The sequence below is a fragment of the Saimiri boliviensis genome, chromosome 10 (genome assembly GCF_048565385.1).
Source record: "Saimiri boliviensis isolate mSaiBol1 chromosome 10, mSaiBol1.pri, whole genome shotgun sequence".
Taxonomy (NCBI): Eukaryota; Metazoa; Chordata; class Mammalia; order Primates; family Cebidae; genus Saimiri; species Saimiri boliviensis.
The window spans coordinates 86337394-86625751 of record NC_133458.1 but is presented as its reverse complement, the minus strand read 5'-3'; the positions used below and the strand labels follow the sequence as shown (position 1 = coordinate 86625751).

The following is a 288358-nucleotide window of genomic DNA, read 5'->3' as shown; positions in this document are numbered from 1 at the left end:
AAATAATACCCCATTATATATATATATATATATATATATATATATATATATATATATATATGACATAATGTTTTGTTTATCCATTTAACTACCAATAGACACAGGCTGCTTCCACCTTTTGGGTATTGTGAATAATGCTATTACAAACATAGATACACAAATACCTTTCTTAGAGAGCCTGCTTTCTGGGTACATAATCCAAAGTGGAATTGCCAGATCATATGGTCATTTTTGCTTTAATTTTTTTAGTAACTGCCATACTGTTTTGAGTAGAGACCGAACCACTTCAGATTTCCATAAGAGTTCCAACTTCTCCAAGTCTCCTGCACTTGTTTTCTGTTTGTTGGTTTTAATTATAGTAGCTATCCTAATGAGTATGAGGTGATATCTCATTGTGGTGTTGATTTGCATTTCCCTAATAATTATTGATGCTGAGCATCTTTATAGATGTGGCCACATCATACATGTGGCTTAATGGCCACATATATATCTTCTTTGAAGAAATGTCTATTCAAATCCTTTGCTAATTTTTAAATTGGGATGTTTGTTTTGGGGGTTTCAAGTTATAGGAATTCTTTGTATATTCTAGATAGTCTATCGTATCATTGTCTTGTTCTTGAGGTCTTTATATTCTTTAGTAACTGCCGCAGGTCAGGCGTGGTGGCTCACATCTATAATCTCAGAACTTTGGGAGGCTGAGGTAGGTGGATCAGTTGAGTTCAGAAGTTCAAGACCAGCCTGGGCAACATGTAAAACCCTGTCTCTACAAAAAACACTAACATTAGTTGGACATGGGGGCATGCGCCTAGGGTGCCAGCTACTCCAGGGGCTGAGAAGGAAGGGTGGCACGAGTCCAGTGAGGCTGAGGCTGCAGTGAGCTGTGTTTGCACCACTGCACTCCAGCCTGGGTGACAGAGAAAGATCCTGCCTTAAGAAAACAAAAAACAAAAATAGGCCAGGCACAGTGGCTCATACCTCTAATCCCAGCACTTTGGGAGGCCGAGGCAAGTGGATCATGAAGTCAGGAAATCAAGACCATCCTGGCCAACGTGGTGAAACTCTACTAAAAATATAAAAGTTAGCTTGGTGTGTGGTGCGTGCCTATAATCCCATCTACTTGGGAAGCTGAGGCCAGAGAATAGCTTGAACCAGGGAGGCAAAAGTTGCAGTGAGCCAATATGCGCCACTGCACTCCAGCCTGGTGACCGAGTGAGACTACGTCTCAAAATGAAATACATTAAATTTCCTCATACTTTTTGTCATTTATATGGCATTTTCTGTGATTCTAAGGGCCATGTGGCTGTGAAATGGTTTGGATGTCTGCCCCCTCCAAATCTCATGTTAAAATGTGACCTTCCATGTTGGAAATGGGGCCTAGGGGGAGATGTTTAACCACGGAGATGTATCACTCATGAATGGCTTAGCACTATCCCCTTGGTGATGAGTGAGTTCTTGTTCAGGTAGTTCGTGGGAGATCTGGTTGTTTTAAAGAGTGTGACACCTCCCTGCTTTTTTTGTTGCTCTGTCCCTTACCATGTGATAGGCCTACTCCTCCTTAGTCTTTTACCATGATTATGAGCTTCCTAATACTCTCATCAGAAGCAGATGTCAGCACCATGCTTCCTATCTACAGTCTGTAGAAACATAAGTCAAAATAAACCTGTTTTCTTTATGAATTACCCGGCCTCAGGCATTTCTTTGTAGCACTGCAAGAATGAACCAACACAGACTGTTTATTAAACATATGCCTTATAATTTGGCAGCTGTTAGTAACCTTTCTATCCAGTTTATTTACTTATCCTCAGAAAATAAGTTTATTGAGGCACATAGAAGCAGAATCAAGGTGGCTGTTCTCCAAACCCATTTTTTCTCTTTTTCCTAGACTATAGCTAGATGACATCTCTCAGTCTGTGTTGCCATATGGGTGTGGCCATATCACTGAGCTCTGACCAATGGATTAGAAGCAGGAGTGGTGCATGCTACTTACCATACACATGCTCGAAAATCTCTCACTTGCCTTTCCCTTCTTGACTTAATTCAGCTAAGAAAAACAGTCTCGGAATATGCTGAAGATGGCAGACTGCAAAGTAGAAGGAGACAGAGTTTGTGTGAGACGAGATCGAGGAAAGTCACCCACTGATCAGGAGCCCTTTTATGAAATCCATGTAAACAAGAAATAAACAAAGGTTTAGTCAGCAGCAAAGCAGACAGCCTACTCTATATTAATATATCTATTCTAAGGGAAAATTATATTAAATAGTATGTTTTGAAATGTGGTGATCACCAGGGATTAATGTTAATAGAATACAGTCATGCTTAATGATGGGGTTACATACATTACAGAGTGTACATACACAGGCCTAGATGGTATAACCTATTGCACACCTAGGCTATGTGGCATTGCTCCTATTGCTCCTAGGCTACAAACCTGTACAGCACATTACTTTACTGAACGCTGTTGGCAAGTGTAGAACAATAGGTATTTGTGTATCCAGACATATCTAAACATAGAAGATACACTGTAAAAATAAGGTATAAAAGAAAAAATAATAGTGCTCCTGTATAGGGCACTGTATAGAGATTGCTCTGGGTGTTGAGTGAATGTGAAGTATGGTACACTTAGGTAACATTAAATTTATTTTTAAAATATTTTTCCTTACTCAATAATGAATTTTTTTTACTTTATAGACTTTAACTTTTTGACTTCTTTTGTAATAACGCTTAGCTAAAACACAAATACATTATACGTCTGTACGAAACTTCTTTCTTTATATCTCTCTTCCATATGTTTTCTTTATTTTTAATTTTTTAACTTTTTAAATGGCGTAATCTGCCAAGATTCTTTGGATCATAATTGTGTCACCTATAATACCAGTAAATCTTCCGTTTGTGTGTGTTGAAGTTTGGTAAACATGGCTTCTTTTTCTTTGACCCAGTCCCTGAACGGAATGTTCAGCTAGAGGTACAGATTGAAGGATGGAGGGCCCAGTGCATGCCACTAGAAACCACTCAGCAGGCCGACATTAATTAGCACCACGTTGGGAAGGATTATCTAACTAGGTACTTTGCATCCTAACTGCTGTTGTACTTGGCCACTTTCTATCTTGTCCTTAAAAACATCATGAGAAATCCTGTTAAATGGATTGCTGAAGCCCAGATATGTCATTCTTAATACATTTCTCTATCTAGTAAGCTTATGGAAGAAAGAAATGAACTATATCCGCTATGACTTGTTCTAAATGTATGCATGCTGATTCCTCATGATTGCTTCCTTTTTAAGTGCTCAAAAACTACTGTTTGAATAACGTCCCCTTCAATCTTACTGAGATAAAGGTCAAGCCATTGGCCTATAGTTTACGTGTTATGCTGTCTTTCTCCTTTTAAGAAACAAGTGTTTTTGCTAGCTAATAGCCATAGTCAAGGAGAAGATGAACAGAATTAAATAATGTTTTAAATTATTAATTAGACGTTAAGTTTTATTATCTTATTTCCCTTATCATCGCTTTTTCCCTTAATATTGGGAAGATTCAAGGACAGGTAGAAAAAGGCAACCTTGAGATTTTGCCTTCAATTATCTTTCTTCTTCCTTTTGACATTCTCTTTGGATTGCCTAACACACACAAGATTTCAGTTACCATCCGTGTGCTGATGAATTCCATTTCTTTATCTCCTGAATTTCAGACTATTATTTTAGGATGTTTATTGAACACCTCAACCCAAAACAGTCTGGAAAAACAGCCCCTCTTAAACTTTGGAGTGCATAAGAATTACTTGGGGATATTCTTGACATGCGATTTAGGTTAAGTAGGTCAAGAGAGGAAAGTTTGAGAGTGTGCATTTTAAACCCTCCCTGTTTAGGCCAGTACTCCTAGTCCATGAGCAGTATTTTGAGTAATAAGATTTTAGAAGCACTTTAAACTCCTTATATTGCAAATATATTATTATTTTTCTAAAAATAATTTTCTCCTTTTGTCTGTTTTTCTTAAGGGTGTGACTATCTTTGAAAACATTTAAGATAGCTGTGGTCTTCCTAGTAGAATCCTGGGTAGCATTCTTTTATTCTCTCAACAAGTGCATGGTCTCCAATGTCCCAACAAAATTCCTGGTATATAGATGTATTTTAAATATTTGATAAATGAATTGGCGAATACAGGAATGAATTGATGAGTGGATGGGTAGATCAATAGATGAAGGAAGGAAGGAAGGAATGAATGCATGCATGCATAAGTAAGCTACCTGTAGCTACTAATTTCAGTAGCAATAATAGGGTTTTAAAGCCTTGGCAATGGGCAACTGGAAGATGTTCAAACTGCACACAGGCTTTTGGGCAGAAAGGAGCATGTAGTAGTGGGAACCCAGAAGGAGAGAACAATCAGCTGGATAGGCAGTACCTCAAGATGTTCTGGAGGGGACTAGTCTTTACCCTGGGCTTAGGGCGAAAATCTCATTTTCTAGGAAAGAGATCCCTGACAGTAAAGCAGAAGGTAAATCAAGCTGCCAAATCATGGTGCTGAGACATAGAAAATAAAGCAGATATTTAGTCATAAGCATTGGGCAAAAACTAGGACTTAGGAAGAAGGCAAACAGGAGGTAAATTCAGGATCAGTCAGGCAGCAACACTGGATTGCTACTTACCCTGTGATTATGGACTTGTGTTCCTAAGTCCCTTTTTCCTAGGGACAAGATTAGTTTTAGAAATCTAGCGGTAGCTTGGTCTGCACTGGGAGTCATGTGATTCGACCTACAGGGAAAGCTTAAAACCATTGTTTGACATAGTACTGAACAATTTTATATAGACATAATTTGAGGCAAATAAAAACTGTCCTTGGTACATGTTTACAACCATCTTGCAAGAATTTTCCTGTCATGCTGGTTGTTAAAGATTGTGAATCAAGAAGAATCATCCTTAATAAGCCAATATTGCATCTTTGCTGTGTGACTACTCATCTTCTGTGATTTTGTTTCATTGTTTCGTTTACAAAAGAAACTGATACTTAAGGTAATCATTTAAATTTTGCTTGAACGCAAACTTGTCAGATTTGCAGAAGAAAGTAATCTAATGTGGGGAAATGTCATAGGAGTTTTGAAATTTGAATTGGTTTTCTATGCAGCTATAAAAGTTAATACTCCCTGTGATTACCTAAAGAATGTAAACCTATAATCTACTTTTTTTTTGGTACTAGAGATAAATGAAACTGTAGAATAGGTAGAAAATGCCAGCATTGATTCCCCAAATTCTAGGTAATGCAATTAGGCTAGAAAACATTTTACCATTATTCATTAAAAATGTTTATGTTTGCTGCCAGAGATAGTGACATCATGTTCTGATAATAAAAGATAAATTTATGTCCTGAAATGATGGTATAATTATAGTCAAAGGAAACAGGGGAATCTGCAATTCTTTGATCTATTTTGCCTAGTTCATAAAATCTCCTATAAAATGCATTGCTCTTCACAAATATACAGAGCATTATTTTCTATTTTTAGATTTACTCCACTAATGAATCTACAAATACATGAATGAATTTATGAGTAGATGGGTAGACTGTACTTTCCACTTTGTGCATTCTGAACATTTTTGTCAAAGATCTTCAGAAATTATTTATCCTGCATAGCTGAAACTTTGTATCATTTTATCAACATCTCCCTTTTCATCCATCCCACAGCCCTGGAGCCTACCATTCTATTCTCTGCTTCTGTGAATTCCACTTTTTTAGGTCACACATATAAATGATATCATGCAATATTTGTCTTTCTGTGCCTGGTTTATTTCACTTAGAATAGTGTCCTCCAGGTTCATCATGTGTCACAAATGACTGGATTTCTGGATTTTCTTCTTCTTTTTTTTTTTGGCTGAATACTATTCCAATTGTGCATATATAACATATTAAATTTTCCTTATTCATTTATTATTGGATTAGATTGATTCCATATCTTGGCTATTGTGAATAAGACTGCAGTGAATGTAGGAGTCCAGTTATTTCTTTGAGACCAGATTGCAATTCTTTGAATATATAACCAGGAGTAGGACTGCTGGATCATAAGGTAGCTATGTTTTAAATTTCTTAAGCAACCTCCATACTAATTTCCATAATGGCTGTACCAATTTACATTTCCACCAATAGTTTACAAGAGTTTCTTTTTATCCACATCCTTGCCAACGCTTATATTTTATCATTTTGATAACAGCAATTCTGACAAGTGTGAGGTAATATTGTATCGTGGATTTGATTTAAATCTCTCCAATGCTTAGTTATATTGAACATTTTTCCATATAACTGCTGGTTATTTGTAAGTTTTTTTTTTTTTTTTTTTTTTGAAGTAATGTCTTTCAGGTCTTTTGTCGAGTTTTAAACTGGGTTATTTGTTTTCTTGCTATTGAGCTGTTTGAGTTCCTTGTATATTTTTTTATACTAACGCTTTATCAGATGTACAATTTGCAAATAGTTCCTCATGTTCAGTTAATGTCTCTTCACTCTGTTGTTTCCTTTGCTATGCAGAAGCTTTTTTTAGTTTGATACAATCTCATTTGTCTATTTCTGCTGTTTTTTCCATGTGTTTTTGGTGTAATATCTAGAAAATAATTACCCAGAACAATATCATGAAGGCTTTTTCTATGTTTTCTTCTTGTAGTTTTATAGTTAGAGGTTTCACATTTAAGCCTCTCACACATTTTGAGTTGATTTTTATATACAGTATAAGACTCCTATCTTCTGCATATGGATATCCAGTTTCATCAACACTAGCTAGAAGAGATTGCCCTTTCCCATTTGTTCAATCTGGACATTTTTGTCAAAGATTAATTGACTGCAAATATGTGCGTTTATTTCTGGGCTTCTTATTCAGTTCTATTTGTCCACGCACCTGTTTTTTTTTTTTATGTCAGGATCATGTTATTTTTGTTGCTATAGCTTTGTAGTATGTTTTGAAATAAAGTAGTGTGATACAGTTTTCTTCCTCTTGCTCAATATGTCTTTGGTTATTTGGAGACTTCTGTGATTTTTAGAAATTTAGGATTTTTTTATATTTCTGTGAAAAATGTCATTGGAATTTTGATAGACACTGCATTAAGTCTGTAGGCCACTTTGGGTAGTATGGATATGTTAATATATTAATTATTCCAGTCCATAAATACTGGATATTTTTCCATTGATTTGAATCTTCTTCAACTTCTTCCATCACTGTTTTATAGTTTTTGGTGTACAAATCTTTCATATTCTTGGTTGCATTTATTCCTTAGTGTTTTAGTTTTTCATGCTAGTGTAAATGAGATTGCTTTCTTAATTTCTTTTTCAGGTAGTTTCTTGTTAGTATATAGAAACGCAACAATTTTGCAGGTAGATTTTGTATCCTACAACTTCCTAAATTTATTAGTTCTAATAGTGTTTTTATGGACTCTCAGGGTTTTCTGTATAAAATCATGTCATCTGCAAACAGACAATTTTACTTTTTTTTCTGATATGGATGATTTTTATTATTTTTATCTTTGCTCTAGCTAGGACTTCTGGTACTACATTACCCAGTGGAACTGGAGAGTTGGCATTTTTTTTTTTTTAACAGAAAATGCTTCCAGATTTTCACTAATTAGAACAATATTTTCTGTGGACTTTTCATATATGGCCTTTATCATGTTGAGATATATTCCTTCTATATCGAATTTGTTGAGAGCTTTTAATCACGAAACAATGTCGGTTTTTGTCAAATGATTTTTCTGCATCTATTGAGTTGTTTTACTATATTTTCCCTAAAATGTTTAACAAGCTTATGAATATTGGTAAGAAATTATTTATTAAAAGCCTCTCTGTGATGAGAAAAATAGAAATTTAGGTCTTCCATATCTCTACAGTTATACAGTATCTTTATGATTTTTTTGCTAGAAGAAATAAATCGGATAAATTCATTCAAGCATGGAGGAAAAACTCAAGACATGCAAGCACCTTAATTTTTCTTAACCTTAATTACAAGCTGTGAAAAATTATATGCTATAATCTAGAATCCCAACAGTATTTCCTCAAGTGAGTTATCTATGGGCATGACAATTTTTTAAAAAAACTTTCTTATTTTCCTATTGCAAACATTTTTTTACTACCTAATGCATCTTTCATTGGTCAAATTAGAAATAGACCACAGTTTAAGAATTTACAAGGAAAGAAAAAATGGTAAATCAATGATAGGGAAAAGATAGTTTCAAGAATTAAAGAATATATAAACTTGTTACAAAGAATATGACTTCACATTAGCTCTCCTTTTTTAAGCACACAGATAATCAGATAAAAATAGTTACATATATATTTGTCTTTCGGTTTTTCTATTTCCTTCTTTTTAATACTTCTTTACGTATAAGTCCCATGTTTCCAAAAAGAATGTAGCATATGATAGAAATAATCTTACAAAACCATTCAATAGATTTACTCTGTATAACTGATTCAAATGAAATGTTTGTTCTAAATAGGGTCTGGTATTTGTTAACATCCTTTATTAAAAAATTGAAAACACTTTTTCAGTATGAAAAGAAAAGCAATTCTATTGCTCTCCAACAGAAGGAATAAATAAACTAACATTTTAAGTTACCGTAAATAAGAGAAACAATATATTTTGTATTTGATCACCCTGGCACTGTGTTCTTTAATTTATTTAATTGCTCTTCTTGAGAGGCACATAATTGTAATGATAGAGAACCATGCTGAAATAAAAGCATTTAAGAATGAATAAATTGTGTCACTATAATACAAAAGTTTTACTTATTTAGTTTCATTTTCATCTAAATATGTTATGGTTAAATGTGTGAAATAACAAATTATTTTTAGAGAAAAGAGTTACGTATGTATCTACTGGATATTTCAAAGATTTGCTTGCATATTCAAGTATGGTAATATCACAATTTAAACCAAGCATATAGTCGCCACTGTAAATTGAAAGCATATAAAACTAAAAAAGCTTGTAAAACTTGAGAGCTAACATGATGTCAAATTTCCATTAACATTCCCTAACATTTCATTTTCTGAGTAAAAAAATTTTTTTATTCCCATTACAAGTGGTAAAGAAAACCATTTTTATAATTGTTAGCAATGAACTTCAATAAAAGTTTTATTCAGAGTTGGATATATTTCCCTTTCCATCTACTATTTTATGAATTAGGAAGTAAAATAGTATTCTTAACTACAATCTCAAGTTAGCATAAAGTTAGAAATGCAAAATGGAACAGTGAAAAACCACCAACTTCTCTAATTACTTTATAATTACATGTATTCATGATAGTTTTGCTCATTTTGTTAAAAGGACTCTATTATAACCCAGGAATATAGAATGTTTTATTTAGTCTTGGTCATTTTCAAATTTTGCTATTATAAACAATGCTGCATTAAAAATTCTTGTACAACAAATATTCATATCACCATTTTTATAATAGCCAAAAAGGGAAAAAATAAAATATCCTTCGATTGATTAATGGATAAACATAATGCGATATATCCATACAATAAACTATTATTTGATATTAAAAAGGAATGAAGTATTGATACTTGTATGAACCATGCAAACAATGTATTAAGTGAAAGAAGCCTATCATAAAAGATCATATATTGTATTATTCCATTAATAAGAAATGTCTAGAATAGACAAATCAATAGTGACTGGAAAGTAGATTAGAGGTTGTCTATAGCTAGGGGGCTTGGAAAGAGGACGTGACTGCTAAAGAGGATGGTATTTCTTTTGTAGGTGAAAAAAATCTCTAAACTTAGATTGTGGCGATGGTTGGACATCTATAAATTGTATACTAAAATAGGTGAATTCTAGGGCATGCAAATTATACATCAACATAGATGTTAAAAAATGTAGCCAGGCATGGTGGCTCATGCCCGTAATCTTAGCACTTTGGGAGGCTGAGGTGTGTGGATCACTTGAGGTTCAGGAGTTCAAGACCAGCCTGGCCAATATGGTGAAACCCTATCTCTACTAAAAATACAAGAATTAGTGTGGCGTGGTGGCAAGTGCCTGTAATCCCAGCTACTTGGGAGGCTGGGGCATGAGAATTGCTTGAACCTAGGAGGCAGAGGTTACAGTGAGCTGAGATCATGTGACTGCACTCTAGCCTGGGCAACAGAGCAAGATTCTGTCTCAAAAAAAAAAAAAAAAAAAGTTGAAGAATTTTGCATCTATATTCATGAAAGATATTGGTCTGTTGATTTCTTTTTATCTTCTTTTGATATTGAGATGATTCTGATGAATGAGAGAAATACTTTTGGACCTCTTTAAATAAATCAAAAAACCTTTTTCTTACTCCATTTTATGGAAGAGATTACATAGAATCTGCATTATTTCTTCAAACTACTTGGTAGAATTGACTTGTATCTTTCAAGGAATTGGTCCATTTCATCTAAGTTATCAAATTTTTGGATGTGCCTTTATTTGAGTGTATTCTTTTATTGTTATTTTCATTTCTGTTGCATCAGTAGTAATGAGCACCTTTTTTATTGCTAGTGTTTTCAAATTGTGTCTTCTCTATTTTTTCTTCATTATCCTAGATACAGGTCTTTAATTTTTATTTATATTTTTTCAAATAATCAGTTTTTGTTTCTATTGATTCTCTTTATTGTTTTCTTGTGTTTAGTTCTAAGAATTTATTATCTACTTTTTATTTTCTTCTGTTCATGTTATGCTGTTTTGCTCTTTTTCTATAGGTTTCTAAGAAAGAAGCTTAGGTTTTTTTCTTTTCTTAGATCTCTTATTTTTTAAAATGTGTTTATTCACATAAATTTCATTATAAGCATGACTTTTGCTGCATCTCTCACATTTTAATAAGTGGTATTTTATTTTCATTTAATTCAAAATATGATTTAAATTTATCCTGAGATTTCTTTGATGCATATGTTATTTAGAAGTATGTTGTTTAAACTCCAGTTATTTCAGGGTACATTTCTAGCTATCTTTCTACTATTATTTTCTGCTACATTCTTGTCTGAGAGAATACTTTGTATACTTTCTATTATTTTAAAGTTGTTGAGATGTGCTAAAATAAAAATTTCATGAAGAAGTTGGCAAAAGCAATTGCAACAAAAGCAAAAATTGACAAATGGTATCTAATTAAAATAAAGAGCTTCTGCATAGCAAAAGAAGCTATTAACAGAGTAAACAGATCACATACAAAATGGGAGAAAATATTTTTCAAACTATGCCTCTGAAAATGATCTAATATCCAGAATCTATAAGAAATTTAAACAAATTAACAAGCATAAAACAACCCCATTAAAAAGTGCACAAAGGACACAAACAAACACTTCTCAAAGAAGACATACATGTGGCCAATAAGCATATGAGAAAATGTTCAACATTCCTAATCATTAGAGAAATGCAAATCAAAATCACAATGAGATACCATCTCTCACCATTCAGAAAGGCTATTTATTATATATCAAAAATAAGAGATGCTGGCGAGGTTGTAAAGAAACGGGAACTCTTATATACTGCTCCTGGGAATGTAAATCAGTTCAGCCATTGTGGAAAGCATTTTGACAATTTCTAAAAGTACTTAAAACAGAATTGCCATTCAACCCTGCAATCCCATTATTGGGTATATATCCAAAGAATATAATTCTACCCTAAAGACACAGACACGTATGTGTATGATCTTTACATTACTATTCACAGTAGGAAAGACAAGGATTCAACCTAAATGTCCATCAATGATAGATAGGATAAAGAAAATGTGGTACATAAACATAATGGATTACTATGAAGCCATAAAAAAGAACAAGATCACGTCCTTTGTAGCAACGTAAATGAAGCTGGAGGCCATTATCCTAAGCAAACTAACACAGAAACAGCAAACCAAATACCACATGTTCTCACTGATAAGTGGCAGCTAAACATTGAGTATACATGAAGACAAAGGTGGGAACAAAAGGCATTGGGGTTTACTTGAAGATGAAAGGTTGGAGGAGGGTGAGGATTGAAAAGCTACCTATTGTGTACTATGTTTATGACCTGGGTGATAAAATAATCTGTACACCAAACCCCATGACATAAATCGACCTATATATCAAATTAGCACCTATATCCCTGAACCTAAAATGAATGCTACAATATCAATTTATTCATTAATTCATTAAGGTATGTTTTATGGATGAGAATGTGGCCTATGTCAGTAAATACTTTATGTTCATTTAAAATCAGTGTATATCTTTCTGTTGTTTAATGGAATATTCCGTAATTGTCAGGTAGGTAAAGTTAAGCGATAGTACTGTTCAGGTCACGTACATTCTTACTGATTTTCCACTTGCTTGATCTATCAACCACTGTCAGAAGGGTTTTAAAGTCTGATTTTAATCTTGGACTTGTCTAAGATCAGCTTTATCAGTTACTGTCTCATGTGTTTTTATAATTATTTTGTTAGGTAAATACATTATATGGGTTATTATGTCTACTTGGAAAACTGACCCTTTTATCATTATGTAATGCCTATTTTTGTCACTGGTGATAATTTTTCTGAATTTTGGCTTTTTCTGAAATTGCTACTACTATTTCAGCTTGCTCTTGATTAGTGTGTTAGCTTGGCATTTCTTTATCCTGTTTACTGTTAATGTAAATAGGTATTTGCATTTAAAGTAGGATTCTTACAGAATATATGGTTGAGTCTTGTTTTTTTCTCCCACTCTGACAATCACTGTCTTTTAATTGACTTGAAGTGATTATTGAAATTGCTTTATGTTTGTAACTGTTTTCTTTTTACTACATTTATTACCTGTTTTTCCCCCAGCTATCATTTTTATGCCTCCTCTTAAGTAAAAACTTACTATTGCAATATTATCGCTTCTGTAAGCATATCAGTTGTATGTCTTTTAAGCTTTTTTAGTAGTTTCCCTGAAGTTTACAATATACATTTTTAACTAATTTCAGCCCATTTAACAAAATACTCTACCATTTCAATACAGCACGATTGTTTGACAATAGCATGTTCTCAATTTCTTCCTCCCATCAATTGTGACATTCATGTCATTTATTTGATTTACCATGTCCTATAATCGCTCAATACTTACTATTATTATTGCTTTAAACCAACAGTTATCTTTCAAATCAGTTATAAATAATAAAATACAATATTTTACCTTATTTTTTCTTTGATGCCATGCCTGTCTTTATATAGATCAAATTTTATATAGATCAAATTTTCTAACCTATATTGTTTCCCTTTCTGCCTAAAGAGCTTCTTTCAACATTTTTTGCAAAGGCATTTTACTTATGGTGAATTTATTTCTTTTTCTACGTACACTGTTTGAGGGATAATTTCGTTGTATACAGAATTCTAGGTTGATTTTTTTTTCTTTATATACTTTATTTCATTCCATTCTCTTCTTTCTTGCATAGTTTCTTATGAAAAAGTCTACTGTTTTTCTTATCTGTCTTTCACTATAGGTAAGGCAGTTTTCCCCCAGTATCCTCCATTTTAGTTTATGGCACCACTATGCTACAGAAGCCTAAAATCTAAGAGTTATGTTTGATTTCTCTCCTTCTTTCACCTAATGATTCAGTGTATTCTCTCTTTTTACACTGCATACTCCCAATCTTGTACAAATTACCATCCCTTGTATCTGGATCAGAGCACTAGCATTCTAAATAGTCTTTCTGCTTTGATTCTGTCTTTTATATAATATATTGCCCATAGAGCAGCCATAGTGATATTTTTAAAACATAAATTGGATCACATCATTCTTTTTCTTAAAACTATCCACTGTTTTACAATTGTATGCATTTATTATTATACTTCTTCTTGTTGTTTTTAAAGTCTTACACAACCTAGCCCTTGACCGCCCTTTTAAATGTATTTCCCATCATTCTTTTCCTATAGCCACATAGTCATGCTCTGCCCTTTAGCCCACTAGTTTGTTTTTAAGAGTAGGTGTTGAGCAATGAGAACACATGGACACAGGGAAGGGAGCATCACACACTGGGGTCTGTAAGGGAGAAATAGGGGAGGGACAGTGGAGCGTGGGGCTTTGTGGACAGATAGCATGGGGAGAAATGCCAGATACAGGTGATGGGGAGGAAGGCAGCACATCGCACTGCCATGTGTGTACCTATGCAACAATCTTGCATGTTCTTCACATGTTCCCCCAAACCTAAAATGCAATAAAAAAAGAGTAGATGAATTTTTTTATGGAATGGTCTTCTACTTGATGAATGAATGCCAGCCTCCATCATATCCTTGAAGTCTCTGCTTAAATGCCATCTCTTCAGAAAGACCTTTTTTGACCCAAAATAATGTAGTCAGTCAGTCATATTCTAACACCACACCTTCCTTTCATTCTCTGCTTAGCTTTTTTATTATGTGATATTTATCAAACTTCATGAGAGCAAAGAATATTTCTGTCTTGTCCATTGCTATATGCTTAGCATAGAGAATGGTCTCTGTTCCATGGGAGCTGTTCCATAAGTTCTTGCTCAATAAATAAATGGGTAGCTAGAATCAATATGAATTTATTCGAATATTTGTAAGAGCTGTCAATATAAAGGGAGGAAATGACAAAGAAATGTTTGAGCATAAAACCCAAAATTTTACCTACTTTACAGTTTCATCTATACCTCACCTCATGTTCTATTAACATTTCTTTGTTACATGCAGCTTTCTGTTCTCTCTCTGTGTTCAGCCCCATCCACACCGTCATTTCAATTCCCAGTTCTATGCAGATGACTCACATCTTTGTATTTCTATCTCAGATTTCTCATCTAAACTCTAAACCTCTATATGTGACTGTCTACTTAGCATTTCCTCTTGAGTATCTCCAGCTTAATTCAGACCCAGTATGTCCCAAATATTGCCAGGACATATTTCTCTTGAATCTTGTTTTCTTTCTGTTTTCACTGTCTCAATGACTAACACCATTTGTTATCCGATATTTAAGGCACAACCCAGAAATCTGTCTTGAAACTTCCTTATACCTAAAGTCACATCTATCAGGTCACCCTGGCTACTCTTCCTAAACATATCCTGATTTTCCATTTTATCTCCAACTTACTTCCTTAAAAGTGATAGCTAAAATTAATAGAACACCTTACTATTTGCAAGCACTCTTCTAAAAGCTTTTCATATTTACTCAACTCATTTAATTTTCTCAACTACCTCTGAAGTAAATTTTACTTTTATTACCATGTTACAAATAATGAATCTTGACATAGGAGGTTATGTCAGTTACTTGAGCAGGGAGAGGTACAAACCTGAGCAGACTAGTGTAAGTCTTTATGTTTAAACTCTGGACTATATTAGTCCAAGAACCTAGTCACCTCCTGCCTAGGCAACTACAGTAATCTTGGAAGGAGCATATACTTATTGGTTCTGGCTCTTAGCATGTTGGATCTTCAATATGCAGCCAGATTAATGTTTTCAAGATACATATCTATTCATTGTAAGCCACTGATTAAAACATTTTAATGGCTTCCATTGCTTTTATTACAAAAACAAACGTCCTTATTGATTTCAGTGTTTCTCCTTTGAGAAATCTTTTCAAGCCTTCGTCACTAGATCAATTTTCCTGTAGCACGTATTGTTAAATTACAACTCCATCCTCCTCTGAGATGATCTGCAGCTGAGTGGACAGTTTTTGTGCACACTGATCTCTTCCCACTTCAGGTGCCTGCGTCATTTTTTTCCTTATTTGCCTGAGGGCTTGCTTGAAAACTATTGGGGCTTTTTAACCCATGAGCTGACCAACCTGAGATTGTGTAGAAATCAATGCCCCAGAGGCAAATTGCAACCAGTGAGAAAAAAGAATCAGTGGAAAACTATCCCAGATTCCTCATATATCGATGGGACAGTACTGATATGTGTTACAGAGAGTTCTTTAATGCTGTAAAGGGTCTCTAGCAGGAACAAATTCCGGCTGTCCATAGAGATAGTTCATTTTTAGTAAATCGTTTTCTTCTCTAGATCACTTTCCCTACTACGTCACTTATGCTCCTGGGATACGTTCTCAAAAAAACTTCCTTTAGCTAATTTGTTATCTCAGGGAGAGCTTTTAGAGGTACCCAGTGTATGGTGTCTCCTTAGTTTACTCTCTCCTACTACCATGTACCTCTGTTTCATAGCATATATAGAACTTGAATTTATGTGAATGCACAGAAAAAAGTCTAAAATAGTGTTCAACAAATGACTAGTTCTCTGCAAAATGGGATTTTCAATATATTTTTAAAGCATTGTAATTTTAAAAGTGACATATTTTTTCCCAGGGCTGTAAAAATTAATAAAATGGTACATTTTACTTTTAATTAAAAAAATACTTCTGTAGAAGGAAATGTCTAATGTAAATAATTTCACTTTATATGACATTTTGATCATATTATTAATATACTGACAGAAGGAAGTGACTTATTTAGTTTAGTAGCAAAGATATTTAATTACTACAAGTCTAAAGAAGGTCCCTTTACTATCTTTTGCATAAAGTTGTTAAGGAATAAAAAGTTTAATAATGCAAGGGGCTAAGGAGTTAGTATTTTGTCATACTTGTTAATTTTTCATAAAATAGATTTTGAGTGTCATTTGTTCCCCATTATAAAGTCTAAATTAGAAAGGAACTAATTATCTGTATGTCTATGTTTCCTACTAAAACCATCAGCATTTTATGGATACTTTTTAGCTGCTATACACAAGCATTTTAAAGAGGAAGGAGTGCAGCTAAATTTAGATAAAGTGGTATTAAAGTGTGGTTAACATGAGATTAGTGGTTTTTCCTCCTTTTTTTGGACTGAAGGTAAAGTAAAAATAGAAATGGACAAAATTTAATCCTGTGAGTATGACCCAAACAGAACTCAGAATATCATTCTGGCTAAACTATCTCTGGGGGACAGTTTTCTTTTCAGTACTGATAAGGCTATCACAAAGAAATCCCTGCTTTTCAAAATAAATATTTCAAGACAATAGGGTCAACGTGAGCCTCAGATAATAAGTATTTAGGGATCACAAATTTTAAAAATTGCTTTTTAGTAGAAAATACAAGCTGTATTTGACTAAAAATGTTTCATTGAAGTAATGAAACAAGTTTGACCTCAATTTGTTTTGATTCTTAAAAAAATTAATTTATAATAAATTACCAAGGATATTATTATATATTATCAAAATACAAGGTACATGAAGAATCTCTGGAGTCAGAAGATATGGACCCAGTAATAAACTACATCTTTCTATTTAAAATTTAAAAATTAAAATCAGTATTTATGTTGCAAGGGTGGGATAATGAGGTCATAGCTGCACTGCTGGGGCCTTATAAAATGAGAAAACATTAATGTGCATTCCCTTCCACTTAGAACTATGCATCCCATAAAAAGAAAAAGAACAAATGTCTAAGGACTTAGATATAAGAGTATTGCCACAGTGTGGCTTATTACAACCAGAATATATTTTTTAAAGAAAATAACCTAAATGTTCAACCACAGAAGCAAAGTTAACTAAATAATGATGAAAGGCTTTCTACCCTTTAGAAATAATAATAAACAAATATTCATTGAGAGAAATATCTTCATAGTTCATTAAGTGAAAAAAGTGTATTTTGGGCTTCTGATTTCTAGCATAGTATGTAAAGAGGCTGGAAGTTACCAGTTTATCTCAGCAACAAGTAAGAAACCTGAACAAAATGATCACTAACTCCTCTTAGATCATCAGAGAAGTGAAGTCATAGGGCAAACTATTAACACCCAAAATTGGAGAGACAAGCAAATACAGAATATCACAAGCTTGGAAACATGTAATCAGAAATCTCCATGGAAACTAGTACTTACAAATGAACTGTAATTAATTAATTGCTATAGGCTCAGTATGAACCATTCTGAGAGTTTAAATCATCAGGGAGGCTAAGCCACAGGCAGATCCCCAGGCTTTTTGAGTTTTATCTCCAGGAACCTTACCAGGTTCTCATAGTGAACATCTGAGAAAACTTTCCTAAGGCTTCTAATGAAGGAGAGAAAAGTAAAGGTTTTGAATACACAATAGCATTCTGTCCTTTATAAAGGCCTGCACTCAAGAGAAACTATTTTACTAGTGCCTAGCCAGCTATTTTTTTGTTTTGTTTTGTTTGTTTTTCAGAGTCTAACTTACCTAGGGGAAGGGAACTATCCAACTCCAGTACCCTCTAGCTATTCTGTCTCACTTAAGGAAAAACAAGTACCGAGTCACTCGTGAAGTTCACAGTCCAGAAGCACAGGTTTACCCAAACCCTGAGATAGATTTATAAACTATAAGAATGCTTTATCTTCCCCCACAATAAAGAATGCTTTATCTTCCCCCACAATAACAAATGCACAACATACCAAAAGTAATGGAATGAAGCAAAAGCAGTACCAAGAAGGCAGTTGATATTAATTAATTAAGGAAAGATATTAATTAACAACTTAACTTTATACCTTAAGGACCACTCAAATGCATTTTATGAGGCCAGCATTACCTTTATACCAATGCCAGACAAAGGCATCACAAAAAAGAAAACAAAGCCAAGATCCTTGGCGAATTTGGATACAAAACTCCTCCATAAAATACTAGCAATGAATCCAACATGACATTAAAAGAATCATATGCTATGATAAAGTGAGATTTATACTTGACACGTAAGGATGGTTCAACATTTTAAAAATAATATATGTTATTATACAATATTAACATATTACATTACAGAATAAAGAATAAAAATTATGGGATCACAAATACAAAAAATCATTTAGCAAAATTAATTATGCTTTCATGATGAAAATTCTCAACATGTTAGAAATAGTGAAAAATTACCTCAACATAATGTAGGTCAAATTTGATAAGGCCACAGCTAACATTATACCTGACACTGAAAAACTAATAGTTTTTTTTTTTCTAATAACAAAAACAAGACAAGGATGCCCACTTTTACCATTTCTATTAAACATAATACTAAAAGTCCTAGCCAGAGCAAGTAGGCAAGAAGAAGTAAAAGTCATTCAAATAAGAAAGAAAAAGTAAAATGTTCCCTGGTATAGATGATATAATCTGTTAACTTTTAGAAATGGTTAGATAAATTGAGTGAATTCAGTAGAGTTATAGGCTATAAAATCAACTTGCAAAAATCATTTGCACTTCTTTTTTTTTTTATTGTACTTTAGGTTCTGGGGTACATGTGCAGATCATGCAGGATTGTTGCATAGATATACACATGGCAATGTGGTTTGCTGCCTCCGTCCCCCTGTCACCCATATCTGGCATTTCTCCTCATGTTATCCCTCCCCGACCTCCCCACCCTGCTACACCCCCTCTCTTGGCGCCCCCCCCCCAACAGACCCCAGTGTGTGATGCTCCCCTTCCTGTGTCCATGTGTTCTCATTGTTCAAGACTCGCCTATGAGTGAGAACATGCGGTGTTTGATTTTCTGAGAAACTGTGTCACTTTGCTGAGAATTACGTTTATACTAACAATGAACTAACTGAAAGGGAAACTATGAAGATCCCATTTAAAACAGCACCAAAAAGAATAAAATAACAGGAATAAACTTTTGTAATGAGCTGAAAGGCTTACATATTGAAACCTACACAACATTGATAAAAGAAATTAAACAAGAAGAAAACAAATGTAAAGACATTTCATCTTCATAGATTGAAAAATGTGATATTGTTAAAATCTCCACACCACTCATAGTAACCTCTACCAAATCCCAGTGGTATTATTTTACAGATAAAAAAAAAATTCTAAAATTCACATGTAACCACAAAAGTCCCTGCATAGCTAAATAAATCTTAAGCAAAAAAATAAAATAAAATAAAATCATAGGTACCATATTTTCTGATTTCAAAATATATCACAAAGCTACAGTAATCTAAACAGAATGCACTGGCATAAAGATGGACGTGTAAACCACTGGAAAACATATAGAGCCAAGAGGTAAATCCACACATTTACAGTCAACTGACTTTCCACAAAGGTGCCAAAATGCACAATGAAAAACAGAATATATCTTCAGTAAGTGTTGAGAAAACTGGAATCCATGTGCAAAAGAATGAAATTGGACTCTTACGTCACACCATACACATATATTTATTCTAAATAGATTAAAGACCTAACTGTAAGATCTCAAACTTTAAAACTCACAGAAGTGAGAATGGGCTGAGGACTCAAATAGACATTTCTTCAAAAGGACAGGTAAATAGCAAGAGGTAGATGAAAAAATACTCAGTGTTTCTGATCTTAATGTAAATGCAAATCAAAACCATGATGAAATGTTATAGCAAACCTACTAAGGTGACTATTCTTTTAAAAAAGAAAAGAAGAAACAGTATTAGGGAAAGAAATTAGTACCCTTGCATACTGCTGATAGGAATGCAGAACAGTGCAGCTGCTATAAACAGCAGTATGCAGGTTGTTCAAAAATTTAAAATAAAAACTGCCATATGATCCAGCAATCCCATTCTGGTATTTACCCCAAAAATTGAAATCATGATCTTGTAGATATATTAACACTTCTGTGTTCATTGTTGCAGTATTCATTACAGCTAAGAAATAAAAATAGTCTAAATGCCCATCAGCAGATGAATTGATAGAGAAAATGTGATACATACATATGGTCGAATACTACTCAGCCTTTTAAAATAAAGAAATTCTGCAATATGCAACAACATGGATGCAATCTAAAGACATTATGTTAAGCAAAATAAGCCAGTAACAAAAAGACGAATAATGTGTGATGCCAATTATATAATGTATCTAAAATAGTTACACTGATTGAATCAAAGGGTGGAATGGTGGTAACCAGGGGCTGAGGATGGAGAAATGAAGTTACAAATCAACAGACATAAACTTTTACTCAAGCAACATAAATAAGCCTATAGATCTAGTGTACAACACTGTACCTACAGTCAAAAATAATGTATTGTACACTTAAAAATTGTTAAAAGAATAGATCTTGTTAAGTGTTATTTCACAACTTTAAAAAGTGAAGGAGAAATAAAACTGTTTTCAGACAAATAAATATTGAATAAATTTGTTGCTAGTAGATTTGGCTTACAAGAAAGGTTAAAAGAAATTCTTTCAAAAGAAGAAAAATATGTAGGTCAGAAACACATATCTACGCTGCCATGTGTGTACCTATGCAACAATCTTGCATGTTCTTCACATGTACCCCAAAACCTAAAATGCAATTAGAAAAAAAAAGAATAAAAAGAGAAGAAAGATAGCTGTGGACAGAGATGAGATGAGAAGAAATATCTGGCAATAGAGATAGACTTTACCTCTGAATCCATTTGTATTACTTCTGATAGATTTTGTGTGTATGTACATAAGTGTATTATTGCATGTTAATATAATTGCATGCATAAAAGCTGTATGATAATACAAGAAACCCCTTATACCCTGTACCAATATTCAACATGTTTTTTTACATTTTGCTCAAAGAAAAAAAAAAGAAACACATGTCTACATAAAAAAGGAAAAGCATTAGAGAAGGAATAAGTGAAGGTAAACAAAACTTTTATTTTTCTTATTCTTAGTTGATCTAATAGATACATTTTGTTAATAAAAGTAATAGCAACAATGTATTTCATTATGTATGTTTACATATATATCGTGTGTGTATGTGTGTGTGTGTGTGTGTGTGTGTGTTTGTATATCTGTATTAGTTTGTTCTTGCACTGCTATAAAGAAATAACTGAAACTGGGTATTTTATAAAGAAAGGAGGTTTAATTGGTGTATGGTTCTGCAGGCTGTACAGGCTTCTGCTTCTGAGAAGGCCTCAGGAAACTTACAATCGTGGTGGAAGGTTAAGGGGAAGCTGGCACGTCTTACCTGGCAGGAGCAGAAGGAAGAAAGAGAAGGGGGAGATGCTATACACTTTTACACGACCAGATCTCATGAGAACTCACTCATGATCATGAGAAAAGCAAGGAGAAATCAGCCCCCATGATCCAATCACTTCCCACTGGGTCCCTCCTTCAACATTGGGAATTACAATTCCACATGAGATTTACATAGGGACACAAATTCAAACCATAAGAACACTATACATGCTTAGATATAAATAAACTAAATGACAGCCAAGCCATGTACAAGAAATGGGAGAGAGGAATTTTAATTACTATTATTTTAAAATAACGTATTCACACTACCTGTGAAGCAATAGCATGTTATTTGAAAGTGGGTTTGCATTAGCTATAAGGGTATATTGCAAACATTTTAAAAAATGACTTTCATATAGCAAAAGTAAATGGATTGAGAAAGATATTTCCAGTTTTTCACCTTAGGAAACTAGAAAAAATAATATGAAAAGTAAGCAGAAGAAAAGAAATAATAAAAAATTAAAGCAGAAATCAATAAAATTAAAAATAAGAAATCAAGAGAGAAAATCAAAATATGGTCCTTTGAAAAGATAAAAAAAATTAAAAAGCCAGTTTTCCCAACACCATTTATTAAACAGGGAATCCTTTCCCCATTGCTTGTTTTTGTCAGGTTTGTTGAAGATCAGATGGTTGTAGATATATTGTATTTCCTCTGAGGCCTCTGTTTTGTTCCATTGTTCTATATCTCTGTTTTGGTACCAGTACCATGCTGTTTTGATTACTGTAGCCTTGTAGTATAGTTTGAAGTCTGGTAGCGTGATGCCTCCTGCTTTGTTCTTTTTGCTTAGAATTGACTTGGCTATGCGGGCTCTCTTTTGGTTCCATATGAAGTTTAAGGTGGTTTTTTCCAGTTTTGTGAAGAAGGTCATTGGTAGCTTGATGGGAATAGCATTGAATTTGTAAATTACTTTGGGCAGTATGGCCATTTTAAAATACTAATTCTTCCTAACCATGAACATGGAATGTTTCTCCATCTGTTTGTGTCCTCTCTTATTTCGTCGAGCAGTGGCTTGTAGTTCTCCTTGAAGAGGTCCTTTACGTTCCTTGTTAGTTGTATTCCTAGGTATTTTATTCTCTTTGTAGCAATTGTGAATGGCAGTTCGTTCTTGATTTGGCTCTCTTTAAGTCTGTTACTGGTGTATAGGAATGCTTGTGATTTTTGCACGTTGATTTTGTATCCTGAGACTTTGCTGAAGTTGTTTATCAGTTTCAGGAGATTTTGGACTGAGACGATGGGGTCTTCTAGATATACAGTCATGTCATCTGCAAATAGAGACAATTTGATTTCCTCCTTTCCAATTTGGATACCCTTTATTTCTTTTTCTTGCCTGATTGCTCTGGCTAGAACTTCCAGTACTATATTGAATAGGAGTGGTGAGAGAGGGCATCCTTGTCTAGTGCCAGATTTCAAAGGGAATGCTTCCAGTTTTTGCCCATTCAGTATGATTTTGGCTGTTGGTTTGTCGTAAATAGCTTTTATTATTTTAAGATACGTTCCGTCAATACCTAGTTTATTGAGAGTTTTTAGCATAAAGGGCTGTTGAATTTTGTCAAAGGCCTTCTCTGCATCAATTGAGATAATCAAGTGGTTTTTGTCTTTGGTTCTGTTTATGTGGTGAATTACGTTTATGGACTTGCGTATGTTGAACCAGCCTTGCATCTAGAGATGATACCAACTACTAATATCAGAAATGAAAGTACTGACAAACTTAGATAAAATAGACCAATTCCTTAAAGGACACAATTTCTCCATAAATACACAGTTATTTCTTGTTACAAAAGAAAATAGGCTTACAAAAGAAATGTAAAGAATAGACGTTTATCCGTTAAAAAATCAAATCAGGAGGTGGAAGAAGATGGCAGAATAGAAGGTTCTACTGATTGTTCCACTCTTAAGGATGCCAGTTTAACAATTATCTACAAAGGAAAAAAATGCCTTCAAGAACCAAAAATCAGGTGAGCACTCACAGTATCTGGTTTTAACTTCATGTTCCTGAGAGAGGCACTGAAGAGACAGAAAAAAACCATCCTGAATCGCTGATGCCACTTGTCCCCCATGGCTGGCAGTGGTGGTCTGGGCCTCAGGAGAGCATCTCTGGGTGCTGGAGGAGGGAGAATACAGCAATTGAGTAGCCTTGAACTCAGTGCTACTCTGTTAGAGCAGAAAGGAAAATCAGGCCAAACTCAGTTGACACCTGCCCATGGAGGGAGCATTTAAATCAGCCCGAGCCAGAGGGAAATCACCTCTCCCAGCAGTCTGAACTTGAGTTCCTGCAAACCTTGTCACTGAGGGCTATGGTGCTCTCTGTCTCCAACTAAACATGAAAGGCAATCTAGGCTATAAGGACTGCAACCCTAAGGTGAATGCTAGTCCTGAACCAGGCCCAAAGATAGTGAACTCAGTCGGTGGGACACAGGACATACTGAGATACTCTACCTTCTGGAGCAGCCAAGGGAGTACTGGCATCACCTTCCCCTAATCCTAGTCTGCACAGCTCTTGGATCTCAGAGAGACCCCTTTTTTTCTGCTTGAGAAGAGGGGAGGGAAGAGTCAGAAGGACTTGGATCTGCATATTCGATACTGGCTCAGCCACGGAAAGATAAGGCATCAGTCAAAATGATGAGGCCCTTGGTGCCGGCCTTAGCTCCCAGATAACATTTCCAGACACACCTTGGGCCAGAAGGGAACCTGCTTCCTCGAAGGAAAGGACCCAGTGCTGGTAGCATTCATCATCTAGTAATTAAAGAGACTTTGGGCCCTGAATAACTATAAGTGATACCCAGGTACTACATTGTGGGCCATGAGTGAGCCTCTGAGACATGCTGGCTTCAGCTGATATTCAGCATATTACCAGCTATGGTGGCTTTGGGACAAAATAGCTTCTTCTTGAGAAAAGCAGAAGGAAAAGTAAAGGGGACTTTATCTTGCACCTTAGATGCCCACAAAACCACAGAGGGGTAGAGCACCAAGAAGGATCTTTGGGTCCCTGATTCCAGAACTTCATTTTTAAATGGCATTTCTAGACCTACCCTGGGCTTGAGGGAGCCCACTGACTGCCATGAGGAGTGAGTCCCAGGCCAGGCAGCATTCACCACGAGCTAACTTAAGAGCCCTTGAGCCTTATGGGAAAGTTGGCAGTAGTCTGGCACTATGCCGTGTGGTCAGGAGTGGCTACAAGGTAAGATGCCTCTGTTTTGGGAAAGAGGAGGGAAGAGTGAGAACAACTATGTCTTCTGGTTTGACTGCCTGCTCAGCCACAGTACAATAGAACACCAGGTAGACTTCGAAGGTTTTAGACTCTAGGCTCTTAATACTGGATTGTACCCCTGGACCCACCTGAAGTCTGGGGAATCTCATCAACCTGAAGAGCAGGTTACAAGTCTGACTGGCTTTGCCTCATGCTAATTGTAGAGCTCCAGATCCTACAGGAAACATAGCAGCCAGGGAGTGGTTATAGCAGGCCTTGGGTGAGATCCAGTGCTGTGCTGGCTTCTGGTCTGACCCTGCACAGTCATAGTGCTGGTGGCCACAGGGGTGCTTCTATCACTCCATCCCCACCTCTAGGTGATTGCTAATAGAGAGATAGAGACTTTGTATGTTTGGGAGAATGTAAGAGAAGAGAACAAAAGTCCCTGACTGATAATCTAGAGAATTCTTCCAGATCTTGTTCAAGACCATCAGGGTTGTACCTCTATGAGTCTGCAAGAACCACGACATTACTGGGCTTGGGGTGCCCCCTAAAGGAGACACAGCTTAGATCACAACATCCAAGTCCTTTCAACTATCTGGAAAGCTTTCCCAAGAAGGATGGCTACAAATGAGTCCAAACAGTGAAGACTATAATAAATACCTAACTCTTCAATGCTAAGACAAATAACATCTACTAGCATCAACACCATCTAGGAAAATACCATCTCACCAAGGGAATTAAATATGGCACCAAGAACCAATTATGAAGAAACAAAGATATGTGACCTTTCAGACAGGCAATTCAGAAGAGCTGTGTTGAGGAAACAAAAAAAAATTAATAACACATAGAAGGGATTCAGAATTCTATCAGATAAATTTAACAAAGAGATTGAAATAATTAAAAAGATCAAGCAGAAATTCTGGAGCTGATCAATGCAATTGGCATATGGAAGAATGAATCAGAGTCTTTTAATAGCAGAATAGATAAAGCAAGAGAAAGAATTAAGGAGCTTGAAACCAGGCTATTTGAAAATACACAGTCAGAGGAGACCAAAAAAAAAAAAAAAAGAATAAAAAATGATACAGCCTATATACAGGATCCAAAAATAGCTTCAAAAGGTCAAATTTGAGTTTTTGGCCTTAAAGAGAATGTAGAGGAAAAGATAGGGGTAGAAATTCATTCAAATGGGTAATGACATAGAATATCCCAAACCTAAAGAAAGATATCAATATCCAAGTATGAGAAGGTCATAGACCACCAAGAAGACAACCCAAAGAACCCCACCTCAGGCATTTAATAATCAAACTCCCAGAGTCAAGAATAAAGAAAGGATCCTAAAAACAGCAAAAGAAAAGAAAGAAATAATACACAATGGAAGTCCAATACATCTGGCAGCAAACTTTTCAGTGGAAACCTTACAAGCCAAGAGAGTGTGGAATGACATATCTAAAGTGCTGAAAGAAAAATCTTTTGCCTTAGAATAGTATATCTAGTGTATATATTCTTCAATCATGAAGGAGAAAGAAAGAGGTTCCCAGACAAACAAAAGCTGAGAGATTTCATCAGTACCAAATGTGTCCTACAAGAAATGTTAAAGTGAGTACTTCAATCAGAAGGAATGTCAATGAGCAAAAAGAAATCATCTGAAGGTACAAAACTCACTAGCAATAGTAAGCATGCAGAAAAACACAGACTATGATAGCGCAGTAACTATGGTGTGTAAACTACTCATCCTCAGTAGAAAGAATAAACAATAAACCAGTCAAATATAAGAATACAACAACTTTTCAAGACACAGTCAGTACAGTAACATATAAATAGAAACAACAAAGGATAAACAGCAGTTGTGGGGTGAAGTTAAGGTGTAGAATTTTTATTCTCTTTTTGCTTGTTTGTTTATGCAAACAGTGTTGTTACTATCAGGTTAAAATAATGTATTATAAGATAGTATTTGCAAGCCTCATGGTAATCTCAAACTATTATAAAAAACATACAATGGATACACAAAAAATAAAAAGCAAGAAACTAAATCATATCACCAGAGAATATCACCTTCAGGAAGAAAAGAAAGATCACAAAACAACCAGAAAATAAATAAGAAGATGGCAAGCGTAAGTCCTTATCTAACAATAACACTGAAAGTAAATGGACTAAACTGTCCAATGAAAAGACACAGAGTAGCTGAATGGATGAAAAAACAAGACTCATTGATCTGTTGCTAACAAGAAACACACTTCACCTACAAAGGCACACATAGATTGAAAATAAAGGGATGGAAAATGTTTTTTATGGCAATGGAAAACAAAAAAGAGCAAAAGTAGCTGTATTTATATCAGACAAAATAGATTTTAAGACAAAAACTATAAGACAAATAAGGTAACTATATGACGATAAAGGGTTCAATTCAACAAGAGGATATGACAATTGTAAATATATATGCACCCAAAACTACAGCACACAGCAATATAAAACAAATTTTATTAGTATTAAAGAGAGAGATAGCACCCAATACAATAACAGTCAGAGACTTCTGTCACCCCACCGTCAGTATTGGACAGATCTTCCAGACAGAAAATCAACAAAGAAACATCAGATTTATTGCGTTCTATAGACAAAATGGATCTAATAGATCTTTGCAGAACATTTTATCCAACAGCTTTAAAATACAGTTTTTTCTTCAGCACATGAATAATTCTCAAGCATAGTCCATATGTTTGGTCACAAAACAAGTCTTAAAACATTCAAAACAATAGAAATAATATCAAGCATTTTCTCTACCCACAATGGAATAGAACTAGAAAGTAATAACGAGGAATTTTGGAAACTAAACAAATACTTGGAAATTAAATAAAATATTCTGGAATAACCAGTGGATCAATGAAGAAGTTAAAAACATTGAAAAATGTCTTGAAACAAATGATTGTGGAAACAGTATATGAAAACCTATGGGATAGAGCAAATGCCATATTCCGAAGGAATTTTATAGCTATAAATGTCCACATCAAAGAAGCAGAAAACCTTCAAATAAAAATTCTAATGGTATATCTTAAGAAACAAGAAAAGCAAGAGCACACCAGACAAATTAGTAGAAAAAGAATAAAGATCAGAGAAGAAATAAATGAAATTGAAATAAAAAATATAAAAGATCAGTGGAACAAAACATTGGTTTTTTGAGAAGTTAAACAAAATTAACAAACCTATAGCCAGGTTAAGAAGAATAAAAAGAGAAGATACAATTAAATAAAATCAGAGATTGTAAAGGAAATATTACAACTGATACTGCAGAAATTCTGAGGATCATTGGTGTCTACTATGAGCCACTATCCAATAAATTGGAATATCTAGAAGAAATGGACAAATTCCTAGACAAATACAACCTACCCAGATTGAATCAGGAAGAAATTCAAAATCTGAAGAGACCAATAACACGAAGAACAAAGCCATAATAAAAAGACTTCCAGTGCAGAAAAGCCTGGATCCCCATGACTTTACTGCTGAATTCTACCAAACATTTAAAGAATTAATAGCAATCCTATCAAACTATTCTTAAAAATAAAGGAGGAGAAAATATGTCTAAACTCATTCTACAAGGTCATTATTACTCTGATACCAAAACTAGACAAAGACATATTAGAAAAAAAAAAACCCAAAAAACTACAGGCCAGTATCTCTGATGAACATTGATGCAAAAATCTTACACAAAATACTAGCAAACTGAATTCAGCAATACGTTAGATAGATCATTCATCATGACCAAGTGGGATTTATTCCTGGAAAGCGAGGAGGAAACAACATACACCAATCAGTGTGCACATCATATCAACAGAATGAGGGATAAAAGCAATATGATCATTTTAATAGATGCTGAAAAAATTTGCTAACATACAACATCCCTTCATGATAAAAGCCCTAAAAAAAGTTGTTATAGAAGGAACATATTTCAAAATAATGAAAGCCATATATGACAGACCCACAGGTAGTATCATATCGAATGGGAAAAAACGGAAAGCCTTTTTTTCTAAGATTAGAAATATGATAAGGATGTCTACTGTCACCGCTGTTATTCAGTATAATACTTGAAGTCCTAGCTAGAGCAGTCAGACAAGAGGAAGATATAAAAGGCATCCAAAATGGAAAGGAAGAAGTCGAATGACTCCTATTTGCAGATTATGATCTTATATTTGAAAAATCCTAAAGACTCCACAAGAAACTTTTAAAAACTGATAAAGAGGCTGGGTGCAGTGGGTCTGTAATCTAGCACTTTGGGAGGCGAAGATGGGCAGATCACCTGACATCAGGAGTTTGAGAGCAGCCTAGCCAATATGGTGAAACCCTGTGTCTACTAAAAATACAAAAATTAGCCAAGCATGGTGGCTTTCACCTGTAATCCCAGCTCCACATGAGGCTGAAGCAGGAGAATTGCTTGAACTTGGGACACGGAGGTTGCAGTGAGTCAAGATCCTGCCACTGCATTCCAGCCTGGGTGACAGAATGAGACTCTCAAAACAAACAAACCAACAAACAAACTGATAAATAGATTGAGTAAAGCTGCATACACAAAATTAACATAAAAGTCGTTAGCATTTCAGTATGAGAATCTGAAAAATATATACAAATGTAATCCCATTTATAATAGTCATGCATAAAATGAAATAATTAACTTAAAGGAATGAAAGATCTCTATAATGTAAAATATAAAACACTGATGAAAGAAATTGAAGAGGACTCCAAAAATTGAAAAAGTATTTTCATGTTTATGGATTGTAAGAGTCAATATTGTTAAAATATTTTTATTGCCCAAAGCAATCCACAGATGCAGTACAATCCCTACCAAAACACTAATAACATTATTCACAGAAACAGAAATAACAATGCTAAAATTTATATGGAACCACAAAAAGACCCAGAAGAGCCAAAGCCATCCTGTGCAAAGAGAACAAAACCTGAGGAATTACATTACCTTACTTCAAATTATAGTACAGAGCTATAGTAGCCAAAACAGCATAGTACTAGCATAAAAGTAGACACATAGATCAATGGAACAGGATAGAGACTCTGGAAACAAATCAGCACCATCTACAGTGGACTTATTTTCGGCAAAGTTGCCAAGAACATACACTGGAAAAAAGACAGCCTCTTCAATACATTGTGCTGGGAAACCTGAACATCCATATGAAGAAATACGAAACTAGACCCTATCTCTCGCCGTATATGAAAATCAAATTAAAGTGGATTGAAGACTTAAATCTAAAATTTCAATCCGTAAGACTACTACATGAAAACATTGGGAAAAATCTCCAGGACATTAGTCTAGGGAAAAGTTTCTTGGGCAATACCCAACAGGCACAGGCAACGAAAACAAAAATGGACAAATAGGATCACATCAAGCTAAAAAGGTTCTGCACAGCAAAACACACAATCAACAAAAGGAAGATAACCCACAGAATGGGAGAAAATATTTGTGAACTACCCATCTGACAGAAGATTAATAACCAGAATATATAAGAAGCCGAAAATCTCTGTAGAAAAAGAATCTAATAATTGGATCAAAAAATAGGCAAAATATTTGAATAGACGTTTCTCAAAGAAAAATGTACAAATGACAAAGAAGCATATGAAAAGGTATTCAGCACCATGGATCATCAGAGAAACGCAAATCAGAACTATAATGAGCTTTATTATCTCACCCCAGTTAAAATAGCTTATATCCAAAATATAGGCAATAGTAAAGGCTGGCAAGGATATGGAGAAAAGGAAACTATAGTACACTATTGGTGGGAAAGTAAATTAGTGTAACCATTATGTAGAACAGTTTAGATAAACTAAAAATTGAGCTACCATATAATCCAGCAATCTCACTGCAGGATGTATACCCAAAAGAAAGGAAATCAGTATATTAAAGAGATATCTGCACCCCTATGTTTGTTGTGGCACGATTTACAATAGCTTACAATAGCTAATAAGTGGAAGCAACCTAACTGTCCATCAAGAGATAAATGGATAGGCCGGGCGCGGTGGCTCAAGCCTGTAATCCCAGCACTTTGGGAGGCCGAGGCGGGTGGATCACGAGGTCGAGAGATCGAGACCATCCCGGTCAACATAGTGAAACCCCGTCTCTACTAAAAATACAAAAAATTAGCTGGGCATGGTGGCGCGTGCCTGTAATCCCAGATACTCAGGAGGCTGAGGCGGGAGAATTGCCCGAACCCAGGAGGCGGAGGTTGCGGTGAGCCGAGATCGCGCCATTGCACTCCAGCCTGGGTAACAAGAGCGAAACTCCGTCTCAAAAAAAAAAAAAAAAGAGAGATAAATGGATAAAGAAAATGTGGTATATATCTATAAAGGAGTACCATTTGATCATAAAAATAAATGAGATCTAGTCATTTGCAACAATATAGATGGACCTATGGATCATTGTGTTAAGTGAAACAAGCCATATACAGAAAGGAAAACACTTCATGTTCTCATTTATTTCTGGGAGCTAAAAACCAAAACAGCTGAACTCATGAATAGAGTAGAAGAATGGTTCCCAGAGGCTGGGAAGGGTAATGAGGCATTATTAACAGTAGGGAAGAGGTGATGGTTAATGGGTATAATATAAAATATAGTTAGAAACAATTGAATAATACCTACTATTTGATAGCACAGCAGGGTAACTAAAGTCAATAATAATTGTATACTTCAAAATAAATAGTATAGTTGGATTGTTTAGTACTCAAAGATAAATGTGTGAGGGGAGGGTTGCCCCATTCTTTATGAAGTTCTTATTTCACATTGCATGCCTGTATCAAAACATCTCATGTACCTCATAAATATATGCATCTACTATTTATGCCCTAAAATTAAAAATAAAAATTTAAGAACAAAGAACCTTCCAAAATAGCATCAGGACAAGATGAATTCACCAGTGAATTCTACCATATATCTAAGGAGGAAATTGTACCAGTTCTCTACAATCTCTTCTAAAAGGTAGAAGGAGAAGGAATACTTCTGAACTTACTCTGTGAGGTCAACATTATGCTAACACCAAAACCAGTCAAAGACATTAAAAGAAAACTGTAGACCGATAGCTCTTATAAATATACATGTAAAATACTCAACAAAATAACAAAAACAGAATTGAATCTAACAATGTATAAAAATAATTATATGGCACGACCAGGAAATTTATCTCAAATATGCAGGGCTCATTTAACGTTGAAAAATTAATTGTGATTTATCATATTAACAGGCTAAAAATCAAATCATCATATCAATAGAGGCAGAAAAAGTACTTGATAAAAATCTAACACTCATTCAAAATTGAGCTTTTGCTGAGAGACAAAAAACTCAGCAAACTAGGAATGGAGAAAAACTTTATTAACTGAATAAATAATATATACACAGAAATATCTTATACTAACATCATACTTAATGGTGAAAATCTAGACACTTTCATGCAAAAATAAGTAAAAAATGAATGGGAGTTCCTCTTACCATTCTTTTTCAAGATCATATTGGTAGTCTGAGCTAATGCAATAAGACTTTTTGTTTATAAAGAGAAATAAAGATAGGTATATTGGGAAGAAAAAAAAACGTATTTTCAGATGACATAATTATGTAGAAAAATAAAAGAACAATTTTTTCTGAAATTAATATGTGATTATAGCAAGGTTGCATTATACAAAGTTAATATTTAAAAAAGCAAACATTTGTTTATATACCAGAAATAAGTGGAATTTGAAATTAAAAACATTATACTATTTACATTAGCACTCCTCCCAACAGTGAAATACTTAGTATAAATCTAACAAAATATGAACAAGATTTATATAAGCAAAACTCCAAAATTCTAATGATAGATATCAAAGAACTAAATAAACTGAGAGATATTCCATGTTTGTGGATAAGAAGGATCAGTATTATCAAAATGTCAGTTCTTCCCAATTTGATACGCAGATACAACACAATCCCAATCAAAATCTCAATAAGTTATTCTGTGAACATACCGATTCAAAAATTTATAAGAACAGACAAGACAAGCAGAATAGCCTGTTCAATATTGAAGAAGAACAAATTTAGAGGACTAACACTATTGATTTCAAGACTTGCTCTAAGGCTACAGTCATCAAAATGTGTGGTATTGGTGAAAGAATAGACAAGTAGATCAATGGAACAAAATAGAAAACCCTGAAATAGATCTACATAAATATAGTCAACTGATCTTCAGCAAAGAAGGAAAGATGATACAATGGAGCAAAAATAGTCTTTTCCACAAACAGTGCTAGAACAATTAGACATTCACAGGCAAAAAAACAATCTAGACATAAACCTTAACACCATTCACAAAAATTAAGATATATTACGTATGCAAATACTGTAAATGTAAAACTATTATAAAAAATATACAGAAAACTCTTCAACAATAAGAATATTTTTTAAAAACCCACAGTTTTAAAAAGGCCTAGATCTTGACACTTCACCAAAAGAGATATACAGATGGCAAATAAGCACATGAAAATACGCTCTACGTTATATGTCATAAGAGAAATGCAAATTAACAATGAGAAACCACCACATATCTACTAGAATGGCCAAAATCCAGAGCACTAGTACCAAATGCTGGTGATGATGTGAAGCGATAGAAACTCTCAGTCATTCTTAGTGATATGGTACAGCCATTTCTGTCTCAGTCATTGCTGGTGATATGGTACAGCCATTTGGAAGACAGTTTGGTGGTTTCTTATAAAACCAAACATACTCTTAGCATACAACCCCGCAGTCATGCTTCTTGGTATTCATCCAAAGGAGTTGGAAACATATGTTCACACAAAATCGTACACATGGATGTTTATAACAGCTTTCTTCATAATTACCCAAATTTGGAAGCAGCAAAGATGTCCTGCAGTAGGTAAATGGATAAATAAACTGTGGTACATCCAGACAATGGAATGTTATTCTTCACTAAAAAGAGGTGAGCTACCAAACCATGAAAAGACAGAGGTGCCTTAAACGGATATTACTTAGTAAAATAAGCCAATCTGAAAATGCTACATACTATATGATTTCAAAATATGATATTCTTAAAAAAACAAAACTATAAATATAGTAAAAAGATCAGTGGTTTCCAGGAGTTAGGGAGGTAGGAGGGAAGAACAGTTGAAGCACAGAAAATTTTTAAGGAAGTGAAACCATTTTGTATGATACTATAATGGTGGCTACATACCATTATTCATTTGTTAAAATCCATAGCATGTATAACACCCAAAATGAACCCTGTTATAAACTATGGATGTTAATTGATAATGATTTGTCAATGTAGGTTCATCAGTTGTAAAAGTATACCACTATGGGTGGTATAGGATGTTCAACATAAATCCATTTAAGTGGAAATAGTGAGCAGGTGAAGGAAAATGGCTGTAACAAGAGCAATCCTATTTTTTTTTTAAAGTCTTGGTGACAAAATGTGAGGTTAAACAGAACTCCTCAAAATCTATTATACTTCTCTTTCCCCCTAAACACTACCTATTTCTGACAAAAAAAAAACATGGATATAGGGTTTTGTTTGTTTGTAAAAATTTTAATATATTCCTTCACTTATATTAAAGAATAGTTCAAAGGGAGATTTTAAAATCTCTTCTTGCAGAGGAAGTTGTGTAGACAGCTCAATGAGAATCTGAGTAAAAATTATTTGAAAATTTTCTAAAATAAAAATAATGAAATGGTTTTGTCATCTTTGCTACAAGAACTGAAACTCATGAGAGTAGAAAAATTAGAAAAGGCCCATAATATGTTTTGACAATAACAGAGAGCCCTCTAATAGCTGTCAACATTTAATACACTAGAAAGAATTATAAAATTTAGGCTTTTATTTTAATTTAAAAAATGCAACTCCAGCGAATCAATACAAGTATTATCTTTTCTTAACATAATGTATTTATAGACTCCTTTGCTTTTGTGGTCACTGAGAAGGTATAACTAATGGAAAATTCAGTTGCATAGTACAATTTTAAGATCAATCTCTCTCCAAGGTCAAATAGAAGAATCTAAAACTCCCTGAAGGGATTCTCTGAGAGTCTTCGAGACAACATGCTTGATGGATGAGATCAGATTCAATGGAGATTCAATAGTGCATTCAAAAGGCAAATGGAGAGTAAGGATTTCATTAAGCATTTAACCAGACTCTGAAACTAGGCCAAAGGAGCTCTATCACTAGTCAAGAGTCAGCTTTAGATTTCAGAAAGCTTTAAGAACATTACCATGAAATATTAAATATTTTAAGTAAGTAATGCCTCACCGCCACCACCACTACTACTATCACAAATTTGGAATAATTAGCTATTAGTTTATGATAATTCTGGGGTGAATAGAGAAAGGCATCTAATTTTCTATACAATATCCTATATTCCCCCATGCTCTTTTCAAAGCCTTAATAACATCCATTCATTTATTCAGTATTTATAGAGTGACTGCTTTATAATGCAGAAAATACTAGAAACAGTTAGACTTTATCTTTGTTCTCAAAAATTCCCAACTAATCAAAGTAGACAAATAATAAAAATGACTAGCATAAAATGATGAAAATCATGAATAATTACAAACAGAGAGACAGGGTTGATTAAATCTGCTGGAGAAAATAACCTATGTGTATATGGGAAGAAAACCTTGAATAAGTTGGGATAGAATGTTAACAAGTATAGAAATTGGAGGTTTAGGGTGACAAAACATAATATATTTCTTTGTTGAATATTGGAGTTAAGGAAGAGGTGAATTCTATTTTTAAAAGGGATATATTTTAGTGCCAAGGAGCAATTTTGAGGCTCTCACATCAAATGACCATAAAATAAAATATAAAGCTGTCTACTGATTGTCATAGAAAAAGGAAACGAGATTTATATTTAGAGGGACATAGGCATGATTTTAAGCCATATTCAGTAGAATCTACATACCATGGAAACATAGGCCAAAACAAAGTCAGTGTGTGAACAAAAGGATTACTGAGTAGGATGAAAGACACCAATTGAAGCCAAAGAATTAGAACAGATACAATAAATGTTAGAGTTTCACCAGTGCTGAGGATTGGAAATGTCAGCAGGCTAAATGTTTGCTAAAATATAAATGAATTAGGAGCAGTAATGAGGGCATTACCAAATTGACTGATTATAGAACTCATCCTGGGAGAGAAGGGGTTGAATGGGAGGAAGAGTGAGCAAGACCAGGGTGAGGTTAAGTAACTTAGAGATCATAATCAAGACAGAGATAGCTGTAGCTGGTCAAAAGGATGGGGAGAAATGAGAATGTAGGTGTTTATATGCAGAGAAATGCATTGCAGAGCTAAGAAGTTGATTAGTTTCAAGTATACCTCTTTCATTAAATAGTTCAGAGATTGAGGATGATTATCTGTGAGAGCCAAGATAATCAAATATGTTGGTTAAATCATTGAGGGGAACAGAGGCCAGGCTGAAAGAATAAAAAAAAAGCATAGCACTAATTCACTGAAGATTGTGAGGAGATTTAATGGGAATAACCATTTGTAACCATCAATCTAAGGCAGAAAATTTACTCATTTATTTTACAGATGCTTATTGCTTACTCTGTTTCTGGCACCCTTTCTCTAGTAAACAAACATACAGAAAGTCCTGGCTGTCAAAGGACATGCTTTCTAGTTTGAGAGACAAAATAAACAGTGAAGCAAACACAATAATACATCGAGTGGTGATAAGAAGTATGAATTGAAAACACGGTTGTTGTATTGTAATATTGTATATATGGGCTTAGGGAAAGACTAAATAGATGATAACATTTGACATTGGAGCTGAGACCTGACATAAGAAAAAAGAAAGACATGTTGATATCTATATGAAGAGTGTTTCAAACAATAAACAAAGCAAGTCATAAATCCTGGAGGCAGAGACATGATTGGAATGTATGAGGGACAACAAACTCAGAGAGGCAAATGTGCACGGAGAATCTAGAGTGTGGGGACAAAGGTAGAAATTAAAGTAAGGAGAAAGCAGGAGGAAGAATATACTGAGCTTTTTAAGCCAAGATAGCAGCTTTGGATTTGAGTCCATAAAAACTTGGCAGTCTAACAGTAGAATGTAGGAAGAGAAAGGGTGAAACCAGGAAGAATAATTAGAAAAGTAATTTAATAATCCACTGGACAATTTTGGTGCCTTGGGCTAGGGTGGAGTCAAAAGTGTGATCAAAAGTTGTTGGAAACTAGATAAGATTACAAAGGAATTGGATGTGGGTGGGAGTGTCAGTGAGAGACAGAGAGGGAGGTAGAAAGTGTCAATGTTGACTCTAAGGTTTTTGGTCCAAATAACTGGAAGAATATAATTGCAACCCAGTTGGAGAAAACTGGGTTGCAATTGGTCATGTTAAGTTTGAAATGTGACCAGGATGGCCTTAAAATTCCTCTCAGTTTGACTAAGTTTTGGACAAGTTTCTTCCTGACTACAGGCAACTAGCATTTCTTTTTTAGAGTACTAATTTTAGATAATTTACAAGAGAAAACTGTTTCTGCCCTCTTGAGGTCCAAATCTTCCACATCCCAGAAATATTTTTCCCAAGCTGCTAGAAGGAATCCCTTTGACATGTAATCGTTAAGAAAGACAGTAACTCTAGGTTTATCCATGTTATTCCAAATGACAGAATTTTTTGTTTATTATTATGGCTGAGTGTATTACATTATATATATACACATCACATTTTTTAATCTATGCATTCATTGATTGATGCTTAGGTTGATTCCGTATCTTGACTATTTTGAATGGTGCTGCAGTAAACATGGTAGTACAGACATCTCTTTGACATACTGATTTTATTTCTTCTTGATGTATACCCAGTAGTTGGATTGTTGTATCATATGGTAGTTCTATTTTTAATATTTTGAGGAACTTACACACTATTGTCCATAGTGCCTATACTAATTTACCCATTAACAACGTATATAAGAGTTCCCTTTCCCCACATCCTCATTAGCATTTGTTATTCTTATTTTTTATGTTACATGAAATAAACTAAGTACAAAAGGACAAATACCACATAATCTTACTTACATGTGGAATATAAAGAAGTTCATCTCACAGAAGTAGAGAGTAGAATAGTGGTTACCAGAGGTGAGGGAGATGGGGAGAAGTTGGTCAATGGAGACAAAATTACAGTTAGATAGAAGGAATAATTTCTGATGTCCTGTTGCAAAGTAAGATGACTATAGTAAAGAATAATGTATTACATGCTTCAAAATAGCTAGAAAAAAGGATTTTGAATTTTCTCACCACAAAGACATGACAGGTGTTGTAGGTGATGAATATGCTAATTATCTTGATTTGATGATTGCACAATGTGTACATGTATTGAAATATTACACTGTCCCTCTCAAATGTACTATATATATATATGACTATAGGCATATATATACATACACATACATATATATACATATATACACAATTATTACATGTCAATTGAAAAAAAAACTTTAAAAGAAAGAAAGCATCTCTATTTCATAGTCTCTGTGGGAGGGGAGGAGTCTAACTTTAATAAGCACCAATTGCAAAAACTAATGTACTAATCACCTGGATCAACCTTTTCCCTTATGTCAGTTTTTCACTATTCTTCCGTTAGCTTACTTCAGTGCTTAAAACTCTCTCACCTTTTGTTTTGACAGAGTTGAATTCAGTCTTTCTCCTTTACCACAATAGTCTTGAATAAAGTCTTCATTTCCCATTTAACTTACCTGGTGCAATTTTTCTTTTATAGATGCATATTGGATATCTAAATAGAGATATCAAGAGATGAAGATATGAGTCTGCAGTTCCAGGGAGAAATTCAGACTAGAAATATACATTTAGGAATTTAAAATTTAGTGGTCACATTTAGCTGCAGAATATAAAGAGTTCACTTGTGTGAGAAAACTGAGTCCTGAAACATCCCTGTGTTTAACGATCTGGGAGGTGTAGAGGAATTATCAAAGGAAACTAGGAAGGAGGAGCCAGTGACGTGTGTACAAAAGCAAGGTTGGTTTTAAGAAGGTCAAGTAAAGAAGTTGTTTCAAGTAATAGTGGGTGTGAAATAATACTATTTGGTTAAACTGAATGTCTAATAAATGACCATTAGACAATAAATACAGGGGATTTTTGTGTCCATGCCAAGAGCAGCCCCTTGCAGCAAGAACACAAGCCTGCACAAAGTGGGTCCAAGAGGGAATGGGAAGAGAAGAAAGAAAAACTGTGACTACAAATAGTCTTCTCTATAGAGGAGAAAAATGGAACAGGGACTACGTGAATGAATATAGAATGAAGGAAAGATTTCTTCAAGATAGTGTGTGTTTATATACTAATAGAAAGAGACCGCTAGTGAAAAAAATGATGATGCAGGAGACAAAGTAAGCTATAGCAAGAGCAGTGCCTTGAGTAAACTGAAATGGTTGGGTTTAGTACTTAAGTAGGTGGTTTTGCTTTGATATTCAGGCAAGGTATATGGGTAATGATGTTGATAGATACGCTGATAGAAGCTTGCAAGGTTCTTCCTCTAGGTACTTCTACTTCCTCAATGAAATTATAAGCAAGCTCATTAGCTGAAAGTAAGGTAGTGGCAGAGGAGAAGTGAGTGAAAGTTTGAAGAGAGAAGAGTATGTGCCATGTAATTTCCCAAGGGTCTGTGTAAGTAAAAATGAAGAGGGATGACAAGACCTCACTAAGGCCCTCTTAATGAGTATGGTTATGAAATTAATGTGCTCACAGAAAACATTTTATGCATTTTGCCACCTTTTGTGATCAGATGCTATATTACAGGACCAAGGTGGGAAAAGAGTTAGTTCTAAACAGGATTAAGGTTGGCCATGTGGCAATGATAGAATGAATATCTTAATATTAGGCCATAGAAGCTAAGAAAAGTAAGGAGGAGAGTAAGGACTTGAGTGAGATTCATGGCGACAAATTGCCAGCAGGAACAACTGACAAGAAGTCGTGTGGTTTTGTTGTTGTTTCTGTCGTTGTTGTTGTTGTTGTTTTGTTTTGTTTTTTACAGACAGAAAAAGAGTTTTAGAATCAGAGTAGTCAAAGGAGAATGGAAAAATAAGATATCATAGAGAACAGATGTGTTTGATGGGGGTAATTGAAACTGGAAATTTTATAGTGGATAAAATTGTTAATAATGAAGTTTAGCTATGACCATGGTTGAGGTGGAATAGAAGTAAGATCACCAAAGATGGGGGCAAGAAATGGAGAGGCCATGTATTAAAATAAACACATATGTTGGTATTGATATCACTGTAAATTTTAAGATAAGCAGTTACAGAAAAGAAACAGTTGGAAACTAAAATCTTTAAGGAATCGTCAGGGACAATCAAAGGCTGGTGGATGACTGAGTCAAGGAGAATTACTGGGCAGTAAACATATTGGGTAGCATGAACTTCAAAGGAACTGAGAGTTTTATGGAAAAGGGATAGATCAACCCATGTGAAAAGCAGGAAGCCCATCCTGTCTCCTGACACAGAGGTACAAGACATTTAAAAGAAATATGGCAGGCATTTCTTATGATGAGTAATAGATGGCTTTGAGCAGAGTTTCATTACAGCTCATAAGATGGACTTGTTTAATGTTCTCTGAAATGTGAGAATTTAATATGGTACTTTGAAAGTTAGTAAATATAGGAAATATGCAAGGAACTGGTTTTAAAATGCAGATGCTTCTTAGGTGATCCAGGTGAACCCTGCAAGCGATGTCATGTTGATCGTATGTACCATTGCTTTATTGTGATAAGAATGCATTTCAGTGGTCTTTCCCCCCAAAACCCATAACCCCACTCTAATCATGAGAAAAACACCAAACAAACCTCAACTGAGGGATATTTTATGAAATGTCTGACCAGTCCTTCTCAAAACTGTCAAGATCATAAAAAACAACAGTGTCCAAGAAATTGTCATAGTAAAGAGATGCTAAACAAGACATAATGCCTAAGTGCAATGTGGTATTCTGGGTGGAGTCCTAAAACAGAAAAAGGACAATGGGAAAAACGATAACCAAATAATTCAGAATAAAGTCTGGGGTTTGCTTAATAACAGTGTATCAATACTGATTTGTTATGACAAATGTACAATAATGACATAAAAGTTGACAGTGGAAGAGACTGGGTCCAGTGTATATAAGAACTCTGTATTATCTTTGGAACTTTTCTGTAAATCTAAAGCTATTCTTCAAAACAGTCTGTTTCTATAAATGCAGTTGCTTAGGTGATAGGACACAGGAACCAGCATTTTTAAAAACTGAGATATAGTTTACATACAATGAAAGGTTAAGGTCTTACTTATTTTATTTGATCAGTTTTTGTGAATATATATCAAGACATAAAGTATCTTTATCACCCAGGAAAGCTTCCTCGTGCTCCTTTCCACTCAGTATTCCCCTTCCAGGAGTGACTACTGATCTTGTTTCTATTGCCAAAAGTTAGTTTAGTACATATTATTTTATTTTATTTTTTATTTTTGCTTTGAGACAGAGTCTCACTCTGTTGCCCAGGCTGGAGTATAGCAGCCTGATTTCGGCTTGCTGCAACATCCACCTTCCAGGTTCAAGCCATTCTTCTGCCTTAGCCTCCCAAGTAGCTGGGATTACAGGCATGTACCACCACACCTGGCTAATTTTTGTATTTTTAATAGTAGGTGGGATTCACCATGTTGATCAGGCTGGTCTTGAACTCCTGGCTTTAGGTGATCCACCAGCCTCAGCCTCCTAAAGTGCTGGGATTACAGGAGTGAGCTACCGCTCCTGGCCCAAGATAGGTTCTTAATGCATCAGTGTAAAGTCTTGTCCTGGGAGTACCGACCAGTCTAGTGCATATTATATGATCCATTTATAGTTTCCTTAGGTGATCAAACTGAACACTGTATTCCTAGCAGGAAACTAATATAAATGGTTATGTAATATGCACTCTTTTTACATCCAATTTCTTTCAGCACAATGTTCATAAAATTTATTTTATTATATGTATCAATTGCTTATATATTTTACTGCTAAATAGGCTTCCATTGCATAGATGTACCAGTATTTATTTATATATCCTTTGGTTGATGAATAATCATTTTTACTAACCACAGAAGTGATTATTTTACAGGCGGTATGTGTATTTTAAGAAACATTGTTTTAAAAAGTGGATACTGACTTCATTGTTTCTTAGTTAATAAACACTTCCAAGCATGAAAAGATAACTAGTATCTAAGAAACTTAATACAGCTGCAAAATAATATGTCAAGATGATCTCAGTAGCCAGGTGAACAATAACAATAAAAATTAACAATCACCTAGTAATGAAAAGGCACTATAGACATTATAATGTCTGTACAGACAACGGAAATAATTTGTAGTCTAAGAGAGCTCATTTGTCTTCAGTTGAGAAGTCTTTAGGGACCAGTGAGAACAAAAAGTAAATATAGCCAGTATGTTTCTGATGAGGCAGTATACATCTCTGGTGATAGCTGGGCAGTTTGGAATACAAGGTGACCTTTTGCGTGTCTGCAGCATTGCATTTTAGACATAATATATACACTGTACTTGGCGTTTAAGGAATGTTGTGGGAAAGGAAATAGCCTGATAAATTGCAGGGAAGAAAAAAAAGACAAAGAGTTGGAAAGAATACACGTCTGAATTCAGAAGACAGGAACAAACAAGGAGCTAAGGATACGGGCTTGCTCTTTACAGCTCTCTAGAGTGCAGTAATTGAGACTTAATGCACAAATAATATTTTGAATAGAAAAAGAAGGCTGCTGCTGCAACTTATGTTTGGAATGTAGGCTACCATGGCAGGAAGCTTCTTCTGTTCCCATAGGAACCTGTATTCTCCAGCCCCAGCCTCAGTAAGCATTTGGAACATATCTTCCACAGCTTCATGAGAAATGCATGAGTAAATTCAAATCTGTTCCCACTCTTTCCATATCACATATCCTTCTGTGTATTTTCTCTCTTGCTCATTCTCATTATCTCTTCGTTTTTTTCTCTTCTTTTCTTTGGATGTTTCATCTTGTGTATCCTCTTAATTTTACACTTGCACTTTCTCAACAATGTTTATAAATCCTATGTTGGTATTTAATGAAAATCGTATTTGGCTTTTAATGCAGTTTTGGAAGAATTAAAAAGGTAAAAAAAAAAAAAAAAAAAAAAAAAAAAAAAAAAAAAAAAAAACCCTAAGCCATCAGAGAGATGAGCTGAACAGCTCTAAGAGAACATCAGCCTCACCCTGCATTATAACAAGGCGAGTCTGAAATTGGGATAGCTAGAGATTGAACCCAGTCCCTAGGGAAGACTGTAAATTCCTTCCCCCAAATTTCACATGGAAATTTGTGGATCAGAATCAGGCAGGGATGGCTAGCTTTACTTTCTGGAAAACCTATATTTTCATTTTATTAGCTGTTTAGATTGGCTGCAAATATCCACAAGGTTATTTTATGGTTTAGTGTTTGGCCTTGTTGCACCATAATAATTTGGTGGCCTCATGATTTCATTTAGAGCCTGATACTGTCAGGCACACTAGATTCAAGTGTAGCTCTTACATAGCTGGAGGTAAAAATCTTCCAATATTGGCATTCATATAGCCCATTGAGAGGATTTTAATTGTTGAGGGAATTAAGAATAATATGTTGAAGAAATATGAAGCAGTTTAGAGTCAATGAAATTATTCAGCTGGATGAATTATCACTTGTTGAATATAATGATTCTTACTGGCTGTGTGCACATTGTTACTATGGCAATGAGCATGTGAGGCTCAGGATTTCTCAGTATCTGATCATATAATGACTGAAAGGTAGGCTACGAAAATGTTTCTTAGCTTGAGAGTTGGTTGTGTTCTTCAGCATCTATGCTACATTCAGGTCATCTTGCCTCCTTTGCCGCAGCTTGGAAGGGTATTGTTATGAGGCCGTATCTCCTGCTTGAAATGAAAGAGCTGAGAGCCATTTTGTGTTGGGTTTAAATCTCTCTCTTCTATTACCTCTCCAACTGTCCTGGGGAAGTTATTTTATCTCTTTGAATCTCCCCTTCCTCTTTAAAGTAGGAGCTTACAATAATATGTAAAAAGAGTATACAATATCTGTGGAGTTGTTTTGATGATTGAATGAGTTATTACCTGTCAGTCACTTGGAACAGTCACAGAACATAGCAAGAGCCTACTACCTGTTAGCTATTAGTATTTTTATTGCTTAATGTTTTTCCTTTATGTCTCTTTCATCTTAGTTGGCAGGTTGTCTTTGGTGATTTTTGTCCTACTCAGAGTACAACCCATTAAAATAAAATAAACACTTGCGAACAAGGTACTCTTCTGAAGATTCACACATAGCCTACTGCAGCAGTCTGGTGTTGCTCATGGTAAAGGTAATGTTTGCCAGCTCGCTCACTACACCTTTTCATATAACATCAATGTCATACCACCGTTTCAAGGATATGTGAGCTATACCTGGAGAAGTAACACATACGGATCAAGCTTGTCCATTAAGTCATGGGATCTCTTCTTACAGCTAACATTTTCCGTACTTGCAGGGCAAGACTTTAGACTGATGCATTAAGAACCTATCTTGGGCTGGGAGCAGTCTTCACACCTGTGTTCCTAGGACTTTGGGAGGCTGAGGTGGGTGGATCAGCTGAGGTCAGGAGTTCAAGACCAACCTGGCCAACATGGTAAAACCCTGTCTCTACTAAAAATACGAAAATTAGGCAGGCATGGTGGCAGGCACCTGTAATCCCAGCTATTCAAGAGCCTGAGGCAAAAGAATCACTTGAACGCAGGAGGTGGAGGTTGCAGTGAGCCAAGATTGCACTATTGCGCTTCAGCCTGGGAGACAAGAGCGAAACTCTGTCTTAAAAAAAAAAAAAAAAAAAAAAAAAAACTCTAAAATAAAAGTCCTCATTTGTTTGGATGGGGTTCTTATGGCCAAAATTTGTATTTTATTTCTGATATTGTCATTATAATGACAATGAAGGGGAGCAATTCATTGTTTATTTTTCTATTTATTTGTGCATGTATTTGTCAGATTAGGCTGTCATTAAAAAGTAGTATAGACTGGGTGGCTTAAACAACAGAAATTTATTTCTCGCAGTCACATTCCTGAGGGCTTAAAAGTCCGAGATCCAGGTGCCTGCCGATTTGGTTCCCCAGCTGAAGCTCTCTTGTTGACTTGAAAATGACTGGTTTTGCTGGGCGCAGTGGCTCACGCCTGTAATCCCAGCACTTTGGGAGGCTGAGGCGGGTGGATCACAAGGTCAAGACATCGAGACCATCCTGGTCAACGTGGTGAAGCCCCGTCTCTACTAAAAACACAAAAAATTAGCTGGGCATGGTGGTTCCTGCCTGTAATCCCAGCTACTCAGGAGGCTGAGGCAGGAGAATTGCCTGAACTCAGGAGGCGGAGGTTGCAGTGAGCCGAGATCACGCCATTGCACTCCAGCCTGGGTAACAAGTGTGAAACTCCATCTCAAAAAGAAAAGAAAAGAAAGTGGCTGCTTTTTCATGGTATTTCATGCTCTCATAAAGTGGAGAGAGGGAGAGAAAAAAAAAGAGAGAGAGAGAAAGAGAAAAGGAGGAAGCAAAATCTCTGTTGTCTCACCATGAGGCCCCCACCCTCATGACCTCATCTAAACCTAATTATTATAAAGACCCATCTCCAAATACCATCACATTGGGAGTTAGGGCTTCAACAAATGAAATCGAGTCTATAGCAGTTTGTTTAGTTATTGGTAAGAAACAGCACGATTTATGAGAGCTCTTTATAAGGAGAAAATTTTGTGGGACTTGGAAATTAAAAGGATCTTATGTTTTTTAGCCTGAAAATATGTGATAATATATAAGCATTAATCTTACTCAGCAAGTATAGTATAAACTAAGTATGATTTGAATGCAAAAACCCCCAAAAGGTTCTCATTAGAAGGCGAACTCATAAAGTCTGCCACTCCTCATCAGATACGTGTTGTTCAAAAAATGTTGAGACACATATGTGTAAAAGTTAGCAGATTCTTAGAAGATAGTATAAATTATAAGTTTCTTCAACTTCTGTCTTTCTCAGAGCTCGCCAAATACTAGAGTCTGAAATTACCAATTTAGGAGTCACACATTTATTTGGGTTGATATTGTGCCTCTTTAAATGTTCCTAAGTGGGAATATATGTCCTTGACATATATGTCCAGGACACAGTAACTCCTAATGATAGAAAACTTGTCCTGGACTGGAGTGAATAGGTGAGAAAGGAACCTGAGGAATGGGACACAGCATTTCTAAGTATAGATGTGGAGGGAGAAGAGTGGGGTCAGGGACACAACACTAGAGTGTCCCGTTATAATCTTGTTGAAGGCCAGAAATAGAATGAACAGAATGAGATCACCTAGGTGCTGAGTGGTGTCTAAAGTATAATAAATATCACTTACTGTTATATTTGGTTTGTCAATGTTTCACGTACAAAAATAACCTAATGACCACCAGTTTCTCAGTTCCAGGTAATCATCATAATATAATAACTACATGACTCCCAGTGTTTTTTTTTTCACGTAAGCTAAACAAAAGTAAGAGATCTGGAACTGAACTTTCCTTTGACAGAAAATTAAGAAAATGATAATTAGGTAAGGCAAGACTTTAACACAGAAAATTACATACTTTGGGTTCATCAAAAAAACTTAATACTGTGATATGGTACTAATAAGAGAAGAATTTATGTAAAACTATACGGATAAGAGCAGTATTGAATGGTTTTATCATAAAAATGTTCTTTTCATACCTAGTCCCAGAGACATAAAAAATATTTTTCAGCTTATTCTTTGACTAAGGCAAGTCTTAACTGACTGAGCAGGAAGAAGAGGAGAGAAGTAAGAGGAGCTACACACTTTTAAACAGTTAGATATTGTGATTACTCACTCTCAAAAGAAGAGCACCAAAAGGAAAATCCACCCCCATGATCCAATTACTTCCCACCAGGCCATACCCCCAACTTTGGGGATTCCAACTGGGCATGAGGTTGGGTAGGGACACATACACAAACCATGTCAAGTGTCCTTTATTAAAGCAGAATACTTAGATGTAAACAGATTCAGAGGACCTAAAATATATTAAGAAGGGTAGAAATTAAATACTCAAAGGATTATAAATTGATTATAAAGACACATGCACACGTATGTTCATTGCAGCACTGTTTACAATAGCAAAGACCTGGAACCAACCCAAATGCCCACGAATGATAAAGAAAATGTAGTACATATATACCATGGAATACTATGCAGCCATAAAAAAAAGATGAGTTTATGTCCTTTGCAAGGACGTGGATGAATCTGGAAACCATCATTCTCAGCAAACTGACACAAGAACAGAAAACCAAACACAGCATGTTCTCACTCATAGGTGGGTGTTGAACAGTGAAAACACATGGATACAGGGAGGGGAGCATCACACACTGGGGTCTGTTGGGGGATGAGGGGTAAGGGGAGGGTTAGTGGGGTGTGGGGAGTTTGGGGAGTTACAATATTGGGAGAAATGCCGGATGTAGGTGACAAGGGGATGGAGGCAGTAAACCACCTTGGCATGTGTGTACCTATGTAACAATCCTGCAAGACCTGCACATGCACTCCAGAACTTAAAGTATATATTTTTTTAAAATGGCAAAAAATGGCAAAAAAAAAAAAAAAAAAAAAAAAGGCTTGACTCCATCCAGGGATGCAATAAAATTTCTAATTACTTGTCTTCCAATCTCAGGTCTATTATTCTTTGTTTAAATCCACTTTTATATTGTCTCTTTTTTTTTTTTTTTTTACTGTAATATGGATGCTTGTTACTCTGTTATCCATTTTCAGCAGCTCAGCTTTCCTCTACTAAGAGGGTCAAAAAAAAACTCAGAACTGAGCCTCATTGAGCTTGGTTTGGTCATAATCAAGGATAAATTAATTGCTTTTGTTGAAGGGATGTGTTATTCTGATTGCCAGGGCAGGTCATATGCTCTCTTTCGTAGTTACAGAAGGAAGCAATTCCAGTAACATCACAAGAATTAGGAGGGTGGTATCTTAGTCTTCTTTGTGTTGCTGGAACAGAATTCCACACGCAGGGTAATTTACAAAGAAAATAAAATTTCCACAGTTCTGAGGCTGTTAAGTCCAATATCAAGGTGCTAGTATCTGATAAGGTTGTTTTTGCCGCCCCATCCCACAGCTGAAGGTGGAAGGGCAGGAGGCAAGAGAGCAAATGGGCTAGATTTCATTCTTTCCGTTAGGATGATAAAGAGAAGAGTGATCGTTTTATCAGTAAATTCACCCCTATGATCACTCCCAGCATAATGCCATTAATCTTTTCCAGAGGGCAGAGACCTCCTGAACTGATCACCTTTTAAAAGCCCCGCCTCTCAGCACGCTTGCAGTGGAGATTAGATTTCCAACACATGAAAGTTTGGGGAAACATTCAAACCACAGCAGGTCATTTTAAGAGGAGAATAAGGGTGCTGACACCAGAAGAAGAGTTGAACATTTTTAGCTACTGAAAGATGTATCTGTTCTCCTTGCATTTATTCAAAAACGTACTAATGTATGTTTTTGAACTTTTAAAACTCAGCTTAAATCATTTTTTAAAGGTAGTGTTCTACAATCCTACCAATTTTTGTAAACTGATGTTCAGCTTTAAGATTGCGTTTTTCAGCCTTTAATATATATTAAAATCTATATACATTTATATTTGTCCTATATGATTTTTCAGATTTCTTCTGCTAAATTGAAAGGGAAATGTCTGAATCCTGGGGTGCTAGTGGTGAAGGGAAAGAAGTAGAGCAATTTGTTTCCAAGTGCTGCTGTTTGAATACAAATACAAGATATTGACTGGTAGTTTTAGAATGTGTAATTGTGTTTCTGTTTTATAAAAATTTCGAATTTTCAGGATAAATAGGCCTAGATTTCAATCAACTTAGATAGGAGTTGTTTAGATAAGTCCTCTTAATTGCTGGGAGGTTCTTCGACTATCAATCTCCAGCCCGTCTCATCCCAATAAACTCTGCATCTGTGTGTCTTGATTAAAACTGGAATGAGAGCAAAGGGATGATCATTATGGGAAAGATAAACTGCTAGAAGCTATTGACATTTATTATGACCATCTCTACACATTAGCCAACAGGTATTTTTAGTAAAATATAAATTGATGAATACCAGAGCAGGCTGCCACAACTTAATGAAACATATCATTTTTCTTTCCCCACTGGTTTTATGTTAATGCGGACTGAATTGTCTGGCAGGAACATCTGTTTATATCATAGAGCCAGCCAAACTAATCTCATATGCAGCTTGTATTCGTTTTCTGTGTTAGGTCTGGTGAATAAGAAGCTTCCTGAAAATGGCAACAAAACACCAGTAGCACCAGCCCAAATCTATGCAGAGCCCCCTGGCATTGCAGGCCTCGGAGATACAATAATAGGGCAAGAAAACATATTCATAACCACAAGAAGCTGACAGACTAGGTATACTGAGGAAATAAAATTATGACTGATTGAGGCCATCTCAGGAGAATCTTCATTCTTGCTTCAGGAAATCATGGGATAAATTGTTGAACCATCTACTACTCTGCCTTTTCATCCTCATACAACACTGAGATGATTTATATGAATAAAATTGCTGGTAATTCTCCAGATCTAATATGAGTGAGTTAGGAACTCTTATGCGCCATGGCAGGTGGAGATATAGAGATGATCCGTAGGCAGGCCCAGGTTGACCCTAGAGTTAGAAAAGATTATTTTTCACCTGTGTATGGACACACACGCACATACACACACTTGCACACACACACATACACCCTTAGAAAATTTCTCATAACTTTGACACAAAAATGCCACAGGGTAAGTAGTAAAAATAGAACAGAAAAATACCTGCTTTCTGTAGCTACAGAACTTATGGGAAAATAAAATCCTTAAGATAATATTGAATTACAAATTTCTTGTCATACTATTTACATTTCCTGCAATAAACAGGACTCAATCTCCATCCCTCATGTTGGAGGTTGGAACCTTAGATATTCCCAAAGGACTTCCTTCCCTCCGGAGCTCTTGTAAGGCAGGCCTGGTAGTGATGAAATCTCTCAGCAATTGCTTTTCCCTAAAGGATTTTATTTCTCCTTTGCTTGTGAGGCTTAGTTTGGCTGGATATGAAATTCTGGGTTGAAAGTTCTTTCTTTTAGGATGTTGACTATTGGCCCCCAATCTCTTCTGGCTTATAGGGTTTCTACCAAGAGATCCACTGTAAGTTTGATGGGCTTCCCTTTGTAGGTAACCTGTCCTTTCTCTCTGGCTGTCCTTAGCACTTTTTCCTCATTTCAACCCTGGTGAATCTGACAACTATGTGCCTTGGGGTTGCTCTTCTTGAGTAATATCTTTGTGGTGTTTTCTGTATTTGCTGGATTCAAATGTTGGCCTGCCTTGCTAGGTTGGGGAAGTTCTCCTGGATAATATTCTGAAGAGTGTTCATTCTCTCTGTCACATTCAGGTACACCTATCAAACGTAGATTAGGTCTTTTCACATAATTCCATATTTCTTGAAGGCTTTGTTTATTTCTTTTCACTCCTTTTTCTCTAATCTTGCCTTCTGGTTTTACTTCATTGAGTTGATCTTTGATCTCTTATATCCTTTCTGCTGCTCTATCGATTAGGCTACTGAAACTTGTGTATGCTTCGAGAAGTTCTCCTGTGTCTTTCAGCTCCATCAATTCATTTACATTCTTCTCTAAGCTGGAAACATGGATAGAACAACCAGTACCAGCCAATGCAAAAATGTACCAAATGGTAAAGACCATTGACACAATGAATTGCACCTACTAATGGGTAAAATAACCATCTAGTATAAAAATGGCAGAACGAAATTCACACACAACAATATTAGCTTTATATGTAAATGGACCAAATGCCCCAATCAAAACACACAGACTCACAAATTGGATAAAGAGTCAAGATAAAGATAAAGTGTGCTGTATTCAGGAGATCCATCTCACATGCAAAGACACACATAGACTCAAAATAAAGGGATGGATGAAGACTTACCAAGCAAATGGAGAACAAGAAAAAGCAAGAGGTGCATTCCTGGCCTCTGATAAAATGAATTTTAAACCAACAAAAATCAAAAGAGACAAAGAACGTCATTACATAATGGTGAAAGGATCAATGCAATAAGAAGAGCTAACTATCCTAAATATATATGCACCCAATACGGGAGCATCCAGATACATAAAGCAAGATCTTAACAACCTAAAAAGAGATCTAGACTCCTACACAATAATAGTGGGAGACTTTAACACCCCACTGTCAATATTAGACAGATCAGTGAGACAGAAAATTAACAATCATATACAGGACTTGAACTCAGATCTGGACCAAGCAGACCTAATAGACATCTACAAAACTCTCTATCCCAAATCCACAGAATATACATTCTTCTCAGTACCAGATCACACTTACTCTAAAATTGACCACATAATTGGAAGTAAATCCTCCTCAGCAAATGCAGAAGAAAGAAAATCATAACAACCAGTCTCTTAGACCACAGTAATCAAATTAGAACTCAAGATTAAGAAACTCACTCAACTTCATGGTAACTGAACAACATGCTTTTCTGAATAACTACTGGACAAACAATGAAATGAAGGCAGAAGTAAAGATGTTTTTTGAAACCAATGAGAATGAAGACACAACATAACAGAATCTCTGGGACACATTTAAAACATTGTCTAGAGGGAAATTTGTAGCACTAAATGCCCACATGAGAAGCAAGGGAAGATCTAAAATTGGAACCCTATTGTCACAATTAAAAGAACTAGAGGAGAAGATCAAACAAATTCAAAAGCAAGTAGAAGACAAGGAATAACTAAGATAAGAGCAGAACTGAAGGAGATAGAGACATAAAAAGCTCAGTAAGAAAATCAATGAATCCAGGAGCTGGTTTTTTGAAAAGATCAACAAAATAGATACAAAGATAGCCAGACTAATAAAGAAGAAAAGAGAAAAGAATCTAATAGATGCAATAAAAAATGATAAAGGGGATATCACCATCGATTCCACAGAAATACAAGCTACAATCAGAGATTACTACAAACGATTCTATGCACATAAACCAGTAAACCTGGGAGAAATGGATAAATTCCTGGACACTTATCAAAAGAGAGCCTATGTAGCCAAGACATTCTTAAGCAAAAAGAACAAAGCTGGAGGCATCACACTACCTGACTTCAAACTGTACTACAAGGCTACAGTAATCCAAACAGCATGGTTCTGGTACCAAAACAGAGATATAGACCAGTGGAACATAACAGAGGCTTGGAAGTAATGCCACACATGTACAACAATCTGATGTTTGAGAAACCTGACAAAAACAAGCAATGGGGAAAGGATTCCATGTTTAATAAATGGTGTTGGGAAAACTGGCTAGCAATGTGCAGAAAGCTGAAACCGACCCCTTCCTGACACCTTATACAAAAATTAACTCCAATGGATTAAATATTCAAACATAAGACCTAACACCATAAAAACCTTAGAAGATAACCTAGGCAATACCATTCAGGACCTAGGCATAGGCAAAGACTTCATGAGTAAAACACCAAAAGCAATGGTAACAAAAGCCAAAAAAGACAAATGGGATTGAATTAAACTCCTGAGCTTCTGCTCAGCAAAAGAAACAATCGTTAGAGTGAATCGGCAACCAACGAAATGAGAAAAAATTGTTGTAAGCTACCCATCTGACAAAGGGCTAATATCCAGAATCTGCAAAGAACTTAAACAGATTTACATCAAAAAACAACCCTATCCAAAAGTTAGTGAAGGGTATGAATAGACACTTTTCAAAAGAAGACATTTATGTGGCCCACAAACATACGAAAAAATGCTCATTATTGCTGGTCATTAGAGCAATGCAAATTAAAACTACATTGAGATACTATCTTATGCCAGTTAGAATGGTGATCATTAAAATATCCGGAGTCAACAGATGCTAGAGAGGATGTGGGAAAACGGAAAAATAAAAATGCTTTTATACGGTTGGTTGGAGTGTAAATTCATTCAACCATTGTGAGAGACAGTGTGGCGATTCCTCAAGGATCTAGAAATAGAAATTCCATTTGACCCAGCAATCCCATTACTGGGTATATACCCAAGGGATTATAAATCAATCTATTATAAAGACACATGCACACATATGTTCATTGAGGCACTGTTTACGATAGCAAAGACTTGGAAGCAACACAAATGCCCATTGAGGAAAGACTGGATAAACATAATGTGGCACATATACATCATGGAATACTATGCAGCCATAAAAAGGATGAGTTTGTGTCCTTGGCAGGGACAGTGATGAAGCTGGAAACCATCATTCTTAGCAAACTGACACAAGAACAGAAAACCTAACACCACATGTTCTCACTCATAAGTGGGTGTTGAACAGTGAGAATACATGGACACAGGGAAGGGAACATCACACACTGGGGTCTGTTGGGGGGTGGGGAGGCTAGGGGAAGGATAGCAGGATGTGGGGAGATTGGGGAGGGATAATATTAGGAGAAATACCTAATGTAGGTGACGGGGAGATTGATGCAGCAAATCACCATGGCATGTGTATGCCTGTGTAACAATTCTGCACAATGTGCACATGTACCTTAGAACTTAAAGTATAATAATAATTAAAGAAATTCCCAAAGGGATACACTATGTGGATGTAAGAATTGTCCATATATTGGCAAAGATATGATCTTCTTTTTTATTATCACTCTTAAAACCTCTTAACATTGAAACGGTGACTGACAGCCTCCTCAAACAAACTGCAAAAGTAAATAAAAATAAAAATGCATAAAACATTGTATGGTACACAGACTCCCCGAGGCTCCTCCAAGGAACCCAGTGTGAGAAACCCTGCTCCAGACCTAGGGTGCTCCTCCTTCCTAGAAAGCAGAAGAGTAAAGAATGGTGCTATGGGTAACTGAGGAAAATAAGTGGTATCAATGCTTAAACTTATATTCAGTTTAAAGATAACATAGGAATTTCCAAGAGTTTTTAAGTGCTAATATTTCTGGAGACAGTATTCTAAGAGTTCCATTAGAGGGAGAGTTTTAAAAGAAGTCAGTTTTGTCCCTGCTTTATTTATATGCCTGTACCCTCAAATTTTTGTAACCTTCTTTGCTGAGGGGTCTCTATGTTTCTCCTGTTTCTCCTTTTCTCTGTGTGTGTGTGTGTGTGTGTGTGTGTGTGTGTGTGTGTGTGAGAGTGTGTGTGTATAAACACATATTTTGTGTATATATATATATGTATGCATGTATAGACATATTTTATGTATATATGTATGTGTATATAGACATACACATGTGTACATATACACATGTGCACATGTACACATATATTCATGTATATATTAATATACATACATGTGTACATACACATATGTCATATGTGCATATACACATATATGCATGCATGTAGACACACATCTGTGATATACATACCCCTGTCATATATGCATGTGTATATGTGTAAATATATGTATGTGTATACCCATAGATGTATATATGTACATGTATATACACACATATAAATATGTATGTATATGTGTATGTATATACATACATGTACATGTATATACATAGAAACATATACATACATATTTATATTTGTGTGTCTACATATAAACACACATGTATGTAATATACACACAAAAAACAATCTTCTCTAGAGCACTAGAGCAATTGAAATATCTTGTAAACACATTTTCAGTATTGAAATTAGATCACTTAACATGATAGTCACTAGCAAACTTGAAGATGGGATTTGCATTATAATTCTTATCATTAGATGTACAGCTTAGTCTCCTTCCTTGGTTCTTCTATGGCCAAAGTTCCTAGAGGTACTGACTTGATGAAGCCAAGCTAGAGCAAAACTATTCTTGAATATACTTTCTTTTAATGTACCCAAATGCTCTTATTTATGGTCCAACTTTATTTTTTAAACCTGGTTCTCTCTTAGCAATGTCCCACACTTCCAATACTTCTAGAGTATCAGTATTGTAAATAATGCTAACAGGAATGAATATTCTACCTACTGAAATGGTAGCATATCCTGAGGACAGGCCACAAAATGGGTTGATACCTCTGCTAAGAAGGTGTGTTTGTCTAAGAGGGCTAATGAAGTATATATGACCAAAGGGACAACTCTGGGTTTGGTGTGACACAAATATTAGTGACTCTCCTGTTGATCATACCAGCCACTGTTGACACTGGAGCCTATGTGTAAATAGAATGCCATTTGCTCAAACTCCATGGCATCTCTTTAACTATTCATGTATAGGCATCATTGTGGCAATTTTCAAATAGACATTGAACTGTGATGTGAGCAATGTTTATTACATTCAACTGAGGCAAAAAAAAATCTGTTATTAGCATATATTGATGCATTCACTAATAGGTTGCTCAAAACTTACTGACTGGCTTAAGTCCTGTAGAGACTGATGAAAAGCCCAAGAATATGATCACTGGCTTCTCTTTATTTACTGTAACTTTTCATCTCCCTATTTATTCCAACAATTAAAGCAAACAGGAGAGAGAGTTTGCTTGGACAAAACAATGTTAAAGGGGATGTAGCTAATAAATCTTAACCTTCATTTCAGCAGAAGAGCACCCCAGGCAGCAGCTGGGTGTTTTTGCTTTTGCTGATTTTTAAAATAAGTGAAAAGTGAACTGCACATTATAACAGGAAAGTCTGACATCCAAATAATAAGACACCCCACTTACGCTGTGCAATCAATAGACCCTCAGTAGGAAAAGTGCTGGGGAAACTGGTTAGGCACCCAGGGTAAATCCAGGCAGGGTGAGTGTTCACAGCAAGGCAGCCCTAAACTTGTGTTTGTCTCCACGTTTCTTTTTGGCTTATCCATGAGTCCCAAAAGGCTACATTGAGTTCTTTTTTTTCTCCCTCGAACACGCTCTATTTGTTTAGAGTCCTCTGCTCTTATCTCCTATCCAGTTTCCCTCTGCCCACTTGAAGCACATTAATTCTAAGACTTATTTTTTTTTCTATTTTCCTTATAGAAAGGAAATGATCTCCGTATAAATCACACGAATTAATTCAGGTTCTCTAGGCCTCCAGCCCTTCCTTGGCAACTTAATCGTTTAAATCTTTTTACTAAATGTTTGCTATATGCCTTGTGCCACGTTAAGCACTGGAGGACAAAAAGAAAAAAGACATATGGGAATCAGATAAGCTTTTAGGACACTTTGCAAGGCAGGAAAGGGACTGTGAGGATCATGTGGCCATCTCCTCAAGAGGGATGTACTTGGCTCAAGGCCTACAGACCACACTGCTGCTGTGCTCTGGGAGGAGGCCCCACCCCTTGATGGCTCTTCTCTTTTTATGCGCAAGCTGACCCTGAGAATTCCTTATGATGTCTGACCCAGGCAACTGGTTTTCTGATTTAAAGATCCTGCAGATCTTTAGGAAATTGCTGGGAAAGTCAAACTGCCCAAATATCACAGGTCCCGGGGATGGTTGGCAAGTTGTAACCCTCCCACTGGAGGGAGAAAGACACATGTCTCATGCTTGTTAAGTCAGGGTACAGCATTCCTAGGTCACTGATCACAGACAACCCTGCTTTTCATTCTATAGTGAATGTTCATACATGCTCTAGGTATGTCACAGAAGATGGTCCTGGCTTCTGTGAAGACAAATGAAAGCAGACACTGAAAATAGACAGGAAGGGAAGAGGAGGGATTTAGCAGTGACCCCCCCAAGAACATGATGCTTTACAGTCAGGTGCTATGGGAAATGTATTAATAACATTAGTGCTAATTTTTACATTGAGGTAGTTGGTTCAATACTTGAATTCTGCCTTAATATACGGATATAAGTCTAAGAGATAAGGAGAGCTACCTGACCAGAAAAGATGTATATAAGTTCTGTTCCTCACATTTTGTTTCTAAATGTTACATGAACAATGTTACGGGGCTCAAATAAATTTGATTCTTTTAGGTTTTCCTCTAGTAGTTTCATAGTTTGGTAACTAAGTCCTTAATCCATTTGGGGTCGGTTTCTTTTGTATGTGGTGAGTCATAGGAGTCTAATTTCTTTCTTCTTCCTGTAGGTATTTAAGTTTTCCCAGAATCATTTATTGAAGAGATGTCCTATTCGCCAATGTGTGTTCTTGGCACCTTTGTTAAAAGTAAGTTGGCTGTAAATATGTGGATTTATTTTGAGATTCTTTATTCTGTTCCATCGGCCTATATGTTTGTTTTTATGCCAGTATCATACTAGTTTGGTTATTATAGATTTGTGGTATATTTTGAAGTCAGGTAGTGTGATACCTTGAGCTTTGTACTTTTTGCTCATTATTGCTCTGGCTATTTGGCGTCTTACGGTTCCATTCAAATTTTAGGATTGTTTTAATTATTTCTCTGAAAATATCATTTGTATTATGATACAGATTGCATTAAATCTGTATGTCAATTTGGTGGCCGTGAGTTTGTCATATATGGCTGTGTTAAGGTATATTCCATTTGTACCTATTGTACCTATTGTGTTAAGGGTGTTTATCTTGTAGGGGTGTTCAATTTTATCAGATGATTTTTTTAGTGTGTCTATTGAGGTGATCATATACTTTTTTAACCTTCGTTAGTGTGCTGTATCATGTTTATTGATTTGCATATGCTGAGTCCTCCTTGCATCTATCAGGTGATTATGAACAGCATTGCCCTGATACCCAAACCAGACAAAGACCCAACAAAAAAAGAAATCTATAGGCCAATATATTTCATGAAGTTAGAAGTGAAAAATTTTAACAAAATAATAGCAAACCAGATTCATTTTTAAAATATAACTTTGCTAAATATAAGAATTTCATAGTAGAATCCTTTCAGTATATGCTATAAAATTCTTATATTTAGCAAAGCAAACTGACACAGGAACAGAAAACAAACAATGCATGTTCTCACTCATAAGTGGAAGTTGAACAATGAGAATACATGGACACAGGGAAGGGAACATCACACACCAGGGCCTGTTGGGGGTGGTAGGCCAGGGGAGGGAGAGCATTAGGACAAATACCTAATGCGTGTGGGGCTTAAAACCTAGATGTATATGTATACCTATGAAACAAACCTGCACGTTCCGCACATGTATCCCAGAACTTAAAGTAAAATAAAATAATTTTAGTTGGCGTTTTTATTTTGCTTGTTTCCACTTTGAGCTCTTTGATTATTCCACTCTCTTTTGGCTTTTTTGTTGTTGTTGTTGTTGTTGTTTGTTTGTTTTTTGTGTTTTTTTTTTTCTGATGAGAAATCAGCTATTGGCCAGGTATGATGGCTCATGCTTTCAATTCCAGCACTTTGGGAGGCCAAGGTGGGAGGATTGCTTGAACTCAGGAGTTCGATACCTGCTTGAGCAACATAGGGAGAGCATGTCTCTACAAATAAATAATAATAATAAAGCTAGGTATGGTGGCCTGCTCCTGTGGTTGAGCTACTCAAGAGGCTGAGGTGAGAAGGGTCTCTTGAACATGGGAGGTAAAGGCTGCAGTGAGCCTTCATCACAACATTGCACCCTGGCCTGAGTGAGAGAGCAACACTTTGTCGAGAGAGAGAGAGAGAGAGAGAGAGAGAGAGAGAGAGAGAGAGAGAGAGAGAGAAGAAAAAATAATAAAGAAGAGAAAAAAATAGCTATTAATTTTGAAGGTATTCTTTTTTAAGTAATAAGTCATTTTTCTCTTGGTGCTTTCAATTTTCTCTTTGGCTTTCACCATTTTTGCTAAAGTATACCTGTTTGTGAAAATCCTCATATTTACCCTCCTTGGAATTTGTTGGGCTTCCTTGATGTGTAGATTATTGGGTTTTAATAGATTTAGGAAGTTTTCAGCCATTATTTTTTTAAATACATGTTCTTGTCCTTTCTCTCCCTTCTCCCTTTTGGTATCCTGTTACATGTAATGTTTCCTTAGAGGCTTTCTTTATTTTTCTTTATTCTTTTATTCTGTTTTTAGGCCCACATAATCTTTACTGAGCTCTCTTCAAGTTTGATTTTTCTGTCTGTTCAAGTCTATTGTTAAGCCCCTCTAGTGGATGTTTTCCCAGTTACTGCATTTGTATACTCTAGCATTTTCATTTGGTCTTTTGTCATTTTTTATGTCATACTCTGTATTTGAGGTAGGATTGTCATCATACTTTTGTTTGCTTCTTTAATATTAATTTACTTTAGTTCTATGAACTTGTTTATAGTGTTCGATAAGCCTTTTCCTAACAAATAGGATTTTGTGTGTGTGTGCTCTCACAGGGAATTTGTTGTCTGCTTTTTTAAACCTCTGATGTATTGTTATACTTTCTTCTTTCTTTTCATCTTTTATACTTTGTTAATAAAAACTGGAAATTTTAGAAAACATATTGTAGCACCTCTGGGTACTGTCCCTTCACACCCTCTAGGGGCTTATTATTTTTTGCTTATTTATTTGTTTAGAGGATGGCAGGATTATTTCAGTGAAATCTAGTCATTCTTTCAGTGTTAAACCTCTGATTTTTTTTTAGGGAGACACAGCTTTGAGTATGCCCACAGTCACTCTGGAATGATAGTGGCTTTGGTAGGGCTCTATTTTTCCCTTTCCCTTACTGGACCTATCCGTTAAACTTCATTAATTGCTGAATGATATCTCTCTTTCTCATAACAATGCCCTGGAACATAAATTACTATACAAATAAATACAATCAAATTTTAGCTAATTTGAAGAAAGTTGTTGAGGTCATCCTTTATCTCTTTTTTATTCCAGAGTGGTCCCTCCCACCTACCTTGTACCATTGTTCCATCTTGCAAACTAACCAACTTACAATTTAGACCATACTTTTTCTCAGTTGGCTTCTATCACCATTTCCATTATTCTTATGAGTTTTTTCATGCTTGAACTTCTCTTTATTATTATTATTATTATTATTATTATTATTATACTTTAAGTTTTGGGGTACGTGTGCAGAACATACAGGTTTGTTACATAGGTATACATGTGCCATAGTGGTTTGCTGCATCCATCTCTCCATCATCTACATTAGGTATTTCTCCTAAAGCTACCCCTCCCCTAGTCTCCCACCTCCCCTGCTACTCCTCCCCTAGCCCCCCAACCCCAACAGGCCCTGGTATATAATGTTCCCCTCCCTGTGTCCCTGTGTTCTCATCATTCAACACCCACTTATGTGTAAGAACATGCAGTGTTTGGTTTTCTGTTCTTGTGTCAGTTTGCTGAGAATGACGGTTTCTAGCTTCATCCTTGTCCCTGCAAAGGACATGAACTCATCCTTCCCTATGGCTGCATAGTATTCCATGGTGTATATGTGCCACATTTTCTTTATCCGGTCTATTATTGATGGGCATTGTGGTTGGTTCCAAGTCTTTGCTATTGTGAACAATGCCAAAATAAACATACATGTACATGTGTCTTTATAATACAATGGTTTATAATCCTTTGGATATATACCCAGTGATGGAATTGCTAGATCAAATGGTATTTCTGTTTCTAGATCCTTGAGGAATTGCCACACAGTCTTCCACAATGATTGAATGCATTTACACTCCCGGCAACACTGTAAAATCGTTCCTATTTTTCCACATCCCTTCCAGTATCTGTTGTTTCCTGATTTTTTAAATGATCACCATTCTAACTGGCATCAGATGGTATCTCAATGTGGTTTTGATTTGCAATTCTCTAATGACCATTGATGATGAGCTTTTTTTCATATATTCGTTGGCTGCATAAATGTCTTCTTTTGAGAATTGTCTGTTCATACCCTTCGCCCACTTTTTGATAGGGTTGTTTGTATTTTTGTTGTAAGTCTGTTTAAGTAGTTTGTAGATTATGGATATTAGCCTTTTGTCAGATGGGCAGTATGTAACATTGTTTTCCATTCTGTTGGTTGCAAGTTTACTCTAACGATTGTTTCTTTTGCTTTGCTGAAGCTCTTTAGTTTAATTAGATCCCATTTTTCTATCTTTGACGTTTGTTGCTATTGCTTTTGGTGTTTTAGTCATGAAGTCCTTGTCCATGAACTTCTCCAAAATATGTTGCAAGTGAAGCAGTTCCTTTGGGAAGAAATTAGATGCTCTTTTATGGCTTGTTGGTAAACTTTTCTCTGAGTGATATTTCTGGATATCACTTTCACTCTAGAAGCTGAACACTTGGTGGTGGATAACTGTACAAAAGTAGCCTAAGGTCCCCTTGGCTTACCCCTTCTGGAGCTGAAATGTGCCTCCTCACAATCCAGGTCAAAGACGATTAGGTCCCCATGTCCTCAGCATTCCACACCTAAAGCAAAACGTATCTGTGCCATGGGAATTGAATGGATGAAAGTGACCTCTACTTCTCAGCCACACTCAGCCTCTGCAAACGGCAGCTGTGTGTAAGATAAGAAATACGGATATCTTAATCCTCCTAAAAAGAAAGCAAAGAAAGCTCTCCAACTGGGAGCAAACAAGCGGTGTGGTCCTGTGTTCTTGGTTTTAGTAATCTTTAGTGAAATATCTACAGATTACTGATCTGAGAAGGGGGAAAAGAAGAGAGCAGTTTGGACTTAAATACTATAGACTCTTGCCTTTTTCACTTGTTTTTATAGATTTTCTCAAATAGATACTATTTTATTTGCTATTCATGCATAGGGCCATTTCTCAAAGCTTTAAATGGTTGCTGTTTTTATCTGGAGCTCCTTACACTGTCATGCCAAAAGTCAATTTTTGCCGTCTTAGAGATGTGTTGAACAGAGTTGGTTTTCATTGTTATTATCAAACTACTTACAGGTATATTTTAATATCGTTTGCAAACTGCAAATTTTCTGGATGTCTTTTTAAAATCAACTTTGTGGATATGTGCTTTATACACAACAAAATTTATTGAAGTTTACATTACCGAAATGTTTGACAAATTTATACACCAGTCTAAGTGTCAACCTAGTCAAGATACACATTTCCATCACTGCAAAGGATTCCTTGTGTCTCTTCCCAGATGAAGCCATACCATCCATCCTCCAGTTCCAGACAACTACTGATGTGCTGCCCTCATGCTGAAGATCAGATTTGTTTCAGGGGACCTTGGGAGATGCTTCTTCTTAATCATTTTTTCCCTAAAATGATATATAGACTGAATATAATAATTCTGACTCTCTTCCAATGGCTCGAATTTTCAAGGGACTGTCACAGGGACAGTGGTTGTACACAGATGACTGTAGAGATACTGAAACCACCCAGAACTGATTGGTTTCTGCCTGCTCGAAGTTAGCTTCCCATCTCTCTCTCTCTTTTTTTTTTTAAGACGGGGTTTCATCATGTTGGTCAGGCTGGTCTTGAACTCCCGACCTCAGGTGATCCACCCGCCTTGGCCTCCAAAGTGCTTGGATTACAGGCATGAGCCACTACGCCCGGCTCCATCTCTTCTTTCCTGTGAAGCTTCCCATATCTAGCCACATCATTCTAATATGCCTCATTTTACCTTAACTGAGCCAGTGTCTGTGTCTGTTGTTCCCAACAGAACCACAATTCTCATAAAAATATAACTTTTCATAAAAATTTTTATAAAGAAAACTTTATTTAGAATTACAGTGCCATTACTTATGAGTTGTTAAATTCCTCCAACTTAGACCAGAAACCAGAATTAGTTGATTTTTAAAACAATTGCATTGCTGTTACATGGAGTGGAAAGAAAATTATTAATTGGGAGCCTATGAACCAGCTAAAAATATATCTGCCACAGTAAACATCAATAATTAGTTAACAATGAAAGGCAATTTAAAACTCAGAGAATGCTAGTGAATAACTTAAATATTGAACAAAATCAAGAATTATACAAAGAAGCTATAAAAATACAAAGCATTTAGACATTGGGTCTCATGATTTGATTGTGTTGATTACCTTGTGGGAAGCAATGGAAATAGTCATTAATATGTTTTCATCATTCCATTTTATGCATGCAAAAATGTAAGTGCCAATTCACAATCATCAATCTATTGCCACTGTCCTTTGTATCTTGTAGGTATAAGCAAAGCTAATTTAGAAAGAAAACCATTATTTTCCTGAGAGTTTTGTTTTAACACGTTAGATAATTTTTTTTTTAATCATTGTCTTCTGCCCAGACTCTTGGCTTCAGATTTGTGCAGTCATTCACCTTCAAACCTCTATCACAGCACTGCTGAGTCTGAACTCAACTATGCTGAGAAATAAGCAGCTTTGACATTTAGTGGCCCAAGGCTTCTTTTCTCCTTGAAGGAATTTTGTAAATCAGCTATATGTGCTTTTGTTTGCTCATCTGGTTTCAAAGCAGATGGTGAATTCTCACCCCAGCTGAATGGAAGGGCCCTCAAAACATTTAGCAGTATTTACCAGGTGAATTCTGCTTGTGCTCCAGGGCCTTCAGGAATGTATGATTTACATTCATAGATGCCTAAATCTAGGTAGTGGAAGATATCAAATTCAAAACTAAAGCAAACCAATAAGCCATGGTTCTGTTCCTGAGGTACAACAAAATTAGACTGTCTGTCATGAGAGACTATAAGAAAAGCTCACTTGACTTAATTTTTAGCCACCAGAAAGTCCTAAGGATTTCCTCTCACTGCAGTTGTTTTACTTTTGACACTTTTGTACACAGTAGGGATATGATTTCATCTGGTTTTATTTACTATGATTGTCCCATCTTTGACTTTTTTATTGCATACGTTCTGTTGAAAATTGGTTTAGTGAAGGAATAATAGCTGTTCGGGACTTTAGCTCCCTTCACTCAAACAAATTGCTGTTTTTAATCCATGTCCTAAATATGCCATTTCACTACTGCTAGGAGATAGCAACAGCATTTGTGTGCTACAGTGCAATCTTTAGGGCATGAGTATTTCTATAATAAATGAAGATTGACCACTATAAGTATTTGCATAGTCACTGTTCTTAGTGAATAAATTAAAAAATACTGTGGAATCCCTTTTACCTTCTTCCTGTATTTTTGATTATTGATATGGTTTGGCTGTGTCCCCACCCAAATCTCATATTGAATTGTAGTTCCCATAATCCCCACATATCATGAGATGGACCTCGTGTCACGTAATTGAATTATAGGGGCAGGCTTTTCCCATACTCCTCTTGTGATAGTGAATAAGTCTCACAAGATCTGATGGTTTAATAAAGAGCACTTCCCACACACAAGCATGCTGTCTTGCTTGCTGCCATGTAAAATGTGCCATTGCTCTTCCTTCACCTTCCACCATGATTGTGAGGCCTCCCCAGCCATGTGGAACTGTGAGTCCATTAAGCCTTTTTTTCTTTGTAAATTATCCAGTCTTGGGTGTGTCTTTATTTGCGGCATGAGAACAGACTTATACAATTATTATAGGCACTAATGGGGTTCATTGCCAATCAAATCAGTCTCCAGTAAAGTTGTCTACAATATTTCCATGTGAGATTTTATTGTGGTACCTTGATGCTTAACTTGAAGTGAATCAGGACTGTGTGTTGCCCACATTGGTCCTTAGTCACATTTTGGGATCTGTTTTTTCTAACAGTGAAGATATTAATTAATCCTACATGAGAGTATGTTTACATCTGAAATTAATCAAGACCGTATTTTGTGGATTTAGGATGTTTCTAGCAAATTTATATACTTAAAGACTATCTTGAAAGGTCAACAGTTGAAAGGATATAGAAGGAACATGCTGAGATGTTCAGAAAATACTAACATAAACCTCCTTCTTACCAAAGGAACATCAATTTCAGCATGCCTTGGGTCTTTTGAAGAAAGAGTTGCAGGTACTCTCTTGGAAAAGTGTTTTTAAAAATAGAATAGAATATTTTTCAACTTTCGTCCCAATAGAAAGCCAAAGTTAATGAGGAAACTTAGATTCTTTTCACAAAATATTGCTTGTAATTTACTTTGCTTGGTTACATGTTCCCTGGAAAAACCCAAAAGACCAGTATAAATTCCGGTACTGTCACTCACAGTATCATAAACTTTTGGTGACTCAATCATTTTACCTGTACAGGTATGTTATTCATTCTAGGACCAGTTTCCTAGAGGTCATGCTCCTCTCAGATTTCTTAGAGGTTGTTAGTTATAGATTATTTGACTTTAGAAATCTTCAAAGATTATACTGTAAAGATTTTACTATTCAAAATATTGATACATCCATCACCAGAAGGGAATTAGTTAATATGCTGTTGTATCTCAAAGACCTACCTATATATCTATTTACATAAGATGTTAATGATATATATTTTGAGCACTCCATATTCCAAGCACTAGGCTAAGTCCCAGATTTATCATGATGAACAGGAAAGACTGGAGCCTTGACTTCCTGAAGTTTTGAATCCTCTGGGAAATACTAACAATAGATAAGTGAAGAACTACAACCATAAAAATTGTTATTAAAAAAAATGCCATGTGCTGGGATTTTTGAAAAAAATTACTCATGCCTGTATTCAAATATATAATGTGAAAAATAAAAGTATGCCCAAAAAAGTTCATAAAGGTACAAACAAAATATGGGCACTAGTTTCCAGGGGCTGCAAGCAGAACAGGCATCAGCAGGCGTGTGTGAGTGTAGGGATGTAGAAGTTATCTAAAACCCCTGCTGACTGATCAGCACCCATACCACACTGGTTTTTATTAATACATACTTGGGATATCACTACTGGGTGTTCATATTGCAGCCAGTCCTTATTTCCATTGTGTTTTCTAGATTATCTAATTTTTAAACACAATGCTTTATTATTTCATAAGTAATTATAAAACATTTTAAACATGCACACAGTAGAGAAAACATTCACTTCTTTATTCGACATACATGTTTAACAAAAGTTAAGAAATTGCCATTTTTGTTTTAGGATTTTTTTTAATGAAATAATCAGAGATACAGATAAATTTTTACAAATTAATCCTTTTTTCTCTTCCTCTCCTCATGTGTAATCACTTCTCTAAAACTGTGCTGATTTTATGTTTTAATAAAAAGGAGTTTAAAATCAATATATAGTATAGTTGTAAAAATCTGAATCACTAAAAAATGTTTAAAAAAAAAAAAGCAAGAAAAAAAGGACAAGAAAAAATGAGGCAAAACCATGGAGTGAAGAGTAATCTTTAGGAGAATGAAAGAGAAAGCTTAACTTTCCAAAAGACCCTGCTGAATGAAATGGTCAAAGTAATTGTAAGAAATTGCAAAAAAAAAACATTTTGAAAAGCTTAGAATAGACATAATCAAATTGCGAAACTTCCTGCAGCTTGAGAGAATCTTCCTGTTGAATCACTAAATTTTAGAAATGTAAGAAAACTAACCACTGAAACATCCAATTGTAAGAAAGTTCTAGACTCAAAAATAAACTGGAGCAAAAGCATTGTTTAAAAAGTACTGTGAAGAAATTCCACAGTCATAATTTAAATGAGTGTTTAAGTAAATGTTGTTATTAACTTTTTGAGTGTCACCAATGAATCAGTTCCTATGCTAGTGCCGGATTTAGAAGATGAGTGGAAAATAATCTTTGAGGAATTCATAATTTAGTTAATAAAATTTGTTTAATGACATAGTGTCCCTCTTATCCCATATGTTCCCACTATTCAGAGAAGAGTTGCCATATAGTAGGCATGAGGGGGATATGATAAAATGTTTAATATTCAGCTCTCTAGGGAAAAAAAATTGCAGCATTTTCCAATTTCCATTGATAATAATACTACCCCCATGGTTGATTTCAGAATGACATTATATGATGAAACATTATATTTCTTTTCAGAAAGAAATACACACCAGAACACTAGATTCATCAGAGCTAGCTAGATCAAGCATTGAAGAAATATTTGTTCCATGAACACAAAGAGTGTAATAATTTTTATAAAAGAGATTGGTTTAACATTTGACCGAAGTGCAAAGAAATGATCGGATCTGTTGGAAGGGAGGACTGGGGTCTTTCAAAGTCTTTTCTGAGGTGATCGCTGAAGTTTTTCCACTACAGTTGTGTTTCACTTATAAGTTTTCACTAGAGTAATTGTTCTCAAAGGGGGACACAAGATGAATGAGTGGTGATAGTAGGTTTGTATTATTGTGTCCAGTATTTTAAAAACAGCAGTGCTACTAAACAATCTACAGTGAACATGATGTCTCCCCTCACCCCCATCCTCTAGCAAAAACAACTGTGCAAATTGTCAAATCTATCAACAGTGCTGAGATCAAGAACCCTGCACTGGAATAACAGAGAACACTCTATGAAGGGGACACCTGGTGCAAAGGCAATGAATAATGAAGGAAAAGTGTATTTTTACCTGGTATACTATGGAAACAAGCTGAGACTCAAAAACAGTGTTTTCACAAAGCTTTTAAAGAAGAGTTTCCCTATATTAGAATAACTCTATGTTTTCTGACTTTCATCTTTTATCATTACAATAACAATCTACTCTCACTTCTCAAAACTTATTTAATGAAAGAGGCAGAGAGATGTCTTTTGGTGTTTTCCTTTGAGATCATATCTTCTTTCTCACAACCTGTATTGTTTCAACAATGGAGTAACATCCTTAACTTTTTCCATTCATTGCACACTTCCAAGTACCAATGGATCATTATAATTAAAATTTAACCTTGTGCTTTGAGGGTTTAACGTACCTACAATGTTTAACATTACACAGAAAAACCTAAGTACCACTAAACATGATACCTGAGGGAAACAATAAAGGAAAGATATATTACAATTATTTCTGGGAAAACAAAAAAAAAACACAAATATAGATACAGGTCTTTACATTGTTCTATTTTGAGAAAACCAAATCTCATGTTAAGAGATTACACAAAGAGAAAAAAACTCATTTAAAATGTCTAGCCTTTCTGAAAAATCCAAATCCTACTTAAATGGTAGTTCTCATTAGTTAATATTAGGTATATAACAGAAATAGTACATGGTATTAAATACTAAGTAAAGGCCAAATTCAATAAGGATGGGAAATGTACAGTGGAATAGAAATTAGATAATCATTGTTTTTTGATAGAGTAGTTTCAATGGAGTGCTGGAACCAAAGGATATTATTTAGGGTGGAGAAATGGCAATGGCTTTGTTTTAGATTCCCTCTCCTCTCCCTGTAAAATGTCCCTACTGGCCTTTAGTAAACCTGTAAACTACCAAGTGCTTTGGCTTATTCTGTCAAATAAAATATGTAATAGCCAAACAGCCCCTTCAACTTCAAGCTAACCTAAACACTAATAGGCAGTGTGGGACTTGGAATCAGTCAGATCCAAGTGTAAATTTCATCACTGCCACATCCTACTTGTGTGATCTGTAGCAAGTTCCAAAACCCTAAATAAGCATTTCCTCATTGATAGTATACAGCCCTAATAATACCTAATCCACATAAATGTTGGGAGGATGAAATCAAATAACATCATATGAAAAACTTAACATAATTAGAAAGTAGCTTATAGATGGGAATATTTAGCTTAATGTGGATAAGTTAGCATCTCTGTGTTTATTTTTTTCTGGAAGCATTAATAATATATCTATTCAAGCTAATATTTGTTGAGCACTAAGTTACAAAAGACTTTGCTGTATGTTAATTAAGATTAATATTAAACATATATGATATCTATTATCTAATACATTAATAACATATGTGACAGTAACTTTCATACTGGTAAAGAAAATAAGAAAGATAAGAAAAGGTTTTTTTTTCTTTTATTTTTAAAAGAGTGATTTTATTAAGGGAAAATTTTCTTGAAAGGTCAAACTGAGCAGTAGAATAACTATCATTACACATAGAAGCCAATAAAAGATAATCCATAAATATATGTGTTAATCTTCTCTTGGGACATTCCTTACAAAGAAATGCTTCTACATTTACCTACATGAGCTGATGGTAGGTAGCTAAGGGAAATATTTGGTGCACCATCTCTGAACTCAGCAGATGTGGTGTTATCATAAAGCTGAATTATCCTAAATAATAATTGCTGAGTATCTTTTAAGTATTTTTTTAAACAGATGAAATAGTGAATTCATGTTTTCTGATCTTTGGCTACTCCCTGCTCCAATAATAGTATAAATTATTTTATTACCAATTCCATGATTTATAAGTTCTGGATATTATAGTTCCTCAAATGTTCATCAGTAGTTCTCACCCTGGCAGCCTTTTGTAATATAAAGAAGCCAGTGCGTCTTACAGAGTCCTAGTCATGAAGCAGAACATCAATACTGGTGAACTGATGCATTGTCTCAAGTCAAGCTCAACACATCAAGCCCACACCATCAAGCACTATCTTTATCAGTCTCCTTTAGCTGTAGGCCCAGTTCAACCCACAACAGGAAATGGTAGTAAGGCAGGTAGAAGAAGAAGATGCAAACATGCCATTAACTTTCAATTTAGAAATTATTGTCTTGGCCGGGCGCGATGGCTCAAGCCTGTAATCCCAGCACTTTGGGAGGCCGAGGCGGGTGAATCACGAGGTCAAGAGATCGAGACCATCCTGGTCGACATGGTAAAACCCCGTCTCTACTAAAAAATACAAAAAATTGGCTGGGCATGGTGGTGCGTGCCTGTAATCCCAGCTACTCAGGAGGCTGAGGCAGGAGAATTGCCTGAACCCAGGAGGCGGAGGTTGCGGTGAGCCGAGATCGCGCCATTGCACTCCAGCCTGGGTAACAAGAGGAAAACTCCGTCTCAAAAAAAAAAAAAGAAAAGAAAAAAAAAGAAATTATTGTCTTTGAGGGTTAAGGGGGTTGATGTTATCTTTCCCTTATGACCTCTTAGTATGTTTTGAAGTATGGCTCACTTTTTAATTGTAAATTATTTTAGTATTTTAAACAGCTCCTGAGTCAAGGCCAGATGGATTTGGGTAATTTCAAAGCCATTGGTGTTCTCATCTTTTTTCTTGAAATTATGCTGTATTTCTCCCACACCATCCACTTTTTCCCTCTTCTGCATCATCTATTCATCATGTTAGTTCCTCCTTTATTAAAATAAACAAATCCAGAAAAGCCACATAAACTTCCAGCTACTACAATAATTCTATCCTCTATAACAAAGCTCCTCAAAACGAGGTATGGATACTTCCTGCCACCACTTCTTACCCTCCTAAACCTCTTGTTTACTTTTGAAATCTCCCAGGATAGGCATTAGTCCGCAGCCCTCCACTGAAACTTCTCACTAAGAAACCGTACATTGCCAAATGCAATGGAAACTTTTCATTTCTGATCTTGTTCAGCGTATTGCAAGCATTTGATACAATTAACCATTCTGCTTTTAAATATAAAATTTTCACTTGTTCTCTGGGATACCACACACTCCTGACTTTCTCCTGCATGAATGGTTGAGTTAGTCTCCTCTACTTCCTTCTTCTTTCCATTCCACATCTGTAAAATGAACTGCCTCGGGATTCGGTTCTTAGGTATCTCTTCCCTATCTACAATGACTCCTTTTGTGATATCCATTAACTTCACAGCTTTAAATGCCGTATTACGTACAGTTAACATTCAAATTTGTATTATCAGCTCCAACCTCTTTTCTAACCTCCAGATTTATATATTCAATTATTTTTTGAAGATATCCTCTTGAATATTCAGTGTCTCACATTAAATATTCTCTGCAGAGAACTCTTGTGTACTACACTCACCCCAAACTTGCTATTGCTCCACACTCCCTCATCTTACTAAATGTTATACTGCCATCTATCCAGTTCAAGCAAAACCTTAGAGTCACTCTTGAACCCTGCCCTTATTTTAGACCCTACGTTTTATTAATCAGTAAATCTTGTTAATTCTTTAACTTTAATGTATTTTTCTAATTGAACCACATCTCATATCCTCCAGTGACAACACTCTAAGGCACCATCATTTCCTTTCCAGTTTGTAGCAATGCCTTATCAACTAGTCACGCTGCCTCAGTTCTTGCAAATTTGTCGTGTTCCCCATACGGCAGTCAGAGGATACTTTAAAAAATGTTAATTGGATCATATCATTTCAGCACTCAAATGCTACAAAGGTCTCCAATCTCTTTTAGAACAAAATTAGAATTTTTACCACAGCTTTCTTTTTGAGACGGAGTCTCTCTCTGTCACACAGGTTGGAGTGCAATGGCACAACCTTGGCTCACTGCAACTTCCGCCTCCCAGGTTCAAGTGATTCTCCTGCCTCAGCCTCCCAAGTAGCTGAGATTATAGGCACTCACCACCAAACTCAGCTAATTTTTGTATTTTTAGTAGAGATGAGATTTCACCATGTTGACTAGACTAGTCTGAAACTCCTGACCTCAGGTGATCCACCTGCCTTGGCCTCCCAAAGTGCAGGGTTTACAGGCATGAACCGCCATGCCCAGCCTTTACCATGGCTTTTAATAAACATATAATCCAGCCATTGCCTATAACCAACCTCATTTCCTATTGATCTTCTTACTTGTTCTGCTCTGGCACTGCTGGCCTCCTTTGGCTTTCTTTAACTTGACAAGAATGTTACCATCTCAGAGCCTTTGCGTTTTTTATATCCTGGATATGAAATGCCCTTGCTCCAGATATTTCCGTTAATTACACTACTCACTGCCTTCAGGACTCTACTTAATTACCATCTCCTCAAAAGGATATTCCTTGAGAACGCTATTGTAGAAGGAAATAGTAGGGAAGGAACTAGTATCTTTCCCTCACACTCTCATATTTCTTCCTAACAGTGATCATTTCCTGGATGTATGATTTATATATGTATGTATGTATATGTATAAATTTACATTTTTAAAAATAAATCTTTGGTCTTCTACATTCAAATTTAACCCCTTTGAAGACAAGGGCATTCTTGGTTTTGCTAATTTCTTTCCCTAATGCCTACAATTGTGCCTAACCTATAGCAGGGATTGAATAAGTAATTGTTAGATGAATAACAAAAATATGGCGAGGCCTTTATAGTTATTGCCTCCTGGGGAGACACTTCAAGTGGCCCTGCAGGAGCATTTTGAATGCTCAAAGAAAAGCTCACTGGCCTTCAACATTGTCTTCACACTATTATCAACTGTTGAATCCGCTCAACTGGAGAAGCCTTGTCCAGTGGAACTTTCTGTGATAATGAAATATTCTGTATCTGCACTGCCCATTATGTTGGTTGCTAACCACTGTTTTAACATTTGAAATGTGACTGGTGAACCTGAGGAATCAAGTTTCTAATTAATTTTAATTTTTTACATGTTAAGTCGTCCCACACTTGACTATCAAATTGAGCAGCACAAGTCTAGATTACAGCAGGCAAGTGATTGTCTGCCTTAAACAACCTTGGGCTGGATATTTTCTAGTAAATATTAAGTAAACCTATGTTTCCTAATTTCATTGTCCTCATTTTTACAATTACATGTTTAGCACATCTAAACAACACAAAAAGAAAATACAAAGCATCTTTTTTTTTAACTCTGCTCAAAGCAGAAGCCCAGTTCTCCAGCATGGGAAAGATGCTGTTGGCAGAAAGCTACCTTGCAAATGGGTATTAGGCAAAAAAAAAAAAAAAAAAAAAAAAAAAAAAAAAAAAAAAAAAAAAAATATGCAGGACACAATTGCTTTCAGCAGAGGCAGTCAGCAATGCCATAGATTCCCACTGATTATATATTGCTTGCTTTCTCTGCAGCCAGTGCTGACTCAAATCTCTGGATGTACATGCTTTTAGTAAGCATATGAAAAAGAAAATACAAAAGTGAATATTTATTTAGCAGCCTCTCTACAAAAGTAGATCTTTTTTTGCAGTTTGACACAATATAATTTAAAAATATAACCCTTTCAAAAAAGGGGCTAGCAAGTATATCTCAAATAACTCTACGCTATATCTTAATAAAAAAGATACACAAATTTTTAAAAACAGTATTCTTTAGCATGTAAAATAAAAAGGGAGAAACTTATAGCTGGATAGCTTATTTTCATATAGAGTGAACACAGAGCAGACAAATGGTACATGATTCTCTTTAAGCTTTTCACTTCATCCAACCTATTGCAGCCTGATCTACCTCCTAAAGAAAGAAATCAGAGGGCATCTAAGAGTGGTAGAATTTATGTCAGACATTCTAAGTCTCTCCCCTTAAATTAGGCTGACTTACCATTCACCAGATGACTACTGTAAGTATTATAGATCAGGGTTCTCAATCTTAGTACTATTGACAATTTGGGCTAGAAATTTTTTCTTGTAGAGTGTGTGGGGGGGTGTGTCTGTCCTGCAATTGTAGAATGTTTAGCAGCATCTTTGGCTTCTAACTGCTATATAATACCAATAATACTCCCCACCCCACTAAGTTTTGATAACCTAAAATATCTTTAGATATTGCCAAATGTCTGCTAGAGGTAAAAATCACCCCAGGTTGAAAGCCAAGGAAACAGAAGATAGTGTAGTGTATCACATTCTACTTTCTCCCTGTATTTACTTTGATTTTGACCTTTCAGGTTTCCACTCTTCACACCACCATGCAATTCTCTCTTGAACCCCAAAACATCTTTATTTGGTTTACCTTGGCATTCTCTTCTACTCAATTTTAAGCTTGCCTGCTAATGTCTCTACCCTAGAATGAATACCTTTCCCTTAATATTTAGCCAGTCCCTTAGACTGTGGGACCTATTCTCAGGTCAACTTTCCTTCAATTTACTTACGTTCAAAGTGGAAATTCTGGTTTCTACTCCACCTGCTCTAAAGGTTTGCAAAGTTTAAATTAGATAGCCAATGTTAAAGTGCTTTGAAAAGGAAAAAAGAAAAAAGAAAAAAATCTTCTTTCTACAAATATGTTTAAGAAATGACTACAATATTATCAATGTTTCTTAATCCGTTGAAGCCTGTAGCAAGTTACAGATAGGTAAAGGCTGGTTACTCTCAAATATACTGCCCCATTAGTGTACCTTTTATAATGAACATGACAGCAAGGTTCAAGTCAAATCAAAGTTCAACCCAAGTACCAAAGTCAAATGAGGCTTATGCACTACCTTGGGGAAAAATATTCGGGGTCTCTGGAGAGCCACCCAAAGAAGTGTTGAAGCACAGGGTTTTAAAGGTCTGCAAAGCCCTCTCTCCTGTCCTGTTGACTCCCTCAGCCCCTTATCATTTCCTCTTCTGGTCATTACTTAGAAAATGAGGAATGCGCAGCAGGGCACCATGGGGCACAAACCAGCATGTGATTATGCCTCGCTTTCTAGCCAGGCACAGTAATTTCCCTGTTGAAGGAGTAACCACTTCTCTACCCCTAACCTTTAAATCAATTTGGAAATTGCAGGAACCAGAGGATCAGGCATTTGTAGAACCCATTTATGATTTTTTAAAGAAAGAGAAGATTATTTTTCTTTAAAGGTCTGTTTCCCTGTGAATGTGTTTAAGAAGTGCCACCTAGAACCTCAGCACATGTGAACCATGACTAGACTTCTCTAGTCAAGAAACTGAACAAGCACTGCTAGCAGAACAGGGAATGTGAACTTGACAAACCACATATGAATTTGCCCAGAGGCTTAGGCTTTATTTCAGGGTCAGAACCTTGTCTTCCTTCATCCACCTTGAAAATGAAGAAAATATTTGCATAGTATTCAGATGTGTCGTCCTTAAGAATGTGAATATTTAAGATAATGGAGCAGGTGAAAATAGGTCAAAAGATATAGCACAGAGTTAAAAATAGCCACCACAGAAAGTATGTTTGTGTTTGGCATGAGGCCTTTTCACATTCATGTAATTGGTCATTTGGCTCACAGTGTGAAGCAGCCAGCTTGCCTCAGCTCTGGGACATGGGGATTAGGGTACTCTGGTAGCTTCCCCAAACTGCAGAAATTGAAGACCAAGTCAGTTATTTCTACAGTCACTGCTGCAGCTAAAATTGCCTTCCTTTCATGTCAATGATGAGACTTTCTAATGTGAAAATATTACATTACTATCAGCAGAAGAACTATTTTCTCTTGAGACTTGTTTTGTTTAGTTTTAATTCACTTATTTCCTCCTCCCTCCAAGTCTCTAGACCTCTTCTTGGATGGTATCGGATGATTTCAGTCCAATCTTCCATTGCATTCTCTGACTGAGCCAACAGCTGGATTCTCAGCCAACTATGAAGTTTAAATTGGTAACTCCAAATCTGTTCTATAAATTTCAGCAACAGCCGACTTGACCGGAATTTCAATCTTATCTCCATGCCTGAATTTTAAAAGGAATCAAAGAAAAATAACAGGCTCTGATGACTTACTTAAGAGAATGTACGAAGAATCATTACACTTAAGATTTTTCTTTTGAAAGAAAATTCCTATAAATATTTTTGTCCCTCTAGTATTATTTCACAATTTATTATGGCTATAGAGCCACAAATTTTGCAAATGGCTTAGAGAACTAAGTAAATTTATCTCTATAACTAGACAAGTACAAAAAGTGAACATACTGTTCTAAAAGAATAATTATATATTGGAATATTTGAGCACAAGGAATAAAGAATTTTATTTTGTTTGTGACACAGCCAAAATCAGCATATGCTCAAGTAATCTGCAGCAAAGACAGCAGTGCTGAGAAATTATGTATCTATGATGGTGAACAGAGTTTAATAAGATCTAGGAATCTGAGGGCTTTATGAAAAGCAATTCATAGGGAATTATGGCATCTGTCCAAAAGGGTATGACTGTTCTAAGGAGGGCTATGGGGTGCCAGTTGTTTTAAATTACTATGCTTTCTCTCTAGACTCCGCTTTCCGTTCTCTTAAGATAACATTAAGCTGCAGCTCCATATCTGTGAAAACCCTGAGTTGCTTAATACCCTTGTCTAGTTACCTGAATATTAATGCATCCCATGGAATGAGGTGGCATGATTCAGGCGCAAACAATTACCAAAGGATTTTGAAAAACAGTAGCTCCAAATTACCTTGTAAAGTTGAGAATTATCTGAGAGGAGCTATTGTAAGACTGGGAATCAAGTAACAAAATAAAGAAATGAATCATCTGTTGGTTTATTAATTTACTTGTTTTAAAAAAGGGAATTCTTTTAGAATTTAATTATGAAAATAGTTTATATTTTTAAGGACACAGATGATTCATGAATGTGATATTCTGTACCTCACAGTCAAAACAGATATTTTATAAACAAGGATTCTCGGCCACCTGACCTCCTGAAAATGAATGACTTTGTTTGTTGTATTCATTTTTCTATCATTTCTTATGTTTTCTGGTAATACAAACCTAAATTTCCCTGTTCATTCTTGATTACCCCCAAAATACTTTTTACCTACTTTTCTATAATAGGTGACCTGGTTTTCCATCATGTAATGAAATTAACATTTTAGAAAATAATAAGCAAAGAAAAATGAAAACAGATGAAAGAAACATAAAATATAGTTACCTAAGACTTACAGGATGCTAAATTTTTTAAAAGAATGTGATGTGGCTAATTTTTCAAAAAGAAGAGATTAAAAAGTTTGTATAGCTATTACATCTATACAATGGGAAATTACCTTAATGTTCACATTAAAAACTAATTTGGGGCTGGGCACGATGGCTCATGCCTGTAATCCCAGCACTCTGGGAGGCCGGGACAGACGAATCACCTGAGGTCAGGAGTTTGAGACTAGCCTGGCCAACATGGAAAAACATCATCTCTACTAAAAATACAAAAATTAGGCTGGCATGGTGGCACCTGCCTGTAATCCTAGCTACTCTGGAGGCTGAGGGAGGAGAATTGCGAGGTGTGAACTGGGGAGGTGGCGGTTGCAGTGAGCCAAGATGGCACCACTGCACTCTAGCCTGGGCAACAGAGCATGACTCTGTCTCAAAAAAAAAAAAAAAAAAGAACTAATATGGAAAAGTGGAAGGGAAAGAAGAAAGCTATGTGGTGCTGGACTAAAAAATGAAGTGTACTCTTCTAAGATGTTTAATTACCTATTGCCTATTACCTATTTTTTAAAAAAAGACCTAGATTAATCATAGTTTTGTTTTAACAAAATTTCTGGCTGTGGAAAAAGAGATGTTAAATAGGCATATTTACTGCTAGTGTGATTGCAAGTGCCAACATCTCAACTTTGATAATAATAATACTATATTTCTACTACTTTCAAAAGGTAACAAAGAACTAAGCAACAGGCCTTTGTTACCTTTTGAAAGTAGTGGAAATACAGTATTAAAATTACAGCTGCTTCTTGCATCTTCCTCAGTGTTGGCTTAGGAAAAAAATACCATGCAAAGCCTATGATAAAATGAATTAATAGACTCTAGAATATTTTAACCTATGCCTTAGAAAAAACCAATTATGAATGCCCCAGTATAGATGTTATCAATGAGCAGTGATTGATGTGATTTTTGAGGATCTCTGTTTATTAGATGCAGGTCATCAGTAAAAAATCCAATTATTTATGAAATATTACCCTTTTAGTTGTCTTTGTTGAGACTTACAACAGTCTCAAGTTCACTCATTTTAAGATCCAAGTAAATAAGCAATTTTGCACTTATATTAGAAAACAATCATCATTCTGGATTTTCTGTCTAATAACAGACAATAACATAATTAGCAATTTTAAAAATAAATACTAAATTTTGTACATTTTACAGAATGATTGGAGACTTTTAAAATTATATTTTAGTTATCACTGGTAATATAATTGGAAAGATATGAACTTGCATGAAATTGTTCTGGGTTCTTATTTTTAATGGGCATTGCCATCTGTTCAGCATAATCAGCTCTTTCATACTTCTCTGATAAATGAAAACAATGCAAATTTCTACTGAAAGAATCTATCAGGGAAATAATATGTTCTACTGAATGAGGAAGCTAAAGAAAAATGTCATATTACCTTCAGCAATCCAAGATGATTTCTTTGGATTTTAAAAGTTCTGAGACCAGTAACTTTAAGAAGGCTTTATAAAATTGGTTGAAAATTAAACAAAAAATAGCTCCTGTTATCAAGTCCGTAGGTATCTCATGCCCATTTAAAAACTGAAGTAATAGCTTTTTCCATAATCCTTTGTTCTTGTTATACCCACTACTTCCATAGTCAAGCCATTTGGAAGTAGTAAAACAGAAAGCTGGCTGGATCGTTATCCTTCACATTTAAAAAACTGTTTTATTCTTTTGTACTCATGCTAATTCATTTGACACTGTGCATTCAGATCAATTAGAGCTGTTAGCTATGTTCAGAATGTGTCAACCAGGTCAAGACTTGTTCTAGATGTGACTCATAGGCCAGAAATAAATGGCAATTTTTAAATTTTCCTTAAGTGTGAATATATACTTTCAATCAGTTTTTATTACCATGAGTAATTCTACCTTTCATCTTAGTTTTTATTACTGATAAAAGCATCGGACCCTAACTTTCTATATGAAGTTTTTTTCTGAGTGCCTAAAGTCCCTCTTCCTTCTTGAACCGTCAATGGCATTTAGTTTTTAATTTTTAAAATTACTCTTCATAGGTTTTTATTCATTTATTTGACACATTTATTGGGCTTCTTCTAAATTCAGAAGTAAACAAAAAAGTAGATGAAAAGCATCTCATTGCTGTAAAGAGTGATAGTAAAAGGGAAAGTACAGAATGCTGCTAAATGATTGATAAGGAGATTCCAAGGTAGTCTCCTGGGAACAGGAAAGTCCTCCTAGAAGAAATGCAGGCTTTAGTTAGAATCTTAAAGGAAAGGAGTCAGCTGGGAAGAGTCAGGCAAGGGGATAAAGAGAATGTTCCAGTTAGAAACAGCATGCACAAAACATGCAAGATGAGCTTTTTAAACTTTTATTTTTTAAGGCATATATGTCTCTGTTTTCAGCCAAACTCAGATCTCTGTGGACAAGAAGACAAGGCATATTTTTGTTTCTTCTGTCTGTCATACCTTTTAAAATACCACCACTTAGTAACCTAATGCAGGCATGCCTCATTTTATATTGCTTAACTTTACTGTACTTCACAGATATTAGGTTTTTTTTTTTAACAATGGAAGGTTTATGGAAACCTGTATCAAGAAAGTCTATTGGGGTCTTTTTTTTTTTTTTTTTTTTTAACAGAATGTGCTCACTTCTTGTCTCTGTGTCAGATTTTGATAATTTTCCTATTGTTTACAATATTTTTATTATACCTGTTTTGGTGCTCTATGATCAGTGATCTTTGATGTCCCTTCTATAATTGTTTGAGTGCACCATGACAATGAACTAAATTAATGAATGTGTGTTTTTTGACTGCTCTGCAAACTGGCCATTCCCCCATTTCTCTCCTGTTCCTCAGGACTTTCTATTTCCTCAGACACAAGAATATTGAAATTAGGCCAATTGATAGCTCTGTGATGGTCTTTAATTGTTCAAGGGAAGTAAGGGTCAGATGTCTCTCACTTTTAATCAAAAGCTATAAACGATTAAGCTTAGTGAGGAAAGAACATTGAAAGTGGAGACGGGTCAAAAACTTAGCCTCTTGCACCAGTTAGCCAAGTTGTGAATGCAAAGAACAAGTTATTTAAGGGTATTAGAAGTACTACTCGTGTAAATATATACAAATAATAAAAAAGCAAAACAAACCTATTGCTGGGAAAGTTTTAGTGGTATAGATAGAAGATCAAACCAGCCACAACATTCCCTTAAGCCAAAGTCTAATATGGAACAAGGCCCTAACTCTCTTCAATTCTGTGAAGGCTGAGAGAGAAGAGGCAGTTGAGATGAAAAGATTGACGCTACATAGGTTGATTTATGAGGATTAAGAAAGGAAGCCATCTCTAGAACATAAATGTGGAAGGTTGCAGCAACTCCTAATGCAGAAACTGCAGCAAGTTAGCCAGAAGATCTAGCTCAGATAATTGATGAAGGTGGTTACACTAAACAACAGACTTTCAATGTAGGTGAAACAGCCTTCTATTGGAAGAAGATGCCATCTAGGACTTTTGTAGCTAAAGAGAAGTAAATGCCTGTGCCTTTCCAAAAATCCCAGGGCCCTTAAGAATTATGCTAAGCCTACTTTGCATGTAATTTGTAAGTAAAACTACAAAGCATGGATGACAGTACATGTGTTTACAGCATGGTTTCCTGAATCTTTTTAAAACCATATTGAGACCTACTGCTTAGAAGAGATAATTCTTTCAAAATATGACTGGTCCCTGGCCAGGCACTGTGGCTCACTTCTGTAATCACAGCACTTTAGGAGGCCAAGGTGGGTGGATCACCTGAGGTCAGGAGTTTGAGACCAGCCTGGCCAACATGGTATAACCCTGTCTCTACTAAAAATACAAAAATTAGTTGGGTGTGGTGGTGTGTGCAGGTTACAGTGAGCCGAGATCATGCGACCACACTCCAGCCTGGGTGACACAGTGAGACTCCATCTCAAAAACAAATAAAAATTAAAATAAATTACCCCTTCTTGACTGTGTACCTGGTCACTCAAGAGCTGTAATAGAGATGTACAAGAATATTAATGTTGTTTTCATGTGTGCTAACATAAAAGTCATTCTATGGCCCATGCATAAAGGAGTCATTTGACTTCCAAGTCATATTATTTAAGAAATACATTTTGTAAAGCTATTGCTTAGAAATCATTACAAAAGTAAAAGCTATCTATTGCTTAGATAGTAATAGTTATCTATTGCTTAAATCTATAGGTGGTAATTCTTCTTATGAATCTGGACAGAGTAAATTGAAAACCTTCTAGAAATGATGCACCATTCTAAATGTCTTTAAGAATATTCATGATTCATAGAAGAGGGTCAAAATATCAATATTAACAAGAATTTAGAAGAAGTTTATTATCTTTTTTATTAATTATTATCCATCTCTCATGGATGACTTTGAGGGAGTCAGGAATTCGGTGGAGGAGGTCACCAGTTATGGGATAGGAATAGCAAAAAACTGCGGAAGAATTTGTGAACATTGTTGAAATGGCAACAAATGATTTAGATTGTTGTATAAACTTAGTTGATATAGCAGCAGCAGGGTTTCAGGGGATTGACTTCAATTTTGAAAGTTCTGCTGTGGGTCAAATGCTGTTAAGATAGGATTTCATGCTCTTTTGTGAAAGGAAGAACCAATCGATATGGCAAACTTCAATGTTGTCTTATTTTAAGAAATTGCCACAACTACCTCAGCCGTAGCAACCACAACCGTGATCTGTCAGCAGTCATCAACATGGAGGGAGGACACTCAACCAGGACAAAGATCTTGACTTGCTGAAGGCTAAGCTGATTGTTCGCATTTTCAGTAGTATAGTATTTTTAAATTAAGGTATGCACATTGATTTTTTTAAATATAATGCTACTGTATATTTAATACACTATGGTATAGTGTAAATGTAGCTTTTATATGAGCTGGGAAGCCAAAAGCTTCAGTGAATTGCTATATTGTGATACTCACTTTATTGTAGTAATGTGAACTGAACCCACAATATCTCTGAGTTATGCATGTAGTTGATTACTAGTTGACGTAGAAAAAAAGCACACAAGATTTCAAACCTGTGACAGTCATAATTTTTTATTTAATGAATCACTTTGTAGGTTGAATTAAAAGTGTTAGCATTAGACTCAGTGCTTCTCAGAGAAGCATAGAAAGGTGGGTTATGGGAAGAACATTAAGTATGGTATCAAAAATTTAAGATCAGCTGGAGGGCTTAGAGCATTTGGCCCATCCAGACTCTTATTTTTGGAAGTATTGATTTTCTTTGCTTATACTAGGGGTGGGGGGAGCAAAAGAAAGAATGGAATTGAAAAGTATGTGCTGATAATCAGGTACCCACTAGTAAAAGCTAGAGATTATATTTACTTGAACATATAAAATAATATTTTAGCTACTACCAATAAGTAGATATTGTAATTGCAAATATGCAAAGCTAATCTTTACAGACATAAAACCAACAATAAAATAATATTTATCCCTTCAACCTCATGGTGGGAATATATCTATATTTCTAAAGAGAGTCTAAGGAATGCTGAAAAGTCAATAACAAAAGAAAAATATAAACAAAGTTAGTGTAAAACAAAAATCATTATTTAGCAAAGGTAATAAGATACATATCTTAAAAATAGATATCTATTCTGAGATACACTATATGGGAGGATATTTTAAGGTATTAAAATAGCATTCATGAATTGTTTCTGCCATCCCAGCACAAGACTCTATGATAGGAGCCCTTTGCACAGATAGCTGCTCACAAGGGATCAACTTGTTGACAATACTTAGCAACAATTCCCCTGAAATGACTTCTGCCGATAATGCCATCTGGTCCAGAATGTGTTGCTAGCAAGACTTGAAATCAGTGCTCATTGAGAAATGCTCTCTTTTCTTTGATCTGTATCTTAAATTCATAGTTCAGGGTAAAAGGAAATCAATACAGATCTATGTACTATATATTAGAAGTAGATCTTTGTTATTTTTTCGGTGCAAAATATATTTATTAAGTTTTTCCTTATTTGACTCCATATTGTTTATTGATGCATTTCAAAACCAAATACGTCTATAGAAAATGTTACATTTTAGGTATAATTCCATGAAAGGCAGAGATCATGATGCATACATCTTGAACTGAGATGGCAGTAGACATATTCTTTGAAAAGACAATAATAAAATACTGCCATTAATACATACTAAAACGCCGGGTGCGGTGGCTCAAGTCTGTAATCCCAGCACTTTGGGAGGCCGAGGCGGGTGGATCACGAGGTCAAGAGATCGAGACCATCCTGGTCAACATGGTGAAACCCCGTCTCTACTAAAAACACAAAACATTAGCTGGGCAAGGTGGTGCGTGCCTGTAATCCCAGCTACTCAGGAGGCTGAGGCAGGAGAATTGCCTGAACCCAGGAGGCGGAGGTTGCGGTGAGCCGAGATCGCGCCGTTGCACTCCAGCCTGGGTAACAAGAGCAAAACACCGTCTCAAAAAAAAAAAAAAAATACATACTAAAACTGGTTAACTTTATTAATAACATTCTTTTGTCAAGTACCATCTATAAACCAGGAAATATATATATATATATATATATACACACACACACATATATGTAATTTTGGTGGGTACATACTGTATATAAATATTTCTAAGGTATTTTGATATGGGCACAAACTGTAAAAATTACATCAGGGTAAATGAAGTATCCATCACCTTAAGCATTGATCTTTTATTTGTGCCCATATTCTTTCTTTGATATACTGATTTTCTTTTGAGTGTATACCTAGAAGTAGGATTGCTGGATTATATAGTAGTTGAATTTTTAGGTTTTTGAGGAACCTCTAAATGGTTCTCCATAGTAGTTGTATTAATTTACATTCCCATCAGCAAGGGTTCCTTCTTCACCACATCCTCACCAGCATTTGTTATTGCTCTTCTTTTGGATAAAAGCCATTTTAACTGGCATAAGATTATATCTCATCATACTTTTGATTTATATTTATCTGATGATCAGTGATGTTGAGCATCTTTTCACATAGCTGTTTGTCATTTGTATGTCTTCTTTTATGATATGCCTATTCAGATTTTTTGCCCATTTAAAAATCTTATTACTAGATTTTTTATTGAGTTGTTGAGCTTCTTATATGTTCTAGTTATTAATTCCTTGTCAGATTAAATATGACAGGGAATTTGCAATAAAATGTCAGTTTGAAATATATTCTTCCATGTTGTGGATTGTCTCTTCACTTTGTTTATATTGCCATGCAGAAGATTGTTAACTTGATGTAATCCCATTTGTCTACTTTTGCTTTCATTGTTTGTGCTTGTGGGTTACTACTCAAGAAATCTTTGCAAAGTCCAATGTCCTTGAGAGTTTCTTCAGTGTTTTACTTTACTGGTTTTATGGGTTGATGCCTTAGATTTAAGACTTTAATTTTGATTTTATTTTTGTATATAGTGAGAGATAGGTATGTAGTTTTATTCTGTTTCGTTTGTATACCCAGTTTTCTCAGCACTATTTATTGAAGAAACTATCCTTTCCCAATTGTTTATTTTTGGCACATTTTTTGAAAATGAGTTCACTGTAGGTGCATGAAATTGTTTCTTGGTTCTCTATTCTGTTCCATTGGTCTTTTGTGTCTGTCTTTATGCCAGTACCATGTTGTTTTGGTTACTATAGTTCTGCAGTATAATTTGAAGTCAGGTAATGTGATTCCTCCAGTTTTGTTCTTTTTGCTCAGGATAGCTATGGCTACTATGGTTTGTTTTTGTTTTTTTTCTATGTATAAACTTTAAGGTTTTTTTTAAAGAATATTATTGTTATTTTGATAGGGATTGCACTGAATCTATAGATTTCTTTGGGTAGTATAGATGTTTAACATTATTGATTTTTCCAATCAATTAGCATAGACTGTCTTTTAACTTTTTATGTTTTCTTTAATTTCTTTCACCAATGTTTTATAGTTTTCATTGTAAAGATCTTTCATTCCTTTATTTTATTTATTTCTTTTTTATATTTTTCACTTTGCCCATGTAATAATGATATTGATTTTTGTATGTTAATTTTGATCAGTTCTAACAGGTTTTTGGCAGTGTCTTTAGGTTTTGGATTTTTTTTCAATATAAGATTATATCATCTGCAAACAAGAATAACTTGACTTTTTCCTTTCCAATTTGGATATCCTTTATTTGTTTTTTTGAATGATTGCTCTAGCTAGGACTTCTGGTATTTGAATAGCAGTGCTGAAAGGTGGGAATCCTTGACATGTTTTAGATCTTAGAGGAAAGAATCCATTTTTCTCCATTCATTATGATATTAGTTTGAATCTGTTGTATATGGTTTTTATTATGTTGAGGTATGTTTCTTCTTTACCCAGTTATTTGATGGTTTTTATCGTGAAGGGATGTTGAATTTTATCAAATGCTTTTATAGCATCAAATTAAATGATCATAGATGATTTTTGTCCTTCATTCTATTGATATAGTACATTGATTGATTTTTTTTTTTTAATGTTGAATCATCCTTGCATCCTTGGGATAAATCCCACTTGATCATGATGAGTGATTTTTCAAAATGTGTTATTGAACTTCATTTGTTGGTATTTTGTTAAGAATTTTTGCATGAGTGCTGATATAGGCCTGTAGTTTTCTATTTTTGATATGTCCTTTTCTGGTTTGTATATCAGAGTAATGCTATCCTCATAGAATGAATTTGTAAATATTCTTTCCTCTTCTGTATTTTAGACAATTTTGAGTGGATCAGATATTACATCATCTTTAAATGTTTGGTAGAATTCAGCAGTGAAGGCATATTCTCTCGGCTTTCCTTTGCTGGGAGACTTTTACTGTTGTTTTGTTTTTTTGTTTGTTTGTTTGTTTTTAGAGGCAGAGTCTCACTCTGTCACCCAGGCTGGAGTGCAATGGTAGGATCTCAGCTCAATGCAAACTCCACCTCCCAGGTTCAAGCGATTCTCCTGTCTCAGTCTCCTGAGTAGCTGGTATTACAGGCATGCACCCCCACACCTTGCTAATTTTGTATACTTTTGTTAGAAAACGGGTTTTACCATGTTGATGAGGGTGGTCTCAAACTTCTGACCTCAAGTAATCTGCCCACCTCAGGCTCCCAGAGTGCTGGGATTACAGGTGTGAGCCACCATGCTTGGCCGCTGGGAGACTTTTTATTACAGCTTTGATCACATTACTTGTCAATGGTCTGTTCAGGTTTTGGGTTTCTACCTAGTTCAATCTTTGTAGATTACCATGTCTAGGAATTTATCCATTTCTTCTAGATTTTTCAATTTATTGTCATATAGTTGCTCACAATAGCTTTTAATCATTCTTTGAATATCTTTGGTATCAGTTGTAATTTTTCATTTTTTGTCTCTGATCTTATTCGAATAAATTTTTTTCTTAGTCTGGTAAAAGATTTGCCAATTTTGCCTATCTGTTCAAAAATCCAACTTTTTCTTTCATTGATATTTTGCATTGTTTCAACTTCACACATTTCTGCTCTCATCTTTATTATTTCCTTTACTTATTTTGGGTCTTGTTTGATCTCGTTTTTCTAGTTATTGAGGATGCGTTGTTAGGTTGTTTGAGTTTTTCTACTTTTTTGAGGTAGGTACTTATAGCTAGAAACTTTTCTCTTAATACTGTTTTTGCTATATCCCAAAGGTTTTGGCATGTTGTGTTTCCATTATTATTTAAGACTTTTAAAAATTTTGTTCTTAATTTCTTCGTTGATCCACTGGTTGTTCACGGACATATTATTTAATTCCGTGTGTTCGTATAGTTTCCAAAATTTCTCTTATTTTGATTATACTTTTATTTCATTTGGCCAGAAAAGATACTTAATATAATTTAAATTTTTGAACTATTTAGGAGTTCTTTGTGCCCTAAAATATGGTCTATTCTTGAGAATGATTCATGTGCTGAGGAAAAGAATGTGTATTCTGCAGTCATTGGATGAAATGTCCTGTAAATATCTCTTATGCCCATTTGGTATGTAGTGCAGACTAAGTCCAATGTTTCTTCATTGATTTTACTGTCCAACGCTGAAAATGAGGTTAGAGTCTCCATCTGTTCTTATATTAGGGTCTATCTTTCTCTCATAATGTTTTCTACATACATCTGGGCGATGCAATGTTGTGTGTATGTATTTTCACATTTATATCTTCTTGCTAAATTTACCTCTTCATCGTTACATAATAACATTTTTGTCTGTTTTTATACTTTTTGTCTCGAAATCTTTTTTGTCTGACATACGTATAGCTACTCTTGCTCTTTTTAAATTTTTATTGGCATGGAATATCTTTTTCCATCCCTTTATTTTCAGTTTCTGTCTTTACAGGTGAAGTGTGTTTATTGTAGGTAATAGATTGTTGAATCTTGCCATTTTATCCATTTAGCTACTATATGTCTTTTGATTAAAGAGTTTAGTCTATTTCTATGCAATGTCATTATTGGTAAGTATTTATTCCTGCCATTTTGTTATTTGTTTTCAGGTTGTTATGGGTTCTTCTCTTCCTTCTGTCCTGTCTTCCTTTTACTGAAGCTATTTTTTCCTCAGGTAATATGTTTTAATGTATTGCTTTTTACTTTGTGTGTGTGTGTGTGTGCATGTGCATGCGTGCGTATCTGTTGTATGTTTTTAATTTGAGGTACTCTGAGGCTTGCAAATAGTATCTTATAACCCAGTATTTAAACCGATGATAACACTGATTGCATAAACAGTTTGACTAACAAACAAGGAAAGAGGAAACTAATAAAATTGCATCTTAACTTTGTTCTCCCACTTTATAACATTATATGTTTTTATACTGTTTATGTCTTTAAAAATTACTGTGGTTATTATTTTTGATGGGTTCATCTTTTAGTATTTCTACCCAAGGTATGAGTAATTTATACAGTCCAATTATGGGGTTAAAATATTCTATGTTTTTCTGTGTACTTATTATTACCAATGAATTTTATATCTTCAGATAATTTTTTTTGTTTTATTATACTTTAGGTTCTGGGATACATGTGCAGATTATGCAGGATTGTTGCATAGGTACACACATGGCAATGTGGTTTGCTGCCTCCATCCCCCTGTCATCTACATCTGGCATTTCTCCCCATGTTATCCCTCCCTGACCTCACCACCCCCCTGCTGTCCCTCCCTTTCCCCTCTCAACAGACCCCAAATGTGTGATGCTTGCCTCTGAGTCCGCGTGTTTTCATTGTTCAACACCCACCTATGAGTGAGAACATGAGGTGTTTGATTTTCTGTTCTTGTGTCAGTTTGCTGAGCATGATGGTTTCCAGATTCATCCATGTCCCTACAAAGGACACAAACTCATCATTTTTTATGGCTGCATAGTATTCCATGGTGTATATGTGCCACATTTTCCTTGTCCAGTCTATTGTTGATGAGCATTTGAGTTGGTTCTAGGTCTTTGCTATTGTAAAGAGTGCCGCTATGAACATACGTGTGCATGTGTCTTTATAATAGAATGATTTATAATCCATTGGGTATATATCGAGTAATGGGATTGCTGGGTCAAATAGAATTTCTATTTCTAGGTCCTTGAGGAAGCACCACACTGTCTTCCACAATGGTTGAACTAGTTTACACTCCCACCAACAATGTAAAAGTGTTCCTATTTTTCCACATCCTCTCCAGCATTTGTTGTCTACAGATTTTTTAATGATTGCCATTCTAACTGGAGTGAGGTGGCATCTCAATGTGGTTTTGATTTGCATTTCTGTAATAATCAGTGATGATGAGCATTTTTTTCACGTGTTTGTTGGCCTCATATATGTCTTCTTTTGAAAAGGGTCTGTTCCTATCCTTTACCCACTTTTGAATGGGTTTGTTTGTTTGTTTCTTGCAAATCTGTTTTAGTTCTTTGTAGATTCTGGATATTAGCCCTTTGTCAGATGGGTAGATTGCAAAAACTTTTTCCCATTCTGTTGGTTGCCAGTTCACTCTAATGACTGTTTCTTTTGCTGTACAGAGCTCTGGTGTTTAATTAGGTCCCATTTGTCTATTTTGGCTTTTGTTGCCAATGCTTTTGGTGTTTTCGTCATGAAGTCCCTGCCTATGCCTACGTCCTGAGTGGTTTTGCCTAGGTTTTCTTCTAAGGTTTTTGTGGCATTAGGTCTTAGGTTTCAGTCTTTAATCCATCTGGAGTTAATTTGAGAGTAAAGTGTCAGGAGTGGTCCAGTTTCTGCTTTCTGCACACTGCTAGCCAGTTTTCCCAACACCATTTATTAAACAGGGAATCCTTTCCCCATTACTTGTTTTTGTCAGGTTTGTCAAAGATCAGATGGTTGTAGATGTGTGGCATTGCCTCCAGGGCCTCTATTCTGTTCCATTGGTCTATATCTCTGTTTTGGTACCAGTACTATGCTGTTTTGATTACTGCAGCCTTGTAGTATAGTTTGAAATCAGATATTGTAATACATCCATCTTTGTTCTTTTTGCTTAAAATTGTCTTGGCTATGCAGGCTCTCTTGTGGTTCCATATGAAGTTTAAGGTGGTTTTCTCCAGTTCTGTGAAAAAGTTCATTGGTAGCTTGATGGGGATAGCATCGAATCTATAAATTACTTTGGACAGTATGGCTATTTTCACAATATAGCTTCTTCCTAACCATGAGCATGGAATGTTTCTCCATCTGTCTGTTTCCTCTCTTATTTCCTTGAGCAGTGGTTTGTGGTTCTCCTTGAAGAGGTCCTTTTATTTAGTATTTATGGTTCTCCTTGAAGACGTCCTTGTATTCCTAGGTATTTTATTATTTTTGTTGCAATTGAGAATGGGAATTCGCTCATGATTTGGCTCTGTTTGTCTTTTATTGGTGTATAGGAATACTTGTGATTTTTGCACATTGATTTTGTATCCTGAGACTTTGCTGAAGTTGCTTATCAGTTTAAGGAGATTTTGGGCTGAGACGATAGGCTCTTCCAAATATACAATCATGTAGTCTGCAAATAGAGACAATTTGACTTCCACTTTTCCTAACTGAATACCCTTTATTTTTCTTTTTCTTGCCTAATTTCTCTGACTTCCAATACAATATTGAATAGGAGTGGTGAGAGAACTTCCAATACTATATTGAATAGAAGTGGTGAGAGAGGGCACTCTTGTCTAATGCCAGATTTCAAAGGGAATGCTTCCAGTTTTTGCCCATTTAGTTTGATATTGGCTATGGATTTGTCATAAATAGCTTTTATTGTTTTGAGGTATGTTCCTTCAATACTAGTTTATTGAGAGTTTTTAGCATAAAGCGCTGTTGAATTTTGTCAAAGGCCTTCTCTGCATCTATTGAGATCCTCATGTGGTTTTGGTCTTTGGTTCTGTTTATGTGTTGGATTACATTTATAGACTTTCATATGTTGAACCAGCCTTGAATCCTCAGAATGAAGCCTACTTGATTGTGATGGATAAGCTTTTTGATATGCTGTTGCAATTGGCTTGCCAGTATTTTATTGAAGATTTTTGCATCTATGTTCATCATGGACATTTGGCCTGAAGTTTTTTTTTTGTTGTTGAGTCTCTTTCGGGTTTTGGTATCAGGAGGATGTGGGTCTCATAAAATGATTTGAGGAGGATTTTCTCTTTTTGGATTATTTGGAATAGTTTCAGAAAGAATGGTACCAGCTCCTCTTTGTACCTCTGCTAGAATTCAGCTGTGAACCCATCTGGACCTGGACATTTTTTGGTAGGTAGGATATTGATTTCTGCGTCAACATCGGCCCTTGTAATTGGTCTGTTCAAGGTTTCAGCTTCTTCCTGGTTTAGGCTTGGGAGGGTGCAAGTGTCCAGGAATTTATCCATTTCTTCCAGGTTTACTGGTTTATGTGCATAGAGTTGTTTGTAGTAATCTCTGATTGTAGTTTGCATTTCTGTGGAATCAGTGGTGATATCCCCTTTATCATTTTTTATGCATCAATTTGATTCTTCTCCCTTTTCTTTTTTATTAATCTGGCTAGTGGTCTGTCTATTTTGTTGATCTTTTCAAAAAAACCAGCTCCTGGATTTATTGATTTTCTGAAAGGTTTTTTTGTGTCTCTATCTCCTTCAGTTCTGCTCTGATCTTAGTTATTTCTTGTCTTCTGCTAGGTTTTGAGTTTTTTTGATCTTTACGTTGAACCAGTTTAAGAACTTTCAAGCTTCATAAACTGGACATTCATATCTCCTTCATGACTTGGCAAGTTTTTAGTCATTATTTCATTAAGTAAGCTTTCTGTGACTCTCTCCATCTATTCTCCTTCTGTAACTTCCATAATGCAAATATGTATTCAGTTACTGGTATCCCATAAGTCCTGTAGGCTTTCTTCACTCTTTCTTCACTTGTTTTTATTATTCTTTCTCTTTTCCCCCATCTGACTGTGCTATTTCAAAAAACTTGTTTTCAAGTTCACAGAGTCTTCTTTCTGCTTTATCTAGTCTGCTATTGTATTAGTCCATTCTCACACTGCAATAAAGAACTGCCTGAGCCTGGGAAATTTATAAAGAAAAGAGGTTTAATTGACATGGTTTCACATGGCTGAGGAGGCCTCAGGAAACTTACAGTTTTGGCAGTAGATATCTCTTCACAGGGCAGCAGGAGGGAGAATGAGTGCTGAGCAAAGAGGGAATCCCCTTATAAAACCATCAGATCTGGTGAGAACTCACTATCGCATGAACAGCGTGGAGGAAATTGCCCCCCAAATTCAATTATCTCCACCTGGTTTTACCCTTGACTTGTGGGGATTATTACAATTCAAGATGTGATTTTTGGGTGGGGACACAGAGCCAAACCCCATCAATTGGTTTCCTGCAATTATGTTTGTGTCAATTTAATATAATGTTAAATCACATGTTACCATTAAACATAAATGTTGAATGATTTTACTTAAGCATGAGAAATATGGGCAGAGTGCTGGGAAGATCCCAGAAATAAGAATTAGTAATTCTACTTTGCAGGAGGTAATATTTGAACTGGGTTTTAACAATTAGGTAGGAGCCCTCTTCAGAAAAATGAGGAATGGTATTTTAGGAAGATAAATAGCATGTACAGACGCAGGATATTTACAATTAGCTGCACTTTAGTGACATGAAGTAAGTATGCCTGTCATATCTGGAAAGACAGGGCTGAAATAATATAAGGATGAGAGACAGTTGGAGAGCTACAGAAAGACTTTTGAGCATCTTTGTCTTGAGCTTTATGTTTTAAGATATCTACATACAAAGGTTGTAGGGTAATTACTTCCAACACACACTTTTTCCACTATGTGTATATTTCACAAAAAGGATTAGGAGTTAGTACAGCAAATAAATCCAGTACAGTTTTATTTTGCTTTATCAATTGGAATTTTTATAGGCTACATAAAGATGATTTCTTCAGATAATTCTCCAAATACTTTTGGCATGAATTTACAACCTATTTTGTGTCTGTCATATATATGTATAGTACAGGTTGGCAAGCAGTTCTCTAACTGATATTTTCACATATGTTAACTTCATTCCTAATTGCTTAAAGGATTTTCATCATGAAAAAATAAAATAAAATAAAATCACACAAATGTATGCATCCTCAAACAATTAAGTATGTTATGTTTAAATAATGAAACTATTTTACAAGAAGAAAAGTACTAAATTAGAATTTGGCCCACTTTTAGAATTTTAGCTAAATTGATATTTAAGGTGTATGTATTCCATAAATTACCTAAAAAGTAATTTATTACCGCCTTCATAGATTTTTTTCTAGGTTCTATATAATGCGAAAAGTGAATGAGAAGTTATTAACAGGAAGCCACATAGAATTGAAACACTATATCTGATCATTGTCTGTAGCAGTCATAAACTGTTACTGTGTTCTCTGCAGTGCCAAATTATTTTTACTGGCATTAATTTTATTGTGGGATTTGAAACTAAAATAATTTCTGAAGCTAAATTTTTAGAAATCAGAACACCAAAACCTTAGCAAAATGGTATATTAATGTTAGCTATTATAACCAAATTAGAAAAAGGATGTGAGTGTCCTTGATTTTTTAAATATGTCCTGAATAGAAAAGAAAATCTGAAAAGGGAATAATAACAACAAGCTTACTTGTATTTGTAAATAAATCATGTTTTCACAGTATTTACCTCTGACTCACATATAACATTATAGAAAAGAATGAGATTAATTTCAGACTGCAAATCACAAAAAAGTAGTCCTTTATATTTTTAAATGTAAAATTGTAATTAAAGGTAGCTTATATTAGAGACAGTTTATAATTAATAACCCTTCATTCACTTGTTAGCTCATCCAGGGGACCCAAAGCTTCCAGGAAACTCTACTTCCTTAGAACAGAGATAGTAGGTAAAGATAGGCAAAGGGCAAGTGCTGGGACAAAAATTTTGAAGACAGCAGTTTTATTTACCTCCTAGGACAATGGAGCAATAGTAGAGTTGCTAATAATCAAAGACATAGAGCGATAGAGAGGGAAATGAGGAGGTTTTCCAAGATTTTTGTATAGCACAAAGAGAAAGCACAGAGATCAAAACATCTAATGTTCATTTAAATGAGCCACATTTCTTATAAAAATTGGGCAGGGGAATGATATGTTGAGTGGATGGTATAAAAATAAAACTATGGAAAATTATATCAAATAAATCTTTAAAGAAAGAAACACAGAAACTTCACTTGCTGGGACATTAGCATCCTAAGTCATGTATTCACAGCTTATAATATGTGTTTTTAAAATACACTGGCCATAAGAAATTTGACTTTGCAACTTACAGGAAACATTCAGCACAATAGTAATTAGCAGGTAATGAGAAAATAGCTCTGCGGTGGCAGTCTTTAGTATTAAAATTACAAAAGATGTGTGTCCAGGAGAATCCTAGTGCTAATCACATCAATAAAGCAAACTCTTAGGTGTCTATATGTTCATTTCTTTTTTTATTTATTTAATAAAACTTATCTGCTAAACTTTACCTCATATAAGACAACACACTGATCATATCTCTCAAGAGACTTCTGTCAGGCCACCTTCTGGAATTCAGTTCCAAAAGATTACAAGGTGGAACTGCAGTGAGTTTCCATGGTAACCTTAGTATGTTCCCATCTGAATAGGCAGAACTCTGACCCCTCATTGACTTGTCAGCTCATCCAGGAGACCCAGAGTTTCCAGGGAACTACTTCCTTAGAACAGAGGTGGTAGGTAAACATATGCAAACGGCAAGTGCTGGAGCAAAAATTTTGAAGACAACGGTTTTACTTACCTCCTAGGAAAACGACTTTTCATTTGGTGATAACCATTTGTTATGGACCATGAAGAACTCATGAAAATGAAAGCTGTATCAAGATCTTATTGTGTAGTCACAATAGGCTTTGGTGCTTAAAGTGTTCCTCTTGCAGGGAGCACAGGACTGCCACAACAGGTCTCCACTGAGGGGTTTGCTCTCAGCTTTGGAAACAAAATAGGTAGAACAAAGTGACTTTCAGACTCATAAAAATGTTAGAGATTATTTCAAACCATTCATTGATTACGACCTAACAATGTTATAAATAGATTCTTAACTTCTAGAAATATATTGCTTGAAAATACAGGCACCAATATATCATATCTATGCATGTAAGAGCTGAGGAGTTTTTGCCACTTTGTAGTTTTGTTAATAGTTAGAGGTGGAAAAACTAAAATTAAGTACTCTGAATATCTATCAATAGAGAAATAATTGAAAAAATATGGTATTAAAATGTGACATATTATACCATTTGTTAAAAACAATATATTAGATCTGTATCTGTTGAATTAGGTCACTGTCCATTAAGCATTGTTAAGAAAGAAGAGTAAATTGCAATATATATTTGGACAAGCAAGGAAAAAGTGTAAACAATTGATGTAAAGTCATTAATACATTTTTCTCAGGAAAGGGTGAGAATAGGAAGTAAGTGCAGTTAAAGGAATGAAAAATAAAAGCACATTGGAAAAATATGCACATTATAAAAGTTGAAGTGTAAAAGTGTATGGCATTTAATAGTACTGTAAATATGTTAAAATAAAATATGCATGAACACAAAATTAGCATGGATACATACAAACATTTATTTGAATTAATGATAAAATCTGAGGTTTTTTAAAATTTAAATTTCTTTTTTTTATATTAGTATAATCTTTAAAATAAACAAAATGTCCTGTTTCTGGCTTTTAGTACTAGAGTGTGGGAATTTGTATATTTTAAAGCTCCCATGTTTGGGAAACACTTGCTGATACAAGAGAACCAAGTATTACAATCTTTATAGATAAGGGAACCAAAAGATTTTAATAGTTTTTGAAGACATGACCTATCTTAAAATGATACATAGATGCATTCATGGGACTAATATATATCATGAATATTTTTATATTTATCTTTTATAGCTATTATAAACCCAAGATAGTTTCATATTGTTCAGAAAACTAACAGAATTTATAATTATAATTTTTAGCAGAATTATGTGGATTTAACAGAGAAACAAAGGGATGATTGTCTAATAAAATCACTGGTCATTTTTGTTGAATTGCATATTGAGGGCTGTCATAGGACAAGTGTGAAGGAGAAACTCTCACTTTTCTTTTCCTGCTTCTTGTGATTCTTTTTTTAGAGTTCTTTCCTCATTCACTTCAAAGACTACTATCTAAATAACTGATCCCTTCTCCTTTTTATAGAATCTGTTCTCCCCAATAATATGGACCTTCTATATCAAGAAGTAAATGATTGATTAGGTTAGTTATTTTTTCCTAGACTTCAAGAATTTCTAATTCAATGGTCGTCCAATGTCTTAATTTCTTGCCTTACTTTGGGTAGCTGTAAAATAGTTAAAAGAGTCATACTCCAAACTTCTGAACTATAGCAGATTACAAGAGAAGTAATTTGACGTTGCTTGTGGACAGAAGTTTTTCCTTCTGAGCTCAAAGCTGGCTTATAAATTGCCAGAATTTAAAACAGTAAAAGTTTACCTCTCTTTTGGGAACAATTGAAAATGTTCAAAGGCATAGGATTGAGTGGTAGAGCAAGAAATCCTTCTTTAGACAGTGAATAGAGGAATGAAATGAGTGGCACATCCCCACCTCAGCCATCATTTAATAATGTATCTGCTTTTGAAGTGGAACAATAGCAGAGAATGATGATATACCGCCATTTATAAAAGGCAAGACTTCCACTGCAGATTGACCCAGGGTAAAATCTGAGGAACACCAGAATAGTGGGCCAAGAGATAAAAACTAAGACACAGGTGAAAATGTCTTTCTTCTACTCAGCTGAATTTTTTCAAACCTATTCATAGATGTGAAAAATTAAACATTTGTACCAAAACACTACTGAATGTCCATTTTGATTATCATTGTATATAACGTATTTGTTTCATGGTAAACTAGGTAGTTCTACATCTATTGCAAAAGATGAGCAGAACTAAACAAAATCTTTTTACAATATCCCAATTTATGAAACCCCTCAAGAACTATTGCTAATAGTCTGGTTTTATTCTGGGGTCTTCTTTTGTCATTGTTTTTCAGTTGAATATGCCCCAGTTTAATAATGCCATCAAAATTCTGGTATCAGAATGGGTAGCCAAGGCCAATATCTCACCCAACAAAATATTGTCCTAAACCATTCATTCTTAAGTTGGTTTGTCATTACAGACATTTAAAATGAAGACATGAAACTTTGATTTTGGAATATCAGGGAGCAATGAGGAAGCAACGAAATATAAGCATTTCCTAGGAGAACAATTACCTCCTCTGCCACAGAATAAACTTATTCAATTTGTATACCACAATTCCAACACTCTGTTAGCTAATTAAATAGAGTACTTATTTCCCCTTATAAGAAACATATAAGGTAGATAAAAATAAGTGGGCAAATACAACTTTAGGTTCACAGAACATATCTTTAGTCAGGACTCTAGTTGTAAATGACTGAAAGCTAATTCAAACTAAATCAAAGAGGTAGAAATATATATATTGGCTCTTGCAATCAAAATAGAGGAATTGCTGTCTAGAGCTAACTTCAAAGGCAATCAGAACTAGTGACTGGATTCCACTGAAGACTTCTCTGCACTCCTTATTTTTCTTCTTTAAGTGAGTTGCCTTGATTTCCTCCAACCTTTCCCACATTGTACAAATGGCCACTGTATTAGTCTCTTTTCATGCTGCTGATAAAGACTAAAAAGAAAGAGGTGTAATGGACTTATGGTTCCACATGGCTGGGGAGGCCTCACAATCTTGGAAGAAGGCAAGGAGTAGCAAGTCATGTCTTACATGGACGGCAGCAGGCAGAGCTTGTGCAGGGAAGCTCCCCCTTATAAAATGATGAGATCTCTTGAGACTTATTCACTACCATGAGAACAGCATGGGAAAGACCTACCCCCTGTGATTCAATTATCTCCTACCAGGTTCTTCCCACAACATGTGGTAATTCAAGATGAGATTTGGGTGGGGATAAAGGCAAGCCATATCAGCCACCAACTCCAGATTCACATATTCTCTACCAGAGAAGGACTGAAACACATGCTACATAGTGCCAAGTTTAAAGATACTAGGGAAAAGATCTGATTTGCCCTCCTTCAGACAGGTACCCAAACCTAAATCAATCAACTGTGTTCATAGCTACAGGGTCTGAAAATGGGGCAGCACACACTCTAACCATATTGTTAGCAGGAATATTTCTCAGAAGGAGTGTGAAAAAGCTATCCTGCCCACTATGGGTTATGATGTGTAATACATAACTAATGATCTATACGTATTAAAAGTTTTTAATGTTAAATTATAACAAAGTGAAACCCAGAATTGAAAACAGGAAATTCTGTCTGAATGGTAAGTAGTTTATCATTCTGTGTGAATGTGTATGTGTGTGATGGATAAATAAGAGCATGAGAGAGGCAAAGACAGAAGGAGAGAGATGGAGTGAGAGAAAAGAGAAAAGGAATTCAATAATAGACTTGGAGAAAGCCCATATTCAGCATAGCATAATATTATGAATTGTGAGAAATTATAACAGTGAGCTTTACTCACCGAGAAACAAGATCATTAAGCAGAATAATATTCAAGAAGATTCTGTTAGTAAATTTGGTAAGTTCCATTATAAGGTGATGAAACATAAGCAGCTCAGGTTTCAGCTCTTCTTTTGGAGAAATAAGCACACTGGAAGGTTAAAATACTTTAACATGAATCCAATCATTTGTAGCTGTTTTAATTTGTTTCTTTTATTTTTCAAGTACATATATTAAATGGCAGACTATGACTTAGAGCAGCAGTGGGCCCCAACCTTTTTGGCACCAAGAACTGGTTTTGTGGAAGACCATTTTTCCACAAACTGGAGAGGGGGGATGGTTTGGGGATGATTCAAGGGCATTATATTTATTGTGTACTTTACTTCTATTATTATTACACAGTAACATATAATGAAATAATTACACAACTCCCCATGATGTAGAATAAATGCGAGCCCTGAACTTGTTTTCCGGCAACTATACAGTCCCATCTGGGAGTGATGGGAAATAGTGACAGATTATCAGGCATTAGATTCTGATAAGGAGCATGCAACCTAGATCCCTCACATAAGCAGTTAAAAATAGGATTGTGTTCCTATAAGAATCAAATACCACTGCTGATCTGATAAAAGGGGAGCTCAGGGAGTAATGTGAGCAATGGGGAGTGGTTGTAAACATGTATGAAGCTTTGCTTGCTCTCCTGCTGCTTATCTGGTGCTGTGCAGCCTGGTTCCTAACAGGCCACAGACCAATACCGGTCCTTGGCCAGGGTGTCAGGAGACCCCTGACATAGAAGACAGTGTAGAGTCTCATTTTGGAGTCATTTTATAGATTGTAGAAGAAATAAATGTTACATTTTGTTATCTGAATTTTAAAAATATCACTTCTCTGATTTATACTATTGCTACCTCTTCACACCCCTGCCCAAGTACGAGGAATTAAAATATAGTTTTCTGCCAGGTTTAATTAATATCTAATTTGCCTCAGTATGCAAAACTTTGTACCAGGTGCTGTCCATAGTTTCTGCACTGGTAGTTACAAACTAATGGAGAGAGGGAACAAAAATGATACTCTCTTTCATTTCCGTTCCTATTGCCAAGCCTGGAAATCGGGACTTGAGATCTGTGAGCATATTGTTTTATAATGAATGAATGAGAGTAGACGAGATACCGAGGTCTATTCAGAAGAGTAGTAGAAGAGCAAGAAATAGAAACATAAAAGAATTATTTCACCTAAACAGTTCTCTAAAGAGATAACAAAGGAGCATTCAGAGAGGTGGGAGCGAATCTACTGAGAGGTATGATGTGAAAACAGAGTTTCCGTAGTCAAGTGCAGGGAATTACGTAAAGTGCTACAGGGAATACTAATAAGAAGTAAACTGTGTCCACTGGATTTAGCAACCAAAAGGTTATTGGCCTTTGAAGTGGAGGAGAATACTGGTGGAAGAGTAAAAAGAGATGAAACTGAAGGTTGATTTCAAAGAACTGAACAAAACTGAAGCTGTTAATGTACACTATGCTTTTCACAAAATCTTGGCTGTGAATGCAAAGGAAATAAATGAGTAGATGTGAGAAGAGGGTGTAAATATGAGTGGGATGAATCTTTAAAAATAGGAGAAGATATAGAAAAAGAGAAGAGAGTAAGCAGATGTGCTAACCACTCTGAGGCGGTGGGAGAGATGGCATAGAAAGTGCAGGGAGGGAACTGATACTTCGTATGTGGAAGAGAGATTCCTTTCCAACAGAAGGAAGGAAAAAATGTAGGAATGAGGTTACATGTGTGCATTTGTATTTGTCAGGAAGATAAGGAAATTTAGATGTAAGCATCTCAAATTTTAGGGTAGAAAGAGCAAGATCACCTGATAAGCTAATGAGAGAGGGGTGGAATTGAGTATTGAAGTGGTGTTACTCTGTTACCTGCCTGTTGTGAACAATAAGAATCTGTTTATCTGCTTGCCTGTCTGCTTGTCTTTCTAGCCATCTCTTATTGCCCTGATTGCCGAGCTGCCATTACTTAGGAATAGAATATTGAAAGTATGAGTAGTGATTGAAGTGGCGCTCAAACAGTAGAGACTTTAGGTTCAATGTGGAAGAAAATGAATGATAATGAAAGAAGGAATTGTGAAGAAATTTGAAGCTTTGTTAATGTAGAGCCATTAAGACAGGAAATAGATTTTAGGCATGAAAGTTATGAGAAATATCTAAATTCAGAACAAGGCCAAGGTTTAAGGTGTTGCTGTTTATGAGAATGGCTGAGCTTTAGCAAAGGTAGTAATAGAATCCTGGCTGGATTAATAAGCATTGAGGCTAATGCTGCGATGAGTCTGCCATATAGATGCCATGGTCAACCAAGACAGCCAAGAGACGAATGTAAAAATCTCCGTAAGGCAGATGTCAAAGTCCTCAGGGATTCATGGGAGGGATGAATCCCTGAATTGATAGAAGACAATAACAAGGAAAAATATATAGAGAGAGAGGTATTGCTTAAGGAAATGAGTCTTTCAAAGAAGAGAAGTTTTTTTCCACAAGGGAAAAAGAGTGTTGTTAGCTGAAAGTGACACCAAAAAGTGGTGCATGCTGGAAGAATATTGATACAAGTTCTGGGACTTGCAGGACAATGAGAGAACTCTGAGAGGGCCCAAAGGTAGGGGGTGAGCTGCTTCCAATCAAGGTAAGGAGACGGAAAGAGTAAAGAGTTCAAAAATAAAATAATCCTCCTCCTCTTCTTCCTGTTTTTCCTCCTTCTCCTCCTCCTTCTCTTCTTCCTCTTTCTTTTATATATTTGACTAGCTTTTGTGATGTTGTAGGATATCTGAAGCAATCAGTAAAGGGCTGAAAGGAAAATCAGTACCCACATACTCCCGCAATTGGAGGCTGGTGAAATGCAATTTCTTCATCAACGTTTTGCTTAATATCTCTTCAAGTTGTAATTTCCCCTTACTTGATAATAACATAACATTTCAGCTTTTTCTATTCACCAAACACTGTATTGGGATTCTTTCACTGTGTTTTATATTTTATAGAATGTCTAAATATATGTATGCTCTTTGATGTAACAACCCAGATTCTTTATATTTCTCACCACACATAAAAGAATTTTCTGCCTGTAATAGGTACTCAATAATTCAATATTTCCTTACAAATTTTAGTTGAAAACACACATAGGTAAATAATTTTAGAATATATGTAATGTCCGTTATTAACAGTATCAGTCAGTATGGATTGAACCTTATGGCACAGAAAGTTATAACTGACCCCAATGAGCATTCTCCTCTTTTTTCTTAGAAATAAATATCCCATTTAAACTGGACAGCTGACCACTCAGAATAGAGGCTACTTTTCCCAGTCATATCATCATGTGATTAAGTTCTGGTCAATATAATGCAAACAGAAGTTTCCTTTTAAAGTTCTGAAAAATTTCCTAAAAGGGAGGTGGAATATCCCTCTTTCTGCTTCCTGGAATGGAATGTGGATATGATGACTACAGGTTTTAGCATCAATGAGGTAACACAGATAAACTGTGTCAGAGGCCACAAAGCAGAAGTAATACTGCAGAACTGGCATACCACCCTCTCTGTGCACCTCCAGACTTTACCTCTGCCAAGAACTCTTGTTTTATGTGATTTCACAAGGGCATGTACTTTCAAAATTAGGTGAGATTGCATATACTTTTCTTGTGTAAATATAATCAATGATCTAGTAAATTTTTATTTAAAATGTAATTGTTATCCATTGAGTTGACACTTATGTATCTAATATTTCTCAATCCCTCACCAAACTTGACTTAAATTTTATAGCCACATTTTCAAATCAAAGACACAGTGTTAAGCAAAAAGAATAAAGGATGAGCTTGAGGCAACCCAAAGTCGTTTCCAGGCCAATACTGTCTTCCCTAAGTCTTCTGTTCTTCTCACATCTTCTGTCATTCCTGTTGTAAGTTCAACAGTCCTTTTGATATTCTAGAATGCCTAACATTGGCTATAGGACCTATGCACAGGGAATAACCCTCTGTCCAGAGTGTGTATTGAAATCTTCCTAATAAACATGGAGATTCCCCATCCCTCAGTAGATTGGGAGTAAGAAGAGACTGCTGTATAGTATTTTATGCTGAAGGAATTTTGTTTGTTTGAAGTCTTTCTCAGCTTATTAAAGATGTGATCTCCCAAAGTATTAGTATTAATAAAAATAGTTGAGGTGGTAATGATACAAAAGTTTTAAAATATTGGATAGCAGTGGGTTCTTACAAATTATACAATCCAAGTGCTTAATTTTATAAAGAAAAATGCAACACAAAGAAATTCAGTGACTTGTCCAAAATTATGACGACATTGAGACTAGCAAGCAAGGCTTCTTCAACCAAGTGTTACTTTGACTGAACTGTGTCCTGGTATCACTAATAATATATTACCTCAACACTGTATTACCTAGTCCTGTAATACTAATACATGACTTAAACACTAAAAGTAATGGCTTCCAAAAGACGATTTGGTTTAATGCTTTGTGCCTTCAAGGAAAACATCTGAGAAACACTCCTGAAACACTTGTGTCAATAATTTTCCATTCATTTAGGGTACTTTGCCACATGGCAGAGGTATGAAGTTTGTGGCTATAGGCAAAACCTGTAACCAAGTTCCTTTTAACAATACAAGCATACAATTACCTGTTTACACAATGATATTTCATTATAAAAATGTGCTACTTTTTATTTAACCAATCTCTTCTTAATGATCATATCAGTTTTTCCAGTCTTTAGCTATGAAATACATCATTTATCATATGTGAAATATAAAAACAGGTACATTTCCTGAGTGGGTTCTTACTCAGTTTAACCTATTGAGCTTGTTTTAGTGATATTATAAGCAATAAATAACTGTGAGCTGTGATTTTATTTATTTATTTATTTTTGAGAGAGAGAGTCGCACATTGTCACCCAGACTGGAGTGCAGTGGCATGATCATAGCCCACTGCAGCCTTTACCTCCCAGGTTCAAGTGACTCTCTTGCCTCAGCCTCCCAAGTAGCTAGGATTACAGGCATAAGCCACCACACCCACTAATTTTTGTATTTTTAGTGGAGACAGGGTTTCACCATGTTGGCCAGGCTGGTCTCAAACTCCTGACCTTAAGGGATCCACCTGCCTTGGCCTCCAAAAGTGCTGTCATTATAGACACAAGCCACTGCCCCTGACCTGATTATGATTATTATGATGATGTTTAAGTGCTAATCTATCTACTTGATATGTGAAATATAACTGTTTTCATTTTTTCTCCCTAGATAGATGACTATTATTTTAACTCATTTCTCATTTGAATTACCATTTTCATTTGGTTCCACTGTTCAATTGGTACAACCAGTTTTACATAAAAATAATACCATGAATTTTCAGAGCCCATGAGATATGTAAAAATGGCCATCAATGACTGTACAAGGACATGCATTTCAGAACTAATTTCAGGTAGAAGCTCATTTAGTTCCTCGCTCAAATTAAGTGACTTCTATGTGACATCGCAGTTAAAAATCAATTTATGAGCTTTCTGGAATACCCACTTAGAGCAAATATGCAGACATCCTCTTATTTAAAACCTGGAACACTGACAAATTCCAGCAGTTTGGGTCTCATAGGTACTGAAACTATGGGGACATGCACAGTGGCAGTAGATCCACTTTTCATTTTCTAGATTCTCAATGACTTAACCATGAAAACCATGCAGCTATGTGCATCATTGAAAGTATTGGTTACATTAAAGCTTTGGGTTAAAGGGGATTTTAGTTAACTGTTTCATTTCTGCTTCTTTAATTAACAATCAACTTTAATTTTTACTAAGCCATACCTGCCAAGTATTGTACAGAATTAGAAATATAATAAAGAAGGAGAAGTAAGTATACAGGGCTTGTTTGGGAATTTTTAATTATTTAGCCACAAAATACATTTTTTTGAGAAAGTGAATTTCAACATTAGTTATCTCAAAGAATGATTTCATCCATTAAGTAGAAATGTATTCATTTTGAAAGAAAAAAGAGTCTGGTTTCTTCATGTCCTATTTATATTGTATGACTTTTACTTGACTCAAGGAAGGTAGTATCACTAGGCATATTTCTGAAGTGCATTCCAGTTCAAATAGCATACGCTCAAACTCTGTTTTATTAAGAATATATCCTAGAACATAATCCTAAAGATATGCTTATGTTTTAAAAAATATGCAGTTAAATATGTTTGAGAAGCTTGAAAATTCTCAGTGTACATTGTCCACTGAGGTTCTGAGAAGTCTTTAAGCAATGAAAATAGTTGAAGTGAATTAAGTTAGTTGATGTCCTAAAACACTGGTTCTCAAACTTTAGTGAACACCATAATCATCTTAAGATCTTTTTAAAACTGATTACCAAGACCCATGTACAGGCTTTCTGATTCAATGTGTCAGGATGGAGCCCAAGAAATTGAATTTCTAATAATTTTCCAGGTCACACTAATGCTGCTGGTATAGGGATATACTTTGAGTACCACTGTCTACACTGACTACCCTCCTGGAAAGGTTTTAAACTCCTAGCAGGTGCATTGAAATAGACATAATGAGTGGTTAAAGCAGGCTATCTTGGTAGAGTGCAGAGGTGGTAGATCAGGAACAGAAGCTGCTGCTCCACTATGTCATACAGTTGCTTTCTGGAGGATCAGATATAATTACTTTCATCATACTGCAGGAGGGTCTGTTCTTCTCCATGCATAAACACTAAGTGGCAAAACAGAGCTGAAGGGAAGGCTTCCAATATGTCATAGCCATAACTTCAAGGCTTGGGTCTCTTCCTATTAATGAGCATGGAATGTTTTCCCATTTGTTTGTGATGTCTGAGTTTTTTGAGCAATGGTTTGTAGTTCTCCTTGAAGATGTCCTTCACTTTCCCTTGTTAGCTATATTCCTAGGTATTTTATTCTTTTTTGTAGCAAGTGTGAATGAAAGTTCATTCATGATTTGGCTCTCTGCTTGCCTATTGGTGTATCGGAATGCTGGCAACTTTTGCACATTGATTTTTGTATCTTGAGACTTTGCTAAAGTTGCGTATGAGCTTAACAAGCTTTTGGGCTGAGACAACGGGGTTTTCTAAATACGGGATCATATCATCTGCAAACAAGAAAATCCGCCTTCCTCTCTTCCTGTTTGAATGCCCTTTATTTATTTCTCTTGCCTGATTGCCCTGGCCAGAAATTCCAATACTGTGTTCAATAGAAGTGGTGAGAGAGGGCATCCTTGTCTTGTGCCAGTTTTCAAGGGAAATCCATCCAGCTTTTGCCCATTCAGTACAATATTGGCTGTGGGTTTTTCACATATGACACTTATCATTTTGAGGTATGTTACTTCAATATCTAGTTTGTTAAGAGTTTTTAATATGGAGTGATGTTGAATTTTATTGACCTTTTCTGCATCTATTGAGATAATCATGTGTTTTTTGTCTTTAGTTCTGTTTATATGATGAATAACATTTATTAATGTAGGTGTGTTGGAACAACCTTGCATCCTGGGGATGAAGCCAACTTGATCCTGGTGGATAGGCTTTTCGATGTGCCACTGCATTCAGTTTGCCAGTATTTTATTAAGAATTTTTGCATCCATGTTCATCCGGAATATTGCCCTGAAGCTTTCTTTTTTTGTTTTATCTCTGCCAGGTTTGGGTATCAGGGCGATGCTGGCCTCATAAAATCAGTTAGGAAGGAGTCCCTCCTTTTCATGTTTTTGGAATATTTTCAGTAGAAATAGTACCAGATCTTCTTGTAGCTCTCCTGGAATTCATCTGTGAATCCATCTGGTCCTGAGCTTTTTTTGGTTGGTAGGCTATTTATTGCTGCCTCAATTTCAGAATTCGTTATTGGTCTATTCAGGGATTTAATTTATTCATTGTTCAGCCCTGGGAGGTTGTATCTGTCCAAGATTTTATCCATTTATTTTAGATTTTCTAGTTTACTTGCCTAGAAATGTTTACATTATTCTATGATGGCTGTTTGTATTCCTGTGGTATCAGTAGTGATATCCCCTTTATCATTTCTGATTGTGTTTATTTGATTCTTCTCTCTTTTCTTCTTTACTAGTCTAGCTAGTGGTCTATCTGTTTTATTATTTTTAAAAAAAATCGTTTCCTGGATTTGTCGATTATTTGAAGGGTTTTTCATGTCTCTGTTTTCTCCAGTTCAGCTCTGATCTTGGTTACATTTTGTCTTCTGCAGCTTTAGTGTTTGCTTGCTCTTGGTTCTCTAGCTCTTTTAGTTGTGGTATTAGGTTGTTAACTTGTCAGTCTCTACTCTCTATATGCAAGCACTAATTGCATTATTAAGAGTTGTTTTGCCTTTTTAAAATCTTCACGTAAGTGGAATTATGTAGTATTCTTATATGTTTGACTTCTCTAGTCCAAAATAAGATTTTTTTCTGATTTATCCATGTCATTGCAAAAATAAGTACTTATTTATTTTTATTGCTGAGTAATATTTTTGTCAATGAGCATGTATATCACTATGATTTTTAAATCTATTTACTGATGGAAATTTGTGTTACTTGCCATGTGTCACTATTCAAAATAAAGGTGACATAAACATCTTTGTATAAGTCTTCTGTGGATAAATTGATTCATTTATTTGAGTAAATACTCAGAGTAAAATTTCTGAGTCATAGTGTATGTTCAGCTTCATAAAGAAATACTAAGTGGAAATAATGGAGATGAAGGCCATAAGATAAAATTTAAAATTGTAATAAAAATTCCCTCATCACTTGACAGAGCTGTGCTGGAAAGGAGAGATTGGCAAAATACAATCCATGAACTGAATCTGATACTCTACCTATTGTGTTATTTAAACTAAGAATGTTTTTTAACTTACCTATTAAAATGTAAAATTTAAACACAGTTTGCCTTTTGTTAAGAACACTTTCTTGATTTTGGCTTTCAGGCCCTAAGGCCTTAAAAATTTACCATTTGACTCTTAGAGAAAATTTTGCTGACCCCTCGGTCTAGTTTTAGTAGTAGATAAAATTGAGGACGTAAATAATATTCTAAGAAAAATAATACAGGTTGGTCAAGAGAAAAAATATGATTTTGAACCAAAAATATTATGAATAAGATATATTGATTCAGAGAGGATACATGAAAAAAGATCCTGATACCAAAACCCGGCAGAGACTCAACAAGAAAAGAAAATTTCAGGCCAATATCCATGATGAACATAGATGCAAAAATCTTCAATAAAATACTGGCAAACCGATTGTAACAGCATATCAAAAAGCTCATCCACCATGATCAAGTAGGATTCATCCCGGGGATGCAAGGCTGGTTCAACATACGCAAGTCCATAAACGTAATTCACCACATAAACAGAACCAAAGACAAAAACCACATGATTATCTCAACTGATGCAGAGAAGGCTTTTGACAAAATTCAACAACCCTTTATGCTAAAAACCCTCAATAAACTAGGTATTGACGGAACGTATCTCAAAACATTAAAAGCTATTTACGACAAACCAACAGCCAATATCATACTGAATGGGCAAAAACTGGAAGCATTCCCTTTGAAATCTGGCACTAGACAAGGATGCCCTCTCTCACCACTCCTATTCAGTATAGTACTGGAAGTTCTAGCCAGAGCAATCAGGCAAGAAAAAGAAATAAAGGGTATCCAAATTGGAAAGGAGGAAATCAAATTGTCTCTATTTGCAGATGACATGATTGTATATCTGGAAGACCCCATCATCTCAGCCCAAAATCTCCTGAAACTGATTGTTTTCAAAGATTATATTGAAAACCTAATAGATTCGAATTCTCAAACACAAACTACATTGCCTACTATGACCAAATAACTATGCCACAATTATTAATCACTGTGGAAATTAAATGTGACATAAAGTGAAAAGTAAAAATAATAGAGAAAAAAAGAGTGAAACGGAAAGACCACATCAAATTAAAACTACTATATCCAGGGAAACACTACAAGGAAAAAAGGAGGATTTAAACAAGTCATGATGATGATGATGATGATGATGATGACAATGATGGTGATGGTGGTCATGAGAAGGGGAAGGACAAGGAAAAGTATTCATTGGAATAACAAGGAAGCACACAAATAATCAGAATTTCAAAGTGCAAAACCACCAAGCCATAAGACCAACATAGTCTTCAAGTTGTGGTCTTTTCAGGGGACAATTTCAACTCCGCTATATTTGTACATAAACACACTCAGTATTTTAAAAGAACCACAAGCAGTAAGATCAATAGCTACAAGATCTTAAGTAATCATAATCATAGGTGAATTTAGTCACTGGGAAAATTGTCATGACCCCAGGAGAGGAGAGTTGAGAGAATCTATAACAAAAAGCAGCAGCCAATGCCTTTATTAGATTGACCCAAGGTTCCATTAACAGCCCAGTAATACTGCATGACTTATGTAGATAAAATGTCAATAATTTCAATAAAGGGCCTGGTATAATACAATGTATATGTGGTATCATGATCAAGGGGAAAATAATATTTGCAAAGCAGAGAATGGTCATCAGCACGAGGGAAAGTATAATAGAAACATTAATTCATTTCTTAAGAAGAATTTGATAATCCAAAGGAGCAAAAGTGGTATTATCTTTTAAGCAGAAAATTGTGAAAATAGTCCAAAAGATAAAAAGAAAGCTGAAAATTGTACCATCTGCTTGTTGTTATAAAAAGATCTACTCACTTGGAAAATCTTATATGAAATAATGGAAGATCCCAAGATTTTAAATGGACAGAAAAAAAGACAGAACATCATAGGAAGTCAAATAGTCAATACATACAATGTTCTATTTCCTGATCCCTACACCAAGGAATCTGACTTTAAATTAGAAGAAGTTACCCAAAATAAGGATGGATTTTATTAGAATTCAGAATTAAATCATATCATTTAATTGGCTGTGAGCCTGAAAGATGGCAGAATCAATAGTTTGGTATTTTCTGTTAGAAAAAGTGGCATGGACCATTTATAATGCCTAAATAGCCACTGAAATCTTAACTAGCTCTAGCTTACTTACCCTTAAAACTCAAATGCTAATTATACAATGGGCCAAACTGGTACCATAACAAATAAAAGATGTGGTACAGCAGAACATGTACAATGGAAAGGGTACACCTTATAATGAACACATTCTGCCTTTAAGGTGTCTCTTTACATCATGAGGTTGCTGCTATTGAGATATGCTTAGATATTGACTAAATTTGAGGGTATTTCCCTGGTTAGGATCCACAAAGAATCAAGGCAAAGAGTGGTTCATGAATGAAGAAGCTATGTATAGCAGAAAGCAAAAAAGAAAAAAATGTTTTTGAAAGGTCCAAAGATGGAAAAACATTAATCAAGGAAGGGAAAAGAAAAGACAGAGTGTAAAGCAGACATGGCCATAAAATGAGTACTAGAAAAATCCTCAAGGGTAAAACAAAACTCAGTTATATTTACATGAACTCCTGAGCTGTTGCTAATGGAATTTGCGTAAGGTATGCTCAGTTAAAAGAACAAAATTACAAAACAAATTGTGCTGAAGTGTGGGGTAAAGAAATTCACTAAGTATTGAAAAAAATTTTTCAATGCAGTCATACATCACTTAATGATGACGGCAGGTGCCTGTAATCCCATTCTGGAGGCTAAGGCATGAGAATTGCTTGAACCCGATAGGCAGAGGTTTCAGTGAGCCAAGATCGTACCATTGCACTCCAGCCTAGTGACAGAGTGAGACTCTTTCTCAAAAAAAGGGGAAAGGTAGAACGATAAAATCCAATGAGGTAATGAACAAGTTGACTATGAAGACTCAATTAAAGAAAGAAAAGGATTGTACACAATTGTTGTTGATTGAGTTCATGAGAAAATATGACATTTACAAATCCATGTGCCAATCAAATAGGTAAAAAAAAAAAAAAGAAATTCTGATAGGTAATCAGACTGTGAGTATATGATAAATAATTATTGTTTCTGCAATAAGTCCAAAACTCTAAAACACAAAATAGAAGCAGCTACTATCCATAGGGATTACAACCCAATATAAGTAATTCAAGTTGAATGCATTGTATCTATGCCTAAATTGTAAGAAATATGTATCATCTTACTATAGTAGATATTTATCAAAAGTGAGGACTTACTTCTCCTATAGGATTAATGCTTATACCACAATAAATGGACAAATATACAAAACAAAAAGTTTACCTCCTGTGGCAGCAATTTATTGAAAATCACCCATAGAAATTTTGTGGAGACAGACCAAGAAAGCAATTTTAATACCAAAAATTTGAGTAACCAAAATAATATGATTTTAAAAATCCATCTTGCAAATAGTTCCAATGAAATAAGAATCAGTGAGAGACAGGATGGCTTCCTAAAATGCAGATTTTTAAAAAGCTTCTGGCTAAAGAAAATACTAGAGATTGCATGATGGACTAATCAAATCAGGGAGACAAGTGACGAAATAAAAGCAAATTTACAACCTTTGAAGCAGACAGTCATTTTGCATCCAATCTCTGTGATCGAACATAACAAAGATAATGGCATGTCACTCCTATAATTACATTGTTATATAAGACTTTGTCTTAGCTGTCTGGAGAGTAAGGTTCTCCCGCTGGCCTTGAATAAGTAAAGTGTTATGATATAAAGTGTCTATGCAGGCAGTCACATGGCAGAGAAATGTGAATAGCCTCTGTGAGCTGAGAGTCTCAGTCATATCCCTGTAAAGAACTGAATTCTGCCAAGAACCTGAATCAGCTTGGAGGTGCTTGACTGCACTCTATGAGAAAGACATGAAGCAGGGACTCAACTAAGCAATGGCTGGATTCCTGCCCACAAAAATAATGATACAATAAATGTGTTGTTTCGACTTGCTAAATTTGTGTTAATTTGTTATGCAGCAATAGAAAACTAAACAGCTATTTTCATAAGCATATGGCTATCTCATTAATAAAAGAAAAGAATCTGTCAGCATTTAAGATTTAAACAACCCTAAAACTATAAACATGTTTATGTAATACCTAATTATAAATAAGCAACATCTGCTGTATACATCCCTAGGAGTAGAAGATACTGAGAAAGATGGTACTTGTTTACCAGAATGTGGGGACACTGATAAGAGTAATGCAAGTTTCATTAAATAAAATATTAGGCATGTTGAAAATATTCAGGTCCATAATGAGCGTAAAAGCCAGAATGCAAATGCCACACCACCAACCAAGCAACATGTTTCCAGTATGCCTTCCTGGATATGTCAAGTGAGCTGTGAATCATCTTTACATTGGCCATAGGGCAATTCTACCCCTGTGCAGATTGAGCAAAGGAATCTTCCCATAGGGACAGGTAGACAATTGTGATGATAAATGATAGCTGAGGCGAGAGATTGAGATTGACCAAACCCTGAGTATGAAGTAGTGGGCTTTCCTGTTTTGTTAGGTCATATTGCTGTTTAAATTGCTTACTTGAATTATTATTTGATGAATTTACTAAATGTAAATATTTATATGGTAGACGATAAATGGTTCAAAGTTTTCTTGGTTGGCTCTTTGATTAATGTATTCTAACCTATTTTTTGTATTTATATTAGTTAAACTATAAAGCATGTTCTCAAGTTTAGTACTTGGCATTTGATTCAAATACAGTATGTATATATTCTTAAATTTAGTTCTAAGTATTTTATGTGTTTGATGTTACTATAAATGGAATTTTTAAATTTCATTTTCTAATTATTTTATAATAATATAGAGAAATAACATGACATTTTGTATTTTGATCTTGTATCAAGCGGACCTCCTAAATTTACTTTTTAGTCGTAGAAATGGATTTCTTAGGATTTTCCAAATAAACAATCATGTGAATGAAGAGTTTTACTTCTTCCTATAGAATTTTTATAAATTTTATTATTTTTGTTTTATTGTATTAACTAGAACCATAAAAACAATATTGGAGAAAAGCAACCAAAATGGGTAACTTTTGCTTCGTCCCAAATTTACTAAAAAATAATTCAATATTTTACTATAAAATGTGATTCCAGTTGCAGTTTGTTGTTTTCAGTTGAGGTTTTGTATCAGAACAAGGAAATTCCCTCCCATTGCTGGTTTGTTGAGAGATTTTATCATAAATAAGTGCTGACATTTGTCACATGCTTTCTTTGTATTCCTTGAAAGCAATGCAGAACTTTCTTCATTTCTAGCGAGATGATAAATTACACTAATTGGATTTCCAGTGTTGTATTACACTCGTCTTGCTACAACAAAACCCGTTGGTTTATAGTGTATTATTCTCTTCATATATTACTGAATTCAAGTTTCTGATATTTTGTTTCTTGGGTGGTTTTATCGTGCTATTCCTTTTCTTCCTGTTTTTAAATCTTATCAAATATTAGTTAAATTCTATATTAATTTTTACACTGATTTTTTTTTTTTTTTGGAAGGAGTTCTCTGTAGCGCAGGCTGGAGTGCAGTGACATCATCTTGGCTCACTGCATTCTCTACCTCCCAAGTTCAAGCGATTCTGTGATTCTCACACCTCAATCTTCTGAGTAGCTGGGATTACAGGCCCCTGCCACCGCGCCCAGCTAATTTTGTATTTTTGGTAGAGACACAGTTTTACCATGTTGGTTGGCCAGGCTGGTCTCAAACTCCTAACCTCAGGTGAGATGCCTGCCTCGGCCTCCCAAAGTGCTGGGACTACAGGTGTGAGCCACCGTGCCCCTCCTATACTGACTTTTAAGTATACCTCCCTGTATTTTTATAACTTCTCAAGATTGTTTTTAATGTATCGCAGTACACTTAGATTGGATATTGCACCACAGAAAATGCAATTTTTGACATGTAATTGAAATTTACATGTGTCATATACTTAACAATATGCTATATGCATACACATATTGCTTTCAATAATTGTATTTTTTTAAAATAATGGGAAAAAGATATTTTGTCTTACATTTACCAATGCATTATCTATTTCATGTTCTCTTCATCCCTTTCTGTGTATCATTTAGTTTTAATTCACTTCACCCTGAAGGACTTCCTTTAGCATTTCTTATAGATCAGTTTTCCTGGTGAAAAAATTTTCCAGATTTTGTTTATTTGAAAATGTATTTATTTCATACTTATGTTTGAAGAATACATTTTCTGGTTATGGAATTCTGGGTCAGTAGTTGTTTTAATTAATTTTTTTTGCTTACTTTTTCATAATCTCTTATTGTTTTTAATAAAAAGGCACCAAACTCCCTTCTTTGACACTTAAAGCTAATAAAGCAGATTTCTGCTTGAATTATACCTGTCCTGGCTCCATTGGGAAGTAGTTTCAGGAGGAATGTCAAATAAATGTGAATCTACCCCAATGCTATTTAATTCTTTCAAAGATTTAATCCACTATCATTTCTGCCAGCTCTTTGTCATTTTAAAATGACTTCAAATTGGTTGATAGATTATTTTGTTATAATAATTATTTGCAGCAGAGTGAGTCTTATGTAAGCTACTCTATCTTTCCCGTAATCTAAACTCATTTTCTTTGTGACAATTACAGGTGTTTCTCTATTGCCTCTTAGAACTGAAAGTTTCTTTGAACTTACCAAGTTCAGGTTGATTTTTATCCTCTTCCTAGTTAACTTAATGTTTTTGCTTTGACTTTAAAAGGATTTTTCTCTTTATAGCCAAGAAAATTTATAAGGCTATCTCTTAACATATATTGCCACATATTAATTTATTTATTCTACAAATACTTGTCACTTACTGTGTGACAGCTATTAAATAATTCTTTAGAAATACAGCAATAAACAAAACAACAAAATTATATTACTATAGAAGATCTATTTTACAGTAAATGGCGTTTAAAAAATTTTAAGTGAATTTCTTTAGAAAAAGTAAAGAGAAGGGCTATGGAGAAAAATAAAGTTAAGAAGGATACTTTGAAATTATACTATCTGCATATTTCTGTTACTTTTTTGCTGCTGTTATAAATATGTCTTATACTTTATAAATATATCATAATTGATAATAATTCACAGTGCATTGTTCTTTTGTCTGTCTAAAAGTGTCATAATTTACTAATAACATTAAATACATCTGTTATTTATTTTTGTACTTTCTTTCTATAAGAGTATTTTTTTATTTTGGAGCCATATAGTGAGCTCTCATAAAAATTTTATGGAAACTTTTAGAGAAATTTGATATTTTATATTCTTCAATCCATGTATGAATATTCACCAATATTTCTTGAATAAAATGCCCATGCTTCAATCTCACTTTTTACTCTGAAAAAAGTAATGCCTTTTTAGGATAACAAATAAGATTGCTTGGTTCCATGATTACAATAAAGCAGAGTAAGTAGAATTTCTGACTAAGTAGGGAAAAACTACACCTACAGTTAGTTACCTTGGCTGATGCATGCACATAAATGGTCACATATCTGCACTAAAATTGTGAAGAGTAGCATAAAGAAATTCTGTTTGGCTTTGGGATGGATGGTATATTTGCACATGTGTGTACATATAATATATTAACACATTTTCTAACACTTGGCTTTCCTTTTGCTTGATGTTAATAGTTATTATTGATATACACATGAACTTTTCAAAGACCAAAATTAATTATACATGACAACTAAAAGTATCTTAATCTTAGTAATAATTACTGTAGTTTTTGTTTTTTGTTTTAAGTTAGCCTTTTTTTCCATCTTCTTCATGTTGTCTCTCCTCAACATTTCTTTACTTTAAAATTACTTTTAAAATGGAGAGGAGTTTCTGTGCAATTGAGTATTGTACTTGGTACTTGTCAGTAAGCTACTGACTGCTCCCCTGCCGATTGTTCCTCTACTCATCATTCCTTAGCATATGTGCCTCACTTCTTTTGCTTTCTCTTTCTTTGGACTAGAAAAAGTCAAAGACCTGCCAACATTTCACGCACTCTCAGACTGTGTCCACGTGATAGTAGAAACAGCTCAGTCAATGCAGCCAAACAGCTGGTCAATTCATTCACACCATGACTTTAAAAGATTTCTGTTCTAATTATATTTATTGGTTACATAAGATGAAACTGTCAATTTTATAACTTTGACTAGACACAAACTCAGTCTGACCCAATATGATTTTGACCCAGTTAGAAGCATTGACTTACTACCTGAGGGGTTCTAGTTTCAGCCTCTTGCTCGTTGCCCTGTTTCAGTACTTTCTGGTTTATCTCTACTACAATGCCCTGAAACTGAGAAGGAGGTTTTGATCCTATTCTTCTTTCTTATTTGTCTTGGATTTTAAAGCATAATGGATGAGAATAGGAATATAGGCTCTTCTGAACCACATAATCCAAATTTTATAAGATAGTAAGGAGGAGGAGAACCTAGTGATCTCTTTATCCACTTTGCAACTTTTATCATTAGGCCTCTAGTATTTTTTTTTGAGTTGTCTTAGAGGCTAATAGGTTTGTGTGCACAGTCAAGGTGAGTGGGGTGGGAACAGCCTTAGAGGATGCTCAGTGAGCCATACTTTCTGCCTTTCTTAAGGGATACAAATCACCACACCCATACATTGACACGTAGACATGTTTTCTGTACCAGTTCTAGTTTTATCTGTTTCATATAATGGAGTTCTGTAAGAGATTACTTTTGAGAAAAAGATTTTTTGTTGTAGTTAAGAAAATGTTCAAACACAAATAATTTAATTTATATCTGTCATTTTATAAATCAGAATATTTGAAATCACAGCGGATATAATCTTCCCAAGGTCATGCTGCTGTTTAAGTTTCAAACTACACCATCAAATACTGAAAAAAATCTTACTCACGTAGTCTGTAAACCAAGTCATAAAAATCTGGGGGCACAGACAACTGGTTAATTAGAAAAATTAGAGGAAAACTTTAGTTCAATTTAAGGAGCCATGTGCTGGCTATAGTATCAGAAATCATTCTTACTTGTTCGATTTATATTAGATACTCAATTTAATCTAAATATTCATTCTTCAAATAATTATGAAAAGGTTGATTATGTACATGTCATGTGCCAGGCAGTGAGCTCAACATTGAGGATGTAAATATGACAGAAAATAGACAAAGTCTCTGTATTTATATATTCTGCATTTTATTGTTATATAAATATATATATACACATAAGTAATTTAGGGCATAACATTTTACATTGTGTTTTGAACAATAATAAAACATGGCCACTGTTTATTGAGAGGTATGGTGGTTTCAGACAATAGATATGAATGTGTGTATAAATTTTTTTCTTACAATTCTACAAGACGGTTATTTCTTTTTATAAATTTTATTTTATTTTATTTGAAACTCTGGGACATGTGCAGAATTGTGTGGCAAATGTGTGGCATGGTGGTTTGCTGCACTGTCAACCCATCACCTAGATCAGGCGTCCCCAAACTTTTTACACAGGGGGCCAGTTCACTGTCCCTCAGACCATTGGAGAGCCGCCACATACTGTGCTCATCTCACTGACCGCCAATGAAAGAGGTGCCCCTTCCTGAAGTGCGGCGGGGGGGCAGATAAATGGCCTCAGGGGGCCGCATGCGGCCCACGGGCCATAGTTTGGGGACACCTGACCTAGATATTAAGCCACGTATGTGTTAGCTATTTTTCCTGATGCTTGCCCTTCCTCCTACCCCTTGACAGGCCTCAGTGTTTGTTGTTCCTCTCCCTGTGTTCATGTACTCTCATTGTTAGCTCTCACTTATGAGTGAAAACGTGGTATTTGATTTTCCATTCCTGCCTTAGTTTGTTGAGAATAATGGCTTTCAGCTCCATTCATGTCCCTGCAAAGGACATGATCTTGTTCTTTTCCATGGCTGTAAGTATTCCGTGGTATGTGTGTGTGTGTGTGTGTGTGTGTGTGTGTGTGTGTGTGTGTGTATAATGTGTATATATATGTGTGTGCATGTGTGTATGTGTGTGTGTCTGTATAATATTTTCTTTACCCAGTCTATAATTGATGGGCATTTGGGTTGATTCCATGTCTTTGCTATTGTGAATAGAGGTTCAGGAAACAAAAGTGTGCACGTATCTTTATAATAGAATGATTTATATTCCTTTTAACATACACCCAGTAATGGGATTGCTGGGTCAAATGGTATTTCGGCCTCTAGGTCTTTGAGGAATCACCACACTGTCTTCCACAATGGTTGAACTAATTTATATTCCCACCAATAATGTAAAAAGCATTCCTATTTCTCTATAGCCACACCAGCATCTGTTGTTTCCTCACTTTTTAATAATTGCCATTGTGACTGACATCAGAGGTCATCTCATTGTGGTTTTGATTTGTGTTTCTCTAATAAGTGATGTTGAGCTTTTTTTCATATGTTTGTTGACAGCATGTCTTCTTTTGAGAAGTGTCTGTTCATGTCATTTGTCCACTTTTTAATGGACATTTCTATTTTTCTCGTAAATTTAAATTTCTTATAGATTCTGGATATGAGACCTTTGTCTGATGGGTAGATTGTAAAAGTTTTCTCCCATTTTGTAGGTTGCCCATTCACTCTGATAACAGTTTTTTGTTTTTGTTTTTTTTTTTACTGTGCAGAAGCTCTCCTATTTGTCACTTTTGCTTTTGTTGCAGTTGCTTTTGGCATTTTTTTTTCCATAAAATCTTTGCCCGTGCCTATATCTTAAATCATATTGCCTGGATTTTCTTCTAGGATTTCTATAGTTTTGGATTTTACATTCAAGCCTTTAATCCATCTTGAGTTAATTTTTGTATAAGGTGTTAGGAAGGGGTCCGATTTCAATTTTCTACATAGGGCTTGTCAGTTTTCCCAGTACTATTTATTAAACAGGGAATTCTTTCCCCATTGCTTGTTTTTGTCAGAGTTATTATTATTTCTGTTTTACAGAAAAAGATATCAAGGCTCTTAAGGGACTAAGTAGCTTATCCAATTAAAAATAAACTAAATGTTAAATCTAGAATTAAGTTTATATTAGTCCAGTTCTAAACTCTCAGCTGAGTATAGGGATTTTCTGTATTTAATACACCCTAGTAAAAATTATTTATAAGAATAACATTTCAGTCTTGTTGACACATTGATGAAGTTAAAGGAAAGAGATAAATCATTGCAGGATTATGTCTGGATTTGAAATTTTTAAAAGAAAATGCAAATGTTAGAATTAGATAACATTTTAAAATGTGAACTTTACCTAATTCACACCTGATATGTTGAGGTTAATATATCACTAACTTAATGTCTAAATTATCTTATTAATTTTATTTTTGTGAGGAATACTAGTTCATCTATATAGCTTCTATTTCTTTACTATGACAAGTGGTCCAATATGCCACAATATTTTTATTACCAGTGCTGTATTATTAAAGATCCAATTATAGAATTTATTAATAATTTACTTTTATCAAATCTTACATTATTGGCTGTTGGGTTAATAAATAATTTGCTGTTTATGAATAATAAATGAATTATTATTTAATAGACTACTGGAAAAGAAAAAACCACTTCTGCTTAAATTATAGCTCAATATTTGTCCCTTAGCATGTTATATTATCTCTAAAGAAAGAACTATTTTAGATGTATTTAGACATACTTTTATATTATAACCCCTCATGCCTATGTGAAAATATAAACAAAATAATTGTTTGAAATATTTCTAAATTTTTTTCTCAGTATTTAATTTTTCTAAGTCACTTTTTTAACTCAGAGTCATTAATATCCAGGTTTTTCTCCCAGTAGCATCTTCCCTGCAATGAAGAACAAAGGTTATGCAGCGTTTTTGAAAATAATAGAATTCATTCTAAAGCAAACATAATGCATTCCACAAATTTTAATACTAGTACTTTCTTTATCTTGCCAGGAAGTGTCAAAGTACCTATGTATTTTCTCGTTAATACCAACCATCAAACTAGGTTCTCATGTTACTACAAGGTATCATGAAGCAAAGCTAATAGAATATCACAGACTTTGAGATCAGAAATAGCTGGTATAAAGTATTGCTCTGTGTTTAAACTGGAAAATATTAATGAACCTCTTTGATCATCATTGTCTTCATTTGTAAAATAAGTGAAATGATGCTCGCTTACAAGATCTTGTACTGGAGATAACGTAAAGCCCTTTGCCAGCACGTGGTACATAGCAGGCAGTTACGTATTTCTAATGGCAGACACTTACTATATTTCTAATGCTAATGTTAGAAGAAATGTGAATCCTCTGCCAATGAGTATAAAGAGTCAGTTATGCAGTCTGGTTTGACTTTTGATATTGCAGTGAATTTAAGCTTTACTTTTTCCATTTTAATTTGGACATTACTCTTTCTGAAACTTATTTTAATTCTAACCCAAAAGCAGATATTATATTTAGCCATTCTTGCTTGCTAGCCCAAATTTTACATGTGTATTTTGAATAAATTTATTTTTTCTACCCATTTGACATTAAAGAATATCTATTTTAAGAAAATACATATTTTATTAATTAGAAATTTATATTTTAGGTAATTTGAATAACTGTCAAAGCGATTGCATTTAACATGGTGGCAAGAAAAGCCTGGAAGAAAAGATAAATCGATAATTATACACTTGCTTTCATATTTTTTAATGGAGAAAACAAATTATGAAGTGTTTTAGGAAGATATTTGCTTCATAATATGAGTTCATCCATCTAGTCATGAAATCTAAAGCATGGTTGTCCTAGACAGGACAGTAATTTGGCACCTCTACAAAACCATTGTAAGAAAAATTGCTTATCACTTAGAAAATTCTATTCTTCCCTTTTCTTTTATAATATATATGTGGCTGGTCACATGGTTGACCAACTAGGCCTTCCTTGCCTCTGATGAAGTCATGAGGGATTTCAAGGATTTAAGACATTAGGTGCACCTTCTCCACACTCTCTTCTTCCTTACTCCCTGCTAGAAACTGAACATAGTCACTATCTAGCTTCCACCATACCAGTCATGACCATCCTGCCTGGCTGCAGTGGCTGAGAAAATAAACCTTGCAGGGCATTCTAGCCCATGATCTTTTTTTGTGTAGTTGCAAGCTTAGCATGGTTTTTACATTTTTAAAGGATTTATAACGTGAACATAAATAAGCATAATTATACAACAGAGACTGTATGTGGGCTGCTCAGCCTAAAATATATACTGTGATCCTTTACAGAAAGAAGTTTGCAGATACATGTCTTAGGGTATAGCAGACCAAAAACTTGAAAGGAATATGAGTCTCTGGATAACTACAAAAAGCATCATTTCCTTGGCAGTCTAGACAGCTTATAGAAGTCTGCAATATGAAATAGAAATAAACTGAGAGGGGGGTCCCATTACACAAAAAAGAGCAATATGAGTGACAGCTGACTTCTTCAAGAAAGAGTGCAAACAAGAAGACAATGGGACATTGTTGACCTTTAATGTGATGAGAGAAAAAAAGTCAACCTAGATTTGTCTATCTAATAAATATGTCTTTTACAAATGAAGTTAAAGACATTTTTAGAGAAATAGCAGTTAGCAACTCTGTTTCTAGCACAATTATAAAATGAGGTGCAAAATGGTCTTAAAGCTGAAAGAAATCAATCTCAAATAAAACTATAAATGTACAGTCAGTAATCAAGAATCCCCAAAAAGGTAAATACTAAGAAAAATATAAAACATCTTTTTAAATTATCATTTTGTGTGTATATAGTTTTAAATTTATTTAAAAAATGGCAAGGCACAGTGGCTCACACCTGTAATCCCAGCATGTTGGGAGGCCAAGGCAGGTGACTCATGAGGTCAAGACATAAAGACCATCCTGGCCAACATGGTGAAACCCCATCTTACTGAAAATACAAAAATTAGCTTGGTGTGGTGGCACATGCCTGTAGTCCTAGCTACTTTGGAGCCTGAGGCAGAAGAATCGCTTGAATCTGGGAGGCTTGAGCCGAGATCATGCCACTGTGCTCCAGCCTGGTGACAGAGCAAGTTTCTGTCTTTGCTGTAAGACTTTTAAAAATATTTGTGAAGTTATATAAAATATTAATTGAAGTTAGACTGTTTTAAAGATTTGCATCATATCTTTAGAGGAAACTACCAAAATACAGAGCATGAATAACCAACACAATCCTAGGCAAAACGAAGAAAGCCAGAGGCATCACAATAATTGACTTCAAAATATACTAAAAGCTACAGTAACAGAAACAGCATGGTACAGGTACAGAAAATGGACACATAGATCAATGGAACAGATTAGAAAATCTAGAAATAAATGCACACACCTTTAACCATGTGATCTTTGACAAATTCAACAATAACAAATAATTGGGAATAACTTTGTATTCAATAAATGGTGCTGGGATAATTGTGTAGTCATAAGCAGAAGATTGAAACTGAACCCCTTCCTTTGTCAATACAAAAATCAACTCAGGCCCTGGCAAAGATTTCATGACTAAGACTATAAAAGCAAATGCAACAAAAGCAAAAACTGACAAATGGGACCTAATTAAACTAAAGAGTTTCTTCACAGCAAAAGAAACTATTAAAACTATTTTTTAAACTTTCAAAAGTAATGAAAAAAAAAAACAATTACTTTTGTACCAACCTAATACCAAGAGAGTAAAGAGACAGTGTACAGAGTGGGAGAAAATATTTGCAAACTATTCATATGACAAATGTCTAATATCCAGAATCTGTAAGAAACTTAAACCAACAAGTAAAAAAAAAAAAATCACATTAAAAAATGAGCAAAGGACATGAACAGATACTTCTCAAAAGAAGACATGCATGTGGCTGACAAGCATATGAAAAAATTCTCAACATCACTCATCATTAGAGAAACGAAAATCAAAGTCACAATGAGATACCACCTCACACCAGTCAGAATGGCTGTTACTAATAAAATAACAGATGTTGACAAGATTGCAGAGAAAAGGAAATGCTTATTCCCACTGCTGGTTGGAATGTAAATCCGTTCTGCCACTGTAGAAAACAGTTTGGAGATTTCTCCAAGAGCTTAAAACAGAACTACCATTTGACCCAGGAATCCCATTACTGGGTATATGCCCAAAAGTATACAAATAGTTCTACCAAAAAGACAAATGCTCCCATATGTTCATCACAGTGTTATTCATAATAGCAAAAGCATGGAATCAATCCAGATGCCCATCAGCGGTGGACTGAATAAAGAAAACATGGTACATATACACCTTGGAATACTACACACCCATGAAAAAGAAAAAAATGTCCTTTGCAGCAACATGGTTGGAGCTAGAGGCCATTATCCTAAGCAAATTAATTCAGGAACAGAAAATCAAATACCTCATGTTCTTACTTATAAGAGGGAGCTGAACATTGTGTACACAGGGACACACAGATGGGAACAATGGAGCCTGGAACCTACTTGAGGAGGGAAAGAGGAAGGGGGTTCTTTGGGAGTTGAAAAACTACTTATCAGGTTCAGGTGCTATACTCACTACCTGAATGGTGAAATCATTTGTACACCAAATCCCAGTTTTACCCATGTAACAAGCCTGCACATGTACCCCCTGAACTTAAAATACAATTGAAAAAACTAAAAAAGGTAACACAAGAGAAAACATTATATATATACTTGATACACTCAAATGAAGAGAAGAAAGCTGCAACAGAGACAAATGAAATGAGATTAATAAAATAAACATCAAAATGGAAGGCTTAAATCTTAGGATAGCAATACTACATTAAATGTAAATTAATGTACATTCTAGCTCCTATTAAAAGACAGAGAACGTGACTGGGAAAAAAAGAAAGATCTGTCTTTATGCAGTTTTTATGAAACATATTTTAACTTGAAAGAGAGTTTGAAAATTCGGTTTTAGAACATGGTATATTAATACAAGAAGTGAACATGATAAAGCAAATATGGCTCTATTAATATCTGACAAGGTAGAATATGAGATAAAGTGCATTAATAGTGATAAAGAGAAGCATTTCACAATGATAAAATATTAGTTTATCAAATTATGTCTGCATAGGTTAACAAGGTTTTAAAATATAAAATGCAAAAGAGAAAATAAAAAACTTCTCATTTATAATTGATAGAAAAGTAAACTAAAAATTTAGGAAAAGTATAGGAGTTTGAGTAACAAAAATAGCAATCATGGGCCGGGCACAGTGGCTCACATGTATAATCCAAGCACTTTGGGAGGCTGAGGCAGGAGGATCATGAGGTCGGGAGTTCAAAACCAGCCTGGCAAACATGGTAAAACCTCATCTCTACTAAAAATACAAAACAAACAAACAAAAATATTAGCCGGATGTGGTGGCATGCACCTGTAACCCCAGCTACTCAGTAGACTGAGGTAGGAGAATTGCTTGAATCCAGGAAGCTGAGGTTGCAGTGAGCCAAGATAATGCCACTGCACTCCAGCCTGGGCGACAGAGCATGACTCCGTCTTGGAAAAAAATAAATAAGAAATAGCCGTAGTGTTTGTGTGCTTATCAAATTATTTCATAGACAGTACAAGAATTGTTGAAATAGGAGACAGGTGAGAGAATTAGTGAAGATTTTTTTCTTGAGTTGAAGAAGGAGAGGTATTGAATTACATAGCAGAATAGATTGTTCATCTATAGTCTCTCTTTTCTTGAATAATAGTTAGAAAAATCGATGTAGTAGAGAGTGTTTTGGCAATACAACAGCATTTCCAAACCTTCATATGCTTTGTACTATGTTGCATAAATGTAGTGCTGAGTACTGTTTCTGAAGCTTCCTTGACAATATTCTTCTACCAATGAGTGGCATTTGTGTAACATTTTGAAGTAGAGAGAAAGAACGGCTATTGAAAACATGACTATAGTGGGTAGGCCTGAGGCCTTCCCATATATAAAATTTGTCCTATGCTTTAGGCATTTTCCTGCAAATTACTCACTTTAGCATTGCAGGGGGATGAGATTTGACATGGTAGTTTCCTGTGTTTCTTCTACGTCCTGAGTTATTTGATTCTAACAGAAGTTTCCCTAAACTTCACTCTTCTACTCCTTCCAAATCCCTGTATTGAATTAATTTCTCCTTGAATTACTCAGAGTAGGTTTTACTTTTGTGACAAAATCTGTATTTTATGCCATGATATATGAGTAGAGAGGCTGGTAGATGTTAAATGTGGTGTTAATGAGTCTGTAGAGGTTCACTTCTGATTGCTTTTATCTTCTCAGTGAAGTAGAAAGGAAGTCCTCCAGCTCAACATAGGATGAGGGAGGAAATAGAAGAGGAGAAGATAGGAAAAATATTTTTTAGGAATATGGTTAAAAGAGTGGACTGTGATTTCTGGATATCATAAAGAATGTTCTTGAGGGAGGCTGAGGCAGGAGAATTGCTTGAACCCAGGAGGTAGAGGTTGCAGTGAGCCAAGATCACGCCACTGCACTCCAACCTAGGTGACAGGCGAGACTCTGTCTCAAGAAAACAAACAAAGGATGCTCTTGAAATTTCATGGATATGAATTTAAAATAAAACTGATAAATGTGATTTTGTGATTTTCCTCAGCCACATTCATAGGTCATAGGTAAAAACTGCAAGCCTATTGACTGCAAGTCCAAATAACTCAGGGTTTCTCAGACTTATTAATACATTAGAGTTATTTGAGAAGCTTTTTAAAAATACTAACGCTGAATTATACTAGAGTGGAAGCTGGTCATCAAAAAAAAAAAATTTTTTTTTTAACTACCAGGAAGATGTCAATGTGAGTCTGAAGTTGAGAGTCACTTTTTTGGACTGTAAGAGTTCTTGAGTTCAGAAACTGTGTCCTATTTATACTTTACTCTTAGTGCTAAACACAATGGAGAGTGAGTAAAATTGAAGAATAAATGTATGCAGAGTCAGGCTTTAAGGTTTATTTTCATCTTTTAACTGCCTCCTTCTAATGATTTCTCACACATTACTCTGTAAAGTTTGAAGTCTGTAGTAGATTAAATTTGAATGTAGGTATGCAACTCCCTTACAGAATGGGCAATTAATACATTAATGATTAAAAATTTGTGGCATAAGATCACAGAAATTGGTACCAGAGGTAATCTACTGCCTCATACATAGACATTTCAGGTAGGGTTGGTTTGTTGGACCACAGACCCATTTTCTCTTTTTCCTCAGCACACAGCTAGATTACATTTCCTGGTTTCTCTTCTGGAAGACTTGGCATATGACAGGACTCTAGCCAATGGAATGGGAGTTGAGGTGATGTTCATGCCTCTAAGCCATAAAATCAACCTCACAGGCATCTCTCCTTTTGCCCTGACTACAAGCTCGTAGCAGATGAAATCAGTGAATGTAGAAATCACACTATGAAAATGGTGGAGCCCAAGATTGAAGGATTCTGGGTCTCTAAATCAACATTTACAGAAGAATTACTCTGAGATCAAGAACAGCTGCTTTGGAATCTATGTGAGTGAGAAAGTAAACTTCTAATGTGAGCCATTATATGTGGTTTTATATTTATGCAGTGTTGAAAGTGATATTTGTTTTTTATTGTTTTGGTAAAATGTCTCTATAATTAAATATTTTACCCAACTGGGCTTATTATCACTGGTAAGAGGCATAATTTCCATTTCAAATATCACTTTAGAGCTAGAAATAAAACAGGAAAAAACATAAATGATGTGCTCTTGGCAAAAGTTGATAGCCTATCTATCTATTAAAAAGTTCCAGACTGTGGACCTTAGGGCAATGCTTCTCAAGCCAAATGTGTGCATTTGAATAATTAGGAAATTTTGTTTAAATTGTATCTTATTTTCAATAGAACTGAAATGAGGCCTGAGATTCTGAATGTTTAATAATTTCTCAGTGACACCCATGCTTCTGTTCTGCAAACCACATATTAGGAGCAAGGCTGTATCTAGAGCATTCTCTTTCCCTTACTGGATCTGAAATCTTTAGTCTTCTCTGTATGTTTAACTCTTCTGGTCAAGCCTTCACTTTTGTTTTGTGTTGAGTTGTGTTTTCAGAAAGATATATTGAAGACCTAACCCTGGTCCTTGTGAATTTCACTTATTTATTTATTTATTTGAGGTGGAGTCTTGCTCTATTGCCCAAACTGGATGCAGTGGCATAATCTTGGCTCACTACAACATCTGCCTCCTGGGTTCAAGCAATTCTCCTGCCTCAGCCTCCCCAGTAGCTGGAACTACAGGCGAGCACCACCATACCTGGCTAATTTTTGTATTTTTAATAGAGATGGGGTTTCACTATGTTGTCCAGGCTGGTCTTGAACTGCTGATCTTGTGATCCACCCGCCTCGGCCTCTCAAAGTGCTGGGATTACAGGCATGAACCACCGCACCCTTCCAAATTTCACTTTATTTTAAAAGAGGGTCTTTGCAGATGCAATCAACTTAATATCATTGGGATGCACACTGATATATACGACTGATGTTCTCATTAGAAGGAAATTTAAACACAGTCCCAGGGATTGCACTTTGTGAAAACAGATTCAAGAGATGCATCTATATACCAAGGCTTGTTGACTGTCCACAGGAGGTAGGAGCAAGACATGGAACAGATTCTCTCTCAAAGTCCTTGGAAGGAACTCACTGAGTCACTACCTTGTTTTCAGACTTCTAGCATCTAGAACTGTCATATAGCACATATCTGTGGTTCCAAGCCATTCCATTTATAATACTTTGATACTACTGCCATAAAAAAAATCTATGCCTTTGTACTAATGTTGACTTGCTGGGAATTTTAGCACAATACTTGTCTATGAGAGAATAAAAATAACCTAATATATATATATATATATATGTATTATTATATATATATATATTATATATAATATATATATATTATATATATATATATATATATATATATATAATTTCCATTTCTTTGCAAATAGTGAAGGAAAAAAGGGATTCTTGTCTCTTCAGCACTCACACAAAAATATTTTTCATCAGTTAGTCACTGCTTACCTTAGGTAAAAATGTTTGACCTTAGTCAAAAATATTTAACTTCTTTGTAAAAGTTACACACGAGCGCTTTAATTTGTTTTTCTGACATAGTCTACTTAATGCATTTTCTACCTGGTTACTTTCTCCAAATGGAAGATAGCAATGTGATGTAAAACTGCCCCAGGGGATCCAGAATTGCTGGTACAGTTATACTTCTGAAGGACTAAGCCCCCAAACCAATTTTTCTCAGATTTCTAGATGATAAAAATAGCATTTCTTTCTTTCTTTTTTTTTGTGAATCACAATGGATGTCAATTTTCTAACCTGTTTTATTTCTATTTTCTTCCTGCTCTTTCCTGAATTTTTTTTCACACAGATAAAGCTAGACGAAGAAAGTTCAGATAATTTTCCCCCTGCCTACTGTATGTAGGAAAAAAAAATTGTCATATACTTCTTTAGAGAATATAGCATTAAGATATTTTCCCTTTTAATCTAAATTGCTATCCTAGAGGGAAGAAAATAACATTTTCAAAATGCGGGTAATTACAGTGTTGAAAATGATATGTGTTGCTGTTATTATTGCATTGGCAAACTGTCTACCTATCATTGAAAATTTTATCTAATTAAACATATTAGCAGTGGTAAGAGAAATCATTTTATTTCAAGTGTCACTTTGCAACTAGAAAAAAAAAAAAGAGGAAAACTTACAAATGATGTGCCTGTAACAAAGTATGCCAGGAAAGAACAAGAAACTGAATTCCAATCAGGGCTCCTGGGTCCTTCTGCTTTTTGATGACTATATTTTACCGAAGATTTTCACACTGAGTTCTCCTATGATGAAGAATAATGGCATAAAATTTGGCACAGGATAATGCTGCTGAATTGGCTTAGTTTGTGTTGTGGTTAATGCATTGCCTCTTTTCAGGATGAAAACACACTCATTTATGCAGGTACTGGGAATGTTGGTCACTAAGAGCTCTCAGCTAAGACCCTTTGCTAGAATTGTGTCATCTATTGCCACACCCCGTTGGGCCATACCCCTTATCTAATGACTGATTATTAAAGGTTCCATGCCAGCTCCAGAGCTCCTCATGACACTGGCAAGGGCTTTGTTGTAAATGCATCAAAGTTCAGTATCTCCTGTATCCTGTGTTCTTTACTGTCTGGCTGGTGTTCTTCCTAGGAATGCTCCCCTCCTTTAAATCTCAGAATCTTAACCTGTTTCTCGGGTAACCAAATACCAAATTTGAAACAGCTTATAAATTCTCTATATGTAAGACAAACAGTGAAGGCTACTGATCTTGTTTAGTGTGTGCAGTGCACACCCACACACACACTCATGTTAGATAAAATAAGTACCTCCAAAGATGTGTACGTTTGAATCTTCAGAACCTTTGAACACAATACCTTCCATGTCAAAAGGAACTTTGCAGATGCGATGGAGAATTTTGAAATGGATACTGGATCACCCAGGTGACTCCAGTGTAATCACAGAGGGCCTTAAACGTAGACACTGAGCAGAAGAGAGTAAAGAAAATACATGTGATTGTAAAAATGAAGTCAGAGTGGTGAAATGTTGGAAGAACTCAGCCCACTGTTGGTAGCTTTGAAGACAACAGAGGGCACAAACTAAGGAATGCAGGCAGCCTCTAGAAACCGGACCAAAAAAACACAAAATATTTGTAGAGCCTCCAGAAAGAAAGGTAGCTCTACTGGCACTTTGAATTTAGGGTTTCCAAGCTACAGAACTATGAGATAACAAGTTTGGGTTGTTTTAAGCCACCAAATTTGTGATATATTGTTACAGCAGCAGTAGGAAACAATAGCATATATTTCCTCTTGATTTTTCCAGGGAGATGATAGCATGGTTAATCCTGATATATAGCTTTATAAGGATGACAATAATGACTCTAATATGCAGTGGTGAATGACAGATGTCTGCCTGACACAGAAGTTCTCAAACAAATTAATTATTTGTATTATTTAATTTAATCTATGTAACTACTGAGAGGTAGTTACCATTACCTCATCTTACGATGAGAAAATTGGGTTCAGGAAATATATAAACTTGTCTACATTTCACATAACTAATGGACAGCGAAGCGAAACCACCTATCTGATTTCATGATCTGTGCACTCTTCATTTTTTCCTCCTCATACTTTATTCTCAAAGTATGGGACTAGCCTCAAGCTAATGGCCTCCTCCTTATTTAAGCATATATAATCTATAAGTGGGTCTATATTTCAGAGATAGAATTTAAAATCTTTTTGTAATTTTTTCTTGACAATAGCTTGTAATTTTCTCTCATTTGAATTTCATTTGACTTGTCTTCAAAATCTGATTTCAAGTAAATATGGTAAGGAGTATAGTATACAGGTTTGTTACTATAATGCCGCTGTTAGAAAGAAAAAGCCACATCTGTTACCTCAGTGACAGAGCAATAGAATAATGATTTTTTTCCCTACACTAATACAAATATTTAAAACAAGTTGTTATATCAGGATTTATTAATAAGGTACTAACTTTTAACTGTCTTTCTAAAAGTTAAGAGTAATGGCCGATAAGGAAAAAAATTCTAAAGAGAAGATCCTAAAATAGGCAAGAACTTATTTAGGGCACAGTTTCTCAACCTTGGCATTATTAACATTCTAAATTTAATAATTTTGCAGTGGGGAAGAGGAGCAGTCTGTCCTGTGCATTACAGGATGTTTAGAGGAATCCCTGGCCTCTATGTCAGGGATAAGATGCCAGTGGTAAATTCCTCATTTGTGACAACCAAAAATTTCTCCTGGCATTGCCAAATGCCGTGTGTGTGTGTGTGTGTGTGTGTATGTGTGTGTGTTTGATTATGGGTGGGAAGAGGCATGGTAATCATCCTGGTGTGGAAGCACTGACTCATGGTAATGATATCTACGTATTTGCTAAACCTTGTAAGCTCATTCTTCTTCTTTGTTGTTTTTTGTTTTTTGTTTTTTTTCTGTATATGGACCATCTTATATACATGTTTTCTTCACTGGATAAAGAAGTTTGAATTTAAAAATACACTGTATATGCTTAAATGAAGTTTTAAATTTTAAATATGACAAAAAATATTTTACCCCATCCCAAAGTTAATGTATGCAAAAAAAAAAAACCTCCACTGAATTTAGACATCCAACAGAAGAGCAGTTTCTATAAACTATTTGCCTAGATGACTTTCTGCATGTTCAGTTGTATGAGCTGTATATTAAAATCAGTTTCATCATTTTATGATCATTAACATAGGTAACTTAGTCTGCATGGGGTACTGAACTTGCTGTGAGCTAACCCTTCACTCATTGCCTGCCACATTTTGCTGATCACATTTGTTCTCTGCCACTTCCTGCTTACAGTATGATCTACAGCCAGCTAGACCATCTCTGGATGTAGCTGGAGATATAACCACAGGTTCAGAATGCCCTGGGGTAAAGTTAACATTAATAGGGGGTCTCATGTCATGGTCACTGCAGTCTTTTGGATCTTGGTCTAAGTCCTAGCATTGTCATTTTGTCATTTACTAGTTATGGGTCCATAGGTCAGTTACCCAACTTCTCTGATCCTTCTTTTATCATACATCAAATTGGAGTAATATCTATTTTACAGAGTTGTTGTGAGTATTAAATTATGTCAAATTTTTTCACAGTGTCCACAGAACAGGCACTTAATTAAGGTTATTTTTATTATCACAACATAGTTTAATGATTAATTCAACAAATATTTTGTGACTCCCTACTATATGCCAAAAATTGTTTCTCAAGTTTCTTAATCATCATGTAAAAATATAACTGATATTGGTCTCCAAGATCAGAGGACTCCAGTTCAGGTCAATACCTATTGCTGTGTTCACAATTAATACTTAATATTAATTAAATACATTAATTCATTAACAAATGGTAAATTTTATTCTTTGATAACTTTTTAATAATAATTTCTTATTTTTGATATTTTGATAATTTGATTATTTTTATTTTTATTTTTTAATATATTTTTATATTGATTGGAAGCCATATGAAAACACTTTGTACCAGCCAGAAAACATATAAATCACACACAGAGTATCTGAGGAAATCAGTATTTTCTGCAGAGCCCCTGAAAAGATGTGATTGGGGTAGACTTCACTGCAAAAGGAAAAAAAAACTTTACCATTTGAGGTTGTGATTTATATATATATATATATATATATATATATAAATCACATATATATACTAATATATATATTAATATATATATTAATATATATATATTTGCTCATAGGTTATTTGAGTAGAATACCATATGCACATTCAATGTTTCATTAAAAAGCACATTCTTGCTCAGAGACGTAGCAGACATATTTGCAGTGAAATGACTCTTTTTAGTTTATCTTACAAATTTTGCCAGAACCACATGGAAGAACACCAAACGCTTTACTATTTTTGTAAATCCATTCACCTAACTTTCCTAACTTTCAAAGACATTTTTCTAAACACCAATTAAAATCAATTTTATTACTTTTATTTCTCAGTGAAATGTTTATAAAGTCATCAAAGGAAGTCATCAAAATGTAAGGCAAACATGTGGTACACCTATAAAAGCTCAATAAATCAGATGCTAAGAAAACATTTTTTAAATCAAAATAGTTGAAGAAATGAAAGGAAAGGCTTAGAAACTATTTTGTGAAATCTACTGGAAAAGAATAAATATATTTGAGTATAAATATTTTAAGAAATTTATTTACAAAGAGAAACTAAATCAAACATATAAGAGGAAGAAAAAAATAGGGAGTTTTTCATTGATATATTTGGCTTATGGTGATTAAATTCTACAGTCTCAGCAGAGAACAGGGCCATCATTAATTTAAGCATGTTTAAAATAATTCTTTAGCCTTTGAGAGGATTATAAAACCAATTTTGAGATCTTAAACCATTAAGACTACTGTGAAATTATTCACAAAGCATTAAGATTGCTGAAGGAGCTTTCAAAATAGGTTAGTAGAAACCTCTCATTTTATATAAAAGGAAATTGAGGTCTGAGGAGATGTGCTATAATCCAGTTTATGAGTCAGCCAAAATTGGAAGACTCAATATTTAGTTGTCTGACCTTGTTTTTGACCCTGTAGGTGTATCCAGTGTTATTACCACCTCACTTAACAGGCTTAGCTTGAAATACTTTTGACTACTTTCCAAGATCAAGTACATATTCAGAAAGAATTTTCTTCTAAAGTTTTTCTAGTAATATGCCCCAAAATCTTGGAAGTAAATAAGAGTGGCAAAATATTGCCATGTCAAGTTAGTATTGTCTAGATAGCGCTGCCTAATAAAAGCATTTTCTTTTTTTTTTTTTACAATGGAATATTCTTCATATATATATATATATATATATATAATTGTATTTTAGATTTTGAGGTACATGTGAAGAACATGCAGGACTGCAGGATTATTGCATAGGTAGATACATGGCAGTGTGGTTTGCTGCCTTCCTCCCCATCACCTGTATCTGGCATTTCTCCGCCATGTTATCCCTCCCCACTCCCCACCCCCCACTCTCCCTTCCCTAGTTGCCCGCAACAGACCCCAGTGTGTGATGCTCCCCTCCCTGTGTCCATGTGTTCTCATTGTCTTTTCTAATAGATACATGGAACAACTAGAAAGAAACAGGTACATAAATTTTTACAATTTATTTTATTAACTCATCAAATATTTAATGATTTTAACATGTAAAAAGTTTAAAATTCTTAGCCTATATTTCATATTCTCATTTTCTTACTTAGTCTTCAAAATCCAGTATCAATTTTATACTTACAGTACATCTCAGTTTGAACTAGACACCTTTCTAGAGCCCACTAGCCAACTGGGGCTTGTGGTCACCATACTGGACAGGACATAGCTAGAGTGAGAATCATTATTCAAATTCTTCATTAAAATTTAATTTCTTGAGTTTAATTATAAACATCAACAATTGTTGAATAAATAATTGGAAATTTTAGATTCCTAAAATATTGGAAACATACTCTGTTCCTATTTTCTGAATTTCATATTACATATCTATTGGATTTCCCATGTCATTTCTTTTCCCTTTATCGATTTCTTTACCCTTTTCTGCTCCATTCTGGGAGAATTTCTCTAAATGCTCTTCTAATTCATTGGTTAATTTTCCATTGTATCTTATCATTTCTTACAGTTTCCTTTTTTACATTTAAATTTGATAATTTAGTTTTTCAAGTGAGGTACTATTTCTTGACCTCAGATTATTCTCCTTGACAGATTCCATTTGCCCGTGAATCTGATATTATGGATTATATGTTATTAATTCTTTTCCTTTGGATTTATTTCATTTGATCCTCAAAATAAATTTTCTTTCTTTGGATTATTTAATCATTACATAGATATTATATTGGTAATGTATATCAAAATGCTGTGGCAAAAATGTGGAATGCATGTATGGGTTAGTCAACATTAGTCCATATTCCAGGCATAGGTAGTCAGCCAGTGAAGCAACTAAATCCCTTCATCAGCAAAGGTTTTCAAATAGCATTATTTAAATATACACCAAAGGAAACATTAACATAAGAATTGTTGGAATTTATTTGGTGAATTTTTGAAGCACTTAGATACATGGTTTACCAAAATGATTGCATGGCCAACATATCTCTGGCATGAACAACATGCAAATAACCAGTATTCACAGAAGTTGAACATCTAGGAGCAACACATGACATCTAGATATCTAGAGCTCTACATGGTCCAAGGTCTGCATAACAAGGAGGACTGTGTAATCAAAACTACAAACTAAGCTGGTTCTACTGTCAGATATGTTTGCATTTACCTGTGAGTCATATAGCAGTCAAGGTTCTAGTCAGTATACATTCATCCCCAAATTTGCAAGAACATGTTGTATAATTGTTTTTATTGTTGTCTTTCTATTAATAAATGTTGTTTCATTTGGCAGATTAGGTCCAGACCTATTCTTCTTTTCACAACCTGGTAACTAGGTGCCATGCAAGATACACTGAACTCCGATCTACAGAGACTACCGATAGTTGAACGGCAAGTTCAGATCAGTTTAATAGAATAGATAGGTCCAGCCTTTTGTCCTATTTTCTTTTCATAATTAATTAATTTAACTGGCAAATAATAATTTTATCTATGGAGTACAATGGGATGTTTAGATGTATGTATACGTTATAGAAACATTAAGCAAATTAACATATTCATCACCTCACTGCCTTACCAATTTCTTATAGTGACAGTGTTTAATATCTATTCTGTTAGCAACTTTGGAATATACAGTGCATTAACTATGTTTACCATTCTGTAAAATATATCACTGAAACTTACTCTTCCTAACTAAAAATGTGCACTCTTTGACCAATTTCACACCTTTCCTCATGACCCAGGTCTCAGATGGTCATCATTCTACTCCCTGTTTCTATGAGATAGACTTTTATAGATTCCAAACATAAGCAAGATTATGCTGTATATGTCTTTCTGAGCCTGGCTTATTTTACTTAGCATAATGTCCTCCAGGTTCATCCACATTGTCTCAAATAACAGACTTTTCCTTTTTTTAAAGATTGTATAGTATTCCATTATCACATTTTCTTTACTCATTTTATGATGGAAACTTAGGTTACTTCCATATCTTGTCTACTGTGGATGATGCTGAAATAAGCATGAGAGTTTAGATATCTCTTCAACATACTGACTTCATTTCCTTTGAATATATACCTAGAAATAAAATTGCAAGATTATGTGGTAATTCTACTTTTTTTTTCTTTAGTATTTTAAGGAGCCTCTATATTGTTTTTCATAATAGCTGTATTAACTGCCCATAAACAGTTTACCAGGTTTCCTTTTTCTTGACATCCTAGACAATACTTGTCACCTTTCCTTTCATTTGATAAGAGTCATTCTAACAGATATGAGGGGATATCTCCTTTGATTTTAATTTACATTTCCATGATGATTAAAGATTTTGAGCATTTTTTCATATAGCTGCTGGTCATTCCTGAGTCTTCTGAGAAATGTCTGTTCAGGTCTTTTCCCCATTTTTTAATCAGATCATTTGTTTTCTTGCTATTGAGTTGTTTGAATTTCTTATTTTTTGGATATGAGTACTTTATCAGATGTTAATTTGCAAATAATCCCAATCTATGAGTTGCCTCTTTGCTCTGATAATTGTTTTCTTCCCGAACACACACTTTTTAGTTTGATGCAATCCCATTTATCCATTTTTTTTCTTTTGTTTTCTGTGTTTTGAGGGACCTATTCAAGAAAACATAGTCCAAACCAATGTCATGTAGCTTTCTTCTTATATTTTCTTCTAGTAGTTTCATAATTTCAGGACATATGTTTAAGTCATTAATTCATTTGAGTTGATTTGTGCTGTGGTATGTGAGAGTTCCAATTTCATTCTTCTGCATGTGGATATCCAGTTTTCCCAACAACATTCACTGAAGAAATTACCCTTTCCTCATGCTGTGTTCTTGGCTCCTTTTGCTCTTCTAATAATCTCTCTGAAAATTATCACGTGTTCTGACTCTATGTGCAGTATTTTTTCAAAGCATATTTTTTGGGTATGCATTATAGTAATATGAGAAATGCTCAATTACATATCACCAAAATATCTGACAGAGAAAGAAAACCGAGTTTATCACCTCCTGTCTATGGTTTCATTTTTTTAAGTCTTAAAATGTGCATTCCATATGCATGAAAAATAACCTGACACATAAGTTTTTATTTATCCAATACAGAATGTTTTATTTTAAGTCTGTACATTCTGATAAAATTTAATTGTTTTCTTTTGTGATGATATTCTAATAAGGAGGCTACATAATTGTAGGATTAATAAAATGAAAAGAACTGGGAGTCTCTGAAAAGATGTTAAATATCCTGGAACCTTAAATGACTCCAAAAATGATACTTGATATTCTAAATGTAATAAAAACAAGATATGCTGCTATTTTTCACTCAAAATAGTTTGAAGCAGTGTGTTTGATAAAAAGAAGAATTGTTTGAAAGCCATTTTTTTAGATTGTAGAAACAGGAGCAAAAGCATGTAGTTCAGGTAGAATGAGCATGGATGTCAAAGAGGCATCTGTAAGGAGAACAATTCTGAATCCTGAGAGTTCTCACTTCCAATTACAGCAGCAGATACAGTATTAAAAAACTACTACAGTAAAATCCAAGTTCTATCCTCATCTGATAGTTTTTCTTCTGCTGCTTTCTTTCTTTTTTTTTTTATTTAGCAAATTAGTCTTCACAAGATATATACATATATATGGTGTAATATATACATATGGTGTAAAATTCTTGCATTTATGTCATCAGAGTTTTTCCTCATTTATAGGATAACATATTGTTATATGTAATCAGCTAATTTCTCCTTGAATCTTTTTCATGTGACAAAGTAGTACATTTAAAATCAAACTTCTCATTGTTACTTTTCAAACATCAACTTCAGAGCAAACCCGAAATATTACTACTATTGGTAAAACTACTTGAAGGGTGATGAGTCTAAATTAGATGTAAAAATAATTCAGAAATAGGTCAACCAGTCTCATGAATATTTCATCCTAGCAAACTAAGGAACAATCATTAGGACAAAACTCAACAGAAGATAGGGAGACATTCTGCCTTTAAGCTAAGTATGTGATTATTGTGGCACTATAGATGTATAAGGCATATGCCATCATTTTATTTGCAGATGTACATGGCAATGTATTCAAATTTGATGACAAAGACATTTTATTGAAATGTTTTCTACCTTTGATTTTAAGTCAGATGGACAAATGTAAAAGAAAATATTTACACAGGAATTTATTTTGAAAAAAAAACAAGCTTATACAAGTGAAAAGAAAGTTTAATTCTGCCTTCCTTGTATCTTCCCTCACCCATAGATAAATGCAGTGTTAATACGAGAGTTACTACATTAAACTATAGTATAGTAACACCAGAAAATCATTAATTAATTAAGAATAGTTAACTTTTTTTTTTGAGATGGAGTTTTGCTTTTGTTGCCCAGGCTAGAGTGCAATGGCAGTGATCTCAGCTCACTGAAACCTCTGCCTCCCAGGTTCAAGTGATTCTCCTGCCTCAGCCTCCCAGTAACTAGGATTACAGGCATGTGGCACCATGCCCAGCCAATTTTTTAATTTTAGTAGAGGCAGAGTTTCTCCATGTTGGTCAGGCTGGTCTTGAACTCCCAATTTCAGGTGATCCACCTGCCTTGACCTCCCAAAGTGCTGGAATTATAGATGTGACCCACTGCGGCCAGCCAAGAAGAGTTAATTATGTGTAATATTTCATTTTTCTCAGTATAACAACAAAGCAATAAAATATGTGATATATATAATTTTAATCTCAAGGTTTGAAACCAAAGTGTTAGCATGGAATTAACCATCAAAATTAAACTAAGTACTGCACGCAATTGAAGTTTAAAATGGTGTAGGACTTTGAGTCTAATTTATTATCATTTAGGCTTATTTTGTTAAATTATATGAAGATAACCATGTATTTGAGAATGTGAACAAGTTTCCAACCAAAATTTTGTAATATATATATGCATGCTCATAGCTGATGAGTGCAGTAAAATATTTTTTTCTCTTAACCTTCTCTATTTTATCTAACCTGATCATCTATTTGAGGAACAGCTCTTGAAAAGCTATTCAGTAATGAATAGAATGTCCCTTTTGAAAAGCCACAGTCTTTAGGATTTAGGAATGTGGTTCTGAGGATTAGAGAGAATTTACTTAGGGGGAAATTATGTAGCGATTAAAGCACAGCGCTGTAACGAATTATATCAGGGATTTTACAGAAGGATTCTGTTTAATTCCTTAAATACTCCATAGTTAAAGCTTATAGTATGATGTTACCAGAGTTTATACTATTAAAAAGATTGGTGAAGCCCAGTTAATAGAATGAGAGGATTACATTGGTATTGTCAAGGGTGGCCAGATTGTTCAATATTATTAAAGCCAACAGTAAATGAAATAGAAAAAAAACAAAAATAAAAGGAATAACCTTATCTAGCATAACTAGAAAATATTGTATTTTCAATGCTCAAGTTATGGAATTTAGACATATGCTCATGTGTACGTACACATGCATAAATACATACTGGTTGAGTATATCCAAAATGTTTAGAAGAAGAAGTGTTTCAGATTTCAGATTTTTTTTTGTATTTTGGACTATTTGCATATAGGGAATGAGATATCTTTGGGATGGGGCCCAAGTCTAAACATAAATTCAAGTTTCAGATACACATTATATACATAGGTTCAAGATAATTCTATACAATGTTGTTTAATATTTTGCACCCATCATATGAGGTCAAGTGTACAATTTTCCACTTGTTATGTCACGTTGGTGCTCAAAAAGTTTTAGATTTTGAAGCATTTTACATTTTGAGTTTACAGGTTAGGGCTGCTCAACTTATATGTTATTTTAACAACTCATCCACAGAGGTGATTTATTAATAAATGATGCCTACAAATTGGCACTAGTTCTAGCATTGGTAACTCATGACTTGTGAATTTTGATCTTGATTCAGAGAGGAATATTTCCCAGGAGAAAAAAATATGTGTAAATTAAACTAACTTCCAGTTCAAAAATGTTATAAACCAATAAACTGGAATTTGGATGCTTTAGTAATCCAGACTGAAGATAAAACCATACCTTCTTAACAAGTATTATCTAGGAACCAACCTAAACAAATTTTTACCTTTATATCGAAGACCTCACAACACACTATTTATAGAAAATACACAATATATAATGAATGCACTTACAAATTAGATTACAAGGAGCACAAAATTGTGTTTTGCATATTGGAGTAGCTTTTACAAAACTATCGTATAACACATGAAAGCATTTTTTATTGTAAAATTCTTTAAAAAGTTTCATATTCTACAGGGAACACGGTCAACTGAACCTGGTCATACCCTTCTCTCTTATTGTCTCCTTTGAAAAATCATCTCTATAATTGCAGGTCTAGTCATTCATAAGATATAAATATATAATATATTTTTATTTATTACAAATACGTAACTTAGAAAAAAGAGATCTTTGACTCTTTGAAGTAGTAGAATATTTTTTAAAATAATGGGAATTTCCATACATGCCAGCAACTTAACTCAGCTTGGTTTTACATGCCTATAGCTGGGAAAGTTTAAGACAAGAACGTGAGTGAGCAGGCTACTTATTTTCATTTCCATGAAGATTGATAAAAAAGCATGAGTTGAGTCATTTATGAGTAAAAATTTTTTTTATATTTCTCTTTTCTTCTGTTTTCCTTGGTAATAGGTGTTTAATAAAAAATAATGTAGCTAGAATTCTTATTTCTGATTAACCATAAGAACCAACACAACTTTGGAAAAATGAGCTGGCTGTTCAAATACAAGGAAATTAAACAACATGCTTCGGAATGAACAATAGGTGAACTAAGAAATTAAGAAGAAAATTTTAACATTACTTGAAATGAATGAAAATTGCAAACCAATATACAGAATATGTAGGATACAGCAAAAGCTATACTAAAAAGAAAGTTTTGTAGCAACAACTGTCTACATCCAAAAACGGAAAGACTTACAATAAATAACCTAATCATGCACCTCAAGGAACTAGAAAAGTAAGAACAAACCAAACCCCAAATAACTTGAAAGAAATAATAAATATCAAAACAGAAGTAACTGGAAATGAGAGGGAAAACTACAAAAGATCAACAAAAAATAAAGTTGAATTTTTTTGAAAATGTAACTACAATTGACAAATCTTTACCTACACTAAAAAATTCGCAAATAAACTCAGAGGTGAAAAAGAAATGCTTACAACTGATACCACAGAAATACAAAGAATTATTAGTTACTGCTGTGAAAATCTACATGCAAACAATATGGAAAACATATTTAAAAAATGGATAATTATTGCACACATAAAATCTGACAAAACTGAACCATGAAGAAATAACAAACAACAACAACAACAACAAAAAAACAAAGACATCAATGATAAGTAATGAAATAGAAGCAGTAAAAAAAAAAAAAAAAAATTATCCTATCAAAGAAAAACCCAGGACCTGACTGATTGCTGAATGCTACTAAACACTTAAAGAACTAAAAGAAAGGAAGAGAAGGGAATATTTTCAAACAATTTATTTAAAGCCAGCATTACCCCAATACCAATTTCAGATAAGGGCACAACAACAAAAGAAAAATAGCTAGAGGCCAATATCCATGGTAAACACAGATGTAAAAATCCTCAACAAAATACTAGCAAACTGAATTCAGGAACACAATGAATAGATCATTCACCATGATCAAGTGGAATTAATCCCAGAGATGCAAGAATGTTTCCAAATATGCAAATCAATAACCATGACATATCACATCAACAGAATCAAAGACAAAAATGTGATTGTTTTAATCAATGATGGAACAGTGTACAATAACATTCAACATCCCTTCACAATAAAAACTCTTAACAAATTGGGTACAGAAGGAATAAATCTCAATATGATAAAGGCTATATATGACAAACTCACAGCTGTTATACTGAATGGGAAAATAATAAAAACTTTTCCACTAAGATCTTGAACAAGACAAGTATGCACACTTTGACCACTTCTAGTCAGCCACTGGAAGTTTTTTCATAGCAATTACAAAAGAGAAATATATTAAGGATATCAGAATTGGAAAGAAATAGATTAAAGGAATCTTGTTTGTAGACAACACATTCTCATGTTTAGCAAAATCTAAAGCCTGAGGCAAAAAAAAAAAAAAAAAAAAAAACTCTTAGAGCTGATAAATAAATTGAGTAAAGTTTCAGGATACAAAATTAACATACAACAAAAATCAGTAGCATTTCTAAATGCTAACAGTTATCTATAAAAGAATTCAAGAAAGTAATATCATTATAATATATTTTGTAGCATTTATAATAGCTACAAAAAATACCCAGGAATAAATCTAATAAAAGAAGTGAAATACCTCTACAAGGAGAATTATAAAACATTAACAAAATAAATTGGAGAGAACCACCCCTAAAAGGAAAGATATCTCATGCTTATGAATTGAAATAATTAATATTGTTAAAATGTCTCTATTAGGTAGAGTAGCTTCAATGCAATCCCCATCAGTGTCATTCTTGTCAGAAATAGAAAAAAAAATCCTAAAATTCATATAGAAACAGGAAAGACCACAAATAGCTAAAACAACCCAAAGCAAAAAGAACAAAACTGGAGGCATCACACTACCTGACTTGAAATTATACTACAAAACTATAGTAATCAAAAAAGCATGATACTAGCATAAAAACAGACATACAGAGGAATGGAACCCAGAACCCCAAAATAAATTCACACACAGCCACCTCATTTTGAATAAAGCACCAAGAACACACATAAAGGTATAGAAAGTCTCTCTCTCTCTCTCTCTCTTTTTTTTTTTCTTTTTTCTTTTTTTTTTTTTTTTTTTTTTTTTTTTTTTTTGAGACAGAATTTCACTCTTGTCTCCCAGGCTGGAGTGCAATGGCTCGATCTCTGCTAACTGCAACCTCTGCCTTCTAAGTTCAAGCAGTCCTGCCTCAGCCTCCTGAGTAGCTGGGATTACAGGTGCTGGTCACCACACCTGGCAAATGTTTGTATTTTTAGTAGAGATGGGATTTCACCATGTTGGCCAAGCTGGTCTCAAACTCCTGACCTCAGGTGGTCTGCCCACCATGGCTTTCCAAAGTGCTGGGATTATAGACATGAGCTACCACACCTAGCCAGAAAATCTATTTAATAAGTACTGCCTGGAAAACTGGATATCCCTTTGCAGAAGAATAAAATTACATCCCCATCTTTCAACATATACAAAAATCAACTTGAAATGAATTAAAGACTTAAATGTAAGACTGGAAACTATGAAACTAGTCAGTAAAAACATTGAAAAAAATGCTACAGAACATTGGTCTGGCCGAAGATTGTTCTGGGTAAAACTCCAATAGCACAGGCACCCAAAGCAAACATTGAAAAATGGTATTACATTAAACCAAAAAGCTTCTGCTCACAAAGGAAACAATCAACGAACTGAAGAGAGAACCCACAGAATGGGAACAAATGCTTGCGAACTATTCCTCTCACAAGGTATTAATAGCCAGAGAATAAATACGGAATGCAAATAATCCACTGGCAAAATATTCATAATAATCTGATTAGAAAGTGGGAAAAATATCAGAATTGACTTTTTTCAAAAGAAGACATACAAATGGCCAACAAATATAGGGGAAGAAAAGACTCAACATCACTAATCATCAGGGGAATGCGAAAACAATTCCACAATGAGATATTGTACTTTAGCTAGAATGGTATTATAAAAAGATTTAAAAATAACAAATGGTGACAAGGATGAGGAGGAAAGGGAACACTCGTAAAACTAATGGTGGGAATTTAAAGTAGTACAGACATTATGGAAAACAGTACAGAAGTTCCTTTAAAAACTAAAAATTGAGCTACCATGTGGCCCAACATTCCCACTGCATATGTCCGAAAGAGAGGAAATTGGCATATTGAAGAGATATCTTCACTCCCATATGTATCACAGCGCTATTCACAATAGCCAAGACATGGAATTAACTAAGTGTTCACCAACAGATGAATAGATGAACAAAATGTGAAAATGTGATATATATACAGTTGGATTTATATATATATAATATTTACAGTTTGTGTGTGTGTATACACACACACACACACACACACACACACATATATATATATATATATATATATATATATATATACAGTCGGATTTTTTCCAGAGTTGAATATTATTCAGCCACAAAAAGAATGAAATCATGTAATTTGTAGCAACATGGATGCAACTGGAGGTCATATTAAGTAAAATCAACCAGTCACAGAAACACAAACATTGAATGTTCTTACTCATATGAGGAAGCTAAAAAGTGGATTTCTTTGTTGTTGTTGTTGTTGTTGTTGTTGTTGTTATTTTGAGACAAATTTTTGCTCTTGTTGCCCAGGCTAGAATGCAGTGGCACAATCTCAGCTCACTGCAAACTCTACCTGTCAGGTCAAGTGATTCTCCTGCCTCAGTCTCCCAAGTAGCTGAGATTATAGGCAGGCACCACCATGCCCGGCTCATTTTTGTATTTTTAGTAGAGATAGGGTTTCACCATGTTAGCCAGGCTGGTCTCAAACTCCTGACCTCAGGTGATCCACCTGCCTCGGCCTCCCAAAGTGCTGGGATTACAGGTGAGAGCTACCACATACGGTCTAAAAAGAGGATCTTCCATAGATAAACAATAGAATGGGGGTAATATGGTTTGAATTTGTGTCCCCACCCAAATCTCATGTTGAATTCTAATCCTAGTTGTTGGAGGAGGTGCCTGGTCGAAGGTGATTGGATCATAGGGCTGGATTTCCCCTTGCCGTTCTTGTGATAGTACCTGAGTTCTCAGGACAGCTGGTTGTTTTCAAAGTGTGTAGCACTTCCCTATTCACTCTCTCTACTTCCTGCTCCAGCCATGTAGGATGTGACTGCATCCCCCTTCACCTTCTGCCATGTTTTTAAGTTTCCTGATGCCTCTCCAGTCATGTTTCCTGTACAACTTGTGAAACCATGAGTCAATTAAACCTCTTTTCTTTATAAAATACTAAATCTCAGGTATTTCTTTATAACAGTGTGAGAACAAACTAATAGGGTAACCAGAGGCTTGGAAGTGAGGACAAAGAGGGGTTTGTTAAGGGGCACAAAAATACAGTTAGAGACAAGGAATAAGTTCTAGTAATCAATAGTAAAATATGGATATTGTAGTTAGTAATTTATCATATATCTTAAAATAGCTAGAATAGAAGATGTATAATGTTCCCAACACAAATAAAAGATAAATGAGGTGGTGGATATCCCAATTACCCTGATTGGATCATTACATATTGTATGCATGTGTCAAAATATCACATATATCTCCAAAATGTGTACACATTTTACGTGTGTGTATTATATATACATACATATATATGTATTTACACATACATATAGATACATGTATGTCTAAATATTCTACTCTTCCTGAAAAGAAAGAGGTGGAGAAATCTTGTTTCACCCAAAATCATAATGATAATCGCTTCCTAAGAGCAGAAAACATTACTGACCTCAGCTTGGTTTGTGTTTGAGAATATTCTGTCTTACTTATAACACTTCAAATCCAATAAAAACAACTCTTGTTGGAGGTGTAAAAATGAAGTTAAATGTGGTGAACTACATCTGACTACATTATTACAATTCATGCCTGTCTTCAGCTTTAATGCTGTCGATGAGAACAGGCATATTTGGCTTATCTTCAACATCTTCATGCTGCCCGATAACTCCAAAGTTAACATAAGTAACTCTACTTTTCCTCTTAAACCAAGTTGAATTATCCATTGGACATTTGTACATTTAACCAATATCAACCGTATATACCATAAGACCAACACTACCAAATTGAAATACCCAAAAGTAAACACATTAATTTCTATGAAGGCTTTCTCTATCTCACACCTAATATTCTGTTAATATACTTTTTCTTGTTGGTCACAAAATATCTGTTAAAGAAGTGTTAATTGTCTGTCTAATAATCATTTATTCTTCTTGTTTAGTAACCCAATGCCAAATAGTCTATTTAGAGAGGCAAAATATTCAGATAAAATTAAATATTTCCCAGCCAACATTGTTGCTAAGTGTGACCACTTTACTAAGTTCTGGGAAATAAGTGTATGTGCATGTTGTTAGGTGGAAATTCAGTGAACCTTACAAAAGCGAAAGAAAAGACTGGGCCTTTTACTTCTGGCTTCCTGCCTTGTATATAGAAATAACACTTGAACTGTAGCAACTATCTTGGATGATAAAAATTTTCCAAGAGAAAAAATATGTGGTGGAGCAAAGTGATTGAAGGAGCTTGGGTCTCTGTTGACGTTGCACTGCTGTTGTCTAGGGCTAGGATACTTACTTTCATACTTGGAGCATCAGAAAGAGAAATCAGCTGCTACTGATTTTCACCACTGTTATTTCTGGTGTCTGTTACTAGCAACAGAAGAGAATTTCTCACATAAACCACGTTTTCAGGAGTGTCTCTAAACTTTCTCTCACCTATATAATCAGCCCTCATAGCCAATTAATCTCTAAGTCTTGTCGGTTTAATTTCTTAAGTTAATTTCAAGTCTCATCCTTCCTCTCCACCTCCACTTTCATTGCTTTAGTTCAAACACTCATCACCTGTCTCCATACCATTACAACAGATCTAACTCTGCTCTCATCTCGCTTCCCTAGGGAATGTCTTCCACACTGCTGCCAGAGCATTCTCTCTGAAATGATGATCTGATCATCATCCTCTCTTCTTCCCTACAAGCTCAAACACCTTCAGTGACTGATTTTAAACCAGGTATAGTTTTAAGGGTGGCAAAAATATGAATCTTGGGTATTAGCCTTCTATCTGGTCTTATGATATAGAAATATCAAAATACTGGTAAGTATCTAAATATACCTTCTATGCCTTGTCAATACCTCTTATTTTCTGGAATGCAAAATGTTGACTGTAAAACTCTTAATCGCCATAGAACTCTTAAGTTTTTCTTTGAAGATTTGATGACTCTCTGACATTTGAAACAATCTTCGCCCTATAACATTCATTATATACAATTCTTTGTAGTTTATTATACCATAATAGTATTGTGTATATGCATCTCTATTTCCTTTACAGGACTAGAGGCAACCCAAAGGTAGATAGAATGTATTATTTATTTTTATACCTCAAATTCCTGTCTTGATGCCTGAGGAATAGTTTACAGGGCACTGGTGAAGTATTTGAGGAATTTGGATTGTAGCGTGGCTTTTCTCTGGGATACTGTTAGTCAACAAACCCTTGAGGCATGGGAACATCATGGGTCATTCTAATCAAAGCCAAAATCATTCAGTATTATAATCATCTATGTTAAATGACCTTTTGAAATTGTCTTGTCCTAAGCTACTGTCACGGTTGGGTCAATCAGAGAGGGCTGGGGTCTTGGAAGATTCAAAGATAAGCAAAACAAATCGTGGTAGAATAAAGATGATTTTAGTAATGTAATACCCAGCAACATCAGCTCACCTTTGTAAGAAAATAAAACAGTATGATAATGAATTAATATGTTGCTAAAATTCTTGTCTTTTTATAAAGTCTTATTAAGCAGAATTTATATTCAGTCCTGTATTTATAAACTTCATTTCCATATGTTTCAGTTGTGGTTATCATTTAATTCAGACCCAGGCTGAAAAACCTATTTTAAATAGATTTTTTTTACTGTTTTGAAATATTTGCAGTCTCCTCTCAAGATACATTTTTTAAATGATTTTAAGAGAAACAGTTTTAGTACATTAAATAAAATTTTTGTCATTCAGCTTCAGTATGTAGTGGCTAGTAGACAATCATTTTCTCCTACTACTTTACCCATTCGAATTATTTTATTTCCCCCACCCTAATCTATGGTAATCACTACTAGATGAGTCCAATTTTAAGAACAGCCCATTATACATAGAAGATACAAATAGTACTTGTATCTAGTACTAAATAATGAGGCCAAAAATCTCAATTTGGAAGCTTATTCAACAAATAAACTTGATGGCTGATCTATTTATTACTCTGCTTTTGCAGATATACTGCGATGACTAAACTCAGATGCAGGTAAAGTCAACTAACGTTATGTGTTTCACCTTCAGGGACTCCAGCCTGTTCAAATACTTTTTTTGTGAATAAAATAGATTTTTAAAAAGTTTTGAGAGAGATATCTTTCTTTCCATCTGACTCATATTGGCCTCATTAAAATTACTGGTACAGAAAAGCAATTCCAGTCTTAGTTCCATAAGAAAATAACATGTAAAGATACAAGAGTGAGTGAAAGGATTAAAAGGTATTTTGAAACTAGTTTTTGAACCACGTGCCATTGAATTTTCCCTTGCTGAATTTTAGGAAACTTTCCAAAGATTACAGAGCAAGTATGCATTGGAGATAGGTCTTATTCCTAGGTTGGCTGGCTCTGAAGTTGTACATTAAACATATTTTTCTGCAATGTCTCCTGTGGATATTAAATTAATATTTGACACAGCATGTTCAATTAGATCCAAAATGATTCAGCAAAATTTGAGAACCTACTGTGATCCAGTTCCAAGATGCCTGATACTGTAGAGCTCACATTCTGATAGGGGGAAACAACGAACAATAAATGTAACAAAAAATGTATCCATTGTATTGGAAGATTATGCTATAGGAGAAAAATTATAAGTATAGAGGATGTTGGAATATTTTTGAATTGTTTTTGAATTGCTTTAGATTTGTTAGCTTGTACCTCCTATGGGAAACAACTTTATCACCTAGAATATGATGATTTTGTTTAGCTTATATTGATAATATAAAGTGAAATGTTACAGTCCTCATTCATCTCCAAAGTTACTTAAGTCATTATATGTTAGCTCAGTGAGATTTTGTTATTAATTGTAATGTGGTAAATTTTTTTATTGCAGTCCATATTCCATCCTGGATCCCATGAACCCCTAAATAATTTTAATAAGCAATAACAAAAGAAGAAGTATCAGCCTGGGAGCATAGTGAGACTTATCTCTACAAAAAACTTTAAAAATTAGCAAGGTGTGGTAACATATGCCTGTAGTCTTAGCTACTCAAGAGGCTGAGGTGAGCAGATTGCTTAAGCCCAGCTGTTCAAAGTTACAGTGAGCTACAATTGTGCCACTGCACTTTAGCCTGGGTGACAGAGTGAGCACCCATCTCTAAAATAAATTTAAAAATTTAAAATAATAAGGTAAAATAGAACTATATACAGTTTTTTAAAATATATTTTATTAAAATTTAGGTTCCGGGGTACATGTGCAGAATATGCAGGATTGTTGCATAGGTACATACATGGCAATGTAGTTTGCTACCTCCATCCCCGTCACCTGTATCTGGCATTTCTCCCCATGTTATTCCTCCCCAACTCCCCATCCCCCACAGTCTCTACCCTCGTCCCCCGCAACAGACCCCAGTGTGTGATGCTTTGCTCCCTGTGTCCATGTGTTCTCATTGTTCAACACCTGCCTATGAGTGAGAACATGTAGTGTCTGATTTTCTGTTCTTGTGTCAGTTTGCTGAGAATGATGGTTTTCAGATTCATCCAGGTTCCTACAAAGGACATGAACTCGTTTTTTATGGCTGCATAGTATTCCATGATGTATATGTGCCACATTTTCCTTGTCCAGTCTATCACCGATGGGCATTTGGGTTGGGCGTTTGGGTTGGTTCCAGGTCTTTGCTATTGTAAATAGTGTCGCAATGAACATACGTGTGCATGTGTCTTTATAATACATTAAGGTATGATCTTGGTGCTATAAAGTATGAATTTTGAAAACTGCCCAATTTCATGCTTCAATAATATGATAACAAATACTTTTACCACCCCCAAATCCCCTGTGTTTCACATATTAAACCCCAAGCCCTCCTGCATAACTTCTGACAATCACTGTTCTTTCCACTGTCTCTGTCTCTGGAGTTTTGCTTTTTCCAAAATGTCACAAAATTGGAATAATATACTATATATTCTTTTCTAACTGGGTTCTTTAACTTTGAACATGCATTTAAGGTTCATCTATATCTTTTGTAACTTGATAGGTGTGATGGTTAATTTTATGTGTTAACTTGACTGGGCCAGGGGGTATCTAGATATTTGGTAAAACATTATTTTAGATTTTAAGATTATATTAACATTTAAATAGGTAGACATAGTAAATCAGATTTCCCTCCCTACTGTGAGAGGCCCTTATCCAATCAGTTGAAAATCTAAATAGAGCTAAAGGTCTGACTCTCCTATCAGTAAGAGGAAACTCCTCCTACCTGACTACTTTGAGCAGGGACACTGTTCTTTTCTAGCTTTCAGAATCAAATTGAAATACTGGCTCTTCGCTGGTCTACAGCTTTCCAGCTTTCAGACTGGAACCATCCGTTCTTCTGGCTTTCAGGCATCTCATTGTTGTTTTAATTTACATTTTCCTAAAGACAAATAATCTTAAATATTTTTATAGACCTACTTGCCATCTGTCTGTCTTCTTTGGTGAGGCATCTGTTTAGCTCCTTTGCCCATTTGTTACCTGAGGTGTTCATTTTCTCATTGTTGAGATTTAAGAGACTTTAGTATACATTGGATACAATCCCTTTATCAGATATATAATTTGCAAATATTTGGGGATCATATTATGCATATGGTTTTGTGTTTCTGTTCATTTTTGTAACATTACACACACACGCGCACACACACACACACACACACACATACACAGAGTTTAACTTCCCATTTTCTATGTTTGCAATCATTTGGGCAGCAAAGAAAGCAACAGCACTGTGACCTCAATGGACCCACTGAAAATAACAATAGGTTGGAGATAATTTTTGGCAAGGGTGAGAATGCTGGGCCAAGGCCCAAATGATGCAGCTGCTCAGCCCCCTTGGTTGTCTGTTCAACATCTCCACAATCTTATCATTCCACCAAATATATGGGGAAGGGAAATACCAAGTCAAGCAAAGTCAGGGATCGTAGTAGGAGAAGAAAATTGGCCTTGTACATTGGCCTTGAAGAAGAGTCTTTCCTATTGATTCAGGATTGTGGTCTTTTCAAGTGTTGCTCATCTCAATGTCTTAATAGTGAAAATCATGATGTCAGATCAGAAATCTTCAAATTATTGAAGCAGCTGATAAGAAGAGACACATCTCCAGCAGGACAGAGAGTCTTCTTTACCACCTCCATTTTTTGCCTGCATAGAGAAATCAGAGCCATATTTCACCTCCATGTACATACTCACACAGGCGAATCAGCTGTGTATATAACAGCCTCAGAGTGTAAGATTATTCAGTACCCTTGGAGGGATGATCCTAGACCCTTGACTCTTCTGAACAAAGGCAGTCATTTTTCTCCCTCCATACCCTTAAAGCCTTTACTTTTAGTTGTTCAGGAACAAGATGGAATGCAAAATTTCTTTGCATAGTATCTGTATAGACATCCCGTACCCTAGAAGTCATGACATGGTAATTTCCATGTCCTTACTACTCTGAGAAAACAAGAGCATTGCAATTACAATGTTAGGATGCCTGAAATACCAGCTAGAAACCCAGTAGCTCTTACTTTCTTTCCCCTCCCTTACCTCTGTCAAATGCAAACCAACTCCATGGCACCAGCCACTGCCATTATTTAGAAACAACTTTTCTAAACTTACAGTTGCAGCCTTGTGTTAGTCAGTGTTATCTAGAGAAACAAAACCAGTTGGAGATGTAGGTAGACAGATATAGATAGATACAGATAAATGTAAGAGTTATATTATGACATTTGGCTCATGTATAATGGAGGCTGAGAAATTCCATGATATACAGTCTGCATGCTGAAGAACTAAGAAAGATGGTGGTATAATTCAGTCCAAGTCAGAAAACTTGAGAACTTGGATCGATAATAAATTAGCTGATGTCCACCCATGTTGGGGAAGATGATTGTCTTTACTCAGCCTACTGATTCAAATGCTAATCTCTTCCAGAAGCGTCTTCACAGTCATACCCAGAAATAATGTTCTACCGCCTATCTAGGCATCCCTTAAGCCAGTTAAATTGACACATGATTAATCACCACAAGCCTCATGGACAGCAATGATACTTTCATTTGTGGCTTTTTCTGGGAGGGGAACATGAAGGAGAGCCTTTCTATTTTGTAACAACCACAAAAGGGCTGTATGCATTACTTTGATTCTGTCGATATATATAATTTAAAATTATTTTGTAATTTTTATTTATTTATTTTGTGGTGATAGGGTCTCACTACATTGCCAGGGCTGATTTTTGAACTCCTGGCCTTAAGAGATCCTTCCACCTTACCCCCCCTCCAAAGTGCTGGGATTATAAATGTCACCACCTCATCTGACCCTGTATTTTAATTATTAAGCCCACCAGAAAAAAAAAAGGCTAACTTATGAGAAATTATTGCCTAAGTAAGAAATTGCTGCAAGGATCTCAGTATTATTATGTGTCTATAGATAAAATTGAAAAACAGTCAATGCAAACAACTGGAAAGAGAAAAACTGAATTGATAACCAGAAATCTTTATTGATATGCTGCAAATGAAACTGTGTTCGCCAGATTATGATGAGGCATACCATGGTCCCCATATTCATGATGTGAGAATTTACTGAAGCATCAAGCCCAAGCATTCAAGTCTAAAACTTGTAGTCTTCAGGAAACCTTCCCTCTGAGGTCTGGCTGCTATCTCATTAAGAAGATTTTAATTTATCTTGCTCAGTTGAACACCATTCACCAGCTCTTCCTAAATTAGATGTTAGCAGTTTCCATAGTGCCGTAGAACTATTATGCTGAGCAGAAAGAATGAAATGCAAATACATGAAGTTCAGAAACTAACTTTCAGTATTGCCAAGTTGGTCTCCAACTCCCAAGAGAGTAGCAACCATTTCTACACCTGGATTTCATTAAATTCATATTGTTCTGTATGCCAAAATGAAATCAGAGCTGAAACGTGGACAGTCAAGATTTAGCAGCCACCTGAGACAACAACATTGCTGAATTTTTTTCACAAAAGAAAACAAAAAATTAAATAAAAACTGCCTATGGCCTTTGCTCTACTGCCAATACTTTTAATTCAGTAGGAAGAGATAGGTTCTACCACTAAAATACTCTTCATTACAATGAAAAGAAAATTAAATAACTACCTTATGAATTTTGATCAACATAGGCATGGAATGTTCTAACAGAATAACACCTTCAATGACAGGGCAGAAACATTGTCCTTAATGTGTGCTTATTACCAGCATTTACCTGGAATTAAATAGGATGTACATAAATTAGCGTATTTTTCAGTTTTTCTCTCTCATTCTCTAAATAATGGTATTCTCAGTCAGGGGCAAAAACTACTATGTCTGGGTAAATATCAGAATCTTAAAAGTAAGTATAGCCTATTCTTTATGTTCAATAAAGTACATTCAAATTAAACAATTATAATTATGAAAAAAAAAAAACTATTGCTTTTTTAAATGCAGTAATGCTCAATAAAACATATCCTATCCCCTTACAGGAGGATACATCAAAATCTCCTAAGGGAGAAGCATAATATTTTTAGCTTATAATAATATGCAGATAAGGGTTTAAAAAGATGTAAAATGTTTTACTGTAAAATATGGCTATTTGTAAGTGGCATTTCTTTTTGTAATTAGACATACTATGTTTCATATATTTTTTAAGGACCTTCAAACTTTTCAAAGAACTGTGACCTAAATATTACCACATTGTTCAGAACATTCAAAAATGTATATCTTCAAAAATCTAATATAACTGACAAGCAGGATAAGAAAATAAACGTCTTCCCTTTACACTCATATACCTATAGCCTATATTTCTATAACTGTGCAAAGCCACTGGATCTGGCCCCACAGCATATTGTATATTATCAAAATTGTGTTTTAAATTAGTGGTTTATTGAGAAACTGAAAACCCTATAAAAATGCAAATCCTTAGGCCCTAACCTAAGAAATTCATCTAGTTATTTTAGAAGATTCTGAGGTAATTTATGGAAAACCATGCATTCTGATAAATATCACATTAAAGGATGGAAATCTGCTTCCATGAAGGAAAGCTAAAAGAGTATTCCAGAGGCCCTGAGGACTTTTTTTTTTTAAATCTAAAGTAGCTTTGGGCTATGACACCAATAGTTTAATAAGTGCATAGTTAGCAAAGTTCAAGGCAAAGTTTCCCTGAATGCTTGCATTGTAAGTTTATCTTTCTATGAAACGCAGCGTGCCATCACTCACGGCATAGTGCAGGGCATGCTATTTCCGGCCTCTTTCTTCACTGATAGAAACCTTCTGAACTAGACATTTTACCCCATGCATAGAACTACTGTCTCCTGTGCATGGGATGATATACCTGGTCTCCTGTGATTTTTGCTGCCTGTCCTCTTCCTTCGTTCTTCCCTAGCTCCACAAGAAGGATTTCTTGCCCCTCCTTCTCCATTTGGAGTTTCCCAGTTAGTAGCACATTTTGAATGCTAGGAAGAAAAGCTACCATCCACTGAATAACAAGCTGGGGAGCGGCTCAGTAGCAATCCCTAAGTACATGCCATCTTTCCTGAGTAGAATGCATTGCCTGGAGAAAAAAAAAAAAGAGGAAATAGTTGCAATAATTTTGTCATTTAATCATTTGCATTAGGTGTAGACAAACTTTTGACACTTAAGATTGTAAAATATTAAACATGTTATAGCTTTCTCTGGAAGCCTCTAGGATAATTAACATAAAATTCTACTGGAAGTCAGAGGGAGAAATTTGAGTTTCTGAGAGTCATGTTTGCTCCTGCGTGTTTCCCTTTGCCAAGTGGGAATGATTATCCCCTTTGGATTATTCTTGCCTGTCCACAAAGGCCAAATGTCTTTGGGTTGCTTAGTTTGAGAGTAAAGGACGTGGGAGAAGGCAGGGGCAAAGGAATAGAGATTCTTCACTTCATACTGTTATCAGACATTCTTGTTGATCTTGAAGACTAAAAACTGTGTAGTTCACACTCTAAAATATAAACAATCCTGCATTCAAATTGGAAAAAAGTTTATACTTTTTAATATACATTTTTCGACAGGTGCAACTTATCACTTAAATTACGTTATTACTGAATTCAACAAAGTCATAATCTGAAATAGATTTTTAATACTTCTCCCAAGAACATTAAGTCAATGGCCTCTAGTAATATGTATGTATTTTGTTTACAAAGAAAATGAGCATGGATATTTATTTCCAGGTGTGTTTAGAATATCAACTTTTTTATATGAATAAAAGGTTATATTAGCTTATATAACCCTTTCCTTAGTTTAAAAATAAACTAAGCTTTTATTTTTAAAAGCTTTTCTTTCACAGAGTTTTTCAGTTATCTACACATTTGAATTATTTCTAGCGTTCTTTCTTCTAATTATCATACTCCTGATAACAATTTTGATAATATTTCTACTGTTTATGTGCTATCCAGAGCGTTGATTCCTAACTACGGTAATTCGTATGCCAAAAATCACTTGGGTTTAGATTAAAGTAAATCCGACACACACAGCACACTTTTTGTTCCAAAATGTTTTAAAATTAATTACTACATGAACAATAAAACACATTCTAAGACTATCAGCTAAATTTAAATTCCAGAACAACAGCTATTTGAAATTTAAAAATTTATGAGTCACCACAGGCATCACACAGCAACTCAAACGCAACACGTCCCAAATCAGTCATTCTTGTGTCCCCATTTTCAGTGAAAAAACCCCTGGTCATGGGCATTATATTTCATTCTTTTTGCTACTTTACCCATCACAATATCAATTTCCAAAATCCATGATTTCTTTTTTTTTTTTTGAGACGTAGTTTCGCTGTTGTTACCCAGGCTGGAGTGCAATGGCGCGATCTCGGCTCACCGCAACCTCCGCCTCCTGGATTCAGGCAATTCTCCTGCCTCAGCCTCCCGAGTAGCTGGGACTACAGGCATGCACTACCACGCCCTGGCTAATTTTTGTATTTTTTAGTAGAGACGGGGTTTCACCTTGTTGACCAAGATGGTCTCTATATCTCTTGACTTCGTGATCCACCCGCCTCGGCCTCCCAAAGTGCTGGGATTATAGGCGTGAGACACCGCGCCCGGCCCAAAATCCATGAATTCTAACTACTGAACATCATGAGCATCCGTTCCCCTTTCTCATTCTGAAAAAAAAAACCCACTCGTATCCCAAGCAGTCGTTTTTTTCTCTACAGGGTTTCCGCAGTATTTTCTTTTTTAAAATTTATTTTTATTTTTTTATTATGATTTTTTGAAATGCAGTCTTGCTCTGTCACCGAGGCTACAGTGCAGTAGCGATCTCGGCTCATTGCAACCTCCGCCTCCCACGTTCAAGCGATTCTCCTGCCTCAGCCTCCCAAGTAGCTGGGATTACAGGCACCTGCCATCACACCCGGCTGTTTTGTATTTTTAGTAGAGATGGGGTCTTGCCATGTTAGCCAGGTTGGTCTCAAATTCCTGACCTCGTGATCCACCGACCTCGGCCACCCCGAGTCCTGGGATCCACTGCGACTGGCTCCACCGTATTTTCTTAAATGAGGTCCCTGCATCCAGTTTTCTCTCTCTGTAAATCATACTACAATTCCACCAATCTCTCTAAAGCAGTAGTACCATCCTGTCATTTCTGCTCCTGGGCCACTTTCACCACATTGGCATAGAGTCTTGAGGAGTAAGGAGCAAGTCCCTTCAGAATCTCATCTCGGCTTATTTCTGTACCCTTGAGAGTCATCACTTCCTATTTCTTTCTCTAGCACCCATCTACAGAGCACTTCCTTTACATCTTCAAAATGTCTTATTCTACCTTGTCTCAGGGCTGTGCGCATACATTTTTTGTTCCTGAAACGTCGCCACCTACCCTCAAGCAACTTCATTCCTTTTTTTGACTAGCTTTTCATTTAAGGGTTAGACATTATTCGTTCTCGAGTTTCCTTTCTCTATACTTTAACAGCATCTGTGTATCCACTGCTGTGACTCTTCTCATACTTTGTCATACAGTATAACCTCCAGGAGGGCAAGGGACAACATTAATGTTGTTCATTATAATATACCCAAGCACAGTGCCTCACATATAAATTTAAAATATACTTTTTGAGTTCATTCGTTCATTTTAAGTATCCATTTTCAGTTTATAAAAGCTAACTCTTGCCGGGCGCAGTGGCTCAAGCCTGTAATCCCAGCACTTTGGGAGGCTGAGGCGGGCGGATCAAGAGGTCGAGAGATCGAGACCATCCTGGTCAACATGATGAAACCCCGTCTCTACTAAAAATACAAAAAACTAGCTGGGCTTGGTGGTGCATGCCTGTAATCCCAGCTACTCAGGAGACTGAGGCAGAATTGCCTGAACCCAGGAGGCGGAGGTTGCGGTGGGCCGAGATCGTGCCATTGCACTCCAACCTGGGTAACAAGAGCGAAACTCCGTCTCAAAAAAAAAAAAAAAAAAAAAAAAAGCTAACTCTTCTCTATTGATAACAATGCTCAAGTTTATATACGACTTTGGAGTGGCCTAGGCTTGATACTTTTTCCTTAGGGCTGTGTATTCTCAGGCATCACTTGCTTCTCAGAGTCTGGAAACAGGGATTGTAACACCTACGTTTCAGAGGCTTATGAGAAGTAGATTAGTGTGTCTAGATTCTCACTGTGGTTGACAGAAAGCAAGATTGATCTTAGATGCTACTCTTCATTCGTTATGGCCCCTGCATGGATTATTTTCTTTGTTTCTCTAACCTCTACTTCTCCAATAAGCTGTTCCAAAAATGAAATAAAGAGATAAGCAGTATATTTTTCTTAATTTTTTTTATTAACCATATTCTAATTCTGATTTTCTGCTCTTATGTAAATTTTGCATTTGTTGCTAATTTTCATCATGCTCCTATCTGAAGCCTCAAGAAATAGTCTGGCCAAAAAAAAAAAAAAAAAATCTTTTTTTTTTCCTTGAAATGCAAGTCTCACTCTGTTCCCAGGCTGGAGTGCAGTGGTATGGTCTTGGCTCACTGCAACCTCTGTCTCCCAGGTTCAAGTGATTCTCCTGCCTCAGCCTCCTAAGTAGCTGGGACTACAGGTGCATGCCGACACTCCTGGCTAATTTTTTGTATTTTTAGTAGAGGCAGGATTTCATCATGTTGGCCAGGATGGTCTCGATCTCTCCAACTCGTGATCCACCCAACTTGGCCTCCCAAAGTGCTAGAATTAAAGGTGTGAGCCACGGTGCCCGGCCGAAAATTCTTTAGACAACAGCTCACGGCCCTTTGTTTTATAAAATTAAACCTACAGTGGAATTTCATTGGAAGACCTTTCTTGTTATAGTGCCCATCCTTTTAAAGATTATTCCCAAAGGATCTTTGTTTCTTTCATACTTTTACTCATGACTTCATGTGCTGTCTCCCAATCTACCTCTATGCCATGTGCTCTTCATCTGACATCTACTCTTGGTTTCCGCTTGACTGATTATCTCAGCCCGAATGTTTCAAAAGAATTATTTCTCCTCCCACTCTGCATTTCCGAAGCTCGATATCATCTCCCTCCACCAAATCCTGTCCTTAGCATCTGCATAGTCAATGAAACCAGAAATCTGGGACCCACCTGAGATTGCTCAGACTCTCACCACCTCTACCTTCAGACATACCTGCCCATTTTGCCTTTAATAATTTATTTATTTACACAGTCATCCATTCAGTTATTAAATGAGAATTCACTGAATGGTGATTATGTTTCAGATATACTGAAGAAAACAGAGACAAAGACAGACTTGGCCCCTGCCCTCAATGAAGAAAATGGAGGGATCAAAACGTGACTAGATTTTTATCTTTTCTTCTTACCTCGAATGATTGTTGTGAAACTCAAACTGAACAAATAGGTAAAAATACTTTGTAAATTGTGCAATACCCTATTCTGCCTTGCACTATAGTTAATTGTATGTATGTCTGTCTTTTACCCCAGATAAGTGAGAGAGCCACATGCCGTTCCTCTCGGCAGAGTGTCTTGCCCCTAGACTATAATTAATGAATGTTCATTGAGTTAAAAGAGTGAGATGAAGTGAATGCTGAGATGACAAATGACTAGATATGACAAATAATATATTGAGAAATATATTCACACACTTTCCATTTCAGGCTTTTAAAAGTAAATTGTAAGTTATTAATCACTCCTCTTGCTACATTTTTAAGCATTCATGAATACAGTGATGCAAGGACTTAATGACATAATATTTCACTAAGGAATAGTCAGGGTCACTGAACTGAGATATGCCTTGAATCACCAACTGGTCTGAGAGATTTGGGGAAAAAAATTAAATGCTCTCTCTCCGAACCTAAATTCCCTAAGTGCTTCCCCTTTGATTAGATCCTCCCCGCATGAACTGTCCTAGATTTATTCCTAAAAGACACCTAATTATTAAGTGGCTTCAAGCAAGGCTATGGCTTTTGTGGGCACCGCAATTTTGACCTCCTAGAAACATGGCTTCCCAGACAGTGGAAAGATGCTACTCTGTTAATGGCCTCAATACAGCAAGATAGTTATTTGCCCAAAGATAAGTCTTAAACCTTCAAGGAAGAATAATTAATGGAATAAAAAAAAAATACTTTCCTCATATTTGTACCTAACACAATATGTTATTATCTTTATAAATATTAAATATAAGAGTAGACAGAGTTAAAAGAAAGCCAAAGGGAAATATAATGTGTGTGCTCCATTTCAAATTTCTGTGATTTATAAGCTGTTTTGTAACCTGCCTATTTCTTTCTGGACTGCTATAAAAGTAGCATATTCAGTGTGTTCTCCCTCTTAAGAATACTAGAGGATCTCAATGGGAGGGAAGGGAATAGAATGAGTAACGAAAAGTTTACCATGCAAATTTCAGCTCAACAAATAATGCAATACTTCTTTAGACTAATGCACATTTTATGAGAGATATTTTTAAATGTATGCATTCTCTGTTGACTTTGTGCTTAAGGGAGTCTACAGAACACATTTGTATTGATATTTCTAAAATGAACTTAGTCATTTGGTAGAGTATTTCTGATTCATCCATCCTACTCTCGTAATATGAAGTAACACTACTTTGATTACATATTAATCGACTACTCTTTTTTCTACTATACTTAGTATACTCTAATTGCTAATTAAGGTGAGGTTAAGGATCATCCACAATTCCTCCAAAGGAAGAATAGCTATGTAAGACTTGTTTAAAACAGCATGCATATTTACGTTGTGACTAGAAATCAAACTTCTCCACTAAGGCAGACTCTTCCCTGACCAGCATTAGTAATCTCCTATCCTATTTCTAGTAAGAGAACTTCAATTTTCCTGCCAGGCACGGTGGCTCATGCCTATAATCCCAGAACTTTGGGAGGCAGAGATGGACGGATCACTTGAGGTCAGGAGTTCAAGACCAGCCTGGCCAACATGGCAAAACCCTATATTTACAAAAAAAAAAAAAAATTAGCCGGGTGTCGTGCTACTTGTCCATAATCCCACCTACTTGGGAGGCTGAGGCAGAGGTTTGCTCAAACCCAGGTGGCAAAAGCTTCAGTGAGCCAAGATCCCACCCTTGCACTCCAGCCTGGGTGACAGAAGGAGACTCCATCTCAAAAAAAGAAAAAAAAAGAACTTCAGTTTTTCTTTAGAGAAATGACCTTCTACTCTCATTTAATCAGAGCAACTGTGATCAGTTCAGAATGGGCACAGGATACAACTTGGGCTCAAGAGTACCACTCTAGAATTTCATTGCTTGAACAAAGCATTTCTTTCTTCTGATGTTGCTAAACTTTTAGAAAATTATCCTGAAGTTTTAAGGACCGTTGCATAGAATGAGCCAATCTGAGAAAAGAGCCAATGCAGAAGAATACAGAGTCCAAATATAAAGAAACATTTTCCTGAAGTCATTGCTGTGTTTTTAGATCTGCCTGTCATTAAAGTGCATGTCATACCGGCTTCCTTCATTAAATAAGCCATCATAGGTGCTTTGTTTAAGCTAGTGTGACTTTTGAATAGGGTTTTCTTTCTTTTTTTTTAAATTGTACTTTAAGTTCTGGGGTACATGTGCAGAACGTGCAGGTTTGTTACATAGGTATATATGTGCCATAGTGGTTTGCTGCACCCATCACCCCATCATCTACATTACGCATTTTTCCTAATGCTATCCCTCTCTGAGTCCCCAGCCCTTAACAGTCCCTGGTGTATGATGTTCCCCTCCCTGTGTCCATGTATTCTCAATGTTCAAATATCACTTATGAGTGAAGACATGTGGTGTTTGGTTTTCTGTTCTTGTGTCAGTTTGCTGAGAATGATGGTTTCCAGCTTCAGCCATGTCCCTGCAAAGGACATGAACTTAACCTTTTTTTATGGCTGCATAATATTCCATAGCATATATGCCACATTTTCTTTATCTATTCTATCTTTGATGGGCATTTGAGTTGGTTCCAAGTCTTTGCTATTGTGAACAGTGCTGCAATAAACATATGTGTGTTCATGTGTCTTTATAATATAATAATTTGTAATTCTTTGGGTATATATTCAGTAGTGGGATTGCTGAGTCAGTGGTATTTCTAGTTCTAGATCCGTGAGGAATCACCATTTGAGTTGGGTTTTTATCACAACTCAAAAAAAAAAAAAAAAAAAAACTTACATACACATTTTCTTTATACAGAACCACCAGGTTTTAAAGGGTTTCCTATTCAACCATCCTAAAAGGTAAGAACTTTTTCTAAAGCTGAGTTATAATTGTTTTATTCCTGACTGATTACTTAATATGCAAGTGAAAATTGAACCACAGTATCAGATGGTTGATATAGCCTTAAATTTCTAGTACAGTTTTCATCAGAGCTTTCTGAGCAGCAGATGTACAAATGCTTCCCTTTCCCTTATAGCACATTTTTATAGGTTTTCTAGAAGTCTTGCTAGAATTGTATTCTCAACCATGATTCCCATACTAGGACACTGTTCTGGCTCTCCTCTCTCTACTGCACATCTTTCTGTGGTCACTTCACGATACTCTAGAAACTCTTAGGAAGAGTCCTCTTTAATAATGCATCCTGAGTTGACTTTTGCATATGGTTCAAGATGCATTTAGTTCTCTATGGGTGTCCAATAGACCAAACCCATTTATGTAAAATAGACCAAACACATTCACTTACTGTACCATGTCATAAATGAAATGATATGTGCTTTTTCTTTTCATGATGTCTTTCCTTCTTTTCTGTAAGTAAACAGAGGGACAAATCATTTCAGTCCTTAAGGGATGAGCTGACTCAAAACTGATTTACAATCTTTGTAAGTCTTAGTTATCCGTGATTTATTCCACTACTGGAGAGTAATCCTTCAGGATTCCCAGCTGAGAGATTCAGACAAATCCTCAGTACCCTAACATAAGCAAAACAAGCTCTTCTTTCTAGTTTCCTTCCGCTAGGATTCTTAGCGGCTTACCCTGCAGAACTTAGTCAACAGAAGCACCCAGGGTAACACCGACGTGGCACATGACTGTCGTTTGTCTGTGCCTCTCTTTTCTCAGAAATCTTGCAACTTCAAGTCACGAGTGCTTTGAAGCCTTAAATCCCACTTTTTGGCTCCTTGATCATATAAGATTTCTTAAAATGTGTCAGCTTCTCATAACAGGCCCCATCCTCCCCGCTTTTCAGTCTCTTTATAAGCCTTGAATTGCAAAATGCCCCAAGAAGAAAAGCAACATAGAGAAAGAACTATTAGAGCACCTGTCAATAAAATTAAAATAGGAAAAAAAAAGAGCTATGAATAAAATAAAAAACTGGTTCTTTGGGGAGATCAATAAAATTGACAAATCTCTAGGCAAACTAAACAGGAAATAAGGAGGGAGAAAGCATAATTTTCAAATATCAGAAATAAATGGAGGTAATTACTGTTGATCCTATAATACAAACAACTCTGTGCTCACAGATTTTATAACTTAGATAAAATTAACAAATTTCTTGAAAGATACCACCAAAACAGAGAGTAATAAATCACCTACTCCCCGTTTAATAGACCTACGTCTATTAAATGGATTGAATCGATAATTAATAATGCTCCAAAAAAGAAATAACTAGGCCCAGATGGCTTCTCTGAATTTTTTCATGAATTTACAGAAAAATATGATACTTGTCCTCCACAATTGATGCCAGAAAAGAGAAACAGAAGAATGCTTGCTAAGTTAATGAGGTCAGCAATACCCTACTACTAAAACTAAACAAAGAAAGACCAGTATCTCTCATGAACATAGATACAACAACCCTCCTCAACATATTAGCAAATTAAATCCAAAAAGGTATTAAAAAGTTTTATACCATGACCTAGTAGGATTTATTCTAAGCATACAAAGCTGATTCAATGTTGAAAAATCAGTGATGCAAAAAAAAGCATTTGACAATATCAGATGTCCATTCCATTCAAGAAAAAACTCCCAGCACATCAAGAATATAGTGATATTTCAACTTGATAAAGAACATCTATAAAAAGCTGACAGCTAATGTAATACTTAATGGTGAGTAATCGGATGCTTTCACCCTAAGATGAGGAACAAGGGAAGGTTGTCTTTACTCAGCACTCCTATTCAACACCATACCAGAAGTCCTAGCTAGTGTAATGAGCCAAAAAATCATACTAATAATAAGTAAAAGATATGCAGATTGGGATGGAATAAATAAAACTCTTTGTCCACAGATCATTTGGTTCTATAGGTAGAAAAATCTCAAGAATCAATAAAAATCTCTTGGGTTAATAAACTATAATAGCAACATTGCAAGATACAAGGTAAATCTTCGAAAGTATTTTGCTTTCCTATAAGCTAATGATGAACAATTAGTATTGGAGATTTCAAAATATACATCAGTTAAAAACAGCACCCTCAGAAATGCAATACTGAAGTATGAACCTAATAACATGTATATGAAGTCTACATGTAGAGATATTCTATGATCATAGAAAGACCCAATTGATTTGAAATATGTTCATACAAAATCCGAACATGAATGTTTATAGTAACTATGTTTGTAATTAGCAAGATAAAATCAACCTGGAATAGATGAACGAATAAATAAACTGTAGTACATTCATACAATAAAATATTATTTAGGGATTATCTTAGTTTATTTGAGTGCTATACCAAAATACCTTAAACAAGGTAATTTATTTATTTATTTATTTATTTATTTTTTGAGACGGAGTTTCGCTCTTGTTACCCAGGCTGGAGTGCAATGGCGCGATCTCGGCTCACCACAACCTCCGCCTCCTGGGTTCAGACAATTCTCCTGCCTCAGCCTCCTGAGTAGCTGGGACTACAGGCACACGCCACCATGCCCAGCTAATTTTTTGTATTTTTAGTAGAGACGGGGTTTCACCAAGTTGACCAGGATGGTCTCGATTTCTTGACCTTGTGATCCACCCGCCTCCGCCTCCCAAAGTGCTGGGATTACAGGCTTGAGCCACCACGCCCGGCTAAACAAGGTAATTTATAAATAGTAGAAAATTATTCTTCACAGTCTAGAGGCTGGGAAATCTAAGACCAAGGCACTAGGTGATTTGGTATTTGGTAAAATCTCACTCTCTGTCCCCACTATAAAGCCCTTTGCTGCCATGTCCTCACATGGCAGAAGGGGCAAGCCAGCTCCCTTCAGCCTCTTTTATATGGGCACTAATTCCATTCATGAGGGCAGAGCCCTTATAACTTAATCACCTCCTTAACACCCCACATTTAATATTGCATTGGTTATTAAGTTTCATTTGAATTTTGGGAAGATAACATTCAGACTAATAGCAGCTATAAAAACAAAAGAGCAGCTGTGTGTGGTGACTCACACCTGTAATCCCACCACTTTGGGAGGTGGAGGTGGGTGGATCACCTGAGGTCTGACCTTTGAGAACAGCTTGACCAACATGGGAAAACCTACCTCTACTAAAAATACAGTATTAGCCTGGTGTGGTGGCACATACCTGTAATCCCAGCTACTCAGGAGGCTGAAGCAGGAGAATCCCTTGAACCCAGCAGGCGGAGGTTGCAGCGAGCTGAGATCGCACCATTGCAATCCAGCCTGGGCAACAAGCGCAAAACTTTCTCTCAAAACAAACAAAAAAAAGCTATCAAACTGTGGATAATTTTAAAGCTATCAAGCTTTGGATAATTTTTACATGCATATTGCTGAGTGGAAAAACCAAGTCTGAAAGCCTACATAGTATCTGATTATAAATACATGGCATTCTGGATAAAGTAAAACTTTAGATATAGTAAATATATCAATGAAAGATACGGATTTGAGGAAAAGGTTAGATAGGTGAAGCATCAGGCTTTTTGGGAAGCAGTGAACCTCTTTATGCTAATGTGATGGTACATACATGACATTAGGAACATGTCAAAACCCGTAGAACTTTCTAGCAAAGATAGTTAACCTTCATATTTGCAAATGTTATAAAAGTTATTTAGGAGCCTGAGAATCCCAGGAAGCAATGTAGATTGTCACAAGAGAATCTAACCATATTACAAGTGTTGGAACCAATCTCACAGAAGTGAGGGGGGTAAAAGGTGCTAACATGAATAACTTTAGAAGTGAGTGGAGTCTGTAAGATTAAAGGCAAAAAGAAATGCACTTAAGCCCTATACCTTAGGTGGTAAAGTTCATTCCTACAGGGGTGCTGGTTAGCAATTCCAATATTGCTATACCTTTATACTGAAACTGAGCAATTAAGTAAATTTATGGTGGATGGGGAGAGTCATGTCCTTTATCGTTATATGGGAATGTGCAAAAAGTATAGGGAGGAGGCGAAGATGATCCAGGTGGAAATGGATTAGAGTTACATACCAGTGTGACTTTAGGTTTAGCTGAATATAGATACTGAAGGTTACATATAGATATATTCGGAGATATATGTTTATACACATGCATATATTACCCTTTCCGTCAGCTGAGAGGGTCCACAAGTAAGGAAAACCCATAGCAACTAGCATAAAACTCACACAGAATTTGCTTTCTAATACCATACTCAAAAACAACAACAACAACAACAACAACAACAACAACAAAAAACCACCAAGGCTTCTTGGATAAATCACTGATTCTAAGACTAAAGACAGAGCTAATGGCTAAAGCTAGATGAAGATAAGAAACAAAATAATTTAAGTAGTATTATACTATAACCCAAAGTGTAAAGTAAATATCCATAAGTGTATATTGACGTAAACGAATAATTGAATAAGTAAGTATAAATAAAAACAAGCAAATCTCTGTGCAGAAGAATTTTTAAAAATTTATGTCGACATTCCACCTACAAGGAGGGAGAGTGTAACTATATTATAACTGAGACATCTGTGTATCTCTGGTGTATATATATGTGTATATATATATATATGTGTGTGTGTGTGTGTGTGTGTATGTACATATTATATATACACAGAGATATATACACAGAGACACACAGTCCGTGGCTCAGTGCTTTGCTCATAATAATCACCAAAAAAATAATAGTGGTGATGATAGGTGACATAATTGAAATACAATCATTAATATTAATTATTTAATAATAATATAGAGGCAATGGTAGAACCACTTTGGAAATCTGATTGTATCTACCAAAGCTAAATATTTGTTTAATCTGTACCTCAACAACCTTATTCCCAGGAATATATTCCCAGGTTTATCGAAATATAGACGTAAAACCTTCCAAATGTGCGTATTTTATCAAATGTCATGTATTAGAATTCTTATGGTATTATTTATAATAAGCCAAAGTTATAACTATCCAAATGCCCATCAGCAATAGAATGGGTGAATAAATTATGGTATATTCACAATTATAGAATAATATAAAATGATGAGAATGACAATCTACAACTACATGAGACAATATAAACAAATTTCACGAACATAAGTTAAAGAGTCCAAATATAGGGGAAATATGCTATGTAATTCCAATGATAAAAAGTACAAAAACAGGCAGGGATGCATGTTGTTAGTAACCAGAACTCAGTATTCTAGTTACTCTTGAAGACTGATGGGCTTGATAGTGGCTAGAAGTAGACACAGGGGAGCTTCTGGGTCTCTTGATCTGGAGGCCAATCACATGGATGTGTTCAATTTGTGAAATCCTATCAATCTGCAAACTTAATAGCACTTTTATGTGCAGTTTTTTAAAAAGGTAAAAACATAGGCACTCTGTTGTAATATAAAGGACATTGTATGTATGGAAGATATCAGTAAATAGCTGTAAAAGCCTAAGCAACTTCAATTCTGAAACTGAATTTCCATATTTACAATATATTGCAGGGTTATTGCAAGGATTAAATAAAATCAAAGTACAAAAAATAAATCAGTATTAACCATGACTGACTATGTAATGGCTTTGAAACAGCTGAATTATATGGTTGATGTGGAGAAATGAATGGCATATTATTCATTTTCAACTGCATTCCAGTTTTTTTATTTAGAGAATGATTATGTCAAGCTAAGTCATCCATGCAGTCCTGTATTTATGAACTTATGCCATATGTTATGACTGCCAAGTGACTGTAAGTTGAAATAAGATAAAAAGTGCTTCCTTATAGTGTCAAAGGATTCTGACGCTATTTTGGGCACTGTGGCATGGTGAGCGGATTACTATAAATTTCAAGATGACTGTGTTAAGATTGCACCTGGAGAACTTAAAAAAAAATTAGCAGCCTCCAAAGCCTCCAGCAGTAGATCCAGTGGTAGGAGGCTTAGGATGCCGTACAAAGAAAGATAATCTGTAAGAAGTAAAGAATAAAGAAATAAAGAGGAATGATGGGTTAAAAATGCATATAGTTTTGCTTTGTCAATAAGAATGAACATAGCCCATAAATATCAGAAAAGTGTAAACTCCAAAATAAGAGAAAAATAAATAATCACAGTCAATTGAATAAGGTATATCTGAGTAGTAGAATAGCATCTTTTAAAAAAGCAATTTAGGTTACACACCAGAAAGAAAAACCTGAGACTAACAACTGTTCAACTATGGAATATTCATTTAAGGAAGACATTGTGAGTTCCATTTCTTAAAACAATGTAAACAAAAGCAGGCTAAGCAGCCAGGGGTGAGCTAGTGATAGTAATAGTTTGTAAATGAGATGTAGGTTTGGTTTATCATCTAAAATTCTGATATTGGTCTCATTTAAACATATACTAAAATATATTTAATTTCAGATAATTTAAGGGTTGATTTTGATTTCTTTGTGTGTTTGACTTTAGCTTGTCTTATTAGCAAGTATTGGTATCTGAGTAGTTGGATAAGAAAGATAAAAGATCTGTTTTATGGACGATGTTAACGTATCCCTATAGTGTCATTAAAACTGAGGCTACTGTAAACTATTTTTTTTGTGTACATAAAAAGCAGGGTTTTTCTTTTTTTATTTCCAACTTTTAAAATAGTACAAAACACCTCATATATAGAAAATAAATATCTTTGGGTAAATGATAAAAAGATTGAACTTTGAGAAAAACACATGCCTAAATTAGGCTCAATTATTATGCCATGCCAAATCCAATTTTCAGCACCATGTTGAATCCTAGCTTTTGTTAGAGTATTTAAATGTTGAATAAACTCGATTTTTATATATTTGGAAATCAGTTACTTTGTTTTTGTTTTGTTTCTTAAAAGTCTTTGATTTTTTAAAAAATATTAGTACAATATTAAATATTCTATGTGGAAATGAAATTACAATAATAATTCTACCAACCTCTACCTACCAAATATTTTGTAAATGTAATTGAAAGTAAAGAATAATAACTAAATCTATTAGTTCAAATAGACAGGTTGCCATTTTGTTGGAATACTACTTTCCACACAGAGGAAATCTGTTGTGCCAGGATCTTCTTCAGTCTCCCTCTGTAAGTGAACGTTATACATATAAAGCAAAGTATGATGGTAAGGATGAAGCAGATGTCATCAAACTCAAATTAAACCTTAGGGGATAATCCTATTATCAGGAAAGCAGTATTTGTTTACTCTTTTGCTGTCCTCTGGATTATAAACTACGTTTCTGCTGCAGCTACGGAAATTGAGTTTCTAAATAAGTCGTTTTTGCCAGAAGACAGGGACTCTTGATCTCCAGCAATAACAGCCTTCCTCCTTCAATCTGAGGAGATAAACCCTGCATTGCTTGAAGAAATGGTAATGGCCCTCCCTGAGGCAGTTACTATGTAAGACAATGCAGTGTTCCTATTAGAGGAAAACTTTTCTAGCTCAGCAGATCAGAAGCAGCCAACTAACTTTATAGCTATATAACAAGGCACTTTCTAGTGGTAAAGGCAAAAAAAAAAAAAAAAAAAGGCAACTGTATAACTGTAATCAATCAAATATTATCTTTGTTTTACTTCTGCATTCCTCCCATAAAAGCCTGACTTCCTACAGTTTTGTGTTTTCTGATTTACAAATCGTTTACTCAAATAAACTCTTTATAATGTTTATTTGTGCCTCAAGTTCTCTTTTAATAAATGTTTTCACATTGATTGATTTGTGTAGATTGAACCATTCTGGAGATATACACCCCAGAGATAAATCTAACTGGTCGTGGTTTGTAAATCTTTAAATATGCTGTAAAATTTGGTTTGCTAGTATTTGATTTAGCATTTTTGCATCTATGTTCATTGAGGATATTGGCTTGCAGGTTTTTCTTGTGGTGTATTTATCTGGTTTTGATATCAGGGTAATAGTGGCAAAACTAAGAAAAATAGTTTTGAAATATTCTCTTCTCTTCTATTTTTTGGAAGAGTTTAAGAAGTATTGGTATAAATTCCTTGACTGGTAGAATTCACCTGTGGAGCTATCTGGTCCTAGGGTTTTTTTAGTTGGGAGATTTTTGATTACTGATCCAATCTCCTTTTTCCTTTTTGGACAGTTCCGGCTATTTATTCTTGATTCCCCTTTTGTAGGCCATATGTTTATAGGTATTTATCTACTTCTTCTTGATTTCCAATTTGTTGGCGTATAATTGAGTATAATACTTCCTTGTGGTCCTTTTTAGTTCTGAGACAGCCATTGTAATATCACCTCTCATTACTGATTTTATTTTGAGATATCCCTCTCTTTTCCTTTGTCAGGATAACTAGTCTAGTTGATTTTGTTTATTTGTTTCCAAAACTAACTCTTAGTTTTACTTATGATTTCTAATGTTTTTCTGGTCTCTATGATTTATTATTGCTAAAGTCTGTATTATTTCCTCTATTCTTCTACTTTTGGCTTAGTTTGTTTTTTTCTTCTGATTTTTGAGGGGTGAAGTTGGGTTATTTGAGACCTTTCTTCTTTTTTAATGTGGGTATTTATTGCTCTGAGTTTCCATTTTTGCAGTACTTTTGCTGCATCTCATAGGTTTTGGTATGGTGTGTTTTCATTTTTGGTGGTCTCTAGATATTTTTTAAGTTCTCTTTGGATTTTCCGTCTGACCCAATGGTTCTTCAAGAGTGCATCGTTTCAAGTACATGTGTTTGTGATTTTTCCCATTTTCTTATTGTTACCAATTTCTAATTTCATTCCGTTTTGATCAGAAAAAAATATTTAAATATATTCTGTCATTGTGATACAGGAATTAAGAAGAAATTACTTAGGCAGGTAGTGAGGGTAGTAAGCCCTCTCTAAGGTTTTCTTTTTAATGAAAAGCAGCCCCAAATTATTTTCCTTTCTAACAAAGAGCAGCCTATAAAATCATGCTGCAGACATAGATATCAACAGTTGTGCCAATCATGTTCAAGATGGTGGCTCCATCATCCCTTCTTGGTCAGTCACCTGTGCAGTAAGGAGCAGACACTGGCCTAGGGGAAAGTTCATTTGCATAATAAGATTGTGGCGGGGGGTGGGGTGGGGGGGGTGGGGTTGCCAGCCTTTCCCGTATTCTATGTAAAGAATCAATCTGTAAGCCCTATGTAAATCAAACATCAGTTCCTCAAGCCTGACTCTAAAAGCTGGCACAGTCACCTCTGGCCGGTCTTTTCCTTTCGGAAGTCTCCACTCTCTCGCTAGAGAGAGAGCTCTTTCTCTCTCTCTTTCTTTTGCCTATTAAACCTTCACTCCTAACTTCTCGTGTGTCTATGCCCTAAATTTTCTTGGTGCAAGATGACGAACCCCACCAGGAAAATTTACCCCACACAATGTAGATGCTTCAATTGATTAAGACTTTTTTGGATCTAATATGTGACCTATCCTGGGTAATGTCCCATGTGCACTTGAGAAAAATGTATATTCTTTGTTACTGGATGGAAAGTTCTGTATATGTCTGTTAGGTCCATTTGATTTGATGTATAGTGTTGTTCAATCACGCTATTTTCTTGCTGATTTTCTGTCTTGGTTATCTGTTAATCATAGAAAGTGAGTTATTAAAGTCCCCTATCATTATTGTATTTCTATCTGTTTCTCCCTTCTGTCAATGTTTGGTTTAGATGTTTAGGTGTCTTTATATTGGGTGCAAATATATTTATAACCCTATTCTTTCCTATTGAATTGACTTTTGTGTCATTATTGAATAAGCTACTTTGTTTCTTGTGACCAAAAAAAGCAGCTTTCCTCAGGTTTTGACTTCACGGCCTCCTAGATTTTTCAGCCTGTTACCTGGATCCCAAATCTTCCACAAGGTACTTTTATCTTTAGATGGCTATCAGATCATACTTCAAAGAGATAACGGAGAGGGGGAGTTCCTAGTCCACCATCTTCCTGACATCCTTGTTCCTACAAATGTAATTTTTAAGTTTCTTATGATAATGTGAATGCTCTTCAAATTCATGTTTTTTTGTTTTTGTTTTTGTTTTTGTTTTTGTTTTGGTATCAAATATTTCCCAGTCATGATTTCTAGTTGAAAAACTGCTTGCAACTGGCTTGCATAGCACTAAAAGGACACAAAGGGCACATAAAGAGTTTCCCAGTAAATGGAAAGACAGAGGTTCAGCACTACCAGCTAAGATACACCGTCTGGATGATTTTACCTGGCCACCCCCTCTTTTTGTACATTTGACTCTATCACTGTATGGTGCTTCAGTGATTCTTAGGCACCTCAGCATTCTTCCACTGGCCACTTTTTTCCCATGAAGTATGTTTGTAGCTGACTACTGAAGTAAATTTCCAAAAGAAAGAGCACCTTCTTGGCAATGCTCAGTACCACAGAGCATAGCAGGAAGTACTGGATAATACTGAATACTCTGCTGCCTGTAGTGACTGTAGATTGCAACCCACAGTGGGAAGTATCCATCAGTAGGTGTGGGAAAGGTGATAAGGTGATGAAAAAGGGTGTTCATTCATACTCCTCTCCACCCAGGAAACGACTCTAAAGACTGAGAAAAGAAAATTTTTGCTGGCGTTAAGTGTAACACATTTACCATGCTGCAAAGCAATTACATGCTAGTACATGCCTTTGCCTTAGGCAATTTTAAAAGAGCTACTCTTCTGAATTAGCTCCTGTTCAGCTCCTTGACATGGTTTCAATTTTTTCAATTAAGTACTATATAATAAGATTGCAGTTGAATGCTATATTTAAAAAAAAAAAAATTCAGGGCTGGGTGCTGTGGTTCACACCTGTAATCCCAGCACTTTGGGAGGCCGAGGCAGGCGGACCATGAGGTCAAGAGATCGAGACCATCCTGGCCAACATGTGAAACCCCGTCGGTATAAAAAATACAAAAATGCCATTAACATTTTTGTTTCATTTTAAACTTGGAGAATCTGACGGCTTTGTGTCTTGGGGATGATTATCTTGTATAGTATCTCACAGAGGTTCTCTGCAGTTCCTGAATTTGAATGTTGGCCTCTCCGTTGAGGCTAGGGAAATTTTCATGTACAGTATCCTGAAATACGTTTTCCAAGTGCCTTGCTTTCTCTCTGTCTCTTTCAGGGATACTAATGAGTTGTAGATTTTGTCACTGAATATAATCCCAAATTTCTCAGAGGTTTTGTTCATTCTTACTTAGTCTTTTTTCTTTATTTTTTTTCTGACTGAGTTATTTCAGATAATTGGTTTTTGAGCTCTGAGATTCTTCCTCAACTTGGTTAGTTCTCCTGTTAATACTTAGAATTGTATTCTGAAATTCTTAAAGTGAGTTTTCCAGCTTTATCAGATCAGTTTGACTCTTTCTTAAAATGGCCATTTCATCTTTCACGTCCTGTAATTTTTAATTGTATTTCTTAGAATATTTGTGTTGGTCTTCTACTTTCTCCTGAATCTTGAAAATCTTCATTACTGTCCATATTCTTAATCCTATTTCATTTCAACCATTTCAGCCTAGTTTGGAACTATTGATGGGGATCTAGAGTAGTTGTTTGGAGTTAAGAAGGCACTCTGGCTTTTTGAGTTGCCAGGGTTCTTTTGCTGTTTCTCTCTTATCTGTGTGGGATGATATTTCTTCAATCTTTGAACTGAAGAAAATTCAGATGTGGAAAAAAACACAAAAAGTTAATGAATCTAGGAGTTTGCTTTTTGAAAGAACAAATAAGATAGAGAGTGAGTTAGACTAATGAAAAAAAAAGAGAGAAGATCCAAATAAACACAATTAGAATAACGAAGATGTTACCTCTGACCCTACAGGAAAAAAAAAAATCAGAGACTACTGTGAATATCTATATGCCCACAAGCTATAAAACTTAGAATAAAATGATAAATTCCTGGAAACATGCAACCTCCTAAGATTGAATCATGAAAAATTTGAATATCTGAGCAGATCAATAATGAGTTTTGAAATTGAATCAGCAATAAAAAGCCTGCCAACCAGAAAAAGCACAGGACCAGATGGAATGACAGCTGAATTCTACCAAATGCATAAAGAACAGGAATCTGCTGAAACTGAAACAAAAAATTGAGGGGGAGGGACTCCTCCATAACTCATTCTATGAAGCCAAAATCATCCTGATATCAAAATCTGACAGAGACTCAACAAAAATAGAAAATTTCAGGCCAATATCCTTGATGAACATCAATGCAAAAATCCTCAACAGTATACTAGCAAACCAAATCCAGCAGCACATGGAAAAACAAGTTCACCTTGATCAAGCAGATTGTATCCCTGGGATTTAAGTTTGGATCAACATATGTAAATCAATAATTGTGATTCATCAAATAGAACTGAAAACAAAGAGCGCATGATCATCTCACAAGAGGAAGGAAGGGCTTTCGATATAAATAAACATCCCTTTGTGTTGAAAATTAACAACGAACTAAGCATTCAAGGAATGTACCACAAAATAATAAGAGCCATCTATAACATACCCATGGCAAACATCATCCTGAGTGGGCAAAAGCTGGAAGCATTCCCCTTGAAAATCAGAACCAGAGAAAGATTTCATCTCTTACCACTCCCATTCAACATCCTAGAAGTCCTAGCCAGAGCTTTCAGGCAAGAGGAAGAAGTAAAGGCCATTCAGCTAGGAACAGAGGATATCAAACTACCTCTTTTGTGCAGGTGATATGATTCTACACCTAGAAATCCTCATAGTCTCTGCCAAAAATTCCTCGATCTGATAAATAACTTCAGCAACGCTTCAGGATACAAAATCAATGCACAAAAATCAGTAGCATTCCTATACAACACGAATTTCTAAGCTGAGAGTCAAATCAAGAATGCAATCCCACTCACAACAGCCACAAAAAGAATGAAATACTTAGGAATACAGCAAACCAGAGAGGTGAAAGATCTTTAAAACAAGAACTACAAAATAGTGATCAAATAAATCAGCGATGACACAAACAAATGGAGGAAAACATTCCATATACATGGATAGAAAGAATCAGTATTGTTAAAATGGTCATAATTGCCCAATGTGATTGACAGATTCAATGCTATTCTTATTGATTTATTAATGTCATTTTTTCATAGAATTAGAAAAAACATTTAAATTCATATGGAACCAAAAGTGAGCTCAAATGGCCAAGGCAATCCTAAGCAAAAATAACAAAGCTAAAGGCATGTTACCCGACTTCAAGCTATACTCCAGTAAACAAAACAGCATGATACTGGTACAAAAACAGAACATAAACTAGTGGAACAGAATAGAGAGTCCAGAAATAATGTCATATACCCACAACCATCTAATGTTTGACAAAGTTAATAAAATCAAGCAATGGGGAAATAACTCCCTGTTCAATAAATGATGCTGTGATAACTGGCTAGCCATATGCAGATTGAAACTGGACCCCCTCCTTACTCCATATAAAAATTAACTCATGATGGTTAGAAACTTAAATATAAAACCTCAAACTATTAAAACCCTGGAAATACTATTGTGGACATAGAACCTGCAAAAATTTCATAATGAATACATCAAAAGGAATTTCAACAAAAACAAAAATTGACAAATGAGACCTAATTAACAAAAGATCTTGTGCACAGCAAAAGAAACTATCAACAGAGTAAACAGACAACCTGTTGAATAAGAGAAAATATTTGCAAAGTATGCATCTGACAAGTCTAATATCAAGAATCTACAGGAACATACACAAATAGAGGCAAATAAACATTCATATTAAAAACTGAGCCAAGTATATGAACAGATACTTTTCAAAGGAAGAGATACAAGCAACCAACAGGCTCCACATACAAATCATTAGATAAATACACATCAAAACTACAATGAGATACTATCTCACACCAGTCAGAATGGCTGTTACTAAAAATTCAAAAAATAACTGATGCTGGTAAATTTGTGGAGAAAAGAGAATGTTGGTACACTGCTGGTGGAAGTGTAAATAGTTCAGCTATTGTGGAATTCAGTTTGGAAATTCTTCAAAGAACTTAGACATACTGTTTCCTCCAGCAATCCCATTGTTGGGCATATGCCCAAAGGAATATAAATCATTCTACCATAAATACACCTGCATGTATACTTTACACAGCACTATTCACAATATTAAAGACATGGAATTTTCCTATATGCCTAGTGATGGACTGGATAAAGCAAATGTGGTACATACACACCATGGAACACTACACAACCATGAAAAAGGAAGATCATATCCTTTGTGTCAACATGGATGGAGCAGGAGCTAATATCCAAAGTGAACTAACATAGGAACACAAAACCAAATATTGTATGTTCTCACTTATAAATTGAAGCTAAAAATTGAGTACACATGGAAACAAAGAAGGCAACAACAGACACCAGCACCAACTTGAGGGCAGATGGTGGGAGGAGGGAGAGGATAAAAAAACTACCTATTGGGCACTATGCTTATTATCTGGGTGATGAAATAATCTATACAGCAAATCCTCATGACATGCAATTTGCCTGTGTAACAAACTTGCACATGTACCCCTGAACCTACAATTAAAAAATATATAAATAAAAATAAAATAAAAAACTATTAAAAATTTTAAAAACTAAAAATAAAAAACAATGATTTCTAAGCATTATCATTAACTTAAACATTTGAATTACATTTTAATATAATGAAGTTCTCAGGAGATATTGAGATTCCTAGACATTTTTCCCACCAACATTAAACGACTCCAGATTGCTGTAGTTTTTAGTTCTTCCTTCAGTTATATGACACTTTTTAATTAAAAATTAGTACCACATTTTTGTTCACAAGTTGAAAAATACAGAAGGAGAAAGAGTAATTTATAATCACCACCTAATGCACTAATGAGTTTGTAATTTCTTACAATGTTCTTTATATTCATAATCTTAAAGAATATGAGAATTATTTGTTCATATTTGTAAATAAAATATCATTTTAAAAATATTTTGAACTGTTATAGCTAAATAATATACGATTTTAAAATGTAATCTAATGACTGAAATATTGTATTTTATAGTTTTACCATTCTTTATCCCACCATTGGAAAATTAGGCTGATTTTTACTTTTTAAAAATAATACTGTTATAAAGATTTCTGTATTTAAACTCTTTAAATCATAAATGAAAAAGTATTTTATTAGAGTAAAAATGAGAAAGTTAAATTACTGAGTCAAAGGTATACACATTTTTAATACCCTTGATGAATATTGCTAAATATATATTTTAAATATTGTTCTCATTTACATTTTCAATAGTACTTATGAGAACAACCATTTTACTTTGTCACAACACTAATTATTCTTTTAAAGTACATATTTTTGGTCCAATAAGAGAAGCTGTAACTGATTACACTTTTTGTTTACTAGAGTCTTCTCCTTTTCTAACATCTTCACTGGCCATTTTTAATATTTTCTTTGAGTAGAAAAATTCCTGTTCATTACATTTTCCATCAGGTTGTTTTCTTTTGGGGTTGAAATAGCTACTTGCATGTAAAGAAAAAGATTTTGTCATAAACGTTTCAAAAATTTTTTAGGTTATAACTTGCCTTTTCATTTTCTCTTTAAATGAATTAGTGAAAAAGACAAGGAGGGAAATCATGCTGATTTGAAGTGTTGTCGTTAAATATATGTAGTTTAAGAAATTGAAGTGGATATTTTTAAAATAATATATCTCTCACTTATTTTTTCATCAAATGTGTTTCCTTTTATTTTTCCATATATTTGTACAATAAACGCTTATTAAGTATTTGTTCAGTGAGTCCTTAAGTTAGTGTCATCTTAAAATTCTAAACAACTTTGGAAAGGAGCTTTGACATGACATAGCAAGATATTCATCATCTAAACATGTAAATCTCTGTAATATGTGATGTGAGTCCCTGGCCAGATACTTTAGTTGTAAGGTAACTGATTGAATAGGAGAGGGACCCTTGCAACCAAAATCCTGGTAACTACAAATTCTCTGTGTACCAGTGAAATGAATAAAATTTATTAGATCTTGTGCCTGCCCAGGGACTACTAAGATAAGCATACAGTTTCAAGGAGATAGGAAAAGATGAAAGGTCGGAAATATGATAAACAATGGTAAACCCTAGAGTAGCAGGAATCTAGAAATATGGAGACAGAAAGCAAGAGACATAAATGAGCAGTGCCTTGTTAAAAATACCAGAAACGATAAAAATGACATTTTTAGGAATCTTAAGAACAAGAAGAATGAGTCTAGAATAGGCTCACTGCTTGAGGACATATGACATAATTCTGGAAGCAATAGCTAAAGCAGGGGATGACAGAAAGAGCATTCAGAAAGATCTCAACAGGAAAGAACGAAGGGCCAAAGCTAATAAGATCAAATTAGATAGTGATAAATGAATCAACCTGCCCTTAGTAAAAAGAAGATTAACTGTTCAAGTAGAAGATTGGGAAAACAGGACGATCTACGGAAACAATACTCTAGGGATTTTATTGACTGAAAACTCAGTATGACTCACTGGTTTAGAGTGTGGCCAAAAAATGACCACAATAGATAAATAGATATGGATGACCACAGTCACTGTAGAAAACATTTACAGAAATGTAGAATTACACAGTTAATTATTTTCCACTACTTGGTCCTTATTAGACACACATCTTGTATTCTATACAGTTATTTGTATTTTTACTTTAGAGAGACAGGTGCAAGACTCATTAGTGCTAATAACCTGGACCATTTGACAACCATCTCTTGAAGGGATTTGGAAATTTCTCTTATAAATGTTAGACTCAACACAAAGCATAAAATATTTGATCACTATCATAATAAAAAACAATTTTTGCTTGTTCTGTGTTATATCAGAAAAAAGAACTGAAAGCAATACATAAAATACATAAAAATACAGATATTGATTTAATATTTAGACTTTTTTAAATGCGATGTGTTTCTAGTCACTGGAAGAGTTGAAGAGGTCAGAATCTGGTAGAAAGGGTTTAAATACTGTATAGAATATAATCTAACAAGAAAGATTTTCTTAGTCTTTCAACTCTACCATTCTATGTTAACCTACCTTTCATTTTTGTTTATATAATCTAAAAGCTTGCACTCAACAGTTTCTTACTCTTTGAAATAATTATGTAAATGTTGCTCAGTTGATAAATACATAATAAAGTGATTATAATAATCACTTTATTATGTATTTATCAACTTAAATTATAATTAAATCATAAATGTATAATTCATTATTATTAGCTACAGTCATTCTATTTATTTTTAAAATGATCAAGGAAGCATCATTCTATTTATTTTTTAAAATGATCAAGGAAGCGTCAGAAGGCAGAAATAGGTCTGAAACTTGTTTTATTCTGCCCAAATTCCAAGAAGTTGGGTAGAATACTTCATTTTACTGAGTCTCAACATTCAGGCAGCTGATTCTCACTAAGGTAAAAAGGGTAGCTATTACTATACCTGTCATATTGATTAGGACGGTTGGTTGCTAGTGTCTGTTCATATTTTCTATTCTTTTGCTGATTTTTCCTACTTGTTCTACCAATTGAGTGTTAAAATCTTCAAATTTGACTGTGAGATTTTCTGTTTCTCTTTGTAATTCCATCCATTTGAGCAACATATGTTTGAGATTCTGTTATGGTAGGTTTCCTCTTTTGTGGTTGTCCAGGTATTTGTATTAATTCATCTATTGTTGTTTAGAAAATTGCACAATATTAAGTGGCTTGAAATAATGACATTTACAGTTTTACTGTTTCTGAAGATCAAGAATCTGGGTGCAGCTTAGGTGGGTCCTTCATTGCAGTCAAAGTGTTGGCTAGGTCTGTAGTCATTTCAATGCTTGACTGCTCAAAGATCTGCTTTGAGGATCATCATGTCATTGTTGGCAGGATTCAGTCTCTCATTGGTTATTGGATTGAGGGCATTAATTTCTCACTGTCTGGGCTCGGAGGCTGTCCTAAACCTCTTGTTTTGTAGATCATTCCAGTGTAACAGCACTCTGTCTTAAAACATACAAGCAGGGAAGAAAAGAGATATAGATGGATGAATAGTTAGTTACATAGATGACAGATAAATATAGATAGATAAATACATAGATATAGATAGATAGATAAATGGTAGATGGAATGCATATATATTCTATAGGTACACATATACCTTAAAACCCCACAAGAAAATGTGATAACTTTTGCTTTAAATAGTTTCATGGTTTATAACAAAGGAAAAGACAAAAAGAAAAAATAGTATATTGAATTGTCTCAGATATTAACCATTTCTGGTGTTTCTTATTCCTTTCTTAAAACACATGTATTGTTTTTCTCACTTTCTTGTAGTTCAGGTCTTATGTACATTAATTCTTAGTCTTGTCTATCTTAAAATGTCTTTATTTTGCTTTAACTTCTGGAGGATATTTTAGCACTATATAGAATTTTAGTTTTTTTTTCTTTAAATACTTAAAATATGGCATTTCAGTGTTTTCTTGTTTCTAGGTTCCTGATAAAAAGTCATTAATTTCTGTACATAACATGTTATTTTTCTTTGGTTGCTTTCAAGAGATGTTCTTTATCTTTGGGCTTTAATAATTCAACTTTGCCTTGTTGTTTGTTTATTTTTACTCTGCTTTGTGTTCATTTAGCATCTCAAATTTTCTCAAATTTTATTTTCTTATTCAATTCTTTATCCCCTCCTTCTTCTACTCCAATTATTCTTAAATTTGACCATTTAATATTGTTTAGCAGGTCTGTAAGGCTCCATCCTCTTTTTAAAGTTTTATCTTATTTATAACGGATATACAACAATTGTTCATATTTATGGGATACAGTGTGACATTTTAATACATGTAACATAATGATTAAGTCAGCTAATTAGAACACTTATCACTGTAAACATCTGATGATTGTTTATTTATTTGATCATTATCTTTTTTTTATCACTATCACCATTTCTTTGTGGTGATAACATTCAAAATCCTCTCTTCTAGCTATCTTGAAATGTATAATTCATTATTATTAGCTACAGTCATTCTATTTTTAAAATGTCTTATTTGTCATAGTTGTTAATTTTTACTGATGTATTTTCAAATTTACTTAGTCTTTTCTTTCTTTTCAACTTACATTTTCTTTTGCCATGTCTGTTTAGGTGTTAAGCTTTTCCAGTGTTTTTTGTTCTGTGTGTGTTTGTGTGGTTTTTTTAAATATCCAAGCATATTTTTCTAGAACTTTCATTTGGCTATTTTTATTGTTTTATTACCTGCTAACATTTCCCAGTTCCCTACTGAAATATTAATTGGTTGAAAAAATATTCCATTTTAATTCATTAAGGAGAGTTATAATCACACTCTCAAAATTTTTATTTGTTAGTTCCAATATGTGATTTATTTTGTGGTCAGGATCAATTTTTTTTCTCTTGAGAATATTGTCTATTTTCTTGGGTCATCATTGAACAATTTTTTATTATACCTAGCATATTATAAATATTAAGTTGTGAATTTTCTTGATTTTCTCGTTTTTCTCTAGTAAACATAATTTAGTTTTAGCTATTAATTTTTCTTGGTTGTACTGGAACTGCAAATTCTGTTTCTTACATAGAAATTCTGGTCTCAGTTTACATCTTTGAGCCAGTTACATACATGTGCAGTGCAGGAGTCTATCAAAGATTGGAGATCTATTCTGTGGTTTCTTCCTTTACAAGTGTTCCCTATTCTCAGAGGCATTGACAATTTTTCAGATTCAATGTCCTGGTTATCCTAGCTAGAAAGACTCTGTACTGTGGCCCTGCCATGGCTGGATGCATTATACAGCCAGCATCTAGAACTAGACTGAAAACCACAGAGTTGGGAGTTACTTGTATATCTCTCCCTTTACTATCACCACCTTCTAATTACAATGGTAAAACTACTTGTTTCATTGTAATTACTGATATGGTCTGGGTTGATTGTATCATCTTGATATTTGTTTTTATTGGTCCCAATTATTCTTTCTTCCTTTTTTATTCCTTCTTTATATCAATATAGTAATGTCTAGTATCCATCTCTATTTTTGGCTAATTTTCTTTGTTCCTTTTTATCATTATTGCTTAGTAGTTGTGCTAGCTTAGGACTGATAATTGTATATTTAACTTATCACAACTAATTTAAAATAATATTATAATATAATGTAGTGTAAGAATCTTACACAGTATATTTCTGTCTTGTTCTTCCTATTGACTGTGCTATTGCTGTCATAGAAATTAGTTGGAAATATAAACTCTAAAATTTGTTATTTTCTCTCTTTGCAGCCTATTATTTTTAAATAACTAAGTTGAAAATAATTGTTTATGGTTATTCATATATGTATCTTTGTGATACTCAGCATTCTTTTGTGTAAGTCTAGATTTTCTTCTGGTATATTTTAATTTTGTTGGAAGAATATTTATTTTAACAACTTTTTTTTTTTTTTTTTTTTTTTTTTTAGCAGGACTCTCATTCTGTCACCCAAGCTGGAGTGCAGTGGCATGATTTCAACTCACTGCAACCTCCACCTCCCAGGTTCAGGCAATTTTCCTGCCTCAGCCTCCTGCGTAGCTAGGATTACAGGAACCCACCACTACACCCAGCTAGTTTTTGTGTTTTTAGCAGAGATGGAGTTTCACCATATTGGTCAGCCTGGTTTCAACCGCCTAACCTCAGGTTATCCACCCCACTTGGCTTCCCAAAGTGCTGGGATTACAGGCCTGAGGCACCACATCCGGCGTATTTTAACAACTCTTATGGTGAATATCTTATGTTAGAAAATTCTCTCAGCTTTTCTTAGTCTGAAGAAGTCTGTTTCTCTTTTAAGTTATTTTTGCTAGGTATATAATTCTAGATTAATAGATTTAAGAGTCTTTTTAAAAAATATTTTATTACTTTAAAATGTTATTCACTTGTCCACTGGCTTGAATAATTTTAGATTAGAGGTCTATAATTGTTGCCTTTGTTTCTATCCACCTAGTATGTCCTTTTTCTGTTGACTGCTTTTCAGTTTTTATTTGTTTGTTTTGTTTCGTTTTTCTGAGATGAAGTCTTGCTCTCTTGCCCAAAGCTGGAATGCAGTGGTGCAATCTCGGCTCACTGTAACCTCTGCCTTCTCAGTTCAGACAATTCTCCTGTCTCAGCCTCCCAAGTAGCTGGGATTACAGATACACGCCAACATGGCCAGCTGATTTTTGTATTTTTTTTTTTAACACTAGTAAAGTGCAGTAGTGAGAAGAGGGGCAAGAGTAGAACAAGGAATTCAATCTGTGATTTTTGTATTTTAAGTAGAGATGGGGTTTCACCACATTGGCCAGACTGGTCTCAAATTCCTGACCTCGTGATCTACCTGCCTCAGTCTGCCAACATGCTCTGATTACAGGCATGAGCCACCATGCCCAGCCTGCTTTTAAATTTAATTTCTTATCATTGGTTACCAGCAATTTATTGGTGAAATTTCCTTGGTGAGATTATCCTATCTGAAATAATTTGTGTTTATCCTGCTTGCAGTGTATTGAGCTTATTGGGTTTGTAGTTTTCACAAAATTTGGAAAATAATTGACCGTTATTACCACTTCAAATACTTTTATATAGACCAGTGGAATTGCACCCTACAATTGTGTGGCTTGGAATTTAGCTACAGGCTCTAGGAATCCTTATGGAGATTTATCAATCTCTCTGTGAAATACCCTCATCTCCCTGAAAATTCTGTCTACCTCAATATCTGAGTCATTTAGAGCTGCTATAATAACATACCATGAACTAGGTGACTTAACAGCAAAAACCTACTTCTCACAGTCCTGGAAGCTGAGAAATTGAAGATCAGGGCCCACTTTCTGGTTTGCTATCTTCTCCTTGTAGTCTCATATGGTAGAGAGAGTCTCATTAGCCTCTTTCTCCTCTTCTAAAAAAACTAATTTCATCATGGAAGGTCTACCCTCATGACCTCATCTAAACCTAATTACCTCCCAAAGGCCCCACCCCTAATACCATCACATTGGTGTTTTAACATCTGAATTTAGGGAAGGGAGGGAAACAAACATGCAGTCCATAGCACTCCGCCCCCGAGAACTCTGCCATTTGTAATAAATTCTGAAATTCTGTAATTCTGGTAACCCTCTTCCTGGATCATATCTGTTAAGGGCCTGTAGTCAGAAAACAAGTGAAGCAAACCTTGTTACTCTCTTACCAAGGATCGTAGTTCTTTGCCACCTAATGTGCAGTATCTGAACACTATTATATTTTTTATACAGTTGAAGAGTAAGTCCAGTCCAACTTTCTTTATGATGGCTGGGAGAGGAAGTACCCATACATTTCATTAAAAACTAGAAATTACTGTAAACTATATGTTTGTTTACACATTTACAGGTTATTAATAATCAGAAACTATTCTGAACATAAATGAGAAAATGAGCTAAATATAGTATTAAAAATGATACTTTCTTTGATTAATTTTCACAAGCACTGAAGCTACTTTTGCATACCGACTTCTGAGCTGCATTATTACTAAAAGCCAAGAAAAGGCAGAAGACAAATTTAGGTTTTATTATCTCTGTTTCTTGACCTTTAAATAAAAAAGAAATACTCCAAATGTGGGCTATTTTTCTCATTTAGCAAAACTTCATCAAATTCTAGGTAGATCCATAGGTACAATATTTTTTAACTACACTGACAAGAGTATTAAATATTAGATGAACTTCTAGCTAAATGGTTGAAATCATTTTGTGATTTTTCATTTTCTAATTTTTTGTACTGAATTGGCAATTCATTCCAGTGCCCACAATCACCGTATGAATTTTGCTTATAATAGCTTAGATGCTTTAAATCAGGCCTTAAAATAAATCATTTCACATTTTTAGCCTTTTCAATAACTATATTAATGTGGCCACATTGCTGGTTTTGTCAACTTACTTTATTATATTAAGACAAGAGACATTAGTCTACTGTCTATCCATTCCTGGATTTTTCTTCATCAAGATATTAAAATTTCCACAATCTAATTTTGGTAAATAGGTAAATGAGAGAACCTCAGACTCTTTGAATATTTATTGGAAGGGCTTAGGTCCTTAAAGATAGCACCTATGAAGATGCTTTCTTTTATTAAGGCATTTAATTAGAATTATTTTAAGGTTAATCATATTCACTTGTATCATACACAAACCAGCAGATGGCAAACTTGAGATTTTTTGTGCTGTTGCTTTTGTCAAAGTTGTGGAAATACTGAATAATCTATCAGTGGATCTCATGAATAGCTCTTTTCGTGTATGATGGCATTAGAAAAATCAAATTCAGAAGTTGTAGAGCTACTGGCATTTGGATATTGATGTACTTGGTGGTTTTTTTTCTTGTTTTATAGTTTTATCCTATAATTTATTTGTCTAGCAAATGTATGGAGGGATAATTGGAATAAGAATTATAAATTATTTGTCAATTTGAATGCTGTTTTTCTTGATTTCTTTATTTAGGAGGAAATTTTAGATGCGTTTGGGTTTAGCTTGGGACGATCCTCACATCATTTTTAAAAGGCACAAAAAATATCCTTTGTGTCCCCAAAAAGATAATGTAGTTTTTTTGAAAAATTTTAACACTGATGCTCATGTTTTAAAACACAAAATAGCAATGTTCTCTATAGAAAATAATCGTTTTTATTTCTAAAAATATTTGTTTTATTGTGAATTATTATTGGCAGTTACTTATATGAAGATGAGTTTAATTTCTTCGATATACAACTTAATTTTCAAAAGTTTTTGGCTTTCTCACCAATGACCCAGAATCAATCAAGATTGGTTATAATCAGGCATATGATAACCAATCTTATAATTCAAGCCATTACATTTAGAGATAAAACATTAACCATAACATATGTTTTGTTTGTTTCTTTTTCTCTGTGAAATTCTATTGTCAATACCACCCCTATGTTCTCTACAAAAGTTTATTTCCCTTCCTATATGTCTCCATTAATCAATTCATTTTAATATTACAAATTGTTGTTCTCTTCCTGAGAAGAGTTTTTTCCCTAAAGAGGTGACTAAAGACAAAGCAAAAATTTGACAACATATACACTATATTATTTATGCATGTAAATTGGATCATTTAGATGACTTTGGTAATATTTAAATAAGATAAACCATACATCATTAAATCCATATACTAACGAGGTATGTTAGCATCTCTTTGAGGATTTAAAAGTATGGAAATAAATCCACTAATCATTCAGTATAAATGTTTATTGGTTCTCCAAATATCACAATAACTGAAGGTCTTTAAGGCCTAATAAATTGTGTAGAATTGAGTTTAAACTCTAAAAGAAGCCCTTAATTAAATTTAAGAAACTGAAACTGTCATTTATGTTACAGAAGTTATGCTAGGTAAGTGAGTTTTATATTCTCATCACGGGAGCTTTAAGAAGCCTCTAATCACAGAGGTGCCTGCATTGCACTGCACTGATCTGCATGTGTATAGAAGTCAAAATGCCCTAGTCTTGTGGTAATGTACCCTAACCTCAACCTCCTTTCTTCTGTTTTCCTTCAGTCCATCTCCAACTGGAGAACCCTGTTTTTGAGAAAGATGACCCACACCCAAAACCGTTTCTTTATCCCACTTCCTAGATTTTCTTGATAGAATACCTTGAGAGTTTTCATAAAACTAGAGTAATGAAAATGGAATCTAAATACAGTGATCCCTAGACATCCAGAGTCTCATATGCATCAGAAGACAATGTAAAAATACCCCAGGCCAAACTGGACTGGCCTCTGCCCTTAGGATTCTAATGAAAGTATACTGTCAAAAATAGTTGTGCATTAAGCCAGCCGTGTTTTTCTTTCTTTTTTTCTTTTTGTTTAATGCCTTTTCAAATGCATACACAAATCTCGAATTTAGATTAGGATATATGATCCCAACTCTGTTGGGTCTATCTATGCGTCCTAGAACTTGTGGTCACGCTCCTAGGGGAAAGAAAGGGCCTGCGGTTGGAGAGGAACAAAATTACAGTGGAGGTGCGCCCCCAGCCAACTGCTTCTTTGCCCTCCGGCTGTGATAGCCGGGAGTGGACAGTCCTTGTAAGCAGGCTTGAATCTAGGTCTCCTAGACAGGGGAGTTCCTTGGTAAGGGGCCTTCAGAGTCCTAGGAGTCTCCACTCCACTGGGCTCTCCGTCTTTCTTTGCTCACTGCTCCCCCTACCCCGCGTACAAGCCAAAGAAAGTTTTTCACAGAATGAGCCCGCGTTGACGTAAGCATCGCCTCCCCTCTCGCTTGACAGAAGCCCAGACAGGAGCCAAGGGGAGAGGCAGGCGGAGGTAGGGGTCGCCTGGATTCCTGTTGCTGCGGTCCGCGGGTGGGGCGGATCAAAGGCCAGCCAAGAGTATTGGTCCTGGATCTACAAATACATCAGGCTTTTTTCCTCCTCCGTCAACCTCCTAAATCCCAATGAGGTCATAGCGATGAGAGAAAATCAGCTCGGGAGAGAGGGGGAGGAAGAGGACGACGACGAGGGAGAAGAAACCCAGACGGAAAGAGGCCAGCAGACAAGGTCGCTTTTTCTGGCGACATAGCAACTGCGAGGAGCGTGGTGCTGAATATCTTCGCCCGCTCTGCCTGGGGACCCAGAGACTTGGAGAAGCGCTTTGCCTTGCCACGAAAACAAAGGCGAGGAAAGGGAGAGGGAGGGAGAAGCTCGGAGCAGTTCCCTTTGTATGTCGGGGAAGCAAAGCTCGTCTCCTCGGCAATGAAACAGAAGGGACTGTGACGGGGTCTGGTAGGGTGAGGAGCCGGCGGGTTTCCCTGCGGAGATTTGGGACGCGGCAGAACTCTGGACAGCGCCCGCGAAGCGAGGCTCGGAGCTCCCTGGGCTCCTCCAGGTTTCGGGCTCCTTAAAAGCTCTGGTACTGGTGTGCAATCTTCGCACCACCGAACCCAGGAAGATCCTTCCCCGATCCATCCCCATCTGAACGTGACAGTGGGCAGAGCAGCTCCTTTGCCTCTGACCCAGCCAGGGAAGGTCCTCGTTTCTGGAAATCCAGTCCTTGTGGATAACGCCTCGCTCTTGAAGAAAGAAAAGTTTTGGGATCTGGTAGGGGGTGGAAAGGGTAAGGAGGAGAGTGGAAGAAAAAAAGGTAGATGGTTGGTTTCCCTCTCTGATCTGGAAGGAAGATGACCGAGGAAGGATGTGCACCAGCGGTCAGATTATTGGGAGCCTCTTGGTGCTCTCCGTGCTGGAGATAGGGCTGGGGGTGTCCAGCGTGGCCGTGGGGGCGGTCAGCTTCAGCCTGGCCCTCCGAGAACACAAGCCTCAGCTCGGAGACTCGTCCCCGGTATGGAGCGGGGTGTGTGTACGTTGAGCCATTTCACTCTCTCTTTACCTCTTTACGGTGATGGTTAGGGTGCGTGCATTAGTCACTCCCTCTCTGGGAAACAAAATCATAAATCTCTGGCTTGCCTGTAGGTTCATGCTAACAAGCTATGCTTGTTTATATTGCCCTTCATTGGTTTTTTTGTTTCTCTTTCTTGGGCTTAAGAGCAAATTAAATGGCTTTGTTTAAAGGTAGGGTGGCCGGGGGAGGGGGGCAGGGGGGCGGAGAGGGTGTTAGTTTCCACTGGCTGATTCTGCAAAGGGCTGCTCTGCCCAGTGGTGCTATTTGGGAGGCGGGGTGGGGGGGGGGGGAGTGTCACACCTGTCAAGGGCAGGCTTACTTAATCTTTTGTTCCTTCTACAAGGAAAATCAAAATAAGAGTGTTCCATTCTTTTTCTGTACCATGGAACAAGCAGGGATAGTTATGCGTTTATCTTTGGGCAGCAATACCCGAGGTAAACCAAAGGCAATACCAATTACAAAAAGAGAAATGTGGTGTGAGTGTGAAAGGAAGTATGTGGGTGTATTTGATTCCAGGAAACATTGCTGTTAATTTTCCTTTGCTACATTTCTAATCTTCACCTCTGAAACGCTTTTGTAAGTTCTAGATAGTAAGCTATAAAAACATCAAATGGTAAGATGTGTAACAACATTCTAATTGGAGAATAATTCTGCTTATGGAGTACCTAACTGCTCCGAGAAACTGTCATAGTTATCTCTAGGTCAGACAGCAGATTCAACAAGCTTCTTGTTTATTAGGATGAATCTCCAGGAAAGCCTTAGAGACCCATTTCTTCCACCAAAAATCAATAAAATAACTCAGCACTATTCCTAATATGAACCTAATTGTGAAACCCAGTTTTTTCTTTCCTTCAAGTTTTATAGCTGACATACTTCTGGATGTCTAGCTTGATCCTACTTTTCAAGATAATTTAATAGAAAGTAATCTGTCACTGATAATCTGCAGTGTGTTTAATAATCATGGACTAATTACTTGAGCTGTAAGTCACTAAAAGAAAATGATTATTATGTAGTTCAAGAAAAATTATTCAAAAGTAATTCACTTTTGAAAGATGCTCTAACATTTTTTTTTAAAACTGGCAATATTTTGCTTTAGATAATTAGTTTTTATATGTCTTTTTCCAGGTGAGGTAAATGTTTTTAATTGCAGAGCTACAAAAAAGAAAAATAGTATTCAATTCTAACATTGAATTCATGCAAGAATCCTTACTTTGAATTCAATAATAAGTTACTGTCAACCTCCAAATAATTATCTTGTTCTTGATCTTGAAATCGTTGTCAATGTATATGTTAAATTTAAGTTTGAAAGGACAGAGACACATCTTAAATCTTATAATTGTTGATTTTATATGTGGCAATAATTATTTTGAGAGTTGTAATTATTCTCATTTTTATTGTTATGATATAAACAGAAATAATACTTTAAAACTTCTGTTGGATAACTCAAAAATGAAGTGTAATGTTGACATGTAGGAAAAGAGGGAGAAAAGGTGATCGTATGATATCTTAATAAGGAGAAGGCTTAAATACTCTACAAGTCAATCCCCCTTAAATTCAAGACATTGAGTCAATTAAGCTAGGTTTTCCCTAGATAATACTAAAGTATCCAGTTTATCTTAGAGAATTAAAAATGGTTATGTTAGCTGAGTATCATGCAAGAAAAAATGATTAAATAATTTTTTGCAGACTATTATTATTATCTAGATGTTTATGCATAGAAATGAAAATTTTGAATCAGCTCATGGAAAAGCAAATAAGTCAGTCATATCTACCTTGTCATTATAATACATAATTATTTCCTTTTTTAACTGGTTGTTTAGAGTGAGCAAAATTCATTTGGGTTTCTGAAACAATAGTTTTGAATTCTATTGTCTGATTCAGTAAAATCAAACAATACATCTGACTGAATGAATGGGTTTGAAACCCAAATGCCCCAACAGTGGCTCACTTTTATAAACCAATTTAGAAAGCAAAATTTGTGAAGAAACAAATACCCATTTGGGATCATTGTGTTTATCGAATAACAGACTGGCTAAGTAGTTTCTCAATTATTTTGGGGAAATCATTTGTGGCACGGTCTCAACTACCTCAGTTTCCTCAATGAAGAATTCATGTAGCCAATATTTGCAGAGAGTTTAGCATGTGAAAGGCATTTTACCGTTTACTACATAGACAATAAAGATGAATCAGAGCACGGTCTTAAAAAAGCTACTCCATAGTAGAGGAAATAAAATGGTACATCACTAACTTTGTCAGCAATGAGAAGTTAGAGTGTGACTTCAGAGAAATACAGAAGCAAAACATGGGGAGAAAGATCGAGGTGGTCAGTTAAATATCCATGAAAGAAGTATTATTTTATTCTTGATCTTGGAAGTTTATCAGGACTTAGAATCAATGTATTGCAGTGTTAACTAATGTATCACAGTGTAAGATCTCAAGCCATACTACCTGGCTGTAAATCCCAGATCTACCACTTACTTAAGTGGGTGAATAGCCAAAGTTCCCTTATCTGTAAAATAGAGTCGTTAAAAGGAACAAATTAAATACAGTTGACCCTCCCTATTTATGGGAGATTGGTTCCAGGGTCCTCCTAGTTACCAAAACCTGAGGATTCTGATGTCCCTTATGTAAAATAGTAGAGTATTTGCATATTACCTAGGCACATCTTCTGATATACCTTATATCATCTCTAGATTATTTATAATACCTAATACAATGAAAATAATTGTCATACTGTATTTCTTTTATATTATTATAGTTGTTCTATTTTTTTTAAATATTTTCCATCAGAGGTTGGTTTGAATTTGTGGAGGCAGGACCTAGGTAGGAATACAAAGCGCTGGCTGTAATGCTCCTAGTAAAGTGAATGGGATGTAGTAAGCACTGAGTAAATATGAACAGGGTAATACTGGGTGCACAGACTGGCAGTGGAGGGTGTAAGAAAAGTGAATCATTCAGGCAGCACACATGAAGGCAAAAAACTGGGACAGGTTAGTTTGTGGTCCAGGAAGAGTAAGCTCTTATATTGTTCTGGGGCTTAGATATGTAAGAGGAAGATAAGGATAAAAAGGTCATTGGGGCCAGATCATAGGAGGCCGTGTACCAGTTTGAGGCAATAGATTTACTTCCTCATATTTTTAATAATAATAATACCCATTCTTACTTCCCAAAGTGATACTAAGAAGATGCAGAAGAAAGCTAGATAGAAAAGTATTAATCTCTTTGCTGAATTATGAATTAAAAATCTGGGTTATTTATAAATGCCAAATAAGATTTTACAATAATTAACCCATCACAATACATGTAGTCTATAATCAAACTATGTCTTGATTAGTGCTGTGAAACTCCTTTCAACACATAAATATCATTACTATCAGATTTCTGAATTAAATTTAAGTGACAGTAGAAATAAAAGCTGCACTATAACAGGATTACTTTTATAAAGAGAGACCCTAAAATCATACACTTTTTATCTAGGATAAGTGCACCAAGATTTTAAGCAACTGCTGCATTTTGGTTATTTGGCCCCAGACATAGAAATACAAAAAAAAAATGTGGATTAAAAATAAAGATAAGGGCTTAAAATGTATGAGATGGATGCTTATACAGATCATTGCCAGGCACTATTTTATCTGATTAATCAGGCAGGGATGCTTCCTGTGATAAGGTTTTAAAATATGGGCAATTAGAAGAAAAACTTATTTAACTACAATTTCATGAGAAAGAAAGCCATAGGTGTCTTTATAACATTTTTGTTTCTTTATTCTTTGTTATAGATAATATGGTCATCTATAATGAAAGCACAAAATCAGAGGCGTAATTGTTAGATAATAAACCATTGAGTAAAATGCTTTGGAAAAAATATAGTCATGTGAATTATAACTGATGTATAAGATTTATAGTCAGAAAGTTAATTGGACAGAGCTCTGTTTCCAAGCTGCTGTGTGAAAGTCACTCTTCTCAGCCTCCAGTGCATCATCTATAATGGGAATGGACTAGATTTATAGCATACAGATTTATAAATATCTGAGAATTTTATTGCTGTAGGTTGGGATTTGGAAATCTAGATACCCAAATGGTGGTATCCAGAAGAAAATATGATGCTGAGTTAAATTTTTATATATTATGTTAAAATTTCACCCATCTATTAATATATCTGATAACATCCTATAAAACTTAATTTATTAAACAAACTTTTCTAAGCCTAGTTCTCCCACATGTAAACCACAAGGTAGTATTTTTAAATATTTGAAGTTTTTCTTATCTAAATCATTTAATGTTTGAAGGTTTTATTGCTTATTTTTCTGGAGCATATTTGACTTATACATAATATCTTTATCTGTTTAATAAATCTGGTGTTTTGCTTTAGTGAAATTTACGACATAACCACACACATAGCTTTTCTATTGACTCTTGGTTTCCTATGGCAACAATTCAGCCAATTGTAGAATTTTCTTGAAATTCACCTCTATACATTCTAAGCTATATCATAGCAATCCAAATGAGGTGCTATATATATATTATAGCTGCTCCAAGGTATTATTTTTAATATTTAAGCTTTTAAATTTATTTAATAAAAAAGAAAGAAGATAAACTAAAAGAAACTTCTGAGTTACTGCAAAAGTACACTTTTTGAAACTAGTGTGTCTCTAATTAGATAATCATTTTTCATCCAGGATCAAGCACTTAACATAAGAGACTCATATCCTTTATCATAAGATGAAAATACTGCTCCTGTCCCCATAAAAAACATACAAACATATATTTATGCTCCATTTTTTAATTAATTTAAATTATACAAGTAATTTATAAATACATTCAAAATGTTTTGCAAAGTTGTAACTAAAGTCCTCTTCTCTACTCCCTTATCAAAATTACTCACTATTGTATTATTATAGTCTCACAGACATTTCTCCACATAGGAAAAAATCGTTTTGTTCTGGGCATATAAACCAATTTTCATCAAATTTTTGCATATAACAAAATTCATTAACATATTCTATAGAACCTAGGTTTTAAAAAAATCTCTTTTTTATATGATTCATACTCTCATTCTCAAATGCTACTGATTAGCCACTGGGCATAAGCAGTTAGACAATTGACAATTAGATAAGTTAGGCAAGCCAAACAAATGGGAAATAGAGTTACTGTTCAGGGAGCCATACCAGATGTCAAAAGAGATGTAAATATGTGTTCATTTCTGGTGTTAATTGATGATGGAATATAAGATGAGTTTTGTTATGTTTTTATTTATTTGATGAAATTCTCATAGTCTAGGTCCTGTTCACATGTAAATGGCACATCCTGAAATTTCTATCCGAAGTCCATGATAAAATATGCTTGGGGATTTTTGTTCTTATTCAAGGGTACAATTGGTCTTGAAGTCTTTGTCCTAGAAACATTAGAAAAGAACTGATAATATTTGCAACAGTCACCTGCTAATTGACAGTTTGCTTGACAGAAACATGATCTAAATAAAGTCAAACCTCTTAATTTGGACATTTTTCCTAAAATATCCTAGTTGGTTCTCTTATTGACTTAATTATGAGCCATATTATCCAATGTGTACTTTCAATATAGCCAAACTAACTTTTTTTTGTGTATTCACTTAGTCTCATGCAACAATTAATCATGTTGGTAGATTAATCCACCCTGAAATGTCTCTCTTTAGCTTCAATAAAAGCTATAATAGATTTTGTACTTGCAGACACATACACACACACACACGCACATCCCAAAGGTGACCAAAGTTGAGAGAAACCGGAACAGTTCTTGAGTCTGAAACATCATTTTACTTGTGAAGTGTACCAAATTTCATTTCACCACTGCATTCAGAAAGTCATATACATATATGATCCTATTCACACAAATGAGTTTTCTGTATCTAAATAACTAGGTCCAGCATTGGTCAAAATATTTAAATTTGTCTTAGCAATCTAGAGAAATTGTCTTGTGGCCACTCTACAGATAGATGTTTCAACGTGAAAAATAATGGGCAATGCCTTGAATTAGACTCTCATTGAGCATATTTCCAGAAAAGAGAAAGAGAGAAGAAACTGTGTGAGAACTCTCCTCTGTAATGTACAAAGCCATGCAGTCTTTCTTAAAACTGCAGATCTAATCTATATGTACTTCATTAAAATTAAGTGACAATCAGGTTAGACTCATACATCTCACTCAGTATAACTATGGCAGTGGAAAAGTTTTATTTCTTCACCAAGTCACATTTTCATTATTCCTAACAGGAGGGAAATACTAGTACCTATTTCATGAAGTTCTTGTGAATCTCAGAAAACAACGTTTCTAAAGCTGCTAGTTCTGGGTCTAGCATAGAGTAAAAGTGATCAGTGAGCATCAGCTGCTGCCTTCTCTCTGCTGGCCTATGTTACTCCTTGCTTGCCTGGGATCTAGAGTCCACTAGAGGTGCTCTGGCTCTCAGTATTTCTCCACCTTTCAGCAACCCTCGTTTTACTCACTCTTTTTGTTTTGTTCCTGTATAGCATGCATCTTATTACGTCTTAATTTAATTAAGATATTTACATTAGCAACTATAAAAATGTACCAAAATATCTATATTAGAAAAGTCTTGTAAATATTTAATCTAAAACTGAATGAGGAGACATGAAACACCTCTTTGTTTTTCTTTTGAAGTGAGAGAGTGTGGTAGAAACTCTATCATAAAGATATTTGGTAATCAGACTAAGACAATTATATAAATTAGGCAGATCAGATAGTGAGAATATGGTGACCATTATTTATGCCACAAAACAAAGTTCAAAAAACATTTAGGATTATGTAAATACTTGTTGAAAAGTCCAAGTACAAATTAACACATCTACTAAAGATACTTAATATCTCAGAAACTTGATGTGCCCGAGTAGTAGCTTTAGAAGCCATGTTTATTACATGATGTGTTATTCACAAATACATCACTTAAATATCTGGATTTCAACAATGACGGTTATAACCTTAATTGGTGCCCATACTTATTAGTACCAATAGTAAAACTCCCAAGAAGCAACTCTAAGCTCCATTAGTTCATAATCTATTGTTAAATATTGAACAAAATTATATTGTCAAGGCCAAAAGAAAATATTGGTTAAATAGATCAACTCGGGAGATAGAGTTCCTTGATCTATTTATCCCATAGAAATAATACTAGATGATTTACTGTTAACTAATGTCCATATGCTTCCATATGTATTATTATTTCTAATTTTAACAACTTTGTGAACAACATAGTATTTTATAAAGTTTAAGTAGAAAAACAAACTTACCTAGGATCCACTGTTATTTAATCAGCTGAGTCAGTAGTTTAAGTCAGAGCAGTATTGTTTCAAAGTCTGTGCTTTTTCTATTGTGTTATGTGGAACTTTGGAAATTTTCATGAAAAAGTCTTTTGTTAAGGCCTGACCTCATTAGTTGCTCCAACCCTTCAATATATGGACCAGGCAGGATGCTTAAAGGAGAAGTCCCAATCATTCTTTCTGTCTGTTTTCCGGAAGAGACTAGCACAGTGAATCAATCAACAAGCACAACCCTCATGTTACCAGAATTTTGCGTCTTAGATATTGGGCCTACATTTCTCTTGCCATTAAAGCTTAATCCTTAGTGTTAACTTATGAATCTCAGACTATCCTTAAAATTTATGAGGGCTAGTCAGTATAGTGCATGACAACAAATTTAAAGAGAGTTCAGAATAAAAGTTATCAGCAAGAAATCACTTTCTCTTCATCTAGCCCTTGGAGACAGAATGGGTTTGTCTGTCCAGTAGGAAGAGGAGGAAAAGAGTGTAAAGCAAAACTATTAACATGTGTAAAGTCAGGGAGAAGAGGTAAAAGCAATAAAACGAAGTGTTTGTGGGGCACTGAGGATATCAGCCTTGTTAGAGTGAGATATATTCATGCAAAAATGAAAAGGTCCTGAGAGAATGTCAAGACTAGTCTATTCTTGATACCCTGCTAGGCTTGGAGAGCTCTACAAGGTAGAACTTGACAATCATGAGGTCAAAGCAGTTAAGCCCAGGCAATGCTGCTCAGTTTCAAAGCAAAATGCCAGCTGGGTTCAAGGCAGTTAAACCCAAGCAATACTGCTCAATTTCAAGGCAAAATATCCTGGATCAAAAGAAAGACTTGAGGAAAGTCTTGAAATTGAGGAAAATGTGAATTTACTATCACAAATCTGTCCACATTTTCAAGTGTCATTCCTGTTGATGGTGGATTTTTAAACTTCTACGGTTCTTATGTTCAATGATTCTCACAGCTGGCTGGCATATAAAAATAGAAACTTTGGCATTTAATTGAAGATAAAATATACAAAGAAATGAGAATAGGTTTGAGAGCTATTAAAATCTGGATTCAAATTCTACCTCTAGCACTTTTTAATTGTTTAGGCTTGAGTGAGTTACATTATCTCACTGAATAGTCAGTTAATTCATCTGAAAAATAGAAGTACTACCACTTATCTCATGGAGTTGTTCTAAAAATTAAGTGTGATGTTTATATTAAAATATTCAATATACACATTAGATACTTAATAACCATGTCTGACCCACAACAATGAGATCCATGTTTTTGTCATTTTTCTGGAAAACTTATAATCTGCATGTGGTTTCTATTTGTCCTTTATGGACCTATTTTATTTGTATACATTTCTGAAAAGAAACTTGTAAGACAACTGATGAAATTGACCTTGAACTCTAGGCTTGCTAACATTCAGGTCATATACCCTCTCCTAGAAACTGTTTACTCTGCATAACTGAGTTTGTACCTTAATAATAGTTGTGACTTGGTGTGCATATTCCAGAGTCCCAGAAATAATTGTTTTAGGTCAATGTTGGAATAACAAGGTATAATTTTTGTTTCTTCTACCAAACAGAGAAGGTATGATTGATTTTCCTGTTATTTTTGGCAGAGCTTTTGGAATTCATGGTTACCTTCCTTTTTAACTTGTACCCTGCCAGTTATTTTTCTATATGGATTATTCTGAGGAGTTAAAGTAATGTCGATGACGTTAATAACAACAGAAATGGCAGCTTATGTTTATAATAAACCACATTGCTTAAGAAATTCAACTACCTTTATTACACCATTTATCCTAGCAGATAAATTTCTTAACTTAAGGGAGGAGAAACTAAAGGACTTATGATTTAGTGATTTAGGATCAGAAAGTGGAAACAGTAACAGAAGTAGGATAAAAATCAAAATCACCTAAAGAGAGAAATATGTGTAGGAGTCTGTGTGTGCACACCCAGGCACAGAGAGGGTAAAAAGATAAGCAATTCCTAAGAAAAAGTTGGTAATTGTCATTGATATGCACTATAAACTGCATTTAGGCTCCTATTACCCTGACGTTGGGGCAAGTTCCTAATGCCATGGCCTTCTGTGCAGCTATGTTTGTTTCTTTAAGTGGCTAGCTTTCAGAAACTACCATGCATGTTGGATAGACATTCATCTGTTGTGTTGGCAATTACTGGGAAGAGAATAACTTCCATTCTTTAATCCCCTAGGGGATTAAATAATTTAATCTTTAATTCACTGGCTATTTTCTTTTCTTTTTTTTTTTTTTTTCATTGTACTTTAGTTTCTGGGGTACATGTGCAGATCATGCAGGATTGTTGCATAGGTACACACATGGCAGTGTGGTTCACTGCCTCCATCCCCTCGTCACCTACATCTGGCATTTCTCCCCATGTTATCTCTCCCCAACCTGCCCACACCCCCGCTGTCCCTCCCTTGCCGCCCCCAACAGACCCCATAGTGTGATGCTCTCCTCCCTGTGTCCATGTGTTCTCACTGTTTAATACCCACCTATGAGTGAGAACATGCAGTGTTTTATTTTCTGTTCTTGTGTCAGTTTGCTGAGAATTATGGTTTCCAGATTCATCCATGTCCCTACAAAGGACACAAACTCATCATTTTTTATGGCTGCATAGTATTCCATTGTGCATATATGCCACATTTTCCTTGTCCAGTCTATTGCCGATGGGCAGTTGGGTTGGTTCCTGGTCTTTGCTATTGTAAACAGTGCCGCTATGAACATACATGTGCATGTGCCTGGCTATTTTCAAATATATAAGAACAGGTTATAAATCAGACTCAAAGCTGGCACAACTAAAAGAAGTGATTTTTTTTCTTTCTCCTACAGAAAATTCATCATCTACATTTTAAACCCTGTTATAGTTTCCACATGTTTGAAGTTGTGAGCTTTATATTTGAATGTTGTCCTAGGATATATCCAAGTACATTTTAGTCATATTTGATATGAAAGAATATTAAACATAAAATATAAGCAAAATCATGTAAATTGAAATAACCAACATTAATACAAAACTCCTTTAAGTTACACAAATAGATGTATTGAATTGTTATTATGAACTGCGTAATGCAGAGGTTCTGCATAATTATATAAAAAGTTTAAGCTACTGGAGTAAGTAGAAAGTTATTGATAACATTATCCATACATTGATGTTCAATATTAATCACATTCCTTTTTACTACCCTCCAGAAGTAATCACTATTATAAAGGTTTATATTAATTTAATTTTAAAATTTATTTACTTGTTTACTCGTCTAAGATAAAAAAAAATTTGAATTCCAAAGAGAAGCTCTTCAGATTTTTGTACTACTATCTATGAGATGGGTTTTCTTCTGTTTTAAGAGCCTATGTGAATAATGACTATGACTAAAATTTATTTAGAAAAATGATATTTAAATATACTGTAAATTCAAAATTCCTCTTATATAAAATTCACAAGTTTGGTTATGATTTTTCTGTCACTTTTGAAGCAGAAACAGCTCTAACACCTGAAAGCCTTATTTACTTAGCATGCTCAAAATAGTCAAGAGCTAATTTTTTTAAAAAAACAAAAAACTATCACAAAACAGAATTGGAACAGAACACAATGCATAATGCATTAAAAACAAGAAAGATTCATTACATGAACACTGAGGGGGAGATGCGAAGAAATTGCATTCTGAAAATTAAGGCTGATTTGTTCTATGCCCTGAAGGATTTGGGTCCTGGGCCAGTTTGAAGTTTCTGAGATTTTTTTTGGACTCAGATTTATTTAGAAATGTGTGTGTGCCTGTTAGCTACATGCTGTGTCTGGTGATTTCTTCTGCAATTTTTTCTGAAGTTCATCTTTTCTTCGGTTACTTTAGTCTCTGAAAAGGTTTCTGTCACTACCTGATGCATATCTTCATTTAACACCATGAAATTCTTCTTTCTCTCTCTCTCTTGAGTGCTTCTGGTTTAATTTCTCTTTGCTGTAGTTTTGTCTTATCTCACCGGGTCTGCTAAGCCACCAAGGTGGCTGGTGTTAATGGAGGAACACCTGATCACATAAATGTGTCTGTTGTACATTTTGTCATCTTGGGATTTTATTTTTTCTATGAAGTTGATTACATGTGTGAGAGGTTACATCTCTTTTGATAGAAGATGTACATTTATCCTTTTCCTGTTAAACTGATGGTGGGATTTTCTGTAGTGAAAGAAACATGGTTTATGGAACTACGGTCCTTACATTATTTCAGTGCTTCATTGTATGGTGAAAAATAAGAAATCAGTTTGAGCTTAAGGAAAAAAGAACATTGCCTAATTGGTGGGGTTTTCTGTGGGCTAAGAAAAGACAGAAATATAAATAGGAAGATGGAAAGTGGCTTCTTTTGAAGATGAACACTATGCTAAAATTGCAGAACTGGAAGAGGAGAAAGCTGAAAGCAAAGACCACCAAGGAGATCTGTAAATCTAACAAAGGCAAAGAAGGCCCAGGGACCTGGATTTTGAGCTCAGGGTATGGGACCCTCAGGGATTAGGCTTATGAAGATGGGGCCATTGAGGTCAATGGCAATAACATTCCATAGGTCTTAACTCTGCAGTCCACACTGGGTTGGGATGAGACAAAAGGAAAGACAGCAGGGTGTAGAAGAAAAACTCTGTGAGACTCCAGGAGCACAAGCTTCTGTTGTCACTCTTATAATCCACCTGCTTACTCTCCTCAGTTCTCTTTCTTGTTAGAGTTAGTGAACAAATATTGATTCCAGAGCTACTGTGTTCTATATTGTGATTTTGGTCCTGAAAATCTAGCAGTGAATAAAATAACCATAATCCCTGATCTTCTAATGCTTAATTTAGAAAGAAATGTGGACAATGAATAAGTAATACGCAAATTAAAATTAAAGATTGTGCTATGTTAAACAGGAAAATAGGCTGGGTGCAGTGGCTCACGCCTGGTAATCCCAGCACTTAGGAGACCGAGGCGGGCAAATCGCTCGAGGTTGGGAGTTTGAGACCAGCCTGGCCAACAAGGTGAAACCCAGTCTCTAATAAAAACACAAAAATTAGCCAAGCGTGGTGGAGCACATCTGTAATCCCAGCTACTTGGGAGGCTGAGGCAAGAGACTTGCTTGAATCTGGGAGGCAGAGGTTGCAGTGAGCGGAAATCACACCACTGTACTCCAGCCTGGGCATCAGAGTGAGACTCCATCTCAAAAAACAAACAAACAAACAAACAAACAAAAAAGACAGGAAAATATATAGGCTTATGAAGAATATAAAAGAACTTTATTAACAGTGGGAAAATCAGGAAAGCATCTCTGAGGAGGCAATATTTTCTCAAGAAAGATGAGGCATTACACAGACATAGAGAGGTAAGAACGTTGTTTCATGCAGAAGAATAGCATGAGTAAAGATGCTGAGATAGGAAAGCTTTGGTGTGTTTGAGAAGCTGAATGAAGTCCAGGGTGACTGAAGTATGACAGGTGAGGAGAAGGAGGTAGAAGGCATTGGCTGAGATAGAGGCAAATATGGGTAAAAATTAGAACTTTATATACAACATGCTGATTTTTCCCTAATTATAAAATGAGCTATTGAAAGCTTTTGAGCAGGAAACAATGAGCTTATAAAGGTCATTCTGGTTATCGGTTTAGAAAATACGTTGAAGTCACACAAGAAGTCACAGGTGTAGTTAGGAGACTACTAAAATGTATGATACGATGGTTACAGCAATGAAAGTGGAGGTGGTTAAAAATAGAAGCACAGATATTTACTTGATAAGACCTTGTGTTTTCTGTTCAATTTTATGCCATCATAGAGGGGATATGTTAAGAATAACTACCAGCTTTTGAGATCAAGCAAATGATAGAATCGAGTTTCAATTTACTCTTTTGAGAAGCAGATGATCAGAAAAGAGAAAAACTCTGTGTGCACATGTGTGTGTGTTTGTGTGTGTGTGTGTCTGGTGTAACATGGGAGATAATCTGTTTGTAACCTGTGCAAGTAGAAATGCTTGTGAGATATCAAAATGGAGAGATGCCGTGAACTGTTAGATAAAGAGCTCTAGAGTTCAGAAGAAAGGATTGTGCTAGAAATATCAGTGTGGGAGTAATTAGTAAATATAAAATATTTTTAAGTTTGTATGTTTGGTTGAAACCACTCAAATAAAGCTTTTAGTTAATGTAATATTGAAAGGCTGGATAGAAATGAGGAACAAGAAGATAAGGGACTGAGAAGTTTGTCCATAAGGCTATGCTGGGGACCAGAAGAGTGGTGTTAGAAAAGACCAAAGGAGAGACTTCCATGTAAGATAAAGGCCGAAATGTGATGGACATTGTTTGCTTTTGCAAAACTAGCTGAAGTAACGTAATGGGAATGTAAGTCAGGCTAAAGTGTGCTGAAAATATAATGGGAAAAAAAATCTAGAAATTGTAAACAAGAAGCTTAGTGGTGAAGGGAGATGGGTTCTGTATAGAGACAGAGCAGTAGACTTAGGAGTCAATGAAGTTTCTATTTTTATGGGAGATTTTGGAACATTTTTGCATACCAATATGAATAAAGGGGCACAAAGGGAGAAAATAAATATGTAAAGAGAAAAAGTGTTTGACTAGGTAAAGGGTAATTAGATTTAGAGCTAAAGTGGGAGATATTTTGTTAAGTTTCAACTTTGTTTATTGTTAAAAAAAAAAAAAAGCAAATCAAGTATGGGTGAAGATGCGAATGTTGGCACATTAAATGGCCAATGGTGAGAGAAGTCTTGGACAGCTTCTGCTCTTTTGTGTAGTCTGAGACTCTAGCAGTCAATAGCTGAGGATAAAGAAAAGAGAATTCTGAGCATGGGTGCACTGAAAGCATCATTAAAATGTTTTCTCATCCTATTGGTTGAGAATTATAATTGAGTCATGCAATTAACTAGAGACTTAGAAATAATTTATTTTAAATTCATCATTTCACAGATAAGTAAACATAAGTCCGGAGAATTAGTATAGCTGGCTAATTGTAGAACTATGATCAGATTCCAAATTACCTATTTTTTTCAAACATTATTTCTACAGATGCCTCAAAATATTAACTATCATTGAAATAATCTTTCAACCAAAAGGAAAATGCAGTTAACTGGCCACTACCCAAAACTGAACAGGAATGATCCCAAATTGTTGGCAGTGCTAACCCATAATGGAAATATTATAAGTATGTTAGCAGATCTCAGGGGTTTCTACCTGCTTGGAATTTTCAAAGAAATGGCTTTCTACACCAATTTTGGCATGTTTTCCCTGGTGCTTTTCCAGACCAACTGAGAAATGGAAGTTAATTTTTAGAAGCTAATATTTTCCAAACCCACAAGTGTTATTGATCAATTTGGATAAGTAAGTGAATTGTCTTCAATAAGTTTTTTAAAAATGGAGTCCAAATCTCATTTATCAAGCAGTGAACATTCAAAACTTTGGACTGGAAATGTCAAAGTCATTTAGCTATTAATATTTACCAAGCATTTTTTTTAATTCAAATATATAGGTATCAAAATTAATAAATTTACTGTGCCATTTGCCTGGAGTTCTTACTAAAAAATGCATATGTATAAAAATGGCTTCATCCAACACTCTTTTAAAAGATAAATGCCTTTTAATAATGCTATAGTTTTTAAAAAGATAACATTTTTTCATGCTTTTATTTTTGACCATGGATATAGTAAAGCATACTTACTAGTGATAGGGTGGGCTGTTTTCTAACAGGAAAGTAAGGAACTAAAATATCATCATAAAAAATAAGCAACTTTGATTAGTTTTATATGCCTGTCACAATAAAAGTAAAATATTTTCTCAAAGGATCACTCATTTTGGAGGAAAAAGGGTATAACGTTAACTCAAGATTTTGCTAATGTCTTTTCAGCTCCAACCAAGCTATCTTATTAAAACGCTTAGATCCTCAGACCTTCAGAATAGTCTTTTAGAGAGAGAGAGAGACATACAGGTTTATAAAATACTATGATGAAAGTATTGGCCAGGCGTGGTGGCTCACACCCGTAATCCCAACACTTTGGGAGGCCAAGGCAAGTGGATCACTTGCGGTCAGGAGTCCGAGATTAGCCTGGCAAAAATGGTGAAACCCCCATTTCTACTAAAAATACAACAACAAAAACAAAAAGGCGGGGCCTGGTGGCGCACACCTATAGTCCCAGTTACCTGGGTGGCTGAGGTGAGAGAATTGCTTGAACTTCGGAGGCAGAGGTTGCAGCGAGCTGAGATTGCACCACTGCACTCCAGTCTGGGTGAGAAAACAAGATGTCATCTCAACAACAACAACAACAGAAAAGTATCTAATGCATGTAAGATGCAAGTTTTTGGGAAATAATACTATAATTCGTCAGAAAAATTATGCAGGTAAAAAGCAAACTGCCTGTAGAGCTAATTTAGGAAAACATTGTATTTTCTGAGTGATAAGATATTTGTGAAGAAACCTGTCTTTTCCTGACTTGTGGCCATTAATAGAACTGTGCTTCATCTAGACTTGCATGTCAAATATAGTAGCCACTAACCAAATGTGGGTATTGAGACCTTGAAATGTGGTTAGTCTGAATTAAGATGTGCTGCACACTCTTCACTGTAGCAAAGACATGGAATTAACCTAATTGTCCATAAATGATAGAGTGGATAAAGAAAATGTGGTACATATACACCATGGGATACTATGCAGACATTAAACGGAACAAGATCATGTCTTTTGCAGAAACATGGATGAAGCTGGAGGCCATTATTGTTGGCAAACTAACACAGGAACAGAAAACCAAATACCACATATTCTCACTTATAAGTGACAGCTAAATGATGAGAACATATGGACTCATAGAGGGGAACAGCACACACTGGGGTCTTTCAGAGGGTGGAAGTTGGGAGGGCAGAGAGGATCAGGAGAAATAACTAATGAGTACTAGGCTTAATACTTGGGTGAGGAAATAATCTGTACCACAAGCCACCATTACACACGTTTACCTATATAACAAACCTGCAGATGTACCCCTGCACATGTAACTTTTAAAATAAAAGGTTTTTTTTTTTTAAAAAAAAAAAAAAAAAAAAAAAAAGATGTGCTGCAGGTAAAAAATACACACTAGATTTCAAAGACTGAGTAAGGAAAAAGGATGTAAAATGTCTCAAGTTGTTTTATGTTGACTACACGGAAAAAATGACAATACTTTTTATATATTAGGTTTAATAAACTGTATTACTGACATAATTTCCCCTTTTGATCTTTTAATATAACTACTAAAAAGTATAGTTTTGTATGTGGTTCGCATTTATGGCTTACGTTAGATTTCTATTGCATAGCCTTTGTCTTAATACATTTTTTTGATCAAAAGAAATGAGTCGCTGGTAAGGAAACTTTTTATGTTTTGTTTATTTATTTATTTAGATAGAGTCTCACCTTGTCATCCACGCTGGAGTGCAGTAGCACAATCTTGGCTAACTGCAACATCTGCCTACCAGGTTCAAGGGATTCTTGTACCTCAGCCTCTTGAGTAGCTGGAATTACAAGCACGTGCCAGCATGCCTGGTTAATTTTTGTGTCTTTAGTGGAGACCGGGTTTCACCATATTGGCTAGGCTGGTCTCAAACTACTGGCCACAAGTGATCTGCCTGCCTCAGCATCCCAAAGTGCTTGGAATACAGGCACAAGCCACTACACCTGGCCTCATGTTTTGTTTTGCTAAGTCATTAACTATAGATGAGGAAAAGCCTTTAAGACCATTTGAGTTATTTGTAAACTGGAAAGATAGAGTTGGCTTATTTGCCTGGTAGTGACTCCAGAAACAGGTGTTACAGTAAGCATTTCTCAAAATGAACACCTAAATTACTTGTACCCATGACACAAGCCTTTCAATATTTATTTTTCTGATAATAAAACAAAAGTCTCTCTGTTACCTTTTATTATAGGGATTTCAAGTATAGTATATCATCTGGCAAGTACCAAAAGTGTTCCAGGAAAGGAAAGACTATTTCCTACTTCTCCTACTGAACTGAAATTCATTCACTCATCTGTTCATCATCAAACATTCACTGAAATTTTTGTTTGTGCAGGTCTCGTGCTAGTGATAATGGTTTAATATATTTTTATAGCATTTGACTAGGAAGAGTTTAAAACCTTTTGCAATTACAAATATATAATTAATAATAATAAAGATTTAATATATTTTTAATAGCACTTGACTAGGAGGAGTTTAAAACCTTTCGTAATGACAGATATATAATTAATAATTATCAAAAAGTATGATCAGTGCAGCAGTGTTAAAATATGGCATAAAACAATATTTTCTTAGATTCTGGCTGGAACTAAGTAAAAAGGTTGAAGAAGGCATCCCAAATAAAGTTAATAATTACACTGAATCTTGATGTTTAAAATGAAGTTGTTCACATGGAAGGAGGAAAATTAACATTTATTAACACTTGCCATGTATCATAACCAAGATTGAGCACCTTCACATGAATTGTCCCTTTAAGCCCACAATTACATGATATTAACATTAGTCTCCTTATTCTTATAAAAAGAATGGAGAGAATTGTTTCATTATAAATAACATGTTTAGTGTCAGCTGTGATTTTCATCTTGGTAAACAACGAAGAAACGCCTGCTAAAAATGACTGGGAAAAAATAGCGTTTCATAGATTACTGATCAGAAAATGTCAGAGCTGGAAGAGACTCATAATTCCATCCGATCCAACTTTCCCCTTGTTAAAGCTGAAGCCTACAAAATTGACTTGCTTAAGGTAAATGAATAACAAAGGAAGACGGAATTGCCACCTAGGGGTTCTGTTCTGAATTGCAGAACTTTTTTTTGGATGTCGACAAGTTTATAGCCCATGACTACAGAAAACAATTTTATCAAAACCTGTTCTCTGGTAACAACACCCTTCTCACCATGCTCATGATTTATTGCAAGTTTTCAGCTTACTTGTAAAAGATTCCTGTCTGTATTCTTCTGATTAGAATTATAATATTAACATTTAATCATATTCTCTTTTTGGAAATTCTGATGTTTGTTTTCATCTGCTTTCTTAAATATTTGATCCTTCAACAGGACTGATATTTTCATGGTAGTTTTGGTAATACAAAGCTTTAATATGTACTGGATCCTAGAGCTTTCCAGTGAATCAATTTGACAAATAATTATTGGGCTAATTTTGAATGAAGCACTTGGCTGAGAATTTGAAGATAAATAATACTCGACTCTGGATCAAAGGGCTTTAGAGTTGTTAAAAGAAATATACTTGCAAACAATAATAGTGAGCACTTGAATTCTTCCAAGTGACTTGTACCTATTATTTTATTTAATATTTACAGCTATGAGGTGTACACTTACGCATCTCAGTAAAGAGGAACAGTGGAAAAATAATTTAAGTAACTTTCTCAAAGCCACACAGCCAGAAAATGGCAGAGCCATGATGCAGACCCAGTGAATCTGACTCCAAAGCAGTCATTCTTTATCACTACGCTACGCTACCTCCCACTCAATCCACATTCATATTGTTCAGTAAAGCGTATGAAAATCCTGTGGATGCACAAAGGGAGGTGAAGAGGGTCATAGATGACTTCATGAAAGATGTGCCTTCTGTGGCAAACCTGGGAAAACTAAGTAGGGAAAGCTTGAAAAGAGACGAGTGGAGAAAGCATTCCAAGTTTGTGGAGGCAAGGCCCATGAGAGCTTGAGAATGGCGAAGAGAATGTTGGTTTCTAAGCACAGAATGAACAGAAAGAACGGAACCTGAAGAGATAGGCTTGGTCCAACTGTGAGGAACCTGAGTATTAGACTATGGGATTTGAAGCCCCCTTCTTTAGAAATGGACAGGTACAAAAATCACTTAAGAGGGTTTTGAGGATTAGAGTGACTAGAATGAATTTAAGAATAATAACCGGGGATAGTGTGAAGAATTAGAGACAGGGGATTATATATGCCATTAATATTCAAATTTAGAGTCAGAATGAAGGGAACACCAAGAGGAATGGAATTAATGTGAGAAACTACCGAGGCAGATTCCAAAAGACTTCCTGGAAGCCAGACTTTTAAAAACATGTGTTGAAAAGATTGGCAGTTAAGCCTGACGTTCTGCCTGGGTTACAGAGAAGGAACATATACTGAGATCAGAAAAACAAAATGAAGGCAGGTTTGGGCAGGGGTAAGAAAATGAGTTTAGACAAGTTGTACCTCTTTGATTTATTCTTAGTGGGAGTAGGGTCCTGGTGGTAGTTATAAAATAGAATAAAAAATAGACTTCTCTTTAATGAGCTTAAGGTGTAGTTACAGAGATAACCAACATACAAATATCTGTAATGTGAGTCAAAATGTAATAAGCCCCATTAAAAGGTACTATGAGAATTAAGAAAAAAAAGATGAGATTATATTTGAGCAGAGAATTTAAGATGGACCCTGTAGAATAGTAAAAATAGGAATAAAATTGTCCAAGAAGAGAAGTGAAATATGAGAAAAGGGATAAATTGAGAGTGTACAGAATAATTTAAATACACTTTGGCTGTAGAAGATCCCCAGCAGACCAGTCAGCAAATTGGTTTGGAACTTAGTCGTTTGGGCCCTGATGCCAGGCCAGGAAATTTGAAGAGACACTGTTTTACAAACTAGGATGAAAAAATAAGGCACTAAAAATCATGCTAGGAATGAACTTAGAGTAAATGATATTAAAGAAACTAAAGTCAGGAGGACTCTCTCAAAAGCTCTTAAGTAATCCAGTCAAGGGCTGGCAAGGCCTTGAATAAAAAAATTTCACTGTGGATATAAAAGTAATGACACACAGTAATTCGTTTGTTGAAAATGACATAGGAAGGAAGGGGAATCAATAGTGCCTCTGAGTTTTGAGAGAACAATAGTAAGGTAATAGACATAGGAAGAGTGGTGAGTGGAAACGATTGAGATTCATGTTTTGAGTCTGAAGCTGACAATGTAAGTCTAGATCTCTCATTAACTGCTGTGCATCTGTCTATGAGCACACTGAATTGCAAAATGATTGGAGTCTGAGCTAAAGATAGTCGAAAGCTTTTATGATGACAATCATCCTATGTTATTCTCTAGTTTCTTGAAGCATCAACCTAATTTGAACGTAACATTTTGCTTTAAAACATCACATTCAGAGGCAAGTATGATAGGTAGCATTTCAAAAACTTCCCTTGCATTAAGTAGAAATTAATACACAATTATTTTCCAGAAGTCAGTCCACTTACAACGCTTGAAATCTTGTTAATTGCAGCTTAGCGTATTAGGGCCAGAGGTTGCAGAGAGTAATGGTGCTCAAATCCCTGAGTACATGTTGGAGTGATATAGGAAAACCAACCTCCATGAATGAGGAAGCATGAGTATTCTGAAACAAACATATACACAGTTTGGGCACAAGGGAAGATTCTGTGAATAAGAAAAATAAAAGAATTAAATATTCTTTAAAATTCTCTTAGGAATTCTGACACTGGTCTGTATCTATCAGATGCTCAATAATTATAAAATTTTAATAATTATTATTAACAGCTCCATTTATTTATAGTTTGTTGGATATTAGAAATATACCAAAAATACCGTAAGCATTATTGTGTTAATATTTTCAACAGCACTTTTAGATAAGTATTAGCATACTTGCAGGAGTACATCCATTTTACCAATGGGAAAGTTGAGAGTCAGAGATTTTAATTAGCTGCTCTAAGTCCTACTTGTGTATGACACAGCCAGATTTACAGCACATGTCTGTCTGACTCCAGAGTCTAGACTCTTACCCATTGTGTGATACTCCATGGGTTTCTTTCAAGTCTTGGTTCTAAAGAGCAGTGCTGGTTTTATATTCCAGACCTCTGTGGACAGCACCTGTCAATTAACCTTTTCCCAGAGTGAAAAATGTCCTGGAGCATAAAAACGGCTCCACTAGTGCTTCAGAAACTAGCAGCTCAACATGAAAAGTCATTGCAAATACTTTCTCCCCTGTGTAGTCGCATTCTGTTAGCTGATGCACAATCATCATGCTCTCTATCTTGTCAAGGGAAAGGAATTATTTTCTCTTCAATATTTGTATTTCTACTTCACATGGTTTAGCAGAAAAACCATGCCATTCTGCATCTTCATATTTCTGCTATAACAAGAAATAAATGAAATAAAAATAATCATGACATCCTTTTTTTGAATCAGAGAGTCTTTCTATTCTTTCCTCAGAAATGAGGGAAAAACTTCAAATGCATTAAATTTTTAACCATTCCTCTTAACTTGGTTCACATGTTACGGTTACTCCTTTACAGATACCTTTGGAAACAAAACACTTTTCAAGGAAATAGCATTGGGGAATTATAACCTTTAAAACAAGTATTTCAAATGATCATTCTTTTTCAGACTCTGAAAGAATATTTTTGGTGTGGATTGTGCAAGATTCACTTTATTTCTGAATAAATGATATGATTTTATGGAGTAATGTAAAAGGATAGAACTGCCTATAAAAGAAATAAATAGCATAATGAATGGTACTGGAAATATTTTGATTGGCTGTTTTCATATTACATGTTTTAAGTAGGTCTTCCTCCACTTCTAAGAAGGGTGGCATCTGTTGGTTTATTTTTATCTTGTTCATATATTAATGCCTATATGTATAAAAGCCATAGACCAATGGCTTAAATAATGTTTTCAGGACAAATTTCTGGAAATATCATATTTAATATTCTATTTTTTTAAATAAGTTTACTGTAGAGAATTGGAAAAATACAAAATAGCACAATGACATTAAAATTGCCAATAATCCCAGCACTCAGAGATAATCACTGTTTACATTGATTCATCATAATTTCCTAGCTAGTATAAGAACAGAATATACGTGAAATGTTATATTCTGATATTTTATTAAATTAAAAATAGGCATATAAACATTTTATTGTGACCTAACATATTCTAAGGAAACATGATTTTTGTTTTGTTTTGTTTTTTGTTTGTTTGTTTTTTTGTTTTGAGACAAAGTCTCACTCTGTCGCCAGGCGCCAGGCTAGAGTGCAGTGGCACAATCTCAGCTCACTGCAACCTCTGCCTCCCAGGTTCAAGCAATTCTCCTGCCTCAGCCTCCCAAGTAGCTGGGACTACAGGCGCACCCCACCACGCCCAGCTAAGTTTTGTATTTTTAGTAGAGACAGGGTTTCACCATGTTGGCCAGGATGGTCTCAATCTCTTGACCCCGTGATCCGCCCGCCTGGGCCTCCCAAAGTGCTGGGATTACAGGCTTGAGCCACCGCACCCAGCTGAAAACATGATTTTTAGGAATAAATTTTAGTAATTTTATAGTCTAGTCTTCTGCTTTCAATTTCATATGATTATTTAAGGCAAATATTATCTATTCCTCCTAAAAAAAAAAACTTTCTGCCTTATAGACTTCTAAACATGGTAGAACCCATATATTTTAATCTCGGTTGTCCTATTTGGGAGTAGAAAATGGCCTGGTCTAGGTAAAGAGCACAGGAGGACCACTGCTTAAAAGTATTTACAACCCTGAGCAACTTTTCCCAAGCTTAATGCTGACGTGTGTTAAGGATTTCTTATGAGATATAAGGATCTGTAAGGACATAATGGTGATTAAAGACCTCAACTCCTTAGAAATTTGCTAAAAGAAAGAATCGAATCCTCTTCTGATTAACAGAAAAAGGTCTTCCAATTTATTCATTTGCATTGTAGTTTCATTTTTAACTGCTAAATAATAATTGCATATATTTATGACTACAAAGTGATGTTTTGATATGTGATTACATTTGTGGTATGATTAAATCAAGCTAATTAAGATATCCATCATTTTGCATACTTAATTGTCTGTGTGTGTGACGAGAACATTTAAAATCTGCTCTTTTAGAGAAATGGGAAGTTTTGCTAACTCTCAAAGAAAGAAAAAGACAACAGAAGGTTTAGGAGAGAGTGATCATGAAAATGGCTGAGAAGCCAGGGCATGTTTGTCGTGGGGAAGATCCAGGGTTGATGTTTCACCTGTCTTAACGTTTAGACCATGAGTAGACATGCTGGGGATAAAATCTTTTGATTTTTAGTTTGACGAAATAAAGGACTTTCTAACGATCAGTCATTTAAGATGAAAAAGGCTGCCTTTGTTAATGGAAGAGATTGATCCTAAACTTTGAAAACTTGTCAGGCAAGAAATGTGAGTAGTATAGTAATGTTGGGCAAGTTACGATTGCATTCACTGACCCTCTAATTTCCACTGCAGCAGGCTGAACTTAGCCTCAGTCTGTAGAATTCTTTGTGAGTGTTGTGTATTTGGAGGTAGGAATTATGAGTAAGGGAAATAAAGGAGAGAACAAAAATAGATCAGAAAAATCTGGAAGAGTTGATAAATACAAGGCTAACTCACAAAAAGCATTGTTCTTTCCTTCCATTGAAAAAGATGATAGATATGTTCATTTGCTTCACTATGGTAACTATTTTATTATCTGTATGTATTCCATAACATCATGTCGTATAGCTTTAAATCTACACAATAAAATGCATTTTAAAACAGAAAAACAAAAAATAAAAAAACCAGAACCTTCCAGGATATTTAGCACTGCTCTGGGTTGTTACCGAGGGTTTCTGACCTCGGTAATAAAAACAAAATGAAGGTGTTTTCCCACTTGGATACTAATTTTGTGAATGCAAATCCTACCCACTTTGTAGGTTAGATGTTAAGTGGAAGCCTTTTGGGGGAATCTGTGACTTAATTCACATGACTCATTCACACAGTAGGAACGTAAGGCCAATGAGGGAAATATTTTGATTGACTCTTTTTATATTACATATTATAAGTAGGTCTTCCTCCACTTGTAAGAAGGGTGGTATCTGTTGGTTTATTTTTACCTTGTTCATATATTAACTCCTATATGTGTAAAAGTCACAGACCAATGGCCTAAATAATGTTATCAGGACAAATTTCTGGAAATATCATACTTAATATCCTATTTTTTTAAACAAGTTTACTGTAGAGGATTAGAAAAATACAAAATAGAGAAATGGCATTAAAATTGCCTATAATCCCAGCACTCAGAGATAATCACCGTTTACATTGATTCATAATAATTTCCTAGTATAAGAACAGAATATACATAAAATGTTATATTCTGATATTTTATTAATTTAAAAATAGACATATATACATTTTATTGTGACCTAACATATTCTAAGAAAACCATGATTTTAAGGAATAAATTTTAGTAATTTTCATAATCTGGTCTTCTGTTTTCAATTTCATATAATCATTTAAGGCAAATATTATCTATGCCTCCTAAAAAAAACTTTCTGCCTTATCTCATTCTGGTAGACCACTCCAGAGTTCCACTTGCCTTTGTAGCTAAGCAAACTCTATCTGGATCACTATGAACTCATTTCTTTTGCTTGTCTTTATATTGGAGAGTTGAGCCTGCTTAGAATTTTTATATTCCCTTCAGAAGTCTTTTTGTACATGTCTTCCCTTAGGCATGGTGCTGCCATCATCAGAGGGAGCATGACACAGTGGAGAGTGCACATGCTTGTGTCAGACAACTCTGGATTTGCATCCTGCTTCTGCCATTTACAAACTGTATACACTGTGTTTAAGTGGATAAAATCACTTAAACTTCTCTAAGCATGTTTTTTATTCTATAAAATGGGCTGGTTGTGTGGACTGAGACAAGACACTTAAAGTTCCTCAATTATTGTAAATGCATCGTAGTGAGTTTTGCTAGATGATTTTCAGTCCTCTTCTAATTCTGGTTTGATAAGCTCTCATTCTCTCTAAGTTCTGTCATTACCCTTTTTATTTTTGGACAGCCAGGGTGAAGATCTCTAAATCTATAAGGTTGAATAAAGAAAACCTTTATATTGTCATTATGTATAATCTTTGTTATAGAGGAAAACTCAAGGATTTTAGCTTAGGAGAGACAAGAGAGCATTGTGAACAATGCCCCAGAAAATCATAATCAATAATAAATAAATATACATGAAAGAAACCAATAGAAATACATGCATTACATGGAAAAATTAATTAATTGAAGAAAGTAATCCTTTTCACAAATCACTCCCAGTTAGAGGTAAAGATCAATGTTTTCATTGTAAATTAATTGGGACCTACTGCCACCAAGTGGTAGGAAAATATCTTTAGAGACTAGAATCTAATAACCTTTGGGGAGAAAAGCTTTCTCATCATACTGTGAACCCAAACGTATTCCATCCTGTCCCGTTGCATCACAACCACCCAAGATCTGATCTTCATTAAATAACCAGCTGTCTTTGGTTTCCGTTACCACACCAATAGAAAAAGTGACTATTTTCCAGTCAAGAGACAAAACTTGTTTAGTTCTAATACAGGAAAAAAAAAAGAAATACTGAGAGAGTTCAGGTAAAATCATAATTGAAAAATTCTAAATTAGATTAGCCTCTAGAGGTAAAAAGGCTGATGTTCAAACACCAGCTCTGCCACTTGCCTGCTGTATGATACGAAAAAATTTATCTGAGGATCAGTTTCTCAGCTGAAATACAGAGGTCAATTTAGATGATGTGTGCAAAATGTTTAGCCTAGAGGCTGGTAACTTGCAAGTGTTTGATGAATATTTTTCCATTTCTGCTTATTATTGTGACTATAAACTGTATTCCCCTTCCCTAAACCTTAATAAATACTTAGTTCATTAAAAGTATGACACATAATCCAACTCAACTGTAAAGAGGTTTAACCTAAGAGAATAAAAACCACCACAACCACTATAGTAGGGATTTTATATGATTTCCCTGATTCCAAAGAAAGAACCACAGTGAGAAGACAGAATTGAAGAAATCCCATAAGTTCTAAATCTAGATTAGGCAGTAATAATTCTTTCCTGCTGAGGTTCTGGGCAAGGCAACTAAGCCCCCTTTAAACCCTTCTAACTTATGCAGTGCTATAAAAAAAAACCTCCAAATTAATTAATTACTTTGAAAGGTAGGCCAAAATATAAAATTTGTATGTGGATGCCAATTATAATTTTATACAATAGAAATCAAAAGCTTTAAATCAAAAGAAAAGTAAAAATAACATAGTTATTTATTTGGTTATAGCAAGCTTTTATCTAGATTTCTGGATTCAGTAGCCTTAATCAGTTTATGTGTATATTTATGATGAGTAATTTATATTCACAACAATAAATATTACAGAGCACTGAAATAGCTTGAAATGTCTTGTTTTATCAGAGGTGAATTACATAGAGCCACTATAAGTCACTGAACTCCAATTCTTTGAAAATTGAACATCTACAATTCTTTGAAAATTGAGCAACTAGTCACGTGGTAAATTACAATTAAATAGAGACTTGGTATATTTCATAGGATTCTACTTCAACTTCCTGTCAGATTTGTACCAACCCTATCCTCTGTACCCCCACGTGGTTCTCAATTACCCACTCCCCAGACATTTCTCCTTAAAAGGACCTCATTTATGTTATGAGGAAGCTTAAGCTACTTTGTGAACAGATATATTCATTAGAAAGTATTTCCTGATAATTGGTTGACATCTTCCGCTATACAACTCCTCTCCATTGTTTTTGGAGATAGCATTTAGATTCAGAAATAATAGGTACATTTTTAGACTACTCCAATTTCCCAGGTAGATCAAAGAATAGAACTTTTAGTAGTATTTGCTTCAACCTATGAATGTACGTATCTTGCAGCACAAAATGTAGTTGTCCTGTGTATCTCACCTTTCAGCAATCATGTATTTTATGACCTTACCACTTTAAAATAAATGAAATATAGATCCTCTGAGTTATTTGATTTTTAAAAATCTGAATTTAAATCAGAACAAAATGCAAAATGACCATCATTTTTATTAAAATAACCCATAGAATACACCAATAGATTACTTCAATTGGGAAAAGATGACCATGGAAGTGACCTCTGGCCCATTGTCTCCTAAGGGTTGGTGTCTTCTCAGCATCCCCTGTACTGGGTCCCTCCAACAGGATGTGGGACGGAACAAGGCCAGCATGTTCAATAAATTATTCACCAAAAAGAAGACATCCTACAATTTCATTGTTCATTTTCTTCTTGTACCTCTTTATTTTCTAGTCATGGCTCTTTGAAAATGTCAGTTTATTTTAAGCTGTGTTCATAGATAAATTGAAATAAATAAATTCTAGCTATGTTAGATTTTATCCCCTGCTGGGCAAGAGATACAGTGGGAAGCCTAAATGTGATAGTGATTGTGAGGGAAAAAAGAATCTCAAGGGAAAGGTGAAAATTAAGGTGATAGGCATACTCATTAGCAACGCTTCCCTCCAGAGAGATTTTGTTCAAAATCTTTTTGCTGGGAACATTATATAATTGATCTATTAAATAGAATATTTTTTGACAAGGTGTTTCCAATATACTTAGAGCTAATGTGAAACCAAGAATAGTTGTCCCTCCATATCCACAGGTTCTGCATCTACCAATTCAACCAACTGCAGATTAAACAAATATATTTGGGGGGAAAAATGATAAAAAGAACGTATAACAATAAAAATAATACACATAGAAAAAACAATATAATGTGACAACTATTTACATATTAGCATTCCTGTTGTCTTTGACATTGAAAGTAATTTAATTTAAAGTATATAGAAGAATGTGGGAAGATTATATGCCGATAGTATGCCTTGTTACATAAGGGGCTTCTGCATCATCAGGTTTTGGAATGTATGGTGGTCTCAAAACCAACCAATCTCCTGCATATACGGACGGATGACTGTTTAGGGCATGATAAGGAATAAATAGGAAATCCCAAGCTTCAATTCTCATTAAAATTCTGCCACAGATTTGCTATGTTTTGTTGTTGTTGGCTTTTTTTTTTTTTTTTTTTTTTTTGGCCTCTCTATTTCTCTACACAGAAAATAAAAACACTTAAAAAATATTCTTTTCAGTATTCCCAGAAATATTGGGAGAGAGAACTCAATAAGTCTTGCAAACTTTTGAAAACAGTAAACTATTGAAATCTGAGATTTATTCCAAAAGATTACTTCAGAAATGTTTCCATTTGGAGTCATTCTTGGTTTAACAGCAAAGTAAAGGAACTGGATGATGAGGGCAAAGTTTCATCTGCTAAGACATCTTATCAATTTTTTTTAGTAGGCTAAGAATTGTACTTCTGAGGAATATTGATGGAGAGTGGAGTGTTTAATATTTTCTCCAAAGCCCAAAACCCACATATTTTTGCTCCCAAAGTATTTTTACCATACTACTATTTCTTGGTGCAATCTTTGTGGGTATTTCAGTAAAAGCACAATATAACTCCAGGAAACAAAAAATTTGTCAGGTTTAATCTTTTTGCTTATTTAAGAGCTAGCACCTGTTGCCTGGCTCTGTTGAGAGTATAAGTTATTTTTGATTCTCTGTAGCATCATCTTATAAAACAATAAAGACATACAAGTGTTAAATCTTCTATGCAACTGCCCAGGCCTAAGAAAACTGCTGAGAAAAGAATAAATGAATCAGTGAAAGGCTAAAAAAAGAATTAAAATTCTTTTATGATGGTCCTGTTTATCCAGAGAAAGCTGAAATCTGTCACATTAATAACATAAATCAATGAAACTTAGAAACTACCATTCATAGCTATTCTTAAACAATTCAGAAATTTGGCGTCTTCCCTGGATCTTGTATTAGCTTAAGTTTATAAATCATCTAGACTATTATTGTACTTAAATTACAATGATTTCTTCCATAATCTAGTCCTTAAAAACCACACTCTCCAGATTTATTTACCAAAATCTTCTGATTCTGACCAGACAAGATTCTGATTCATGTTCTTGTAAGATTTTATTTTAGATTTTTTGAGGTGATGAGAAATTTATAATTACTTTTCTATTATATAATTCTGCAATATTCTCTTTTGAAATCTTACTTAACAAATCTTCCTATTTACCCTGTCAAGATTTTAGGGCTCTGTGTCAATCATACTGAGCCAGGTAATGAAAAGATGTAATTCATGTTTGCTGTCCTTTAAAACCAGGTTGAAGTTAACATACTAGGTATGTGGAGAGATGAGATACTTCTCCTTTAGGAAATTTCAAGTGAGTTATAAATAGTGCTCTTCAACTCACTGATTTCCCATAGAGTTTGGAAATAGCTCATTCTAGTTTACTATTTCCAACCCTTCATTTTCACAGTCCTATTGTATATACTGATGACCTCTGGCATAAATGTATTCAGGAAGAAAATCATACTTTTATAAGTGATCCAAAATATTTATTATAAAATTGTTACAAACAGAGCATGGCTAAGTAATATAAACTGTAATGCTGACCTGCAGAGTGAGAATAAAATTCTTCCCTATTTTTATTTCAAAGGCCTCAAATAAACTCCTCCAGACTCCCTTAAAAGAGAGAGGGAAACAGAGAGAGAGAGAGAGAGACAGACAGACAGACAGACAGACAGAAAAAGTTGGGTGAGATAACTACTTTTGTTAAGAGGCCATTCTCTCATTTCTTAAGGGCATTTTCTGGGATGATAACTGTACCTTCCCTTCAATCCAGGTAGTCTGATCCCCAAAAATGATCCCTCATCATGAGAAACAGAAAAACAAATAAAGCTTAAAAGAACTTAAAATCCCAAATATACCACCAGTTCTTTGATGGGGGAAATGATCCTCTCAAAGACCAACTACACAAAACTTCCCAAGTGAAGGCATAAAATGTCTCCAACAGGATCTCCAGAAAACATTAACTTCCTTTCCCCATAGCTAATGGATATAAGTATGAACAAGACACTGACTGCTGACAAAGTGCTTCTGACAACCAGCTTAACACCTGGGAATGGAGATAAAAGTATTCTTTATGAGAGTTCATACTTTGCAGGAAAGAGAAGAACCTTGTCTGTCGTAAAAGTTTAGGGAGTCCTTAGGGCATCTGAGGCATCCATTGCTGCTCCCTTCAGGACTCTTACATGAGTCTGCATTTCTAATAAGTATCCCCATGTCATCCCAATAAAATGGTCTATGGAAGTCATTATATGAAAAATTCTTTTGGATTGCTTTGTAACTCAGATTATTTGTACTAGAATGAGTCCAGTTGTTAAGAGAGCCAAAAGCAGATCCTCAAAAACTACCTGTGAAGAAGAAATAGGCAAATAGGATGAGCAGCTTTTAACACTGCCTCATTCCCAAGAGTGTTGAAACCAGAGAGATGCACATTCGGATGGGATTATTGAATAAAACATATATCCTCAAATGGAGAGATGTCTCTTTACTTTCAGTGATATCTTACAAAGGATTTCAAGCAAAGTCATAGTCAGGATTATTATTAATGTGACATAAGCCCTGAGGTTTAATCAAATTCTCCTAGGACACTCTCCTCTCACTGTGAGAGCATACTTATTTCCTCAGAAGGGACCCACAAAAAAGATAGCAACAGCTTTGGTTATAGTCCTTCGAAGACCAGTCACTGTTTTTAATCAGAAAGTGAGATGCCTCTCTCCTTTAAAAGTTGTGCTTATAGATAGGCATGGCATGAAAAGTATAGTACCTGATGGGTTAAAATAACCATAAAGTAACAAAACAATTGGCCCTATTTTAAAAATGTATTCTGGTATTTTAATGTTCTGAAGCATTTTCTAATATGTTTTGACTGTTTGTACGTTATCTGATCTTGACTGAATGAAAAGTATCTGGATTTCTTTCAGGTGCGTATTTCTAGATGAGATCAGGATAGTATGTGCATCAAGGCTAAAGAGGGGTCTAAAGAGGAGATTGAACTACAGTCACGCCGAAGAGTAAACCAGTCAGTACCTAGTAATAGCATCTCAGCATTCAGATGAAAGTCCTGAGATGTTGTCCAGCTTCTAGTTTCCCCAAAATGGAAAAGCTATTCTGTGTATGTTACGAAGCGAAACCTGATGCTCTGAGAGAAAGTGAATCAGTTATTGGAATATATTCTCATAGGTAAATTTCCCAAATTATTTTCGGTCTCGAAAATTAAGAACAGAGCCATTTCTAGTTTGGAAAATTACTTCTCACCTCTAAATAAAAATATTTTTGCAGTTATCACTTATTGCAAAAGTACTGTCATTTTCAGTGACTTTTATGTGGAAAAGTCTCTTTGTACTGACATCTCAAGAGCATCTGAGGACTGAGAAGGAAGCTTTTGAAACACAGTGTTATGACGGTGACACTTGGAAAGTCAACACCATCCAAATTATTTTCAAATGCTGCCATTTAGTAAAGGATCTATCATAACTAACCATAACTGTTTTCAAACGTTTAACTGGATTTGATTAAGTGAAAAGATTAATTGCACCTATTTATGTGCCTTAAAATTCGCTGAAATTGATTATTTTTTGTACCTCCCCATGGATACCATAAATACACTCATTACATTTACTAATTCATTCATTTTATCAGAAGTCCCATTATTCCATCTAGAAATATTATTTCAACAGCCTCTTTGTCAGAGAGGCTATGTGAAAGCCAGATATAACAAGTAAGTGATCTGTCACTCTAACAATGCCAGTAATGGCAAATAAAATAACACATTTAATTTCATGGTTCATATGGAGATTCATATGCGGTTTGAAATGGTTTCCTAGATCCATAATTTATCTGCTTCATAAACTTGCCCATCATGGAGCAAAATTCTATTTTCAACACATTTTTTATTTCTAGAGGTTTGAGAGGCTATGAAAATGCTTTGCAAAATAAAGATTTTATTTCAGTGACTATTATGAATGTGTGGAACTACAAGATCCTTTCTAAATAAAGATGCAATATGTTAGTCATTGAAGGTGGAGGCTGCATCTACTTCAACATGTAGTGGTTTGTGCTTCATTATATATAAGAAGAAAACTACACTCAGCTTTCAGCCTTCAACCTCAGTCTTCCATGGTAGGCTTAATTTATTTCAAAGACTGCACTGAATTCTTATAAACTACTCCATGGAACTTTTGGGTTTGTTCCTGGACTGTCTGACCCTCCAGGTTCTGAATTCATTTCAATTCAACATGCAAAACTAGCCTTGGATATAGGCAGGCCAAACAATGACCTCAGTGGTTGTGACCAAAGAAAAGCTAGCAGAGCTCCTTGGCTCACTCCAAAAAGGGGTGCCACCCTCTCATTGCAAATACACATTCTGAGAACATACAGATTGGGGAGTTTTTGTTAGTATTTTTTAAATACCCATAGAGAACACAAAACCGAATAACAATGAATCTTGATGGGCTATTTGTCTTAATACTTACATTCTAATTTTGCCTTGAGCAAATAGTAGTCAACTTATTTAACTTTTTGAATAAGCAACTCCTGCAAATGGTACAAATTTAAATAAAACCAAAGATAGTCAATGAAAAGTCCGTGCCATCACTCCTCTAACCCAACTAATCACAGCCATTTGTTTGCTTTTCCAGTGACTTCACACATGTGTGAACAAATTTATATAATAGATAATTATATATTTCTTTCCTTTCTACACAAAAGGTAGTATATTACATACACAATTTTATACCTTGGTTTTTTCACTTAACTATATGTGTTGGAACACTTTCCGTATCAGTGAATAGTAATCTTTCTCACATATGTTTTAATAGATGCAAAGAATTCCTTTAAATTTAACCAGTACTCTACTGACTGACATTTGGAGCTGCTCTTTTGTTATTACTAATAGTGCTAAAATAAATAATATGGCATACGGATCAGTATGTATGCTTGCAGCTAAATCTGTTGGATAACTTCTCATTTGTGGGACTGCTGAGGCAAAAGAGATATACATGTGCACACACAAACACGTACACACACACAAAGCACACCTGTATAATTTTGATAACTGTTGCCGAATTCCTTTCAGTAATCAATCTGTCTACAAGCAATGTATGACTGACTGATTTTCTACATCTTTGCCAAGATTATCGAACGGTACGGAACAGAATCAAAGGATTTCTGCCAGTCCAATAAGTAAAAAAACATATCTGAGTTAGTTTGAAATTGCATTTCTCTTTTTACAGATGAGGTTGAGCATATTTATATTTAGAAGTCATTTGTATTTCAGGGAAGTATCTGTTCATATCCTTCGTGTATGTTTTCATTGAATCATTTATCTTTTCTTTATTAGTTTTTAGGAGGTCATTACATTAGGGAAATTAGTCTTTTGCTTATTGTTGCAAATATTTTTCCCCAGGCTGCCAACAGATTCAGTGTCTGTTGAGGGCTCACTCTTTGCTTCAAAGATGGCAACTTCTAGCTGTGTCTTCAGGTAACTGAAGAGATGGAGACGCTCTCTGAAGCATCCTTTTAAAGATCACTAATCCCATTCCCAAATATTCAGACTGCAGCAATTATGTTTTATTTATTTTAATTTGTAAAAACCTACTATAATGTTCTTCATTAAGGATTTTAAGTTCTCTCCTCATTTACGCTTGTATTACGCAATTTAGTTTTAGGAACTTTATTGCTTGCATATATGAATATTAATTTCTAATATTAATTTGTGCCTTGTTACCTTTCTATATTATCTTATTTTTGCATTAAATTGTAGAGTTGATTCTCTTGAAAATTTCATATATCAGTTATATTGCCTGCAAATAATGATAGTTTTACTTCCACCTTCGCAATTTTAATGCTTTTAATTTCTTTCTGCTGCCTACTTGAATTATCTAGCAGCTTTACTCCAGTGTACAACACAAGTGGTAATAGTGGGCATCCTTGCCATATTCATCACATTGTATGAAGGATATATACTATCAACATGATTTATCACTGTTGCCATTGACCGTGATCACCTGATTGAGGTAGTGTTTGTGCAGTCTGTTCACCCTAAAGTTACTCTTTTTTCCCCTTTCCATATGATACCTTTTGGAAGAAAATCATTACATGTGGCTCACACTTAGATAGTGGGAAGTTACGCTCCACTTCTTTGAAAGCAAAATACCTACATAAGTGATTTGAAATTTGTCTGTATGGTAGATTTTTCTCTTCTCTCCATTTGCTGATTTAGTCTATCATTCATTTGTATGGCCTCAGGTATATTTACTGTACACATTGGGTCATAATCCCATGCTATTTTATTTTATCGCTTGAATTGTTCCAGCTTTAGACATTGGAAGCTATTTCAGTTGGCTCCTTTGTCCCTTTGACAAACCTCAGTGTGGGTTTTTTGTTTGTTTGTATGCTCCACGTTCATCTTGTATATTTCCTGCCCCAGTCCAAAAATCAGCTGTTTCTCTAAGGATGCATGGTTCCTTTTATAGGAGAATGGTATTAGAAACCAAGATCTGTGTGATAGGTGTGCTCATTGATACTGGGCTGTTGCTCCTTCTAGGAATAGTCAAGTTAACAGAGAGAAGAAATATATATAAGTATATGCCAATGTGCATATAAGCATCTATATAAATAGTTCTATATGTAACCATCTGTATCTGTATTAAACTAAAAACTGCTTAATACTGACATCTACAACTCTAATCCCTTAACGTGTGGATCATTCTAGACTCTTCCCCTGACTTATCTCTGAGCTCTCCCTCTAACAGTAAGAAATCTGGCTTTTACCATCCATTCATTTACTTAATTGTTCAATTTCGGTATACTTGTATAGTGGTATCAAAATTGTTAACCAGTAACCCTGTAGGAAACAACTTTGTGAAATAGAATATAATGCTTATATACCATTGCCTTTTTGTCTTTGCTTCAGTTTTACAGATTCCACTTATTTCTAACGTTACGTCTTAGGTCAGCATTTTCTCCCTGACCCTTTCGATTAAAATTGTCTTATGTATTTTACTATGGTTATATTGTTTGGTTACATTCTACATTCTATTCTGGTATTCCCTAAATGCTTATTTTTTTTATTTTTAAGAAAATTAATTTTTAAAATTTTAGACATTAATGGGTCTTTGTGCTGTGAAGTTCTATGTGTTTTGACAAAAGGATAGTGTCATGTATTCACAATTGCAATATCATACAGAATATTTTTATTTCCTCAAATACATACTCCATGCTTCACCTTTTCAACCCACTTTATCTACCTCAAACCCTAATAAGTACTTATCTTTACTGTCTCTATTATTTAACGTTTCCAAAAGTTTACAGAATTGGAATCATATAGTGAACAGCCTTCTCAGACAGGCTTCTTTATCTAGCAATATGTATTTACATACTATTGATGTCTTTGAGTGTCTCGATATCTCTTTTTTCTATCATTTAATGACATTGTATTGTATAAATATACCACAGTTTCTTCATTGATGAAAAAACATCTTTATCACTCCTAGTTTTACAGATCATTTCAAATTAGTTCAGTAAACACTTAAATGCATGCATAGTTGTTGGGCCACATGGGAAGACTATGTTTAGCTTCGTAAAAAACTGTCATCTTGTTTTACATACTAGCTACACTATTTTCCATTCCCATATGTAGCAAATGAAAATTTCTGCTGCTTCACATCACAAGCAGTTGATATCATCAGTTGTTTGTTTGTTTGTTTAATTTTAACCATTCTAACAGATTTGTATTTGCATTTCACTGTTGTTTAAATTTATAATTTTTAATGACAAATAAGATTGACTATCTTTTTATGTTTATTTGCCATCTGTATATCTTCTTTGTTCAGTTGTGTGTTCAGATCTTTCACCCATTTTTTAAATCAGTTGTTTGTTTTCTTATTCTTGATCTTGTTTAATTTCAGTTTATTTCCCTTCAATATTTTTCTACAGTGGTGTTTGTTTGTATAGGTGTCTTTCTTTTGCCTATTTCTCAATTCTCAATACAAAACTAGTTGGATTCACTCAGACAATAGTGTAGTATGCCCAATTCTAGGTCTAGTTAACTAAAGCAAAACAGAAAGTTTGAAAAATGTTTGGTAAAGATTAGAGACTTAGGGAAAAAAAATATGTATTAGTAGCTATGAAGGGCCCTGGGTGAAATAAATTAAAGGATGATAAAATAATCATCTCTATGTCTAAGACCTATTACAGACCAAACAACTCTCACTCTTTGGCCTTATGTTTTGAACATTGACTCCATGTTTCTCCCTTGAAGAGCAGTTTGTTTGTCTATATTTCACTGGGAGTAATTAAGGAGAATTTCAGTGCTGAAGTGCAGAGTCCTAAAATGAGCAGGTCTATTAGTAAAGGCACTGCTGAAAACACTGCATGTGATTCCCGGGGAAATGGATTCTGTATCTTGACTGTACACTAAAATAATCTGGGAAGATTTAAAAATAGTGATGCCTGAGTCCTACCCAGGAAATGTAATTTTTATTTGGTTAAAAAATTAGGAATTTTAAAAGCTAATATGCAGTCACATTTGAGAACCACTGCTTTCAGTCAGGCTTTCTAACTTGATAAGCTTTCTCCATTTTACAGAGATAATTTATATAAATAAATAAATATATATAATATTATATATATATATTAGGAACCACTAGAAAAATGGGATCTCAAATAAAAAGAAGCCCATGACAGAGGAGGCATCCTTATGAGTCGAACCAGGATATGATGTAAGAAAAACACAATCATCAGCACAATATTAAGAAAACTCTGAAATGCTTTTTATGTGCATTTTGTGTGTTTTACTATGAAATAAGCTTTTAAAGAGCTTCCGGAGTTATTCCTTAATTAAAAGTTGAGTGAAGCAGAGTAAAGGTATTCAAAAACTAGTGGTCTCAAAACAAGTCTTTCAACTTTTAATCCTGGTATAGGATAAATATATCTTTTAGCCAGAACTAGATTATTTCTAATCTATATTTTAACATTTACCATGTGTCTATGTGTTTTCCTGATAATTTTTCTACACATTTTAAAGAAATGGACTAATGTTTATGAAATTGTATAAGCCATTAAAGGTTATCAAAGTATTAAATTCAGTTTGTAGTTCAGCTAGTTATCTTGTGGGTAAAAACAGGTAGCGCTGTTTCTGTTTTTTAATATCTCCTTTAATAACTACAGAATTTTAGTGAAAATTATTTCATCTGAAGTAGTTAAATATTATGTGGGAAAAATTTTTAATAAGCTGTCTTAAAATAGGATTGGCCTGTCATCTTTTATAATTTTATCAGCTCAACCTTGCCTGCTCTCCCTGTCAGCTAAGAGAACCACTGTTCATATCTGCTTCCACAGTAATCATGGTTCCAAAATTTTCCATTACGTAATTCAAACTGGGAAATTCTACCATTGCCTTTTTTGCTCTTAGTCGCTCTTTCCCAAAATAAACTTTCTTGTACAGGAAAGAATACTAATAAAGAGCTCATTAACTAGCACCTCGGCCAGTGCAAGAGAGATGGAGAAAGAAATAAAGAAAGAGGGAGACGGAGAAGAGAAGCAAACTAGCAGGAAAAGGAAAGGGTTTACTCATTTTAGAGAAATTCTAACAGAGTACTTTTCTGGTCTCTATTTTCCATCTTGCTAAGAAAATTGAAAACATTCACATTTTGTCTGATTGCTTTATCAGAATTATTTAGACATATTTATTGCATAGTTTCACTTTTTAAATTTTTTTCTAACTTTCCTAATACCTGTTGATTTAATCTTTGTTGTCATTTTATCTTTTAAAAATGTTTTTTCTTTTTTTTTGTTTTCTGATCTTCTATAATTTAATGCACAGATTTAAAGTTCTACTTTTTAATCAATATATATATCTAGTTAGGATCTCTTTATTCAGCTAAGTGATACAAGAATATTACAACATTTTACTTACAACTTCTTCACTCCCACTCAACACACCATAGCTCATGCCAAAATCGCCTGGGGTATGGGCAGATATTAGTTTTTTTAATAATGTATTTTCCATTTAAATCATTTACTGTTTTATTTTATTTTATTTTATTTTGTGTTTTTGTTATTTCATTCCTTTTCTATCGCATAACTTTCTCTATTTACTGTCCTGAATTCAACTTCTCATAATTCTTTTAGAGTTTTCTATGGAATAATGTTTTCAAGCCTGTATTAGTTTCCTGTTGCTTCTGTAACAACTTCTGTCAAATTTCATGGCTTAACACAATGGAAATTTGTTCTCTCACAGTTCTAAGGGGCAGAAGCCTAAATTAGTCTTTAGGGCTACACTTCTTCTGGAGGCTTCTAGGGAGAACCAACTTCCTCATCCTCTCTGGTGCCCAGAGGTCACCTTCATTCTTTGCCTCATATCCCCCTTGCCCCTCTTCAAAGCCAACAGTGTAGCATTTTCAGATTTCTTCTCCCTGCCTCTTTGTTTCCATCAGCACATAGCTTTCTCCTTCTTTTGACCTTGCCTCTCTCTTAAATGACCCTGGTAATGACACTTTAGGCATCCCTGGATAAGCTGCCATAATCTCCCTATCACATTGGCAAAGCCTTTTTTATCCTACAATATTCATGGGTAATAGGGGCTAGAAGGTGGATATCTTTGGAGGGCTATAATTCAGTCCACCACCATGCCCTTGGCCAAGTGAACATGTCTTTCTTGTAATCTCTCGCTTAAACGAGGCTGAATATACAGTGCAAAGTTTGAAAGTCTTTTTTTTTTTTCCTTTGGCATTTTGTATTTTATCTTAGTATCTTCTTTTAGGCTGTTAGTATGAGAAGTGGAGTCAGTCTGGCATAAGGAACTAAATGTTGAGGCTGTGATTATCTTTTGTGCAAAATAGTCTTCAAATTTCTCTAGTGGGGGGCTATAGTTGCCTTGGGCTCTGGGCAGGAGCTGAGGTGCTGGAAATTTTTTTTGGTGTGAGCACCCCACCCTCAGCCTGAGTCTCTGCTCATCTTCATCACAGAGTTGGGGTGGAGAGTCTCCTCCCATGCTATTGCCTCTCCTTTATTGGTAGACTGTTGTCAGTTTTCACTCCCACTGCTAACTCATGGTGAAGTGCAGGTGGGGCTGAAGGAGAGAGTTTTTTATTGTTGTAGACCAGTCTCAGTTTAGGAAGTCCCTGTGTACCTGACCTCAGGTGTGGGACTTTCTCAGTATTCTGTACACTCTTACCTGAGACAATTAAACAGTCTTATATCTGGGGTTGATCTTGAGCAGGAAGCTCCTGCCTCTTCTACTTTTTATACATGTCTTCCACTTTCCTCCAGTTACAGTAGCAATCTATATTTGAATAGAGTAGACCCTAGGAAATGAGAGATTTTGCTACCCTTCTCCCAGAGCTTAAGGCTTTTGCTTCATAAAAGAGGCCTAGGGAAGGAACAGGGCTTTATACCTCCCTCAACATACCCACATGTATGATGACCAGTGTCTCTTCCTCCCTTACTCTGCAACAGGTGACATAGTGTCAGACATTTCTTGGAGAAGATTGTCTCTCTTTGAATTGAGTTTATTTCATTGCCTTGGAACCTCAACTAGCTCTCTGATGGGCTCTAAAATATCATCTTTTCCTTACTGTAAGAGTGGAAATGACATCTTTGTATCTTCCTGCATCCTAAACAAAAGCAGAAATCTCCGAGGACTTTACATAAAGAAAATCTACTGAAAATGTGAAATATTAATTTCATAATTATGTCATTTCATCCAACAAGTCACAATGTTAGTTTTCTGTTGAATATAATCTAAAGTAGAATCAAATTAATTTCACTTGAAGGTTGAACTAATTTTATTTTATAGTGTAGCACTTGATGCCCTATCATTAGACTGCTACATTTATATTATTTCACAGTAAGAGCAATGTAAATAACCCTCCCTGGATTTAAACATCCCATATTCTCAGAAATAAAATTATATTTTCTTCTGTAAAATTGTTCAGGCTTTATACATATACACACACATACAGCTATAAGCTTTACTTTTTTTTTTTTTTTCTTTTTTGAGATGGAGTTTTGCTCTTGTTACCCAGGCTGGAGTGCAATGGCGCGGTCTCGGCTCACCGCAACCTCCGCCTCCTGGGTTCAGGCAATTCTCCTGCCTCAGCCTCCTGAGTAGCTGGGATTACAGGCACGCGCCACCATGCCCAGCTAATTTTTGTATTTTTAGTAGAGATGGGGTTTCACCATGTTGACCAGGATGGTCTCGATCTCTTGACCCCGTGATCCACCCACCTCGGCCTCCCAAAGTGCTGGGATTACAGGCGTGAGCCACCGCACCCGGCCCAGCTTTACATTTTTTTAGCTGATTTGTTTTTTTAATTGCTTAATAATTTCTATAATGTGGGTAAGTGCTTTTCATCCTGGATAAAGTTACGTTGAACAAAAAAAATGTACTTTGAAATATTATAACAAAATCCTTTATAAATAAAATGTATTTAATTTTAGAATGTAACTCATTTGACTGATGTTCTTATTATTTTTATTACATCAGAGTTACATCATAAATTACAATGGTCTTGCAGTTGTGTATAGATATTCATTGAACACTTCTAGTTGGAATTGCTGGTATAATCTACACTGAAGGAACACCAAAAAAAAAAAACCATTAAAAATTACTTCCATTATATTATTTAAAACAAATTAGATACTTAATAAAGCCTTATATTATATGTGTGATTTCTGCCTTTGATATATTACCTTGAGCAAGTCACTAACCCCTCTGGACTTTGCAGGATGAATTAAATCATATTTTATGGTCTCTTCCAGTACTATGACTTGGGGTAAATAAAGATAGCCAATGAAAAGAATATCAATTTACTACTTTGGGTACCTCTTTTTCTCTTTTCTATAAACTGTGATAGCTAAATTCCAACCAAGTTATTTTAGATCCTCCTCATAAATCCCATGATTTCATCTACTTCTGGTTACATGTGTCCATTTTTTCTCCGATTACAGCTTTCCTCTTGAAAATGTAATTTTGGAAACTCTAACAGAAATAACAATTGGAGAGTATTTACATTCTTGGGCTGAAATTAGAAAAATGTTGCTTGATTTCTCCCCTCCTCTCCCTTCCCTCTCCAAACCCCTGAATTCCCATTTCTTATCTCCATCCAATTGGAGTGAGGCTCTATAAAGTAGAAATTTTTCTGCCATCTAGATGTTCCAACCAAATGGCTGGATGGAGAACTCCGCTCATGCTCCTGACAACCCCTTGGGTTGTACTGTAAATGAATAATGGCAGTGTTTATAGATTTCAAAACAGATAAAAGAAACACAAAACTACTCTGCTTTCATTTTTTTTTCTACCGAGTTCTGGGTAATTGGACTTTCAGGATGAAAATGGGGTAGTCAGGGAAACTTAAGGAGAAGGGTATTCTTGAGCTTTGATCTGAAGCTTGAAGCACTGAGAGGTACAGAATTGGTCTGAACTGGAATTTTCTGAGCACAGCCTTGAAAAATGTGAGATGAAATTAGTAACAAAAAGAGTCCATAACAGGACATGATCATCTACACTTATGACACAGTGGGTGGTGAGAAATGGTCAGTCTGAAAAAGCTTTTTAAGGCTTCTGAAAATTATGCAAGTATTCAGCTTTCATAAAGTTCTGAATTTCTATCTTCTCATGGTTTTATAATACTAAAAATATTTTGTTAGATCTATTTCTAAAGTATGTGAACCATTTGGCTATCATATACGTTCTAAATGTAATCCCAACATCTTTTGCTTTCCAATGTTATATTTTTGACCATAAAACCTAAATGCTTTTCGGTTGATAAGTGCTTTCTATTTTGGTTTATTACTTTGATGGTACATTTAGAAAATCCTTTCCAGTCCTCTAAAACTATATAAATATTTAACTTTGTTGTCACTTCAATATATTTATACATTTTTATATAGTTAAAAACTCAAATAATTTTATATTAATTTTGGTGTATATTAGGGAAAGATAACAAATTATTCTAGTTCTAATTATTGGGCAAATAATCATTTCCACTAATTTGACAGGTCATCTATATTATATACCAAATTCTTACATTCTTACATTCAAGTTCTTACATTCTGTGTTCCCCATTCCTTCTTGCTGCACCACTGACCGCATAATAATTTTGCTCCCTTGTAGGAAAAGTTTCTTTGCAACAACTTCCCTTAATTATTGCTTTTTAACAAATTTTCTTGGTAATTCTCACATGCATATTATCTCAGATAATCCTTAGCATATTTTGATGTGTATTTGAAAATAAATCTATCCAGGTGTCAGATATTTAGTGAAATAAGCTGTATTGTTAGTTCTGACTTGAGACATTTAAACAACGACAACAACAAAAATGGAAACTAGTTCTCTTTGCAAATCAAAATTTTCTCTACAAATCTGAAAGCCTTTAGTGGACTTCCTACTTATTAGTGTATATTTTTATATGATTTAGTTCAAGTTAGAACTTTGTGAAACCTTGCATTCAAATGGAACTTTAATTGTTTAATTAAAATTAAACAATTTATTATGTTATGATCACCAAAATATCCAGTAGTCTTTCCTTAGTAGATAAACTGATATGACTGCCTTTGCAAAGCAATTATGTCAACAATGTTTAATCTACAAAAAAATTATATGCTATCAATTGCTTTATCCCACTGTGTCCTTCCAACATATCCACAAGGACAGTCTTTCCAGCAGAATAAGGAGGCAGTCATTGTACCAGTTGGAGGGGTACAAAGATTATCTCTAGAGAGAAACGTCTCCTTGTCTGATGCATTATCTTTTGATTTGTACAGATTCTTTCGTGTAGTATAACTTTACTGAGTTTTAGTTGTTATGTATGAATAAATGTATCACACCACTTTTCTCCCTGAGAAAGTGGAAAGGAATCAGACAGTCAAAGGAAATGGGAGAAATACGGCTCTAAATTCATTTACTTTATAATTTTACCTGGTGCTAAAACAGATTCAGTTACCTCTAACAATCTTGCACCAAAAAAAAAAACATTTTTTATTAGAGTTTATACTTCTATCCTTCACTATTCTAGAATGAAATATTTTCCTTTCCAGGTTTTGAAGGAAATTTGAAATGTTCTAGTTTCCCTGGAGAAAGTGTCTCGAGTAAACTATAAGCTAAAATCTAGGGGTCCTCATGTCTTTTAATATGGAATAATTGTTCTTCTTTTCCTTTTCAGTTTCTTCTTTGTGGCATTTGTGGAATACTGTGCGCCAAAAAAAAATCCGGACTTGTCGTAAGTTTTTGCTTTGTTCGTATTTTGCTTTGGGGTATTTGAAATGTAAGAATTCTAAAATAGAAATTATGACTAGACAGCTTTTATATACTGAATTGAATATTACTAGTTTGAGACAAAAAAGAACCTGACAAATACAAGAAAACCATCACAATTATTAGAAACTATGGACAAAAGATCCCTAATATAAAAAAGCTTTGATCGACTCTTTAAATACCTGAATATGTAACCTTTAATGACTGCTGTGGATGACAGCCTCTGGTTTTCCAGTTTAGAGACTGCCAGACAATCACCTGAATCCTTCAGTGAGCTCAAGAAGATAAAGCTTCAGCCCATGAGAAATATAACCATTTAAATATGGAACTGGGTCTGAGGATTATTGGCTTTCTTTGACTGTGAAGCAAGTTTTACAAAGCAGCAAGACAGCTGTGTTACTATGGTTACAGTTAATTCTCGGAGATTTATTTTATTTTCTTTTATTACTGTGAATGCACACGTGTTTTCAGATGTTTTGCGGTGTTATAGTGGGTTTCTGGGGTATGGAACATACTCCTGGTTAACTCTGATATCGGCTGGAGGAGATGCAATCCATGCTGAAGTGTGGATTCCCCATTGCCTTTTATGATTTTTTATGAGAGTTTGGAAATAAGGAAAAAAAATGTGGTTTATTTTACCGAGTATTATGGGAAAGAATATAGATACTTACAAACTGGCAAAATTAATACTACACAGGGACCCTAGGAAGTAGCCTTTGAGCCTAAGAAGAGTTTTCTAAGCGGAGGCCAGTTAGCTGAACATATCAGGGAATGGGAAGCATTGCAGTTATTTTCATTTGACCCCTTTTTCTACTCACACCTTTCTTTGTGAGAACATCTATTATGACAAAAAGGCTAAAGCCCTCAGAGATTTAGACAGTAATTTTAGATATAATTTTTTTTAGTTACATGAAGGGAAAAATGAAACCTTTAAAAAATGTATTTTGGGGGCATGTAATTGTCATTTCTGATTCTCCCATCATTCCTTAGCTATGGCCTTCATTCATTTTATGCTCTTCCTCTACCAAGACTCTTTAAGGCTACGTAGCAACAACTCCTTGGGAGAAAGCAAGCAAACAAGCAAGGAAGAAAGACAAAACGAAAGAGAGAGAGAAAGAAAGAGGAGGGAGGGAAGGAAAAAATAGAAAAGAGAAAAAAAACGAAGAAAGAGTTTTTTGTTGTTTTTATGTTTTTTAGTTTTTTGGTTTTTTTTTTACAAAAGCAATAGTCTCACTTCTCTGTCTCTCTCTTATAAGTTACAGGAAAAAAATGAATCTAAATTTTTTTTTGAAACTATCATCATCCAGGTGTTGAAGGTACATTATCTTCTGTACTTTCTGAGGTCTCCATTGGTGGCATTTAACTATCAAGATTTTCTGCATTGTAATAAAATTTTTTTAAAAAATTTTAATTTTCCCTCCAAATATGTCTGCAGTCTAGAGTCTCCTACCTGGTAAAATTTGAAAATAGTATATGGTTATGGATTTTAACATTTTAATTCCTGGATAAGACTGTTCTGTTAGCACATGTTAATGAAGTGTCAAACCTTTGAAGAATTAATCAGAATGACATTAGGAAAGACATAGGCTTTCCAGTGATAGAAAATTAAAGGTATTGTCTACTTTCCTTATTAACAATAATTAATTTTTTGAAGCTAGGTTGTAAAATCTTTCCATATTTTCTGAGAATGAGTAAACACCAAAATGTATTCTCAAGGAACTGCATGACATCCAAATCTACTTTAAAATAAAATATAATTGGTTAATTCTACTAGGCATCTTGAGCTACAAGTTTACATTTAGTGGGATGATTTAACTATTTGGTAACAGATTTTCAGTATTATGTTTAATGAAGTATAAGAAGATTTTACTCATCCATTATGGGATTTTTAGCTCTGATGATATTTATAGATGCAATAAGGAATGCTGAATTAAGTTGGAGAAATGAAATTAACTACTTGTAGTTAGCTGAGATGACATATTCTCAAGTAAGCCTTCTCCAAAAATCTTAGCTGGGATAAATTCTTCTCCTCCCTACTCCTAGGGCAACCCATATATCCCTTTATTAATATTTACCATGCCATGTTAAAATGCTGGATCTTTTCTTTCACAAGATTTAACTATAGTCAAGAGAAATGATTATGAATGATTCATTGTAATATCAGCAGCTGCTGCACTCAGAGGCTAACAGATGCTAGGTGCTCAATAAGCGCAGGCTAAACTCAACTGTCAATGAAATATAATAGTTAATAAAATAAAATTAAATGTTAGAGTGAGTTATAAAGCTGTTTGACCTGGGGAACTATAGCAAAGGAGGAGATCAATAAAGTCCAGAAAGGCTTTCTGAGAAAGTTAGAACTTAATTTGTGCCTTTCATCCAGGATTCTAAGGAAGAAGCAAAATTATTTCCAGGAAATGAAAAATATCACTGATATGGGAATAAGTAACCTACACTGATAGACAAGAGAGGTGACAGGAGTAAGACTGTGTTCCTGAAAAGAATGGAAATTAGATTGTATAATTCAATTAGTATCATACTATAAAGTGTCAGGAAAGCCCAAAGAAGAATTAAGACCAGATGCAAAAACAAAATAAAATGATTAAAGTTATTTGAATAGTTAATTAAGTTTATTAAATATTCACAAAACATTTACTTCAGAGAAGGCATTATTCGTGGTTCTGCCAGGGATCCTATGATATTTGTTGGTTAACCCCCCCAACTCAATTAATAGACACCAAGATCAAATCAATAGTAGAACCAAATGCAAAGCCACATCATCTGTTTCTCTATAACAAACAAACAGTGTTTTTGGAATACCTATTGCATATTCTTCAACTATAGTGCCACAAAGTAATAAAAGATTTGTAATTTGTAGGGGCCAGTTGATAGGAGTCCCTAAAGTACCTGTTTAAGTAATACATATACAATGAAATATGTATAAACTTTCCAAAAAATAAAAGAAATTTAACTAAATTCCCTAAGTTTATCTAGGTAAGAAGGTGTAAAGATTTGAAGCTAAGTAGAACTAATACCAATCCAAAGAGAAGATATTGAGATATTTTTGAAGGATACCAGATTTGGAATCAGAAAATCTGGGCTGGTCCCTAAATTGAGTGTTAGCTATTTACCATTCATTTTTCTAAAACGTATGTTACTATCTCAGAGGCTGGCTGGGAGTGTTAATTGAGATGGTATCTGTTGAAAGTCCCGGTATAGTAGCACGCAGTAGATATTAAATAAATATTTAAATCTGAATCTGCCTAGAAGATAAATTTTGTTTGCTTCAGAGTTTTCATAAGATATATTCTTGGCTTTAATATAGTCAGCTATCAGTATCTAAAACACTGTGATACACACTGTCTATCTACAACGAGTCAGATTGCATAGAAACTTGGCTAAAAAAAATTTCCTGTCCTCTGTGAAGCAACAAAACCCCTTTTTTTTCTTTACTGTAGGTTAGTTATCCTTGACGTGCAGCCCAACAGGGCAACTGTGTTCTGGTCAAGTTTGCCTTTTCAACTGTAATGCTCCCTTTCTTTCTCTCATCAGATGATCCTCTTTTCAGCCTGCTGTATCTGTGGACTCATTGGGGGCATCCTGAATTTTCAATTCCTCCGGGCAGTTACAAAGAAAACTTCCTCCCTATATCCTCTGCACCTTGCCTCCATGTCTCTCGCATGCATTGGGATCGGATGCTGTACTCTCTCTTCCTGGCTCACTTGTCGACTAGCCAGCTATGAACAGAGAAGGATGTTCTCAGAAAGGGAGCATTCCCTGCATCATTCTCATGAAATGGCTGAGAAAGTGAGTTTTGTACCTTTTCCTCTCACTGCTAGCACGTGATGAAGACTGCAGTCTACTCTGAGTGAATCAACTTGAAACTTTAGATTGAGATTTGAAGAATGAGATTTTTATACATTTGGCTCTATTGGGTAGAAAATAGAAAAATTTAGTAATTTTTTTCTAATAATGTTTTTTCCTAAAAATTGGCTAGAAAATAGAAAAAAATTTCTTTTTCTCTGCAATTCATGGGTACATCAATTTTCAAAAAAATGTTATAGTCTGTCTATTCAAAAGCACAGTGCCTAAAATAGTATTTCATAAAATATTGAATACATTATAAATATGGATTTTTATGTATTATACTGAGGAAAAACACAGATACCAAATATACTCTCCACTCAATAATGCCAGTTTTAGAAATTGCATGAATTCCCTTTTCTATTTCTTCCCTTGTTCTTTTAAGGAGACGCATTTGATTATGTAAATTTGGTCTTCAAGTATAAAGGGGCTTTTAAATAAGGTGACAAAAAGCCTTGTCTATCAGTGCAGATATTACAATATATATAAAGCTTCATTTAATTCTCATCTAAACTTATGCATACTTGGATAGATTTGCCTGTATTTTAAATAGTTGTCCTTGCATACTTGTTTCATAAAACCCATATAAATAGAAAGTTAAATTAATTGTATAAAAGGACAGATCATATAGTATGATGTCTATGTTTCTATTGCATTTTGCACATATTTCTTAAATCAGTTCCTGCTATTGGCTCTAGTAGAGAAAAGAGGAAACATTTGTAAAATAAACTCACTAAGATAATGACCACATTATATTTTGCTTCATATCATAGAAATAAAATTGCATAACCACAGAGCGGAAGTAATAATAGCAAGACTTACTGCACATTTCTTTATAATGTTACTTTGAAGGAATAATATTTATTCTGTAGTGTTTCCATTTTGTGTACAGTCTATATATTCAAATCAGGAGAGCAAATGTTCTTAAAGTGACTCAAGAAAGCAAAGTTAATCAGAGCCATGCATGCCCTTCATTAAAGAATTCATAGTATACATAGCAGGACTTCAGTAATTTAATGATTGTTGAAAATAGATGGTCATTATATGTGTATATATGAATAGTAGCTTTTTTGTGCTTTATTTTTATACTAGTTTGATTTAGTTTTTGTATATATTTGTGCAATATTTATTGTATGATTGTTATATTTACATTAGAGATTGAGGGCTATTGAAATAACCGACTTGCCCAGCTGCCCGGTGGTGCCCCCGACACCAGAGTTACCTACAAGGTACGCTGATTTCTAGGGAGTTACCATGTCGTAATGTCACTGCAGAAAGCACTACCCCTTCCAGAAAGCCATGATGTCAACAGTCTGAACTGATGTTGTTTAGTGTTGTTTCTCAAAGTATCGTTTTTATGAGCGCTTACTTTGCAAAGCTGACTACGTGGCAGAATCTTGCAGCTTGAAAGTTGGTTGACTATTTAAAATACTCAGCCTGCCGATAAGCATCCAAACACATTTCTGCTTGGATGTGTCATGACTCCTTTTATTCTCAGCTACTTCATCATTCTGACTCAGTATCATCATTCATGGGCCAGAATTTTGTTTTTAATAATAGATATGTCTGAATAAAGACAATCTGTCTATTTCCCTCATGTTAAAATTTTATGAGAAGATAGCCAAAGTTGGATACGAATACAGTAAAATTTCCATGTGAAAATTTTCTTCTTGTAAAATTATCTTATGTGATACATTTTAAATTTAGTTCCCATATTTCAAATTGCTAAAAATAAATAGTCATGGCTCTTTGTTTGCTCAGATAAAGTAATTGGACATACAGAAAGTCACGTGGATACTATGGCCCATTTGCAAATAGTCACATTTGGTTCAGCCCAAATTTAAACTACAATCTTCCTGTTAAATTAAGCTTGGCTATTTGCAAATAAACTGGAGACTAACTCATTTTAAAACTAATTTTCACCATTGTTTCCTATCAGTGATTTTTACTATGTTCATGCTAGAGTGAATTCAGTAAGAAAATTCTTATTTTGTAAACATTTTTAAAATTGCTTTACAAAATTCTGCAATAAAAGGTTAATATAACGGATTAACTTTTTATGGTTTTTAAGCAGTTGAGTGCAAATTCATTGTAGAAAGAGAAAAGTCACCTAATAGATTTATGTAAATCTATTAGAAATTTGATTTTTCTCCTAGTAGGTAGAAAGGTAGAATAGGAAATGTAAATTTTGTTGAAGGTCATTGGGGAATGGGGGTGATTTCTACTTATTTTGCCATCAATGGTGAGTTCCTCAGTGAAGCCTCAAATCAGATTTCTGAGCTATAAACAACTCCAGCACAATAACCCTAATATATTTTCAGATTTTTTCATCACATACATCTCTAGGAGACTTTCACTAAGTACGTCTCTAGCAGATTCTCCAAACAACTAGATAGAAATAGATAGAAATGAAATAAGTTAAAAAATAATTTCCACTTGTAATTTTCTTTTAGTGCTCTATTGCAAATAAGCTTGTTCAAGTATGGAAAGATGCTGCCAATCTATTTTTAGATAATTTTACTGGCATATTTTTAGTATGATGCACAAACCATTATAAATACTAATGGGCTTCACATCTCATCACTTTTTATTATGTTGGGAAGGGTTTAATATTTAGTAAAACATGAATTAAAAGCATCAAATTTTTTCTTAATACATTTCATATAATTGAAAATGAAACTTTTAATGCTAGTTTGTCCTTTGCATCTATATTTTCAATGCTATTCTATATAGTTTTACTTACTAACTTTTTAGTAATTGATCCATTAAAAGCATGTTAAGAGACTTCACTGTTTTTGCTCTTACTGGAAGAGTGATAATATCATGAGAAACAATCTTTCCTACTATGATTTTTTTAGTGATCCATAGTTACAAATGAGCAATGATCCCCTTGTGAGCCTTTTTCTCTTCTTAGCAAAAAGGCCACACATTTTTTTATAGAGTAAAGGTCACCTCTAGAATGCACTGGCACTTTGTTGACATGCTCAGCAGAGGAGCCTCTGCATTAGAAAAACTTGTGCATTTAACCATCTTCTTTCTAGGTGAGGTCTTTCTGAAATTGAGTTCAAGAAAAAAAGAGGAAACTCAGAAAAGTGTGGAAAGAATGAACCGTTGTTGTGGGTAGAATATTTTGGTCTAACAGACTGTTACTTCAGCATTTTCATGTGCTCCAATGCAATGGAATTTTATTTCCTCAAATAAAACAGCAATATCCTTGTGTTTCCCCAAAACTTAGCAAGTTTTTCAATGGATTGACATTTCTGTCTTGCAAACTCATTAACCAAAACAGTGTCTTATTCCACAAGTGAATTTTAATTAATCATGTCATTTTTCTAACAGGAAATGACAGACAACATGAGCAATGGAGGACCACAACTGATATTTAATGGAAGAGTATAATCAATGTTTTAAAGAATTGAACATTTTTTAGGATTTTCATGACGCAATGAGACACCAAAGGACTAGAAAATAAAACAGTTTTTGCATTTGCATTTATCCCTCCTGAGCATCCACTAAAGTTATTCTTCCTAAATATTGCATCACTTATTTCTCCACCCTTTTTTATGAGTTAAAAAACTTTCCAGAAACATTCTAGTACAATAATTTCAAGAGACTTTCCAGATTGTTCTAAAGAAGACTTTTCAGGAAAGAGAAATAATGAAGCAGAAATAAGATGCATATTCTATACAAACACTATTTGACTAGCATGATTATTACATTTATAATTACATATTTCATATGAGTAATTGAAAAGTGCAAATATCAAGAAATAAAAATAACTTATTGATGTCTTTGTTTTGAAAGACAGATGGCTTCAAGGATGCCACAATTCAAAACCTCAGCAATGCCTTGTTATAAACACATTGTAATTATTTTCAACTTGTGAATGAAATATATTTCATAACTTCTTTGTAAATGACAAAAAACCTCAAGCATAAAAAAGAGACCTTTTAGAGAGAGAGAATACTAATCCGTATGGTATTTTTGCGCTTTTGCACAAAGAGCGAAAAGTTGTAAATGACTATCATTTAAGAAAATAAACATGTTTTGATCATACTGTGCAGATTGATCTGCATGTTCATGAATGAGTCTAAGAATAAAGTATGTGTGTGAATGTATGTATATGTACTGTAAATATAGAACATGTATACAGCATATATTATAGCATACACGAATGTAAATAGGTCTTAGAAAAGAAATTGTGATGCTGTGGAGATATTATTAAGATGCTACTCCAATAGAAGTGGGAAGACAATTGCTTAAGGCTTTTCCATGCCCACAAAATCACACGTTTAATTTCTATTAAATTTGCCCTTTTTTTCTTTTTATTAGGTTTGTTTTGTGTAAATATCATTGTGGCCGATATTTATGAAGACGAATGATCTGAATAGTGTAGTATATAGATTACTTATTTGGCTATTTCACTGTGATTATAGTATTTATGTATAGCAATTAAGATTAATTTATAAACACACATGACTTTAATGGCATATTTCCGTATTTATAAAGACATGGCAACTTAAAATTATGACGGTATTACTTTTTCAAACGTCTTTCAGTCCAATTAAATGATACAAAAGGGCAAATGACAACAACAATGAAGTCATAATTACCTTTGCTATAATTTAATTTAGGCGTTTTGTTTTACAATTCTCATGAAATAATATAGACAGTCCATATATAAGAAAGCATATATCCAAAGATCCTGCAAGAGCTCTTTGTGGAAAAAGTGAAAAGATAGACTAACATTTTTATAGCTAGATTCAGTCATCTCCTCTAATAATGGAATGTTAAAATAGCAAACAAGAACAACACATATAAGTAAAAAACAACATATCTTTTAATATATTTATGAGAATATAACCTCTGGCAACAGACAAAGAGATCTATTATTTTTCAATCTATAACTCTCACTGTATTGTATACTTTTCTTTGTCCACAAAGCTAATCATTTTTCACATCCTTTTTTATTAGTTACTTATAGAATCATAGCTAAATTAAAACATTTAGATCCAGCTTGAGAATATAATTTATAAACAAAAAACATGACTTTTAACTGTGCTAACACAGTAATAATAATTCAAGTTAATGAAAATTTAAAGGTCTTTTATTTTATAGTAACATCATCATCATTAACCTATTTAAATCTGCTGATTTAAAATTCTGGCTGTCATCTATTCAACAGAAATAACTGAACTCTGCTTGTTTGGTGTAGGTTTTGAAGTCTCCCAATTATTTTGGATAACTTCATTGCCTAGTAGATTACAGAAGTTGTCTATAAATGCAACCTCAAATAGTGAATCAACATCATAACTATTCATTTGATGCCACAAACAGGCATGACCTTTGCCAATGAAAATCTAAATTACATCATGAAGATATTTGTGTGTGTATGGCCCTATGGAAGTCATGAAAGGGTGTAGTTTTGTACTGAAAGAATAAACACTGACTCTAATTTTCAGTGAGATTTCTCTATAAACATGTTTGTACAATATAAAATTATAATACATCAGAAAAATGTTGTAATGCCTTACAAACTAAGTTATAACATAACACATTAAAGGGCAAAAGGAGGCATATCACTGCTTTGATGTATAGTTAAAAAAAAGATGCAATCATCACAATTATTCAAATAGTTTACAGTCTGTGTTTAACCAAGTATAGATATATTTTAAAATACGATTATTTCAACCCAGTGTTTTTGTAGTTGAGTTTAGAATGACTTACTTGGGATGTATAGTGATTCTTTTTTAGATAGCTGGGGGATGTTAGGAAGATATTGTTCAAAATTTAATTTGGACAATATATTGAACCACATGTTGGAATGTTTTAAGTGACTACCTTATAGTTTTAGTATAAGCCTACCCTTGGAAAAAAGTAAGGTGATACTAAATTAGAAAAAATATGTGAAACTGTGGGGTGGTATGCTTTGGGCCATATCAAATAGGTAGAGGTGTTATAAGCATAAAAGAATAAAAGTGGGCTCTTCTTGGAAATCTTAAACATATATATGTGTATGTGTGTGTATATATATATATGCATATATGTATATGTGTATATATATGTATATACACAATGGTTTGAAAGTGGAACATGATATAACTACTGACATGTCTATAATAAAATGATGTGCTTTGAAATTGGATATGGTGTTGGCTTTCTTTTCATTGTAATGCAAAAATAGTTTCCTCAATAGTTACATGAATAAATGTGCTGTTCTGAAGAAGGCAAGGGATGGCCTAGTGTGAATGAGGGAAAAGAGGCAGTCACAGCTGAAGGATAAATAAGAATATTATTTGAGATACAAAAGCTAGAACATGTTCAAATATAGAGGCTGGTTAAAGACATGAAATAAAATGATTATAATAAGAATGTGAACCCCCTACAGACATAAAAAAAATATGAAACCAATCATATGAGACAAAATTACCCATGGTAGGACAGTTGATGTAACAAATTAAACCACAGTATTTAAGAGAACTCTGATGGCCTACTTGAGTTTGACAAATTGGTTGCTATTGGCATTTGGACTGGATAATAACTTATTATGCAGACTGTTCCATGCATTTCAGGCCATTTAGCATCTCTGGTCTCCATCCACTAAATCCCAGGGGACACTCTAATCATTTTAATAACCAAAAATGCTCTAACATTTTTGGTTAATAAAAAATGCCTACCTGTTTCTTTGGTAGAGAGATATTACCCAGTTAAAAACTACTGAGGAAATCCTTGGAAAATAATCCAGAACAACCAATTTTAATCTTGAATTGCTCAAGGTCATAAACTCACTGTTCTAAGGTTTATTTACACTATCTCCTATGGTAGCCACTATCTACATGTGACTATTTAAATAAAAAAATTAATTAAAACAAAAAGAATATTTTTGTTTCTCAGTTTCTCCATCAAACTAGCCATATTCCAAGTGTGAAATATGGGAAACAGTTAAAGAATATTCCCATCATTTCAGAAAGCTCCATTGGATAGTGCTAGTCAAAAGCACATCAAGAGGAACTTCCCATGTCCCTCAGTCCTTGTACAAGTTCTTGCATAATTAACCAATTATCATTAAAATTGAAAATGTGAAAAGAGTTGGTAAATACTCCATGGGATTTGAAAGGTGATTCACCAACTATAAATCCATGAACTGGGCAAAACTTGTAAAAACTAGCAAATGTGGGAGAATAACCCATAATAAAGTAGAAAAAAAATTTTTAGAGATTTCACATTTAAAAACTTCTGCTCAGAATGATTCCAGTAAATTACTAAAAATTGTATGTTTCATAAGCAAAATGAGATGTGTAACCCCTATTTTTGAAGAATTTTACTCTACCTATTACATGTGTCAAAGGATCCTCTGCATTTCTTGTGCCTGGGGATGTGAGAATAATGAATATATGGTCCTCCACTTTATTCTTTGACTTAGTTCAAAATGGTGTATTTAAAAACCTTATGTTCCAAATTACATTTTCAAAGATTATTTAGCAAACATACTTCAGAAATTTAGAGGAGCATCTTCAGTATCATTTAGTTAGAGCACTGTTTCCAAGTGAAATTTCAGAACTTGGCAGCTCTTCACTCTTTTCTTCTTTAAGTCATTTTTTCTGGAAACTGTAATATTTCTTACTCGAAGTGTATGACAGCCAGGAAATTCGATTATTCCAAATCCATAAATCACAGGTTGTCAGTTACTCCTAGCAGGGGAAACCAATTCAGAAAATGCTGGAAATGTGGATGCCTAGCAAAATGATACAGAGGGGTTTCTTTTTTACTCCCTTTGCTAGGAAGACTTTGAGTACAAGAGTTCTTTGCTCGGAATGAAAATGCATTTCCCAAGTAATATATTGCTTAAAAGCCAAGCTATACATTTAATGAAATTATTTCAATATTTTAACACTTCAACATTATCTACATCAACTAATTAGAGTGGAAAGAGACTCCTTAATTTTAGGAAGATAGTCTTCACTTAGTTGGCAACCTTGTCATCTTTACCTTCCTCTACATCAACTAGGGACTCCCACTTTTCTTCACTGAAAAGCTCCACCTTCTTTAGGCACACAATACATTGCAAGCCTTTTCCCAAAGCCAAAAGGTATTATGCTACTGAAAATTGCCAAGAAGACTCTAGAATTTGGCTGAAACTTCACAGAAAAATCCAAAATGTTGTCAAAATTTCACCAAGTGTTGTATTAGCTGCAAGTAATTGGGACTCATGACTGCTCTTTGGTATCCAGTCTGGGTAATGATCCCCACCTAATCATTCTATAACATCCATCCTGGGAATAGGGGCCAGGGTTGTGGTACACTAAAAGAAATCTCCTTGAAATAGCTAGGATCATTGCCCAGGAAAGAAAAGCTACTGATTCCTTTGGGGGAGGCTCTATTTGCCAGCACTACCCCTCACTCTGAACTATAAGTCAGTCCAAGGATGAGATAACACTCAACTTTCTACACATGTAAGTATACTAAAGGCTTGTTTGGATAGCAGTCTAAATGTCCACTTCTTTCATTACTATTCAAAAAGGCTTTTGAGAGCCAGACTTCCCTTTCTGTATTCTAACTATATTAGCATTCTTATATCAACCTTCGAGAAAACAAAATAAAAGCCTCAACGTTCTGTATAATAAAATGAATTGCTGGAGAGAAGGTCAAGTTTCCAAGTCACAGTATGCTTAGTAGTGGTAATATTAGCCTATTGCAGTTTACCAGCAAAAAGGATGGTGGCACAGCAAGTGGAACAAAAGCATTTGTCAAGCTCTATATAGCAAATGCTATTATAATATACAGTATCTGTAAATGTGAATATCCCTGTATTATATTAATATCACTTATTTAACATGAAATAAGAAATAGAATAAATAAGAGAAAGGTGGATAGATATTATTTTACCTGAAAAGTGAGGCCATTTTTGATGCTACTCCTGAATCTTAAAGCCATTTAGCCAAATCATGTATGTGTGTGTATATATACACGTCTATACTGTCACACACATATGGGCACACACACGTACTCTCTCACTTAGGTCCATAAAACACACCAATTCTGTTCCATGTGAACCATTCCCCTTTATTTAATCTACTTCTTTTGATTTTAGATTCAAATTTCTGGTTCTGTGATGCTGTCTCGATTTCACTTTCTGGTGCCTGCACTTGAACCTAAGACTTTGTCTCTCTGGTTGTCAAGCTTCGACAGCTACCTTCAGTCATTTCACTCTACGCACTTGGGTTTAACAAAACTCGTTACTCCAGAATCAGCCAGTGAAATCCAGCTTTGGTAACTCAGGCAGCAGCAGCTAGTGAGAAAACCAACTTTTTTAGTCACTTGGCCGACAAATATGTGCTCAGATTGGAAATAGGAATTCAAAGAAAGGATTTCAGACAACTGAAAGAAAACTTGAGTTTGATAAACCTTGAATGTAAAGGGAATGGAAAATCTAGGAGATTGGAGACGGACAGAAAGCTGTAACTGAGAAACAGAAACAAGATCACTTTCCCCCTAGGCTTTATTGATAAGGTGCTTGGATGAACCTGTACGCTATAGTGAAAACTAATTTGTTCGTGAACAAAATTCTTCCCTTATATTAAAGATATGTGCATTTCTGGTAGGCTCTGTATTTTTTCCACTTTTAAACATCGAGTTTAGTGTATTTGACTGTGCCAAAGATTTCAGAAGAAAAGGTTTGATTTAAGCTGTAGTTAATACTGTCAGTATCACCCTAAAGCCAATATGGTACAAGACAACAGGAATCGCAACAAAAACTGTCAAGGCAGAGGGAGACACAAATATAGTAGCTTGCATTTATTCATTAAATTTTATGAATACTCAAAATTATACCCTTCAGTGAAAATTTTGGACTTCCAGATATTTTAATAACAAATGTGGCCTCAAAAGTAATGACTTCTTTTGTAAATTCACTTTTGTCATTTCTGTAATCCTTAGGCGATAGCGAAACTTTACAAATTTAAGCTCATTGTTACCATCTGCTGGCAAACTTGTGAAATACACGAGGTCTACGGCAAACGTTTGGTTGATATGTATTACATATATTTGGCTGAAACTGGTGCTTATTTGACACCTCCCCACTCCTACTAAAATGTTAATATTTACCAATTTGGTCAGAGTCTTACCTTATCATTTTTAAGACAGATATTAAATAAACTATCAATTTCTACAATTTCCTTCTTCATCAGTTTTGGTTATGGACAGAAAAAGTGAGGATCTTTTGTGATTGAAAGCATAAGTTATGGGATAAGTCATGCCTGGGTTAGATTCCTTTATTGATAAATAGCTGGTTATTTTGGATAAGTCATTCATTCATTCACCCAAGAAATATGTTTTAGGCCCTGGATATATGACTGTTAGCAATACAGATGGGATTGCTACCATCATGAGACTGACATATTTATTTAGAATCCAGGCTCCTCATTTGTAAATATATGCAATTATTGTAATAAATTCATAAAGATTATCTGCCAGTGATTTGCCTAGGATACTTGGTATAGCACCTGGCAGGTTTGTAATAAAGTTTACCCATGATAATGTTGGTCATTGTGATGTTGACACTCAACACTCATTCCACCAATTTGATAAAACCAGCCATATAAGCAGGATTAAATCCTTCCTGTCAGTACTAGTATTGCTCTTTATCCAGGGTGGGCATTCCTAGGGACTTATATACACCTGATACATGACAGAAGAAGCCTCTGAACAAAGTATATGAGACCAGATGTACTGCATACATTGGACTGGCATTGTGGAAGTTCCAGAGTCTAGACAGGAGGTCTTGTGTGTTTCCTGCTCTTTCTTGGATATCTGCATGGCTGCCAGGAAAGCAAGCTCATTCTAGCCTGCTGGAACACAAGGCACATGGGGCCACATATGAGGACAGATGCACAAGTGAACCCAACCGAGTCCTACCCAAATTTGTACCCATAAAACTATGAGAAAAATTAATAGTTTTATTTAAAGTCGCTAAATTTGAGGATAGTTTGTTATGTACCAAAATCTAACTGATGCAATGGCATTTTTTCATGGAATACGCTTTATAGGAAAAATTTTTTATTCAAGCTGTTTCACATAGTGAAAAATTCCTGTGTGATTCCATTTCTTCATGTAATCCTACTGTAATAATTTCAGCTTTTTGAAAAATGAAAGAAATTTGCCTAACATCACACATCTAGTAAGTGGCAGAGCCAGGATCTGAACTCAAGCAATGTGACATTAGCATCTAGGGTTAGGCTCTTCACTTTATATTAAGCTGGTGCAAAATAAGTGTGGTTTTTCCCACTAAGAATAATGGCAAAAACCACAATTACTTTTGCACCAACCAACACTATTAAACCAACTAAAACTATGGGATTTCCTGTAACAATTGTAATCTTCTGATTAAGTTTCTGATTTTTTTCAGTATAAAACATGAAAATAATATATACAAATTCACAGAAGTAAAAGAAAAGCATCAACTCACACTCAAGAGATGACTAACATTAATACCTGGTATAGACATGTGTGGCTTAATGACAAGGTTACATTCTGAGAAATTCATCATGAGGCAATTTCGTCAATTGCATGAACATCACAGGGTATACTTACATAAATCCAAATGGCACGTCTTACTATACACTTACATTATATGGTGTGCTATGCTAATCTCCTTCTTTATCAGTTTTGTTCATATACAAAGAAAAAGTGAAGATCTTTAGTAATTGAAAGTATAAGTTATGGCATAAGTCATGCCTCGGTTAGATTCCTTGATTGATAAGTAGTCTATTGCTATTTAGCTGATTGGACAAATTTTAGAGAAAAATAAAATGATTTAGCTCAACTACAGGTCCTTAAACAAATAAACTTTGTACATGTCTATGGGGTAGTGTAGGTAGGAGGAACTCATGGGATTACTATTTTCTTCCCTGTGTCAAAGGTGGAACAGGTTAATTTGTAAAGTCGCTCCATTATGGTGAACACTGGCATGCAGGCAGAATCAGTTTGTACTCTCCCAAATCATGCAGAGTATGCAGAGCAGCTAGCAATCAAGCCAGAATTTTAAAAACTGAAAATTGGAAAATCAGTCTCAAAATTAAACAAGCAAACTTCTAACTGCAACTGGACTCTCATAGGATTACAAAATTACTCCATGGTGCACTACATTTAGTAGCTGTGAAAGATTATTACTTGGGTATTTGATTTCAGATAATGTTTTCATTTGGTCAAACTGTCAAAAAATGTCAGCTTGTCTTTTACTAAGTTCTTTTTTGGCCAAATTGTTTTCATTCGAATCACTTGCAGCTGGTCTAGATCCATCTTGACTGTAAGGCATAGTCACCTGGAGAGATTCTGATTGAACTGGTCTGGGATGTTGTCTGGGCATCAGGAGTTCTTAAAGCTCCTCACCTTAACTGACTTCATGGTTGAGCCAAGTTTGAGCACACTGAACACAAGCATCCTGCACAGGGCTATTAAAGAACTTTGCAACAAAATCAAGGTAAAGGCCATTACGTTTCCCATGTGTGGACTTGAAATGTCTAATATTAGATTTTGAGGGCAGTTTCATCTGACTATCATCTCATGCTGAGTTTGCAGTCATTTAAGGAATATTAAAGAAAATACTTTTTATTTGTCTTGTTTGACCCTCCTATCATCTCTCTAAGGTAGTATTACTTTTCCTATTTTACAAGTCAGAAATCAGGTTTAGAGAGGTTAGAGGCATTTTGCAGTATCTAAGAGAGAAGGGAATGTGTCAGTACTGACATCACTGCTATACATTTCTCTTGCACTTACCCAGCGTAACCCATTTCCACTTAGGCTGTGAGTTCTTTATCATTTATTTATTAACTTATTATCAGGTTATTCATTCAGAATGCATTGATTGGGTTTTTCTTAGTTTTGGTTTTGTTTCTTTGGAGGAGGGATGAGACATGGGGGCCACTGTAGTGAACAATACAGATATTATGGTACCCGCTTTAGTGACTGTAGGAATCTATTGATGGAACAGGCAAGCAAATGGGCTGTTAATATAAAATTAACATAAAAACCAACATAGATGGTTAACTATCTAATCCTTATAGAGAGAGAGAAATAGGGTGGTTGAAAACTCTTTGAGAAGGAACAGAATGTAAAATCTAAGCTAAAAATTCATAGATGAGTAGAATTTACCGTTGTGAAAAATGCTGTTATATTCCCTAGTAGAAGGAAGAGCTTAAGACTAAAGAAAGAGAGACCTGAGAGTGGATCAAGGAGCATGATAACATTAGGGTGGGGAGTGTGACAAACGAAGCTGAAGAGAGAAGCTGTGAGCTGATCACAAAATGGCCTGGTAACTTATAAACCATTTTCAGGAGTTTGTGTTATCCTAGAGGGAGGCAACATGATCATATGTGTTTCAGGGAAGCTCTGGCTGCCCCAGAGTGTCCTCCCGACCATTAAGCTAGGCTTCCACAGGCAGTGTGTCCGGAAGTTTTGGCAGCAGGGGAAGAGGATAGTGTCCAAATACAGTATTTCCACCTAAGGCCATACAGGAGGATCCGAGGCTGACACCTTGGCTGTGATGTGATTCCCTGATTTAGCAATTGCTTAATGAGGAGAGAAGCGGAACAGGAGAGAAATAGAGGTATCGTTTTCAGACATGTTGCATTTGAATTATTTGAGCTGTTGCTTAGGATTTCGGGTACTGCATAAAATATACTCCATAAATATTTTGATTCTGTATTGTACAGTTCAAGTTCGTAAAACTGTACCAAACCACCTTACTACTGGAAATTATCAAACTTAGAACCCCTCTACCTATTAAATCCAGTAAGCTTCGGTGGGAAAACACACATCCGCCCGCCCTCAAAAAAGCAGTTGATTGGCTTCGCGCATGCTCAATATATACTTGAGGCTCTAAACTCCTCTTCGAAGCGCGAAAACGCTGTTTCCCCCTGCTGGCCACACTGCGTAATGCAGCGTAAGGAAGGGAAATTCCTAGGGGCGTGGCAGTTGGTGGATGACGTAAAAGAGCGTCGTCGGGGACAGGCCATTGCGCTTGCGTCAACGGTGCGCGCCGCGGGAACCTTGACAAGCAGCATGGCTACGGATTGTTCAGAGACGCCGCGGCAAAAGGCGGCTTCTGATGGGTCTCTGGTAGGGCAGGCCGGCGTCCTACCTTGCCTAGAGTTGCCGACTTATGCCACTGCTTGTTCGCTGGTGAACAGTCGCTACTCATGCCTGGTGGCCGGGCCGCACCGAAGGCACATCGCTCTGTCGCCCCGTTACCTTAACAGGAAACGCACTGGCATTCGAGAACAGCTGGATGCCGAGCTCCTGCGCTATTCTGAGAGGTACCGATCTCTTTGCCTGTTCCTTCTTTTGTGCACGGGAAGTACCAGCAGGTGGATGTGCTGATGACGTAGCAAAAAAAGGGGAAATGGTAAAGGCCACACTGCCCCCCAGAGCTTAGCTTCGTGGAATTCTAGAGTCGCGATCCGTCCCTCAGGGCCAGTACCGCTCTGGTAAAAATCTATACAGGGCCCCTTTCATAGAGAAGAAAACTTAAAGGTGAAGTTCACGTGTGGGCGGAGGAAGTGGAGATTCTCGCTCCAGATCCCTGATGGTGGGGTTAGGAACAGAGCAGGGGTCTGGAGACCTAGTAGGCCCCGTTCTCTATGGCATTGAACGTTTCATTTATCCCCTTCTGGATGATGTTTTCTCATTTGACAATAAAAATTTGGTTTGCAGTGCTTAAGTAGATTCTTATTCCATAGAAGATTGCACATGAAGCATTAATACTACTGTCCTACTTGTAAAACATGAAGCACGTTTTTGTTGGATTTTGCTCTGGTAATTTCCCCAGATTCTCTTCTCTTGGATCTAATCTGAGGATAATGAAAATGCCATTAGTTTAGTGTTTGTTTTGTTGTTGTTGTTGTTGTTGTTGTTGTTGTTGTTGTTAAGACGATTTATGCAATCGAACTAGTAAGCCTGTTGCTTTTGGGAGAGAAAACCCCAAAACGTATTCATTTATATTACAGTATTCAAAAGCAACTTGAAAACTCCGAATTACAGAAGTATGTGTGTGGAGGGGGTGTGGGCATGTGCTTTAGTATTCCTCTGGACTATACTTTGGTTCAAAAGGGAGGGTTCTAAAACTAGAGTGAGTGGATTTCCTAGGAATTCATGATTGCTCTTCAGGAATTCCCATGTGAAGTTTTTTGGCCACTGGTATCCAAAGCTTTTACCACTTTCTTAAGGGATCCTGGACCTACACGCAGAGGTTAATAATCAAGCATGCCTGGAATATACCTTTTCTGCCAAGCACCAACACACAGTTCTTGTATGTTTATATTATATACCGAGAACTTGAGGTATAAAAACAAACAAAAAATAAAATCCCTGTTTCAAGGAGCTGTAAGCTGTAGTAGAGATACAGATTCAAGCCAATAAAGTGAAGTGTTAAAATTTGATAGAAGTCTAATAAGATAAGGAGTGTTGAATTTGGATCTTGGGACCTTTGAGAACAACTTGATGGAAACGGGTACTTTCACGTGATAGTATTGCAGGCAAAGAGAGTGGCATAAACAAACGGATACTGGATGTGAACTGGTATGCTTTGCCTAGAGAGCTGTATCCATTATATAAGTAGAATAAGGTTTATGTCAGGGGAAAGGCATTGGAAGTCACTGGAGAGAAGGGCAGGGGGTCAAAAACGACTCAGAGTGGTTGGCCATTTTGCTTTTCCCTTCCTGCCATTGCCAGTTTTTGGTTTTTGGGGTGAAAGGTGGGGTTGTTTTTCCTTTTGTGTTTCTGTTTTCTTAGGCAGGGTTAGTGCTTCATCCTCTCAATACCCTGTAACTCTGAGACCTCACACACTTTTGAGAAAGCAGCACAGGTTTGCAGTCCTGGCATATCAGATTTGCACCTTAAGAAACAGCACTTGGTAGCCTTAATGGTTAGCTACCAAATAGGATGAGAAAGTGGACAAGGAGACGAATTAAGATAATGTTACAATTGTCTAAGAGAAAATGATTAGAGGGGATGGTTTTGAGAGATTTAAGAATATACAAAGTGGTCATAACATCTGGAAACACAAGCAACTATTTTGTTTTCTGTCACCAATATTGCCTGCACTTGACAGGCTAGGGGAAAGTCACCCAGAGTGGCTCTGAACAGATCTGGACACCATTCCTTCCACATTATTTGGGTATGCTGAAGACTCCTGTTTATTCAGGTGCAAATCAGGCACCACGCTTTGAACTATGCTTTGCTAATAAGGGACAAAACATTGAATATATATTGCTAAAGAACTAAAATGAGGCTACCACCTTGCTCTGATACCCATTTAGGATGGCATCTGAAAAACAAAAGCGAAGGAGGAAAAAGTTTATAGTGTTGGGTGCCTGTGTTCACGTGTCTGATGACTTTTAATAAAATCTCCCTTGAATTTATATATTGCTGAATTCCTGATAATTTTAATATATATTAAAACTATGAAAAGATGACTTTGTGTTTATGTTTTTTAAGAGTTAAATTATGTGCCTAGCTATTTGTAAACAGATTTGTTCCTTTATTCAAAAGTCAGAGCTATTAATATTTCCGCATTGTACAGGACGGTCCTGTACATGGCAGACTCTTTTCTTCCCTGGCTTCTGCAAAGTTTGTGATAACCATAAATAGTATCACAAATTTCCAAATGCCCCCCCACCCCCTGCCGCCCCGCGCCCCACAGGGGACCACAGCCCTCCTTCCACTTGAGAATCCCTCTCTGATAGTTGAGAGATTTGATTAGGAGAAATAAAGTCTTAATTTTTGTTTTTCTGTCTAGTATAGCAGTTACTTTTTCTTCCTATTCTCCAACTCTGTTTTCTGTGTCCCTAACATTGCCTTAGTGATAGGATGATTCCAACTTAGGAATGCCACATGCAGAAATTAAAACCTCAGAAGATTCTTTCCCAAGTAAGTCTTTCAGTTAGGATTTTCCTAATTTGGTAGTTCTTAAAGTTTATTTTCTATGGCTTCTGGCTGTTTTAGTAAATAATATCTATTAGGGATAAATTATTTCCCTTATTTTATGTAAATTGTGCTAGAAGTTTAATTGAGTTTAACAAAAAATCTGCCATCAAAGTCCTTAGAGTCGTGCGAAATTCAAACATACTACGGATAGGTTCAATACAATTAGGTTAAGAACAGAGAAAGAGTTGTCCTATAGGAGTAGAGGAGTGATTTCAGCTTTGCCTAAGGGAGTCATGGAATTTTTCTCTAAGAAGTAGTGGTATGATAATGAAGCCACCAGGTTTTCTTTATTTGTTTGTTTTGTTGTTTTTTATTAATTTGTTTGAGATGGAGTCTCCCTCTAATGCCCAGGCTGGAGTACAGCGGCAAGATCTCTACTCACTGCACCCTCTGCCTCCTACCGCTAAGTCTTTCTCCTTAATAGTCATCCCTTAATCCTGACTGTTAATTCGTAGACTAAAGTGTTAGTTCATAAATAATGTAGTTGTATTAACATTTGCTTTTATTAGCAACAGTTGAAGCCTGAGATTTTCTCTATTAAGTCATTGATTTTAACATTCAGGGGCTTTGACTTTATACCAAAATTGCCTCTTAGTCAGTCATGATCACAAAATACACATTTTTCTTGCTGAGTCCCATTCTTTCTATCCTAGCATGACTTGAAGAATTCAAATAGGATAGAAAGAATGGGACTTGGCAAGAGAAAAAGGGTTGATTTACTGCTCATGCATTAATTGGACATTTTGTTTCTGAATATCTTGAATCATCATTCTGAATATCTTGAATCATCATTCTGACGTGTTAGCCAACATGTCAGAATCCATTTGTGAATGGGACTAATAGAGTTATTACAGACTAATCATATACTATTGTTTTTGACATGGGTGGTGTACTTAGGAGATATGTAAGTTTTGGACTCTTAGCATAATAAGTATGAAAATGACCTGGTTTGAAAGAGTGCAGTGATGCGCACCTATAATCTCAGCACTTTGGGAGGCTAAGGCAGGAGGATTACTTGAGCCCAGGAGATTGAAGCTGCAGTGAGCCCTGTTCATGTCACTGCACCCTAGCCTGGGCAACAGAGCAAGACCATGTCTCCAAAAAAACATAAATAAAAGAAGATAAAAGATACTATTATCAACTTTTTCTTCTTACAGCCTTTTAGGTGTCCCTATTGCATATGATAACATCAAAGTTGTGGGAGAACTGGGAGATATTTATGATGATCAAGGACACATTCATCTTAACATCGAAGCCGATTTTGTTATTTTTTCCCCCGAACCAGGGCAAAAGCTTATGGTATGTTTATCATTTTTTCTAGCCTTCTTTGTATAATTAGATAATTATGCAACTTGGAAAATTTTAAGAGATGGAATATACCTTTCAACTCAAATAAATTCCTACTGTGAGTAAATAAATACTATTTTTAAGGAAAAATTAATTTGTATCATTCAAACCTACGTAAGTTTTTAAACACTCTCCTAAAACACAGGCATGCACAGAATATATGTACCATCCACTTTATTCTTTTCATAGTAATGGAATGATTTTAAGGGGAAAAAAATCAATTATTATTATTTCAAAAGTTCTCAATTCTACACAAATACCATTTCTTTATAAAGGATTCAAAGAATATAGCAGCATATGAAACAGAAATTCAAATGGACTAGGCAGTAATGAAAATGTATGAATGACAGAGGACAGGGCAGCCAGTTTGTGCCCTGGAAGTGGAAGCCCTGTGAGAAAAGTCTTCCAGTTTTTCATAAACTGGAAATGCAGATATTGACATGTAATCTACTGAGATATATCCTTTTTTACTCTTTACTTTCCCCTCTCTTCCTCCAGTAGTTCTGTGTGTGTGTGTATATTCACATGTTCATATGTATATTTGTGTGTGTGTGTATGTTCTTTTCTTTAGCTGATAAATTTGTATGGGAATTGCTTAATCTAACAGATCAGCACTGTTAACTAACCCTTGATATGGTTCATAAAAGTATAGATCAGTTTAACCATGACAAAACCCACAAAGTACTTTTAATTTTTGTTTATTTTTCAGTATCAAATTAATATAAATAGTATCCTTTACCTATTAATCTGGAATCTTATAAATGGACTACTAAAGTTGACAGGTTTGTATTTGGAAATTAAGAAACTTAATTTTCATCTGCTTTGTGTAAATTATATTTTAAATATAAACATGTAGGCCAGGCGCAGCACACCTACAGTCACAGCATTTTGGGAAGCTGAGGCAGGAAGATCACTTGAGGCCAGGAGGTCAAGACCAACCTGGGCAACATAGTGAGACCTCGTGTCTACACAAAATAAAAAATTAGCCAGATGGTGGCATGCATCTGTAGTCCCAGCTACTCAGGAGGCTGGAGTAGGAGGATCGCTTGCGCCCAGGAGTTAAAGGCTACAGTGAGCTATGATTGTGCCAGTGCATTTGAGGCTGGGCAGCAGTGGGACCCTGTTGCTAAAAATACACACACACACACACACACACACACACACACACAGAAATAACACACATATGCATGTACATGGAAATAAAAAATTGTATAGAAAGTATGAAATGAAAAGTGTTCCTTTTATTCTACCTACTACAAGATCCAGTCCTCAAATATTTTCGACTATCCAGTTTTTCTTTAAATATTATTAATAATATTTGACCAGATAAAATTTACGTATTATAAAATGTACGGATCATATTGTTCAGTTCAGTGAATTTTGTCAGATCCGTATACCATTCTATCTCCTTAGAAAGGACCTTCATGTCCTTTCCTGGCCCAATTCCCTCTTTTTATTCCAGATGTAATTACTCTTATGCTTTTATTATAAGTCAGTCTTGTTTATTCTATAATTCCATGTTAATGGAATTATTCATTTATACACTCTTGAAATCTACCTTTTGATCAGCATGTTTTTGAGTTTCGTCCATGCTATTGTGTGTATTGCTAGTTTGTCCCTTTTTATTGCTCATGGTATTCAATTATATGATTATATCGCAATGTGATTATCTGTCTTCAGTGATGGATTGATTCTAGGCTGGGGCTTTTATGAACAAAGCTAATGAAAACATACTTTCAGACGTGTTTGCAGATACATAAGTGAAAACATAAATTTTCATTTTTCTTAAGTAAATAACTAGAAGTAGAAGAGCTAGGTCACAGGGTGTTTATATAAAAACATTGTCAGATTAATTTCCCATTCAACACTTCCATTCACTGTTTCCTTATTAACATTTGCTGTTGTCTCTTAATTTTACTGATGGGCATATAGTGGTATCTCATTATGGTTTTCATTTGCATTTCCATTTCCCTCATGAGCAGATTTTCATATATTTCAATGAGAAGGGCCTGTTCAAGTATTTTGCCCAGTTTTAATAGGGTTTTTTTTTGTATTTTTATTATTGAATTGTAGCAGTTCCTTTTGGTCTTAAATTCTTTTCAGATAAATATTATGAGTATTTTCTTTCAGTCTGTGACTTGTCTGTTAAGTTTTAATGATATTATTTGATAAACAGGTTCTTTTAATTTTGATGAGGTCCAATTTATCATTTTATATTTTTATGACTATTGCTTTCGGGATCCTATCAAAGAAATTTGTCCACTTAAACGTTATGCAGATATTCTTCTGTCAACTTCTACAAGCTTTTAGTTTTAGCTTTTCCATTTAGGTCTGTGATCATTCTCAAATAATTTTTGTATGTAGTGTGAGGTAGGCCTTGAGATCCACTCTCTTCTTCATGTAGCTTTCCCATTGTTCTAGATTCATACATTAAAAAGGCTTTTATTTCATTGATTTTCTAAAATTGATAGACTTTTAACAGGAGTTTTAGGTTTACAGAAAAATGGAATGGAAAGTATAGAGCTCCCGTATAACCACTCCTTCCCCAAATATGCATTTTCCCCTATTATTAACATTATGTTGCATTAGTATGGTGCATTTGTTACAATTTTTGTGCCAATGTTGATAACATTATTATCAAATAAAGTCTGTAGTTTACATTAGAGTTCAGTCTTTGTGTTCTACATTCTATGGGTTTCTACAAAAGTATCATGACACTTATCTACCATTATAGTATCATACAGAATAGATTTTCTCTCCTAAAACTCCCTTGTGCTTCACCTACTCATTTCTCCCTCCTTCCTTCTATCCATCCTCTCTAATCCCTGGCAACCACTGGTCTTTTTATTGTCTGCATAGTTTTGCCTTTAAAAAAAGAATAATAGAGTATGTATCCTTTTCAAATTGACTTCTTTCACTTAGCAATATGCATTTAAGGTTCCTTCATGTCTTCTTATGGTGAGAACCTATTTATCTTTATTACTGAATAAACTTTTATTTTAAGGATGTACCAGTTTGTTTATCTAGACCATCTGGAAACTACTATTGGGAACACTAAGACTTCTGATTATGACAAATAGGGAAGTTTTATTCTGCCGCATGTGTAAAAGGTTGCTAATTTTAAACAGCATTGTATACAAGTCAGTATTATTTGCAGTTCTATAATTCAGAAAATGTGATTTTTTTTAATATTGCAAGATCTCATGCATATGCTTTGTGTATATTGACCCTGAGAAGAAAAACAAATTTTATTCAAAGTCTCATCTTAAAATCATATAGCACATACTTTTATTTTAGCTTTAAAGCTTCTAATAATACTTTTGTGATTTAGCCAAAATTAGCCATGGTCAATGTTTACATGTAAAGGATAAACTGTCTTCTAATGGAATGCTTGCATTGTGCTAAATTAAATAATTAAAGAATGCATTTTTAAGTTTGAAATTTGGTGTCTTTATGGAAACATAACATGGATCCCAGTTATAAAACACATATGAGATCTTTTTATAGGCTATATGAGAGTATTTTCTGCTTGGTTTCAATGTAGCTAAAGAGTAATAATCTCCTTCCTAAGGCATCTTGCAGTGGGGAGACTAGGTGGTTTTTTTTCTTGAATGAGGTGATGGGAGCAGGTTAGTTAAACCAGTTAAACAGTTCATGTGCACAGTTAGACAGTAATTAATTTTTAGACAGTAATTAGACAGTAATTAAATAATTAATTTACAATTGCTTATTTAAGTTGAGCTTTCTCAAAACCCAGTGGTATTCTAAAGTGATGTTTTGACATGATGTGTTAAGTTTTAATTGAGGTAAACCTTTTCCATATTAGACCATTAATTTGATGTTTGCTCTTTGAAGATTATTTGAAGTTTGTAGACTCTGGTTCACCCTTTAACTTTGTGGATTTGTTCTTTATATTATGCTCTTTCTTCCTTCTTCTTCCCAGGGTATAGTTAATAAAGTGTCTTCTAGCCACATTGGCTGTTTGGTACATGGCTGTTTCAATGCCTCCATTCCTAAACCTGAGCAGTTGTCAGCTGAGCAGTGGCAAACCATAGAGATAAACATGGGTGATGAACTGGAATTTGAAGTATTTCGTTTAGACTCAGATACTGCTGGAGTATTCTGCATTCGGGGAAAACTAAATATCACAAGGTTAGTTTATCATTACTTAATTACCATTAGGTACTTAGTAATTTCCATTTAATTCTGAATTTAGAGAACATAAGCCCTCTTTAAAAATACCTGTTTATAGGAATATTCATGGTTTCAGACCCTAAAGTCAATATAAACAGTATTCTTGAGTGATCTGTAACAGTGCATCAAATAAATACTCTAAAACTCTGTCTAGCTTGCTGGTCCGTATTTTAATACTTAATAGCTCAGTTTTGCTGAGTGTTTTCTATTTTGTTAACTCTTTTTAATTCTGTCTCTAAACCTGAAGCTATTGGCTTGCTTTGTTTTTACATGCAAAAGAGTGTGTTGATTATTGTCATCTGTGTTAGATATTTTAATTTCTGTATTCTGTATTGAAATTATAAGAAACTCTGATCTTGAACTTGGTTCCATGGGAGTGAAGTTTAAAGGAAGAAGGAGAAAGACAACTCTTAGAATGCTGCCTTTGCTAATAACTTTTTCTAGATTTTGCCTTTAAATTACAAGAATGTGCATTGAAGTTCTAGAACAGCTGTGTAATTTCTGTGATGACAAAAATATAGTGTATATGCATAATACAGTAGCCTCGCTATTAAGCATTGAAATGTGACTGACTAGTGTGACTGAGGAACTGAATTTCTAAAGTTATGTCATTGGTATTGCTTAGGTACACGTACCTAATGCTACTGTGTAAGACTGAAGTTCTGGAGAGAGAACTCCTTCATTGATCCATGTTTTATTTTAGTAGTATAAAATAATTCACAGTGTTTAAGTAACACTGTCTTAGTATCAGCTAAGTAAACAATAGACTACTATTTGAAAGAGGATTAAAATAAACTGGAAACTCCATTGCTTTGTTACATACAGGTTTCTATGAGATGTCAGTGGTTTGGTTAATAAGCCTAAGTATTGTGATGTTTAATGTTCAGTGATCAAATTCTTCTGAAACAACGCCAAACTTGGAAGACATGTTTTGACAAGATTTTTATGTCATTTTTATGTATGGAAAGGATCTGGGAGAAGTTCTTCATAAAGAAAGATTTTAGGCCGGGCGTGGTGGCTCAAGCCTGTAATCCCAGCACTTTGGGAGGCCGAGGCAGGTGGATCATGAGGTCAAGAGATCGAGACCATCCTGGTCAACATGGTGAAACCCCATCTCTACTAAAAATACAAAAAATTAGCTGGGCATGGTGGTGCGTGCCTGTAATCCCAGCTACTCAGGAGGCTGAGGCAGGAGAATTGCCTGAACCCGGGAGGCGGAGGTTGCAGTGAGCAGAGATCACACCATTGCACTCCAGCCTGGGTAACAAGAGCGAAACTCCATCTCAAAAAAAAAAAAAAAAAAAAAAAGGAAGATTTTAACATTTAATGTTAAATTTAACATTTTTCAATTTAACATTCAGCAGCCCGTATATATTTTAGTGGGTTGAAGGATAACAGGATAGAATATTTGGAATTTATGCCTTGGTTAGATGTCTTGTACTGCTGTGATTATTTAGAAAATCTTAGCCTGTTAGAATATATTGATCTCATTTTCTTATTTGTTTTTTGCTTATTGCTCTGTTAAATTTTTTTAACTGTTAATTTATAGTTTACAATTCAAGCACTCTGAAGTGTCTGAAGAAGTTACAGAAAATGGCACTGAGGAAGCTGCTGAAAAACCCACTAAGAAGAAAAAGAAAAAGAAGAAAGACCCAGAGACATATGAAGTGGACAGTGGTACCACCAAGATAGCAGATTTTGGAGATGACACTCCAATGGAAGAATCAGCCCTGCAGAATACTAATAATGTGAATGACCTCTGGGAGGAGGAGCCAAAGAAAAAGAAGAAGAAGAATAAAAAGCAACAGAAAGATCAGGACCAGGACCCTAGTTTCCAAGGCAGTGACTCCAGTGGTTACCAAAGTGACCATAAAAAGAAAAAAAAGAAAAGAAAACACAGTGAAGAGGCTGAATTTACCCCACCTTTGAAATGCTCACCAAAAAAAAAAAAGGAAAAGTAGTTTTCTTTAGTGTATTTTAAATATGATTCAGCTTTTAAAAGACAGATATACATACAATTGATGAATAAATATTTTGAGTGATATGAAATGCTTAAGCATACCAGTAGTTTACAAAAGAGAAAATAAGTTGGAGGCAGCTCGATGTGCTTAAAATGATAAAGCTGACTGTACATTAATTTGGGGAAAACCAGTATTGTTAAAGTGCCATTTTATACAAAATAAAAAGCTGCTCTTACTGTCGACTCTCATATTCTTCCAGGTTTTGCACTCTACATAAAATTGTTTCTACAGTATCTACAGTCTCAAGACTAGCAAGAGGACTTTGTAATATATTATATTACTAAAGAATGAGTCATAGTTTTTGATTATTTGATTGTGTGTGTGTGTTCAATAGGTTTCACCTTATTACATGCTGTTTTATATTGCTTTTTTTAAAAACTCAGGACATTAACTAGTTTTAGGTTTTCCTTTATCATGGTTTCTATAGTATCTCTATTGTTTAACATAAAATGGTTTGCCAAAGAAGTTTCTGAAGTCTTCACAGCTCTTAAAAGCCATGCCAGTACTGACTGCCTGGTGGTAACTGCTATTCATTATTCTCTTCTTCCAGGTGCCTGTGTGTCCTTATTTTCTTTTTTAAATCTGAGAGGTTGATGGAAAGGACTGTCTTGTTGTACTTGTTCATTTGTGCCTCAGCCATTCTAATTTTGTTGTGTGTTGGAGTAGAGTCTAATGAAGACAGGTTAAATGTGATTCTGACTAGTGAGAAATTTCAGATTACTTTGTGTGTGTGTGTGTGTGTGTGTGTGTGTGTGTGTGTGTATACTTTAAGTTCTGAGATACTTATACAGAACATGCAGGTTTGTTCCATAGGTATATGTGCCATAGTGGTTTGCTGCACCCATCAACCCGTCATCTACATGAGATATTTCTCCTAATGCTATGCTCCCGTATCCCCAACCCCTGACAGGCGCCAGTGCGTGATATTTCCCCTCCCTGTGTCCATGTTTTCTCATTGTTCAACTCCCACTTACAAGTGAGAATATATGGTATTTCGTTTTCTATTCTTGTGTTAGTTTGCTGACAATGGTGGTTTCTAGCTTAATCAATGTCCCTGCAAAGGACATGAACTCATCCCTTTTTATGGCTGCATAGTATCCCATGGTATATATGTGCCACATTTTATTTATCCAGTCTATCATTGATAGGCATTTGCGTTGGTTCAAAGTCTTTGCTATTGTTAACAGTGCTGCAGTAAACATATGTCTGCATGTGTCTTTTTGGCAGAATAATTTATAATTTTTTTGGTATATACCTACTAATGGGATTGCTGGATCAAATGGTATTTCTATTTCTAGATCCTTGAGGAATCACCACATTGTCTTCCACAATGGTTGAACGAATTTACACTCCCACCAACCGTGGTTCCTATTTTTCCACATCCTCTCCAGCATCTTGTTTCCTGTCTTTTTAATGATTGCCATTCTAACTGGTATGAAATGATCTCTTATTGTGGTTTTGATTTGCATTTCTCTAATGACCAGTGATGATGAGCTTTTTTCATATGTTTGTTGGCTGCATAAATATCTTCTTTTGGGGAGTGCCTTTTCATATCCTTCGCCCACTTTTTAATGGGGTTGTTTGTTTTTTTCTTGTAATTTTGTTTAAGTTTGTTATAGATTGTGGATATTAGCCCTTTGTCAGATGGATAGATTGCAAAAGTTTTCTCCATTTATAGGTTGCCTGTTCATTCTGATGATAGTTTCTTTTGCTGTGGAGAAGCTGTTTAGTTTAATTAGGTCCCATTTGTTGGCTGTAAGATATTGTGCTGAAGAGAAAACAGTTGTTCTGTTCACTGCTTTCTTTCAGAAAGCATGGAATGTCTCTTGACTAACTGACAAAGCGTACTGAAATGACAAGCTGGTTGAAGCTGATAATTCAATGCATGGCCATATTTATTCATTTTCCACACACTTGACCGTCTACTTTGTATAACACATTCTTCCACGGCCCAAGGATATAATGGTAAACAAGATAGATGTAGTTCCTTCCCTTGTGGCATCTCATAAGAGAACAGCTGGGCATGTATACACAATAAGTAAGAAAATTAATAATCATGTTAAGTGATATGAAAAAAAAAGGGAGGATTGTCCACTCACTGTTGCCTGTGTATTTGCAAATAGATGAATGGTTGAGCTCCCACGTTAGCATTTGTGTTGCCATTTATTTAGTGCCAGACATAGTACTGGTCTCACAGTTTAATATTTGGTAATGAATAAATTCTGCTAGTGGCATATCTTAATCTGAATTTATAATGATAGGATATAGAATTGGCAGAGTAGCAGATGTTCACAGTTGTCTACAAGTAGATGTGCTAGACAGTGGAAGGATGCAGGCCAATTACAGTTGGGATTCATGTGGGTATTGAGCCCTTGAAATGTAGCTCATCCAAATTGAGATGTGCTACCAGTATAAAATACATACCAGATTTTGAAGATATACGAAGAAATGTAAACCATCTCAGTTTTTATATTGGCAAAATCAGTATTATTTCATATAGTGGGTTAAATAAAACAAGTGTAGCCTTCCTCAGTTTATTTTTCGATAAAAAGTGTAAAAATCATACATAAAGCTTGTATTAACTTTCTTTTGGTCAGTGCTATCTTAAAGGAAGTATCAGTTGAAAAGAGTTTGAAATAAGCTATATCATATTACCAGGATTTAATATAGTGGCATACCCAAAAAATGTTTAATAAATATTCCCTTCACATTTTAAAATTTGAGTAAACTGTCGTGTTTGACAATATAGAAATTTAATTTTTAGTGAAACAATTTTAAACTCCTTTGCCATAAACATCAAGAAAGACATCAAATTTATACTATTCCTGGAGAAATACATTGTGGCTTAGCAAAATAAGCAAGTTCACACATTACTTTTGCTTCAAATAATACTTCTGCCAGTTGTGTTTTGCAGCATGCTGAACTTGAAACTAGATTTGTTCCTGCCTTTTCACAATGTGAGTAGTTTTGAAAAGTGAGATCTGGCCATTTGTCTTTCCTAGAATATAGTTGCTTTGTTGTTTTTTTGTTTGCGTTTGACCCAAAAAGACTGATGATGGTATCTAGCATATATTCTTCAAAACATTTGTCAGATGCTGCACTAACCTAGGCTTTATCTTTTCTATCTTGGAGTTTGCTTATATAAACCCTCTAGCCTAGCCTAAATCCCTTATGTTTTCTTCAATTCCTACCATTCACCTATTTCACTGTGTAAGACACCTCACTGGTCACCAGTGATACAGAGATGACTTAAGCAGTTTCTGCTCTTAAGGCCTTACCATTTTGTCTGTAAGATACACAACTAAGTATAAATGATAAGTACAAGCGACAATGAATGTTTAATGCTTTATGCTTAGTGGTAGTTGTTGGATGAGCAGCATTTTGACCCTTGGAGGAGGAAAATTGGCTGTGTCATTCCAGGTGGAGAACCTGACAGGCAACTAAGAAGTTATCTAATGTAAAAGACCTCATGCACCACCTTGTACATAAACTTTTTCCAGATGAGGCTACCTGTGCATGCTTCATAACCATAATTCTTATTTTTCTTTAATAAATATTTTTCTACTTGTAACTGCATTATTTCAAACTGTTTACCTATTTGTAAAGCTTGTTTCTTGATCAAATTTGTCTTGACCAAATACATTTCCTGAGGGCTGGAATTATGCCTTAATTATATCTAAGTATGTAACACTGAATCCTTTGTATAATGAAAGCATCAATAGATACTTTGGAATTGATAAATAAAAAGCACAGTTTCAAGTGGTATCACTTTGCCTCTGATGTGATATTATTAACCTTTTCATTTGTTTCAGTAAAGGCATTCTTTTTTTTCTTTGCCTATACATAATGTGGTTTTCAAGTGCTTTTATAACTTTAATGTATCAGCAATAGAATACTTAGAAATGACAGAAATTTGATCCCTTTAACTTGTTTTATACATTAACCACATGGGTCATCTTGTCTTTTACCCCAAAAAGTAGATGTTTTATGTTACAAAATCAGTATATTTTAAAAATTCAAATAGATAAAGTATATACAACTTCCCACTCTACCAGTCATGGATCTCTCCCTATTCCTCACCACACCACACACACCCACTTGACAATTCTACTTCCAGAAATAACCACTATTGTCAGTTCCATGTGCAGTTTTAGAGATTTTTAAATAGTGAATTTTAAAATACCATATTTAAAGGCAAAAATGGAATTAAACTATCTGTACTTTTTGGACCTACCTTCTTTTATTTGATAGTAAGTATCTGCCTGTGTGAATATATAGAGGTCTTCCTGTTTTTAATGTTTACAGAATTTCAGTGTATAATTGAAGTGTTCCATTTCCTAATGGTGGATATTTAAGTTGTTTCTATTTTCTCTCTGCACATGCATGGAGCATGTGCGTATGTACATCTTTATTTGCCGTATCTAAAATCCTAGAAATGGAGTCGCAGTTATTAAACGGGATAAGCAGTTTACTTTTTAATACCAATTGTTAGATTGTCTTTCAGGAAAGTTCTATCAATCTGCAATCCTACCAACAATTTGTGGTTTTCAACTTTGCAGATATGGAGGGTTACCAATCATTTTAATTTTTGACAATCTGAAAAATGAAAATGTTCTGTTTTGCAATTTATATTTGTTTGGTTATTAGTGACTATTTTTGTATTTTTATTGTCCATGCATTTGTTTCTTGTGAATTTATTTTTATGTCCTTTGATCATTCTTTTTGGATTTCTTTTCCATTTCTTACTCATTTTAAGAGTTACATATTAAGGATGATAAGGTTTTATTGTTAAGGATGACACATACTAAAGATCATAATGTTTTTACTGTTATTCATGTTTAAACAATTTCTGTAATTTGTCATTTATATTTTAACTTCATTCATTGTTCAGAAATGTTTATTTTTACATAATCAATAATCACTTTTGTCTGAGTTTTGTAACACTGTTCTTATAAAGGCATTTTTCATTCCAAGTTTATAAGATATTCATGTTTTCTTCTAGTAATTTTATCATTTTACTTTTTACATTTAAAATTTTAGTTCCTCAGAAATTGAAATGTAGTTTGATGCAGAATGTTGTTTCCTTCCAAAATATGTTCCCAAACTATTAATTAGCCCATACTTTATTGAAGAGCTATCTTAGCTTTTACTGTATTCCTCATACTATAAATGGTCCTGTTTATCTTTTGTTGTACTTACATATTCTGAAACAGCACCAAGCTGTTTATTACAGTAACTTAAGCAGAATTATTTCAGGGCTTCTAAAATTTCTCACCCTAATCCTCAGGACTAAGTGATCAATTTTACCTCCATGATAATAGTATATGGCATAACGGGCTTTAAGAAAGGGAGGTTATCTGGGTGGGCCTAACCTAATCACTAAGCCCTTTAAAATTATAGAGTTTCCTCCAGCTGGTGGTAGAAGAAAGTGAGAGATTCAAACATGGGAAGAATTTGATGGAAGGGTTCATATGGCAAGGGCTTGAGGAGCTGACAGCCAGTCTTGGCCAGCAGCCAGCAGGAAGATGGAGCTTAGTACTACGTCCACAAGGAACTGAATCTGCCAATGCCAAGAATTAGTCCAGAAGCAGATTTTTATCCAGATCCACATGAGATTTCAGGTAATACCTTGATTTCAGTCATAAAATCCTGAGCAGAGAATTCACCCGCACCTTGTCAAGTTTCTGAGTGACAAACTTGTGAACTACTGAATGAGTGTTGCTTTAAGTGTTAAATCTGTGGTAATTGTCATACAGCCATAGAAAAGTAGTAAGCATAGTCTTATTGTACATTTTGATAGCTAGTTCTGTTGCATATAGTCTTCTGGATATACTTTAAAAATAATTTTGTCAGAGCTAGAAGATGCTTTTTGGGATTTTGATTGGAATTGCATCTAATTGACAGATAATTGAAAGACAATTGAATGTACAGTAGTTTTCTTAGACAATAAGCATGTTCAGTCTATTTATATAAGTCTGTTGCATCCTTCAGTCGCATTAAGGTTTTGTCTGTTAAGGGCTTTCATGTATCAAGTTTATTTCCAGAAATTGTATAGCATTTTTTGCTTTTGTTAATAACTTTTTTTGTTACGTTTCCTAACTATTTCATACTTACATACAAAAAAGAAATTGATTTCATATATTTACATTCTATCTGGCCAGACATGCCAAAGGTTTGTTTATTTTATTGGCCCTCTCAAATAACTACTACTTTTATTTACTAGATTTGCCAATTTTAATTTTTTCATTCTTTCTTTTACTAAATCTTTTTTTTTTTTTTTTAATTTTTTTGGGTTGCCCCCCATGCTGCCTTCTTCAGTTAAATTCTTAGTTTCTAATTCATTTCAAACTTTCTCGTTTACTAACAGAAGCATTTGACTCTAAGTCTTCCTCTCTGGTTTCAGTCTTGTATGTGTGCTCTAGGTTGTGGTATGTAGTGTGTTCATTGTTTCTAGATCTCTGAAATTTTGCCTTTGAATTTTTCTTTGACCCAAGATTTATTTAAAAGGGTATTGTCAAAATTTCTAAAAGCTTTCACTGTTATTTTAATTGCTGTCTTTTATGTGTTTATTTCTAGCTGTATTGTACATTGTGACCTCCAAAGGTAAGCTCTGATTCCTACCTTTAGAAATTGAGATATTTTGGGAGGACAGTACATAGTTCAGTTTTTAAAAATATGCTTTAGGCACTTAAATAGTTATTTTTTAAGTAGTAAAAGTGCTCTTTTAAAATAGATATTATATATCCTACAGTGAGAACAAAATTGAAAAGTAATGGATAATTCTGCACATTATGTGACTTTTTGTGGTACTTCTCCTGGACAATTCATGGAAAAGTTCAATAAATGTACAGCTCAGAATATTACTGGCCCTCCTTAGTAAACACAAAGATGTTCAGGTATTTGGTCTAAACTGTTTCCTCATCCAGATCTCTGCTTTGACCGCAGTAAGTAATTTCATGGCATTGTTTTGCCTTTTACTTCTTTCAAATCAGTATTGGTACACTGAATCAATTTAAAGTGCAGTTGCTTTGTCTCAGACATTTGAATGCTAGACTTGGTCCTACTTATTCACATTGATTTGGTAATTTCCTGAATATGTTTGAAAATTTTTAGTAAGGCAAAAATTTAGTCAGTTATAAAATTGGAGTAATTAAGGGGAAAAAAAGCAAAATCAACAAACCTAAGTCCACAACCAGGATTTCAATAGCAAATAAGCTGCAGTCTGTATAGTTGTAGGTAATTAGTTCCACATTCATTGACCGTTAGAAAATGCTCTGGCACTTACTGACTCACAGAAAAACAAGGACACATGAAATACCTTGTCAATTCTTGTCTCAGTAAACATTTAGAATTAGAAGCTAAAAGAGGCATCAAAGAGGATGATAAATTAGCATTTAAAATGAGAATGCATTAGTAAAATGACCAAATTTATGAGATTATGAGCAAGAAAGCTAAATACAATGTGTCTTATATAGGAGAGAAGTTTCTGCTAATTCTGCATCCCACCGAAATTTGTTACTGTCTAATGTCTTTCAATTGTGGTTGCCTATAGACAAGATCACCAGGTACAGAAGACTCTTATAAGCGTCAAACACAGCATAATTTGTGAATATTTATGCAGATATATGAGTGAAGAACACTAACTCTGAAATGCATGATTAAACAAAAATATTTCAGTGGCTAGTGTTCCAAGATAATTCACACCAAATTTTTATTTATTACTTTTAAATTTTATGTATTAAATGACAGTGATTTAACTCCATTGAGTGGAGTGTTTTTGAACATTTTTACTGACCTCTCTAAGGAGTGTTTCTTTACCTATGAAATGAGAACACTGAATTGGAAACCAGATTATCTAAAAGTTCCTTTCAGTTAGAGAATCTTGAGTGCCATTGATACTGCTCCCTATTGAAGGAAAGAACTGTGAAGAGTCTAAGATTTTATCCAACTTGCAAACTAAGAAGTTACTCTGCCACAACTTCATGGATGCTAGCTTAAGACAGAAAGACTCCTGTTAGAGACAAAGGACTTTAATTATTACTTGCTGCACTTCAGTAAGCTTCATTAGTGCCAGTTCGCATCGCACCCCAAGTCGTATAGGAACAATGCATAGCTCCAGGGAGCTACTTTGCAGGAAGGGAGTTTGTGTCACAGCTGAGAAACTCCATGCTTAGGGAACCCCAGTGATTTACATAAAATGGACTGCAACCAACCTGCCCAATCTTTGCCCCAGAAGAAGAGATCTTTATTACACTGGAAAGTAAACAAACCTGGTTTGTTGTCTTCTGCTCTAGGGGGGTCACTGTTTTTTATTTCTTAAGGCTTTAACTATCTAAACATTAAAGTTAGTCTGGAACAAAATCTGTGAGTACCTCTGTTCACAAGATTTGCAGAAATTCAAGAGACTTGTGGAATATTGTCTCAGTATCACCTCATCCAAAGAAGAAAGTCAGTTAACATCCTTTAAATAATTCATACTAAATATCACTACAGATTGTTACAATTTATGCAAATGTACATAATGATATGTTCGTTTAAATAATTCATACTAAATATCACTACAGATTGTTACAATTTATGCAAATGTACATAATGATATGTTCGTGTATAATTATGCAGTCCATTATTTCAACTTTAATATCAAACTTAATGCTTTTTCCATTTATAAGTTTCTTATTAGAAAACTATCTTCAAGTTACTTATTGTTGATGTATTTTTTCTTTTTAAAGCTAATATATTTTCATTGTAAAATACACTATTAACATCTTGTTAGACTACACAGACACACACATGTATATATATACATGTAATTTATATGTGTATACACTCATACATACTAGTGGATATCTGCTAATTGTTTTGTCTAAAAAATTGGGTATGAATGTCTTAGAATGCTAGGCACTGAAAGATTTTTGTTTAATCATCTATTTCAGAGAGTTAGTGTTCTTTCAGGCTCCCTGGCACATATGCATAAATTCACACAAAATATGGTGTATTTGATGCCTGTAAGAATCTCTTAGAATCACCTCTTTTCTACTACATGGATTCACATGGCAAAGTACAATTACTGCGTCCAGTCTTGGGTCCTTTTGTGACCTCAATTCATGAATTATGTGTCTTAAAATAACCAAGTGATTAAACAAATGTCAGGGTGAGTGTTTAGAATAGTTTCGATCCTGTAGGAGAGAAAGTTTTATTCTTGTCTGTTGGACCATGTGACAGCCATGAGAATGCACCCCAGAGACCTTCAAACCAAGGCGCTTGCTTGACTATGATCTCTAGTTGTTGTGCTCTGAAATCCATCACCACATCTGCATCAAAGCCGTGCTTTCTATGCTGTTCCCAGCCAATGCTGGCATGCAGCACAGATATGAAGGCAGACCCATTCCTGGGAGATACAGGACTCTTACAGTAACCAACTTTGACTTGACTCCCTGTTGGTCCTGCCTGGAATCTTCTGTAGATTACATAACAGCCTATAATGCTTCCACCTTTCTTTTCCTATTTCCGAGTCAGACTTATACTGTGGTCTGACAGCTTACCTGTCTATCCCAGTTCCTTTCCCATTTTCTCCCACAAGTATTTTCACTAATAAAATCTTCGCATGTTTAATCATGTTTACATGTCTGCTTTTCAGAAGACCTGACCAACATAAGTCACTGGCTCTTAGTAGGATCTAGAGGTTCTGGTGAGATAATTTTGGCTGTCATGTTTCCCCAACATGGAAACACAGAGGACAATGGAGGCAGAGAGGTGAAGTCAATGGATAATATTTGTTGAATCCCTGCAGTCAGTGAACTTGAAGCCAGAACCATCTTGGGATTCTATAGTCCAAAAACCATGAAATCCCCTTCTTTTTTTTACCACTCTCTTCTTCTCCATAAGAACAAGAACTACTGTCCATCTTCCTTCACGAGAGTAGGATCGGAATTGATCCAGATTGCCTCTGAATAATACCCAGTGCTGGTACAGCACTGGTAGCATAGTAGATACACCATGCATATTTGTTGAATAAATAAAATTTAAAAACATTTTAATTCTCCCTTGCAACTTCTAACCACTTTCAAGCTGAATTATCACAGAAGTACAAAGGATGCCCATGGAACCACGTATGCTTCCTTAGTCCAGGCTATCCAGTGGATAGAACCTTTGTTGTGTTCCCTTTCTAATGCAGGCAAAGGGTCTGCACAATCCACCCTTGGAAGAGAAGAAAAGCTCTTAATTTTGCTCTCTCTCAAGCTACATGTCAACAACTTTTTTTTTTTTTTTTAAGAGCCACATTCTCTTGTTCCATCCAATTAACATTTCCACCTGGATGGGCCCTGTTGGAGCAAACAAGAATTTCCCATAAAAAATTAACTTTATTTCCCTAATACCACATTTTAATTTAGACTTATTGGTTCCCAAACAAATAAAACCTACCAAAATTTACTAAAGCTAAAAACCAAACAAATGAACTAACAAAAAACAGCATAAGAGTTCCTATGAAAATTCAAGGTGCCATAGAAATTCTGAGACAAGCATGCAGTTAGACCTCAAGAATAAAAGTTACTGGAAAGCATCAATAGTTTCTCTGTCTTTCATATGTATTCCACACAGTCACTATGCAATTCCAATCACATGGAGATTAATTCTTTGGCTCTCAGTACCAATTGCAAATTCCCAGGAGGGAGAATACAGGCTGGCTTGGGGATGGATTCACTTCTGGTATTACTAACAAGACTGCCTGATATCCAGATTTTCATTTATGAAAGAGGAGTTAAAAGGTGAGAACAATTCCCTCCAAAAGGGGTAATTATTATTACCCAGAACACATTCCAAAACATGACTTGTATCTCACGTACCAAATAACATTATTTTCATCCTAATAAGCATTTTGAAATGATGAAATTTTCTTTTTGTGTTTTTTCTTTCTTCATAGGATCCTTGACTGAGTTATACCTTCTATTGAGTGAGAAAAGACACAAGACAGTAGTAGGAATATTATAGAGTAATGGAGAGTCATCTTACACCACCTGAATCTACCAGCAAATTGCAAGGTGAGGCTGTTGTGAAATGTACTAGTCAAGTATGGATGTATGTTCTGTTTTTATAACCTAAAGGTAATTTGTATAAGGGATCATACCTGGTGGGAGGACTGGGAGAGACATTTATAAATTAATTTAGCTATAGTTATAGAATTTTGTATTTTATAGTATGAAATACACAGGTCATCTATTTCCTCCTTTTAAATATAAATAAGTATAAATAAATTTTTTAAAAATGGGAAGAAAGCTATATTAGTTTGTTTTTATGCTGCTGATAAAGACATACTGAGACTGTGCAGTTTACAAAATAAAGCTGCTTATTGGACTTACAGTTCCATATGGCTAGGGAGGCCTCACAAGCATGGTGGAAGGCAAGGAGGAGCAAGTCACATCTTACATGGATGGCAGCAGGCAAAGAGAAAGCGAGCTTGTGCACGGAAATTCTCACTTTTATATAAACTTCAGATCTCGTGAGACTTATTGACTATCATGAGAACACCACTGGAAATACTTGCCCCTATGATTTAATTGCTTCCCACTGGGTCCCTCCCACAACAAGTGGGAATTCAAGATGAGCTTTGAGTGGGGACACAGCCAAACCATATCAGAAGCCATTTATTTTAAAATCACTCATTAATTATTGCCAGCCCTGGGGCAGCAAAGTTTATTCCAGTCTCTGATCCAATTGTTTAAATTACCATAAATGCTATAGCTGGGAGTACTGGCACACTATTTATTGCTCCATGCGATACAAACAAATGAAAACAAAAAGAGTGCTGCCAAAGTGCCTGAGTTGTGGCTGTAGTCAGATCTTTAAAAAAGCTGAGAGGCATTGTTTTCCTCCAGCCCAGCATTGGAGATTGTGTACATTTTATGAATCCACTGACAGCAAAAAAGAAATAATATATGCTCACAGGCTAAATTTGGGTTCCTTTGTTAACGGTCTCTACATTTTAGTTTGATTTATTTTGAAATTTGAAAAACCTGTACTGCCAATGCATTTAAAAAAACAAATGGCGAAAATTTCTCCTTAGTTTCCAAAATGTCCAAAATTATTAACCCTTCAAAGGCAGCCAGACTTGAACTAGAGGGGACCTAAGCACAAATTTTTTTAAAAAAAGAAAAGACTAAGACCAACTTTATTTCTGACATTGTTTTAATGTCTTGAAAGTAATGTAGTAAGACTTACATTTTAAAATGTAATTTATATGTATTTTTTTTTCCTCGATCTATTAGTTGTTAAGAACACCTATAACAAGAGAAGAGAAGAGAGAAGATTGTGGTAGTAAGTAAAATATCTTCACCTGCATTCCAAAGTGAGCTTTGGAATTTTCCCAAATAGTTTATAGATAAAAACAAGTAAAGTCATAAAACTGACTGCTCTAACCTCAAATAAAGAGGTTATGGTTCAAACATTATGGTTCTACAAATCATAACTGAAGAGTTTCTGTCTATTTTTCTTTAAGACATCTTTATAATGCTGATAAAATGAAAGAGCCTTGCTTGTAATTTATCACATTCATATGTATAACTTTTAAAACTTAAAAATTTATTTTCTCTTAATTTTGGTTCCAGGCTACACAGCCTATTTGATGTTACATGATAATGTACTTTAAAGCCTAGACTTAAAGCTGTAACTCTGATAGCCCCAAGTTATTTTGTGAGGTGAATGTGAATGTACCCTCACATTAAAGAGCCATTTGCTTTGTGATTATTAGAGATTTTTGGTTTTTTGTTTTTCTTTTTCTGTTTCTTCTGAGCCATTCAGTCATGCAGTCAACATTTGTTGGATGCCAACTATGTGATAAACTCTGATTTGAGCACTTATTAAGGAAACAGAACAGACAATATTGCTTGTTGATGAAGCGTGTATTTTAGAGGGAGGAGGAGAACAAAAAAGAAGCAAATACATAGTATGCCAGATGATATTAACGTTGTGGAGGCAAAAAAAAGAAAAGAATGGCAAAAGATATGTCAGTATGATGAGGGTAACAATTGCCTCACTAGAAGTTGAAAGGCCTCACTAGAAGTTGAAATCAGAGCAAATACTTGAAGGAAATAGATTCTAGAGGAAGGGAATTTCAAAGTGAGGACATAGTCAGTGAAGAGGCTTGAAGTCATGAGGAGTGGCCTAGGTTTGATATTTCTGAAAGATAACCAGAGAAAAGATAATTTTTGTGTAACTCTAGCAGAGGGAGCAATACAAAGAATGAGATATGAACAGTTCAGAGCAAGTTGATTTCATTTTATGTCTTTGTATCTTTGACGTTATTTAACCATGTCCAATAACCTAAAGAAACTACTTTGAAAGAATTATTGGTGTTTGCTTAATAATTATTTGATAGTCACTTATATCAAGGATAACTGTCCTGTTTGACAGATGATGTAGTAGTTACAAGTTGTTAATTTTTGGTTATTTTATCTTCCAGTAAGTTTAAATTATTGATTCCAGGTGTGCTTTCTTTTTGTTCTTAGACATATATAATACTAAAAAAATCTCTAAAAGTATCTAGCCTGGAAGTCCACTATTGCAATAAAAGCACATGAGTTAGTAGCATAAGGTAAGGAGTGTATAGTTTAAAGTTCTCATTACTGGTAAGTGGCAAGAGAAATGCACCTTAGATGTAACTAGAAATGAAATTCCTCTTCTAACATTTACATCCTCTTTAACCCAGTTCTGGCCCATAGTCCTAATAAGGGCAACCTTTGTATTATACAACTATTATTTTCTATTTTCTAGTCATGTTGATTTGATCAGGGAGGAACAATAACCCAAGCTGGAATAACCATGTTCTCTTTCCAAAAATGTTGGGATATCAAAACATAGACTGAAACACCATGTTATATTGCTGTTGGAAACTGGAACTGTAAATTTATGGAGAGAAGAGGGAATGTCAGAAAAAAAAACCAACCAGATTCTTCTGTTGCAAGCTAAAATTACTAAAAAGTATAATCTAGAACTTTGCAAGCCAGTATCTTCTATGGGAAAGTGATATACTGTATCTTTTCACAAGGCTAGAGTGTGAGGCCAGGCAAACATATACTTCACTGAAGGCCTGGCAGTATTGCTTGCTGTCGTGTTCCATGAGCTCATTTTTCTCTTTGTGATAAACATCCTATTAACTTGGGCCTTTTTGAAGGGGTTCCATTTCTTTCAACCTAAGAACTCTTTACTATTGTTAAAGACTGGATATTGTAAAGACTTGACATGTTGAAGCAAGCTTGTTGAATTGTTTAAGCAGGCTTTCAAAATATTGTTTTAAGTGTGATAGGAAGTTGCTCTGCTTTCTGATAGATATTCATAGCAGGAATAAGTAAGATACCACTCTTCTTCCTCATTTGAACAAGGTTGAATTTAGTGATTACCTTGCTTCATATGGTCACTGTGAAGATACACTTTTGAGTATGTAGCATGTTCACTATTAGGGGAGAATATTTAGACTTATATTTACCTTGTTCTAGATGTGAATGGATCTTACTTCTTCAGTAATTTGAAAATATAACTGCTAGGCACGCTCTGAATGAGGCCACCTAAACAGGCATTGTGTGAGCAGCACGGCTGTTAATTCACCCGGGTGCAGATGGGCTAAGTCCGAAAAGAGTCAGAAGAGGGTGGTGGGATAGGAGTTGGTTTTATAGGTTTGGGGTAGGCAATGGAAAGTTACAGAAGTTACAATTCAGGGCAGTTTTTGCAAATCAGGGGGGTATCGCCAAGGGGGTGTCACAAGGTACAAGGTCCAGTGTCACAAGATTGGCTTATCAGTTGAGAACAATGGTGGAACATCACAAGGTCAGTTAATCAGGCACTGCAGGAGCTAGCTATTCTTCTCCTTTTGCAGTTTTCCTGTTATCTCAGACTTTCTGGCTCCAGGAGGCCATCTGGAGGAGTACGTGTGGGTCACAGCGGTCACCTTGATATAGTCTATGGTACATTCAGTTCAAAGAATCTTACAGTAACATCTTTCCTACCTTTTGTCTTTTCTTTTTCTTATTTTATGATAACAGAGTGGCCAAGGTAAATAGATGATTTTGATGGAGAAAAAGCTTTGTACTACATTTCATTTTTAAACTTTAAAATCTGTGCATTGGCCAGGTGCAGTGACTCACAAACCTATTATCCCAGCACTTTGGGAGGCCAAGGCAGGTGGATCACCTGAGGTCAGGAGTTTGAGACCAGCCTGGCCAACATGGTGAAACCCTGTTTTTACTAAAAATACAAAAATTAGCCAAGTGTGGTAGCGGGCACATGTAATCCCAGCTACTTAGAAGGCTTAGGCAGGAGAATCGTTTGACTTATTACAAATAATAATGGGTAGGTAGAGGTTTCAGTGAGCCGAGATCACACCATTGCACTCCCGCCTGGGCAACAAGTGCGAAACCCCATCTCAAACAAACAAACAAACAACAACAACAAAAACTGTGCGTTAAATGCCTACTCTTTGCAGGTTTTCTGTTAAGTGCCAAGAAAGCTCTAAGTATGATTAATGGATGGTACTTACTTTGTCCCCTCCTGTATAAAGAAACTCTTGAACTAAAGAAAATCTTTTGAACAATGGTCCTTGTTCTGGACGGTGTGAGTATAACTCAAATTTTGCTTACCATAATGGCCAAATTATGCAGATCGGTTCAACTTCCCTTATAGTAGAGAAGGTGACATAATCACCATCTTTGGACAGGTGATTATGTCACCTTTCTCACAAAATGGGCAAGATTTTGTAGATAAATCTGGAAGTCACTATGACATTACTTTCATAAAATATTTAATACATTTCTCAAAGAACCTAAGGAACTCTACCTTAGTAAGATTTAGGTTGATCTTTTAAACACCAAAACCAAAAACACATAAAACAGGTATGTATATGGGACAGGGAGCAGATGAACAATGGTTTTAATTATGACTTAGTCAGAAATTGAGTTAGGAAATGATATTATAAAAATATGGTAGTCCCTCCTTATCCATAAGAGATGTATTCCAAGGCTTCCAGTAAATGCCTAAAATTGTAGATAGTGCCAAACCATATATATATATATATATATATCATGATATATATATATCATGTATTTTCCTGTACGTACATACCTATGATAAAGTTCAATTTGTTTTAAGAGTACTCTAATAAGAATTATGTAAACATGGTGTCTCCCTCAAAATATCTTATTGTACTGGACTTCTAGTTTTTAGTTTGTTTTTGTTTGTTTGCTTGTTTGTCTAAGAGATAAGGTCTTGCTCTATTACCCAGGCTGGAGTGCAGGGATGTGATCATAGCTCACTGCAGCCTGGAACTCCTGGGCTCAGGCGGATCCTCCAGCACTAAATTCCCAAAGTACTGTAATTAAAAGCATGAGCCACTGCACATGGCCTACCCTTCTTCTAAGAAAAGACAGAGCAGAAAAGTGTGAGATTTCATCAAGCTACTCAAAACGGTGCACAATTTAAACTTACGAAGTATTTTTTACTGAAATTTTCCATACATTGTTTTCAGATTGGTTGACCACAAGTAACTGAAATCAGATAAAGCAAAATCACAGATCTATTTTATGCTTTCTAAAGTGAAGGATAAATGAGTTATTCTGAAAGAAGAAACAGTGTTTACAGTTACATTGATCCTCACTCCCTTTATTATAACACTGTAGGACAGCTGGTCTGTAACATTATTATATTTCAGTCCTAATTATTTGTTGTTCAGATTCTAAATGTCTGATACGATGAATGTGGAAAAGAGATATCATGGCCGATGTTTTTTGGCAATTGTATTTCTGTTCATGGTTTTTCTAATGCAAACTATGTCCAACCTTAATCAATAAGAATAATATCTTTAAAACTTTCAAATACTTATTATAGTTAAAAGTAAAAGCCATGCTATTATGGTAAAAACTATAATAACATATATAAAAATATGGGCCCAGCTGACAAGCGGAAAATGATTTTGAAAAGATAAATGATTAAGGACCATAGAGATTTAATCAAGATTAAAGTAATAACTCAGTAATAGGACTTCATGACTGTTGAGTGGATGGCAAAGTAACCTCAGAATAACTTGAAGATGTGAAAATTAAGGCAGAAGTAAAATGGATTACAGTAGTTTAAAATTGGGCAAAAAATGTACATGGATAGTTGCATAAAAACAGTGATAAATATAATTGGATTAAAGTTATCCCACAGATGAAGTGATTTTATTTGTAATAAATCAACTGCATTTTTATCCCTTTTAAGATATGAAATAAACTTAATAAGACATCATATAATTTTTCTAGCGGTAACCAGGTAACAAGTTCTCATAGCTTAGGTTTTTTTATGAATAGAATGAGACTAAAGAAAGGAAAGTATCCTGGGCCCTCTTAATGTTACTAATGAGTGGAAATAAGAGAACATTAATGAGGATTTTAGTATCTCATATCCCCATTTGGAAAAATGTATTCCATTATGTTTTATTTTAATTTTTTGCTCCCATAGAGAATTAAAAAAACATTCAAATGTTACAATCCACACAGGGAGTAATGACAGCATCTTTTTCATGGTTCTTGCCTCCTAACTCCTCTTACTTTTTCGTATCTTCCTTTTTTAAGTTTAGGGGTACAAATGCAGGTTTGTTACATAGGTAAACTTGTGTCTGGAGGTTTGTTTTACAGATTATTTTGTCACCCAGGAATTAAGTTTAGTACCCAATGGTTATTTTTCCTGATCCTCCCCCTCCTCCCACCCTTCACTCTCTGACAGGCCCCAGTGTGTGTTACTCCCTTTATGTGTCCATGTGTTGTCATCATTTAGTTCACACTTATAAATGAGAGCATGTGGTGTTTGGTTTTCTGTTCTTGCATTAGTTTGCTAAGGATAATGGTCTTTAGCTCCATCTATGTTGCTGCAAAGGGCATGAAGTCTTTCTTTTTTATGGCTGCATAGTAGTCCATAGTATATATGTATTACATTTTCTTTATTCTATCATTGATGGGCATTTAGGTTGATTCCATGTCTTTGCTATTATAAATAGTGCTGCAGTGAACATACATGTCCATGTGTCTTTATGATAGAATAATTTATATTCCTTGGATTTATACCCATTAATGGGATTGCCGAGTCAAATGGTATTTTTGTAGGTCTTTGAGGAGTAGCCACACTGTCTTCCACAATGGTTGAACTAATTTACGATACTGTCTTTTTTTAATCAAATTAACTTTTATATTCCCATGTACATGCACCGTTTTACCTTCTCTTCTTGCTTTTATCTTTTGTATATTATGTAATATAAGCAATCATTCCTATAGCAGAATAATCAGAAGATTTTAAAAATCAACAATGTAAATGCTAATGTGTTTGATGAGAGCCCCCTACCCTCTCTGATTTTTATTTGGAAACTCAGTTCTTCATTCGTTTGATGTTCTTTTGCTTCAATTAGTGTTTCTACCTATAAATCATAGATCAATGAATTTATTTTGTTTAGTAATATTTCATTGCAAAGTTCTTAATATATTTGGAAATTCAGTGCAATTTTACGTCTGTCTCATTCCATTTTGGCCCTAGAATTAATCACACAGATAAAGGAGCTCTTGAAGTACACGCCAAAGTCTTTAGCAATATATGTTAACCAAAATGCTACCACATGAAAAATAATTACATTTAATAATTTTTAGAGGTGCTTCTGGTTATTGTCAATCAGTGAATTGGGAAAGGAAACCAGGAGGTAATGTACCATACAACCAATAGTGAGTTTCTTACTTTTTTCCCCCAGTATCTTCTGACCTAAACTTAAAAGCAGTCAAGAAATGTACACTGGGTACAGACAGAAAGAGTTCCAAAGGAACCTATTTCTAGGCCATCCAGTGAGCAGGAAAGGAGGACCCTGTAAGTTAATAAGAGTAAGAAAATGATTTTTTTGTTTCTTGTTACTTTTGGCCCCACATTCCAAGTAATCCTATAGTAGCAATGGCAGCAATAGTATTGGTGAGTAGTCAACAGCCTAAAACTCAAAGATAGTGGCTTTTATCGTTGACCAGAGGAACTGATCTCAAGAGGGGATAATGCTCAGCGATTTATTTTTCGCTCTCTACCCTCTCACCACTTGGCTCTGGGTGCAGACACATTTTCAGGAATGCATGACACAGTAGGAAACAAAAGCCACAGTTTTTTATGAAGAGGACCAGTGAGAGGGGCCTCCAGGAGTCAGAAACCACTGGGAGAGTATAGAGAGGAGAGAGCTCAAGAAAGCAATACCCTAAAGTTTTGTAATCGCTTTTGTGCTTGCCCTGTGACTATTTTCAAATTTGACTCTAAACGGTGTGTAAAAGTATTCAAGAACTGAACTATGAGTTCAGACTACCATCCAGGTCTCATAGTAGCCATTGGGTAGCATTTGAAATTGAACCAATATTGAAACTACAGCCGATAGAAAGCAGGTATAAAATTGCTGCTTTAATCTCACAAGCCAATTTATTGCCCAAACAAGCAAGTAAATAAATAAATGAATATTTTTCATAGAATTTAAATAAAACCCAGAGTCACATAATATTCAGAAGACCTGAGATATAATCCAGAATTGTTCAGTATATAAGAACCAGGAAAATCTCAGCATGATGCTAGGTAAAATAAAATAAATATAAATGCATAGCAATTGAAATTATTAAAGTAGGATTGTAAAATAGCTATTATAGCCATGCTTTAAAAAGTAAGTAGATTGAACACACCTGAAATGAATGGAAAGCTAGAAAGACTTAGCAGAGAAAGAGAAGATATAAAAAGAAAGCAGACAGACATTTTGGAACTGAAAATTATAAGTGAAAACAATTTCCCTGTATGCTTGATAGCAGAATGAAGATGACAGAATAAGTCAGTACACTTAAACACAGATTAATATAAATGATCTAATCTGAACAAGAGGAAAAAGATTTAAAAACATTGAAAGATAAATAAATACAATCTCAGATTGAGAAAAGCTAAGGGAATTTGTTAATAGCAGATTTTCAAAGTTCTTCAGATGAAAGGGAATTGCTACTAGAGATAAACAGAATTTTAAAAATAAAGGAAGAGCAATATAAATGGCAAACATCTGGGTAAATATGATAGATAATATTTCCCCTTTTAAGTTCTATAAAGTATATATGATGGTGTTTCAGTGTATATATGTACAGCACTTACGATACCTGCAAGACAAATGAGGCAGGGTAAAGAGACCTATCTATACGATAAGGTTTCCACATTCCTTTTAAATTAGACTATTAATTCAGAGTAGATGATGAAAAGTTAAGCATGTCTATTTTAATTCCCAGAGCAACCACTATGAAAAATTATTCAAAGAGCTATAGCTTAACTGGAATATTAAAAATTATTCAGATAATCCAAAATAAGGCAGGAGCTAGGAAATAGAATAGAGAGGACAAATGGTAAAGAAATAATAAAATGACAGAGCTAAATTTAGACATAATAATAATTACATGTAAAGTGTCTGAACAATGTAAAAAAGATACTGTCAAAAAGTATTTTTTTAAAAAGCATTAAAAGCAAAGGCCCAACTAAGTGCTAAAAAGACTTCACGAAAAAGAAAATTACCAAGGATAAAAACAGACATAAAATGATAGTAAGAGGGCCAAACCACCAAGAAGACATTACAGTTGCATGCACTAAGCAGGAAAGTTTTAAAATATATAAAACAATAAGTAGTAGAACTGAAAGAAGATAGAGACAAATCCATAATTACTGTTGGAGAATTTGATGTCCCTCTCTGAGTAATTGATAACAACTAATAGAAAATCAGCAAGAAAATAGAAGATCTGAAAAACATTAACCAACATTATTTAAATAATATTTATAGAACATTTCACCCAATATCAGTTGACTGTACATTATTTATATAAGTCCTGGAAAATATCCCAAGATAGACTATATCCTGGGACATAAAACAGACATTGATGAATTTAAGGAATTATTCTTTGAGGAAATTTTTGCCATTAAATGCTAATATTATAAAAGAGGAAAACCTAGAATGAGCAATTTAACCAACCATATTAAGAAACTAGAAAAATAGAGTAAAATAAACCCAAACCAGGAAGAAAGGCTATCTTAAAAATAAAAACAGAAATCAATAAAATTTAAACATAACAATGGAGAAAATAAATGATACCAATATATGGTCATTCAAAAAGGTAAGTAAAATTTGTTAACCTATAGCTAGAATAGGCTGACCTAATGAGAGAGAGAAACAGAGAAAAACACGAACTATCAAAATAAAAAAGATGAACAAGTATATCATTACAGATCTTATGACAGTGGAAGATGTAATACATGCTTACTGGCAACAGCTCTATTCATTTAGATTCAATTCACATAGCCACAAATTATATTGTTTTCTGTATTTATTAGATATAATTGAAGTTGATATTAAAAACATCCAAAAAATAAAACTCCAAATAGCTTCACATTAAATGCAAACATTTAAAGAAAAAAGAACATTGTTCTACACAATATCTTCCAGAAAATAGAAGAGGAAGGAGAGCTTCCTAATTCTTTTTATGAGGCTAACTTTAACACTAAAACTAGAAAAAGACAGTACAATAAAATAAAACTATGTACCAATATTTCTCATGAACATAGATACAAAATCCTCAACAAAATATAAACATATTAAATCAAGCAATACGTAAGAACTATAATTAACCATGATCAAACAGATTAATACCAGAAATGTAAGCTACTTCAATATTCAAAAAATAAACAATATAATTTATGATATTAACAAACTGAGATAATCTACATGATCAATTTATGTAGAAAAATCCTTTGACAAAACTTAATATTCATTCATGACTTTAAAAAAATCACTCTCAGAAAACTAGGAAGAAACGCAAATTACTTTAGCACCAATGTAATATTACCTAAAGTCTACCCTTTATTCAAATTTTCTGAGTTATCTCGCGTCCTTTTTCTGTCCCAGTATTACATTTAGTCATCATGCCCCCGTAGGCTCCTCTTGGCTGTAACAGTTCAAACTTTTCCAGTTTTTGATGACCTTTGCATTTTTAAAGAGTACTGGTCAGATATTTTCTCGAGTGTCCCTCGATTGAGATTTGTCCAGTGTGTTTCTTATAATTAGACTAGAGTTGTGGGTTTTTATGAGAAAGACTAGAGAGGTAAAGTGCTATTCTCATCACATCGTATGAAGGGCACATACTCTTCAAACTATCAACCTGGCTTACTACTGTTGATGTTGACCTCATCACTTGACTGAAGTAGTGTTTATCAACGTTTTCTACTTTAAAGTTACTTTGCTTCACCACCCTCTCACTTTTCAAACTGTTCTTTGAAAAAGGAAGTCAGTATGTGCAGCTCAAATTTAATGAGTAGGGAGTTATGATCCACCTCTTTGAGGATGGAGTGTCTACAGAAGTTATTTGCAATTTTTCTGCAGAGGAAATCTGTCTATTATTTTCCATTAATCACTTATTTAATCATTAATTTTATCAATGTAGATCAAAGGCTATTTACTTAATACTTGGGTTTACAATTTAATAATTCAATGCTCTCAATTATTTTGTTTCTCAAATTGCTTCAGCTTTGGCAACTGAGAGTACTTTCGTATAGCTCCTATGTCTCTGAAAACTCCTCTTATTATGTGTGTGCATGTGCGTGTGCTCAATTTTTGTTACTACAGTCCTATTTTATGTATCTTTTGCTCTATCCTAGAACTAGCCATTTCTCCAAGGTGCCCTATTTCTGTTTTTTGTTTTGTTTTGTTTTAGAATGGTTTTAGAAACCAAGATCTGTGTATTAGGTGTGTCGTTGTTACTGAGTTGTTGCTTCTAGGGTTCTCAACTGACAGACCTAGGAAATACTTGTGTACAGTAACCCATGCCTCTACACATATCTATACATACACCTGTGTCTTTATTAAGCTAAACATAGGTTCCTACCTATGTCTCCAATTCTAATGTATTACCATGTGAGTCATCTGGCATACCCTCTTGCTTTTCTATACTATCTATAACAATGAGAAACTTGGCTCCCCACTTCCATTTACTTAACAGTTCAATTTCAGCATACATATATATTACTTTCAGAATTGTTAACTCATATTTCTATGGGAGCAGCTTTATCAACTACATCCAGTACTTAATGTAGAGCTTCTTTTGTAGTTAGCATTAAAAACTCCTCACATGTCCAAAGTTATTTGAGTGCCTCTCTCCCTACCCACATCAGAGAAGTTGTTTCATACATTTGTAAATAGATTATTTTGATACGTTCTTTATTTCATTCTAGGATTCCTATGACCTCTTAAATAATTTTTATAGAAATATGCATACTTAAGGTTCTCTTTTTGCTGTAAAATTCTGAGTTTTGACAGATACGTAGTATTTTGTTTCCATAATTATGGTGTCGTAAAACTAGTTATGTTGCTCAAAAAAAATCCACAGTGCTTCACTTATTTAATTCTTCCTCTTGTTCTAAGCCTCTTGTAGCCACTAATATTTTTGTCATCACTACAGTTTTGACATTTTATGAATTAACTAAGTCATCCAATATTAGCCTTTGAAACTGCTTTCTTTTATTTAGCAATATGCATTGACAATGCACACATGTATTCTTATGGCTTAATACTTTCATTGCTTTTTATTGGTGAGTACTATTCCACTGAATGGACACATCACAGTTTATTTATTTCAACTTTTGAAGGAGATTTGGCTCCTTTCAGTTTTGGAAATTATGAATAAAGCTCTTAACAACATTTTAAATCAATTGACTAGACACCTAGGAGAAGATTGCTAAATTGCATAGTAAGACAACATTTTACTTTGTAAGAAAGTGTCAAACTGTCTTCCAAATTAGTTGTACCATTTTACATTCACATCAACAATGAACTTTCTGTTGCTCGCAACCTTGCCATAATTAGTATTGTCAGTTTTTAATTATTAGTATTTTAGAGATTTAATGTGTTTAGTCATATCTCATAGTTGTATTAATTTGTATTTCCCTAATGTATATGGAGTATCTTTTCATATGCTTATTTGCCATCTGTCTATCTCTTTGGAGACGTGTCTGTTTAGATCTTTTGCCCAATTTATTAATTGAGAGGCTTTTAGAAACATCTTAACTTGCTGGGAATTTTATTAGAATTCCATTTAATGAAGATTTAACATCTTAGTAGTATTACATCTTCAAATTCATTAACATAAAATATCTCTCAATTTATATCTTTGATTTCTTCATTCAGTATTTTACAGTTTCTGCATTCAGATGGTATTCATACTTTGTTAGATTTATATCTGCAAGAATTTCATTTTTGGCAGTATTGTAAATGTATTGTGTAATTTTAAGTTCCAATGTTCATTGATGGTGTATAGATTAAAAAAAAGTGACTTTTATATATTCACTAGTCTGTGCCCTTGCTATATTCACCTATTGATTGCCAAAAATTATTGTGTAGATTACTTGAAATTTTTGCAAGGCAATTATGTCATTTGCAAATAAAAACAGCTTTTAAAATATGCATACCTTTTGTTTTTTCTTATTTTAGTGCATTAAATAGAGCTTCCAGTATGATGCTGAATTGACTACTATGAAAGGATATCCTTACCTTTCCCCAAGCTTAGAGGGAAAGCATTTGGTCTTCAACATTAAGTATTAATTGTTTCAAAAAGAGACTTGCTTCAGAATGGTGTTTATGTAGATTTTTTTTTTTGCATAACACTTCTTATTTTTTCTAGCAAAAAATTGTTAGAAAAAATATCTTTTCTTAGTTTGCTTAAAAATTTAATTATGAATTTGATTTTTTAAATGATTTTTCTGCATCAATGTATGATTATATGCTTTTTATTTTATATCCCTTGGTATGTCAGATTATGTTGAATGGTTTTTAATGTTGAATAAGCCTTGTATACTTGAATAAATCACACATCATTCGGGTGTATCTTTTTGTATTACTAGATTCAACTTGCTAATATTTAGTTGAAGATTTTTGAATATATGTTCATTAGAGATATTGGTCTGTAGTTTTTCTATTATGTAAGGTCTTTATCTGTTTTTGAAATTAGGATAACACTGGCCTCATAGAGTAAGTGTTTTTTATGCTTTTTTTAAATGAAAGACATCGTGGAGAATTAGTATTATTTTTTACTTAAATGTTTGTTAAAATTCACCAGTGAAACCAACTGGGCCTGGTATTTTATTTTGGAAGGTTATTAATTATTGGTTAAATTTCTTAATATATTTGGGGCTATTGAGGTTATTGCTTTCTGAGTTTGTTTTTCAAGAAATTTATTCATTTCATTTAAAGTATCAGCTGTATGGACATAGAGTGTTCATAGTATAACTTTGTTGTAATTTTAATGTCAGTAAAATCTGTAGCAGTGGCCCTTCTTTCATTTCTGAGACTAGTTACAGCAATCCCAAACAATTTTCTTGAAGCCCTAACCACTGTTGTTTATAGGCCAGAAGAACCATCATGGTGAAAGGAAAAGAGAGAGCAAGGTACTTCAGAAGGCAAAGGCCAGAGCAGGAGGAAGAGAGGGATGGGGGAGATGCTACACACTTTTAAACAACCAGATTTCATGAGAACTCACTCACTATCAGGAGAACAGCACCAAGCAGGATGGTGTTAAATTATTCATGAGAAACCACATCCATGATCCATTCACCTCCTACTAGGCCTTACCTTCAACACTGAGGATTATTCTACATAAGATTTGGGTGAGGACACAGATCAAAACCATATCAAATCATTTTAAAATCATCTAGATTAGGAAAACATTCACTCTTCCTGAATTTCAAAAGGTTTTAAAAAATAACGTAGCCACTATTTCTTTCCTTATGTTTAGTTTGAACCCTTACAAAATGCCATCTGATTTTTCCTTCAGTGTGAATTTTATTTTTTTATTTTTTTGAGACAGAGTCTCGCTCTGTTGCCCAGGCTGGAGTGCAGTGGCACAGTCGTGGCTCACTGCAACTTCTTACTCCGGGGTTCAAGCGATTCTCCTGCCTCAGTCTCCCAAGTAGCTGGATTACATGCCCGTGCCACTAGTCCCAGCTAATTGTTGTATTTTTAGTGGAGACAGGGTTTTGCCATGTTGGCCAGGCTGGTCTTGAACTTCTGACTTCAGGTGATCCACCTGCCTCGGTCTCCCAAAGTGCTGACATTATAGGCGTGAGCCACTGTGCCTGATCCAGCTTGAATTTTAAATGTAAAGATGGTTTTCCTAACAAAATATCTCTGCATATGAATGCATTGTTAATTAAATGAGGACTTGATACCAGCTCTTTTAGATGGGGCCCAGAAGATCCCAGGATTGCTGATTGTAGCTGTCCTCATTTATACTAAGATTCTTTCTACTTGGAGAAGATGCTTTAAAGTAGAGGTGTCAATTTTGATGGTTTTTTGTTTGTTTATTTTCAAGTGGTTTAGATAATCTCCAAAGCAATTTTCAGTTTTCCTAAAAATAACAACTTTAGGGAAATTGTGAAATCATGATGCTTTTCTAAAAGGAAATATTCTACATCCCATATCATCTTTTTCAGACATATTTGAAAATGATAACCATGTCATTAACCAATCCATTAAGTGAAGTTATTTTCCACCCTTTAGCTTTTCCTCTCAGGGTTTTCAAGACAGTCCATTTAGATTAAGCAAGTATCTGTCAGGTAACTTAGGGTGTAAAAGTATTTTTAGCTCAGGAGACTCCAGTTGGATCTTACTCCATTTGTTCATCTTGGTTTTCATTATGACATTTGAAATCAGACCTAATTTTTTTTCAAGGCTACTTTATACTGACCTAGATAAAACTTACCTTTTAATTCTTGCAGTGTTAGACTCATACATTGCCTACCTCAGACATTTACATATATATATGTAGTCCAGGTGTTTTTAAAACTTCTTTAACAATGGCAATATCAGCTTAATCATTCGTTTTAAATAATACATCATTTCTCATTTGTTTGTTCAAAAACAATTAGTCCTTCTCAGATAATTTTAAAAATTTGCTTAGTTCGGTAGGTAAGCCACTTTGTCCTCACCTTGCAAACAGCAAGATTGTATGAGAGAGTGCATGGATATGAATTTTGGCAGAATTAAGTTCAAACCTTTGTGTGGATTGCTTAATTCTGTACCTCTGTTTTCTCATCCCTCAAATGGGGACAATAATATTTGTTTTGTAGGGATGTTAAAGTTCTAGAAATAGTGTAAGTAAAGGAATCAGTCAGTGGCTACAGTAGTTGTTGGCCCAAAATTAATGGGAATAATTTGAAACCAAGAACTTCTACAACCCACAGATTTAATTTTCTTTTTCCCTGAAAGAAAACTCAGCTGTCTTAACAGGTATTCTTTCTATGGTCTAGCACCCAAGAAAAAAATTATCTGTGCAATATTTATTTACTTTAGAGATTATATTCCTTAAAAAAGCAAACAAAAAACACAAAATAATAATTAATATTTATAAAACCCTTAAAATTTAAAAATATTTTTACTATTAAAAATGATGAATACTAGATTTCAAAATTGTAATGGCTATCGCCATTTCAAGTTTTTCTTCCACTTTCTTTTATTATTATTTTACATTTTTTTGTTTTCTTTTTTCCACTTTCTTTTAGACATTAGATTTCTTTTCACTGTAAACATAATACTCTTATCAAGTATGTTTTTCCTTATGATATATAAAATTATATAATATATATATTAATTTTAGTTTTTAATTTGGAATTTTCTGAGATTTCTACAAGTCTATGCCTTGATTTTCCTTAGAGAAAACTAACCCAGCACTTGTGTTTTTAATTTAAAATGTATTTTTAATCAAAATATATATATTAAAATTAGTGATATTACCTACTATTTTAAATAATTTTCAAAATTTTGTTTTCTTCAAATTAGGTGGATTTTTTCTCTTGAGTGTTCAATAGTTGATTATTTAAAAATCAATACATTTTCTGGCATTTCTTCAAAGAAAAAGTCAAGGAAAAGCTTTTATTTCAGAGTCAGTGGATTTATAATCATTTATTGTGGTTGAAGGAATTTCCATGCATTGTTCATGCTCTACCACAAGGTGCAGTATTGCTTTAAATATAGGACCTTTTTACACCATGTGTTCCTAACTAGACTAATTCTACTATGTAGGTAAACAGTGAAATAAAACTTTGGTGAATATTAACAAAACTTTGGGCACTCAAATTTTGATCACTATATGATTCACTGGATTACTACTCAGATATATTAGGGGAAAAAAAGCATAAATATTGCATTCAATGGCCCCCAACAGAAGAAAGCAAAGCAATTTATTCCAGTGTAAGGATTTTATGACGTAAGTCTTGAAATGATACTGAACTTTCATATTTTTTCCTCAAAGGCAGGAGTGTCATAGCCTGTTTATGTAATTTATTTATATTTTATATATGTATTCATTTTGATAATGTACAGTCTGTGCTGAAGAAAATTCATTGAATTCCATTAAATTGTTTTGAAATGACTGCTGTGCTACTGAATTGCTTTAGAATCATCATGCTGAAAATGTGCCAGAACAAAATTTTTTATTGACACTAAATAATTTCTAGCTGAGGTACAGTCAAAGGAAATCTTTCAGTTACTCGGTGCTGCTTTTAATCCAGAGCAAGCACAGATGATCTCCCAAGAAACCAAGACTACTTGCAGGAATTGACTACTTAACGGTCATGAGATTACATCTCTCTGATATCTCTCTGCCTTACCACCCTTGTTTGTTACTCTACAGGCTAATGGCAGGGGCTATTATAGGTAGCAGCATAGATATAACACAAGCACAAACGCCAGTTATTTATGAATGTGAAGAATGCATGCTTAAATAGTATCCAGTGGCTCACATTTCAGACCTCTATGAGAAGACAAATGAAATGTTTGAAGTGCTGCAAATGACTTAGACCAAAATGTCTCATGTATCTATTTTTTAAAATATTTCAACTTTTGAACATTGGATGAAGCAAGTAAAAAACAAAAAGAGGACTTTTCCTAGCTCCTCCACCCACCCCCAGCATGTATATGGAGCTAAGATTAAGACAATAAAAGAAGACAAATTCTAATTTGGAAAGGAAGGGATGACATTTGAAGCCATTATTGCAGAATCAAAGAGATGTTGAATTTTTCTTCTTATAATTGCTGAATAGTAAGAAACCAATCATTTTATGTTTAGACAAAATGGTATATTTTTATTGATGTGTAATTCATATAACCTACAGTTAGCCATTTTAAGGTGTACAATGCAGTGGCATTTAGTGCATTCAAAATGTTTTGCAACTACTGCCTCTCAATTTCAAAACATTACCCCCTCAAAAAACACCTTGTAGCCATTTACATGATCACTGATTCTTCTCTGCTTTATCTGTCCCCTAGCAGCCAGTAATCTGCTTTCTGTCTTGCATGGATTTGACTCTTCTGCATATTTCATTAAAAAGACATGATATGTGACCTTTCCTATCTGGCTTCTTTCATTTAGCATGTTTTCAAGGTTCATGCATATTGTGGCATGTGCCAGAATTTCATTCCTTTTTTTAAGGCTGAATAATATTTCATTGTATGTATATTACCACATTTTGTTTATATATTTATTTGCTAACGGACACTTGGCTTACTTCCACTTTTGTCTATCGTAAATAATGCTGCAATGAACATTGGCAAACAAGAACCTGTCTGAGTTCTAGAAGTGGAATTACTGGATCATATAGTAATGTTAGATTTTTGAAGAACAGCCAAACTGTTTTGTACAGTGGATGCTTCATTTTACATTTCTACCAGCAATGTTTGAGGATTCCAGTATCGCTGTACCTTTGTCAGTGCTTATCTTCTGTTAAAAAAAAAAAAAAAAAAAAAAAGTCTCATTCCTAATAGTTCTGAAGTGGTATCTCATTATGGTTTTGATTTGTGTTTTCTTAATGACTAATTATGTTGAACATCATTTCATGTGTTATTGGCCATTTTCCTTGAAGAAATGTCTGCTCAAGTCATTTGTTCTGTTTTTAATTAGATTGTTTGTCTCTTTGTTGTTGAGTGTTAGGAATTCTTTGCATATACTGGCTATTAAACCCTAATCAGATATATGATTTGCAAATATTTTCACCAATTCTGGAGGCTGTCTTTTCACTTTCTCGGAAATGTCCTTTGATGCCCACAAATTTTTACTTTTATGAAATCCAGCTTATCTTTTTGTTGTTGTTGTTGCTTGTGCTCTTGATGTTAAATCTATGAATTCATTGCCAATTTGAGGCCATCAAGAATTACTCCCAATGTTTTCTTCTAAGAAGCTTTGGCTGTTACATTTAGATTATTTTTCCATTTTGAGTTAATATTTGCATATGAAGTAAGGTAGGAATCTAACTTAATTTTTTAACATGTGTTTACCCAGTTGTTTCATCACCTTATTGCAAGGAACTGTTCTTTCATCATTGAGTGATTTTGGCCCTTTTGTTAAAAATCGATTGTCCATAGATGTTTGGGTTTTCTATGGGACTTTCAGTTCTATTCCACTGATCTATATTTGTATCCTTATGCCAATATCACATTGTTTCGTATACTGTAACTTTGTAGTAAGATTAAAATCAGGAAGTGTGAATTCTTCAAGTCTGTTTTTTCCCTTTATATATCATTTTGGCTATTTAGGCTCCCTTGAAATTTCATGTGATTTTTGGAATTGGCTTTTCCATGTCTGCAAAAAAAAAAAAAAAAAAAAAAAAGACAATAGGAGTTTTAACAGAGATTTCATTGGATTGCTAGATCACTTTGTGGAATATCTGTTGCCATCTTAACCATATTAAGTCTCTCAGTCCATAAACACAGGTATCTTTCCATTTATTTATGTCTTTAATCTCTCTCAGGAATATTTTGTCATTTTCTGTGTGTAAGTCTTATACCCTATTGTTTAAATTTCTTCTTTGGTATTTATTCTTTTGGGCTAATGTAAATAACATTATTTTTGTCATTTGACTGCTGACTAT

The 288358-nt window shown here is 34.8% G+C and overlaps 2 protein-coding genes across 8 annotated transcripts; both read left to right on the top strand.

The window, feature by feature from the left end:
• The first annotated feature begins 57102 nt into the window (after positions 1–57102).
• TMEM196 (transmembrane protein 196) lies at positions 57103–239007 on the top strand. Of its 7 annotated transcripts, none has more exons than XM_074379598.1 (5): positions 57103–57176; positions 228910–228966; positions 232551–232805; positions 234018–234091; positions 236202–239007. In XM_074379598.1, exons 3-5 carry the CDS (start codon positions 232551–232553, stop codon positions 236206–236208), a joined length of 336 nt encoding a protein of 111 aa, XP_074235699.1. In that variant the 5' UTR covers positions 57103–57176; positions 228910–228966; the 3' UTR covers positions 236209–239007. The 7 variants fall into 7 exon arrangements, with proteins under 7 accessions (XP_074235699.1, XP_074235698.1, XP_010343622.1 ...); XM_074379597.1 differs by lacking the exon at positions 57103–57176 and adding an exon at positions 184414–185453; XM_010345320.3 differs by lacking the exon at positions 57103–57176 and adding an exon at positions 184414–185678.
• A 7881-nt stretch (positions 239008–246888) lies between these two features.
• Positions 246889–257384, top strand: POLR1F (RNA polymerase I subunit F). Its single transcript, XM_003934728.4, has 4 exons — positions 246889–247174; positions 251000–251141; positions 255133–255341; positions 256933–257384. The coding sequence occupies exons 1-4, from the start codon at positions 246921–246923 to the stop codon at positions 257342–257344; spliced, it is 1017 nt and encodes a 338-aa protein (XP_003934777.3). The 5' UTR covers positions 246889–246920; the 3' UTR covers positions 257345–257384.
• Positions 257385–288358: the final 30974 nt, after the last annotated feature.

Coding starts and splice junctions, on each gene's coding strand:
- TMEM196 (XM_039472996.2), top strand. CDS start 185,532: ATGTGCACCAGCGGTCAGATTATTGGGAGCCTCTTGGTGCTCTCCGTG. Junction 185,697..228,909: donor CGGTATGGAGCGGGGTGTGT/GTACGTTGAGCC, acceptor TTTCCTTTTCAG/TTTCTTCTTTGTGGCATTTG. Junction 232,806..234,017: donor CTCATGAAATGGCTGAGAAA/GTGAGTTTTGTA, acceptor TATTTACATTAG/AGATTGAGGGCTATTGAAAT.
- POLR1F (XM_003934728.4), top strand. CDS start 246,921: ATGGCTACGGATTGTTCAGAGACGCCGCGGCAAAAGGCGGCTTCTGAT. Junction 247,175..250,999: donor CTCCTGCGCTATTCTGAGAG/GTACCGATCTCT, acceptor TTCTTCTTACAG/CCTTTTAGGTGTCCCTATTG. Junction 251,142..255,132: donor AACCAGGGCAAAAGCTTATG/GTATGTTTATCA, acceptor TCTTCTTCCCAG/GGTATAGTTAATAAAGTGTC.